Below are 266,315 nucleotides of genomic sequence, written 5' to 3' on the forward strand. Positions count from 1 at the left end.
TTTATTTATCCTGCCACCGTTGGGGGAAAAAGGATGGCACAATGAATCACAGAATGCCGCATCAGGTTCTGTACTGGCCAAAGAGTATGATCATTCCTTGATGATATTTCCATACAGATGAACTCCAGACATTTAAGAGACAAATGAATAATAATAAGAGGGAGAATGCCAGGAAAGAAAAACACTTGGCTGTACAGATGCTTTCCAACATAAAAACCGGCACCATTCATAAAGATCATAGATCGAGAGCAGAAAGGGACATCAATGCTCATCAAACACTGACTCTCTCTTGTTTACAGAGCAGTAAACTCAGGGCTAGGAGTTTAAGTGACTTGTCCAAGGTAGTGTCAGAGACATGTGGTTTGAACTTCAGTCCTCTGATTTCTTTGTACTTTATCACGCTCCCTCTAGGCTTGAAAATTAGAGGATAAAGGTGTTACCTTGCCACAATTCAGGATTAAATTAAGAGCCAGTGAGTGTAAAGAGCAAATCATACTCAGTGACTACTTCAGTAGGCTAGAAGGGAACAAGCATTTATGAAGCACCTACTATGTTCCAGGCTTTGTGCTAAGTGCTTTCCAAATATTATTTCATTTGATCTAGAATGGAAAGGGGCCTTATACTGAGATGCAGAATAACTGTCTTTATCATAGTTTCTTAGATGACTATTCTTTAACAGAAGACCAGCATCAACTTGGTAACAACACTGACTCTGAACAAGTCACACAAGCCCTAGTTTCCTAACTGGTAAAGTTAGAGAGTTGAGATAGACGAATGCTGATGTCCCTCCCAGCTCTATGACCCAGCATCTTACAAACGAAATATTGGAATTCAAATGACATTACATCTCATTTCTCCATTTTAGTTTTACCTGACGGAGAATGGGAACCTTAATGTTTTTGTGCTTTACACATATATACACATATGCATTCACATATATGTATTGCATATGTGCATATATGTATGTATATATACTATATATGTATGCTTGAATATACAGGCACATACATACACATACATATATTCCTTACCAGACTATAAACTCATGAGCAAGCCTTTAAAGGAGCATAACACATATTGTGCCTCTTGATTATAAAAGCAACATGCATTATATACACATAATGTGTTTGTGCGTATATCTGCATATATACATGCACATGTGTTTACATACATATACGTACACATGTATACACATATATAGACATATATGTATCTATGTGTGTATATATCTACCTTTCTGTATACATATCTATACAACAGGATGGATAAAGATATGTGTGTGTATGTATGGACATACACACACATGGATTTCAGCTATTGCTTTTATATAATCAGTGAGCATAATAGAATCTGTGCTCCTTTCAAGGCTTGCTTATTAGTTTGCCGTCTAATGGCCTTTCAAGCCAGCTATAAAGAACAAAACGTTAGTGAAGGTAAGGAAGGTAATCTATGGCTTATTTCACTGAAAACACTAAGAAAAGAGACCCAAGTTTACAATTAAGCCACTGTAGTGATCTGAATACCATTCACTGGGAAATAGAGAAAAAGTGCTAGATTCACTCCTGCCACAGATTGCCACACCAAGTCCCATCAAGAGCTTCAAGCCATTACTGACCTGAAGCACACCCCGAGTAGCTTCTGTTACACCACCATCCTTGTTTCTAAGAATCTGGGAGATCCTTTTCCTCTTTTCAAAGACTGATTCAGATTGAAGCCATCACAAGATAACCACTAACCACCCAATAGCATATCCTTTCAAGGCTTTAGCTCTGTAAACCTAAAATCATGCAGCAACTCAACACACAAAGTTTCTCAAAGTGCAATATGTGTTACATATACTATCAAATTCGATGAAATCATATGAGGGGAAAACCATACACATTATATACTAAATACAGTGCATCATGAGGCCTCTGCTTTCCCAGAAGTCCTCTTGTAATCAACATTTCTAATAACCACCACTACTTAAAATAGGCAGAATCCTCAGAGGAAACTTTTGACTGTACAAAAGTTAATTATTTCATTATAACTTTACATTAATCTATATTCACAACAGTAAGTCTTACCATAGTCATTTAATGGTACCACATACACATACTTTAAACTTCTTGTCATTTTGTGTTAAACTTCTTGGCAGGTTGAAGTAATTATAAACATGGAGACCTGTCTTGGCTAGTCTTCAAGTTAACAATGAACATATTATACACTATCTAAAGGAAACCATGTTTTCCTTTTGGCCAAATCCCCACTACGGATCTTTGGGAAGGGTTCTTGTTCTCTGTAGAACAATATTGAGTTCCTCAATCAATTTGGATGGTAATTTGTTGTCAGTTTCCAAACTAGATTTGCCATTCCTGTCCTCGGTCTTCTTCAGAACCTTGAAGTCTTTATGTGATTTGTGATGACTGTGGAGAATATCAGCACCTGAGTCCTCCAGACAGTTCAAACTCCGGTGTTTTTTAGTCCGATTTCGGAGTTTGTCCTCCTTGCGTTCCAGACAATGTGCCACCATGGAGGCCCGCTCTCTGAGACTGGCTTCTATTGGCTCTTTTTCCTGCTTTTCGGGAGGTCTTGGCTTTTCAAGTCCTGCTTTTGTATTCTAAATGAAACAAAGTGTTCACATGAAAGCAATTCTTAGTCACACAACTGTATCCTGTGATTTCAGTTCATTAGTTTTATATGAGAAATTTAAGAATCAATTCTGCCTAAGAGGCAGGGTGGTACAGCAGATAATGGTTTGTAATTTCTACGATTTAAATTCATGGTATTAACAAAATCTTTGGTTATTTTGAAAGAGTAGCACTAGTGAAAGTTACATGAATTAATCTTAGAGCAAACGCATTGCATTTCAAAAAATACTAACACTTTCTGTCTGTCGGGTTTCTTCAAAATACTTCATTTTAATATGTTGTACTTACTGTAATTTATAGCACATATATTTAAATTTTTTTTTTTAAATCATGTGTTTCCAATTTACATTAACTTTTTTACTTCAATCTGACAAATATTTACTGAGGACTTACAATATGCAAAGTTCTGTCCTAGGTCCTGAAATATAAATAGTATTCTATACTTTTAAGTAGTATACCATTACATGTAAAAACAGGCATAATATTATACAAGTCTAAATGTAAAAATATCATGCACATTTCTACCTGAGTATGTAAAAGCTATTTTTTTCTTTTTAGAGATAATATATTTTTCAAAGTGTAAACATTGTAAGAGTCACTTTAGAGCTCAAACTTAGCATTACTGATGAACTTATTTTATACAGCACATGAAACTTTTTAAAAAAGTGCATTGCATTCTTATTGATATGATTCTTATTATGATCATGTAAGTTCAAGCACAGGTGACCTTTTGTTAGCCTCAGCCCAGCTAAAGATTCTGAAGGTTGAAACAACACATATACAGTAAGTAGTAGATTTAAGATCTGAATCTCGGTCTTCCGACTCCATCCAGTCTTGTATTAAAGCAAAATTTTTATAAACTTATGAGTGTGTCACAAAAGTCTCATACAAAAGCCTCAATATGGTTCAGGGCTGACCTTGGGTTCTCAAATGCTATGCTGGCAAAGTACAAGCTTGGGCAGATTCTAACATACCGGAAAAAGAGGCCTTTCTAACTACAGGCATAATTTACAAACTATGTGCGTCTTCCAAAAGTCAACCTAGATAAGTATTAAGTCACGGCTTGTAGATTGTTCACTAGTTAATGAATTATTTGGCCATGGCAGTCTATAATTTAAAATGAATAATAATAAGAAAATAATGACAAATTTAAACTTTCCCACCCTTGTCTCTGTTCATTTAGGGTGACGCAGAATGGCAGAAATGTGGGCAAAGAGTGCTAAATATCACATAGTGTTTAGATTATCTATAAATGTGGGATCAATTTTGATGAATGACAAGAAGACATAATACTAGAGGAATGCAACCACATTGACAGTGACATGATCATTATAAATGAAATCAAAAGATAATGAGGAAATTTCATTAAATGGCAGGCTGACTCATAGGTTCTCCTCAGAAAGGCAGAGGTAGGGAAAAAAAGGAGGTGGTTTCATTATGTGTTCCATGGCAACAAGAAAGCCTTGGTCACCTCAAATTGCTGTGCTCCTGACAGTCATTACTCATGGGAATTAAACTACTCAGAGGACTTCATGATATGAATATCATTTTCAAGAAGCTGGTCAGAAGGTGTGTTGCATGACAAGCACCACCCACCCTTGCCCAAATCATAAAAAAACAAAACTTTAACAGAAAGGAAACAAATAGCAACCAAAGTAGAGTTATTTCTCAGTCAGCTCTCTCTATGCAATGACTAGTTAGAATAAGGCCCAAATATTATCCCAAAGTAGAGGAATATGAAAAGATAGAGAGTAAGCACTATATGAATTTACAAATGTGTTAACTTGTATTATTTAAACTTCTAACTGAAAATGAAAAAGTAGGAAGTGGATAAAGAAAGGCACTAATTCCTACTGTCATAATTTCCCTACCAAATTTTAATTGATACACAGTAATCTGAACCAAAGAGAGGACTAAAGAGCTCAGAAAACACATTAGTCAAAACAAATCAGTCTTAGAAAAGTAGAATGAAGAAATATGTCAACAAAGGGCAGCACTGATATTTAACATAAACTTGTTTATAAAATATTATGGGCCAGGATTATGAAAGATTAGGAGCAACACTGATGAAAACTGGAGTAAAAGGCTTTCGCAAATGATTTTCCATAGTAGATTACACTATATATTCTGACTTCCAGAATGGTCTACAACATTTCATTCTACTCAGTGTTTGTTGTTTGAACTACATAAAAGAGGGAAATATGTTCACCAAAAGTATCCATAGTGGAGGTACATAGTTCATTATCAATGAAGATTCTACATGGAGAATAAGGTCTTCATCAAATGCCAAAATTTTATATAAATCTTATATAGGGGATGATTCAAAAGACATTGATGCAATAATCTATACAGAAAAAACCAAGGGGATGAAGAATGCTTATTACACAGACTATGGCATGCAATTAGTTGGGAAGCCCACCAAGTTTGTTCACCTGTGGATATGTACAAACACACACACACACACACACACACACACACACACACACACACACACCTTGGAAAGGCTCTTATGATAGATAATAAACTGAGCTCAGAACTGAATAAGTGTGGGCTGAAATGCTTTTAGGAAACTGTGTAGTGCTTTCAATGGTCCCAAACTGTAAAACAAAAATCAAACTTAAAAAAAATTCTCAAGGTGCTATTTATATGACTGTGAATCATGAAAAAACAATCTGTGAAGTATCAAAATTGTGGGTAACCAAAAGGACAGTGGAGAGAAATGTAAGACAAATATACACACTGGTGATGATGCCTTGATGTAAGAGGTGGCATCAAAGATATTATCCCTTACATTTTCAAACATCAAAATTAACAGATCAGTCATAGTGAGAGAGTGGGGGCTAACAGCTATATGTCTCAAGTGCTAAACTAGTTCACACAGAATATTAAAGCATCCCACAGAGAGTCTTGGAAACCTTAGGAGGATCTTCAATAAGGGGATTTATGGGAGCATATGTTTATCTAAATTAAGATATTCATGCCTGTATGAAGCTCAAGAGGTTTAGAAATTTCAGCAGTCTGTGAACTTCTACACTGTAACTAAATCCTATGTAACAATGATTTAATCCATGTTTTATTCTCCAGCTGGAAAGAAGGGAAAAAAAAAAAAACTGCCTTCATGAAAGACGCTTCTTTGTTGATACTCAAGGGCCATCTTTCAGGCCACTAACTTAGCTGAGAAATACCATTAGTTCCCAAAGCACTGAAACTTGAGTAGGTCACTATAAAGTGTAAAAGTGTTACCATAGCTTCAGAATGATTTCTTTATAAGGGAGACAGTTTTTAAACCTAATTGCTGGTTGTACTATTTTAGCAATAGAATTCCTGAAGGCGTATTTGAGATCACCTAGCTATTTTAGAGATAAAGGATAGTGTGATACAGGGTGTGTGGTTAATGACATTATTAAAACAAAACCTAATTATCTCAAGAATTTAAAAAAAAATTCAAAATGGTAGGATTCACTAAATTATTAACCAGGTTCTTTGTAAAATGTTATGGTTACAGATCAGGAATGGGTTCTGTGAGGTACTGGAAAGTACCTTAGGTTTAAAGTTCCAGCTCTGTCCAGAGGTGGAAATCTCTGTTCAAGTTTACTGTGCAAACTTGGCCAAGTCACTTGACCTCTGGGAACCTCAGGCTATTTAATCTCTAAAGAGAACCATGGAAGAGATAACCTCTACAATTTCCTTCCAGACACAGTAAAATCCTAGATAAAGATGAATGAAAATATTTCCTGATTATTCTTTTCACAGTGCAACATTTAAAACATTTGTATTTAATATTTAAGTCGATGAGCTAATTACCATTGTAAATTACACAATGCACAGGAAAAAGAAATTTATGTTCTAATTCAATATAAAATATATTAAACTCCCAACCTACCTCTACATTTCTTCTGGCTTGGTTAGTATTTTTCTCTTGCTGGATGGGAATTAAAGGCAAACCGCCAACTTTGGGATTTTTGGTTATAGATCGCTTACGTTCTTTTCCAGCTGGTGGCCATATATCATTATCATGCTGTGGAGACACAATTTCTGGCTGTTGGCATGGGTTTGTATTAGAATACTATGTTATACACACACAAATCGACTGACTCAACTCTTTTCCCTTATCTCCACATTAGAGGATCTATTTTTTGTAAGAATGTTATTTGTAATTATTAGGTTGATGCCACAGCCCTGTTGCTGGAGGATCTCAGACCATTAAGTGAACTGAGCTTTAAGGTCTCTGTTCAATTTCTAAATTGCAAACATGGGCTCTCTATACTATTTATCAAACCTAAAAAAAAATCTTTGGGGAATAGCAAAAAAAATACTGTGTAGGAAAAGAAACATATCTGCTTTAGACTTCTATGTCCCAGAATTGATGGAATGTTTTTCTTATTCTTTCAACTAAGCCAGATAAAAAGTTTTAGAAGGAAGGAATTTTTACCTCAAATATCCCAAATGAATATCAGATAAATGCTTTCTTAACTTATAACCTCTTAACATTTTTATTTAAATAATAAATAATTGCATTTTGTGTAAACATTATCTTCAAATTAGAAAATTTTAGCAAAAATCACTGTGAAAATCTGGTACATATTTCCAAAAATTTACTGACTCCACACTGAACAATGCACTAAAGTAAATCATTTTACAATATTTAAAATGTCACAGTGGATTAAGACAAACAAAAGTACTTAACATATTATGACATAATATGCAAGTAACATCAAGTACTTAAATAACCCTTTTCCTTTATGAAAGAACCTAAATTTTTAGAACAAAAAAATGGGATAAGAAATTAACAATGGCAACCAATAAAAAATATATTTTACGTATGCATTTCAAAATATGTTCTTTTGAGAAAGGATTATGTAATAACTGAAAGGCTAAATATTTATTTTTTCTTTGCATTTATTATTAAGAAAAGGTAACAGACCCTTACTCTTTATATGATGAATATGGTGCATATTTTAAGAAAAGTTGAGAAAAAAATCTCAAAGTTTGTGAAGATCTTCTTGATTAAATTTGTTTGCATAATATGAAATTTTGGGTATCCATAATCTGTTACAAGGAATAATATTCAACTTCTTCTTCAAAGACTGAATATGTACTCTTTCCCCTCATTTTCTTTAAACACAACTTACTTTGAACAAACCTACAATATGCCTGTGTGAGGAATGTTTTAAAGTGCCATATTATTTCTCTGGCTAGATACTCTTAACATGGAAAACTTTCACTGGGAACTCTATAGAGCAATGATGACATTTTAGGGGCACTATTGTACACTAGAAGTGGTAAAAGATAATTTAGTAACCCATAAGAGTCAATGTCTTTTAAAAGTACTTAATCCATTTCCAGGCAAAACAAACAATGAGAAGACTTGGTGGATGTGTCTCAATGACTGAACTCAGAAGAAGAAGTAAAAGATATCAAATAGTAGTACTAAGAGTTTGCCTTGGTGTTAGGGAGACTTAGTGCAAGCCCCAATTCTGTCACATTTAACCAATTCATAGCTTTTATTAAGCATTTGCTGTGTACCACACACCAAGTCAGGGAAACAAGTACAAAAATAAAATAATTCCTACTTGCAAGGAGTTAACGTTCTAATGGAAGAGACAAAAAGTATATATATACATAACCAAATACAGAATGAATAAGGTGACAATAAAGACAAAATACTTAAATATATAAGGCAGTCTGGGAGAGAGGCCAATAGCAGCTGAAGGTAGATCAAGAAAAGACTTCATGGAGAAGGTGGTACTTGATCTAAACCTTTAAGGAAGAGAAGCTGGGAAAATCATTTAACTTCTCTCTACCCCAGGTAACTCCCAAGGACAATTTTGCAGAAGAGTTGCTGATCTGAATTGGTGTAGGAATTTCCCCATCAAGTGCATATGCTACAGTGAGGATTCCTTTTGTAACTGGGTAGGATTAGATGATCAGTGAGGTTCCTTCCAAATCTCAAATTCCATGATTCCGTATGTAAGTATGTATGTATTTTTAAAGATGACTTAAAGACAAATTCTCTGAATATTATCATTTTCATTTCAGTTAGGAATAGGCCAGAGTACCAGACTAAAACGTGTTTTAGAATTAGATGGTGGAAATATAATTCATATTTCTTTTTTAAATATGGGAAAGACCTTCATTGGAAAATGAAAGGTCAACGACTAGACTAAGAGAAACTTCAAAAAGGCTAATCTCCAGTCTTTCTTGTATGAATCTCATTTCAGCTAGTTTTAAGACTAACAATGTTTATTAGCCACCAGGAAAGGTAATAAATTAAATGAAGCCAAGAAAGTGGTTTACAAAAGAAGTGAAATCCAGAGCTGGAAGTGAATGACCTGACGTGATTCTGAAGTCCTTTAAGTATATCACCACTAATAAAGAATGACACCTGAATTGTTGCCAATTAATTTCACTCACTTGTAGATTGTGTGACTAGGAATGCAATTGTGTAGTCAGACAGATCAGGGACGAACCCATTTCTACTGATAAGGGTCTTTAGGGGAAAAGGAGTGTCTAAAGGAGTAGAAGTACTGTGATTTAAAATGTGTTATCAGGACCCTCATGAGAAGGCTATGTACATCTAAGCACCTACATTTTGAAGCTTCTTTAAATGATTGTTCTACTGGAACTATAAAGTGGGAAATTATAAAAAAGAACCTATATTTCTCTGTCTTTCTAAATTAAAAATAAATGTTGAAAAGGACTAATGGTTGATATCTCTAGGGTGGGGGAAGGAGGGAGGGAAGAAAAATAGAAAGTTACATGATAACTTTATTGTATATTTAAAAGGCAAAGCAAGCTGTACATAATATATTTGCAGTTTCATGTTCAACCATCCTTTTTCTATTCTACTACGTTTATGGAAATGCTTGTTTTATTTCTTAAGTTCAGAATAAAATAAATTTTTAAAACACTCACTACCTCAAATTTTGCTGTTAAGTGCTTTCCAAATGCTTTGATAAATATATATCACATGCCTCTTGAAACCAACTGTAGATTTTTAAAATTTAAAGACACTTAAAAAGTTAAAGGAAAAAGCAATATTCTAAAGTCTATCTACTTTACCTTTCAGAAAGCTGTAAAATAGAGGGAAAAAAATCACAGTGATCTGATTATGTAGCCAATCAGCATTTATACTACTAAATAAGGAAGAGACAATAAGAGACTAAGTCTCTTCCCTTGTTAGGAATAATCATCTTTTTTGTATGCTTAAGCTATGTTTATATTCAAAATTTATAATGGGTAAGACTCTAGAAAGTCTGCCCAGAATCATCACAGAATCTAGGAAACTGAGAAGTTTTAATAACCTGATAGCTAAGAAAATCTTGATCATCTTTTGGGGCCAATATATCTCAGTAATTTCTCCTATACAAATGAGAAAAGAATGGGAGGCACACTTACTGGAAGAAAATATGGGCTTTAAAACAGAAAAAAAAATATGCTTCAGGTAATCAAAAGAAACTGTAGAATACATAACCTGTATGTATAGATGCAGCTGCCACCAAGGCTGTAAGAACACTATTATTAAGAATAGGTCCAGGTATTTCAGAGAATTGTCATATGACTGGTAAGATGGTGGGATAGTTGTTTCCCTCAAGAAAAAAGAAATTATGTACGAAATATGAAACAGCAAAAGCTGAATCCAAAAGAGAAGCCAGGAACCTTGTTCAAGGCTAAAAGAAGAAAATAAATAACATCAGAGAATTTCATAAATAGACCTCCAACTCAGCATTCTCTATACCCCAAGCTCTGCATCCCAGGCACAGTCAATGTCACAGTCAGTCTCCTAGGCTTGAGGTTTGAGGTATGGCGTTAGATTCCTACCCAACCCTTCTGTGGCAAAGACTCAGCTTGAGCCTAGCCTCATCCTATAAAAGGTGGGAGATATCGATTCTGTTCAGCTATAGGAAGCAGAGAGCTTTTATACTTAAGGGAATGAGGAATGAAAATGCAGTTTTTACTCTCATCAAAGGCATGGTTGGGGGTTCTCCACATCTCCTTAATAAAATAGAGGCTGCAGATTCCCAAACTTAAGGGTTTCTATAGCATTTGAAGGAAGAGGATCCAAAGATTGAAGAGGAAAACCAGAGAAAAGTTTTAGGGACTAAAAAAAAAAGGCTGAAAAAGGAAATGGAAAGCCTGAATGAAAACCTAAGAGCAAATAAACCAGCACAGGAGCTTCTAAAAAGAAAAAGCAAGAGGCAGTATTTTTATAGCAGCTCTATGATTTGCAAAGAGCCTTCCACAGTATCTCATCTGGTCCTTATAACAACCCGTAACATGTGTTATTAGCTCCATTTTAGAGATACAGAAACTGAGGTTGAGAAGAATTAGGTAATTTATCAAGCACTCTTAATGGTCTGAGGATGGATTTAAACTCAAGTCTTCCTGACTCCAGGCACAGGGCTGTATCCACTGAACCACCTAGCTGTCTTAAAGAATTCAAAACACATCATCAAGACCTATGAAGAATTATACTGTGAAGAAAAATGAACCAAATCTTTCCACCCAAAAAGAGAATTTTTGTAGGCTACCCAGAAAGCAAGAAGTAATGATAAAAAACTTATGAATGTTTTATAATAAATTTCGTATGTGGGAATTCTGCACATTATCACATTATGACACCACTTTCTCTGGGGGAAGGAAAAAAGGATTTTACTCAGGACTACATCCAATCCATGGAAAAAGATATTAGTCCCCAACAGTTGATAACCAGCAAGTAGGGTGGTGGTATAGGGTCAGAGAAGGTGGGGTTCAAGGATATAGAACCAGAAGGATAAGCTGGCCTTAGTGGTAAGTGATTATGGTACGGTACTGAATAGGACCAGGTAATGACTTCCACTCTGCAAAACTGCTTTAATTAAATGCTGTCTCTTTCATCAATTGATATTTCTAGGAGTAGCATAAAAAAACACCCCTAAGACCAAGGAAAATCTATAAATGCAATGAGATAGAAATGAGATACAAAGGGTAATTCCAACCTGAAACTATCCTCAATAAAGACACAAGAGAGAAAAAAGAAAAAGCTAGTGAACTGGAGAACAGAAATTTGAATATACTAGAAAGGAAAAGAAATAAGGAGAAGGAAAAAATAAAGAAAAACTTCTTGGAAAAGGGTACTGCAAAAAAGAAATTTCTTGAATTAAGAAACTAGAAGGGAAGAGAGGTGTGGTTTTTGAACCACAAACTTAGATGGGAGGGGAGAGATGGTGCAAAAATAAGGAGAAACATAACAAAAAAAAAAAAAAGAAAAATTAATAACATAAGTAAATGCAAGGAATTTTACATAGGAAAGGTAATCAGGAATTACAGGAGAGAATTGTAGGAATAGCCCAGCATCAAAATAATATTAGCAAAACTAATTACAAAGACAAAATCTGACTCAAAAGAGAAAAAAAATAACAATACAAAAGAAGAAGGTGTAACAAGCATAGTTTAAATATCAGTGGATGAAACAATCCAACAAAATGAAAGAGTGACAGAAAGAATAAGAAAACAAAATCCAACAATTTGGTGTATACAAAATAAATATTTTTAAAACTAGGACACATAAAAAATAGGTCTAAATGTTAGCGTACAATAATGACCGGAATCATATATTCATCAAATGATAGGATTAACCTTAACAACTTAACTACCAACTAAATCATATGCTTCAGGCAAGTCTACATAAATAAGAAATGAGTCAGCTGCAAGGAGAGTCACAGACATCTCTAAGACAAAGTCTGAAGGAGGAAACTATGAGGTCTGTCCAGGATGGACTGAAGCCCAGACAAAGCAACTATGGGATGAGTTAAATGAGTTGCTTTCTTCATTGAAGAGGTTTTGAACTAGATCAGGATCCATAGGCTCAAGCTGAAAGAAAACGGGGGGGAAGGAGAACAGTGACTCATTGAAGTTAAGACTGGGAAAGAGGTTCCATTGGGCATTGGAGATCACCATACCTAGAAGCAGGTTCTGGGATGACCTTTTGACCTCATTAGGTCTGAAAGTAGAACCAATTAAACCTACCTTGGATGACTTTGCTCATTTATTATTATTGTTGTTAATAACAGTGCCATTTAATATAGTATTTAAACAATTCTTCAAGGTTTGAAAAGAATTTTACATATACTATACACTATGATCCTGTGGGGAAACTATTATAGAGATTGTTACCACCTTGCAGACGAGAAAAAGCAAGTTCAATTTTCCCCATGATGGAAGTGTTAGAGTTAGGATTTGAACTCAGGTCTCTCCCTGCTCCAAATCCTGCCTTCTACACCATCTGTCTCTCATCTATTCATCTGATACAGCAGAAATAATCATGAAACTTAAAAAGACCACATAGATAAAAAGAGAATTTGCTCAGCATTGATACCCATGACCCTCAAATTACTAGCTGTATAATTTATGCAGGCAGCTAGGTGGCTCAGTGGATAGAGTGCTGGGCCTGAAGTCAGGAAGACCTGAGTTCAAATCTAGCCTTAGGCACTTACTAGTTGTGTGACAGTGGGCAAATCACTTAACTCTGTTTGCTGTAATCCACTGGAGAAGGAAATGGTAAACCATTCTAGTATCTTTGCCAAGAAAACCCCATGGAAAGCACTGGCATGTTATGGTCAGTGGGGTCATGAAGAGTTGGACAAGACTGAATGACTGAACAACACAGAACTTATGACACTTACTAGGTATATAACTATGGATTAAGTTACTTGCCCTCTCTCATCTTCTAAGATAAAACACTAATTAGCATGGAATTTAAGGACTTTTCACAGTCTACTTCCTCTGCTTTATTTCACACTAGTCTACTTGATTGTCCTCTTCCACATTTTAGGCAACTGAGATCTTATCCACAATTCTCCAATTTCTCTCATCTCCCAAATTAATATGTTTCCATGTCCTGTTGAATTTACCTTTACAACTTCTCTCTGTATGCTCCCTTCTCTTCTACAACTCTACCAACACCCTGCTGAACTGCTGAAGCAACAGCTTGCTGGTTAGTCTCTCTGAACTAAGTCCATCATCACTTAAGTCCATCCTCCACTCAGATGTCAAGTTGATCTCCCTACAGTGCAGGCTGACAAAGGTACCTTCTGCCCCCCATTCAGTAAACTCCAGTGGTTTCCTTTTCCTCTCCAGTGTCAAATATTAAATCCTCTCTTGGTCAGTCAAAGCCTTACGTCATATACCCCCTTGCCTGATGTACTCAGCAAATCCAGGGACACTGACCTCTTTGCTGTTCTTGTGAAACACACTCCATGTCCCAGGGCAATCTCCCTGACTCCCCCTATGCCTCAGTTCTCTCCCTCCTCATCTTCACCTCCTGGCTTTCCTGACTTCCATCAAGTCCCAACTAAAATCTAAAATCTCACTTTCCATAAGAAGCCTTTCTTGATACTCCTTATAATGCCTTTCATTTCCTGTCTCCAATTTATCTTATGTATTTATCTTGCTTCTTCATAGCTGTTTTCTTGTTATTTTCCCTATTAGAACATGAGCTCCTTAAGGTTAGGGGGCTACTTTTGCCTTTCTTTGTATCTCTAACATTTAGCACAGTGCCTGGTCCATAGCAGGCACTTAATAGATACTTACTGATTGACTGAAAAAAATTAGACTACCTATAACCTGACACTGACTTCTGGGCTTCATGAATTTTCCACAAGCTTCCATTATGCTCCTTTCTCATCTCTACTTTTCAGAATCTTTCTTTTTTGAGACTTAGTTCGGGGACTATTTCTTCTGAGAAGTCTCTGCTGACAGAGCCTCTTCATCCTCAAACATTATTATTTCTACTTTTTCTTTGCCTTCTTTACTTGTATTTAAGAACAAGAACCATTTCATTTCTATTTTTTTTTATATCTCCAGTACTCAGCACAATGCCTTGCGTGAGGTAGGAACTTGTACAAGAGCCTCCAGCATTTAGCATAGTGCCTGGCACACAGTAGATATTTAATAAATGCTTATTGATTGACTGAATAAATAAATATTTGCTGAATTAATTTAACTGAAGCCTAGTTGGAAACAATGCACTGTTTGTTGAGGCTTACAGTGTACCTTCTGTCTTTCTCCTTGTCATATACTGGACAGGGAGAATGCTAAAACAGTTGGTTAATGAACCTGTTTATGGCAAACCGAACAGGTCAAAGAGAAAAACTTCCAAGTCTTGAGTCAAAGAAGGAATTCTAGGAACCAAGGACACAGGCATACCTAGGGAATGTCAACTTGGACTTTGCTCCTGGTTTTTAAATTTAGAGGGTTCTGACAGTACCTGTATTCCTTTAAAAAGTGAAAATTAAGCTTATTAAGAGTAATTAATTAAACGAGGAAGCTAACATGTGTTGCCTCCTCTCCCCTTTTCTCCTACCTCAGATGGCCTCCTCCTTAGCCTGCAATGATCTCCTCTGTACAGAGTCTGGTGTCCCGGAATCTTTGATTCCTCCCTCCCTTCCTCTACCTCAAGCACCTGTGGGTCTCCCCTTACAACTCCCTTCTCAGCTGCAGTGGTTTGAAGAAGCTGATGGGAGGGCACTTTTTATACTGCTTATTCACTGGAGATGCTAGAAAGGCTTGTCTAGCAGCAAAGAAACTTCTCAGAGAGCTGACACTGGCTTCGGACTCCAAGGTGGATTTGGAATGTCATATATTACATGTTTGGAGATTCTCTAGCTTTCCCTTTGTTATTTGTGGACATTGTCTCTTCTGGTGGCAAGTTATGCTGTTTTTCTTTTCTATGGATGCCTTTGGGTTCATTCTCCATGGCTTCTACTGCATTGTATGGGAAAAAAAAAAAAAAAAACCATTCCCCAGTCTTATCTAAAAAAAATCACTCACCAGGCTTTTAAGGTTTTATTGGCCTTGGGTTAACGGAATTCATACCCTGACCCACTTCTTACCTGCATGACTTTCCTGATGTGTACTAATTAGCCTGTTGTTAATGGTAGTTCTATCCATCAATGAATTTGGGTTTCTTTACCTATTGTTTTAAACTGGCATCCAGCACTAATTTTATGAGCAGCTATTTGACTCTAATAGAGAGAGCCACCTTTTTCAGGAAACCATGTGCATCACCTTTACCCTCCATGATCACAAGTACATGGCCTCTTCTTATTTGAAAACTAAGACTCTTTTAGGGGAATTGCACTGAGGTCCTGTTTCTGTGAGGGATGCCTTCTGCCTATCCATTTGCACAAGAAAGATGACTGACATAATCCAAACTTGGTGAATGTCTGAGACTGTCTTGACTCAGAATAACCATACCTCCTATGCTCCCACATCCGAGAGATCATCTTCAGGCCCATAATGATCCAATGCCTCATTTTCTTCCATCTCTGAAATTAGGGATGCTTATATGGTCCTCCTAGATTCACTACCAATACCCCTTCTTTTGTCTAGAGCTCCATCACTCAGGTCTTCTGTGGAAATGAATGCTATTTTCCAAAATCTTCCTTCCCTTGCTATATTGAAACAGCACTGTTTTCTAAATTTTCTGTATTTTATTGCTAGAAACTATGTGGAAACATAAAGGGGTTGTTAGGGAATGAAGAAAATTAAAATATTTTAAAAGGAGGCAAAAATTGACCTTTAATGAGAACATAAATGGAACTAGACCTTAATCTTTCTCGGTTCTCCTATTTAGTGACAGCTTTCCATTCTTGTCCCAAGCGTCAGCTTTCTTAATCTTATTACCATTCTAAGCACTCAGGTTTCAAGCCTAAGGTATATTTTGGCTGGCAAGGGTAACTAGCTTTCTTAAGTCATTCTAGAAACTGCGTCTGACTTATTTTCTGGGCATTGAGGTCTAGCTTGAGGAAAATATTTCTTAATCTGCTTCCCTTCTGCCCCTAAATTCTTTCCTCTAGCTTAAGACTATTTAATTGCCCTTGAAGTCATCTGGAACATTCCAAGAGTTTTCTAAGCCTCCGTGCAGTTGGCAATTCTGGATCTTTCCATTAGCTCTTTGGTTGTAGAAGGCACTTCCCTGTCTGGGCTCATGGATGTTGAGAATTTCTTTCAATGTTTGAGGCTTCAAAACTTTAGGATTGCCTACCTTCATCTTTTCTCACCTTTCCTTCTTTCATTAGTATCTAAGATGGCACCCTGAGGCTTTCAGGAAATAAACATGCCATGCTGTTCCCTCTATGACCTTCTGCAGGTATTAAAATTTTCAGTATCCAGCCAAGTCCCATTGGACTGTTAGATCATTTCTCTTTCTTTCTGGTTAGTTTGCCAGAATCAAGTTCCAAGCTCTGCATTAACCATTAACAAAAAGGTGACATCAACAATCTTCATTATATTAATATACTTAATATTTCTACTAACAAATAATACTTTATTTCCTGAAAGGTTAAATTGCAGGCAAGTTAAAAGCAAACAGAAGAATCCCTCAGATTGATGTTCTAAGACAAAAACACTCCTTGCCTCATCCCTCTTGAGGGATGTACTCATTGTTATGCAGGTTTACTTGCATCCAGGCACTTCATGATTTTGATACATTTAATAATGAGTACAAGTGAAAAATTTTATATATATGTGCATGAATGTCAGCTTTAATCTAGGCTATGTCACAAAACCTTCTTGAAAATCTCTTTTTCTCAGTTTTGAAAAATAAAAAATGTCAATTCTATAAAAATACACTAAATAGACGTGATATCATACCTGGGCAAGAAAAACACTAGTCATCCATTCCATCTGTGTTTGCGGACCATCACAGCACATGTACCTGAAAAAACAGGGACATTAAAATGCATAATACATGAACAAACTGTGTACTTATAATAGTCACCTACAATATGGGTGATTACTGTGTTCACATTCAAAAACCTCCTTGAGATTCTCCTGATTTATGATTTAATGTAATCAGAAGTTGAATATTAAAGTAGAGGTTATTTCAGGTTTCTGTTAAATGTATATCATTTAAAAAGTTTATGACTTCAAAGTCTTAGTGAAAATAAAACTTGCTTTGCCTTAGAAGGCAGGGTAAAAAGGGAAGACATTTTGCTAACTATTTTAATATAAGGCTGACAAGAACGCATGTGAATGTGTGAAAATGACATGAAGTTGAACAAAACCTTTCGGATGCTCCGAGTCCAAGGATAATAAAATACATTTGTACCCATTCAAGCATGGGTATCTTGAGCAGTAACATGCACATAATTACTAAGTGAAAATACTGAAAATCCTCATCTATATTACTGAGGAGGAATATGAAAAAATAAGCCACATGTGTATTCTTAGCTACAGATTTTTCCCAGCTAGAGCAGATGTGACAGTTTTTAAAGGTTATGAATCATCTGGGGCTGCCTTATAGCTACTGTAGTTCCATAATCAAAAATGGTAAGCACAAAGATCAGGGACATCATGTTTTCAGTCTGTATCACCAGTCATCTCCCAGTCTCCCATGTTGGATTATCTTTGAATTTCTCCTTCACTTGTCTTTGCTTCAGATGCAGTCAGTCACCAAGTTCTGATAGTTCTATTTCTACCAGCATCACATTCATTTGTCCCCTTCCTTTCTATTTTCACTGTCCCCAAAGGCCCTCATTGCCACATGCCTAGAAAACAGCAAATAGTCTCTAAATAGATCCTCTTGCCTCCACCCTTCCTCCACACCCAGATGTATCCTTCAGTTCTACCTACTGAAAGACTAATTTTTCTTTATCCAGTCATGTCACTGTTCCATTCAAAAATCTTCAGTAGCTCCCTTTTCGCTACAGAATACCATTCCAACTTTCCTCAAGATATTCAAGACATCTTCATATCGATGGTCACTCTGTTTCCGGTACCTAAAATGTCCACCTGCATTTCTACATACGTACATACCTATATACATACATGTAGGTATGTATACGGATTTTAATGATACATATGTGTACATCTACATGTTGTTTGTCATTGGTCTTCTTTAGAAATGAGGGATGAACCATACATCTACATGTACGTATACATACATATGTTAAAACCTAATTCAGACAGTGCTTGATGCTCATCTCCACTCCACCCTTGCAGCCTCCGGTGGTCATAAGCTAACTGCTTGGATTTCACTTACATTTTATTTTCACCTTTCCAATGCACTTACCATGCAACTGCATTCTAGTTATTTGTGTTTATGTCTTATTCTCCTACTAGAATACAAACTCATGAGAACAGCACTGTCATTTTACTTAGACTTTGTTGTCTCCTCAAGCATCAAGCAGTGTTTGGTTCACATTAAGTGCTAGATAAAATGCTTGCTGGGTCAACATTCTGGATTGAACATACACTAGGGGAAGTTCTTTTAGAGTTCTGGGCTAAAATAATTTATAGACCAATAATGTGAATAGACCCTAATCTCCCACTGTCAGATATACTTACAGAAAAGGGAGACAGGATACTAATCCTATTTTAGTGGCACTTGGTTCAACCAAGCATATAAAGGAGACAAGATCTTTGCTGAGGACAATACAACTCTGAGGGCTCTGGGGGACCAATATACCAGATCTCTGATGGGGAGAAAGATATTAAAGGCAAGGCAAAAACCTCAGATGTTAATACCAAAAAGGGTGACCAACAAAGCATTCATAACATTTAACCTACATGCCTACTCTCCCATCCAGTGTATATAAAATATTTATGAGAATCATCTATATACATATCGGAGGAATCTTCAATGAGGTTATCAGTGGGGTACAAGCAGGTTTTCGACAAGATCTATGTATGAAAGGATCTTTACCATTTCATAATTAATTTAAAGATATAGTAAGTAAAGAATTCCACTATGCTTGTTTGCTGATTACCATAATAGAAATAAAGAGGAAGATGGCTCAGCAGAAAAAAAATTCTACTGTACAGACTCTTTTACAATGAATTATCTTCCACTCACCCATCAAAATATTTAAGATTCCATAGTAGATCAAACAAAACTTACTGTTTACTAAGGCTGATTTGACCCTGGGTGTTCCTGACTCCAGATCTAGTACTGTAGCCACTGCGTCACCTTTCTGCCTCACAATTACCTCAAAGTTCTAGCCTCTGACTTCTTTCCTGTGTGTGTGTGTGTGTGTGTGTGTGTGTGTGTGTGCACGCGTGTGTCATTGTTAATGTATGAATTGTGTTTGGCCCTATCTGTCTAGTTCTTTGCCTTCTTTATATATCTGTGCTACGTTCCATTGTTAGGTTTTATTCATTTCCTCACTTGAAGATAACATTAATCTCTCCATTTTATTTAATTTTGTGTGCCTCTTTTCAAGTTAATCTACAAAATGAATCTATGTATATTTTAATTCTGTACACTAAATAAATATGCATCATTTTTTTCCCAAGGAAAACTTCATGTTGGTGGCAGCTATCAGATATATTCCATGACAACTCACTCCTCCTTCATAAGACTCTTGGACCAAGTGGAAATAAAGCAAATAACAATAAAAAGAGGTTTGGTAACCACCTAATCACAAATCCATTTGTCTGTCATTGAGCTGAAATTACAAAGAAAACTTTTAGCTTCATTCAAAGGAAGCTGAAATTCTACACTTCACTGAGTTCTTTGCCTGCTTTCTAAAAAAAGAAAACTACTCCATTGCTGAAGCAATTATTTTTGGAACTACATATATGGTTTAAATGTAAAAATCTAAATTTTAATTCTGATGATTACTTACCAGTGGTGTTTCTCTGAACACGCTGTCAGTCCCCAACTGTACCAAATGATATAAAGACATAAAGTTAAAAGTATATATGTGTGTGTAGATATATACATGTGTATGTACAACAACAATAAAAAAGGCAAGAGCTTTGCAGGAGGCAAGATTAGTAGAAGGGAATGAAGGGGGAATAAACCCAAATGCAAACTATACTTTGATGATGCTACCAAATGCTCTCCACATCCATTCAACATACTAAAGAACTGGTTGTGACAAAAACAGTAATTTCAATCAGTCTTAAAATCATTTATTAGAGTAGTCTGTCCTTTTTCATGAAATTTCTCAAACTTTAATTTTACCTTGTTGGACTTTTCATTTTCTTTTTCACACCAAGGTAAAACTTCAGTGAGTTGAGAGGAAGAATTTTATCTGCTTTGCTACTCTGTAAATAGATATAAAATATATTAGTTATACTGTAAGAGTTATCAGTTTTTTGTTCCTATTTTTTAAATCTACAGACCGCAAGTTAAGAACCCTTGGACCAGATGAATTAATTCTAATTCCCTAAGATTCTATGGTTCTTTCGGTGCTCCATGACCTGAACCTAAAAAGTGGGGAACCCTTTATTGCATGATGTTTATGTCCCAGGATGTAGGCTACTTGTGCCTTCCACTGGGTTTTTACAACTACTTCTTCCCTTAGCTTTCTCAAGTTCCCTGCTACCACTCAGGATATGTATATGGAGAAGTGGAAAACTGACGTTTTCTCCTTTCCCCTTGAGCTCCTGGTAACAACGAACTTAGAAATTTTAAAAATAGGAATTTATATATGCCCAATGACCAAGGGCTTATAGACATAATCCCTTGTGTTTTTAGCTTTGGATACATGTCACTTTTTCTCACAGCACCCATCTTTTAGGCCTTTCTCCTAGGGGGTAAATACTGCTGACTAAAACAATTTTAACCCTAAATACAAAAGAAAATATATGAACATACAGTAAGACAAGTAACAGTACAATGGGCAAGAACATTGGATTTAGAGTCAGAAGATGTGGGATTGAAAACTGGTTATGTTGCTTATTATCCAAGAGATCTTAGGCAGATTACTTAATATTTGTGTCATTTCACTCATCTGTAAAATAAGATTAATGATCTTTGAAATCCCTTCTAGCTCTAAATTTAGGATCCTGTGACCAACACATTCCCAAAACACTCAATAAATACACGGGGTCAGTGCAAGGTAAGTACTATCCTACAGAGCACCTGGCCAGAATGAGGTTACGGATTTTACTTTGTCAGTTTATAATATAAAACTGGTAACAATGCAAGATACTGTGGTGAGTAGGAAGTTCAGTAATGCAGACATCTGACTAAAGTTTCACTTGAACAAAAGCAGACCATACAGTAGGCATTGAGTTTTCTTCCTCAAAATTTCATTTTTCAGATCAAATAAACAGTAAGTAGAACTGATACTCTGAATTTAATTCTAATTGAAAAGAAATGAGTAGCGAAGTGCCAGAAACAGATCTTCTGACAGTCAGCATGTCCTCTTGGATAAAGGAGGGAAAACATCTAACGACAACAAAGTGGTAATGCAGGTCGTGATCTGGTGAGCTCAGGACTTAAAAGAACATGAACAAAACCAAATTATCAAGGTTTATACTTGAACCTTTGAGAATGTAATTATGAAGACCAAAGCCAAAGCAAGTTAAGGCGCATCAAAAATGCTAAGGACAATGAGAAAAAAAGTCTTTTTTTTTTTTTTAAACCATGACTAAAACTAGAAAAAGAACAGAGAAGTAGCCTAAAACTTAAAACAGGGACTATGATAGGGATAAGTGTCAATTACACTAGATCTTAGAGATGTAAATCCAATCCTTTAAGTGAAGAAATTGAGGCAAAGTCAATTATCCAAGGTCTCATTGCTAATTAATGCAAATATGGGATTAAAATCTCATTATCATAAATACAGGACAAATTCGCTTTCTACTACATGACGTGTGTGTTCTTTTTTCATCAAGGAAAATAATTTTAAAATTGAAATGGCAGGATAGATATCATAGTAGGAAATGAATATAGGAATACATTCAGAAACTGTAGATTTGGATTCCACCAGCGCCTCATATTATCTAGGATTTGGGCCAAATCTCTTCACCTCAGTTTTTTTATCTTTAAAATAAGGTAGTTTAACTACACTTCAAAGGTCTCATTCAGCTCTCTATTCTAACCTATAATATAGTTACAACAAATCAGGCCCAAGGCAGGTAAATAGATAATCAGAGCTCATATATCTGCTTTAAATTAATTCGAGCCCTATAGGCCTGGATTAATTATATCCAAAGATATTAAGCACACTGGTAAATGCTATTAAAAAAACACTGCTAGTACTCCAAGAAATCATCAGTCCACTCTAGGTGACCATTATGCAAATGGAGGTATCCCTTACACCAAGAATCCTGTGCTAGCACCTAGAGCACCCTGAAATTATCATAACTATGTTGGGAGGAGAATCTCCTGTGTCAGTTCTACTCCAGGACTGGGCCAGTAAGCCTCCCTCCTTGGTCCTACTATCCCATTGGGAGTTGCCCCTATAAGTCACCCCATGTCTCTACTGCTCACTACTTGACATAGAGAACCTGGGTGGGAGGAAACACTAATAAAAATAAGAAGGTTCTTGTCCAAGGTGTACACATCTCTCTGTCATCCTTGATCCTGGGACAACAGGGCTACAATTCCAACTACATTTATTCTGCCTTCTTTCTCCACAAAAAATGCTATTCCCTCGGGGGAAGGAGATATTAGGTGCCAGGCACCGTGTTACAAGCTTTACAAACACTATCTCACTTGATCCTCATTAAAAACTCTGGGAGGTAAGTGCTGTTGAAGGAGGTAGGCGACAGCTGAAGAAACTGAGGCAGGCAACACTTAAAGTGACTTGCCCAGGGAAACACAGCTGCTAGGTGTCTGAGGTTGTGTTTGAACTCAAGTCTTACTGACTTCAGACACAGCGCTCTATGAGCTATGGCATCACCCAGCTGCCTTACCAGTGGAAGAAGCTAGGTGGTTTAACAGACAGCATGATGAACTTTAAGGAAGACTTAAATTCAGTTTGGCCTTAGCCACTTAATAGCCATGTGACCTGGGAAAGTGACTCAGTGTTTCTCAGACTGTTTCCTTCTTTGTAAAATGGGGAAAATAACAGCACTTCCATCACGTTATTAGGATCAAATGGAAATTATACACACACACACGCATACACGCATCCATGCACACAAACACACACACGTATACCTGTAAAATGCTTTGGAAACCTTGGTCAGTCATTTCAGCCAACTCTTTGTGACCCCATTTGCAGTTTTCTTGGCAAAGATACTGGAGTCGTTTGCCATTTCCTTCCCCAGTTCATTTTACAGGTGAGGAAACTGAGGCAAACAAGGTTAAGTGACTTGCCTAAGGTCACACAGCTAGTAAGTGTCTGAGGTCAGATTTGAATTCAGGTCTTTCTGTCTTCAGGCCTGGCACTCTGCCATTCTATCTAGTTGTCCACTTGCAAAGCTTAACATTTTATCTAAATGTTAGTTTTATTATAAGAACACCCCGATGTTCTGATGCCTGAGACAGTACTTATACATTACTGTAATTCCCCAAACCATATGAGAAAAATAATAACCAATCAATCCTCCATAATGATCAAGTTTTCAGATTTCGGGTTCCTGGTTAGCACCATCCCAGCCAGGATAAGGGCCTTAGGCACCAGCCCTCTCACCAGTAAAACCTCATCCAGAAGTAACACTCACATATCGGAAGCCAAACAAATACAGCACATTGAGAGGGTCCTTCTTTGGATGGCAGCATTCCTGGATTTTGGGGGCTGTGGCAAAGAAGAATCACTAAATGTAGGTTTAGTAAGGTTTCTGGTGACCTGTTCACTATGTTTTTATTGAAAAAATATGCCTAAATCAAACCTCTGTTCTCTGGTGTGTAATAAGAGAAATTAATGATGCCCTCTATTATTACAGGAACTTTGATGGTAAGGATCCAGTGAAATGACACTAAATCCCCACCTCTCTGGGCCTCATTTTTATCATCTCTACAATTAGGCGACTGCACAAGATGACCACAAAAGCTTCTTCATCTCTAAACCTATGATTCTAGGACACAACTGTCTCCTTTAATTCCTATGCTACAGACACTGAATATTTAGGTGACAAAATCTTTGTCCCTCTTTCTTCCAAATTCTATCTCACCTCTATTATCCCTCTAGCTCAATCCTTCTTGGCACTCCCCTTCCCTCAAGCCCCCTACAATTTCCCTTCTATGGCTAACAAATCTCCCATCACCTTGGACCTCTTCTTATCACATTTTTCCAACTTCTTGTTTCCATGGAAACTTGAGTTCCTCCGGAAAACACACATTTCTTTAACTCTCTCCAACACTGAACACTTGTCTCTAAACCTGTCTCCTCCAAACTTTCCTATTTCAGAATTACATAGCATTTGTTGAGAGATCCACATCACAACACTGAAGTCATCCTTGACTTGACCTTCTCTCACCTCCCATATTCAATCAATTGCCAAGTCCTGACAATTCGGTCTCCATATCTCCTATCTGTCCCGTCACTCCACTCCATGACCATCATCTGGTTCAAGCCTTCAATAACTTTTACCTGGAACATTGAGACAACTGATCTGGCTTCCTAGAATTCACTCTCCCCTTCCCCAATGCACAATCCATATAAAGCTGACAAACTAATCTTCCTAAGCCACTATGTCACTTTCCAGCTCAAAAAGCTATGTGGTGGCTCCCCACTGCCTCCAGCAGACTAGAAACTTCTCAGCTTGGCCCTTCTTCACAATCTGGCCTCAGTCTATATTTCCAGATTTATTTCACATTAGAAGCTTCATTCTCCAAACAAAGCATTCCATCTCCCATTTCGGGGACCTTGCACAAACTTGACCTAGAGTGCACTCCCTTCTCACGTCTACTCCTTAATATATTCTCAATTCACCACCTTTCCAATTTTCCTAATTCCTCTGAATCATTATCCATTCTAAAATTATTTTTAATTTACTTAGCTTTGGAGATGCCTTATTCCCCCAGGAAAACATAAACCCCCAGAGAGTAGATGGTATTAAATACTTTGTCTTAGAATCCCAAGTGCCTGACAGTACCTTGCATAAAATGATGCTTGAAAAATGCTCTTTGATTTGAAATGAATGCATCGATATCCTGATCTTCAAAAAGGAAAAAAATGCAGATTCTAAAAATGACACTGCCTAGTTTGCTACTAATACCTGCCAAGATTCTAGAATGGATATCTTTGTAGGCATTTATCTTTAATAAGGGCCTTTCTTTATTGGAATCAGTTTTTGAATTGACTTTCTTTATTTCAAAAGGTTGTTAGATGAGAAGATGGGTGGTCTGTTTCTGTTGGAGCTGTTCTGAACTGGTGATTTCACAGCTGCAGGAAGACTGAAGTGAGTCTTCACCAACCCAGTGGATTCACTCAGAGGCTACGTGATTTGTTCAGAGGCACAAAGCCAATCTGTCCTGGAGGGGAGACGTGAGCTTTGCTGATTCTGGGTCCAGATCCCCACCAATGACTGCAGATGGCCATTTGTCATAGGGATAGTGGATCTCTCTCCTTTTTGGGAGGGGAGGGAAGAAAGAAAGGGGAGAAGTTGTACGCATTTAAGAAAGTCTCTAATAGCACAGATACAGATAAGATGAAGACAAAACTAAATAATGCTACAGTTGAGTAGCTTTGTAGCTGCTTGAGCAACCATATCGAAAGACTTTAGGGAAATTTCTTAAGTAAAATTCTTGATATAATCAGCTACAGCAACATGTGTGCCTTTGGCTGAAAGTCTCAGAGCAGCCCAGGACTCTGGAGTTTGACCTGAATATTTAAATTGGGATAGTAAGCTCAGAGTGAATTGACATTACGACATGGCACTCAAAAAGCTAACCATCTTAGCAACAACTTGATGGAAGACATAGGAAGTGTGCTTATTAAATTATGAAAGAAATCAAACCACATAGGGATAATTCATGATAAGAAAATGAAGATTCTGAGAGATGTTTGCAAGCTTGAACAATGAATGACCTCAAAGTAAGAAAATAAATGTTACTGAAATCAATGGGAATTTCTTCACTTAGGTTAAAAAAAAAAATCAACTGAAAAAATAGGGAGTGAAGATCTGCCTTAACAGTTCAAAAGAAAACTACAGGAAGGGGAATACAAAAGAATGGAGGATCAAAAGCCCCATTATGAAGGGCAAAGGTAAAGCAATAGGGAGAAATGATGGAAAGGTGGGGAGCTGGTCCAGATAGCCTTTTATACAGACAAATCAACAAATATCTATGATTGTTAAGGGTCTGAATTTTGTACTTATGTACAGATAACTTTTTTCATCTCTTAGTGGAGGTTCACAAGGATTTCTTTAAATCCGAAGTTCTAGCAACACAGTATGACATGAAATTTGCCGTACATTATTTCTTCTACTGTTTCTTTTTTAAAAAAGATAGTTTATTTATTTTTAGTTTTCATCATTCACTTCCATAAGATTTTGAGTTCCAAATTTTCTCCCCATCCCTCCCCAACACTCACCCAGAATGCAAGATGACATGAAATCTGATACAGACTCTACATATACTACTATATATTTCTAACAAAGTCAAGTAATCACTATGTTTATACAATTGGTCTTGTGACCAGGAGTTTTCAACTTTTAATGACCACACAGCAATCTACAATTTTCAGACCATTAACACTGTAAAGGTAATGTTCATGGAAACCTTTTCACCTTAAGATGAAAGAGAGCTCTAATGAACAGTTCCTGTTCAAAGAGGCACATAACACAATATATTTTCTTCCTTGTACAACTCTAATTTGTTTTTAATGAGCGTTCATAAATTATCCACAATTAACATAGTCATTTAAGATAAACTTTTCATTCTGTAATTTTTACTAATTCTTAAGCAAATTATTTTCTAACCACATGCAAATACATATTAAAGGCAATTGCTCCAAACATAGCAAAATAATTCTTTTGAGGGATTTGTAAGTGAATGCTTAAGAAATTCCTTCAAAATTCGTGACTGAGATCACCTTTTAACAAAAATCCCAAGGGAGAAATCAAAGTGGAAAACCTGAAAATAAAGTCATTAGGTAAAACTAATCATTTTTGGAAAAACTCAAGTTTTAGGAGAGAATGGTAAGCTTCATGTATTCTCCTGAAGGTGCCTATTTTTAAAGTTGCAAACACACTGATTTTGCCTCCTAAGTGTACACATTTCAATTTTTAGTTCTTAATAAAAATTCTTCTAATACCTTGAGGTCATTCTAATTTAAAGAATGTATTACAGGCTCTCAAAGATAGTTTTTGCTCAGTATAACAAATATCAATGTATATCATATTATGATGAGTTATCTCTGTACGAACAGGGTAACAGTCAAATAAAAGCAGTGAAAGCAATAAAGTAATATTTCAATGGAGATATTCTTTTAAATTTAATTAAATTTCAGTATGTCAAGGATCTACAATGCTCCCTCTGAGAAGTTCTTCCAGAAAAATTCATTACCCTGCAGCCGAAGCAGCGATGAGTAGTTTGTACTACAGTTATATTTGTCCTTCAATAGTAGATGTGTCCAATCCACTGAATTCAAACCAATCAACTGAATTAAAAACCTTTATATTTTAGTGGAGTTAGCCAGTGCTTATGCTACAGTAAAATAGCTATCAAATAGCCAGGATCATCACTATACCATGATCAGACATTAGAGTAAGACTTCAGTAAACTAATTATAAAAATTGTTTCAATTAGTATGGATTTATCCATTAAACAAATTTGTCTATTATTAAAAATTGTTATAGATTTGTCAGAACTTCATACTTCTTGAGCTCTGATCAAAACAGACTTTTCTTTCAAGTCTCCAATGTCATCTTCATCAAGCTCTCTCTTATTTCCCCAGGTTAGAAATGTATCCCTACTCTGAATTCTCATTTCAAGGTATGTCAACAGCCATATATTAAGTATATATAGCATGTGCTGCTTAATAATCTGCTGAATTCTAGAGGAGATACAAAAACAGACAAGACTGCACTGAGTTTCCAATTTTGTAGAGAGATATAGCTTACCCACAAAAAAACATGAAAAGAAAACCGATAATAACTGCATATATAAATGAAGTACAAATTTCAAGGAGGAAAAGATCATTAATTTCTAACTGGGCAAGATCTCAAAGAAAGCATTATGGAAGGAGTAGCATTTGGATTGTTTCCAAAAAATGAACAAACCTGCAATCAGTAGAATACAGAGCAGCAATTATCAAACTTATTTTTGTCTCAGAATCCTTTACACTCTTAAAAATCAGAATTCCCCAAAAGCTTTTGTTTATGTGGCTTATATCTGCTGATATTTGTCCCACTGGAAATTAAAACATCTTAGCATTACTGCAAAATACTTTAGACCATGGAGACTCTTAGAGGTCTCCAGATCGCAACTTGAGAATCATTGGCTTGGGGGAAGGGATGAATTCCACATGCAGAGATGGCATGAAGAAAGGCAGAGAGGTGACAGAGAAGGAGAATTACAAAAGGCATGGTGAGTGGGACAGCTCTATCACAATAAAGGGCTCTAGCCTAGGAACAGTACGCTCTGATCTCACTTTATACCTTTCATGTATGACTTACATCCAACCATGAGTGAGTTATTTGTGTACTTGATCTTCTCTATTAGAAAAGATTTCTCTTTGAAATCACTGACCACAGCTTATTTATCTTTAATTATTTTTGTTGGGCTGCATCCTTAATTTCCATTGATAAGCTCATTAAGTGTATATTTGAATAATATATGTATTCATATACATATATGTATGTACACACACACACATAAAAGAAATAAAATGAACAACTGACCATAAACACTATCATTCTACTATTTATATACTTAAAATATTCTGAACTTTTAGAAAAAAAATTGCTGTTTGTGACCTCTTGAACCTGTTATCTGTAAATTTTTCTGTTGCCATTACTGTTGTATTTATTTACAAAATTACAGGAGTGTTGTTCTTTTGACTCTGCTTTCATCCCTCTGCATCACTTGCTTTATCTTCCCATATTTCTCTGTTTTCTTTATATCTGCTCAGTAATATTTCACTACATGCTTATAAACTTTCGTCATATTTCCCTTATTACTTACTACTCCCTTGACTGCTGAATTGTTTTTCAGTGATGAATGACTCTGCATGACCTCATTTGAGGTTTTCTTGGCAGCGATTCTAGAGTGGTTTGCCATTTCCTTCTCCAGGTCATTATACAGGTAAGAAAACTGAGGGAAACAGGGCTAAGTGACTTGCCCAGGGCTACACAGCTCATATATGCCTGAGGTCAGATGTGAACTCAGGAAGATGAGTCTTCCTGACTTCAGATCCCAGTCCTCTATCTACTGAACCACATAGCAGCCCTCACTCCCCAGATTACTACTTTTAATGACAATGTGGCCAATAAGAATAGGATTAGCCATTTTTACTTTCTGAATTTCTAAGTTCTTTAGAGTGTGATCAATTTACGAAAATATTTATGAATCCTTAAATAAAAATAAATATTCAACTTTCTTCATTTGTCGACAATTTCTTTCTTTGATTTATCATATTCTGGTATGTGCTGAAATCTGCAATTATTATTGGAGTGTTTTTCTTTGGTCTCTTTTTCCTTTAAAATTTTAGTTTAAATATCATTTATTAAAGTTGATTAATGTGAATTCAATAATAATCCTATATTAGGTAACTAATGCAACATTTAATATATACACATGCTACACATACATATATAATTATTCACATGTAAATCTATTATTATTTAATGCATAAAAAATACCTTTATATCCTTATAAACAAAGAGACAGCCTTCTCGCAAAATAAAGTACCGATCTTGAAATTTATTTCCAGACAATATTTTAGAAGGTTCTTCCTTGAATTTCAAGACTCCTTCTTTTACACTTTCCATTGCACTTTTCTCTGTAAAGGAGACAAAAAAACTTAAGCAAATGTATTCAATATAGAGCATTTTAAACTTGATACCATTTTCTGTAACACAGTACTTTAGAACTCTAACATCATAGAAAGCATATTCATATGATGAATGCCCCTTGATCTGAGGTACTGAAATTAATTTTCAAATGAAAGGCTGATAGATAATGGTGACAGCTAACGCTCAAGTGTAATGTTTTAGCTTTAATTCATAAGGCATTATAAATACACCAATAAAAGGACAAGAATAGAAAAACCAGAGACTACATTATGTAGACATGGCTGATTCAGATGCAGCAACAGGGAACCAGATACTCACTTATAATTAAACATATATATGAAATAAACATTTAGTAAGTGAGGCAATTTCTGATAGCAAGGCTCCTGGGTATTTCAAAAAAAAATTGCTACCTGCTGTTTATCCAACCAAATAGTAGGTATTTTATTTATATTAGGTATATGATAAAGTAGGCATAGACTAACCTGAAAATAGATGTAAAGCTCTTTACCTCATCTAGATGGTATACAACACTGCTAGCCTTTATTAATGCACCTTTCTTTCTCTTTCTTTCTTTTTCTTTCTTTTTTCCTTCTTTCCTTCCTTTCTTCCTTCCTTCCTCTCCTTCCTTCTTTCATTTACGCCAATCCAGTTCTCTACATCATTTCCTTTAACATTAAGCTCCCTATATCAAGCATCTATAACTAATGTACTGATATACTTAGCAACATATATTTTTAGGAATATTAATTCATCGACAATGGAATGGAAAATCCTATATTTAAGATCTGAAACACTTAACTGTGCCAAGTAAAGGATGGGGAAGATATTGCTGGACAATAGTCAATGTGGAAAACACCTGGGCATCTTATTGAACTCTCAAAGTTGAATACAAGTTTACACTAAAATGTGGTAGCCAAAAAGCAAAGGATGAACTGATAGATAGCTCGAGGATGGCTCAGCAAGCTTATACTACATTCATAGTACTTAGGTCTAGGATTTGCACTTTCAATAGTACATTAACCAGCCAAAGTACAACCAGATGGTAACTTGACTGGTCAGAACTTCTCATAAAAGGATCAGCTTCAAGAATGGAGAGGTTTGGTTTGAAGTTGAGACAAAGCAGATTTTAGGCTCTTTTGCTTAAGAGATTTGAGGAAAAGTAGAATTCAGCTTTTTTTAATGAAACTTTCTTAAGGATTAGAGCTGTTTAAAAGTATAATGGGTTGAACTGTTAGATAACAATGAGTTCCCCATATCTAGGGGTCTCCGGTCACAAAGAAAACTTTAAGGTTCCTTGAAACTGAGTTTGTCACAATGAAAACTTTAAGGTTCCTTGAAACTGAGTTTCTATATTTTTATTTATATTAGTATTTCTGTTTTTATTATAATTAACAAGTATGAATACATACTTGTTGAATGTTACTGCCTGAATACTTTTTTTTCCTAAATATGAACCAGCAAATATCTGAAGCAATCTAAAAATATAAGCTCATTACAAGATCTCAGAAGAGCAAAGCATTAATGTAAGGGGATTGGAACACAAAGTTATTCAGTTGACACTAAGAATTTTTAATTCTTTCCTATATCCTCTTCTCTAATTCCTGTTGTGATACCCCAAATAATACCTGGCAGCCTCCCCTTAACCCTCGATGTCTTGGAAATGCATCAAGAAATAATAGACTTAAAACAAGGAAATAAGTTAAAATCATCTTCCCAATGTGGCCACCACATTCACTGGGAGAAATTCTGAATTAGATGTTGGAAAACAATATTCTCTTCTGCACTGGTACTGAAAACAGTCTACTTTTCTAAGAATCACGCTTCCCTCCCACATGGGCTACAACACGAATAACTAAATCCTGATGGACAGATGGTAAGCTCATACAACTTCTTGAAAAACAGAAAAGGGGAGCTTGAGGATTTCCTAGCATTCTTTTAAGACTGTAGGAAAAAAAAAATAAAAAAAGAGAGAACTATGAGAAAACTGAATCTGTAACAGAGTAAAAGAAAAGTTGAAGAACTCTTCACAACTCAAATGTCAGACTGGAGTGGCCACCTGGAAATGAGACTCCTCAAGAGGAACAATTTTGAATCTCTTCACTGATCCTGACATAAAACAAAAATGGTAATTAGCAAACTCTGATAGTTTTCATTAATTAATGATCAGAGATCATCTTAGATATATTAGGAAATGTTTTCATCCAATAACTTTAAAAAATAGCCCCAGAAATGTCTATGAGTCTCTGCCTTTTGGATAGTTGATAGTGTTAAGTAGAAAAATGTTCAAATATTTTAGTTTTAAAACATATATTGGAAAAATATAACTCTTATACTTAATTATTTACATGATGAGAACTTTAAAAAAATAAAATAAAATTAGTGGCCAAGTAACAAACCAGTTGAAAGTAGAACTGGTACAATTAAATGAGGAAAATGGAGCAGAGAATATAATAATCAGAATTATTTATTTAAATAAGCTTTGATCTGTACCATTAGAAGACCAACACAGACACAGACTGGGTATAAGAAGCGCTGGATTTAGAACCCAAAGCCCTGGGCTCAAATCACAGCTCTGACTGTTAAGTAGGGGGCATAGGGAAAATTACTTTATTTCTATGAGGCTATTTCATCATCTATAAAATGGGGACAACATTATTTGTTTTATCTCAAAAGGTCATTTAAATGAGAGAATAAGATGGTTTCTAAATCTTAGAGTTTTCTATAAAATAAGCATTTTTATTAGCTATGTGCATTCACATTGGATTATCTGATTATCTGCCTTGTACCAATTCTAACTGTTTTGCCCATTCCTTATTCTCTGGATTTATTCAATTCAGTAAAATCCTTGAAAATAAGCAGCAGACCATAAAATAATAAAATAAACTAGGATAAAGACAAATTAAATTCATATACTGAGTCTAATAGAAACTATACATTCACTGACTTCCTCGGTTGTTTCTTCTTCTTGGAAAATTGTGCTTCTTAGGGTGGTGGCAACAAATGCCCAATTTAGAAAAGTAAAGCAGAGGTGAGGTGAAACTTAAATTGACTCATCAGCACTTCCTGCAAAGTGCTTTACATTTAAAAGAGGATTAAGCATCAGCCTCACAGCAGAAAGTAACACATTATAAACTGCTGAATTCTGTTTTAAATCATTCCATCAGGGTGTGTTATTTTGTTCTGTTTTTATGGGAGGTTGCCTTATTTTGTGTAGAAAATTAATACCTGTCCCATACCTGAATTATACGAAGCACTGTGCTTCTTTTTACTATCACGCTAAGGGAAGGCTCTAGACATGAGACAAAAATCTAACCATTACATAATTTGTTCCCAGTTTTACAGCAATGAGTGGGGAAAATAAAAAAAGTGAGCCTGAGCCTTTTATCATCAGAGGCCAGGATTCCTCAGGAATAAAGCTGGTCCAAAGGTCTCTTAGCTAAAAGAAGTAGGTACAGTGTCCCATGTCCCTGAACCACCAGCATTAGTTATTAATGTTATAGTAGTAAGCACTAGATTCTGACATAATATGATTCCTCAGGTGACAAAATGTTACAGATATTATCAGTGATGATTTTTCAGTACTCTTTTTTCTTCGTTTTGTGCCTTCAAGAATTTTGTGTAAACTCTTTGCAAGTCATGCCCTTTAGGACACATCTTCTATCAGCAACTAAGTAAAACTATCAAAATCTATTCCTTGCTCACCAGAAACTGAGAATGGTACTTTTTAGTCACTGGTCATGTTCCCTTTATTTAAAAGAAAGGAAAAGATATGGTTTCCTATTTAAAAAACAAAACATAATAACTATGAAGGGATAGCTGCCCTGATGTGGAAAACATAAAGGATTAAGCCATCCCTCATACAAATAAGGAAAAGTGGTAGAAACATCAATGGTATCTGACTATGACAAGTCTTAGTGCATCCAAGGTTCTGGTGGCTGACCCCTCTGGAAACCGAGACCCAGTTGCATTCACGTCTCTCATTCTATAATCTTCCTTCAGGTATCAAAACACTTCGATAAAAGCCTATTTCTTAATGCATTACTGGCCCATCTGGTTCTTTGTGAAGCCTTTTCAATCTCTGAGGAAAATGGGACAGTTCCACAAATAAGTAAAATCTAAACTAAATTTTAACTTGTAATAACATCTGCCAAAAAAAAACCCATCTGGATAATCCTCGTAAGGACAGCATTTGTCTGCCAACATATATTACGTTGTTATTTTTTCTAGGTGAATCATTGGAGTGGGAACAGTTCACAGTACCAACCAGACTGTACTATTCTATAAATGACTATATTATATTGAAAATGCTATCAATCAAACAGAATTGATCTGACACAAAACAAGAAATCTAGATTATTTCCCTGATGGCACATCTATTTTAAGACAAGATCTTAGTTAATTTTAAAAGTTTTCATATATAGTTTACAGAATTTAGGTTTCACTCACATTAATGACTTTTTCAATCTGGATGTAATACATGAAAGAAGCTATTCACAAATGACAAGAGAAACATATCATCTGGAGAAATATGTATTGATTTATTGTATAATGCCTACAGAGTTAATCACACTGCAGTTTAATAAAAAAGATCACAGGTTCATGCACTTAGAGCTAGGAGTGACTTAAGATATCCTCTAGTCCAAACAGCCTCAAAGAGGATAAAAGACTTGCTCTGTGCTGCACAGAGAAAACTCAAAACCAATCCAACCCAAGTCTACTCCTTGAAGACACATCATCGGTACTAGAGAGCATGTTCCATCCAGAGGGATGATATCTGGTGTACAGTCTACTGGTCACACACAGTCATCATGCTAGAGATGGCTAGACCTGTTTCTTTTGCATTAACTATTGAAAACAAGGATATAGAATCCCTGATACTTCTGGTGCCCCTACTTGGGTGCTTGGGCAGTCAAAGACATTAAGTAATAAAAACCATGAAGCAAACATATACATTTTCATAACATGGTACCATAGTCATCCCTATTAATGTAGAGGCCAGAAAGGGAACCAAAAGTATTTACACTCTGAGAACCTAGTGCCACCATCACCTTCTTCACAGTACCATTAATATTATTATAGATATCTCCTGATCTCTCCCACTATCATTCTATAATTCCAAGTAATATTAATTAGACTTGTTAACATAAACAAATCATGATTTCTAATACATCATATTTAGTGGGTTAGGGGAAAATTCTTTGTTTTTTACACATCATCTTATGTTGCTGCCACCATCTAAAAGGATCTCTGTGCTTCTTTCCCGTACATTCAGGCCCTACACAATGTTCTACTCTCCGATCAGAGACCATATCCTTTGAGAAATTTCCTCTGAGTATGTTCGGAGAGAAGGCAGAAGTTTCTTTGCCTTCCCATGAATTTCTATATCACGCTGTCTAGACTATTAATTTGGCATTGATCAATTATTGCCTTGCTTTGTGGCTTGCCTTGTCATCCATGCAGATACTATTCCCCACTTAGAAAAAAAAAGACAATGGCCAAGGCTGGGAAGGGGGTACTTGGCCTAACTGATCTTTACATTCTCTATACTGTCCACAATAATGTTTTACAAAGGCGATATTCAATAAATATCTGTTGGATGATCTTCTCACAGAAGCAAAATTATTTTCTGAATGTCAGAAAAGTAGAAATAAATTCCAAGAAAAGATCTCTCCTCAACCTGCTAGAACTCTTCAAAGTGAGGCCGTCAGAGGGGAATATAAAATGTACAAAATTTTCATTAAGATCAAGGCTGATGGAATCATACTATAATATGCTGATAGCATCTGCTTCTGATTTCCAAAGTTACATTCTGCCAACAGCAATACCATTTTAAAGTACTCTTTTCTTATACAAATTTAATTCAAAAGCATCTGTCATTTGTAGGAAACTAAGATTAGAACCCATAGGGATACACTGAGTTATTGAATATAACTTAAAATTCCTCTAGTTTTTAAAAAGTCTTTGTTGGAGGGGATATAGAAGATACGCAAACACCACTCTGAAAAATTATGAGAAAAGTCAGTAAACTGTTCATACTTCTAACCTAATGATCTTACAAAGAAATATAACCTAAGAAAGTCAAAGAGAAAGAACCCGGTGGTTGGTTGGTTACTGTCCTTTGTTCTCAAAGGCGACCAAAATGACAACACTATGCTAGAGTCAAGTTTCAGTGTGTCCAACTGGAGCTGATCAGACCAATGTGAGCTTGGCATGTTCTACCAGAGTCTGGGCACAAATAATCCATGTGAAGATTGGGGTGGATTCTCTAAATCTGCACATCGTGTGTTTCCTTTGAGTGTCTCAATTCTGCTTTGCTCATAGAACACAGCACCTTCTCTGATGAGGTCATGCCATGCTAAGCAGTCCTGTGCCAGTGTCTCCCATGTCATACAATCAATTCCAAGGTTCTATGTATACACCAAAATGTGGACAATCAAAACAAAGAAGGCACTCATCAATTGGGGAATGGCTAAACAAACTGTGACATGCAAATGTACTGGAATAGTATTGTGTCATAACAAAGAGTCAATATAAGGAATTCAGAGAAACATGGGAAGGCTTAAATGAAATGGTATAACGCAAGCAGAACAATATACACAATGACCAAAATTAATGAATGAAAATACTGCTGAGAGGCAAGTAAACAGATTTATTGCAATGACCAACCTTGGTTCATTCTAGAGAGGAATACTTTCCTTGTTTCTACAGAGAGGGAAATGTTATATATGTTATCAGATTTGTACACTTATTTTTCAAATATTTTTGCTTCAACATTTTCTACGTTGCAAGGGAGCATTCATTGGGACAGTGGAGAGGATATACTGAAAAATTAATGTAATGTAAAAAAAGAAAAAAATCCACAAAACCTGAAAAACAATACTTCCTTTCATATCAATATAATGAGAAATTAACCCTAAAACCATACAGAAATATTTTACAGAATTTTTGTACCTAAAACACATCAATCCAACAACAGGAAACTATTTAACTCGCAGTTCTTCAGGACCTCTAAGTTTACATGGAAATGCAGAAACTTACTTCTGCATTAGGAATAACAATAATGCTGTTAGACCTAATAAGATTAGTTATGGCAAACTCTGAATGAAAATTTAAATGAAGTTGGGTTCTTTAGTTGAGGAGAAATGGGAGGATTATTCTGTTTCTCATCAGATTAATTAACTCCTTATTATCATGAGAGACACCAAAGTTATGAAAGGATATATGAAACAAAATACCCTTTTTGAAAAATGGAATTGATTTTAAGTGAAGCCAACAGATGCACCATCTTCTTCCAGAAAGCGTACGAATGTTACTTCATTAACTTGGAAGACTGAGCAGAAATGCGGAGCTTAGAATTCTAAAATCTCTACTTGTTTGTCGCATTTTCCTCTTAAACTGTGTTTATTTGGAAGCAGATGAACTAATTTAAACACTGAAACAATAGCAGCGTACATATTAGCCAAAATCCTTGAGTGAACAAGATATATTAGCTCGAGATCAAAAGAGTGTGTAGATGGTAAGGTTTATCCTCCCTCTATTGCTAAATCTCCTTAAAGAGAATTAGACAAATGCAAAATATACAGGGTTTTGTTGTTTGCTTATTAAAAGTCATTTAATACATCCAATTATATGTGTATTATATATAGTTCATGTTCTAGGTATTGGAGTGTAGGAATGGTGGGGGAGTTTGCTAGTTTATTTGAACTTTGCAAACAAGCATTAGATTTTTATGGAACTGCTAAGACAAGCTATTTTATTGTTGAAATAAAATTTGGTTACAACCAACTTTTCTTGTTTACTAGCTCTGCCAACTTGTCTTCAAGATAGAATAGAAAAGTGCGTGTATATTTTATATATATGTATATACACATACACATACATATATGTATATATACATATATGAGAGACACACAAAGAGATGTATACATACATATATGTGTATATATATGTATATAGCTAAATATACATGTGTATGTGTGTATATATGTATACACATGTGCATGTGTGTGTGTTTGTGTAACACACACCCACACAAATCCTCAGCATCGTTCTTTTTTCTGTACTGCCGCAGAGCAATAGGTATTTCTGCAATGATACCAGTTTTTCTGGTAATAAATTGACAGAGAAATTACATTTGATTTGCTTTCATTATTTTCCTTTTAGATCTCACTTAAAAGGCATGGGACAGAATGAATACAGCAGAAATTCTAAAGTAGGTGGTCCGAGTGATTGAATCAGTGTGATTGGCATTTGCCAAGACAAAGTAAACTGAATATTTAACTACCCCCGAAAGTACAAAGCACACCCACATAGGAAATAATTACAGAATTCTTGTGGCTATAAGGCATAGTTACAGGGGAAACTCACAGCTTCAGAGATTATTTTTAAAATTTGGTCAAAGACATTTTTGAAAGGCATCATTATTTTAAAAAACTCAGGTGTTACCATCAATGTAAAGGATAAACAATCTGATTGTAAACTTTGGCTAAAGATATCTGTTTGCAATTGTTTTGAAAAATCAATAAAAATACTGGCTTCTTTAAAAATACTTCTTGGTAAATAGTGCTTATATTTTATTTAAAAGACACAATTCCTAATGTAAAAATGCTCACTGTTGTTTGAGTCTCCTACCATTCTTCTTTTTGTGTAAAGGAGCTGCAGATGGGGATGGGGAAGCTCCGGGGATTCAGTAACAAAATACTAACCATCTCCCATGCTCTATAAAACTTGGAAGTGAAGCAATACCACGTACCATTGTAGTGTTTAATTACATCCATGGTCAGGAATCTCTTCACCACTAAGTACGCGGTGCCAGGTTCTGCTAATGAACTCCACTGAAGTACTTGTTCTAGCACATTCTCAGTGTAGTGAAGTGGGCGCTCTGGGAGAAAAATTGCAAAGATAAAACAATGAGTCAGAATGTTATTAATAGCTAGCAGTTATACACACACACACACACACACACACACACATACATATATATATCACGTTAATGCCTGCAAAGTGCTTTACAAATATGCTCTTATTTTTTTCCTCAACATCCTTTATTAGTAGGTGCTATTATCATGCCCATTTTACAGATGAGGAAAGTGAGGTCAACAGAAGTTAAGTGACTTGCCCAGGGTCACAAAGCAAGTAAGTATCTGAGGTTGAATTTGAACTCAGATCTTCCTGACTTCAAGTCCAACACTCTATCCACTGTACTATCTAGCTATCTCTTAAAAAAGTAAATAATCAGTGACAACTAACAATGCAATAGGATAAAAACTAATTGCAAATGCATATATATATATATATATATATATATATATATATATATATATATATACACGTGTGTATCAATGTACTTCCCTTTAATCTTTAAAGGATTTATGAATTTCTGGAAAACTGCATATACCTTACAGTATATATGTGTGTGTGTGTGCATACATACATATATATGCAGTTCATGTTCATATGTATCATATATATTCATGTTCATTGTTCATATATATATGTATATATATACACACACATACAAAATATTTTAAATGTGTAAGGGACCTTTAAATTTAAAAGAATCTTATCATGCCCCATTGGTTGCAATGCCCCAAAATTTTATGCCACATGAATGCAATGGAACATTACTACTCTATAAGCAATAATTGAGATACTTGGGAAAATTTGTATAATCTCATCCACAATGAATTAAGCAGAATGAGAGGGCAGTTTACACAATGATCACACTGATATGAAGAAAAGAACATTGAAACTCATCAGAAATGTAATGAACCTAGTGACAAATTGCAATTTCAAAGGACTGATTAATGATGAATTTGTCTCCCTCCTTTCTGCAGAAAGTTGAAAGACTATATGTGTGAAATGAGGCATAGGTTGATTTTTTTTTCTCCTTGCTTAATTGTGCCTTTTATTACATGAGATGTCTATAGGTATTAGGGATAATTATTGAGAAGTGACAGATAAAAAAGAATTTAAATAAAAGAGCAACAGTGTTCATTTGTACCCTCTTATTTTCTATATAAGTCACTTTTCATACTTTTTTTCTTGTTACACACGTAACCTCAATAATTTTAAAATAACATTTTTTGCACGGTAATGAATAAAACATTTGAACCAACCCTATACTCTTTTAACCTACTATATGAATACTTGGGCCATAAATGTTGACCCATCACTTTTTACTAATAATAATGAAATGTTCAAATTACATACTGTTATTAGTCAATCAATATGAAATTCTAAAATGTGATCATTGTATAAAATGTGATAAAAGAACAATAAAAATAAAAATACAGTCTGAGTGATCAAAAAACCCAATCATCAGAAATGACCAAACAGCATTAATAGTGTTGACATGGTGGCTAAAAGCAAAGAGCTTAATGGAAGCTTGTATTCAGTATTGAACAAAATGTCTTCTTTCCACTTTTGTAAATACTCAAAAAACCAAACAGATTTAGAGAGGGAAGTTGACATTTTTAAGCACATCAGAAGTGTCCACTATGTAAACATAAACGCTGTTAATGGATTATGCTACATTACTTGACCCATGGGTTGTGATGACCAAAGAACTATCACCAAATGGTCAGACCACTTGTGATTAACTTCACAATATTTGGCTAGGCAGGATCTTCAGAAGCTGATTTAGTCTATTACTGGGGCCATGTGCAGAAACCTTCATAGGCTGCTTGAAACTGACAGAGCTTTTGTCATTGCCTTTGAGAACCAAAACTCATCACCTCACAATTTTAAGTATGCAAGAAACTTTAACATACCTCAAAATACTCAATCATCAATATTATTTTCATGTCTCAAAATAAGAACTCATAAAAAATGTAATTTAAAACACTATAATGTATTTTAATTTGCAGAAAGAAGACCCCTCAAGTGGACTTATGATCTCATCAATGTTTATCACAGTGCCTGGCATATAGTAGGTCCTTAATAAATGTTTACTGATTGATTGATCAATGTAGGTATTTCTCAATTAGTAGATATCTTCAATTTATCTTAGCAATGAGAGGAAATTAATGAAAAAATGTGGGACATTGTATTGTTAATGTATTTTGCTTAATGGGAAGATATTTCCCATCCATTAATAGGTCAATGTGACCTGCTTGAGTAACATGGAAGCCTGAATCACATGGGTCTGTGGTGAGAGGAGCTTGCCAAACAGGTGGGGCAGGAAGGGTGGAACAGAGCTGAGAAGAAGTTGGACAAAGTAGTTAGAGCTGAGGGAGAGAGAGGAAGCAGGCAGAGACCTGTGTTTATTTGTGGGAAGGCCCTAGCAGGGGGAAGGGCTGGGGATGGTGGTGCCCCCTGCATTGTTACTGTGTATAGATTTCTTTGTTGCTATGATGGATTTGGCTTTCTGATGTTAGGAATCGGCTTTCTGATGTTTGAATGTCTTGGTTCTGACTTCCATGTGGACAGTCTGTTATATTTTGTGATTCAGAATTATGCTGGCATGTTCACAGTCACCGTGGGTGCTTTGAATATCGCTTTGGCACTACAGATGTCCAACAATTATACCTTGTTGCGATCACATGACCACCTGACCTTTTTGAAATTTTATTTTACCTCTCCTCTATTTTTATTTTATTTCTCTTCTCCTTTATAATTATTTGTTTCTTCCCTCTTGTCACCCGCTCACATCCACTATTTTAAATTTCACTTTTTTGAAGACTTCACTGCTCCACGACCCTCAGATCATAAAACACTGTAAAAATAATGGTATTTTGAAGGAAATAGAAAGGTATAGTGATGATAATAGATGTTTCTTGAGGACCAGTTGGGTGTGGAGATATTCACCATAAACAGTTGACTCCAGCAACACAAGAAAGAAAGAAAGAAAATCAATAATATGAAATCTGGCTTTAAAGCATATATCACTAGTAGCTGGTTGTCACTGCTCATCATCCTTCAATAGCCACATCCTACATTCTTGTTTTTTGTTTTGTTTTGTTTTGGTTTCTTTAACTTTGTTTCTGGATCATTTCAGAATTACAGAAACAACCTAGAACTTGTGCTTTTAACTTAAAATCAAAAGCTGGGATAAATATACATATATAACAATATCCATAATATCTATATCTCTACACATACAACACATATAATAGGTAACAAATATTTATTAAATGCTTGCTATATGTTAAGCAATATATCAATTCTGAGAAGACAGACAAGAAAGGTACAGTAAATGTCCTCAAGGAAAATACAGTCACATAATTGCATGTCATGTATATTAAAAAGTATAATGCAGAGAGAATATTAGAGGTACAAAATCATGGAAAATGCTTTAAGAAGAAACATTTGATGCAGGAAAGACTGCATTATCAAAGAGCCGGCTCAAGACAGATTTCACGAAGAGAGTTTTGCCTAACAAAAAGGAAAGAGACAGATTACACTAGATGATATCTGAAATTTTTCCTAATTTCAAGTTTTTTCCAAGGAAGTACTTTCAACAATGGGGAAATGTCTTTTAATATGAAATAATGCATGTTAGAAAATCAACAGGGTATTGAGAAATCATGTAGATGTATTTTTGATGCTTGATAACCAATATATAATTTAGTAATTTCTATTGTATGTATTAACTTTATAACCTTACAATCACATTTAATAGTCTTAGAGAAATACAGAATTATTCTAACATAAAAATAAATTCTAACACTAAAATAACAGTAAAATCTAAATGTAGATTCTAGATAGAAAAGTCTTCATTTCAGATTGTATGAATACTTTAAGTAATACTAGTCCAGGCCTTTCATAATAACAGAACTCTAAATGATTGATCTACTGAACTACTCCTATGGAGGAAACCAACAAAATGTTTAAATTCTGTATGTCTTTTAAGATATTTCAAACTAGAATATCGGTATTCTTTTAATTTCATCCTTAATTCTGACTTAAGACTAGCGTCCTAAAGTACAAATGCAGAGCCAAATAATTTGAGTTGGAAAATTATAATGACTCTATGATACATTGTAATGTTATATAACTGTATTATGCATCTGGGGCCTCATTTTTCTTATTTGCATATTATAAAATTGTTTGTACCAACTATGTTATGAGGAAAATCCTTTGTAAATTTCAAGGAACTCTAGAAATTGTTTATTACCTTTAAATCCACAAAAGGTAATGATTCCCACTTTCTTTCCTAATTATCTATTTATTTTCTTTTCTACTTCATTTCATCTTTCATATGTTGCTAGAAAAAAAAAAGCTTTCAATACTCTTGAATATCAGATAGAACACGCAGAGAATAAGTCTTAATAACAAGCTAACAATCACAAATGTCTTCATTCCAAAAGTACTTAGACAGTAAAAAATTATCTCCTATTTTTCTTTATGTCCCTCCTGGAGGAGATCAAACATCTAAACCACGCCAAATTTGGAATTCAATTGTCATGAAATTTGTAATTTTTTCCACTGGGTATGGAGTACAGTATTTGCTAAGGATCTCAGGAACAGCTCAGACTGGTGACCTATAAGCTTCTGCGCTGGCTTCTTTCTCTTTCCCAAATAAAATTCCAGAACTCTAAATAAGGAGACGGGGGCTAGGGTAAGAACAAGTAGTTTGCACATTTATTTATTAGATAAATCTTTGAAATCTACTAGGAAATCTTGATTACATAGGTGATGACCCTATCTAGCATTTGATGTAAGAAAGGCAAAAGTAAAGCCAGAGTCAAATCTGACACATATGCTACATTTTGTAAAACTATATTTCTTTGGGTTCAGGAAAAAGGGAGGGAAATAAGTATTTATGATGTGTTAGGCACTATGCTTAGTACTTAGTCCTACTATCTCATTTGAGCCTCACAAGAACTCTAACTGTTACTATATCCTCATTTTACAATTGAAGAAACAGAGGTAGACAGAGGGTGAGTAACGCGCCTAGGTTCATACAAGCTAGCAAGTATCTAAGGTCAGATTTTGAATTCAGATGAGCAAAGCCTCATGTGAGGCTTTGTTTTGCTTTTTTAGTTTTTATTAATGAAATGCTAGTGCTTGAGGAAAAGAAATTAGAAAAGGATTAAGAGCTATTGAAGAATCAGAAAGTAAATTAATAGCTTGGCACAAGAGAAATAAAAACTTGCCCAAAAAATAATCTTCCTGAAAATTAGAATGAATCAAAAAGATGTCAATGACTCCATGAGACAGAGAGATATAATAAAATAAAGTCAAAAAATGAAAAATATACAAGACAATGTTAGGTAGTTCATAGCAAAAACAACTACCTTGGAAGACAGACAGAGGTGAAAAAATTAAGACTTACTGAACTACCTGAACACCATGACCAAAAAGAGCCTAGCTATTGTAATTCTAGACATTTTAAAAGAAAAAGGGGCAAAGTGAAAATACAATCCCTAAAAGGAACCCGAAAATCAAAACTTCTAAGGACATTATAAGCTAAAATCTAGAGTTCTCCCACATCAATGAAAACTACTACATGAGCTAAAAAATTAATTCTTCTGGAGGTGATAAAGAATGGGAATCTGAAGATGTGTATATAAATGAGGGCATGGCCGAATAAGTGTGGTACAGGAATCTGATGGAACACTATTGTGCTATAAGAAAATAAGGGGATGGCTTCAGAAAAACCTGGGAAGACTTAGATCAACTGATGCAGAATAAGAATTCAGAAGAATTATTTATACAATAACATAATATGGTAAAGACAAAACTTTGAAAGAATTAGGAACTTTGATAACTAACTGTAATTCTAGAGGACTAATTTTTTACATATGCACACATATGTCTATGTGCATTTCCATGCACATACATATTTGAATGGGAGGGAGAGAGCCAACATGGAAAAAATAGTTTTTTACCCGTACCTTCCTTGTCTGTCTGTCTGTCTGTCTCTCCATATATACATATATATATATATATATATATATGTATATATATATGTATGTATTTGCAAAATAGTCTTTACTTTTCTTTCCTTCTCAGTGGGAGAGGAGACAGAAGGGAAAGAAAGGAGAATTTTGCTGATTGAAAAAAACAATTCTAAAAAAAGAAACCATGCAAGACTGTAGCTTCTATACAAGTTTTGTAATCATTAAACTCATCAAACTGCTTCAACCAAAAAAAAAAAAAAAGTAGTGGATGGTAGTCTACTAATAATACTCAAGACTTTTTCCATGAAGGGACAGAATGAATATTGCAAAAGATTTACTATCTAAAAAAAATTAAAAAGCAATTACTACTAAGATTTCACACAACACAATGCTAATTCCTTCATTGGAATACCACAAATACCATAGAATTTGCTCACCAAGTTCTTCATTTTCAATAACTTCAAAGGTAGCCCATATATCCCCTTTGGCAGGGATGATATTCTTTATTGCTAATACGTCATTTGTCAGTTCTTCTGCTTCCATTACAGGTGATATCTAGAAGACAAGCAGCATTTTTGTGAGATCACAACAGATGGATTAATACGGCTGTATTAGAACACCAATGACCCATTTTTGGTTTCCCAGTTTTCCTCAGATGGGTTGCTGTTGTCTTTTAATTCAATTTTATTTCTATAAATAAAAATGCTGTTGTTGTTTTTTCTCAAGAAAACAAGCATCACATTTTTTTTTACCATGGAAAAATAAGATATTTTCCAATATGTATAATATGCAGATATATTATGCTTTTAGGTAGAAGAAAAAAAGTATTCTGATCAGTCCACACCAGCATCCAGATGTTCTACAGAAGGGAGAATCTGCCTGAACATGAATGAGCTCACTCTGTCCAAGTGCACGCCAACAGCCCCGAGAAGAAAGGGCTTTTCAATTTGGTGGAAAATAGTCTAGCTTTACAGAGCTTTTTGGTTGTGCCTATCATGGAGCATTTGAGTCCTAGCCGAGCGAGCCAGAACACCCCAAGGTTAAAAAACTCAGCAACATGCCTTTTTATGGGAATGACAGATGGGTGTTTGCCGCTGGATGTGAGGATAAGACTACCAGGAGACAGAAAGGAGTCCCCTGCATCATCCTTGGGGTTTGCTTCTGTAAGTGCCAAAGCCTCAGGCACTCCTACAAATGTGCATTCCTCTCAACTGAGGGTAGTTACCAGCCTCAAACTAAGGCTGACAAACATCAGATGTAATTCAGTTATAATGAGAAATAAATATGAGGTGAAGAAATTTAATTTTTCAGGAGATAAATTTTACTAACTGTAGAATAATGAGCATTTTCTTATTAAACTATGTTGATTTATTGGGGTGAAGGTCTTTTATAGCTTGATCATTTATACTTATACCATGTTCTTGAATATTAACATTCCACATGTGTGTGTGTGACATACAAAAATAATAGGTGTTACTCGTACAATTATGTGTTTTGTCACTGGTGGAATTTAATACAAGTGCATATCATATCCAGTTCAAAGATATTTACTTTCTAGAAATGTGGTTATATTAAGTTTTGGGGAAAAACAAAACTTCAATTAAAGTGAACTATGAGCTTTAAAATCTCAGCACCCAAGAGAATGAGATAGTCTGTGGCACTCAGAAATAGCAAGAGAAAAATCATTTAAATGACTTTACTTGAATAATGACACAGCAGCCACAATATAACTGTTACCTTTTGCAGGAGGGCTAAAAGAGGTGGGAGTGGGGAAACTGGGCTTATAAAAAAAACTGGAGTGATAATAGTTACAAATCAAAAGTTATTCTCCAAGCTTTTAATTCTGATTCTACAGACAATTAAATTGAAAACAGCAAGTAACTCATATATACCCACAAAAGCAATTTCTTTTGCTATAAAATGAGAAGAATAGATTAGATGATCTCTGAGGTTTAATCAAGTTGAAGATTCTATAGAACTATTAACTGAGGATAAGGTTCTTAATCTCTTTTGTGCCACAGACTCCTCTGGCAGTCTGGTGCAGCCTATGGACCCTTTTCTGAGAATAAGGTTTTCAAAGGCATAAAAATACACATAGGAATACCAAAGGGGGAAAAAAGGGAAGTGAAAATAATGATGTAATTTTTTTTCCCTATTCAAATTCAAGAAATGAAATTTATCCACAGAACCCTCAGTGATCTGTGAACCCCAGTTTAAATAACCCCTGCTGATCTAAGAACATCTTTATGTGAAACTGATGATGCTAGTTAATAGGGCATATGTTTTGAGTTACTCTACTAGTAGTAGTAGAAATTCTTTACTGATCTGCATACATTCTTGAATTGAGTACCACTGGGATCCCATAGACCCACTGTCTATGATAAGGGATGACTCTTATGAGAGGTTCCTAAAATTCAGAGCTGGAAGAGGCCTAAGAGGCCATCTAGTTCAACCTCTCTAATTTCCTTTTTTCAGATGTGGAAATTCAGTCAAAAGGAGTCACACAGTCTGTAGACTTCAACAGAAAGATATGAATCTAGTTCTGTGGACTACAAAGCCAATTCACCACAATATCATGATGTTTCCCATGTCTTTGGCCATGGAGTACTTACACTAACTAACTGATCCATGGTGATCCTAGGCCTTTGGTCATTTAACCACAAAAACTATTTATAACATTGATACTAAACTTAACAAATTACTTTACCATTTTAATATCTTTTATTACAGCTGAAGTCTAGACACAATGTTAAAGGTTTTATGGCTAATTTTTCACATTAAGATTCTACACTCTTCGTTCCATTACTTACCAGTATGTGTTATTTGTTGGACAATTCTTTTAAGCTCTGAGTTTCTACTTCTTTGGCAAAGGAGGGTAATAACATCTGACCTGTCTACCTTAAAAGTTATTTTGAAAACTAAATTGGATAATAAATGAGCATATTCCATGAAGTTTTCTTGGGAAAATACACTGGAGTGCTTCACTATTTCTTTCTCGGTAGATTAAGGCAAACAAAAATTAAGTGACTTGTTCAAAGTTACACTAGTAAGTGAAACTGAATTTGAACTAAGGTCTTCCTGACTAGAGATTCGGTGCATTCTCCATTGAGCCATATAGCTGCCTCCTCTCTCTATACAAAATAGGACATATACACATATTCAAGACATCTATGTATCATTAAGAATCATACAATATAAGATACTATCTTCCTTGTCACTGTTATTAGATATAAAAAATTAAAGATTAAGAAACAAAAATAAGAGCTAAAACTCATATTATTTTCTGTAATGTGGGAAAACCAACTTTTTTGTGAACCTGGAATTGCTATTATCAGTAATGAAACAATAAGAATAATGCTGCCCTATGTAGTCCCACACCCTTTCACCCAGAGGTACAACTGCTATGTCAGTGATAAAAGAAAGGCCTCACATACACTTAAGTGTCGACTGCAGCACTTTTTTGAAGTAGCGAAGAACTAGAAACAAGCAGATACTCACCAACTGAGAAATGCCAAACAAACTGTGATACCATAAATGGATTGGAAAATAAATGCACTCTTAGAAAACACTGAATATGATGGATAAAGACAAGCATATGAAAACTTATAGGAATAGATATAAGGATATAAGGTGAGGTAAGCAGATCTAATAAAACAACATATAAGACTGCAAAAATCAAATGAAATGAATATCAGAAATAACAAAAATCAAAGTTCAATGCTGTGGAATTATAAAAATGTGCCTCTTTCCTTTTCTTGAAGAGGAAGAGGACTTTAGGGTAGGGATGACTCCTAGGTTGTGAGTCTGAGGGACTGGGAGGATGGGGAGGACCTTTATAATACTATATAAAGAGGAGCTGGAGAGGATTAGCAGGAAAAATAATGAACCTCATTTTGGACATATGGAGTTTAAGATTCTACTGTATATTCAATGGGGATTTCTGAAAGGCATCTGAAGAGGTGAAACTGGAGGTCAACAGAGAGTTTGAATCAGGATAGGTAGATGAGAGAATCATTAGCATAGAGATGGTAATTAAATCGATAGGAACTCATGAGATCACCAAAAGAAATAGATAGAGAAAAGAAGAAGGAGGTTTGAGAATGTCATGGAACTACAGATCACTCTTTCCCCTCATGGAGTCTACCTAATACAGAAACTAGTTTACGTCTAAGATCTTTTCAACACACTAAAATTTAGCGATTCAGTAATATTTGCTATGACCTGGGAAACATCAGTAAATACAAAAAAAAAAAATCATTCCTCTCCCCAAACCATATAAAATTCTGGTGATCCTTTCCAGCTCTAGAAGTACAATCCTACCAGAATGCTTTAATGACAGAACTATGTTAGACTTCAAATAAGAAATACAGAGATAGATGACTCTGGAAAGCAAATCGGGCTTTAGTTCTAAAACATTTGTTAAATGTGGTGTTGTCAGAGATTCAGCAAAATTTTAGTTACTCTTAATGAATATGAAATAGCAGCTTTTGTACCACTTAAAGATACTTACTCTGATTATAATACTACAATCAGGTTCTTTTCTTTCAACATATACTTCAATGAGCAAATCTCCAGCTTGTGAAACCTAAAGGAAATATATAAAGGTAGAGGTGCAATATCCATGTGAAAAAAATATTTTTTTATAGTAAAGATTCCACAAAAACTGAAATTATTTTAATTATTTTTCAATTATCTTAATTCTCTTGAGCTAGGACTCATCTTTATAACTGCCAGTCTCTGACATCCAGCATTTTTTCCATCTGAAAAGTTGAAAAGGCAAACAGTCTGAGAACATATTCACAGTTACATGGGTTCCTTTTGGCTTCCAGTTCAATGCTTTATCTTACTAATTTAACTCCCTAAAAGAAAATGGACCACAAAAAAAAAAAAGGAAATGGAGAACATGATCCAGTACAAAATATATTTTCCACAACAGCTTAAGTTACATCCATGATAATAGGTTTGGTGAAGGGAAAGGAAATGAGTCATATACAATTATGTTTTAATCAATGGGATTAATATCAATGCCAAAAATAGAAGACAAAACATCAAATCACATGGAAAATTATCCTTCCTGACTCTTATAAAGGGAGGTACATTCAATGGGTTGAGATTTGGGTATAAATTAAAGTTGAATAATAGGTATAAATGACTAAAAAGGGACGGAAAAAGTAAATTGTGTTAAAGGAAATGATACTGAATCTAATTTTCTACTGCAAGGCTCCGGTGTGTGGAGGGGGTAGATTAATGTGGGGGATTGATAATATAGGCTTTAGCAGAAAAAAAAAAAAAGCTACTCCTTCTTTTTTAATGGATTTGATTTAGTATCTGGGCTAGCCTTAGAGAGATAAGTTATCTTGGTGATTATTCTGCAAAGGAATAGCCAATAAATAATAAAGAGAGAGGACGTCAAGAAAGAAAAGGTACAGGATTAGTGTAGTATAATACTGAAAAGATTAATAGCAACACAAATGAAGCTATGGGGAATATTATGATATTTTGCAGATATTTCGTTACAACACGTTGCCAACTCAAAACAAAAATATAACACACACACCAAAATTTAAGTCATAAAGGAGAAAAAAATGACTATAGTTAAATCTACTTCAAAGAAAACAACCTAAAGAGAATATTTGCCAGGGAAATGTTAAAAATGTGCTTTGAAGAAATAATTATAATTATTTCAGACAGCAAGCTTAGAAAAATTTAAGGGTTTTTTTTTCCTTTTTAGATGGTGTGTCAGAAAAAAATACTGGGGAAAAAAGGATGCTGCTGACATTTTGATTTCCACTGTTTGCATAAACAAGTCTACAGGAAGGATACATTTTAAAAATTAAAACAGTCACCAGAAACTACTTATAAAATAAAGCCCAAAGAAGGAATAACTTAAGAATTCAAAAAGTAAAAGGCAGAAAATCTCATGACAAATATTCTAGAGAACAGGTTTTGATGAATCACAGAAAATTCAAAGAAATAATGTATTTCCTAAGTGTGTTTGAATATAATGTAATATAATATAAAACTATACTGTACTTTGGAGAATACTCTTTTTACCTGTTTAGAGAAACTTGACTTTCTTTGTTAATACAAATAAGAAATAATATATAAAAATTGTTACATTAAATTTGAACAAATATTATTCTAGGCAGACTAGTACTCAGTAACAATTATTTTATCCAAAATTTAAATTCTTAATTAATTAAAATTATTGTAAACAAGTCAAAAAGTTCAGTGTTTCCAGAATTAAAAATGAGGCATATTCCTCCAGGGGCTGAAATGAAACCCTTAAGAAACTGCAAGAACTCCCTTCAGATTCCATTCCAAAAGTCTAACTAATAGTAGTCTTGGGGCAAGCAGTCTGGTTGTAGAAAAGCATCTCAACCTCATGACCTCCTTCTTAATAAATGATCTCATGAAGCTATCCAGTAATGAATATGCTAGGATATATTTTTTATTTTTACTTGAATTAAACAGCTCAATTTTATAGTCTTTATTGTGGATTGGTATTAACAATATAAAATTTTTAGTATTAAGTTATTAAAATTAATTCTTCAGTTAACATATAATATTAATCTTTGAAAAAATTTATAGAACATACATTACATAATATTTATAGAACATAAAAAAGTATATTTATGTATATTATACAAAGGCAAGGTATTTTTGGTAAATACAAGATGCCACATGAATAGATGTACAAGACTGATTTAGATAAAAATCAAATCTCCACAGGGGGATAAAAAAAAAAGGACAGAAAATTTTGGAAAAATGAAGTTGTCATCTCTGCAAAGTAAGGGAAATCAAAGTGTTCTTAATTAAATAATTTGCCAACAACTAGAACAAAAGAAGGGGAGAAATGATTTATATTATCTAATTCATGCCACAACTTAATAATTAAGCCATGTAATGTCAAAGTGATAATATCATGTTCAAGTCACTGTTTTCGCTGACACTGCCTCATAACCTTTTGTTACACGAGTTATCCTTGAAATTTTCAGACATTCTAAAAACATTTAAGAGAAAAATACATATACATGGAAAGTTTAAATGTAGAAAACTGACATCTTCCCTAAAATTGGAAAAACTGACATTAATAAATTTAAGTTCTTCATAGACACAAGTCATTGCATGAATCTAGAGACAACAAGCACATTTTTCAATCTAAATTATTTTCTGAAGCAAAGAAAATTTGAAAATAAACACACCTAAAATATCAACTAATAATGTAATTATTATTGCATATATCTGGTTACTCCTACTTACTTGAGTATCTTTCCACTTGGTAATAAAGCTGTTCTCTATATCCATTTGCCTGACTTGATCTTCTTTAACCTATTAAAAACATCAATCAGATAATTTTCATTCATGGACGATAAGAACAGCCACATTGGCCCATTAGTTGGATAATTCTTCATGAATCTTATCTAGTAAAAACCAATCAAGCTAAAAATAAATTAGAGCAGCCATTTCAATTGGAAAGGGTTCAAAAGCCAAAGCTATAACCAAGTACTGCAAAGAACCTAGCAATAAAGCAAAGAAGTCGGTTAAATATGTGGACTAGAATTTTATTTTTTAAAGGTTGAGACACTGTTTTCTCAATCTGAAAAGTAAGCCTATGTGAAATTTCCATCGTTTTGATAATTGTGATACGTAAGATCATAACAAAGCTTCATTTGAACCATTCATTTTCTCAGCATTTAACTATCCAGAAACTGTAAGAAAGGCATGCTACCTAGGAATACTGATTTCCTATTTCTTTTTGCTTTTCTCCGTAGGCCTTCCAGTAGAAACATCACTGAATCATTGGCCCAGATAACAGACGTATGAAAACCAGACAAAGAAGAACCAGGAAGCATAAGCTACCTACGAAACCACAGAGGGCATTTCTGGATGACTAAAATAAAATGTGTTCCTATAGAATTTATTCTTAATAATAGATTATGTACTTCTTCATAGAATAATTTCACAAAAAATAGATTCCATATGGTGTTCCAATTTGATTCACAATACTGTGGTGTTAATTTTCTGATCTAAGATTGCATTTTTTATTTTACAATATGCCAAATCTAAAAATGTTAATAAATGTTTTTTCATCTTGTTTCCAATAGGGGTCCTATGAAAAAAAGGCATAAATTGTAATCAACACCAGAATTAAACAGGGTGACATTTATTATTCATTTTATAAAATTCAGCCATTCCACATATTTACCAAACATTCAATGCACATATATTTAATCAGAGAAAATTTCTAAGTGGAATTATGCTGTCCAATGTATGCCAGATGGTAAGGAAATTCAAAAACCTTCCTGAATTTAAATGAATGACCATAGTTTTAAAGAGTTTAACTCTGCCAACTCTGAGAAAATATACTCCATTTGTAAAAAAAAAAAAAAAAAAAAAGATACCTAAAGATTGCTTTGTCAGACACGTGACACAATTCCAACCAAATTTCACATTCCAGGTTAAAAGCAGAGCCATCAAAATCATTCTCAAAATTAAACAGTAGACGTATATTTACCTCAAACACTTCAACATAATAGTTAATTAGGTCTTCAATTACATTTACTTCATCACTGGTTTGTCCTTTAGTTTGAAACAAATAGGATGAAAATACCATAGCTAAACTGTGAGAGTTCATCTGGTTGATCTCTGAGCATTTCTGAACCCTGTTAAAGACAAATATATCCAATTAAGATACACAACAGAAATTCACTGTAGTTTTTTTCAGCAACAATCACTGTGAAATATTAAATGAGTATCTAGACCTAGAGGGGCACACCAAATGCTATGAAACATGATCCTGTAAGTCAAAGATTTTACCGTCTAGTCAAGGAGACAAAACAAACCAGTAAAAATGCAAACCACCACCAATGATTCACATATTTCAAGACCATATGACATTAGAGTTTGTGTGTGTGTATGTAAATAATCTGATGCATACAATTATTTACACTTTCCCACATATGGACATGGATGGGAGCTGTATCCTTGAAAAGTTACATGTATTAAAAAAAAAAAGTATTCAGTTGCAGATTACTTTCTGGTTACCTTGCTTTATAAAGGAACAGGCATTCAACAGAATAAGCTCTCTCTTTATGTATAGATAGATAGATAGGCAACCTATCACTGGGTTTTGAGTTGGATAATTCGGGTCAATTTCTGTCAATTACTACTTGTATGACCTTTAGGCAAATAGTTTCTCCTCTTATGTCTCAATTTCCTCACCTATAAGACGAGGGCTGGCAACCAGAAGATCTGATCTATAATGCACCTTCCACCTACGCATCTGTGATCAGCATTTCCTGATCAGTGAGAAAGGAAATCTGCTTGTTGCTTTCACAAGTGGAGAGCGTGTCCTATCCACATGAAGTTACACTCTCCTAAAGCAGTGTATACAAGTAGTTATCACAATATTTAGATGTATTGGTGAGCAATCATGGGTACACTACTGAAGAATAAACTGCCTTAAGTGAAACGGATCTCTGTTAGTTTTCTGGAGCATTTTAAGTTTTTGCGAGAAAGACCGGCACAGTAACGAATGAGAGTCTTAGAGTGAATTGCAATTGGGCTAGAAACATCAGCTTGTATGTAAAGCTATGAAATTAGACAAATATAGACCATCATTATGTGACCTTGAGGCAATTTACTTAACGTCTCTGGGCTTCAGATTTCTCAGCTGTAAAATGGGAGGGCTGGAATAGATCACTTCTGAGGTCCTTTCCATCACTAGATCTATGACCACATGATACATGACCCTGAGGACACAGGTTGCATGCTTCATTTTTCTTTCTCTATCTGTTGTCTAACTATCCAATAGGTGCCTAAATGAATGGACTACATTGAACTGTTTTTGTAATTATTATTACTACGGTTGTAAGGAAGTTTGATGTGATGGAAGAAGCTGGCTTTGGCATCTGAAACACCCGAGTTCAAGTCCGACTTCCTGGGAAAGTTGCTTAGCCACTTAGTTCCTTCACACATCTAAGATTATGACTTACATTGCTGACCTGCCACTGGGAGAAGAGTTTCTTTTTGGGGAGTTCTCCATAGCAATAAAGTTGTGTGTGTATGTGTGTGTTTATATATTCACATACATGTGTGTGTGTCTTTATGAGTGTGTATATGTGCATTGTTACTCTATTGCACAAAAAATTAGTAGTACAATGACTGACCCCTAAAAACTGAATCCCTAATCTCCGGTGTAACATGCATATACCATGCACCTTATATTCTGAAGACCCTTCCAGACATGTCATTTCCCTTTTGTCACAGGTTTCTCTGGGCTTACTGCTTCCCAAGGTACTTTGTGCAAGACAGTCCTAGGACATATATCATGAGGGTATTACCTGTATTTTTTCTTTCCAGCCCTGCCTTGGGGTATAAAAATTTCTCCCAAAGGGGTAGATGGGCTCACTCAATGTTAGGGCAATGTCTTACACGATGTCAATCAAGAGCTGATTAATGGAGCCCCTCAGCATACCTCGGGGTGTTGGAAACTGAAGCTTAGAGACAGCTGTGATGGATAGAGCTGCCACTTCAGGACCAGCAGGGAATGGAAAGTAGAACTACTGATTTCCATCTGATTCTGTGTATCCTTCAATAAACAACTCCAGCCCTCTCAGTCAATTCTGGAAGCTTGTGACTCAAACACTGATTGGCTGGCCTGTCAGGCTAATATAATCATATAGCAACTTGCCATATGGCACTTAAAATGATAGAAAGCACTCTACTCAGGACTCCAAAAAGAGCTTTCTCATCAAAGTTTAATTTTGTAATTATGACTTACATCACTTTATATAGCTTAAAAATGGCAAGTCTGTCAGAAACTAGAAAGATGGATTTTACATGGTGAAGGACACCGACTGAGACAAAGAAACAGGAGGGCAGAGTGATGTTAGTGGCTGGAGTGGTTAGGAATAAGGAAGACCTACTTTTGGCCCTGAATTACTCCTGTGACTATTGGCAAGTCTTTTAATCCACCTAAGTCTCATTAAATTCTCTAAGACTATATCTACTAAGGAGGAGTATTTAACTAACCATGATGAAAGCTTCTGACATGCAGGCCTTTGATCGCACCAGTAGAGTTGAAAAACAAACGTAATGAAAACTCTCTACTGATGGTGTATTAAAAAGTTTTTGAATGAACTGACCTGTAAAGGTGTTCAATGACAGCTGCCAAAGTTGCCCTGTTGACCCCTGGAAGTGTACGGATAAATGTGCTGTATTTTTTAACTCTTTCTTTGTCATCTTGAGTATCTAAGAAAGAAAAAAAATTAAAAAAAATTCAATGCAATTTGATAAACATTTATTAAACATATGCATTTTTACTTTGAGTTCATGCTCTATGGGATCAGATGAAAGAACTTAAGTCAGTGAGTATAAGAACAGAAGACTTGGGGGGAACAGATGAAAGTGGCAAGAGAGCAGTATTCAATATTTAGAAGTTTGTTATTTGGTAAAGAGGTCTGCAGAACACAAGATTACCAACATAAGGGAAATATACTAAGAAAAGGAAGAGGGAGAAGGATTGACAATGACAATGATGAAAAACAAGCTCAGGAGAAGTGAGAAGAAGAAAAACATGGAGGGATAAGAAATTATATATATAAAGGGAAATTTCAGAGTATCTGTATTTGGCCAGTTGGGGTGTCAGTGAGGACTGAGATGTTATTCGCCCTGACATGGTGTGAAGATATAAGCCATGACAGTTGAGAGGACTATATATTTGGAGGTTCAAGTGTACATCAATTTGGACAGAATAATGAAGCCAGTCAAACATTGCCAGTGGAGAGTCAAGTGCCAATTTCTTAAGAAAGGAGGTAAAAATGGTCTGCAGTTCAGCGGTTGATGAAAATTAGGATTAGAAGGGGTATTATAGGTGAATGAGGATAAGCTCAAAATAGAGTACTGTCTGTTAAGTGATGGCGGTTACGAGAGGCACAGTTTATAGGAATAAACTGGTGAAAGTCCCTCTGTACTTTGACCTGATCAGATTAAATCAAGATAACTGTATTCAGTTCTGAATGCCAACATTTATGGAGGACATTGATAAGTTAGAGATCATTTAAAGAGGGTAAAAGTCTCTTTCATGCAAATGAAATGAGAATCCAAAGGAGGCCTGAGAGTTAAATTAAGCCTACTAAAGAGTCAGAGGGAATATCAGAGCTGTCTTCAAGAATCTGAACAGCTATCATGTGGAAGAGAAAGCAGATTTGTTCTCAGAAGACAGAGTTAAAAATTATGTACAAGTCACAAAAAAGGTAAACTTGGACTTGATGTCAGGGAAAAAAACCTCCTGAAAATTTTAATTGTTCAGAAATTGAACAGGATGTTTTGGGGACAGGAGGTAATGAGTTCCCCTTCTTAGGGGTTTACAATCAAGGGTTGGATGACCACTTGCTGAGATCTTTTCATGTATAAATTGAATTAATCAGCTATTGAGATCAATTCCAATTTGAAAATTCTTTGATACTGTGATGCGCTGAGTATCTACTATATATCAGACATTTCAGAAGGATCTACATATAAATAATACAAGGTGCTTCAAGAAACTTTTAGTCTCACTGGTTGGAGATTTACAGCTTTAATGCAAATTTCCAACCAATGAGACTATAAGCTTCTGAACACAGGAAACACAAAAAAGATTTGAGAGGAGATCACATTTAGTCAGGGGATAAAAGAGTTTCATGGAAGTTACTAAATCCTATTCAGTAGCCTGAACTCCAACAATTCTCTTTTACATGTCTTCCTCTGTATTTTCACTTATCCAGTTCAGTTCTTTATTACCATTCACCAGGATAACTGCAATAATGTCCTTAAAGGTCTTCCTACTCCAATAATAATTTTTCTTATACTATATCTACCCAGGTCACTCAGATCACAAATCTTCAATGCCTCCCTATTGTTCTTGGAGTAAAGATCAAATGAGTCTCTTTGGCTATGAGGGCCTTCTACAACCTAGCACCTTTCCAAGCATTTGTCCATATTGACACTAAAATTAGACTGATCAACTTAGCAATCCTAAAAATGCAACACATTCTCATACTTCCAAGACTGTTCAAAATCACCTGCTGAACTACAACCCTTTGAAGTCAAACTCCACTTCTAACAAAAAGTATTCCCTGATATTGCTGCTTGTAGCAACTTTCTCTTTTAGGGACTTTATCACGTAATATTGAGTATGGTAGGTCTCTGGGTTCATATTTTATCCTTTTACTAGACTGTAAGTTCCTGGAATGTAAGAGTTATGTCTTAAGTAAACTTAGTACTCCCAAAGCACCTGGCACAATGCATAGCATACTAGGTGTAAGCACTTTATGTTGGTTTGGAATTGTAGATGGGACTGTAGAATATACAATAATAGAAAGTAGTAAGAAATGGAGTGTGAAAAGTAGGACAGCATTAGATCATGGAGAGTCATGAAAAATAAGCTTATGAGTCTGTTCAATAAGCTATAGAAAAACCATGGAAAGTTATTTAGAAGGGAAATGAAACAATCAACTGTGGGCTGAGAAGATTTATCTAGTATCCATGGGTAGGACTAATTGGTAGATGGAAGGAAATGGAGACAAGGGGACCCATTATGAGGTTACTGAAAGATGCAAGAAACAAGGGCATGAACTAGATGGTAGCAGTAGGAATAGGAAGAAGGGATAGAAACAAGAGATTTTTCAAAGGGAGAATTTATATAGAGATAGGAAAAGAAAAAAAGATGCACCATATTTTTAACACATAGGTGAGGTGATAGAGAAATGGTAAATTTTGAGAATTAGGAAATGAGGACTATGTGATATCAACAGGGCGTACAGTGAAGATATCTATCCAGTAACTAGTCTGAAGCTGATAAAAAAGGTTGAAATTGGAGATAAATATTTATAAAAAACATATATGTGTGTGTGTGTGTGTGTGTGTGTGTGTGTGTGTGTAAGAGTTGAAGCCATGGAAATGGACGGGAGTGAAAGGAATAAATGAAATGAACGAATTCCAAGACTTTGGGCTTATCTATAATTAATGGAGAAGGAAAAGAAGAAGCAGATAAAAAATCATCAGAAAGATATAATTAATCTTGTGGAGAAATAAGAGATTTATTCAAAAATGTAGGATACTACCACCCTGAGCATGGCTCTGTAGGTTGGTAAATACCTAACATGGACCACTGTTTTATGAGGGGTCCTAGCCAGCCTCAGTTCCTTCCTGGGTCCACTTATTTGTCAGAATTCTCCCCCTCTTCAACAGTTGCCTTGCTCCTGTAGGTACCCTCCCTCTAGCCCTCATTAAGATGTAAGCCTCCTGAGGGTAGAGACATATTTTTTTGTATCTATATCCCTAGCTGTTAGTACATATCTGGCACATACTAAGAATTTAATAAATGTTTTTATTTACCTTAGTGTAAAACAGAATGTAGTACGTACATAAGAAGGCTATAAAAAAATCAGAGGAGGAAGTTAATAGTGGTTATATGGTCAAATTTTGCTGAGAAATTAAAAGAAGTGCGAGGCCTAGAAAATGGCCCTGGATTTTACATTGATAATCTTGAAGAAAACAGTTTCAGTCAAGTGGTGAAGGCAGAATCTATACTATAAGGAAGCTGAGGAGTGAGTGGGCAGAGATGAAGGAGAGGCAACAAGTCAGTCAGTTGGTCCACAAGAATTCATTAAATGCACCAGAAGTACAACAGTAAAGACAGTGGAGAAAGATTGAAGACATGAGAATGCTTTAAAGGTGGAATATTTCTAGAAAGAAAAGATCCTGTATACATCTAAAGCAAATAACTAAGTGAAAATATAAGAATTCAGAAGCACCCTTCACTTGACTGTCCCGAAGAATAAGACATCAATGACATTTTTGCACTTACATATTTCCTCTCTATTCCCTCACTTTTCTTGAAAAATACAATTCTTCCTGTTGCACATTAGATTTAGCCTTTCATACAAAAAGCAGCTATACATCAGTGATTCTCTAAATGCGTTAAGTAGTCTGGAAAGGGCATAAGGATCCCTGGGGATAAAAGGATCTCTCTAAAATCTTTTTTAAGTACACTTCAATTTCAAACTACATCTTTCTTTACACCTATCTCTTTTGTACTGCTCTCTCGGGTGTGCCATTCTCATAGAAGTAAACATAGCTCTCCTTACTGAGGCAATCTGTGAACTTGGATAGGAAAAAAAAATACATCTTTATTTTCATTAATCTCTAACTGAAATTTAATGCTTCCTTCACTTATTTAAAACATTATTCTTAGTAGTCCATAGGCTTCACCAGACCATCAGAGGGGTCCATGACACCAAAATAAGCTTTTTTTCTGAAGCAAAACTAAAAGATAATTTGATAACATCACCAGAAGAATTACTAGTTATCAGTCACTAGCCACATAATTAAAACAGTAGAACTCTCATTTCAAACTCCAAAGGGTATTTCCTTAAATAACAACTAAATTGTATTACCTTTCTGAGGAACTTCTTCTTTATAGAATATTTTGAAAATGAACATATAGCTTTTTTATATGAAGCTAAAAAATAAATCGTGTCTAAGAAAAATGGGAAAAGAAAGCTACATGAAAGGCATATACTAAAAAACACTCTTCAGCCACAAATTTCAGAGAATAATCAACAAAGCAGCCTTCATAAAAGGAGGTTAGTTAAACCACACTAATATAACTGAAAAGAACATATTACCTCACAGTATCAAGTCCAAAGGATCCTGGGGTATTCTAATAAGAGATTCAATCGGTGAGTCTTTGGGAACACCAATATAGGAAATTGGAAAGAAAGCTAGTCTTGGAGTGGCAGAGGACTTTGTTTTGGATCCTGACCCAATCTCACAAGAGCTTTAGAACGAGAGGAGACACGAAACTTGTCATGTACTGCTATTCTTTTTAATTCTAAGCAATGATGCTGCCAGTGGCAAGGGGTTTGAAATAAAATGAATTTGGATCAAAGATGGTGCGTAGAACAGTGAAGGCATAAAACAAAAATATGGGGAAAATTTAATGTACAAAAAAATTTCCTCAAAGTGGCACTAAGAGCAACACAAACAGAAACACCTTGAGAAAAGGATCATCTAATAGCTCCTTTTAAATTCTCAAGGAAATAAAAAATGCCTCTAAGCCTTGTTCTCCAAAGAATAACCTGGCTATAAACCTTATCGTAGTTATACCATTTTTATGGGAAAAATATCCCCTGAATTAAATGGGTTAAAATTACCCATTAATTTGAACCAACATATAAATCAGATTTTATTGTATTCACCAATACTGCTGAAGGGTCCATGAAAAGCTGTCTACCTCTTTCTCTGGTATTGAAAAAAATGAATGGTTCAGAAGATCACTTCTAATTATGGATGGTTGTTCTTCTTTCATGACACCTTTTTTCAAGTTGCCTGTCTTTACATACAGAATAATAATCTTACCTTGTCAAGTAGAGACTATCTATAGCTTCAATTTTCAGGCTATTTTAAATTAGCTGTTATCAAATGACTGAGGTGGCACTGTCATCAATTCAATTCAATCAGTGATTATATTTCAATTACTTGTTGGAGAAAATTTAATTTCTTCGTTCTTTAATACTAGACTTCTGGGAAGCTAAACCTGTAAGTTTCTCCAATGGTTTTCTGGTGGTTTGGTCAAGGTGTTAAAAATTCATTAAATGATGTCCAGGGAAACTGAGGCAAAAGGAAATATGGACCAGTTTCTATTGGAAAAACTAAAATAAACATAGGGGAAGACCACAGTCAAATGAAGGTATTGGAAATACAAACTTACTCATCACAGAATCTAAGTGACTATTAATTCTTAAAGCCTATCCCAAGAGAAACATATATTCAAAAGTACCACACCCATCTGGGTGAGAATGTATATATCTGGACACTGTGGAACTTAACCAAATCTAATAAACAAATGATTACATGCCAACTCAAAATATGGGAATTTTTTGTACCTGAAGTCTGTATCTTCTGCTTTTAAGAAATGCGTACAAATTCTATTCCAACAGAATAACGTTCACACAGTTCTCACCAACTTTTAAAAATGCAATTTGCAACACAAAATTAAGATAAAAATCAAAGTAAACCCCAAATAGTACAATATAAAAATAACTACTGAGTGCATAGATTCCATTAGACATAATCTTCCTTGATTTTCTGCATATATTACCTAAAGCAGAGATCCAGTACGGATACAACTGTTTAGTAAGAAGTGCATCATCTATGTCAGACAGAAAACTTTTCAACACGCCAGTCACATCTTCCAGCTGATGCTTCCCAGCCCTCAATTTAAAACTTCTTGCATCTTTTTTGAAACTTTCCAGGAGCTCGCTTATACGGAAACTGTCACCATCTTTCTCATAGATATGCTTGCTTCCTAAACCTTTAATAGAAGAGTAAAAGACAAATATTAGCCTAAAATTAAAATATATCTGATGTTAAGAATACAATTTAAATGTGTGTATATTGTGACAAGGAAGAAAAACAAATGGATTATCAATCAAAAGAGATATTTTGGATCCCTTATAAAGTATAGATGTATCTGTGATTTATCTTTGACCCTTAGAATTTGCCATCCTAAAGTGATACCAACATGTTCAAAAACCAAAGATATAACCATGCTGGGGTCAAATTAATGAGCAAATTCTGCTGAAATTATGTATACATGGTCAACTATTTTAAGGAAAGAAACACTGTATTTGTAAGCTTTTGTATATTTACAGATGTGGACAAAAATGTGTATTCTTTATGTTTAAAAGTTGACCAAAGATAAGTAAACTCAAGAGGAATTTGGACTATCCAAAGGCGGGAAATTCAAAGTGATGATCACCACGGGTGTCATGTTCACTGGCTACTATGGTTCAGGATGATTTGTTAGCATGAGAGAAGACACATCCAAGTGTCTATGCAAAATTCAAGGATATCACTTCTTGCTGATGTGAAAATTTAATTATAATAAATGAACACAGTAAATAACATACATGACAAAAGAAGCATAACTATGACCCCAATCAATAAAACTGACGAATGTGCTAATGATTTCCCATCATCAGCGATAATTATAAGTATTAGCATATAGAAAGATTCCTTTAATAGTTAAAATACCCTGGCCAATGAACTTCATCTCTTCAAAACTCATTTTCCCCTTCTAAATCAGGTATGTAATAATACTTTCACTACTAACTCACAAAGTGATTATACAGAAAGGACTTTGTAAACCTTAAAAATGTTTTGATACATGTTATCATTTGCATGAACTTGTGATATATTGTTACTTTGTTTAGAATAATGCTAAATTTAAGAGATGAGGAACAAAATAGAAAAAAAATAAAATAAGGTTAAACAGAATACATGTGGTACTTCAATTATAAATTAAATTTGCTGAAACCCATCAGTTCATTTCATTTACGTCTTTGTCTCATTGACTGCCCAATTTTATGACAATTTTGGGATGTTAAGATTGAACAACTTCATATTCCTAGAGGATAATCACTATCCTTTCCACTAGACCACTCAAATACAACTAATTCTTGACACATTTATGACTGTAAAATTTAAAGATGTTGTAACTGAATTTAGAAAGTGTAAAAACACATACTGTAAGTACTGAGAAATTTAAAACTCAAGTCAACTGATAGGAAAAAAGCAAGGTCATGCCTAAAGTGAAAGTGCCCTCAAATCAATCCTTTATACCAAGTCCAGGACATAAGGGAAAGGGTACCTTGGATAAGGAACAAGCTCACTCAATTCTACTCTGCTAGAAGACAAATGCTGTGGACACTCCCTAAAGGTTAGTTCTCTGGGGTCAAGTCCCAATGGCTTAGCTCACCTTCCAAACTTAGTTATGGCTCTCAGAATTACAGAAAGCAGAAAGTAGAGATGGACGGAACACAGAAAAATAACCAAATTCAGGGAATTTCTAAAAACATGAAAATAAGAAGGCAAAATTAAGGTACTTCTTTAGCTATTACCTACTTGAAGATTTCCCTGTATTAACGATCTCATGATTATGATTACTCCTGCCACCAAGGTAAATCATAACCCATTTGGACATTTTCATCCCATGTTAATTCTTGTCTATGTTCACTTAAGTTTCCTTCATAGAGATCTAAGAAATTCTAGCCAACGTAGTTTTTTCTGATGTCTGCTTCAATATTAACAATCAGAGGAATTTCTGAAAAAAGATGCCTGAGGAGTCATCTTACAAAGAATCTTGCATAATTCAAATGTAATGTCAAATGTATCATTTTAAGCAATGATCAATGAAGAAGGCAGGAAACTGTCTTTACTATATACCTATCAGCTAGATGACTGCCAAGATGTGAACTACTTTAGATGTTCTGTGAAAGCCTGTCTATTCCTTCATGTTTTCATTAAGCATGAGTGTGTGTGTGTGCATATGTGTGTGTATGTGTGTGTGTATGTGTGTGTGGCTCTTCTAAAGACCCATCATATATGAGAAAGTGAACTTATGACATCAGTAATCGATCAGTATCTATTGAGCACTTCCTGTATGCCTAAAAACAACAGCCTTGTCTTCAAGGGGCTCACATCCTAATAGGGTGTAACATAACATGCAAAAAACTATACGAGAAGTATATATACATAGAGTAAAAGGGAGATCATCTCAGAGGCAGGGGAAAGAGACAAGCAAGGGCATCTTGCAAAAGGTAGGATTTGATTTGAGTTCTGAAGGAAGCAGGGAAGTCTAGAGTTACAAAGGGGACCATTCTGGGTGACATGCAGTGAAAAGGCTAAGTCAAGAGGCTGAATATCATGTGTAAAAAAGGCATGAATTTTGATGATGTCTCTTCAGTCCCCTCTCTTAGTTATAAAAAGCAAAAAAATATACCTGGATTCTTTTCAAATTTTCCTTTTTTATATTTCATGTTAAAAGTTAGTCCCTGTGTGCACATCCAATTTCTTCTGTAACTATGTGATTTGGGCTAGTTACTTTTCCTGAGTTCATTTCTTAGGTGTATTTGCTACTTTCCCTAGACAGCACATGGAGTATTCAAGTGGTTTCACCTCCACTTCTTTTTTGGTAATCTATATTCAAGTCTCATCTACAGTTTGATCCCTGATTACATCATTTTTTGCCATTGCTTTCTACCAGTTCTTTTTTTTTAATCATTTTTTTTCTATTTTGTAAAGATAATATTACTCACAATCTTTCATTCTCCTTTGTAACATTTTATAAAGAAATTTGTACATTAAAGTATGCTGGTTGACAAGTCTCTCCATTTGACAAAGAAATCTAGAGATGGTTTTTGATCTCCACTTTGGGGTGATGTTGGGTTAAACTCCAATGCATTATAATGTCTTCTTTTCGGTATTGTGATAATGCCTCTTAATGCCTTTCATATTATATGATTCCACTTTTTAAATTAAAGCAACAGTAGCCTGATATAAATAAATCTTGTCAGGGAATAGTAATTATTATTTTGTTTTTACCCTGCCATAATTTGGTGCTTGTTTTAACTTTTGCTCTAACCAGTTGATTATCAGATGGCACATAAACGACTCACTGTGAACTGAACAGTTATTGATCTGTTTTTATTTTTGTTACTCTGTTTGGTGCTCATGATGTCCAAAAGATATTCAAGATATGCAGGAAAGAGGCAAAATTTTAGTCGTTTTCATTCCTTACTCCCAGATAGTATTTTCCAAAATATTTTTTGGCTTTTTATTCAAAGCACACTTTTTATCATGAAGTTGTCAAGTATTAAGCTTAGTTATATGTTTATTTAGTGTGAGGGATCTGGTCATTTTCTATATGTAATTTCTCAAATCCATCTTCAACAATACATAACCTTCTTAGGCATTATATGAATTCTTCAGAAACAAGGTGACTAAATGTCCTCTGAAATTATACTTCTTGCTTTTAAATACAAAGTTAAGACCAACTTTGAAAAAACTATTATACACCTCATTGAATGAAGGTTCTTGACCTTGTTTTTAAAAATATTTTATTCCCTTGTAATCCTAAGCATTTTATTTAATGCATTTGTAAACATTACTATAAGGGTCTAACTGGCTTCACCAGATTGTTAAGAAATGCATTATACAAAAATTAAGAACTCCTGAAACTTCAGTAAGTCTATGCTTTCAATTCTGTCAACAATGTATCAAATTGTTGATCACCAGAAATTGAAGGTTCCAGTAGTTGAGCTTAGGTTATAGGTTTTTTTTTAAAAACTGCAGCTCTTGACACGCTCTGCCCTGCTTTACAATATTTTATCATTGCCAAAGAAGCAAAAAAGGGGGTCAAACAGGTCTTAAATCAATTTTGTATTTTTCTTTGTTAGTGGGTTGTCATGGTCACAAAACTCAACACCCCATGGCCAACCTCTTATTCTTAGCCAGATTAGTCCCTGGACATGAAGTATCTCGCTTAAAGCTTTTCTACCATGGTAGCACTTGCAAAAGCTGTTAATTTTCTAGTGTGACCTCTGAGAATCCAGGACCATTTTTACACAGAGAGAAGGCAACAGAGAATGTGTTTGTGGAGAGTATATAGAGTATTTAATCATAACTACATGCTATAATCTAGTCAAAGCATAGAGAAATAGATTAAGAAGGTCTGAAATAAGGCAAACCTCCTGCTAAAAATTATCTTTACAAATAAGCCAAATGTAACATTCAACTTTTTTTTTTCTTGAACAATACCAAGAATGCTAGATAAACATTTGACTCAAAATCATGAAACTGTTTAAGAGACAAAAAAAAAAGGAACTTTTCACTCTGTTGTACAATTACCCTATCATCAACATATATATCTATTGAAAATTAAATCTTTTCTGTTCTGAAGTATCAGAATTAACACTTCTGAAAACACTTTAAAAAGTGACAGAGCCATAGTGAATATTAGCACCCAGAGAAACAATTTGAACCTATACTCAAATGCCTATTTTATCCTCTATCACTCTTAAAACATTTTCTTGGAACAATTTACCAAAAATTTTAAAAAGGAGAGAGAAAAAAAACAAACGAAAATTTCAAGTTACATTTCATACTTTGAATGAGTTTAGGGGGAAAAATCAATGGATGAAAATCAACAGCATCTCCATTTTTCTTGGGTGCCTTTTTCAAACACAAGTACATTAATCTACTCCAACTGGGGCACTACTTACAAATGATAAGAATGACATCATGAGTTGAAAAAGATCTCAGAAATACTTACCATACTGTGTAACAAATGCTATACAGCTGTTCACTATAATGGGAACGTCGTTTTTGCTGAGCTGCTGGTCTTGTAATGCATTACCATCTGTACCTGCAGCTTTTTCAATTGCAGTATGCCAGACTGTGAAATCCAACTTAGTATGACCATGGATGTATAATGTTCTGCAAAGTTCAGGAACATATGAAAGGGAATTTTTGTTAATGAGAGTGATTCTTTTAGAAAAGCTATAAGAAATAATTCTAAATGATATTAAAATTTCAGCACAGGAATCAAAGGAAAATAAATGAAAACATATAAATGATGAGACTGAAATCAAATATACTAAATTCATTTTAGACTCAACAGCATATTCTTCATCTATTACGGATGGGTTCTGCCTGAGTTTGACCAAGAGAAGGGAATACAAATGGACTTTGGAAAGCTTTTCACTACAGCATACTCTCGTCATTCATTTGTTTAGTTCTATCTTCTTGAATTACAACTACAAGTTTTAATTTTAATTCCTATTTTAATTTGACTATTTTATTTTCATTTTAGGGGCCATAATACGAGCTTTGGGCAAAGTCTTTCTGAAGATTGACATCATTTAACTCCTTGAAAATTCTACCCAACTTCTCCATTCTTTTCCATTTTTCTTACATCATTTATTTTCTTACCTTAAATACAGATCTCCCTTGTCATTAAATTGAATCAAATATGGGTATGCCCTCCTATCCAAAGCAAAATATGCAAGTTTTTCATTTCAAAGAAAAATGAAGCAAAAATTAGATCTCGCATTGTGTTCAGCAGTTTAGGATGAGGTCAGAATAAGAAAGCATGAGATGAAAATTCTCCCTGAAAAATCCATTCTCTGATTCCCATCCATCCAGTTTTTTTATTTGAGATTCCTGGATCTAAATCTAGGTGGCAGTATTTACAACACTGTTGGTGTAGGAAAGTAGAGTGTGTGACTGCTTCAGAAACTAAAGTCAGGTATTTAAAAAATAATGCCAATCCTCTAATATCTGTATAACTCTTGAATTAACTGTGACAGTTTCCAACTTTCCATTTTATTTCTAGTCAAGTGGAATGCCTGGTGATGAGAGATTTAACTGTCTGCTTACATACTACTGAATGACAGAAATGACTGGAGACAAGTTAACTTCTGAATCACTGACACTGTCAGAGAGTAAATCTTAAAATATCATGCCATTCAGTGCAGTCGTTACTTCGGGTTTAATAATGTCTGGTAAGAAACTGCCCTCTATGAAGCTTATCCAAATACCATACCAGTTAGAATATTGTCAAAAAATATGTCAATGGAAATTGAGTTGGACATTGTGAATTCAAGGTAAGTGATCCTGTGAATATGCCAAATGATGCCTATGACGTTCCCAAAGAAATGCATGATACCCGATAATAAAAGACTGAAAAGTTATTTCAATAAATTAACTCTAGAGCAGAAAGTGGGTTTCATTTTTATATCACCAAAGGAACAATAACAAGCACCTACTTTATGAAAACTCTGTAGAGGTCACAAAGATGCAGATGACACACTTTATGCCTTAGAAGAGTTTACAAGCTAAATGTGGGGAGGACAGTTCAGGAATTTCTACAAAGATCTGTAATGTAAAGCAGTATATGAAAAATGTCATAAGAAAAGCACTAACCCACTGCTATTGGATCTAAGGGTTTATGGAAGCTTGGGATACACGCAGAACAAAATGGATATAAAGTTAAATTCAACCACATGAGAAGCCAAAGCCAGGCAAAGGTGAGAAAGTCAAGGAATAAAGATTTGAAGCAAAAATGTTCAATGAAGCTCATGTTTTTAACAATCTTATGGTTCATTAGGCTTTTCTCCCCTTTTTAATAGGGGAAAAGGTATCTTCTAACAATGTACAGAATGAGATCAAAGAACAAGTGCTATGTGATACAGAATTTAATCTTTCAAATAATAAAGATACTCAAGAAGAAAACTATACAAATGTGGAGGAAAGGACAGAAAGGTTAATATATAAATTGCAACTTCATCTGAATTGGACAAAGAATGGTTGAATACACAGAAAGTATTTGAAACAGAAATATGTTAAACTCAGTGGCACCTAGGGAGAGAGAAAAGGGGGATTAAGAAATAAAACAGTTTAACAAAGGGATGAGACAATAATTGCATTTTCAGAGAATGGAACATGAAAGAAAATAAGAATGAGTTTAGATTTAGGGTAAGCTACCTCAAAATCAGGGTTTGGGTAGGAGAAGAGGAGTAGAATGGAAGGCGATAGGGTGCAACAAAGAGCTCTGGTAGTAAGTACAGTCCTCCTTTTCTTTAGGGTACTAAATAAAACAAAATGTTTAAAGAGACAGGATAGAGAAATACACACATATATTTAGCAATCCTAACTATGAATATGAAAAGGAAGAACGCCCTGATAAAATATGAAAGGATGGCTGGCAGAAAGAAGAATTTAGCAATAAGAAATTTATAAGAAACACACAGTTAAGATAATGGCCAGAAGGAAAATCTATTATTCTTTAGCTAAATTCAAAAAAGAAAGGGCACAAATATAATGATCCCAGACTAGGCAACAGTGAAAATGAATTTGATTAAAAGACAAAGAATATCAATACATTACTTATATATGTCACTAAAGACTAAGCATCCAATAGAGAAAAACCTAATAAATTTATGAGGAAATAGTAAAACTATAAGAATTGAGCAGTTCAACATATGTGTGTGTGTGTGTGTGTGTGTGTGTGTGTGTATATATATATATATATATATATATATATACACACACACACATATATATATATATATATCTTTCAGATTTGGATAAATCTAACCAAAATATACATAAGAAAGAAGTTACAGACTTGAAGAAAAATTTTGGAAACATTTTGATATTACATCTGTTAATAATTACAAGATAGGTACAGAAAATAATGGATGTGTATCTTAAGTATATATAATGTATTTTTTCAGCTAACATGTCACTTTAATAAAAATCAGGGCATATAAATCTCATCAACAAGTAAAGAAAAGCAGAACCGTTAAATACAATTATTACCAAAAACTGCACTTTATAAAATTACATTTTACAAAGGGTCATTAAAAACAGATCAAAAATTAGATGGAGAATAAATAACTTAACTCTATAGAATTCATGAATCCAAGTGGGGAAAAGGGATAATAGCAAAATTTCGACCAAAAGCAATCTTAAAAGGAAATTTTATATATCTGTATCTTTTCATCAGCAAAAAAAAAAGAAGACAAAGAATGCATTAATTGAGTAAGAAACCAGAAAAATTGGAAAACAAACTCAAACCCTATAAAAATTAATAAAAATCAAAGAAGATATTAACAAAATTAAAAGAAAAAATTACTGTATAACATCACGATCTAGCATAGAAAAAGAAATAGGAAAACCAACTTGCCACTTTCAGGAAAAAAAAGAAATTATAATAAATGAAAAAGCAATTTAGGAAATGATTGAAAACTATTCTCCTATCTCCCTGCAAAATGGACAATTTAAGTCAAATGGATGAATGTATATGAAAGACATCAAGTTTAAAATATAACACAGATAATTTAAATAAACCAGTCACAAAACAAAAAACTGAATGAGTCAAAAATGAACTCACCTACTTTACCCCCACCCAAAAAAAAAAAAAATTACCAGGACCAGAGGGATTTATAAAAGAGGTCCATCAAACATGCAAAAACTAATTCTAATACTAAATGAATTGTGTGCAGAAACTGGAAAAGAAGGTATTTTACCAAATTCCTTTTATAATATAAATATAGTCTTGATGCCAAAGCTAGGTACAGATAAAACAGAGAAAGAAAACTACAGATCAATATCTCTAATGAATATCATGGCAAAAAATACAGATGAAATATTATCAAAGAGTTTACCACAACACATAACAGGGAGTGTTCACAATTATCAGGTATGATTTATAGCTAGATTGCCATTTTGGTTCAATATCAGGAAAACTATTAACTTAATGGAGCATATTCTTAATAAAAAATCAAAATAAGGGTTAACTTAATAGACACAGAAATGAGATTGGCCAAAATATCAAACTCATTTCTATTACACACACACACACTCTAAAGGAAGTAAAGGATAAATTACTTTTTCTTAAAATGATAAATAGCATCCAAGAGCCAGTATTATGGGTAATGGAAATTAAATAAAAGCTTTCTAATAAGATCTGGAGGGAAGTAAAGGTGTCCGTTAACATCATGATTATTTAATATAGTCTAGAAATGCCACCTATAATTATAGGGCAAAAATTGATCAATTAAGTATAAGCAAAGAGGAACTGCAGATGATATGATGGTCTGCATAAAGATCTCTAGAGAGTCAAGTAAAAATAATTCAGACTGCGAAGCTTTAACAAAGCAGCAGGATATTTAATATGCACACCCAAAATCATTAGCTATCTGATAATCTCAAAGAGAATGCTCTTCCATGATAACAGATCACAAAATTTCTACAATTTAGTATACAGTCTTTAGGAGTGACCATGGCCAAAGCATGGAATAAGGGATGAGGAATCAGGATAGCTGAGGCAGTGAACACAAAATTAGACCTGGAGTCAGAAGTCCTCAGTTCATATTTGGTCTCAGATACTTACTAGCTTTGTGATCCCAGACAAGTCATTTAACCTTTCTGCCTCAGCTTCCTCATCTGTAAAACAACCTCCTATGGTTCTTATGAGGATCCAATAAGATAATATTTGTAAAGCGCTTTACAAATCTCAAAGTGTTTTTATTATCTTAGGCAAGGCACTTAACCTATCTGGGACTCAATTTCTTCCTCTACAAAATGAGAGACTTTGATTTCAAAGTCTCCAAAGTTCCTTCCAGCTATAAATTTTTGATCCTATGACTTGATAGCAAAACTTCTGGTGAAGAATCTCTTTCAACTAGACTACGCTTTGGACAACAATATGCAATCCAACACAGTTCACATCTTAAGTCTAACTTGGTTGGATCTAGTGAAAGTTTTATTCATTTCCTTGGGGTTTGTTTTTGTTTTTACTACCAAATCCTTTGGGAATTGATCATTCCATGAAGAGCTATAAAGTAGAACTACAGCAGAGGTCTGAAATAAATATACTTTCATACATGCAAGTCATGTTAAGTAACCAATTATTACCTGTCATTCCAGTTAATATGAAGTCCATTTCATAATGTCCCTCTGCTCAATCACTCTTACTTCATAAAGCTTAGTTGGAAAAAAATCAATTTATCTTGGTAACTTTTACATAAAATGGTCTCTAAACATAAAATGTTGAAAAAGTCACCTCAGCAGTCAAGTTCACATCATGGGGAATTAGCTACTGTTTAACTTGCAATTATATGCACCATTTAGAAATTACTTTTAGAAAATTTGGCCTCAAGAGACTTGCTACCATTTCTGCTTCTGAAATATAAAATAAGTTTTGAAAGGGACTGAAATCCTAGCAATAAATGCTGTCTAACCCTCATCATAATGAAATATATTAAGAACATGTTGATTTCATTCATTATGAATGAAATTTATAAATAAAATTTAAGTATATTTGACCCCCATAACCATCAAATATATTAGGCTTTATCACAGGTCAACCACAGATTTTTAAAAAGTCATCTTTTGTGCTTCTCCAAACACATGCTGAGGCATTCATTTCTTGATTACAACATAATGCCCTTTCAGCTAAAGCATAGTAATAGATTTGTTTACCAAATTAGAAATCCCATGGTTACCAAACATGAAGGGCTGCTGGGAGCTGTATAAACAGAGACGAATTTCAGCAGTTCTTTTTCAAATGGTTAAAAGAGGGTTTTTGTGATTCTTTGAAAATGCCAAAGCAAGAAACACAACTCTGATTTCTAGTGATATGCAGCATTTGATCTTGAAGGTCTAAAATAATCTCTGTCAAAACTTCTAGCTGAACTATAATAAGTCACAAGATTCAGAGCTAGAAGGAACCAGAAATATCATCAGATTCCACCATATTATTTTACAGCTGAGCACAGAGACCCAGAACACTTAAGCAAATTCATAGGTATATTTTCATACAAAAGACACCTAAAGGTTAACAGACAAACATGAAAGTAACATCCTAGCCTTTTTACTAAGGTTTCAAATAGCAGTCAGAAACCCTTAAGGGTAAGCAACAAAGGTTTATTTTCCAAAATAATACTTTTAAAAACAAAGAGTACACATTAAAGAGATACCATCTGGAATGCCTTCTGTTTGGAGCTTTTAGAAGCAAAAGTGCTCTATAAGCGAAAAATATTATTGCAATATTATTCTGTCTGAAGGCACTGACATATATGTATCTGGGGAAGAAATGCGAACCCGAAAAAAACTAGACTATATCCTAACTTTGATTATTCTAGCCCCTACTGATTTCCAGTTTATGAATTAGCTACCTCATTTGCAATACAGCTGCCAGCTTTTAGCCACTTTACTACTCATTAGCACCTCCAACAAAGAGTAGGCAGGAGCAGGGAGGAAAAGGTGAAATGCAGACTCAATTTTGCTTCTTGTATCCAATTGGCATAAGAGCTGGGAAAAGAAGGAAACTAAGAAATAGTTGGTGTGAATTTTGGGTTATCTGTGAGTTCCAAATTATTCACATTATCTCTTCTCCTTTTTCCCTCTCTCTTTCACACACAAATGTATCATCTGCCTCCATTATTATGAATAATTGATAGCTGCATTAACTAAAATTTCAGTTGACATCATCACCAGTAGTAATAACTCTAACACCCTTTCCTTACATTCCAGAAATTAATTTCTAAAATAAGAGAGGGATTTACAAATAAGATTGGCAAGAATATTTCTCTTTTCATACTTGATTTTCATGTGGATCATGACGAATCAAGTCTAATTTTTACTTAATCTTTTAAAATCTATACAACTTAAATCTTAAAGAGAAAATTTTCTCAGTAATTCTCCAGCTCAGGATCTGTAAGATCAAAATTATTTTATAAATATTTTTATTTTCACTTCTGGACATCTATCTAACTATCCATTCATCTATAGACCTCTCAATCCTGTCCTTTTCTTTCTCCTTAAATAATCACATACGGTCTTACCTGGCCTATTGCAAAAACCTCCTACTCACTGCATTACCAAGCTGCCCAAATGATTTTCCTGAAGCATATGTCTAATCGAGTCACTCCCTAACAGGAGAACATGAGCTCCTTGAGAGGAGGAACTGTTTCCGCTTATTTCCTCAGTGTACAGCACAGATTAAACACTTAAAATAAATGCTTTTTTTCATTCATTTATCCATACAATATGCTTGTGGGAATACTCTACACACCACTGAGCACTTTTGATGAACATATTAGAAGGGAAGAGACAAGGTCTGGCAAGTAATATTTCAAAGCAGACTACATCTTTATCATCACATAATTGAAAGAAAGATATAGAGAAGATAAGATCCTACTGCACAAATTATGTGAATTATTTGTTGATTATTTTAAAATGGATTTGGTAGCCCAATAGATTTAAGGTAGAAACAACGCTTCTTTTCCAATAAGTTGCCTCCCATGTATGTTTCCAAAATTACATAAAATTCCTTGAAAGATATTACAAAGGAGAAAACCTTGTTCAATGAATATCTGATCACTACTACTAAGGAAGTCCGTGAATGAGAGCCCACATGCTTGCCAAAATTATTTAGCACTGTTAAGGAAGAAATCTAGCACAGGGCTCAAGTAAAGATGATAAGGCTGTTAAAAAGCTGCTGGTTTGTGGATAATGTTTTGCTCACTATAGCAATCCCTAAAATGTTGTAGGGCAACCTTCCTAGATATCTCCATACCACACTGGCTCCACTGAAGCCCCCATCCTCATTTCCCCATTTCTCTCCAATGAAACCTTAGATCATAGCTCCGAAACATCAGGCTCTCAAAGCTCTGATAGTTGAGCTTTACCTTATCTTGCCCTGGCCCATGCTTCCCTGCCATTTCTTGGTCATATCCACATGGCCATATTCCCATCATGCTATGCCCACCATCCAACATACGCATACCTTTTAGAACTCTTTATGTGTTTTTTGCCTTCCATCATCAGCAAGCTCCTTGAGGGCAGGAACTAATGACTGGCCCCCAAAATTTTATTTACCAACTAGCTAGTTAACCATCTATCAATCCATTCGTCTCCCAATTGAGATCATGAAGATATTAAAGAGTCTGGCTTAACTACCCAAAACAAGGGAATGAAAAATGCCTACTGGCTTATGAAATACAGTTGAAGGGAAAACCTAAAAAGTTCATCCAATCTAAAAATCTTGAACAAAGAATGCAAACATATCCTGCATAATAGGAGAGAAGACTGGATTACCCTTGGGAAACTACTAAGGTACTCCAACGTACTTGAAACCAAGATCCATTCTTTTAATGCCAATATCCCACCAATGTTGTTGTGTGGCTATAAGTCAAGGAACATTATAGCATTCGAAGGAATCAAATAGATGCAATTGAAAACAGACAAGCAGACAATGAGTGTGAACAGGTTGTAATACCTTGTACACAAGAAATTACCAAGAAATGGTGAATAAGATGTTTAAACAAGACTGCACATGATGAGTACCAGTAATAACCAACTGACAGAAAGCATAAGTTTCCTCACAATGTCAAGAGAAATTGTGGAAAGTCCCTACTATGTTAGGTTAATGTGTGATAAATTCATGACAGTGCATGGACAAGAGTTACTCAGTATGGACAGGAATGGATTGCAATCTGAATTACTAGACGGAATAGCCACAGTAATGAGATTACAGTTTCATTTAAGCCTGAGTATTATAAGTATAAATATTCCATAAATGTAGACAGGCAGCTGTTCAGAGACTTTCATCTATTTTTATGGGTTTATTAGTACAATTAAATAGGGAAAACACTAATATGCATCATAAAAATGTTACACCCATAAATGTTCATTTCAAATCATTAAGGTGTATGATTAATGATGATACCACTTTGATTAGTCTTGAGTTATAATATTTTGTCTAACTTGGAAACAAACTGAATAACCAGACAAAAAGATAAAGGAAAGCTTAATTTGCTCTTTCTCTTTTCTTTTTCTTTCTTCCTTTCCTCCTTTTTCTTTCTTTCTTTCTCTCTTTCTTTCCTTCTTTCTTTGCCTTTTGCTGGACAGATACATTATAAACACTATTCAAACAGATTTAGGAAATATGTTCTAGGCGTATAATGGACCATCTTCTAAAATCATCTAAAATGATTGCTCCTTTCTTTCCCTACCCCCATAATATACTATCTTGAAAAATTTAAATTCTAAAACTTCAGAAATCTTTTTTGCACAATAGGCTGGAAAATATAGCCAGCAAACACTTTAATAAGTATTTATTGTCTCCTACATGCCAGGCATTGTGCTAAATGATAGGGATACAAAGGCATGCTAGAAAGAAAAAAATCCCTACTACAGAGGCTCATCTATGAGGGGAGATGACACGCAAACAACTTTGTATTAACAGGATACAAGGAGACAATGTCAGAGGGAAGGCATTAAGGTTAAGGAGGACTAGGAGGGCTCCTTGTACAAGGTAGAACCTTAGCTAAAACATGAAGGAAGGTAGGAAAGCTCAGAGAATGAGATGAGAAGGGAGGAAATTCTAGGCATGGTGGACACCTGTAAAAATGACCAGTCAGGAAGAGTGTCACATCAGGAAGAGAGTCTCCATTAGGCACCTGTGTTGGTTACCCTCCCCTTTTCCCCTTCCTGCTTTTCAGCTTCCTTTTATGTGCAGTCTTGCCCTATCAGAGAGGAAGGCAGGAGCTGTGTATACAATAGGTTCTTAATAAACGTTTATTGACTATGACCGTGTCACTGCAGAGTACATCCAGGTCAATAAGGAATAAGAAAACTGAAAAGGTAAGAAGTATCCAAATTATTGATGGCTTTAAAAGCCAGCACTGAGAGCCACTAGAATTGACTGACTAGGGGGACAGCAAAGTCAGAACTGGGCTTTAGGGAGATCAATCTGACAGCTGAGTGGAGAATGGGCTGGTGTGGGGCAAGTCTTGATATTAAGCAGAGGGCTACTGTAATAGTCCTGGTATTGGGCGATGAGGATCCAGTCCAGTGTGGTAGCACTGTCAGAAGACAGGTGTATATGAGAAATGTTACAAAGGAAGTCAGGACTTAACAACTGACTGGAAACTGGGGAAGTGATGATGACACCTAGCTTGAGAGACTGGGGACTGGGAGAAGAGAAGGATGGCACCCTTCAGAGCAATAAGGACAGATTTTGAGGGAAAGATAAGTAGTTTCAGCTTTGGACACATTGAGTTTAAGATGTCCCACAAGACCTGCCAAGGATAGGAGTTGACTCCGTTGTTCAGTGTGTGTTGCCGTTGCCACTGCTTGACAATGCAAATCTTTGTGAAGACCTTGACTGGCAAGACCATCACCCTTGAAGTAGAGCCCAGTGACACCACTGAGAATGTCAAGGCAAAGATCCAAGACAAAGAAGGCATACCCCCAGACCAAAGGAGATTGATCTTTGCTGGAAAGCAGCTGGAAGATGGGTGTACCCTGTCTGACTACAACATCCAGAAAGAATCCACCCATTATTTGGTCCTACGCTTGAGGGGAGGTGTCTAAATTCCCTCAATTTTTTTCAAGCTTTTGAGTAATTTCATTGCACTTTTCTTTCAATAAAGTTGCTGCATTCCCCGCCCCCCCCCCCAAAAAAAGATGTCCCACAAGACATCTCTTTCAAGTTGTTCATTTTTCAGTAGAGATGGAGATCCATAGATCAGGTGAAAAGTTAAGGTTAGACAAATAAATCTGGGAATCATATGCAAAAAGAATTCAGTCTATGGGAGTTGAGACCACCAAGTAAAACAGAATAGAAGGAGAAGGAAAGAGATCCCAGGATCAAACCTTTTGGGGGACAAACATCTTTAACAGGCGTACCCTGGATGAAGATCCAGCAAAGGAGACTAAGAAACAACAGCCTGACATCTGGGTGGGGAAGCAGGAAAGAGAAGGGTCACAACACTCTTGAGAATGAGTAAGTGAGAAGAGGTGACCAAGAGTTCCCAACGCTGCAGAAAGGATGAGAACTGAAAAAAGGCCATTAGATTTAGTTATGAAGAGATCACTGATAACGCTGGAGAAAACATGCAAATGAAATGACCATCACTCATGTAAGATGTTTAAATACAAATAACGATAGATTCGTGTTTTATTTAAATGACTACATTTTGGAGCTATCCTGCAGAATTTTAAGAGTTCAATGAATTCAGAAGATAGATCCGTAAAGTATTTTTTATTTCCTGTCATATTAAGAATGTGAAGGGCTATAAAAAGGTAAAATATATTTTACTGACATGCCTGGCTTATAAACTTAGCATAGAGCTGATAATTTCATGTTCATGCCAACTTCCATTATAAACATCCTGAAACTTAACACTGGCATTTGTATGGGTATGTCTGTCTTGGCTACTTTAATTTTTCAGAACAAAAGTACAACAAAAGAATGTTTAACATACATATTAGGAGAAATTATATTAAAATTTTAGGATTATTTAGAGAGAATTATTTCTATCACCATCCTGTTCCAATAACTCATCATAGCATGAAGGTGATTTAGGGATCTAGAATGGCAGGCATCCACCCTGGCAGACTGTACCAAACTAAAAGGGCCAAATGCTTTCTAGATACATAGGCCCCACAATGGACTAAATTTCTTTCTATAATCTAAGGACCAGCCCTGCAAAGTTTACAATGGTTCATCACCAGGTGGCCATTAAGTGATGAACTTTTATGATCACAGTAATTCATAAAGCCATCTATCAAGTCATGGAGAAGTTGAGATGTTTGTCATTAGATGGAACATACATATGGATAGAATCACAGCAGTGCTTATAGAGTCAATTACTTTTCTTTTAAATATCAATTTTTTGGCATTACTACCACTATCACTAAAAAGACCACATGGCAACTGAAAGTCTGTCACTCCCAGTTCCAGTAATCTAAAAATTAAATAACAGCAAATTCACATTTATGCCTAAAATATCTAAAATAGATCAGTTTTTGGATAATCTGAGTTAGCACTATCCTAAGTATATAAGAGATCTTCTCAAGATAAGCTAAAGCAAATGGGATAAAATGAGTTGAATCTAACTAGAAGTGGACTAAATAGGTTATTGATGATGGCGGGGGAAGGTGGAAAGTTGGGGGGATGGTGAGGAAGTTTTCCTCCAACCTCAAGACAGCATGAGTTCTTTCCAGAAACCAATCTCTAGTATCTCCCTGTCCACAAAGTTATTTTCTATTTACTTTTTATGTATTCTGTATTTGCTTCTAAGTACACATGTTGGTTTCTTTTTTCTCCCTATGAAAGAACGTAAGTTTCTTGAAGGTACAGAACCTCAGGCCTCAAGCCACATGTGGCCTACGTCCTGGCGTACAGCCTTCTAACCGAGTCCAAGTTTTACAGAACAAATCCTTTTAAGAAGGGGATTTGTTCTGTGAAGTTTAGATTCTGCCAAAGGGCCACACTTGAGGACCTAGAAGGCCACATTTGGCCTCAAGGCTACAGATTCCCCACACCTGGCAGACTTTCCTTTTTGCCTCTGTATCCTCAATGCCAAAACAAACGATTATTTATTGAATTCCAGAAATGACCAAACACTGCAACATGAGTAAATAGGATGATTTTACCAAAAAACCTGAAAATTTTGGAGAAAAGTTTTCTCTGTTTGATATTAGGAAATTATTAATAGCTGAAATTGCCTAAGTAGTCACAGGGATGTTAAGAAAGATAAATATCAAGAAATTAAAGTGGTTTCAAAGATCAGTTTATCAAATCAAAGAAGAGTTTAGGTATATGCCCTCAGGTAAATGTTCATTCATCCCAGTGTCTCTAATAGTTCAGTATTTATAAAAAAGGGAAGAAAAAGCAATTTATCAAAGCAGGGAACAAAGTCAACAGGACATTAAATTATACTCAGTGAATTCTGCTTACTATGAAGGGTAAAATGTAAGATTTTCCAAAAAAGTAGAGTATCAATAATAAATAATTTTGTGTTTAAGTCTCTTTGGTTTAATGATCACACTTCCCTCCCACGTGGAATAACTGAGGTACAAAAAGATTCCATTACCTTCCTTTTTCAACCAAGAGCAGGACATCTATTTTTTCTCCATTTTGAACCACCGTACTGATTGCTGAAAGGAAACAAAGCCAAACAAACAAAAATCATAGGTTTCTAAAAGCTAAGGCAATTGACAGATTTTTATTCCATGGAAACATAACAAATTTTTATGATGCAGTAGGACCTGAGAGAACTTTCAGAAGAATCCCACACACAAATATATGAATAAAAAATGCATTATACAAGTAAAGCCCATTTGAATTAGACATCCTATTCCCCCATCAATAGAAGTAATCAAGAGTCTGTAACAATGTATTTCCTTAATTAATTTCCAAGGTGGTAAAGATATTTAGAGAACTGATGCACCTAGTCTGGGAAATACTCATAAATATAGTATCATGTAACATTACTTTAACCCAATAACTTTGCTGTTCTGCCTTCGTTTTTGAAGAGAGCCAATGATGCCATGGGTGAAGTCTTGTGCGTGAATTGAATTTAAATGAGGCAGAGTTGCACAAAGTCATCAGCCTCACTCTCTTGTAGAGTCACTGCAATCCAGTGACAAGACAGAAGTCAAGACCATTGGTGATGGCCTGCATGCAGCGGATGACCTTGACGTCTTTGATGCCTGACCAAGCTCTAAGCACCCCACAGTGCCTGCTTCATCCTCCGTCATGGCCCTTGGAACAAACTGTTCTCAGGAGCCCATTCCACCAGGGGAAGTCTTCAAATGCTTAGAACAGACGGCTCTCTAACTCACTGTTGGATGTGAGGCCTGTCGGTTACCCTGTCTTGTTTAGGTATCTACTGGGCATGCTACAGCTTCTTGGAGACCAGAGGTGGAAAGTAGGGCTCAGCAAGCCCTCATACAAGAGATGCTAGTCGTCTTCCCTTAACATCCCAAACACCCCCTCAACAAATTTAAACACAGTATGCATTATTAGCATTTAAAAAGGTATCATTCATTTTTAAATGAATATTCATCAATTTTAGGATATTTCTTATTCCCTGATATATTCTTTGCATGTTTAGAATTTACTTTATCCTCTATTTTTGGATACTTTTTATACCTATGAACTAACAAAATACATGTATTTTTCGAAAAGTAAAATATGTAATACCAAACAACTATTTCAAGGAACATTTGAGATTTTATTATTCACTCAATTTTACACCATTTCATCTGATAAAAATCTTAGCCAACAGTTCTGTAAAAGGAAAAGGATAGATAGAAATACCAGATTATATTCATTTTCACTTCTGTAAAAAGATGTTTCTATATAATGCTAAGTCAAAACTTTTAAAGGTGGGACTTTCAAAATATGGTATGTATTAGGGAATGTGTGGCAGGAGGAAACTGTCCCCAAGAGGAGTGACGGCTACCACTAGATAACATAACATATGGACGTCTGCATCTTTCACATACCAAATACTATCCCATTTAGTGGAGAGAAATGGGTTTGGAGTTAGAGGATCTAGGTTGAAATTCTGACTCTACTACTTATGAAATGAAGGGAGAGAGGAAGTAATATTGGCTTATACAGAACCTACTACGTGCCAGACATTGTGCTAGATGATTGTACATCCTCACAACAACCTTGAGAGATAGGTGCTATTACTATCCCCATTTTAAAGTTGAGGAAGGCAGCAGTGAAGTGACTTGCCCACAGTTACAGAGCTAAATTTGAACTCAGGCCCTCCAGACACCAGGCCTAGCATTCTATACTGTCAAACAGCTTTAACCTCATTAATCCATAGTCTCAATCTGTAAATGAAGGGATTTGTTTAAATAATCACAAGTGTCTATTCTAGCTTAAAATCCCATGTCAATTCCCATTTTTGTCACCGACTATGAGGCAGTCACAGTCACTTAACCTCACTTTACCTTTTCTCATCTGTAAAATGGGGATATATCTACCACCGATTGGAAATACCAGACTCCATGAGTTGCAGCAAGGAAAGTAATTTTTACCTATAAAATGCTATGGGCTGGGAGTTACCATCATTTTTATTACATTGCAAGAAGTAATTTATTTACTAGAGCTAAACAAATATGCCAAAGTTCTACGAACATAGAGATAAATCACCCTTACTCTTATTTTCAAGATTTTGACTTAACATGAAAAAATTAAAACTCATTTTAAGAAAAACAAAATGAGGAAAATCATACTTAGCTCCTGTAATCTCCTTAAATACATCAACTCTTCTTCAGTATTTTCCATTTGAAGGCAAAAATGCAGTCTAGATTTGTCCATAGCAAACCATCCTTTTTTCCATTGATCCAGAGTATGGCAATCTTTGTAGTACAACTGACCAATCAATTCATATTCAGCTTCTGCTAAGTTTTCAGCCACAAAGGGAACAAAATGCTATAAAAACAAGCATAAAGAAGAAATTACTCTAATGAAAATAAAAACCCCACATTCCAAAAAGTGGGGAAAAAACAAAGTAAAATAAAAATCTATAAATGCTTTCTAACATTTAGCAAAAAAATACAAACTTTGACAAAAATTTTATGCTTCTAATATGCAGAAAACTTTGGGATATTTTAAAATTATAATAATTTTGATCTTTAAAGTGGCAGTATTATATCAATATAGAAACATACTTTTGGAATTCATTCCTGACATACTAAGAAAGATATTTGTTCTTTGGGGTGTGGGAAGGATAACAAAACTTGAAAAACAGTGATTTCAAAAATACCTAAATTAATGTCAAGTTATACTAAAATATTTAATATAATAGTATTGATCTTGGCCTCAAGATGCCAAGAAGATGGAAGTAACAACATATTTAAATTTTTCTTTAATATACATATAATATCGAGGGAGCAACAGCACAGTAGATGGGCAAGAAATCAGGAAGACCTGAGTTGAACCTCCCGCTGGCACTTTCCTACTGTGGAAATGTGGGCAAGTCATTTAATCTGTCAATGCCTCAAAATATTTCCTAAGGCATATCTACTAAGTTAAAGATAGGTTAAAATTTAGGTTTTTTAGAAAGGTTTCTACACTGACAGTTTGCCATAAAAGGAAAAATCAGAAGTACATTATGGTATATATATAGCATATTAATATATTTATGTTGATATACATTGTGTACACAAAATTCTATTATATTCAAATAGTATACTATATAATATATTTAGTTAACATGCTATATGCACGTTATATTATGATAATTTAACACATTATGTCACAAGAAATTATCTTTTGATAAAAGTCTTTATATAACTGAGAAATTTTTTTTACAATTTATTTATTTTTAGTTTACACCATTCACTTCCATAAGTTTTAAGTTTTCTGGTCCCTCTCTTCACTTTCCCTCCCCAAGACGGCATGCAATCTGATATGGGCTCTATACATACATTTCTATTAAACACATTTTCACATTAGTCATAATGGACAGAAGAATTATAACAAAGTGGAGAAATCATGAGAAAGAAAAAAAAACTCAAACAAAATAAAACAAAAAAGAAAACAGTTTGTTTCAGTCTGCATTCCAACTCCATAATTCTTTCTCTGAATGTGGATGGCATTTTCTATCATGAGTCCTTTGGAATTGTTTTAGGTTCTTGTATTGCTGAGAATGGCTATGTCTATCAAAATCAGTCATCACACACTGGCTGTTTCTGTGATAATGCTCTCCTGGTTCTGCTCACTTGACTCAGCATCAGTTCATAAAAGTCTTTCCAGGCTTTTCTGAAGTCCATCTGTCCATCATCTCTTATACCACAATGGTATTTCATTACATTCATATACCACAACTTATTCAACCATTCCCCAATTGATTCCCCTCAATTACCAGTGCATGGCCACCACAAAAAGAGCTGCTATAAATACAAATATTTTTGTACATGTGGGTCATTTTCCCATTTATATGATCTCTTTGGGATACAACCCCAGAAGCTGTATTGCTGAGTCAAAAGGTATGCACATTTTTACAGCCCTTTGGGCATAGTTCCAAATTGCTCTCCAGAATGGTTGGTTTAGCTCACAGCTCCACAATAATGAATCCAACTTTCCCACATCTTCTCCAGCATTTATGATTTTCTTGTTTTGTCATGTTAGCCAATCTGGTAGGTGTGATGCAGTACCTCAGAGTTGTTTTGATTTGCATCTCTCTAATCAATAATGATTTAGAGCATTTTTTCATATGAACATAGATAGCTTTAATTTCTTCCATATGCTTGGACCATTTATCAGTTGGGGAATGAGTTGTATTCTTGTACATTTGACTCAGTTCTCTTTATATTTCAGAAATCAGACCTTTATGAGAAACACTAGTTGTAAAACTTTTTTTCTCAGTTTTCCCTCCTAATCTTGGCTGCATTGGCTTTATCGTACAAAAATTTTTGAATTTAATGTAATCAAAATTATCCATTTTGCATTTCATAATGTTCTCTATCTCAGGTTTGGTGATAAAATTCCTCCTTTCTCCATAAATCTGACAGATAAACTATTCCTTGCTCCCCAATTTGTTTATAGTATCAGCCTTTATTCCTAGATCATGTACCTTTTTGGACTTTATTTTGGCATATGGTGTCAGACACTGGTCTATGCCCAGTTTCTGCCATACTGCTTTCCAGTTTTCCCAGAAGTGTTTGTCAAATACTGAGTTCTTCTCCCAGAAGCTGGAGTCTTTGGGTTGATCAAACAGTCAATTGTTACAGTCATTGACTATTGTGTCTTGTGTACCTAACCTATTCCACTGATCCACCCCTCTATTTCTTAGCTAATACCAAGTAGTTTTAATGACTGCTGCTTTATAATGTAATTTAAGATCTGGTATAGCCAAGCTACCTTCCCCAGCATTTCTTTTCAATAATTCCCTTGATATCCTGGACCTTTTTTTCTTCCAGATGAATTTGATATTATTTTTTCTAGTTCTAGAAAATAGATTTTTAGTAGTTTGATTGGTATGGCACAGAATAAGTAAATTAATTTATGTAGAACTGTCATTTTTATTATATTAGCTCAATCTACCCATAAGCAACTGATGTTTTCCAAATTATTTAGATTTCACTTTATTTGTGTGAAAAGTGTTTTGTAATTGTGTTCATATAGTTCCTGGGCTTGTTTTGGCAGGAAGACTTGCTAATATTTTATGCTGTTTACTTTAAATGGAATTTCTCTTTTTATCTCTTATTTTTGAGCTTTGTTACTAATATACAGAAAGGCTAATGATTTATGTAGGTTTATTTTATATCCTAAAACTTAGCTGAAGTTGTTTATTATTTCAAGTAGGTTTTTTTTACTTGATTCTCTAGGATTCTCTAAGTATTTCATCACATGATCTGCAATGAGTGATAATTTCTTCTTTGCCTTGTTCTAATTTCTTCTATTTATTTTTCTTCTCTTATTGCTAAAGCTAACATTTCTAGTAACAGTGGTTATAATGGACATTTTTGTTTCACCCTGATCTTACTGGAAATGCATCTAGCTTATCCCCATTACATATAATGTTTGCTGAAGGTTTTAGGTAGATGCTACTTATCTGTCTAATTTTTAAGGAAGGCTCCATTTATTCTGTGCTCTCTAGTGTTTTCAGTAGGAATGGGTGTTGCATTTTGTCAAAAGCTTTTGCTGCACCTATTGAAATAATCATATGGATTCTGTTAGTTTTGTTTTTGATATGATGAATTATGCTGATAATTTTCCTAATATTCAACCAGCCCTGCATTCCTGGTATAAATCCTATCTGATCAAAGTGTATTATTCTCATGATAAGTTGCTGTAATCTTTTTGCTAACATCTTATTTAAAATTTTTGCCTCTATATTCATTTGGGAATTTGGTCTATAATTTTCGTCCTTTGTTTTGGCTCTTGCTGGTTTAGGTATATCAGTACCATATTTTTATCCCAAAAAGAATCTGGTAGGACTCCTCCTTCTCCAATTTTCCCAAATAGTCTATATAGTAATGGAATTAACTGTTCTTCAAATGTCTGATAGAATTTGCTTGTAAATCCATCTGGGCCTGGAGATTTTTTTCCGAGAGAGTTCACTGATGGCTTGTTCAATTTCTTTTTCTGAGATGGGGTTATTTAAGTATTTTACTTCCTCTTCTGTTAATCTGGGCAATTTATATATTTTTGTAAATATTCATCCATTTCACTAAGATTGTCAAATTTGTGGGCATACAATTGGGCAAAATAATTCTAATTACTGTTTTAATTTCCTCTTCATTGGTGGTTAATTTATCCTTTCCATTTTTGACTGGTAATTTGGTTTTCTTCTGTCTTTTTTTAAATAAAATTAACCAAAGGTTTATCAATTTTATTGTTTTTTTTTCATAATACCAGCTCAGCTTTATTTTTTTAGTTCAATAGTTTTCTTAATTTCAATTTTATTAATCTCTCCTTTGGTTTTCAGTATTACTAATTTGATATTTAATGAAGAATTTTTAATTTGTTCTTTTCCTAGCTTTTTTCAGTTGCAAGCCCAATTCATTGATCTCCTCTTTTTCTATTTTATTCATGTAAGCATTCAGAGATATAAATCTTCCCCTAAGAACAGCTTTCACTGCATCCCGGAGAAATCTATCTTTAAGAAAGGTTTCTCCAAGTTCCCTACTACAAAAATGGTTGCCATTAAAAGGTCTTGATTAGATGAACTATGATAAAAGTTACCTTTGCTATTGCCTGTGTCCATTTTCTTTGAGTCTGAGCAGTTTCAGCACCAAATAAAAAAGCACGCTCTGAAACTAAGTATATTTCAAAGTTAAAGATGGGCCTAGAAAAAAAAGAAAAAGAAAAAAGGAAACATATAAGTGAATTTTTATATTAAAAAACTAAGCACCCTAGAGTTCAAGATTTTCAACTATCTTAAATACACAATGTTTTAGGGAAACAAATGACATGCATTGATAGCAGTGTGTGAAACTTTTCTCGATAATAAACTACAAGAAAGATTATGATATCTAACAATGAAAGTTTTAATTGCTTCAATTTATTAAATGCTATATGCACTACTTTTTTTGCTAAATAATAGGTTAAATACAAGTTGTTAATAATAATAATAATATAGTACCTATAAGGTCATACATAGACTCCATTCATATGTTGCTTATATATGAAAGAAGTGAAAAAGGATAACTCCCATCTATTTTCCATCCACTCTCAATATCTCATATATACCTAGGTATTTGCCTGTGGTCTCTCCTATTAGAGCTCCTGGAGGTGAGAGCCTGTTATTTGCCTTTCTTTGCATTCTGGTTACTTAGCACAGTGCCTGGAAAATAGCAGGTACTTAAAAAATGCTTGCTGACTTAGTGACTAAATGTATAACAAATTACACTATAATAAAGGCATATAATAAATAGAAAATGCAATCAAATGTGGATAAGGCATGATTATTACTAATGGCTCTATTTCTATCCATGCTAACAAATGTTTCAGGTAGAAAGTGGCATTTGGGCTATGAATTATGTCAATAAAAGGATAAATTTTCTAATAATTAGAGCTGTTCAAAAATGGGTGATAATAAGAGATCCTCATTCAATTCAACACTTATTCCCATAACTTCAAGTTCAGGTCAAATGATCACTTTTTCAGCACACTGTAAATGAGATTTATGATTTGGACAGCATTTTGCTAGAGAGCTCTGATGTCTATTTCATTCTATAATTCCATTATGCTTGTAGACTAGACTGTGGCAACTAGATATCAACTAAAAGAGCTGCCTACAAAGAAAACTGTTTAACAAATGACACAAAATGTGTATTTTAAGGATCGAGTTCCAAATGTCTTCTGATTACCATTTTATGATTTGAGCTAAAAGTGAAGAAAGGGAAAAACTGAGACTATCTAAGATTTTGTTGTCCACCTAGACGAAGAACAGTTCTGATATAATGTGTTTCTTCTTCCTTTTTTTGTTATACTGAATCACTTATTTTTCTATTTGTATTTAAATAATTTGAATAATTTTGTTGTAATTAATTTAGCAATGAAGATATTGCTACTAAACAACTCTACAATTTCACAGGATAAAACACTCAGCACATGGCTAATTTACTCAGAATGAAAATGCTACTAAGATTAAAATAAATCAACTGTTAATAAGAACATTTATTCAAATGAAAAGGAAAGTTCAATGAACTTTTAATGTAGCCATAATTATGACTCACATCATGTGGTACATGGGAATTGTTATGTAATGATGGAAATATATTTATTATAACTATATCTAAATTACACAATTACACAATTCTCTTCCCACTTCTGTAAAAAAGTTATCATTGCTACATTAGCATTAATTAGAATTGTAAAATCAATATTTAATCTTATTTTAATATTTACTTTTGAAAGGAATATTTAACATACAAAATTACTTAAATGACAAAGCATTTATGAAACATTCATAAAAGTGTGTCAGGAATTACAGTAAGTGCTAAAGATACAAAGAGAAGAAATGCAAGACAGCTGATGCCCTCAAGGATCTTACATTCTAATGGAGGAAGACAACACACAAATAGAAACCAATTGCTTATTCAACAAATATCATCAATGGCTATTATAAATATATATATACACGTGTGTAAACCTATATATAAACATACACGTGTGTATGTACCCCTAATGGTACAAACAAGACAGTTTCTGTTATCAAGTGGCTTCTGATTTCCAGACAGATTTGTAGTGGAAGAGTTAAGCTTTGTCTCCTTAGATAATATTGCTCTGAAACCTAGAAATTGCTCCATTTTGCAAATTATTTCTACATTAGTAGAAACACAGAGCAATGCAGTAAGCTACAAACAGACTGCTGTGTTTGGTTCTGGGTACTCTTATTTTAGTAGGGACTATGACCATTGAAAAACTGGAGAGAGAAAGGCCCAGACACTGTAACATACAAGGATGGACTGAAACGACTAGAAATGCTTAGCTTGGACAAAAGAATATTACAGAGAGCGTGCTAGCTGTCATCATGTAATGGATATATCATGTAGACGAGTAGATCAGACCTGTTCATTTGGCTCCAGAAATCAGAACTAGAAGGATCCACTTTGAAGAACGGACAGTTTAAGCTTGTGGAATGTTAATTAGAGAGTTAAAGATCTTCCCCACTCATTGATGAAACTGCCCATTAAGGGAAGCTTGATTAGGGGAGGCCCATACCTTTTGCTAATTTTCTAATGAGTTCTCAAGAGTTATGATGCCCTCTGGCTCTGAAAAGTGTACAAATACTATGAGGTGAGGTGTTACTTTGGGGTTCAGTCCCCAGAAGTGTTTGTTTGGTAGGAGGAGACTCTGGTCAGCTGCTAAGGAGTCCTTCCTGCTTTGAAAACCCAGATGCTGGTACTTTTCTCTCTGGTAACTATGTACGTATGGTCAGATAGCTGGATCTGTCTGTGGATCTGTGAGGTATGTATTGCTTACGGTCAGACAGTTGGAAGCTTGTCTGTTGATCTTTCTTTATCTGTCTGTATTTTCTATGAAGTTCAGAGCGCTCACTTTTTCCCTTGAACTAAGTGAATGATATATGCACTTGATTAAAGTGACTGTTGAACCCTCAAAAATTGCTTTCTTTAGGGAAAGACAGACTTAAGAACCTATACAGCAGGCCCTCCTGCATGTGCTAAACTTTCTAACAATTGATTGCTGCACAACAACGAAATAAAGATCCCTCTCATAAGATGGCCTTCCATTAGATGGAAAATTCTTGTTTCAACACGGATTCATTTGGATGACCTATAAAGTCTCTTCCAACATAGATTCTGTTGTCTGAGGTTAATGTTGGCAAAAATTATGATATCATGATATGAATTCTTGACTGTGTTGCAATCCGTATTCAACAACAATCATACAGTCACAGAACTGCAGATTGAAGTATTAAGAATGATAAAGCAATAAATCATTTGATGGTAACAATCAATGCTTGATGTGTGGAAGAACATCAGATGAAGGGAGAGATCTAAAAAGCAGATCCTATAAATTTATAAAAATAGTGACAAATGTTCAAAATTATTCCATGTCAAACAGATCTAAATGCTTCTAATATAGGCCCTCAAGTTGGTTCTAAGCAGCAGCATTGACAAATAGCTAAAATGCTATTTATTTCACAATGCCAAGCACTGATATAAATGTAATGAAATCTACTCCACACAAAACAATACTGAAGATTTTATGTTTTAATGAGAAAATAAAAATACTCTCCTCCAAGAAGTATGAATTACATATTTTCAGAATTAAGGTCCAGAGAGAAAGGAGAGAGGTAAATATAAGATTGAAGACTTGAAAGGGTGAGGAGGAAATGAAAAAATTCAATTCAACTAAAAATTGTTAAGTACCTATTATAGGCACTGTGCGACAGTTAGGATACACAAGTCTAGATTAGCGATGAGACAGAGTCACAAGGATTTTAGTTTAATAGGGAATGAGAACAAAGGGATTACACTCAGGCATAAAATCATGAGAAAACAGAAGGAGAGATGACTCTCAGGAAGCAAAGAAAAATAGAGATGATGACATCTGTGTTGGGTCTTGAAAAAAAGGAGGCAGTTTAACAGAGAAGGAAATAAGCAGGTCATCCACTCATGGGTGAAAAGGTAAGCAAATAAATGGATATGGAAAAAGGAAGTATAAGAACAAAGAATTGTGGGCAGACCAATTCGGCTAGCATGCAAACTATATAAAGGGGAGAATAGCTAAAGATGGAAAGGTAGATTGAATTCCAAAATAAGAAATTTATATTCTAGGAAACTAGGAAATCTATGGTATATTTTTCACATTCCTGAGATAATTTATATGAAGTTTTTTGCAAACGTCAAGGAGTTACATAAATGTTAGTTATTAATACTCATTTTGTTTTACAATTATCAATCTTTAATTTACCAAAAATTATCTGAAGATTCAAAAAAGTTAAATGGCTTTTTTACTTTGTAGACCAAGAAAACATATCAATATTCAATTAAACGCTAAAAACATTAGAAACTGCCATTTAACGTTCTAAGTTATTGTAATCTTGACATCCACACTATCCCTGAACATAAATCTCAATGTCTACACTGACTGAAGACATTCATTTAAGTTGTACATTTCAATTTCTCTGTTATCTCACTGACGTAGATACTTCCTCCAATATTAGAGACAAAAATTCATCTACCTCTTATTTTTTTTTTGTGACTTGTCTGTTGTTATCTATAAAAAGGATCTACTACAAAGGATACTACTCACAAAGGATCCACTACATGTTGGAAATGAAAGACACTGCAAGAGTGGTTATTCCAAGGGTATCAGTGTAGCACTTGAACTGTTCATGTGCTACCATTTCCCTTTGAACATTACCAGCCTATTAACATCTCTAAGCATCTATTCCATAGGTCATCATACAGTTGAATTACTCCAATCAACTCTTCTGCATTGTCCTTTGGATCACCTATAATTTTGATTTTAAAATAACTGTGGCATTACATGATTTGCAAGGATATAGCATCCCCTGAAAATACTGTTATTAAAAAGATAGGTATTTGCTTCAGTGAGAGGCTTAGCAACATAGCACAGTGCCTGAAACATAGTAGGGCTTAATAAATGCTTCCTGAATGAATGAATTTAAGGCTTAGATTATTTGAAGAAATGCAAAATTTCCCAAATGCAATCCAACCCACTCTCCTCCTTCTCTTCCTATTCAGTTCTCAAACCACTTAATTGTCCATTTGCAGTGCGCATATTAGACTCACTCCATGGGTTTTCCATCCAACTTTATATCATAGTCGAGACAACAGACATTTTTCAACCACTGTGTTTCCAACGTGGACTGTTATGCCAAACTCTTTTAAGTGCTTGCATATCTCATTGTAGATTTTTTTATATTATTCTGGGGTTTAATACACTCAGCCAACAAGAGAATATGGAAAAGTACATAGAGGGAATTCTTCCATTCAGAGGGTAAGCTGACATTCTCCATGATAGTGGCAAGCATATTTGGAATGCACACATCTCTCCTGTTTTTATCTCTACTATCACTGATCAGCAGAGGGTCACTGAACAAAATTACTGCAGATAATACATTTTTCAAGAGGAGCGTATGATCTTTATTTATGTCAAGCTGCTGCTTTGTTATCAAGTTACCTGGTTTTCATTAAAAAAAAAAAAAAAAAACCAGGAGAGTCTTTAACACTGCATTCTGCTCCACAGGGAAATGATTTTTTATCCTCTTCAAACAATAAAGTCAAACACAGTTCCTAAAAATTTCAGTGAGTTAGATAACTGAAAAATTATAATCTATTGTAGGAACCCAATGACCAAAGTCTTCCTCTTCCCTTCCTATATTTTTTTCTAAAATTCCCTCCATACATGTGGATTTCTGCAGCACTTACTTCACAGGATTGCTGTGAGGCAAAAATGAGATAATGTATATACAGCGCCTGACCAAACTTAAAGCACCATACAAATGGCTATTATTAATTTTCTTAGTTTTCAAAAGTTTTATAAAAATTAAAAACTAAATATATGGTTATTAAACCTATTAAATTAAATTAAATCTATTAAGATGTTATGTTCACCATATTTTTGGGGGGTAGCACCCTCAGTTTTCATATTTTTTCTATTACATTATTCTGGTACCTCCTCCCTTTTCAAATATCTTGGGAATTAATCCTTCAATGCTTCTAACACTGTATTTTTTTCAGACTCATTTTTGTCTGTTTGTACTCGGTCAAGTCCAACTGCTTCTTCTCTCTTTTTTCTTTAGTATTTCAATTTTTGTATATGGCACAGCCAAGACTGAGTCATTATAGATGAGGAACATCATGGTTCAACTACCGTCAATAAGGAAAATATTTTGTTACAGAAATTTTGGCTACTCTATTGCATTTTTTCTGTTTATTATTCTATTACTTTCATCTTTAAATAGTCTTGGAATTTTCTGACTTAATTGGGTCTCCTGTCAAGCTTTGCGTGGACTTGTTAGTCTATGCATTAACACTATATTCCATGTATCAATATTGTTCACAGACTTTAACCATCCTCCCTTCATTAGAGATTCACAAATGACAATTTAAAGTGCTGCTGTCTTTGGCTATCACATCTCTTTGCTTAGTAAGGAAATCAAGTTTTTGAAGAAATTTGCAAGTTGCAAATCAGTTATAATATCAAATTTTAAAGCATTCCAAAACTGAACTTATTACACATAAGAATGAAATACTTCAGAGTTTTTTGTGCCAAATGAAGACATATGGTATATAAAAACTCCAGAAACGGGCCTCAGCAGAATGTTTAGAAAAATAGCATTAAATTTAATTCAGATAGAGAATTCACTATTTTTATATTATCAAATGAATATTCCTCACTATTCCAATCTTAAATGCCCTCAGAAATTCATTTTATTATCTCTTATTTTATGGGCCAGTATTGCTGCAATCACTAATGTAACTCAGAATATAAATTCTCAATTGGAATTTTCAAAATAATAGAAGGACACATATTAGAAAATTTTGATTTTGAGAAAAGCAATAAAGGAAGGTTATTTAGATAATTCCAATTAATTTAGACATGTTGCAGGTTACTGTTTGGTAAACTTTTCATTTTCAAACTTTTGAAAGACTTCTCTTTGGATTAGATAATCATCCCAGACATTATCTGATTGATCCCTTTTATTTTAAAGATTGGGAAACTAAAGTCCAAAGATAAATTAAGTGATTTACCCCAGGTTAGCTACTGAGTAACAGAGGCAGAATCTGAACCCACATCCTCCAACTCCAAACTCAACACCATTTCCATGAATGGATGTCCTTTATTGGAGACTATATTTAATAGGTTTTGTTCCTTCTAAAAGAAAGAAATATGGGGCAGCAATAAAAATCATGAATTACTTTTTTAAAAATGCATACAAACATTATTTCACTTCTTAAGTATCTAATTTTAGAACCTACCCGGTATTTATAGAGAAGTCCTCTTTGTGTATAGCAAGGCAGATAACTTCATTCATATTAATCGTGCCATTAGGAGTTGTTGCCTTATCATTTTCATAATAACTCAAGAAGCCCCCTTCCAAAACACACCATTTTTTATTTGTTTCTGTGTTTTAAAAGAGAGAGAGGGAGAAAAGTTGAACTGTAACATATGGAAATCAACAAAACATTCTACTTTCAAATTGCGATCTAACTACCGTAGAACCAGTCAGTTTAGGAAAGGATCTTAGTAATCCAATCCATATTTAAAGAAATACACCCTTTTTAACACCTTTCTAGCCCATACTTGAAAACTCCCTAGAGTATACACTGTCCACCTCTTTCTTCACCAAACACTCTTTTATATCCTCTATCATCATTACCATTCCAACTGAATGGTCATCTCCAAATTCACCAATAACCACCCAATTCCCACGTTATTCTTCTCACTCTAAATCCTCCCTGACCTTTTTCAGTAGCCCTGGATACTGTGCTGACACTCCACCTTAAAACATGTTCTTTATGGCCAGTCAGTCTCCTTCACCAAATCTTTTCACACACCCCTAAATGCAATTCTCTGTTACTGGTTCTCCTATCTATACTCTCTTATGATAACCTGGCTCCTATTAATATTATCCCTACACAGATGAATCAAAGGTATCTCTTGCACTCATCTCTGTGATCTGCATCCAGAGTAGGGACCAGGATCAAGTGCTAGTGTAGTGTAGAACTATCAAAAACGCTCAGTCAGCAAAAATTATGTTCTCCATGATCTGTCCAGTAGCTAGTGTCAGTGTTTGAACTCAACTCCTGTCTCAAAGTGTTTTGCTCTTTCCCCTGTGCCAGGTATTTTTTATTTATTCCAGGAATTTTTAACGTAAGGTCTATGTTGACTTCAACACAGTACTAAAATTTGACAAATTTTTTTAAATGATTTAAAATCAAATCAAAATTCTATAAGACAAAAAAATGAGAATCATATATCAAGCAATTTACTGTTGTTCAGTTAAACACACTGCAATGAATAAAAGTAACTGTACAAATAAATGGATGAAAAAATTAAGCACAAATATTCCAAATGCATCACCTTTGGATATCTAAAAAGTTTTATTTTAAGAAACAAAACATTAATTTGGATTTAGCTCTAACCTCATTATAACTTTATTTAAATCTTATCTCTCAAAAAAAAAAAACCCAACAAATTTTGTCCAGTATGAAAAAAATCTCCTCTTAATAACATATTAATTTCTCTTTAGGGAATTAGAATAATTAGTATTAGAATTTGATGGAAAACTCATAAGAAAAATATGATACTTTTTTCCATCTTTCTAAAACTCTCTCAATAGCGATAAACATTGTGTACCTGAGAAGTCAAGGACAAAATAGATAGCATGATCATAGCAGTTGGAAACAAAAATATAATACTCTTTTATTGTGGGCAGTAGAAATGGAGACTAATTCAGACTCAATCTATTTTCCACCATAAGGTCATGTCCCAGTATTCACAGTGGATTACAGGACAAAGAAAAATAATCCACATTTTTACAGGTTCCATGTAAAGGGTGAAGGTCAAACATGTCACACTGATGCACACACTGAACTAGTAAAAAATATGGAGGAAAAATATCCCAGTTATAGTCTCTGAAGTAAGTTAGATAGAGAACAATGTTTAAGAGCCATCTTCAAATGACTTAGGAATGGATAACTTCAGATAAATAAGACACATTCATTCATTCATTCCACTACTATCTACTGAGTATTTATTATGTGCAAAGAAAGCATGGTACTTGACACTACCTAGGATGCAAAATATCCTTGTTCTTTTCTATAGCAGTTCATCTCTACTATTTTTAAGAAGAGATAAACTGCATTGAGAGGAAGAAGGTTTATATTTCAGCTATGCTATCATGAACAATTCACCAAACCTTTATTAAGTTCTGATAATATGCTAGGAATTGGATATTACACAGACAAAAAAAAAAGATCCTGTTTTCAAGAAGCTTACCTTTACCTATGTGACCTTTCACATATCCCTTCAGCTGCCTCAGACTTCTCATCTGTAAAATGAGCAGTGAGGCTAGATGATTTCTAAAACCTGTCTCTAAAATCTATGATCCTAAGGTGTATTAAAAAAAAAAAAACAATCCTTAAAGCTTTTTGTGTTAGTTCCATAACAAAAAATACAATCAAATATCTATCTGGAATTCAGAGATTGATCCAGGGAGACTTTAAAGAAGAGATAGTATTTGAACTAATATGCCCTTAACGATGCACAATATTTTTATAAGAAAACGACAAGGAGTGATATTTCTATTAGCTGGAAAATAGCCAAGAATATTTGGAGAAAAGTAAGCATCCTGGTTTGGTTAGTATAGCATATGTACAGAAAAATATTCAGAGATGAAGCTGGAAAGATAGAGAGATATAGCCCGGGGTCTATTTTGAAGTTCCTTGAATGTCTAGTTATCAAGTTTGGACCTTATTCAGTAACCAACAGGAACTCAATGACTATCTTTTAGCTTGATAACTGAAAGGATGGATGTTGTATCAAATAAACAGTACAGAAATCATAGGAATCTAAATTTACAAGGGTTAGCCCTCCAAAAATCTCAACTTTAAAAAAAAAAGGGATTATGTCCAACAATTTTTTAAAGGTGATATGAGTTGGAAAAAAATTTAGTCCTGCAGCATATCATTACCAAAAACATTTATTAAGTATATTATTAAAAAATTCAGAAAGCTAGGTACCTCAACAGAAAAGTCACAGCCATTAACTGACAGGAATTTAAATATGTATCGCCAGCTGTGAATGCCCTTTTCAAACTACTTATTTAACTGCTTTGTGTACGTGTATATGTTTAGTCATTTTCAGTCATGCCCAACTCTTCAAGATCCTATTTTGGGGAGATTTCTTGGTGAAGATACTGGAAGGTTTTGCCATTTCCTTCTCTAGCTCATTCTACTAAGGAGAAAATATCTACTAAGTATCTGAGGCCAAGTGTGAACCCAGGTCATCCTGACCCTAAGTCTGGCATTCTATCCAGTGTGCCACCTCCACTGTACCACCTAGCTGCCCTTGCTATATATGTGTCCGCGTGTGTGTGTGTGTGTATACACACGCATCTATGTGTATGCATATGTATTTATTAAGTTTTACATGTACTTACTGCCTCTCGTTCAGATATATATGCTCACTGAAAGCAGCGATTGTTTCATTTTTTACCCTTATATTTTCAAAGCCTAGAACAGTTTCTGACACATACAAGACACACAGAACAATAATATCTGTTGACTGATTGATGCTGTGGGTAAATACTAATGCATTTGCTGATCTCAGGTATATAATTCAACGTTTCAAATGAATTCAAGTCAAAGCTTCACTATATTAGACCTGACAGGGAAAAAGAAAAGTCCTTAAGAATTGAACTGACTGGAACCAAATTGCACAAACCTAAAAGGTTCCTACTCCCATCCCTACCAACGAAACCAACAGGCAACACTTAACAACTAATCAGAACTAACTAACTACCAGAAACTATTTGCCAACAAAAAAACAGATTTGAGAAAACTCATCCCAAGAGACATTTTTTTTGTACAATGCTTGACAGAAAAATTCATTACTCATCATAATGAGGCTAAAATACACTGCAAATAATGGAAATGTACAAATTGAGGTTGGAGGGTTATTTGCCTCTAATGTCCCTTTGGTCTATGATACTGTGATAGGGTTTAGATATTATGGGTAGATGGAGTACAATTTCATTTGCACTAATACCTTAGTTATACATAATGAATACAAGTTAAATTTATGTTTAATTTTTGTGTCTAAGCATTAAAATAACTCATAAGATTAGTATCTTTCATGCACCCTAAAGTATGCGATAATTTTTATTCAAAAGCCATTAAAACATAAACTCATATTTCTTCATTTTTAAAAAATGGTGAAAACTACTGGTGTATTGGAAAAATTAACAAATTTTATGTCCAAAGATTTGTATTTGAGATATGGCTCTTGTAACTTGGGTAAATCATGTAATCCATCTAAGCCTCTGTTTCCTCATTTGCAAAATCAGTAAAAGAATAAAGTACCTAACTTATTGGGTTATTCTGAGGTTCAGAATAAACAGTGTATAGCAAGTCCTCTGTGAATAACAACGTTTATGTAAATGCCAGTAACTTTTATCATGATTCTATCAGTTCAAATATATTTTAAGATGTAAAACATAAAATAATCAAAGTACAAACTATCCTCAAAATTACTCAATGCTAAGGATATCAATCTAAAAGAAAAAGTAATAGTAGATTGCCCCCCTGACTCCCTGCTTTGTTGTAGGGGGCGGGGGGGTGTGGAACTTGTATAGTACCATTAAACTATGAGCTATGGGTACTATGCCAGGCACCGTTACCCAAGATAGAATGGCTGCAGGGAAGAGATCTGACAAAAGGTGATACACTGAGAAGGAAATGGCCAACCACTCCAGTATCTTGGCCAAGAAAACCCCACGTACCAGAAGGGTCTGGCATGTTATGGTCTATGGGGTCACAAAGAGTCAGACATAAGTGAACAACTAGTAGTTTAGCAAGGAGTAAAGTAAATTAAAATTTATCCCATAAAAATATACATTATATCAAAAGGGTTTTAAAACCAGGTTGAAACACACAAACACACACACTCACACACACACACACACACACACATACACACACACAAATACACATTTTTTTAATGCTTGGGGAATAAGAGTAAGAAAAAACCATTATTTTGCTGGGCTTGGTTCTACCCAGGCCTAGAAATCTTTCATTTCATAAATACTATAATGAAAAAAAAATACAGACCAGTCTTTATAACCATAGGCTGGAGGAACTTCCAAATGCTAAGAACTTCGCTGATCATTTGAAAGCAGCTACAAACTCTTTGAAGAACAACGTGCATTTAAGCTTCAGACAAGTTTTTAAAACAATCATTTTGCTGCTAGATGACTTTACAGGGGGAAAAGGTCTTGTGGTCCATTACAAATCTTCTAAAGGAAAAAGCTTCACATGCTATTTTCTCAAATCCTTTGTAAAAATTAATTCCTCTATGAATGTCAAGCTCAGTGGTAGAAATACTCTCCACCAGGATAGGATGTTAAAACAAAACACAGGGAACTCTGTTCTTTAGACTTAACCACTTTCTTGGTCTATCTTTTTTTTCTTAAATAAGAGGTTTCTAAAAATATATTTTCTAGGAACCTTAGACATACTGGTGGCAGTGATATTATTTTAGACAACAACAGCCTGCACAAGACAGTACACTAGTTGAAACCAATTTTGTAAACAATTGACTCGTATTACCAAGATGGTGGCAAGCTGACTGGATAAATACACCCCACCCGTGGCAAACGGGCCTTTCTCCTAGAAACCTGGTTTAACAAAGATAGTTTCTTTTCTGCTATATAGTGAATGTTGCCATACATGACAGTTCAATTCTATTGAATCTGTCCAAGACAATGGTCGTTTTATGGAGGCACACAATACGTGGAAGGTCAACGCCACTGCTGGTGTACTGGGAGGTGATGGCAATAGTAATGATGGTGGTGGTGGTGGTGATGATGATAAACATTTACATGGTGCTTTACCTTTTCTAAAGTGCTTCTACTTACATTATCTCATTTGATCCTCACAACAACACTCGGAGGTAGGTACTATTAATTGCCTCCATTTTGACGATGATTAAACTAAAACTTAGAGATTCAGTGAGTTGTCTTGAGACACATAGCTAGTGAGTGTGTGGGGCAGAATTCAAAACCAGGATTTCCTGATTCCAAGTCTAGTAACCTATTCAATACACTGCATTTGATCTCAAAGTAAGTTCATTTGGAAAGAAAAGTTTGAAAAAAAAGATAGGGAAGAAAGGATAAAGGAATGAAATAGGAAAGAAGGAAGGAAGGAAGGAAGGAAGGAAGGAAGGAAGGAAGGAAGGAAGGAAGGAAGGAAGGAAGGAAGGAAGGGAGGGAGGGAGGGAGGGAGGGAGGGAGGGAGGGAGGAAGGAAGGAAGGAAGGAAGGAAGGAAGGGAGGAAGGAAGGAAGGAAGGAAGGGAGGAAGAAGGAAGGAAGGGAGGAAGAAGGAAGGAAGGGAGGAAGAAGGAAGGAAGGAAGGAAGGAAGGAAGGAAGGAAGGGAGGGAGGAAGGAAGGAAGGAAGGAAGGAATCAAAGAATCGAAGTCAACATACATAAAGGACAAGAGGAAAGTATTTTAAAAGAGCTGTTACACTATTTTTATTCTACTTTGTTGATTTTAAATTTGGCTAAATTCACTAGCTTATAACCATATTCATAGGTATTTCAGGGGCATAAATGAGGCAATATAGCTTTCTAAAAGCCACTAATATTCATTCTATCATCTGTTCCTTCTATAGCAAAAGAATTTGGTTCATTTTTCTAAATGTTCTCATGGATTTAACAATACTCACCCTCTGTTTTATTCCCTCGAGTATTCTCATTATGCTTTTTTTTTTTAATTAATAGAAGTAAAGTTCTAATTTGGCAGCCTGAGATAATTAAAGAAACAACGAAGGGCGGTGGGGGCTATTCAGTTCAATCACTAACTGTAAAAGAACACTAAATTCTCTGAAAACTGGTTTTATCATCTATAAAATAAAGGGGTTGTATTATGTGATCCCTAAAGATGTTTCTGGTTCTAACTTTCTAAAAACAAATTATCCAAATCAGAGCAATTTAAAACACATCAACCAATGTACTCCATTGGCTTTGAAGGAAATTATTCACTTTAGAGAAAAGTAAATCATATTACAAACTAATAAAGTTAAAAAATTAAGCAAATGTTTGTTTCTTAGTTAAGTGCTACTCTACCATTGAGCAGCTGAGGAAATAAAAGTTAAAAACACTCATGAAGCTTACACGGTCATTGGAGAATAAAGCAGGTACATAGTTATCCGTATGATAGTAAGCACATGAGAGAAGTATAAAACCAAGTGCTATCTAAAGTGTGAAGGTAACAATTAGCAAAGGAAACATTTGAGATGGCACTATACGATGGGAAGAACTTCAACAGGTAAAGAAGAAGATAGGCTATTCCCAAGGAAAGGGAGCAGAGGCAGAAAAACAAGGAAATAGCAAATGACTCAACTTGGCTGGACAGCTGTGGAAGGGAATAATTTGAGGTAAGGATAGAAAAGTGGGTTGATGCCAGCCAGACTGTGCAGGGCACTACAAAGCAGGCAAAGGAATTCTCAAGGGGGTCAAGAAGAATCTACTAAAGGAGAGAGAGTGGTGGTTAGAAAGACAGACTCAGATAAAGGAATGTGTGGCATCTTCAAAGTCAAGCAAAGAGACAGTTTTTAGTTATAGAAAGTGACCCACAGTACCAAATACTACAAAGAGGTCAAGATTAAAGAAGACCTAAAAAAAAAAGCCAAAATTTTATAATGAGTAGGTCACAGGCAATCTTTGAGATGACAGTTCTCATAGGAAGGAGAGAAGAGAAGCCATCTAACAAAGATGGAAGAAGACAGTGGTAAAGAAATAGAGGCATGCACATACCTCTATGTATGTATGCACATACAACAGATGCTGACAGAGATACAAAAATAAATTAGACAGCAATATACCTTACAATCTAGAAAAGATGATGACAGACATTTTGATGTTCATTTGCTCCATTCATGTCTAACTCTTCATGACCCCATTTGGGGTTTTCTTGACAAAGATACTAGAGCGATTTGCCATTTCCCTTCTCCAGCTCATTTTACAGACGAGGAAACTGAAGCAAAGAGGGTTAAGTGACTTGCCCAGGGTCACACAGCTAGTAAGTGTCTGAAGCCAGATTTGAACTTAGAAAGATGAGTTTTCCTGACTCTAGGTCCAGTACTCTTAGCTGCCCCATATACATAAAAATATGACATGTATAGAAGAGATATAAAGTGCAATTAAGAGTATGGAAAAAAGAGAAATTCCCTTCTGCTTAAGGTACCCAGAAAATTTTTATGGATTCAAGGGCATTTCAGTGGAATACTGAATACCAAGGAGGCAGTTGGGGGTTGTTGGGGTGGAGGGGAGGGAGAGAAGATGCAGATGAAAGTTCATTCAGAGGTACAGAGATAGGATGGGTGAGACTAAAGCCTGTCTAGTTTGACTAAGCACAGAGTAATGAAAGACAACAGTACCATGGAAAAGTAGAATGAAGTCTGATTATAGAGTGCCTTGCCCAGAGTCAGCCTAAGGCTAGCCTAAGCAAGCCATACTTTGCTCAGCAGTTAAAGGCTTTGGAGTAGGGTACTGGGGTGATCAAATCTGTAAACTAGGAAGACAAATCTGGCAGCACGGGAAGCTGGAGAGAGAATGGTGAGGGCGATGTAGGGCAGTAACAAGGAAATAGCTCAAAGGACTAGAAGATGAAATGTTGGAAGGAGCCTGGTTCACTTTCTAAAGAAAAATGAGTCACAGAGAGGTAACTGTCCAAGGTCACCAAGGTCACTAAGAAAAAAAGCCAAGATTCAAATATGGGTCTTCTTACTATCAACCCAGTGCTCTTTACAGAATCTCTATCTGAAAAGGAGGAGAAAATAGTACAAGATACTCTAGAGGTAAAAGAGATAGCACTTGGAAACTTGGGAGCAAAAAGAAGGAAAAATATATGACCAGGGTGACTTGGGTGAATGGTGACACCAATAAAAAATTCAACAAAAACAAGGAACTAAAGAGGAAAGAAGAGATTTGGGAAGAAAACCATGCTCACTTTTGTTGAACATACACGAATGAGTTATCATTTCTTTCTATGTAAGCAATATCTTTATAACCAAAATAAAAGCCTGTAACTTATTATATAATAAGTTCCTAAAATATACCAAAAAGAAGAAAAATCTGAAACAAACCCAAGAAGAGCTCTGCTCCAAAAAGGAATCAGCCACCTAAACAGGATGTGACTAAGTACCCTGAGAGTCTCTCAGAGCTACTTGAATTTATATCCAAAGTGTTTCTTATGGTCAAAAAACTGCTGTGAGCTCCTCTTCTCCTCAGGAAATATATGCCAGCTTCCAGCTGCCTTGTGAAGCTTCTTATCTTTCATTGAAGCCAGCTGTGTCAAGACTCCCATCCATTTTTCAATAAACTAACTAGATAGCTTGGCTTATCTAAACAGGCTGTCCTCAGTTGGGACATGTGGTGACACGGCAGGATCTGGTTCCTGCACAAGACTCTGACAAAGAACAAGCCAGAAGACAGAGGCATGACAGTGCCCCCTCACTCCACTCTCTCCTCTGTTCCTGTGACTTTCCCCACCCTGATAAAAGGGCATTTGGAGACAGTAGCCAGAAATGCCAGCTGTCTCTCTCCATGTAGCTCTCCCACTCTCCACTTCCTCCTTTCCTACAGTGGTGAACTCCACCGCTACGGAGAAGTTAATTGCAAACTTCCTATCCCACCAACAGAAAGGTAATGACTCCAATCCAAACTGGGTTCTTTAACTGGCATTTTCCCCTCACTTGCTTCTTTTTACAAATATATTCAAATATATTTTGAATAGTTCCACAGTAATATTTTTCCTCACATTCCACAACTTACTCATAAGGTCCCCAAGACAGCATCACATATTTCCTTATATCCTCCAAAGGATGGAGAACAACATCATATATATACCAGGGAAGAAATAGATATCTGCTAACTGAAAAAAATAATAAATCTTTGAATTCTTCTCCTTTGTGTAATAAGCTCATGATTCTCAAAGTCTAATTTATTTTTCCAGAATGGTTCTTTTCTTTTCTCTCCACTCACATATGATCCATCTGACTCCAAACTTCAATCACCTTTTACCTGGATGAAAGGCTCTTAATAAGTCTCCTTGACTCCTGTCTACACTCAGGACAGAGACCATCATCTACTTCCTTAAATACTATTTCCCTGTTACCGAGATACAGAAGAAAACTACCATAGGTTTTGCTGGTCTCCGCTGTCAATTTTGAAATGCTAATAAGTTTATTAATCAATATTATTCAACTGGCAAATTCAATGAAATCCCATGATGAGATTTCCTCTCAATACTTTCTTCACACTTTGCTCTCATGATTCTCCCCCTGCCTCACACATTTCCTAGAGGAAGACAGGTGACCTAGAGTCAGGAAGAACTAAGTTCAAATCTGGCCTCATACACTTACTATCTGTGTAATCCTGAGCAAGTCACTTAACCTGCTTGCCTCAGTTTCAAAAACTGTAAAATGGTGATTAAAACAGCACCTACCTACCAAGGTTGTTGGGAGCCTCAAAGGAGGGAATATCTGTAAAGCGCTTAGCATAGTGCCTGATACTTTATGTTGTAAGCTGTTTGAGGGCAGGCACTATATTTTTATTAATTGTATCACCAGCATTTTCAACAGTACCTGCAACATCAGAGGCCCTTAATAAATGTTCATTGGATTAGCACATGAAAGGCATTCTGTAAATGCTTGTTCCTTTCCCCTTTCATTATCCTCTTCATAGTTTAGTAACTTCCTTATTTCAACAAAACAACAGACACTTATTAAGTGTATACAGTATGAAAAGGCATAGTGGTAGATCTCTGGAATGAAAAGGCCACCCAAAGAGCATGTACACACATGAACAGGGATGACAGCTGGATCTGTGATCTGACTGGCATTGGCGATGTCTCGGTGAGCAAACGCCCTTTGCTGATGCAGTTTAGCACCTTCTGAGAGTTTCCTAGAGCACTCAAAAGTTAGGTCACTTACTCAGGGTCGCAGAGGTGGGATGTAACAGAAGGAGGACCTACACTCATATCTTCCAGGTTCCAAGCCCAGCTCCCTGTTCATGATACCAGACTGACTTGAGGGTAGTCACAGAGAGAGGAACTTGAGGGGAGTCTTGAAGGAAGCCAGGGGTTCCAAGAATTAGAAGTGAAGAGGACATGCATTCTAGGCATGGGGGATGCCAGTGCAAAGCCACAGATTTGGAAGAGGAAGGGCTATATGAGGAAAGGCAAGAAGGAATGGATAATGGCTGGAAGAAAGAGTATGAGATGGGAAATATGTCCAACAAGATTAGAAAGGTAGGATGGGGGCAGATTGTAAAGAAAAGTCAAGAGAGTCATGGAAAGGTACTGACTGGAGTATGGAGAGAGGGAAAGATGACAAAGTTGGATCTGCCCTTTTAGGAAAATCACTCTGGGAGCTATATAGAGGATGGACTAGTGTGGACACCCTTGGGGCAGAGAAATCAATCAAGAGGCAATTTCAATCAAGTCAAAACGTGATGAGGACTTGAACTAGAGTGAAGGCAGGGAGAAGAGAGAAAAGGGGATGTATATGAGTTAACAATGCTAATAGCTAACATTTGTATAGTACTTAGTATGCAGTAGGCACCTTCTAAGCACCTTCCAGTGATTACTTCATTTGAGATGCTGTGGACATAGGAACCACAAGAGCTGGAAACTGATTTGGTGAGTTGGGGGAGTGGGAGTGAGGAGGTGATGACACTGGGTTTGTACACCTGGGCAACTGGAAGGATGGTGGCAGCCTTGAAACTGGGACGTTTAGCAAAGGAATGGGCTTGGGAAAAGATAACAAAGTCTGCCTAGGACATGTTAAGTTTCAAATACCTACAGGGTACTCACCCCAAACTTTCCAACAGGCAACAAGTGATATGGGTACAGAATTCAAAATCAGTCTATCAGTCATAAAGCATTTATTAAGGGCTTACTAGGTAGTAGGCCATGTATTAAGTGTTGAGAGGCAGGAACAACTCCTGCCTGTAAGTAGCTTAATGGGAGACACATGGGGGAAAAATCCACATCCAAGAAATGTACACCATGAGTAGGAGGTAATCTCAGAGGGAAAAGGTTAGCAGTGGGTGGGGGTATAGAGAGGGGAGGGGACAGATGAGTGAGAGGATAGAAACCAGGGAAAGGGCATCTGCAAAATAGGGGATTTGCAATGAGATGAGGAGACAGAACGTTCTTGAGAATGAGGGAAAGGGAAAGGAGGAGAAAGGGATGTTGTGGGTGAGGGAGGCATGGAAAGAAGGCCAGTGTCCTTGGAAGGCAGAGCATGCAGACAGGAATTAAGGAGACTGGAAAGACAGAAAGGGATTAGATTATGAAGAGGTTTAAATAGGTTTATTAATATGACTTTACAAAGGAAAGAAATAAGAAGGAAACAAGTATTTATATACCACCTACTATGTGCCAGGCATTGTGCTAAGGCTTTACAAATATTATCTCACTTTATCCCCACAACAACCCTGGGTGAGTGCTATTATTATTTCCACTTCACCTGTAAGGAAACTCAGGCAGGCAGACAGGTTAAGTGACTTGGTCAAGGTCACATAGTGATTATACATCTAAGGATGGATTTGAACTCAGGCCTTCCTGATTCCATGCCCACCAAGTCACCTAACTAAATTTAAACAATCATTGTGCAGATAAAATGTGAAGTAGAGTTAGATATATAAGACATTATTACAAGAAGAGAAAAGATACCTTCAATCATTTTTTTCTCTGTAGACAGTTTAGCAGCCACAGACGGAACTTGATACAAAAAGTCACAGAGAAAAGTGGAATGTGAAGATTCTTGAGGTAATCCACTTTCAAAAGGAACGTCATGCTTGGGGAAATCTATAAAGGAAAAAAGAATAACGTCCTTTTTTGTGTCCAAAAAGCACAAATGAAATGTAAAGATTTCATAAATACCACGCAAGATCCATTTTAAAAGAATATGTATGTTATACCACAAGCTGCTTGCACATACTCAGGCCATATCCCAATTAAACTCTAATCTGATGCTAATTCAATCATCTGTGTTAGATTGTTTACATGTCTACAATTCACACAATTCTGGTAAGAAATAAACTGCTTCTTGAACTTTTCTCTAAAGTAATTACTTTGGGAGTTCTTATTCTCAAAATCAAACTTTGGTGAGGATGAGTAATTTTACCTACCTTGTCCATTCTTTAAACTTCTTCTCCCCAAACCATATGAATCAACAATAAACAATTATGAAGCGCACTATGCCAGGCACTGAGCTGAGGTCTGGGCATATAAAAAGAAGCAAAAGACAGTCCCTGCCCTTAAGGAGCTTATAATCTAAAGGATATCAACATTTAATTCTATTTTAATGTTATATTAAAATTGCATATGCATAGAATTCAAGATCTAAAGAAAATAAAAACTGGGACAATAAAATGGTGAGTGAAAATTTACCTGAGAATTTATTATGATAGAGAAATTCCATTTGCAGACTTTGTCCAGCTTTCTTAGCTAGTAAGTAGGGGGTGCTGTAAACAGGATCTCCAGTTGCACACATGACATCGGCTCCACTAAACAATAACGCCATTGTTTCAAGAACATCAGGTTTAACTACTGCAGCACACAAGGCCTAATCAATATTAAAAATTTAAATATATACTAGAACATTTTAAACTCATCATGCAAAATAAATAATGCAATATTTTTCACCCTCAAATGTAACAATTGCATGTTATTGATAATGGCTGAATACTTAATTTTCACTAAATTACAAGATTCTAAAATATGACAGTAGGATGTAAGTCAGTGACAAAAAGCATTCTTCTCTCATCTAAATTATAATGTGCAAAACGAACTACCATTAGCTTTCAATTCACAAGTCCCTATATCAAAGGTGATATATTTAAATGAAAGAAAATCCCCCAAATGTGCTATATTGACATGAAAAAGTTCTTCCCCCTAAATATGCATATGATCAATGTTCTGAGATTGATAACATTTTAAGGAGAATAAGGATACAATTTTATGTAAAGTTGATCCAGGAAGGCCTAAATTAATTGACCTCTTTTCCTTCCCAGCGATTCAATTATTACCTGCTTCCCACTGTCACGGTGGAAATGAAGACCATTACCTCTCAAACTACTGGTGAAAATGAACAGAATTACTCCTCAAACTATTGCAAAACACCAGTTTAAACAAAGCCAGCGTCCTGTCTCACAGTCTGCTCCTATTTGAATTACATCATCACTGGAATTTTAGGTTTAAAAGAGCCCAAACGTAATGGGGAGAGGGAATTTTAAATTTCCCTTTTTTAAACTGTTAATATGGATAAGAAAGAGTAAAAACTGAGAATAAAGACAGTAACAATAGAAATGATGGTTTCACCAAAGGAAACGAGAATCAAGTGGATGACATAATGACAAAGAATGCTGATGTAGAAGTAAAGATGTCAGAAGTGTTCAAACAGACTTACTGCACAAATACTATAAAGCTAAGCATCCTGTACAAAGCGAACTGTAATTGGAAATTAATTGCCATGTGTGATAAAAATCTGTTATTCCCATGGTGCAACCCTTCATGTTGGCTTAAAACATGATACATGAATCTCGTATTTCCAATGACAAATAATAAACTAAATGAATTGCAAATTAATGAATGAGAATACTTTGGGGGTTAGTTGATAATTGAGCAAAATTAACAAATGAATTTGCTTTTTAGATACTTGGTGTATAAAGACTTCTACTTTTCACAAAAAAAAAACCAACTGAAGAATAGTCATTGTTTATGAACTAGGTAATTCTTTAGTCATTTGGCATTTATGTTTAGAAATATTATAAGTTTAAGGTTTCTTCATTTGGCATTTATGTTTAGAAATATTATAAGTTTAAGGTTTGCCATGTAGCTTCAAGGTACAGGTTTTTAAGGCTCAATTTTTTTTATAAGGCCTAAGGCAAAATACATTCAGAAAAGCAATAATTTATTTTTCATGTTATATATATATTCATATAAATAAATTTATTTTTCATATATCCAGTATTCCTAGTCCTGGCAGACTGGTAAGGCAAATATAATATGATTCTGCTATTCATTATTTATACTCAAAATTCATTAGTCAACAGTAAAAATTTAATGGTTAAAAGTCAAACTAACGGAAGCAAAGAATATAAAAATGCTAGTTTTTTCCAAATAACTCATAAGTAGATAAAAGTAGTGGTGGGTGGATCAATTAACCTTAGACTGCTATAAGTACATCTCTGCCTTAAAATATGTGATCTTTAAAAAAATCTAAAATATGCAGAACATCTTGAGAAATATTAGATTCTGAGATACTATACACAGCATGATCAAAATAAATTTTTAACCACCCAAAATACAATCTTCATGGAAAGTAAACCTCCTTTGACACATGTAGAGAGGAAAAAATAGAAGCAATAATAAAAATATGCATGCAGTGCTAGGGGAAAGCTGGGCAGTCCCTGGAGATAGCTAATTGGAGCTTTTCTCCAAATGCTCTGCAAGTGCCTTAGATTGTATGTTACCATGGGAAGAAAAAGGAGGAGGAGGAAGTGGACCTTATTTGTCTCAAATATACAGATATATATATCCCATATTTTTAGATGGAAAGGAGCAGTGATGAAAATGTGATAAAATGGATAGAAATGAATAATGATGAAAAGGAAATAAAATATAGCCTTTAAAATGGACAATTCTACCTCAACAGGTTGAGCACCTACATGGCACAGTGGATAGAGTACCAACCCTGGAGTCAGTATGACTCATGTTCATGAGTTCAAATCTGGTCTCAGTTACTTATTACCTGAGTGACCCTGGGCAAGTCACTTAACCCTGTTTCCTCCAATATCTCTGCCAAGAAAACGCCAAATGGAGTCACAAAGAGTTTGACAGTTATGTCCAGTTATTATATTTAGTTCATTCCCTATAATGCTGAATAAAAGAAGTCACATAACACTTGGTCATTTCATCAGAGAAGTTAAGATAATAGAAATTAAACTCAGAGTTACACTCTCCAGTTAAGTCATAAATGACTTCCTTTCTTTCACCACTAACACATCTGTAGAAGGAAACTTGAAAACCACATTTTCCTAATCAGCTTTAGCATACCTTGTTTAATTCTTCTTTGGTAAGAAAGGCTAAAAGTGTCTTTCTGAATCGTCCTTCTTTATACTTCTGAGTAATAAAAAGTTTTCTTTCTTCTACTGGAGCATCTATGTGTAATTCTTTCTCTTTTTGAAGATTTCCAGCCCAAAAGTCATTTGCTCTTTTGTTTCCAATGACAATAAAAAGCTGGAAGAAAAAAATATGAGACATAAAGAAATGTGATTGTGAAAGCATTTTACAGACTTTCGTTTTGCTAGAGGGGTCAGGAATCAGTTGTTTTTTGTTAATGGGCTGAGAAGAAGAATACAGACTAGAGTTAAAAACCAGTTTACTCCCCAAAATGAGTATAAATACATCCAGGCACCCACTCTTTTTTCTCATAAAATAAGACTAACCAGCAGAAGGGCATTTAATTTTAAGGACAGCATGATTGTTCCCCATGTTTATAATTTTGTTTCAAAGAAAAACACTAATTTTTATAGTTAGCTATTATAATGTCTATAATTTGATCATTAACTCTTTTCTTATTTATGTCCCTGGGAATTAGGGATACCCAAATGCGATGAAAAGAAATGACCTTCAAGTACAGCAGTAATAATGAGAGAAAAGTTGCTGAATATGTGGAGCTAATGAACACACAACAGGCTCTGCAAAGGAAGAAGCAATTATGCGCTATCTGAGGAAATATGATACAGACCCAAGATTGAAATATCATCCAATAAGAGTTGGAGGAAGAGGAGACAAGGAATGCTTGGTAACTGCCTGCTGGGGGTAACGAGCCAAGCATCAGCCTACAGCTACAACCAGAGGGTTGGGCATGTATTCAAGACATAATCAGTCAACCAACATAGATTAAGGACCTACTATGTGCCCAGAACTGCACCTCCTTCCTAGGGACTGCTAAAACAGATGATTCCAAAGGCACAAATCCAGACACCTGCTAGAGCTCTCTAGCAAATGGATAGCAACCAATATTGTCTTGACTGCCTTAATAACAACTCCAAATAACAAATCATACAGAAAGTAAAAGAATGTGGAAAATTCTATCCTGGATCTAGTAAGTGAGAAGAATTCTTTGGTGTGGAGTAGAAATGATGGGAATTTTGTGGGGAAGTAAACCACTCTATCTTAGAATTTATAAGAAGAGGAAAGTTATCGATAGTCTAAATGTACCCTAGATTGTGAGAGAATAGATTTCGAAAGCATTCAGAGGAAAGACAGGTATGAAACGACAGACTAGAACTTTACAAGGGCAGTAAAGTTGTGGGGGTGAGGAGCTCTTGAGAATGAAATTCCAAAGAAACAAAAAGAAACCATTGTGATGAGTTTTTTAAAAGATCAGGAGATGCACAAGGGCCTTGTCAATCCATTTGGAATTTTTAAAAACACATAAAGATGGAAACAAGGGCATGTAAAAAAGAATGAATGCAAACATGCGACACAGACCTGTGGAAGCAACATCTGATATGCTAAAGTCCACAATAAGCTGAAATTACTGAGAAAAGCTAAGAACAAAAAGGGTTTTGTTAGCTATTTTGTGTGTGTGTGTGTGTGTCCGTTGTTGCCAAAGAAGACCATGCCATCAGAGAAATAATGACATGACTTGCACTTGACTTTGTTTTGAATGAGGGTGGGCTGTGCAGGTCACCAGCCTTACTTCTCCTCCAGAACCATCTGAATCCAGTGACCAGATATTCATCAGGATGACTGGAGATGACCCAGGATGAGGCAATTGGGGTTAAATGACTTGCCCAAGGTCACACAGCTACTGAGTGTCAAGTGTCTGAGGTGAGATTTGAACTCAGGTCCTCCTGACTCCTGCACTGGTGCTCTATCCACTGCACCACCTAGCTGCCCCAGGAATAAGATCACTGTACAGAGTGAATGGGAAGATGACAGCTGATGGCAGCGAGAAGATAAGAGTGGCTGAATTTATATCTTCTTACGTGTGTAATGCCCAGGAGGGGATATTTGGAGTGCAAACGACAGGACAAATATAGTTAGTAAGAAGTTGGTACCCAAGGTCTAAATGAGATAATAATAAATGACCTAGCTGGATTTCTCCAATCCCATAAGATTTTACTATGCCAGGCACTGCAGTAACAAAATCAAAAAAGAAATAGTCCTCACACCTCAAAGAGCTGACATGCTCCTGGAGAGCACTTAGGTCAGGTCGTGTGGACCAGATGTAATAGATTCTCAAATAATGAAAGAACATCTATTGTCCCGATTTTCAGAAAAAGGGATGTGAACAAAAGCCACAAACCTCAGAACAATGAACTTTATTTTTATTCCTGGAAAACATTGCAGAACAAATTTTTTAAAGGACTGCTTAGTAAACATTTAGGAAAGGATGTAGTTAACTAAAAGATTCTACATGACTTCACCAAGAAATGGGCCCTGATGATTACTTTTCAACATTAAAAAAAAGAAGAGAACCAGATCAGTTATAGCTATAGCTGAGGAAGAATTCTTCACAAAACCAAACCAAGGGAAAGAGGGGCTTACAAAAGATTCAATAAATAATTCTGCTTATTGAAACTAATTTTTTTGCATTAATGAAATCAATGTGGCTAAGATAAGAAGGGAAGCTGTCAATAAGTAAAAACAATCCTTATATCACATATCTCTAATAAAGATTTAAAATCTAAGAGATACAGGGAAATAACACAAATACATAAAACTAAGGCCTATTCCCCCAGTAGATATATTTAAATATGAACAAACAGCTAGAAAATATGAACTGCAAACAATTAGCAACCACAGGAAAGAATTACTCAAATCTTTAATAAAATAAATCTGAGTCAAAACAAAACCAAACTTTCACCTCAAATCAATGTTGGAAGGACTTTGGAAAAACAGGCACTCTAAAAATACTATCGAAACTCTGAACTGGTCCAAGTATTTCTGCAATTGGAGATTTTGCTTTAAAAAGCAACTATAATGCCCATATTTTTTTTAGCTAAAATCTCATTGCTAAGCATATTTTCTAAGGAAGTCAGAAACAGAAAGTTCTCATGTCCCTCAAAATATTTACAGAATCTTCTGTAGTAGCAAATCAGTGGTTCAAAGTAGATGCCAAGGGATTGGGGTTATTCACACCATATAAGCATCAACTTAAGGAACTGAGGGTCATAAATCTTGAAAACAAAAGACTTGGGGGATGAGATATCTATCTTTATCTATATTTATGGTTGTCAACTGGAAGAGGAATTGGATTTGTATTGTTTGGCACCAAAAGGCAAGACTATGGGTAGAAACTGTAGAGAGGAGAACTTAAAGCTTGATGTCAGAAGAAAGTTCTTACTAATCAAGGCAAACCCAAAGGGCAAAGATCTGCGCCCTCACTGAAGGTCTTTAAAGCAAATATTAGACAACAACTGCTGAATATTGCTGAAATCACCTTTTAGCCATAGGCTAGACTCAGGAGCCACTAGAGCTCCTTCATATGGTGAAATTCTGTGAAGAACAAAATATTAGATGTTGGTTTATTAAAAAAGTAAATTTCAGCTTCTTCATCCAGTTGAAAGAGAAAACAAGTTAACATGGGGCAGTGGCAGAGAGCTGAACGGGAAGTCCGAGGGCCTGGGTGTGAACCAAGTCCTGCCTTGTTCTTGTGCTAGAGCAAGGTCTATCACCCTGGAAAAGTCACTGAGCCACTTTAGATCTCAGTGTCTTTATATAAAATGAGGAGGTTAGAGTAGACCCAGAATGGTCCAGGATCATATTTACTACAAAAAGATTTAATACTAAAGAAGTTTTTTTTTAAATATACACAGATACATATATGTGTGTATACTATAACATACTGTCATTTAAGAAGCACAATTACATTAATTGTATCATACTATATCATTGCATACTGTATTACTTTATATCATATCATATTTAATCCTATTATTAAAGGGTAATATTTAGTTTTTATATATGTTTAATATTTTATCAAAAAGCTACTGAACCATTCAATGCCCATCATCTGCCACCTTTTACATGGGCATTTCCTGTCCCATTAGCCACTCAAAATACATTTCTGGATCATACCTCGATGAGTTCGTTGCTCCAAATGCTGGCATCCATCTTAAGACTGCGAACTTTGGAATCTTTTGGTCCTAAAGATCTGTGTTGTCCTGAATGATAAAAAATAAATTAATACAAGTTTTCAACTTATGTATTTTTTTTTCATTTAAAGGGGCCCTTTAAAAAAAACTATTCTTGCCAATAATATTTTAAAAATCCAATTTGAATCAAGAAATATTTACTAAGCTTACAATGAGTGAAGTATTGTTAGAGGCACTAGGAAAAGAATGCCTTTGCTTTCATTTTTTTTTAAATAGTCCTTAACTTTAAGGAACTTTCATTCTACTAGGAAGGTTGTGAAGTACACATAGGTAAGCATGTAATTGGAGAAAGTTTGGTAGTAAATAAAATTTACAAAATAATAAATTTAAAGAGGGGAAAAATACTTTGGAGAAGGTTTCACAAAGGAAGCAGCATTTGAGATGACCCATAGAAGAAGACAAAGATTCTAAAATGCAGAGATTAAGACAATGAATATTCCAGGGATGAGAGACAGCCAGCATGAATTCACAGAAACAGGAGCCAGACAAATGTCAAGTTTGCAGAACACGCTGTAACTCAGGTTGACCAGAAGACTGAGTACACAAAGGGGAAAAATGTTAAATGAGGTTGGAAAGGCAAATTGAAGCCAGTCTGTGAAGAGATTAAAATGTTATGCTAAAGAGGTTTAAAAAAAACTGCAAAGATAACAGCAAGTGAAGAAGAGGGAGCTCCAAAAGTAGGCAGAACAGCAGGTTCAAATCCTTGCTATATCCTCCTATATTACATTCCTCTTCTCATTTTCATCCCTCAAAGGAGAAGCAAAAGAGATGACAATATGCCTTCTCTCAGTTTCTCTAGGCTAGGGGAAGGTAATTCAGCACTCTACTGCTTATATCACATGATATGTTATGAAATTGTTCATTGTAGGGAGACCTACCGAAGGCTTCTGACATACTCTATACTGGTCAAGCAGCGTATTTAAGCACTACGTTCAGGCCTGGATTCCATATTTTAGTAAGGATAAAGTCAACTTGGAACTTGCCTAAAAGTTGTAATGAGGATGGTGACAGGATTTAAAAGCTTGCCACACAATGTTCAGTAGAAGATAGTGGGAATTTTTAGCCTGAAGAAGAAAATACTTGGGTTACATGAACTCTATTTTCAAGTATCTTAGGGACTGACATATGGAAAGAGGGGTAGATTTTTGCTTGAGGGCTAAGAGCAAAATTAGGAAAAATGTGTAGGCATCATAGAGAGGTAGATTTTGGCTTAATGTAAGAAAAAATAATTCCTAATAATTAGAACTGCCTAAAGGTGGAATGCGTTTTCAAAGGTGCCAGTGACTTCTCTATAACTAGGGCTCTTTAAGAAGGGATTTAACACCTGCATGGTTGTAAAAGGGACTATCCTCCAGTTATAAGTTAGACTTGAAAACCCTCTAAGGTTACCTTCTAACTCTGAGACTCTACAATTTTATAATTCTTTGAAATTAGAGCTTAACATGTACCTACATTCTCTAGCATCTTTAAAAAATTTTAACATAGCATCTTTTTTAGAAGATGGAGAATGAAAAATCACTACATAAGTTTAAGACACATGCCTAAAATCAAGAAAATAAAGCCTGATGCTTTGAAATTCTCATTTTAAAAATACACATATGGACCAGTTAGTGAGAAATGTGAATACATGCTTGCAACATTCAGCATTTCCCGTCTCACTAAGTCACATCCAATGAAGGCTTACAATCATCATTTTCATCATTATCACCAGCTGGAGGACTTGACCCATGGCAGAACAAAGGGATGGATGCACAACATCCCCCTCACCCTGGCCCAGCAGCACTGCTCATCATTAATTACCTGCACACTTCTTACAAATGACAACACAGAGATTGATGGATGCCCAGTCAGGATCCGGCGCTTTACAATCAGCACAGTTCTTGTTTGACTCATTGAACCAAATCTTTTCAGCTACTTCATAATCCGAGAGAGTTTCTGCTATCGATTGCTGCACGGCTTCAATCCACTCTTGCTTCTCTTTTTCCGACTCTGCTGTAAAGCTGAAACAATTGACTTTTCTGTCTTATTGATCTCCATTGTAAAGGCCAATTAGGCAGAGGGTATGGTTTGCATAGTCATTGCATCCAAAGATGGAATCACAGTTTAAAAATCTGTCCTCCATACAAATTTAAAAGTGATGGCGGGTTTGCTTTTAATCCACTTTTAGTTGAAATTATTGGAAATATCCAATTTTATTTCTCAAAATAATGGCTTATTTTCCTTTCTTTGTTTTTGGCTTTATATATTTTGAAAGCAGTCATAAATATTTCCCCTGACCACATTACTACTCTTACTTTAGTATGTCAAAGGCTTAGATGAAAAACTTAAAACTTCCCAAGTAGTAGACAAAGAATACTCAAAAAAAGAATCGGAGAAGTTTTAGGTCTGTAACTTGACCCTCAATTCACAAAGCACCTCCTAGCCATGCAGTTTAGCTTTAAACAGAAACTAACAATGGTCATTGCACATCAGAACAGGGAATTTGACTAAAAACTAAAAATGAACTAAAAGTCAGAAGGATAAGTTTAGGGACTACCATAGTTTCTACAAATGATTGTTGTCTATAGCAGATTTAGGCATCAATGGCAACTAGGTAGAGCAGAAGTTAGAACAGTGAACTTGGAACCAGAAAAACTGAAGTTCTAATAGTACATTTAACATTTATTAACTGTGTGACCCTGAGCAAGTCATATTACCTTTCTCAACCTTCATCAGTAAAATAGCAATAATTACGGGTTTGTAGTGAGGATAAAATGAGATAACATATGGAAAGGGCTTTGTAAATCTTAATGGTACTGCATAAACACTAGCTAATACTCAAATCATGAGACAATTCACAGATGTAACATAATGCTTTAATTTAGTTTTGTCCACTCAGCAAATCTAATGGCTCAGTACATTAAAAATGTGACCTTATGCAGGATGTGTCACAAAGTGGTTTATATTATTTTTCTAAAAATTTATAAAATCTTAAGTTTCCTCCTCCAAGTATATGCTATATTAAGATATAAGAGAGGTCTAATAAATGCTACACCATCGTTGGAAATAAAGCATTGACTTATGGGGCTAGTATTTTTTTTGAGAAGCTGGAGAACTTACAATCACCAAGATATTCATAAATTTGGCTCCCACACAAATATCTGGTGCTACACAAGAACAGGTGGTCAGAAGTCCCTATGCAAGTTTTTGGTTGGTGCTGGAATTTGTGGATGCAAAACTAAAATGTGTTATCTTATCTTCAGCTATCACCTCTAAACTACAAAAACTAGATTTTCCATTTGTGTGGCAATGTCCTTGGTTTCTTGATATAAAGAGAATAATAACTTTAAACAAGGTAACAAAAAACTCTGACCAATTATACTAAAAGTCTCTTGAAAGGATTTACTATATAATCAGCAGACTATAGATCGCTATTATTATTTCTTCAGGCCTTAAAACTAACTCCATGGGTACAGATGACTGGCAATATATAAATGTATTAAATTAAGTTCAAAAATTATCAACTGAACATTCATTATAAGACTAGGATTATGTAAGGTTATAGAGGGAATACATTCCTTGGCTTCAAAGTACTTAAAATATTATTTTGGAAATAACTTTTTTTTTGAAGTAGAAAATAAAGCAAGAAAAAAACTTAGTGGTAAAATATGCTTACTCCAAAATTTTTGGAATCTGCTACACATTGCAGATAACTCTCCTTGCTGATGTAGATCACATCGCAAGTAAATAGTTTAGAATTGTGTCAGCTTCCCCCCAAAAAATAATCATAATGATAATCACTTCATGGTCAACCTCCTGGCAATGAAATAAAATGCTTAGGATAATAAATGCTCCAAAAGGTCTTGAAGGTGAAAACTATCTAGAAAAAGATTTGTCTGGGGAGGTTTCAAGGATAACATTACATATAAGTCTTGTGACTGGAATTTAGACAGGTAAAGAGAAAGCACAGCATTGAATGGATTTCGTCCTTCGTTGCCGAAGAAGACCATGACATCAGAGAGATAATGACATGACTTGCACTTGACTTTGTTTTGAGTGAGGGAGGGCTGTGCAGGTCACCAGCCTCACTTATCCTCCAGAGACATCTGAATCCAGTGACCAGATATTCATCCCGGAGATGATCCAGGATGGGGCAGTTGGGGTTAAGTGACTTGCCCAAGGTCATACAGCTAATGAGTGTCAAGTGTCTGAAGTGAGATTGAACTCAGGTCCTCCTGACTCCTGCTCTGGTGCTCTATCCCCTGCAACACCTAGCTGCCCCCAATAGATAGGAGTAAGGCTTGAAGGAATTTGTGAGCTCTTTTCCCCTTCTGTTCCCTTTCTGTTAATTACTGTATGGACTTGTATCTACAGAAGAAATCATTTATACATTTTTGACAGAAACAAAATTGTCTTCATAAGTCTAATCAGAAGTAATATAAAATTGTTGCTGTTCAGTTGTTTCAGTCATGTCCAACTCTTTGTGACCCCATTTGGGGTTTTCTTAGCAAAGATACTGACTGGTTTTCAATTTCCTTCTCCAGCTCATTTTACAGATGGAGATTTGAGACAAACAAGGGTAAGTGGCTTTCCCATTTAGTAAGTCAGTCAGGCTGGCTTGGAAGTTGGGTATTCCTGACTCCAGGCCAGCACTCTATGCACTGTACCAACTGTTACCCTAATACAAAACTGGAGAATTACATCTTTCTTTTGACTTCTTGATTTTCTAAAACTAGTTTGTAAGGTTTTAATTTATCAGCAAATATGGAAAAAAAATCAAGTCACTACAAAATAATTTCACTGTTTAACTTGTACATTTTAAATTTAAGACCAATAACTTAAAACTTACAGAATTAAATCTGCCAAAAGCACTAAAATAGTAGAAGATTTTAAATCTTACCTAAAACTTCGGTAGGGAGTGATTATTTCAAAAGATTGTTTTACAGTCCGATCCACGTGCTTTACATTTGCTAAATTCATAGGAATTACAGTGATACCAAGTCCACTCTTAAAATCCTAGTTTGGAAAATACAAACATATGAAATTTTAAAATATGTTTATTTTTAAAAGCTGAATTCTTTTTTAAAACATCAAAATTTATCATTTTAGTAATCATACTTATTGAATACAAACCAAATTTTTAAAAAGTTAGTTTGAAAGATTTATTTTTCTTCCTTCGGCTATTTTGTTACTCTCAAAACCATATGATATTCTAAGATTTACTGTTTGGATGTTAATGATTTCTGATTTGCTTTCCTTTAAGTGGAAGATAAGCTGACCAGCATGTAGTTCCTAAGGGCAATATATTTTCTCTGTTTTTAAAGGCAGGCATGGTCGCTAAAAGTTATAAAAGCATTACCTTTGATCCAAAACATTTGAGGAAAACCCTGCATTTATTCATGCATCCTGGATAGAAGCACTATTCATTTTAACATGTAAACAATAACATGTTCTCTTGCTATATATTTCTCTTTCCGTTTTTAAATTCCCAAAATTGTGGTTTTTCATGGAAGTATCTTTCCTAGAAAATATTTGTGTTACTAGTGCTGGATGCCATTAAAACACACCATATTTTAGCTATTATAATTTTGTCAAATACTGAATGTCCAAAATATCTCAGTATATCTTTAAGCATCGATAACCTCAGAAGCATAAATGCTACAAAGTTATGGGGGAGATTTAAGAGGTTAAATATTAAAAATTTAAAATATTGATCTTTTTAATTAAAATTCAACATTACTCCTGCCATGTGTTACATATAACCTTCATCACTTTTTGAATTTTGTTAAAATTTTCCTCATTTGCTGCTAAGTAACAGAAAGGGTTGAATTTCTAATCTTCATCTTAAAATCATCCAAAGAACAAAGTTTTGATGTATGCACCACAGTTTTAATTTGACCCCACAAGAAAAAGCTAATGGAAGTAAATCAAGAGACTGAAAGAGTCTGCTATCCTAAACAAAGATAATGCCTAATATATAAGGAATGGAGAAGATATACTAGTAACGGCAGAAAAGAGATCAACTTAACAGAAATCTTTGAATAGCTTTTACAGTTTTTGGTTTAACTTATAGTAACTAAATGTCTGTTTCTTTTTCCCCTAGGAAAATATAAAAAAAGTGTTAACTTCTATATCTGAATGGACCATTTAGTTCCATATACACTACAAACTTTTTACCTCCCTGATAGATTATAAATTTAATGAATTATTGTGAATATATAATCTATTTAACTATTACATATTTAAAATAATATCTAATATTCATTCATATACATTCAAGTTTCAAATAAAGAATTACTGTGGGAAAGAAATATTTACTTTTCACTTTAACAGCATCAGTTAAAAATATTACTGTACCACTAAGAAGAAATAAGGTTTTGGGTACCATCATACAAAGATTTATGTGAACAAACAAGAGTTCAGAACACTTAATTAAATAGCCGGCATCTTCATACTGTAGTTCAGAGAAGAAATATGTGGCATTTTCTCTTGGAGAAAAATATAAGGGTTCAAAAGCCATCATATGACATACACAGTCTAGGAACATCCTTTCTCATATTCATCCTTCACTTCCCCATTTATACTTCCATTCAAATGTAAATTATTCAAGATGTGAACTGCTTGCCTCCAGAAATGTACATTTAGGGGAATTGTACTGTTCTTTATTCAAAACACAATGAAACAGAATTTTAAATATCATCATGCCCCTTTGCTTCTCAATTTTTTTTCAAGTAAAAGACATGACTACTCCTCAATCATGGTGCATGTCGTTATTCTCAAAATGTTTTTTCTTCCTTAAGTTTTTAGCTATGATTTCAATGGTTCTGCAAAATCATCAAGAGATCCATAAGTCTCTCTGACAATGCAAATAGAAGTCCCTCCACAACTAATACATTTTAATCTATAAGAAAGGACATATAACCCAGGCTTCAAAATGTGGAAGAATTATAAATCGTGAATTTCAAGGTTGCAAGGGCATCAATTTAGTCCAGCTGACACACACACACACACACACACACACACACACACACACAAAAATACTCACAATGACACAATCAACAAGTGAGCATCTAGTCTCTGGCTGAAGAGTTCTAAGAAAGCAGAAAGAACTAAGTCACTGAGAGAGGCCACAGCTGTGTGGGGAAGTTAAAGATTGCCATATAGATATGCAACATTCTTATTCTGTTGATCTAATGGAGTGAAATTTGCTCAGTCCAGAAGGACGGATTCCAGTGTCCCTTTAAAGTCTCAAAAAACCCAGATATGAGATAGCTCCTGAGATCTGACAAAACCCAGCTCAATGCAGGTCACCTGCACCATCTTCAAAGAGGGATAAGGAAGATCATAGGAAGTTACACTCAGCATATATCCTTGAATTATATATATTCTTTACATCTTATACCTGCAATACTCCCAGAAGCAGTTTATTACATGTTTGGACAGCTCTATTAGGAATTTTTTCATTCTTATATCAAGCCCAAACTGTATTTTTGTCAACTTTTACCTGTCCACACAGAACATGTCTAATCCCTCCACCACATAACGGTCCAAAAGCCCTTTAAATACTTGAAGATAGCTATCACATCTCTCTGCCCACTCCCATATTCTTTTCTTCATGCTATTTTTCTCTAGTTCCTTCAACCAACTGTCATATAGCAAAGTCTTACAAATATGATTAGCTCTTTCACTAATTTAAAAATAACTTTTGGTGATTCTTGCTGAATATAAAACTGTCTCTATTTCCCACAAGAAGGTCATGCTACAGTATATGATTAAGCAGTGAGGAAATTACACTAAGTTTTATAACAGAAGACCTCTAAAAGAAAAGTAAATTTGTCCTCAATGAAGTGTGAACAAAAGTCTTGTCCTTCATACTTGAAGAAGGCTCTAATACCATTAGACCAAGTATATATGACCCTTATAACATCCCTTATGAATGTGAAGTAGAGTTGATGAATGACTTTAAGGAATTAGATCTGGCAGATAGAATGCCTGAAGAACTATAGGCAGAGATTCATAATACTGTATAAGAGGCAGCAACAAAAAATTCCCAAAGCAAAAAAAGAGCAAGAAAAAATAACTATCTGATAAGGCTTTACAAATAGCTAACAGGAAAAGTAAAAGGTAAAAGAGAAAGGGAAAGATATACCTAACCGAATGCAGAATTCCACAGACTAGCAAGGTTTTGATGAGCAATGCAAAGTAATAGAAGAAAACAACAGAAAGGAAAAGATATAAGATCTCTTTAAGAAAATTAGAGATATCAAGAGACAAAAATGGTAAGGATTTATCAGAAGTACAAGAGATTAAGAGGAAAGTAGTAAGGACATACAGAAGACCTATACAAGAAATATCTTAATATCACTAATAAACCATGTTAGTGTGGTTACTGATCTAAAACCAGACATTCCTGAAGTCATGGGGCTTTAGGAAGCATTGCTAACAATGAGTGATGAATTTCTAACCGAGCTATTTAAAATCCTAAAATATGAAGCTATTAAAGTACTGCATTCAATGTGCCAGCAAATTTGGAAAACTCTACAACGGCCAATGGATTGGGAAAGAACAGTTTACATCCCAATGCTAAAGAGCAATACCAAAGAATATTCAAATTATCAAACAATCACAAGTTATTCTCATGCACTAGCAAGGTTACAGTTAAAATTCTGCAAGTTAGGCTTCCAGGCTGGTTTGGAAAGAGGCAGAGGAATTAGAGACCAAATTGCCAGTATTTACCGGATTATGGAGAAATCAAGGGAGTTCCAGAAAAAAAAAAAAAACAAAAAACATCTCTTTCTGTTACCACTGACTACAATAAAACCTTTGACTGTGTGGATGAGAGCAAAATGTGGCAAGTCCTCAAAGAGAAGGGAGTACCAGATCATCTTACTTGTTTTTTGAAACATCTTTATGTGGGTCAAGAAGCAATAGTTAAAACTGAACATGGAACAACTGATAGGTTTAAGATTGGGACAGGAGTACAACAAAGCTATAAACATATTGTTACCTTATTTATTTAACTTATATTCAGAGTACATCATGCAAAATGTCCAACTGGATGAAAAAAGCCAATATTAAAGTGGCTAGAAGAATTATCAACAGTCTCAGATATTCAGATAATACCACTGTTATAGCAGAAAGTAAAGAAGAATTATGAAGTCTCTTAATGAGGACAAAAGATTATAAAAACCTTGCTTGAAGATTAACATTAAAAAAAAAAAACGCTCATGACAACTGGTCCTATCACTTCCTGGCAACCAGGGAGAAGAAATGGAAGCGGTGTCAGATTTTATACTCTTGGCCTCAAAGATCATTGCAAATGGCAACTACAGCTATGAAATTAAAAGATACTTGTTCCTTGGAAGCAAAGCTATGGCAAATCTGGACTGAATACTAAAAAGCAGAGACATGACCTTGCCAACCAAGGTCAGTCTAGTCAAAGTTATCATTTTTTTTTTTCCCAGTACTAACACATGGCTGTAAAAGCTAGACTGTAAGAAAAGCTGAACACTACAGAATCAATGCTTTTAAACTGGGGTTAGAGAAGACTTTTGAGAGTCCTTTGGACAGCAAGGAGATCAAATCAGTCAACATTTAAAGAATTCACAATATTCCGCAGAGCGGCAAGTACTGAAGTTGAAAATTAAATACTTTGGCCACAAAATGAAAAAAATAGGACTCATTGGAAAAGACTCCAGTGTGGAGAAAGACTGAAAACAAAAGAAAAAGGGGACAGCAGAGAATAAGATGGACAGAAAAGTGTCATGCAAACAATGAAACTTCAGGAGACATTGCAGGATAGAAGGTCCGGGAGTGCTATGGTTCATGAGGTCATAAAGAGATGGACATAACTGAACAACTACTAATCATTCCTAATAGAAGACACTTTTTGAATTGTACACCTTCTTTCCCTTCCGTACTGACACTGGTCTTCTCTGCTCTCATCAAGTTTCCTTAAGACTAAAGCATGGATTTTCAAGATATACCCTATGAAACAAATGCTCATGATCTTGGAATTAGCATTATGCTTTAATCAATTAAGCAACTAGCTAAAAGCCAAAGACAGTAAGGATTATTCTTATTAAAGTCTTTTATGAAAAAACGCTTCCTCTGAGATAAATGATTTCATGTATTCAACTGAAATAAATTTGTTGATGGATAGGAACAAAGGTCAAATTATTCTTCTCAAGGGAACTCTTAAACTTCAGACAAAAAAGTTAAAAATGGCTGAATTGAAAGCCTCAAAGTTCGTCTTTATATACTTGTTACAAACTACAAAGAAAAACTGGCTACTTCAAAAAAAAATTCATAATATTGAGTTTTCTTTCCATAGGTACACACTCCTAGCTATCTAAATTGCTGTAGGCCAGCGATAAGGAAAACAGGTTAAAGCTGTTCTGACTAGCCCCAGGACAGAACTAGGAAGGATGGACAGTTAATGCAGAAAGGCAGATTTCAGAGAGACATGAGGGAAAGCTTCCTAACAATTACAATTAGAGTGAAATAAGAGCACTAAAAGCACTGAGAGTACAAGAGTACTAGGATTCCTCTGTACCGGAAGTGTTCAAGCAGAGGCTGGAGGACTATTTGCCAATGTTGTTATAAAAGAAATTTACATTCAAGTATGGGTTGGATGAAATATCCTGTGAGGTGAGATCTATTCAAGTTCTTGGGTTCTGTGAGCTATTTGAATTTTGTAAAAGAAACAAAAACATATATGTGATCTCTCAATCAACACCTTTTCATTTTCATATCAATTAGTTCCATTTCCTAGCTGTTATCATCACACCAAGAATATTTGTGCTAATTTTTCATAATGTGTATAAAGGAATCATTAGTCACATTCAAATTATGAAACAAAATTAGTTATACCAAGAAACCTGAATGTATAATTTCATATAGAGAGTTAAAGCCAAAATTAATTTAGGGAAGTATTTGAATAATTTAATGCTGGGAAGTACTTTAAATTAGAAATGCCTTATATTAAATGCATACTGGTGAAACTATGAAATTCCCCCAAATAAAATATTCTACTGTCTGGGAATAACAAATAAAGCTATTAAGTCAACATTTGCTTCCACATCAGTTAAGTTCAAAGAATCAAAGATCTGGCTGGATCATAAGAAATATCTGTGACTATTTATTTATAAACACCTGCTTGCAAATAAATGGGCAAAAGGGATTTCAAGACACATTTTATAAGCTTTATCAAAACTACTTGCATTTTTCTACTTTTTAAGGCTTGATATTTTATGCAAGTTTAATTCACAGAAGCTTAAAAGTTGCACAAACTGACATGAAATATATTAGTTGAAATACACAGTCTTGAAAGTTTTCACACATATTGAGATATAAATTAATAACTTACGACATATAAAAACATAAAATTATGAAAGCAACTAGTTCAAGATAAGATGGACCATCATTTAACTATAACTTTCCTCAATTAAAAATAAAAAATAATTGCATTTGATCATATAAGCTTTTTTTTTTATTTCGGTTATAAAAAAGACAAGATGTTACTTGTAAAGTTTCAAACAGAATTTACTTTTATTTACTAAAATAGAATTAGAAGAATATTTTAAAGAGAAATTAAGATTGAAAAAAAATTAAGGAGGCATTTTATATCAACAGCCCATCTGAAATCAATCGAGGAATTTTGTTGTTTTCAGCAAAGTTTTGTCTAAACATGAATTGGAGGACCCTTTCCGAATAGAAGATATTTACACCAAAGAACTCCATATATTCTTAGTCTCTCAGTGAACATCTGGTTTGCACTAATGTAAAGAAGCATAGTATTTTTTTAGGAAAAAAAATGATAAAAGAAAAAAAAAAGATGACAAAAGGAATATATCAAACAGCAGGTGAAGGAGATTTGAATTCTGGACCTAATACTGTAAAACTAACTTTCTTTAAAAGTCTATGGAACTCAGTTCTCTCACCTAAAAAAAATGAGGAGTTTGGACTAGATAAATGCTCATGTCCTTTCTAGCAATAATAATCTATGAAATCATCAGGAGACTATTTTGCTCCAAGAAAACAGATGATACAGGCAGACCTTTACTATATATGTTATGGGCAAGAAATAACACTACATAGAAGAATGACTGTGGGGAGGTTTCCGAAGCTCTATACACAAATGCCAAAAGACTAGATAAATCTTAGCATGTACCAACATATTCCTTAACACATGGCTCAGTATCCAACCCCGGGACCCAGATGCCTCTGGAGAGCAAAGTGAAGCTGGTGACCTTGCACAGCCCTCCCTCCCTCAAATCAAAGCTAACTGCAGGTCATGTCACCATCGCCCTGATGTCATGGCCACACACAACCACAAAACATTGCAACTGTGGGTACAACATTATTGTGAGTCGCAAAAGGGAATGTCTTGTCAATTCTAAAAAAATTCTAAGGACTAAGTGGGGTTTCATACACAGAATTTATTTTCACACACAACCTTTAACTAATGTATCTATTCTATTCATGATGGCAAAGCACTTTACATAAAACGTTCATAGTAACATCTAGGGAAACATCTTCTTGTAATTTCTAAGTGTATAAAGCCAAGGATACTATTTCAAATGCTTGCTAAGGTTAAAAAGTGAGCTCAGTAAATACCATAGATGTGTGACACCTTGTAATACATGATTTTTAAACTTTTACTTACCATATAAAATGTTTTTATACTCAAAATATCTTAAAAATCTTGATATACACTTACAGAAATAAAATTTAGCCAAGATTAACTTAGACTTATCAAGATAATGTAAAAAATTCCATGGTGAGAAATAAAAATGAACATTTCATATTCATAAACATAAAATAACCCATCCCATATTTGTTGAAATTTTCAATCTATTCTTGAAAATACCAAATGCCAGATTTCAGTGCCAGGGATGTTAGAACCCATTGCTCAAACATTTGTTATAAACAGATGTGCCACTGGCACCAACTGTCCTAGGAAACACCAGATTCAGAGCTTGGCCAGACCATGAGAACTTGGGGCACCACCTCCAATATGCCGCTTCTTCCCTCTTTGCCAGAGAGCCCCCCTAACCCTATACATGGATTTAAGCTATATCGCTGTTTCATACATACACAGGAATATAAGTGAAAATGTTTTGAAAAAGTGAAACTTCAAAACAGAAAGGTTTTTCCCTAATTTAAGAAATAAGGTGACATATCCATATATGTATCGAATGTATATGCATTATACATACATTCAGTATATCTATTACATATGTGTATGTGTATATGTGTGTGCATTTATGTGATGATGATAAGATGCCACATAAGATCATCAAGAAAGGGGGAGGGAGATCTGACAGCTGTTCAATAATATTGTGCTCATGTCAGAAAATGAAAAAAAATCTAAAAAGAATCAGAAAACAAAACTCTTAAGCTTTTTAACCTAATCCTCCTAAAATTGACAGGTCAGTTGCAGGAATGATACCATGTTGTATATACTCATTTTCATCAAAATTCTCCCACGTGACAAAAATATAAATATGGGGGGAGGGGGAGAGAGAAGAGGTGTTGGTTTGGTCCAGACCTGAGATTTCATTGGCATAAGGAATTTGAGGGAAGAAATGAAATAAGTCACTACTCAGCAGTTTTATCATCTCAGGTAGCTGCTTAAGGCACTGAATGAAAGGTTCAGAGAGTTAACAAGTGGGGCTTGATCTTAGATTTTTCTAATTGTAAAGCTAGCAATCTATTCACTAGACAACAATGCCTAGTAAAAAACAAACAACAGAAAGCAGAATTACGTATTAAAAACCCATTATTTTTCAAGGACTGACATAGCATAAACAGACTTCAAATAGCCTTTAAAATTTCTTCCAATAAACTGGTACAGTCCATCACCTGATTCCAGCCAATGAAAAGGAATCCCATAGAAGACAGAAAATTCAAGTAATAATGCCAGTATTTACATATTTTCTCATTCAGTTCTTACAACAACCCTGTAAGGTAGGTATATTTAAAGTACATATGTATAAGGAAGGTATATGTAAGGTAGACTTCTTTTATCTCTGTTTTACGTAGAAAAATGACTTGCTCAGGGTCATACAGCTAGAGTGTGTTTAAGGCAGATCTGAAATCTGTTCCTCCTGAGTCCAAGTCTTACACTCTATCTAATGCACTACACAGCTGTCTGGTATATCAGAGATTATGGCTATTCTTAATAAACAATTGAAAGCAACATCACAAATGAATCAAAGCAGAAAAATATAGTTAATTCATTATGAAAAATTATACTATGGAGCAGAGGTTTAGTTCTTAACCTTGGGTATGAGAACTTGGTTATCTCTTAATAACTACATTTCACTATAATTAGTTTTCTTTGTAATCCTATGTATTTCATTTTGTGCATTTAAAAAAAAAACATTCTGAGAAGGGATCTGGATCCATAACACTAAAAGAGTGAAGAAACTCTGCTAGAGTCATGAGAAACAAACAAATTTGAAGAGATAGAGAATTCCCAAAAGATGATAATGTGCAAAAGCATCTGCTCATGTATATGGTTGAAAGGATCCAACACAATGAAAGTATCAGTGTACCCACGACAGCCTCATTTAAGCTTCCGTAAGAGAAAACATACTTACTATCAAAAAGTAGTAAAAATGCTAGAGTATCTTAATACCCACAGGAAATACTGTTCTATTTTTAAAACACGCCACCAACACAGCACAAATGATAGGAAGCCTTTCTCAGAAACAGTTTGAGCTCATTACGGTTCAGGTTAACCACATCAATCCATTAAGGTCCTTCACAAATAGTATGATTTCTAGATTAAAAGGGCACTTGAACCAAAACTCCGTAATCATTTGACATACATAGATGATATCAAATTAAATAACTTCACTGGGGAGGGGGAGAGAACATCAAACAGCTCTTTCATTTTATGGAATCTTTTTCTCTTATGATATCAAAATATCATGTTGCCTGGATAAGTGAAACATTTTTAATGGAAGGCAAAGACTCTGAGCTTGACTCTAGAGGTCAACTTGACCCAATACCTTTATTTCCTTCTGGCAAGACAAAAAAAATGCTCCTGTTGTTCAGGATATTCAGGAGAAAGCTGTGGCTGAATATGTTAAGAGACTTACTGGCATCCTGAAATTGAAGTCAAAAAGTAATATATCATGTTTAAGGCAATTAAGGCAATCAATACCAGTTTTCATGTGTGATTTCAGAACTATATAACATGTACCATAACATATTAGGAAAATATTCTCATAGAAATTCATACAATATTCATGAAACATTTAACCCATCGTCCAAAGACAGCAACAGAAATATTAACACTTACCCACCAATAAAATAAAAAGCGCCAAGGTAAACTGAAATTCTCAGAGCATATAACAAACAAGTCAAAAACTTAAAACCATTTTTTAACCATCACACATCACTTCGCCAAACAACAGGGAGTTCATAGTGGGGTCTCCTGACTTTCAGACTTCAAAATCATACCTGTAACTGCTTTCTTGTCCTAGAGCTTTCCTCAGAGCCTCGAGTTTCCTAACCTGTGGTCTCTTCCCCCTGGAATAATCCTCCGTGGGCTGGCCCCCTTCTCTCATTGATGAATTCCTCCCAGGGCCTACATCTTCTGGAGGGACTATGGATAGTCAGCTTGCATCACCCTCCTGTGTCTACCTCTGACTTCCGGACTTCAAAACTATGAATCCATGCCTTTATCCCCTCCTCCACTTCGATTTTTAAGTCCTGTTTATGAGTTGTCTTTTAACAGGGCTGACTTTGTGTTTGTGTTTTTAGCCTCCTTTTAGCACAAAGAAGGACATAATGCTTGTTTACTTCTTTCCTTTCCATGGGTATGTACCATTGGATTGGACAAATGGAACAGAAAGTGGTTTTACACCTCCAGATAGAATGAATGAATGAAAATAGTTTTTTACTAAGGACTTACTTAGTATGTTCCAGGCATGGTGATAAGTATTAGGTATACAAATATAAGCAAACAAGACAGCCCTTACTCTCAAAGAGCTCACATGTGTGTATGTGGGGAGGAGGGGTACGAGGGTTTAGATAGTAACACAGATGTAAGTGTCTGGGAATTGGTAGGACGGGTCTGACACTAGATAAAATAAAGTAAATCATCATCAATCTAAACCCACAGTCACTGAGATGGAAGTCTATGTATGGAATGGCTAAAATCAAGGGTAGAATCAAAAGAGTTCTCAAAAGGTCAGATGTCTGCATGAACTTGACTAACAATACATCAATAATGAGGAGTCCAAGATGTTGCTTAATCGTGTGGTTTTATTTATGGAATCATGGATTTATGATGGGAAGTGAGAACTAAATAATCGTCATGGTAATTTACAGAGTCAAGACATAGCAAATTATGCAAGAAAACTATAAACCACAGGCTCTGTAATGCATGACCAGAGGCTGCAAAAATTGAACACCTACTGAATAACTTGCAAGACATGTCTTGATGGCAAGAATTATATATCAAAAGCTCATTATCTTCTATTATCTATCCATTATGGATGACATATCTTCTCTATAAAAACAGACCTCAAAATTATCTTGGATAAGAAGATAATAGATCCCTAGGGAGCACAAAATCCATCTAACCCAAAGCCCTGATTTCACAACTCAGAGAACTAAGGCAGAGAGAAGTTAAATGACTTTTCCAACATCGTATAGGAAGTATCAAAGACGGAACACAGGACAGCCAACTCCAGAGTCAGTGTTCTTTCTGCTACACTATACCACAAATAAAGAAGTCAAAATATCCTAGAGAACTCAAAAAATAAATTAGAGTGGAACCAGACTTTTATCACAGATCAAATTATTGCCCACAACTACCTGAACATAACAGTGATTCAGAAAAACTTAAGTATTCTTTTTAAACACGTGACTTCATGTCAAACGTGGAATCAAACATTTTGAAAAAACAAAAGACTAACATAAGAAATCAAAATCCTGTGATAACAAGATGTCATCCCCAATATTCTATTTCCTACTGAAATTATCTTGAGAAAGCTTTCAGTAACCCTCCACAAGATAAGGATACATCATAATATTTTATATGAGTAGAAAAAAAAGCATTTATTTTAACCAACTGTGCAATGGTCCTGTGAACATCATCTAGCACCATTTTCTTTCTTATTATTTTAAGTACTATTATTTTCATCTCTTTCTTCTCTCTTATTGATGGAGTTCAGATGTCTTTGAAAGCCACTAGATTTATTAAGTGCCACTGCACAGGAACTGGGTACAAATTGGTGGAGTACCCCAGCTTCCAATATATGGGAGCTTAGTGGTGGAGGTCTCCAGCTAAGTCCATGTGAGTGAGAGGAGAACATACATCCTCTCCCCCTGAACTGGAGGAGAAGCTCATAATTTCTGACAACCAAAGCATGAGAATTTCTCTTGCTGGCATCCTAGCAACATCTCCAGGACAACAGAGATTGACAATAGTTTCTGCAATGAGTTGCAGATTTGGTTGTTTTCAGTCATTTCAGTCATGCCATGACCCCATCTGGGGTTTTCTTGGCAAAGATCCTGGAGTGCTTTGCCATTTCCTTCTCTAGCTCATTTTATGAGGAAATTGAGGCAAACAGGATTAAGTGACTTGCTCAGGGTCACACAGCTAGTAAGTGTCTGCGAACAGATGTGAAGCCAGGTCTTCCTGACTCTTGGCCCAACCTCTATCCACTGTGTCGCCTAGAAGCCCTAGGGTTACAGATAGATAATAAAATCAGAAAACATCAATTCAAGATTCTACAAGAAATCCATAAGAAAAGCAACACAACTAGAGCGGATATCTTAAGGAGAGAGGCAAAAGAAAAAAACAGCTTCCAGGGGCTTGAAATACCCCTCTGCCACATGTACTCTCTAAGTCTGAGCTCACTTTCCCCTGGACTCTGTGTCTACTGGCGAGAAAGTCACAGATATGGGGAAGGATGTCTTATACTAACTATATCACTGTGGAAATACCTACCAGATTGAATGGATGTAGGAAGAGGCCATCCACAGCATGGGCTACATAAGGATTCTTATTCCTCTGTTCATAAAAGTAAGAAAAGGTATTTGATGACCACTGTGTCTCTATTTCCTAAAGAGAAACCTTATATATTCCCTCAGGAATTATTTCTCTCTGGTTCTAACAATTATACAGAAAAATGTTGAAGCAGGAATCTCGGGGATTGGGGGTGGCAAACTTGGGGGTGGCAAAAAGTTTAAGGAAGCAAAAAAGGATCCTTTTGCCTGGGTACAGGAGAAAGATGCAGTTCTCAGAAAATAAATGAAATTAATCAAAATGCATTTTAAAGCATCTAGTATGTACCAGGTTCCAGGGATTCAAAGTCAAAAGCAATAGTCTTTATTGTCAAGAATCAAACATTTCAGAAACTAAAACAAATAAGGAAACATATATACAAAGTGCAGCTAATTAGGCACTACAGTCTGAAGATATAGGCTAGATATTATTAAAATATATATCAGTGTGAATTTATATTCAATAACTATTTGCCTGATCAATGTCTCAAATTTTTTCCGAAGTAGGTAATTGGGCAACTGATTTTTTTTTTTAATTTGTTAAGTAATAACATGGTGACTTGCAGAGTCAGCACTTAAAGTTTACTGAATAATTAATATTAGATAAAATTTAGAATGTTAGATATTATAGGATATTAGAAAAAGAATCTATTTAAAATTTTGTTTTGCTTTTTAATTTGAAAAAGACAGAATCTGTAATTTTGAGTCAAGACAACGTGTCATCATAGCATGGCATATGAAAAAATTGTAATTAAAATGGCTTGAGCTGGTATTACATGTTAAGGAGGATTTAATTTAACTGATATTAATAGCACTGCAGTGTTTTGTTTCTTTAAAAAAAAAAAAGGCTGAAAAAATAAGGTTATTTTTCTTCAGGTTCATACCAGGCAGTGACCTAGATTATTTTTGAGAAAACTCAGCATGGTACCCCCTTTACTATAATCATTCTATAATTATTTTGATTCCTTCCTCAATTAAAGTGCTATATCTACTTTGCATAAATTCTTTCACTACACAAAGGGAGAAAATGTTCAACAAGATCAAAAAAACAAACCAAAACACCAGCACTTGTCATACGCTGCGCCATCAGACAGTTTGCAGCATGGCAAGTTGTGTAAAAAAACAATCAAAAGCACTTAACCCTCTCAAACACTTAGTTTTCTCGTCTGTAAAATGGGGTGCTAATGACCATCATCCTTTGGGTTGCTGTGAAATCCCAAGGAACTCAATGTACTTTGAAAACTGCCAAGGGCTGCAACCAAAATTAGCACGAATATCACTGTTAACTCCTGCATCTGGAAGAAAGTGCAGACACAGTCCAACAGAAGAAAAACATAATGGTGACAAGATTGATTCCAGTGCTCCATGCAGTGGAATTGCTTAAGATTTCCACTTTATGTGGAGACCAAAAGCCCTAGAAAATTGAGGTTATAAAGAACTGATATTAAATTGGCAAGTGGTGAGAGACTAGCTCATTAAGAGAAAATTTATGGGAAGGTTTTAACAGATAACAGATAGCTGAATTGTTTTTCAAATAACATTCCTTCATACTAACCAAGGAAATGTGCCATTGAACTAAAACCAAGACTTCCTCAGGTAAAAAGCAAGGCCTGGGTCTGACAATTATTTTTAAATGGACCACTGGGGCAGGATTTATAATCTTCTTAACAAGAAAAAAAGTTCATAATATACTTCTATCCATGGAGAAGGGGAGGGGAAGGGAAAGGAGAGGAAAGCAAGGAGCAGTGACGACAGAGAGCACCGAGTCATCTAATTTCTATAATTTGTCATTCTTATACTTCTTCAAAGACCCTAAATTCAACTTCATTAACTCAATTAATATTTATTAAGTGCCTATTATTTGCAAAGCATTGTGCTACAAGCAGAGTTTACAAAAAAAAACAAAAAAAAAAACCAAATAAATAGCCCTGAACCTCAAGGACAATTCAATATCCATACGAAGTCACAGTGAAGGAAGATAGGAAAAAACCTAACAGCTATTAGGTGAGTTTCCTTGGAATAATTATGATGATGAGGACAACTAACATTTATACAGTGCTTCCTGCATGCCAGGCACTGTGCTAAGTGTTTTACAATGACTATCTCATTAGATTTTCACAATAAACCCGGGAGGTGGGCATTATGACTATCCCCATTTTGAAGATGAGGAAACTGAGGCAAACAGAGGTTAAATGACTTGCTCAAGGTCACACAGATAATAAGTACCTAAGGGCATATTTGAAAACAGGCCTTCCTAACTCTAGGCCCAGCACTCTATGTAAGTAGAGCTACTAGAGTGTATATAAAAAAATGAGATGAATTAAGTCAGTTGTGGAGCTCTTTAAATGCCAAACAGTTAAGAAACAGGGAACCACAGATGATTTCTGAGCAGGTGTGTGACAATCAGAAAAGTGTTTAGGCAATATTAATCTGTCAGCTGATGGACAGACGGAAAAGAGTGGAAGCAGAGAACCTATTAGGAAGATATTTTAAGAGTTCAGGATCTGCCCATACATTGACGAATGGCTGAAGAAGTCGTGGCATATGAATGTAATGGAATACTATAAGAAATGATGAACAGACAGACTTCAGAAAAACCTGGAAAGATTTATATGAACTGATGCTGAGTGAAGTGAGCAGAACCAGGAGAACATTATACACAGTAAGAGCCGCAGTGTGTGAGACCTGCTTCTGATAGACTAAGCCCTTCACAGCAATGCAAGGACCTAAAACATTTCCAAAGGACTCATGATGCAAAATGCCATCCACATCCAGAGAAAGAACTATAGAATGGAGAATGAAGCAGACTGTTTTCTCTTTTGCTATGTTTTATTTTGTTTTTTTCTCATGGTTTCTCTCATTTGTTTTAATTTTTCTATGCCACTTGACTAATGTGAAAATGTGGTTAATAAGAATATATGTAAGAACCCATATAAAACTGCATGCCATCTTGGGGAGGTAGGGGAGAAGGAGAGGGAGAAAATTTAAAACTTATAGAAGTGATTGTAGAAAACTGAAAACAAATAACTATTAAAAAAAGAAAAAAGAGTTCAGGATCAAGGGGTCATGCAGGTCTGGACTTTGGTAGGAGCTAAGTGAACTGAGAGAATGGGAAGGATGGGACAAATAATGTGGAGGCAGAACTGACAAAAACTTGACATTGAAAATGAGGCAAGAGGGATCCAGGATGACTTGGAGTTTACAAATGTGGACAGCTAACAAGAATTATGGCGCTGTCCTCAATAGAAATAAGTTAATTTGAAAGAGGAATGGGTGTTTTCAAAGGGGAATGATGAGTTGTTTGGGATGTTATGGATTTATGTAATAATAATAATAATGAAAAAGGTAGTTAATATTTGTATAGTATATAAAGTTTATGAAGCCCTATACAAATAAAATCTCATCTTCTCTTCACAATGGACCTCAAGAGGTAGGTGATAATATCATTCTCATTTTACAGATGCGGAAACTGAAGTAGGCAGAGGTACAAACTCAAGACCAGATCATAAGACACCAATTGCAGTATTTTTTTTCTTAATCCCTTCACTATACCACAATGTCTCTCCTATGAGTCTTAGCAATAATGCTTTTATACATTGAAGAATATAAGTATTCGTTGCTAAAGCACACTCAACAAGATAATCTTTTAAACTTACATAACTGCCAAAGCAAGAAAATATTACAAGTCTAAAATTATTATAACTATTTTTTCTTTTTTTAACCACCTTGACAAATATGAACATTTTAATACATAAATAGATTGTATATAAACTATGAATTTCTATCACAAAGATATACTAAAATAGTTATTCAATTTAACATGGTAATATTAAACTTGAAGTATTGGTTGGGATAACCTTCTGAACCTCTTCCTGTCCTAGTTTTGCATCCCGCTCCAATACAATTCAATTCAATACAGCAGGGAACTCTGCTAGGCAATGGGGAAGATGATATTAATGTAAGATAATTTCCTGTTCTTATAAAACAAAGAAGCTTTTCCCTGGAATTCTGGCATTGAAAAGGAAGAAAAAGATGGTATGATTGGGATAGGCAGAAGGATCAAGGGTCATTTAAATAATATAGGATCATGGAGACTTGAGTGTGCCTAATCAAACTGAAAGACATATCAAAGGAGAGATGGAACAAATTCTGTTAGAAATAGGAGAGGATAGAAAAAACAAACAAAGTCATAGTAATTAGCTTCATGTAGCGATTCTTCTTTCTGAGACAGGAGACAAAGTGTTAAAAAAAAATAGGCGATGGTACGAAGTTGTTAGGATTTTAAGATGGGAATCAAGGGTAAATGCTTCCCATTTTACTCAGTGAAATAGGCAGCTCTCCTCTATAAATTCAACTTTCCAAAAGCAGTCTGCTAGAAAATGTAAAAGAAAGGGAGAACTGAAAGCTTAGGCCAGAGGTTTAAGAATGTATAAAGGGGCTGTATGTCCATCCAGTTTTCATGTCAATTTTGCTTTCTCTGGTTCCTAGTGCCAAGAGCACCATCAGCTTTGAAATACAATGTCACATCACACACTCAACACCATCAAGAAAATTCACTAAGCTCTAACAGAGAAAAGGGAATGGACTAAGCCTTGCCTAAAGAAATATAATGCTCTGCAGAAGGTTAAAGTATAAATACTCTGGAAGCACTCCTAAAATGTTTATTATTGGTGATATTTTATTTTCCCTTTAGAAAATAACATTTATAAAATATGCTGAGCCTAGTGTATAAACTATGCTATGTGATTAAGTGTTTTCACAAGTTCAATACACTATTTCAGGCTACAAGAATGTGGTTCAGCACCCTGGAAGTCTTATGGAACTAACTTATCTATGCAAAGAAATCCTAGGCTGTTTATCCTGTGTCTACCTCACAAGTTGAAAATGTAAAGATTAAATTCTACACCCAAGGCAAAAATCACATACAGTAAACGCTATCTAAAGGCAAAAAAAAAGAGTTAATGTCACTTTAAAACCCCAGGGAGCAACCTACACCCTGGGAGAGTTTAACTCAAGTAGGGAATAAAGATGATCATTTGAAGTACAGTTTGAAAGAAATCAAAGTATGTCTATATTCAAGCCTATACAAGTTAAAATGAATGCCTTAATTAATGTGGTATGGTAACTTCCATACTAATACATATAAATTATGCGTGTTTAACCTTCAAACAGATAAGAATTTTTCATCATAGTACTTCACAGGCTGAAAAAGTGCAGTACCTTAGGTTTATATACATTATGAAGCTGTACATCACCATTTTCTTAAGGAATATGCTAAATGTTTTGGTTATTAATATGCTAACACAATTCAATAAAGCTTTCTCTACTTAATTAGCCAGAAAAGTTTTACATAGAAAATGTTATGGTTAAGTTCATGTTGGAATACAGAGGCTTGAGGACCTATAGTGTCCTAATTCAGAAATAATGTCTTTTAAGTTGATAGCTTTAATTACTTGGTATGAGATGATGGAGAAATGCCAGGAGCAGAACAGAGGCTGTACACAACATCTGGAGATCTGACCAAGGCCTTTGACACCGTTAGTCATGAGGGCTTATGGAAAACTATGTCAAAATTTGGTTGCCCAGAGAAGTTCATTAATTTCATAAAGGCATACCTGTCCAGGCTCTGGGTAGTGGACAATGCTCTCGTGCCTTCCCAGTCACCAATGGAGTGAAACGGGGCTGTGTGCTTGCTCCCAGGCTTTTTAGCATAATGTTTTCAGCCATGTTGGTCCATGAATATAATAAAATATTGGACCACAAGAAACGACAAATATAAGGCAGAAAAAACATGGGAAGATGTGTAGGAACTACTAGAGTGAAATACACAGAATCAGGGGAATGATATACACCCAACGATCACAATAATGTACAAAAAAAGAGCATTGAAAGGACATTAGACTAAGTAACTACAATGACCAATCCAAAGAATTCCAAAGAATAGCCAATTAAAAATATCTCTCTCCTTTCAGTACAGTATGAAGGACAACGGGAGTGAAATGCTGCATATAAAGATGGAGAAGTTCCATTTCAGCCGGTTTTGCTTAATTGTTTTCTTTGTTATTAGAAAGGGCTAACTACGAGGGTTAAAAAGACACTGCAGGCAGAGGGGCTAGGGAACAGAAAGGGGAAAAGGAAAGTTCAAAGGAGCATCTTGGTCATTTAAAAGGTGAACAGGTACTTAGGAATGATACCACTTTCTGAAGCCATTTTTTTCAATCATGTCTCCTCCAGTTCCACAGAGTAAGGAATCTGGAGGGAATAGATTATACAACTGGGGTCAGAAAGCTCTCTTTCTTCCTTTCCAGTAGATGATCCCAACAAGTATTCACTTGAGGGCTAATGAAGCAACATTTAAACTTACCAAACTTCCACTCTACTCTTCCTAACCTATCTATCTTATCTGAAACATTTGCTACCCACAGAAAATAACACGTCATTCCTCTCCCCTATACTTTTCCTTTAAAGAAAAGAAAAGGAACATCCATGAGACATTCTCTCTACTCTCTCAAAACACAAAAAGCACAATAGCTTAGACTAGGGCTTAATTTTGGATGTTCTGCATTGTAAGATTAATGAATCATGATCAAATTACTGGAAAACATTCTTTCAAACATACCTTCACAATTAAATTATCTGAGTATAATTACAGCTATCTAATCACATGGTAAGACTAAATAAAACACATTACTAATTTTTTAATATCTACATTATTTTAAAATGCAAATAAAATGTTTTTAATGTGTAGGGTTTTTAAATACAGAGGTAAAGTATTCTCTACTACTGTACTCACTAAATGCTGAGATCATTATTGGTTTCAGAATGTTGCAGGAAACAGGAAGGGTGAAATAATGCCCTCTTACCCAATTTCTTGATCTCTTTCACATTTAATAAGGGACAGACAAAAAAAAAAGACAAATCATCCAGATTTTATCACATCTTAACACTGACTAAATAAGCATCTTTTCATTCTGTATTAATAATAAACTCGGGAAATTCACTGGTAGTAGTGTGAGCATGGTTATAATGTCCAATACTAACCAGACTTTTAGGACATCTTTGGCAAATACGTCTCATAATTACTGAATATCAACAATTCTCCTTTTCCAAAGAAAAGATTTTTAGAACAATAGGGCCCTCTACTGGATTTTAGACTATTGTATTTACTAGAATTCCCAGTTTAATGAAGAAATAATCTTAAAATTAGAGACTAATTACCGGGTACTAGGCAACAAGAGAAGTTATTTTTTTTTTCCATTTTTAAGAATATTTTTAACATACCTTCCTATCTGAAACTTATTTCAACATTTTCCCCTTTGAATTACATCTACTGGTGCAATAAGATTCAGACACAAGCTAAACCCATAAAGGCTAGGTGGTACTTGAGGAGCTGCTTATTCAAAACACAGCTGGTCCCCCTGCCCACAGAGAAATGGCTGCATCTAACGACTATCTATTTGTCCACATCCTATCTGCAGGATAGTAGCAGAACAGAAGAAGAAAACAAAACCGATTTTATACATGAAGTCAATATGTATAGGTACAGTACTAATATGTCTTGAAAGTGCAATCTGTCTGATATATATGTGAGGTGACCTCATCAAAGTATGCAGCATCTGGAGTAGTAAGGTTTAGGGTGCAGGCAGAAGTTTTCAGCCACACAAACCAGACAGACTATTTGACAAATATGGACAGAATCAAAGATTAATCAGAGATTAATGCAAATCAAATGCAACTAACAAAACAATCAAATAAACACCAAAAAGACAGCCAGCATTTTTTTTAAAAAAAGAGAATTAACATTAAATAAGTATTTTCCAAAAGCTCTGACCCTCACAAAATCTTTCACATGGCACTTGACATTTATCCTTGATGAGGGAAAGGTTAAAAAAAAAGAAAAAGAAAATGAAAGAGATAAAAATAGATTTAAAAATTAAATTCTTCAAGGATAAGAATGCAATTGAAAGCCAGCATTACTTTTTAAATTAGAGCAAATGTAGAAAAAAAATTTAAACTACAAAAAATAAATATTGAGTCACCCGGCTGCGGGAAATACAAGAATGGATACAAGTGAACAGCCCACTAATCAGGTAGGAAATAAATCATTTAACCAATCTCAACTTCAATATCTCCATCTATAACATGAGCATAGCCCCTAAGGTCTGTTCCAGCTATAAAGCAGTGATCCTATGTTACCAATATATCAAATCAAAGTTTAGAAAGATTTTAAAGTTTCTATTTGAGAAAACAGACCTCTAAAATGTATTTTTAAAGTAACTAAATCCAGTAAACATCAAATGGAAAACCACCGCCTCAGTGCTGCTTTAAACAGACATCTAAATGATACTTTTCAAATAATAAAATCCAGTAAAGATCAAACTGAAAACTAGCACAATGCTAGCCTGTCCCTTACAGCTTTGACCACCAGTGGTTTTTATCTGTTAAAGAAAACATACCTGTTGCACTCCAGAAACTACCTATATTTGCTGAATGCTTTTTTTCTACAGAAATGGAGCACATGGGCAACACAGCAGGCAAAGAACCATGCCTGTTTGATTAACAGCTGGAATCTGAGAAGAAATGATTAAGCACTTCTTAATTACCCTTTGGGATGGATTTATGTTGCTTTTGCTGAAGACTAACTTTACAAAAATTAATTCTGACTGTTCCAATCACTTCCTGGAAAGGTAATGACCGGACCAAAATGTGCTTTAAATAGCTTCCCTGTTGCTGGAGAAATTGAGGACAATGAAGACAAAAGGGTTTATAAAAATCTTTAGTGGAATGTTCACAAAAGGGCCAAAGAACACTTCCTACTAGGATCCAATAAGGGCTAAGACAGTTAAAGTGCAGTTGTTCGGGTCATACCAAGGGAGGCCGATTTCTAATTACCACCACCATGTTGATCATTTATAATTACTTTAACAATGCCCACCTGCTCATTTTTGCAGAGCCACACGTTGCTTCCATTCAACACAGTAAAAATTTTAGCTTTGTATCCTCTTAATTCCAGGTATCCACATTTCTCAGGGAGAACCGATCGAGACTGAGAAGCAAGCGGCTGAGATTTCAGAGCATTTAGCAGAATGGTGATCCAGTCATTTCTCTCCTCTGAAATGAAAGACAGAAAATAAATCTCTAAACTATATGTATATACACACACACATATCTAACGATATATTATATACTGTATGCACACATGCCATTTCTTCTAGACTTAGTAATCTCATCAGTGCTGTTATTTCCTGCACTGAGGAAGACTGCAAGCAGTTCCTGCCTTTTCAAGGAAAACAACTTTTGACCCACTCTCAAGGTCTTCTTTCCCATTTTGTAGATATCAGTGTGTTTGTGTACTGAACCACACATAAATTGAAAGAGCACCATCTCATCATCTACAAATATACTGATCATTCACTGCCTTCTCACCACCTGGGTCCCATTGTACTAACAAGGTCATAGGCAAATTCCAAGATGGAAGAAGAGGAGCTGAGTATCTAAATATAAGCAAAGAACGGGAGCAGGGTTCAGGGAGGGACTGGGTACCATTCACCAGGAGGAGGGAGGGAATGAATGGGAGTCTCCCTCTTTCCAGCAATGCCCCTGAGGCTTTGAATGCCTCTCCTTTTCCCACAGACTCTAGAGATTCCATTGTGGAATACTGCACATACTGCCAGATGTGGATATATAACACCTATTTATTGGTTTGGCTTAACTATTTTTCATTACAAGAGAGAAGTAAACATAGGAATTAGGTATATCACAAAATTAATGTAATACAAAAACAAAGCAAAACAAAAAAGTTTTAGAGATGCCTTTTCAAAGCAAAAAGAGACCATATGGTTTTAAGAGAGGTCTGAGGACAGCAATGACCCACATTATCACATATGATGAGATAAATAAGATCAATGAGAAAGGAAAATGGGTCAGCACCCAGTTCTTTCTATGACAAAATTTCAGCGGTCTGGCTTCACTAGTGTGACACTTATCTCTGCCTAGATCTGAAGTAACAAATGCACCCTGGGCTGCATGCAGCCCACAACATTCTTAATGAAGCCAAAATGAGATTAAAATGTAATTGGGAAATATTTAACAAGAACTTTTTTTCTTAAGACACCTTAATGTAGAAGGTGCTCAGTTTTTCACCAATATAGAGAACCGAGCTTAGTATCTAGGGTTGGTTTGTTTCAGTCATGGCCAAAGCTTCATGACCCTATTTGGGGTTTTCTTGGCAAAGAGAGTAGAGCGGTTTGCCATTTCCTTCTCCAGCTCATTTTACAGATAAGGAAACTGAGGTAAACAAGGTCACATAGCTAGCGTCTGAGGTCAAATCTGAACTCAGGTCTTCCTTAACAAAAGTCATTAGTTAAAATGGGAAGGCATCAGATGAAACCTCCTATCTCTAGCTACTGCTATCTAGGTGAGATTTTCCTCCCCACCTTTATTTCCTGTGGTTTTTGCCCATGAAGGTTGGTGTCAGAGCAATCGATCTCATAAAGTTGATTTGAGACCAAATACCTTTTGTGAAGCTTCTTGTGGGCACACACACAAAAAAGCTAATTACTGTTCTATGGAGAATATCAATACCAACATATCATTCCACACAGAGATATGAAAATATATATAGTCTATGACAGTATGCCAAGGTTGAACACCTTCTTTCTAAATCTTTTTAATACCCAAGTTCAATTTGTGGTTTATTCATGATTGCTACAAAGTTTATGCCAAGTAAAAGGTGCATGACTTTTTTGCTTGTTTTTAAATGATGATCTACAAAAAAAAATTGTTAAAATTTAATTAATAATTAGCTAGACCAAAGTGGTCAGTTTTCAGATCATTAACAACATATTTCAATTCCCCAAAAGTCTCCTAAAATTGACATCTATTAACATGTGATTTGTAAGCATAGAAAGTGCCACAAATGACCCCTGCCCCTTGTAATCTCAAAGAATTATGTAGTTCTTCAGTACCTAAATGACTACCAGAAACTGAATGGGCAAGAAGTAAAATTTGACATCATTATAGAGCTGATTCTAATCATCCATGATAATGGAGGTGAGCTTTGGCACTGATACTTCAAAAAAACAATAACTATTACAGAAATTATTTCTGCTTGGCTTTGGCATATATTCAGATAATTACTTTTGGAGATGAGGGATAGGATGTTCTGGGAAGTCAGAGCATCTCAAATAAAATAATGCAGTGACACTGAGTCAGGGGAGCTGGGAAATAGGCAAGCTTGCTCGTTCTCCTTTTCCCAGTGATTTCTACATTCTGTATAATGCTTAGGGTTGACACCAATTCAATTCCATTTACAAATATCTGTGGCGTATTTGAGTTTAGTATTACATTAAATCACCATTTCTTCTTAGACTGTGCCCTATTACAGCTTTTCTCTGTCTGTTCAGGCTTTAAAGGAGCATGTTTAAATGGCTACCTTTTTTGCAGCTGGTGAGGGTGGGGAAACAGAAGATAGTCACTGTCAGCCTTTCAGGTGTCTCCTTAGAATGAAAGTTTCTTCAGACAGGGTTGTTTCATTCTTTTTATTTGATCGCACTAGCGAATTACTTGGCACATAGTTGGCTTATTAGACTGACTGAATTTATAAACTGGCCTGTTGGCTGTTCCTTGCGTGTGACATTACATCTCCAGCCTTCATGCCTTCCTATCAGCTGAGATCCATGCCTAGATTCTTCTTCATCCTTGGCTCTACATCTGAGTTTCTCTGGATTCTTTCATGACTCAACTCAACTCCCATCTTCTCCATGCAGCCTCTATAGGTCCTTCCCCTATAAGGGGACCTTCCATACACTCTACATATCTCTGATGGCCCAGTTATTTACATGCTGTCTCCCCAATGAGATCACAAGCTCCTTGAGAGCAGAGACTCTTTTTGCCTCTGTAGTCTCAGTGGTTAGCACAGTGCCAGGAACATGGTGAGTGTTTAATAAATGCTTATTGACTGTTGACTTGCTTTTGCCTCATAATTTTGAGTTCTATTCTCCTGACTCTACTACTTATGAGCAAACTGACTCTCCTTATTTCACTTAAAAATAATAGCTGATGACAAAAGTTAATCCATGAGGGAATTAGTTTATAAAGCATCTGTCTTTTTAATCTTCATGGCAAGCCTGTGAATCACAGTTTAGACATGATTATACCCACTTAACAGATTAAATGAAGCAATGTTTAGAGAAGTTAAATGACTAGCCCACACTCACTTAACTAGTAAGTGAGCAGACTGAGGGTTCAAACGCACATGTTTCAACTCCAAATCCAGTTACTCTCACTATTATCTCAGCTGTTTTCTACAACTTAAATTCTCAGTCTCAGCTTCTTTGTCTATAAAATAAAATAAAAATAATTTCTAATCTGTCTATAACAGGTTTGCTGGGATGATCAGAGGAAATGATGCGTTTGGCAGTGTGCTGAAAGTAAGCAGTGACAGAAAACTGAAAAGTAATAAAGGTTGCAAAAAATAAGGCAAAATATAAGTCCATGTTACTATTGGCTAAGCAGCACACTGCCTAGGGCAGTAATGCATTAGCCACATTTTGGTTACTTTACATACCTGAAAGTCAGCAAAATATAGATATTTTAGGACTACTTTGGAATTTTTCTCTCTCTGATTCAAACTATAACTCCACATATTATGTATAATCAACAGAGGTTTTATAATATGGGCTTTTAATATTTAGCAAAGCTAGGCTAACAAAGAACACCATCACTTTGTGGCTAATAGGGGAGTTATACAATATAAAACAGACTTCATGTATTAACTTTGTCCTACTTTTAAACAGTTTATTCTAATGAGTGAATCACAGCAGATGGATTCAATGATTTTTTTTTTTTTTGGTGAAAAGGTAATGTGTGTTAATCCTTCGTTGCCATCAGAGAAATAATGACATGACTTGCACTTGACTTTGGTTTTTTTTTGAGTGAGGGAGGGCTGTGCAGGTCACCAGCCTCACTTCTCCTCCAGAATCCAGTAACCAGATATTCATCAGGATGACTGGAGATGACCCAGGATGAGGTAATTGGGGTTAAGTGACTTGCCCAAGGTCACACAGCTAGTGAGTGTCAAGTGTCTGAGGTGAGATTTGAACTCAGGTCCTCCTGACTCCTGCTCTATCCACTGTACCACCTAGTTGCCCCTGGTGAAAAGGTAATTCCTTGTCAAACCACTGGCCTTGAAAAATTTATTTGCTGGTTTTTAAATACTAAAAAGTCCCAAAATAAGAGAGGCATGCTAATTCACTGCCAGTAGGGCTATGAATTATTCTAACAAATACAGAATACAATTGCGAATTCAACAAGAAAGGTTTCAGGTTGTTCACAGCCCATGCTCTAGAGATCCTACTAAAGGATTTATAATCCAGAAAGATCAGTGCCTAGAAGAAAAGATGAAGTTTTACAAAAAAAAAAAAAAATTCACATCAGCATCACTTATATTAATACAAACTACAAGGAAACTAGATATCCAATGATTTGGGAATGCTGAACAAACTGTGGCAATGGAATGTACTCTTTGTTCCGGAAAAATAACAACTATCAAGAATTCAGAGAAATATGGAAAGACCTATATGAACTAATGCAAAATAAAGAAAGGAGAAACGTAAGGACAATCTACATGATTTCACCAAAGCAAATAAAGAAAGTAATAAAATGCAACAAAATTTAGGTTAAATAAAATGTATAATAATGGTGTCAAAATACTTAAGTCAAAAAATGCATCCTTCCTTTTCATTTGGGAATAGGAAGAAACATGAAAGGGAACCAACTTGGTTCCAACTGATTTTGAGGGAACGGATTTTTGGGTGGTTATATCAAAGTGTTTGTTAGGATACATATGAAGTCAGAAGAAAATCTAATAATTAAGGCAAAATACCTTTAACTATTTATACAAAACTAGTCAAAACCAAAATTGCACAAGATCATTTTTTCAAATATAGAAATATACTGTATTTGTTAGGGCTAAAGAATTCTCATTCTTTTTGAGTTGTTAATGAAATGAAATCAAGAATCAACCGTCTCATTACAATGCAATTTTTATGATACTCAAAAGATCTAAAAAAAAATAGATACTTTTAAAACCTATTCCCAAACCTTGGTATAATTTATAATGTAATCAGATATTTATAAATCATATGCTATACATAAATGCAAATATCAATGGGAACTTTTAAATTACAGTTACTAGAAATTAAACTTAGCTTAAAGTATACTTATTAGAACTTACGTTAAATTATAGTTACTAGAAATTTAACTTACCTTCTTTTTCTACTCTAAATACAAAAGTCCTTTGTGATGTAACAACTTCAAATTTGCTGTCTCCCTGACCTCGAATTGTGGATACAGCAGAGAGAGGAATTATTCCTTTTGAATATACCTCCTGTATTTTGGGAAGAAGGACACAGTGGCAGCATTAATGAAACTTAATTGCCCTTATTCTGAAATATAATGCCAGATTTCATTTTACAATCTCATTGTCGATCCCAAAGATGGTAACGTATGCCCACAATAATGGAGTTTCATCTCTCTTATTTCTTCTTCTGTGTATTCTGTTCTGCCTCAATTGGTCATTTAAAAACACAAACCTACTCTAAGGACAGAAAATTAGCTCAAGAAACAGCAGTGAATTTATTCTGACTGCTCTCTAAGTAGTTCATTCACAATTATTTGATGGTGTTTGCAGGCATCTGCTGGCTATCACAGGTACTGTAGCTAAAATGTTTCACATTTGTCTATTTTTCTCTATCAGCTATGAAAAATCACCTAAATCTAAGCATCTGAAATTTCTTATACAATTTTAGCTATCTTAAGGAAGCGGCTCATTGTAGGAATTTTAAAAATTACAAGTACATTCCTTAATACTTCAACATCTATAGAAAATTATAAAGTAAATTTCAAGAAAGCTTGGCTGTCTCCAATGAGAAATCCATGTACATGACAGTGGTACTCACACCTATCAGTCCAAGATTTAAAAAAAAAAAAAGTAATATACACCGAGCAAATACTTTTTGTGTTCTTGAGGATAGGGAAGCTCAAAAAATTCGATATACTAAGATGGCACCTGAACTGGTTCTTGAAGGAAAAGTATTTCAATAACAACATATGAAGATGAAAAGTGTTCTCAAAAAATGAATAGACGCTGGAAAGACAAATTAAGAAGACAACTCTTAGCACAGTACAACTGAAATATACAGTGTGTGAATGGGAGTAATATGAAATGAGTCAGCAAAGGGAGGTGGAAGCCAGATTGTAGAGAACCTTAAATGTCAAGCCAGGATAGAACATATTTGATCTTAGAGGCAAAAGGAACTCACAAAAGTTTTCTGAGCACAGTGATGACATGATTAGATCTGCGCATTAGGGAGGTAATTTCAGCAGCCATATGAAAATGGAATCCGGAGGGAGACCAATTGGGAAGCTAGTGTAAGTTCTGGAGGGGTGGGGGGAGCAGAGGAGAAGGAAGAATCACCAAACTTCAGAACTAGAAGGGACCAACTGAAAACTGAATAATTTACTCAATAACAGATCTCTAGTGAAAGGGAAGCCACGACTTCCTGAGGCAGCCCACACGACTTTTTAGACTGCTCCGTTAGGAACCGTGTGTCTCTGCAATGTCAGATCTAAGAACAATCAAGCTGTGTGACATTTGAACATGATACAGTCTGAGAAAGGGCAATCCCTATCACTAAAGAAATCAGAACTTATGGTATCATAGATAGGGCCATGGATGTGAAGTTGGGAAAATCTAGGTTCAAATCCCAGTCTCAGACCCTAACTCCGTGATCCTGGGCAAACCTCTCCAGGCCTTAGCTTCTCCATCTGTAAAATGAGGGGTTTAGACTTGATGCCTTGACAGTGAGAAACTCTAGCTTCTGGAAGGAGTCATTATTTTAACTCAAACCTACTTTCTGTATATTCACCAGTGGGTTTTAACCATTTGGCTACAATAACATAAAAATTGTAAAAACAAAATCTATACCTACCTGAATTATGATGATATATTAGAAGCAACATGAATCTAATTTTTGTAGAAAATTGTCAATTACTTTTCAAACAAAACTGATTTAAAATAAATATATTATTTTGGAGAATTCATGAGAAAATAACTGGTTTATGCTTTCAGCCTTTTTCTTAGACATGTACTTTACAGTTTCCTTAATTTTGGTTTGATTTTTAGTTCATTATTCAAGTTTCAGTTTATAGGCAATAATCTGGTAATAATCATATGGTGATATGGAGTATTAGAAATGTTATGGGAAAGTTTTTTGTTGTCCTTTACAGTAGGACTCCTGATTCTTATTTGTATATTACTATAGTTACGATATATATTTTAACATTGTCTCACTGTGTGGCACCTCTCACCCTAAGACATAGGATTTTGTGGTCTCACTAGCAATCACTATAGTTGGCCATTTTTTTCACATTGATTTTTAAATTAAGGTGCAAAGAAAGTAGTATGTTCTCAAGAAATAACACCCAAAAGTAACACCATCTCCAAATATTCTACTGACTTTCGCATTTGAAGTTGTTTGACTTTAGGTTGCCAAGAACAAGATGGAGATGGGGTTTCATGTAGATAAATATAGTTTCATTTTGCTACTTTTCAAAAGGGCACCTAATTTAAAAATCTGGTCATGTACTTCTTCCTTCTTTTCCTGATTGTAGGTAATTGTATAGGTAAATGACAGTCTGCATGGTAGACTGCTTCATCGTATGTTTATTATCAGGTTGTCCGTGCCAAAGTATGACACAAATTTGATGGCGAGTAGGAAGCAATAGGTAGGCTACCATAATGCTGATGTTGGTATTACAGATCCAATAGAACATGTCGCTGCTAGCTTATCGGTTAAGCAAGTCCTCCAGCCTCTTCCCTCAAACTTATCTTTTAGAAAAATACTACCCACTCCCATACAGAATATCCTTCCTTGAAGAATCAGAAGATACTCAAGGCTCTGATATTTTTAATGGAAACAGCAGAATATGAAATAAAACTTTTAGTTCATCTAATGATGAGTATTTATAAATTGCATTTCTTGACATAGACTTTACAATTTCAATGATTCATGATTTTATTGGTTTAGGTAACTCTTTCACAAATGGACATCGAAGTCCATCTCTAAATTACTATATGTTGTCAGACAAATTCATCATTTTCAGAATTCTGAGGAATAAACTTTCTGAGCTTAACTAAGCTGGTCTTTGAGACAAAGAATGCATTATTTGTTACCAGGCTAACATTTGAAGGCTTCAGTTTCCCCATTTAGGACTTGGGATTCACTAAAGTTGCCTTTAAGAACTTACCTTTGACGTGCATACCCTTTGACCCTGCAATACCACTTCTAGGGCTGTATCCCAAAGAGATCATACAAATGGGAAAAAGACCCACATGTACAATAAGATTTACAGCAGCTCTAGGCCCCAAGTCCAGCCAAATATCTATAAAAATGACTCTAAACAAATTCTGGAGCTGCAAAACCCACAGAATGATGGAGTGACATCCCCACATCCCAACTGAAAGCAGAGAAATACCTTGGCAAAGAGCTCAAAAGTCAAATAAATGGCTGGGGAAATGAGCAAAAACAGAAAAAGAATCAAACTATAAAATCTTACTTTGATGACAGTGAAGACCAAAATATATAAACAGAAGACAACAAAGTCAAAGCTCCTACATCCAAAGGCTCCAAGAAAAATATGAATTGGTCTCAGGTCATGGAAGAGCTCAAAAAGGATTTTGAAAATCAAGCAAGAGAAGTAGAGCAAAAATTGGGAAGAAAAATGAGAGTATCACAAGAAAATCATGAAAAATGAGTCAACTGCTTGCTAAAGGGGACCCAAAAAATGAAGAAGAAAACAACACTTTAAAAAATAGACTAACCCAAATGCAAAAGAGATCCAAAAAGCCAACGAGGAGAGGAATGTCTTAAAAAGCAGAATTGGCCAGATGGAAAAGGAGATCCAAAAGCTCACTGAAGAAAATAATTCTTTAACAATTAGAATGGAGCAGATGGAAGCTAATGACATTATGAAAAATCAAGAAATTACAAAACAAAACCAAAGGAATGAAAGAACAGCAGACAATATGAGATACTTCACTGGAAAAACAACTGACCTACAAAACAGATCCAGAAGAGCCAATTTAAAAATTATGGGACTACTTGAAAGCCATGATCAAAAACAAAAGAGCCTAGACAACATCTTTGAAAAAATTTTCAAGGAAAACTGCCCTAATATTCTAGAACCAAAGAGTAAAACAGAGATTGAAAGAATCCACTCATTGCCTCCTGAAAGAGATCCCAAAAGGAAAACTCCTAGGAATACTGTAGCCAAATTCCAGAGCTCCTAGGTCAAAAAGAAAATATTACAAGCAGCCAGAAAGAAACAATTCAAGGATTGTGGAAACACAATTAGGATAGCACAAGACCTAGCAGCTTCTACATTAAGGAATTAAAGGGCTTGGAATATGATATTCCAGAGGTCAAAGGAGCTAGGATTAAAACCAAGAATCACTTACCCAGCAAAACTGGGCATAATACTTCAAGCGGAAAAAGCGGTCATTCAATGAAACAGAGGACTTTCAAGCACTTTTGATGAAAAGACCAGAGCTAAACAGAAAATTTGACTTTCAACTACAATAATCAAGAGAAGCATGAAAAGGAAAACAGGAAAGAGAAAACATAAGGGACTTACTAAAGTTGAAATGTTTACATCACTATATTTATGATAATATTTGTAATTCCTGAGATTTTTCTCGGTATTAGGGTAGTTAGGGAGATTATATACATATAGACAGAGGGCACAGGGTGAATTGAATAGGTAGGCACAATGTCTAAAAAAATAAAATTAAGTTGTGAAAGAAGAATATATTGAGAGGAGAAAGGGAGAAATCGAATAGGGCAAATTATCTCTCACATAAAAGAGTGAAGAAAAAGCTTTTTTCAATGGAGGAGAAGAGCAGGGAAGTGAGAGGGAAAGAGTGAACCTTACCCTCATCACATCTGACTTAAGGAGGGAATTACATGCACACTCAATTTGGTATGAAAATCTATCTTACACTACAGAAAAATGGGGGAAAGGGAATAAGCAGGGTGTGGAGTTTGATAGAAGGGAGGGCAAATGGGAGGAGGGTGTAATTAGAAGTAAACAACTTTGAGGAGGGATAGGGTCAAAAGAGAGAATAGAATAAATGGGGGCAGGATAGGACGGAGGAAAATATAGTTAGTCTTTCACAACATGACTGTTATGGAAATGTTTTGCATAACTACACATGTATAACCTATTTAGAATTGCTTGCCTTCTTAGTGGGGATAGGCGGGGAGGGAGGAAGGGAGAGAAGGTAGAACTGAAAGTTTTAAAAACAAATGTTAAAAATTGTTTTTACATGCAACTGGGAAATAAGATATACAAGTAATGGGGTATAGAAATCTACCTTGCCCTACAAGAAAATAGAGGGGATGTAGCTAAGAGAAGGGAGGGGTGTGATACAAGGGAGGGCATATTGGGGGACAGGGTAATCAGAATGCATGCAGTCTTGGGGTGGGAAGAGGGGAAAAAAGATGGGAAGAAAATTTAGAACTCAAAATTTTATGGAAGTAAATGTTGAAAACTAAAAATAAATAAATTAATTTAAAAAAAAAAAAAGAAATGATGAGCAAGTAGACTTCAGAAAAACCCAGGAAGACTTATGTGAACTGATGCTGACTGAGGGGAGCAGGATCCAGGAGAACATGGTACACAGTTACAGCCACGTTGTGGGATGACTAACTGATACACTTGGTTCTTCTCAACAATTCAAGGTTCTAAGACAACTCCAAAAGGCTCATGATGGAAAGTGCTATCCATATCCTGAGAAAGAATTAACAAGTCTAAATGCAGATCAAAGCACGCTGTTTTCTATCTCTTTTTGTTGTGTTTTTTCTTTCTCATGGTTCATTCCACTGGTTATAATTCTTCTTTGCAACATGACTAAAGTGAAAATATGTTTAATGTGCATGTATATGTAGAGCCTATATTAGCTTGCATGCCACCTTGGGGAGGTGAGAGGGAAGGGAGGAGGAGAAAATTTGGAACTCAAAAGCTTGTGGAACTGAATGTTGCAAACTAAAAATAAATGATTTTTTTTTAAAAGGAGGGCAAAAAACCAACAAATCTACATTTGATTAACAGAAATCCCCCAGATTAAAAATGCTAACTACTGCATCCTTAAAAGGCTTCACTGCTTTACTATACATAGGAAGTGGGAGTGCTGAAGTTGAAACCATCTGGTCCAGAGGTAGTAGGTTTAGGGGAAATCATTTTATCCATTATGCATAGGAAGATGGTTCTGGGGCCCTAAAGGCCAGTCAAAAAGCAAAGTAGCCAGGAGCACACCAGTTTATATTTGAGTCACCTACGACCTCCTCTGAAGTTTATATTTGAGTCACCTTCAGGATTCTCTGGTGTTTAAATGCCCTATTCAGAAGTAAAGAAGGCACTTCAGTTCAGACTTGACATCTCTCTACCCTTTCCTCACTCTCACAGTCAGCATGCTTCTGCCAGTTTCTTCTGGTATTTTGTCATTATAGAATAATTAAAGGGTGGCTCGAGACCTTTTCTCAAAAAGAAAATAAATGTTTTTAGAAATTCCATCTACCTCATGAGTAAAGAGATTTCCAAACATTGAGCAACATATGGCTCACTTTGACAAACTTCAGCTTGCTTTCCTCTTTCAAATCAGGAGAAATACAGAAGCAGAGTTATTTCTTCATCCCCCTTTCTTCTTTTAATAATTGTCAAAATATATTATTTTTCTTTTACCAGAAGAAAAAAGAAAATAGGAGAATGAGATTTCTTGCCAGTTTTGGGCATGGTGAAAGTTTTCTCAACAGAACAAGAGAAAGGTCTATAATTAATCTATTCATTCATTTATTCAACAAATATTTACTGAATAAAAGCTATGTGTCCTACTTGCCCTCTAAATCCATAGGGTAGTTTCGGGATAAAATGAGATAACAGGAAACTGATGAAAAAGTTGAGTATTACACAGCTACATAAGTAGTATCAATAAAAGCTACCCCTAGCCATCTCTTGCTCCTACCCTGAAAGAGGTCTTTGAATTAATCTTGGTTTTGCTTTTAGTTCCAGAACCTAATGGTGGAATATAACAGCATCTTAAGAATTGAATGAAATTTTAGAGACCATTGTAAGTTATCTGTGTAATGCTTCAAGAATTTGAATGGAGGCCCACCACTCTACTGCTGAGCCACCTAGCCACCTGGAAAATAAAGGCATACCTCCTTCAAGTGTGGTCTTTCTGTGTGGCAACAAGATAGGAAAACAGAGCAGTCTCCAAAGAACTTAAAATGAATATGACATAAAAGGCAATGGGGAGGTGTAGAGTGGGTGTAAATAGGCATATAACCAACAAGAAACTCCTAAGGATAAGGAGTAAAAGATGTTGTCAGGGAAACATACGATAGAAAGAGAAGATGAGCTGGTTTGGTACACCACCATCACCACCACCACCACCACCACCACCACTGTGGCAAACTTTGGGGAGGACGTTAACAAGCATCACACAGAGTGAGCACTCATAAATGGATACCAATCTTCATCACTGAAGGGAGCTTCTTTTATATTAATGAGACACTGAATGAGAGCAGCTAGAATGCTGGGAATTAACAAGGCTGGGAAAGATTCCTAACTCTGACACTAGCTGGGTAACCTTTCCTGGGCCTCAGTTTCCTCATCTATAAAATGAAGGTTCCAGATTCAATAATCTCTAAGTTCTTTTGAATTCTAAATCTATGTACCTGGGATCCATTTAAGTATTTAAATACTAGATAATCTAAGTTCTAAAATGGGTAGATTTAAAAAAATCAAAGCAGTCTTGTTGAAGGCACATACATGTGCACATGTGCACCTTGCACATATATGCACACATACACACATCTTGCTCTCTCATTATGACAGATAAGATTCAAGTAGTTCTCTCCTCCTTTCCTTGTGCTTTCTCTACAATAAGAATGACCCCCAGATTGAGAAGTATGAAACAAAAGGGATGTTAAGGTTACCCAACTGCTTTCAACAAGTTCAAACCACCGGGCCTAGATGAAACACATCCCAGGAAACTAAAAGTATTTGCAGATGTAATTGCTAAGTCATTGTTAATATAAGAAGCCATAGTGCAGGAAAGGAAAAAAGTCAGCATAATACAAAGAGTGCTATACTTGTGGCCCACTAAATCTAGGTTTGAATTCTACCTTCCCCATTAACTTCTCTATTTCTCATTTGTAAAAAGGAGATAATGCCTGTCTTACAGAAGTCACAAGATTGTTACAAATTTTAAAAAGTGGGTAACATAGAGATTCCTCTGCAAACTTTAAAATGCTATATTAACATCGGCTATCACTATCATTCTCATGACTGTGATGACTAGAGGTGAAGGTGAGAAGGACATAACTTCCCACCCTACCACTTCCAGCTTAGCTGACATATTCACAGAATATGGTCACACACTCTGTGGTTTTAATTTGTTAATAAGTGATAACACCCTGTGATCTCTGGGAGCTTTAAATAGCTAAGCTGGAGGCAAATTTCCTCATTTCAAAAGTGGGAGATATTGAAGGCTTGGAGTTGTCTGTGTAAAAGACCATAGCAACGGTAAAGAAAGGAATTTCTCCTCCCCACTCCCATCAGCCATGTGACTTTGAAGGAAAGCTACTGAATGAGTGGGAGTCTCTGCACTGTGTGAAGGGGAGGCAAAGATCCACATTCCTGTCCTATATCCTCAGTACTATTGTAACTCTAAATTTGAGCACACTTTTCCTATTGGTGCTGTTTATGTTAATGGAAAAACCACACCCTCAATTTATAGGAAGAATGTGTACAGTTAAATTTTGTATAAAACTATCTTAGTAAAAGCCTTTGCTAAGAGCTAATTTTATCTGCTGCCTGACTGTTAATAGGAAGCCTACTGGTGTGAGTTTATGAGCTAAAGGGTTAGGAGTGAAGACTTTTAAGATTGACATGAGAACGTAATATTGCAAACCTTCTGGCCAGTACAATTTGTATCTGGAAAACAGCCAAGAGATGGAGAGATGGTATTACATAGAAAATGACCCAAAGAAGAAGGAAACAAGAAAACTACTTTACAAATTCACTTACCTTTTCATTATTGTAATAAGAAATGCAAAAGCCATCAAATTTCACCCATCGCTTCTGGAACATACGTTTTCTGTAAAATAAAGAATGCATTTATTTATTTCCAATCCATGAGGTTGTGACTTTAACAAAAGCATTTCTAATTTTTACCATTCAGTGTATACTCAAAACTGCTCTTAAAAGCTGGGGGAGAGGGGTGGAAGGGAATGGCCATAACTGCATTCTTTTGGAAAGGCAAGAAAGCAAATAGCACACAGAGCTAAAATGATAAAGAGAACCATCCAGGACCATTACAAACTAAGTAAAATCTGTTTATGCAATTTAAAAGTGAGTTTCTAGTAATGTGAAGTCTATTTTGCTCTGATAGAAAAGCTTTTTTTTTAAGAATTCATATCTCCCATTCAGGCTTTGAAAATTTTACTTTGATGATATTAATAGGCAGGGAATGACAGTCCAATTAGTTTCTATTCAGTCAAGGGTTGGTCTTGACTACTGCTCTTTAACTGGAGAATTGTTAATTCTAATAGTTTTGAATAACCATAAATGGCTCCCTAATTTTAGCAAGGTCAAATGCACAAGTATAGATGTTGCTACATGGGAAATGATCTGAGTAGACAGAAATGATTTCAAAAACAGTATTTCGGCAATTCCCAGCTCTTCCTTTTGTGGCCCCAGTTACTTTTTGTTTGTTCTAATGCTTAAACAGGATGACTTATTACAATGCCAACTGGTAAGCAATTCTTGAAGCTTTCAGAGGACAGCAATGGCCCATGTAGCCCTTCTGTTCTGTTGAGTACTAATCAATTTATACCATGTTTAGAGAACTGTGCTCCTTACAGTGTCAGATATTAAATTTAGACAAGACATGGTCCCTGCCTTCATGGACTTAGTCTAATGAGTTGCATGTGACTCCAAAAGAATCAGTGAATTTTCTATGTTAATTATTATATTGACAGTTTTAGCTAATATCTTTTCTTTAAGCATGATTTATAAAGATATGCTACAAAGAAGGATATATTTAAAAATTTATATAGACAAAACCTTCACACTGGTATTGAAATTAGTACTGAAACTTAACTGGATGGGATCAAAAAATAATATAGTCTCCTTTTTCCTACTGCTTCTCTGTCTTCTTCTTTTGGGGCTAAATTTTACCTGTGTCTGTTGCACTACCAATGGCATTTTTGGACAGTTGTTTGTTGTCCAAGACAGCTTTGGTGCTAACAAAAAAAGCACTCAAGTGGAAGCATGCTATAATGGAAAGAACACTGGCCTTTGATGCGGGAGACCTGGCCTCTACCTCTGGCTCTGCTACTTTTCATGTGATTTTAAATAAGATATCTTATCTACCTCATATTCAGTTTCGTCATCTGTTGAATAATAAAGAGACAGTGGGGTCAGGGGAGAGGGGATGATGGTGGCTCTAGTCTAAATCATAGGATTTAAAACTAAAGCTACTTGAGAAATCTTCTCATGCAAGATCCCACCCGCTCCATCACTGACAATTTTAGAGATGGATGCCCAAAGATTAGGCAAATTACATAGGATTCTACATTAAAATAGGTAGTTGTCAAGTTAATAAGTATTTAGTAAGTGCCTGCTAGGTTCTAGGCACTGTACTCAAGCACTAATGATACAAAAAGGGCAAAAACATTCCTAAAATCAGGTCCAGATGTTAGGTGATAAGGGCTTACACAGGCATGATGACAGTATCAGGAGAGATGGGGGCTTATATGAGAGATTCTGAGAAAACAGAAATGACAGGATTTAGTAATTGAATGGATTTGGAGGGTAAGAGGAGGAGAAAGTTAGGAGCTGGAGTTGTAAACCAGGGTGAGTAGGCAAAATGGTGAGTGGAGAAATGAAAATTAAAACAACTCCGAGGGATCACCTCACATTGGTCAGAAATGATAAATGCTGGAGAAAATAGGTATACTAATGAACTGCTGGTAGAGTAGTGAACTGATTTCCATTCTGGAAAACAATTTGGAAAGGGCTATAAGACTATGCATACTCTTTGACGCAGCAATAATACAAATAGGTCTGTATCCCAAAGGGAGATAAAGGGAAAGGACCTATATGTGCAGAAATATTTATAGCTCTTTTCTGTGGTGGCTACAATTTAGAAACTGAGGGTGGTTTTCAGTCCAACTCTTCATTACCTCATCTGAAGTTTGCTTGGCAAATATACTGGAAAGGTTTGCCATTCCTTCTCCTGCTCATTTTACAGATACTGAAGCAAATAATACAGAAACTGAGGTAAATAAGGTTAAGTGACTTGCCCAGGGTCACACAACTAGTTTAGCATCTAAGGTTAGATTTGAACTCAGAATGGTATCTTCCAAACTCTAGGCCCAGCACTACCCATTGTGCCACCTAGATGCTCTGGAAATTGAGGGGATGATTATCAATTGGTTAATCTGAACAAGTCGCTGCATATGATTGTGATAAAGCACTATTGTGATATAAGAAATGACAAAGAAGATGGTTTCTATAAAAACATGGCAAGACCTAGACGAACCGATGCAAAGTGAAGTGAGAAAAACTGGGAGATCATTGTGGACAGTAACAGTAATATTGTAATGATGAAAGACTCAACTGTTAAAGACTTGGCTATTCTGATCAATACAAGGATCCCAGACAATTCCAAAGGACTCATGATGAAAAAATGCTTTATGCCTCCAGAGAGAGAACTGACGAACTGAGTGCAAACTGAAGTATAATATTCTCACTTTATTTTCATTGCCCTTTTTTTTTTTGCAATATGGGTAATATGGAAATGTTATACATGATTTCACATGTCTAAATGATATATTATTTGCCTTCTCAGTGGATGTGGGAGGGGCTAAAAGGAGTGAGAGAATTTGGAACTCAAAACTTAAGAGGAAAAGTGTGCTAAAAAACAAATAAATAATGGATTTTGAAAACCTGTCAAGGCAGCTAATGTAAAAATAAGTTATAACCCAGTCTATACTTAATATTACCACAATTATCAAATCAAATGGATTCTGAAATGTTTTACCATATTTAAGTTTCGATTAATTAGGATACTGTTTTTGACTGATAAGCTCCAACTGCAGTCTTATATAATGAAAGAGATCTGACTTGTACACAACTTATATGTATTTTTTAATGCTTTCAATTTCCTTCTGTCAAGTAAAATGGTAACATAGACATGTAACACAGTATACTAACGTTTTTATCTTATTATACTTTCAGAATGCTGTAGGGAAATGTTTCTTTAAAAAGGTTTTTGTGGAATAATTTATAACAATTGTGTAGTATCATTCAAAATGATTCTATGGACTATTCTCAAGGGTTCTAGTAGGGCAGATGGTATGAATTTTCAACTGCTTTCAAAAATAGGCTGCAGTACTTTGTATCAATATTCACAGTTTTAAATATGTATATCTTGATACAATCAACCTTTCATAAAACAAAATACTCTTTAATTCAAATTCTGACATATTTAATGCAATTTAGAAGTCAATTATTTTAAGACTGAGAACACCAATTCCCTATATTTTAAAATAACAACAGTTCTGTGTTAAGGGAACGTTTTATTTTCCCCATATGTTTAATTTAACAAGATAAAACGATTTCTTTTATACCTACTGAACACTTCTTTTTTTGTTGTTGAGGAGGGGAGTCACACTTGAAAGAAATGATTATTAAATAACTAATTGCTAATATTGGGAAGACACAGGATTTTTTCCTTTCTGAAACCTTATTCTCTACTAGGCCAAGCCAGCATCTGAAAGACATTGTTGATAATAAAACTGGATTGACATTCTCAATCTTGTTCAGACTCCACCCAGGTCAGGAAACCCATTGTGTTCTACTCAGGTTTGGGTGGGGCTAAATTCTTTAGATTGCCCTTGGCGTGGGGTGGGATTGGAAGTAAATGAGCTGATCATATTCATATCCCCCAGCCCCTCATCAGAATATGTCATCTCTTACTATAATATTAATTCTCTCATTACTTGTTAACCAAGCAGAGTTGATTGCCACCCTCAGGCACATCCACTCTTCCATGGGCATATAAGCATTGAGTGGCTTCCATGAGGATCTTTGGCATTCAAGAGTGTCACTGACCCCTTTTATTAGTTATTGCTAGCATAATTAATACAGAAATTGGGTTTAATGTTTTAAATGTCACACACTTATTAGGTATAGAACCCTAAGAAAATCTCTGGGTCTCACTTTTCTCATCCATGAAGCAGTATTAATGCAAGTTGTACTTATCTCACAGAATTGTTAAGAATTTCAAACAAGAAAATGCATTAAACCATTCTAAAACTTTCCTATTTAAACACCAGCTATCATCATTCCTATTATGCTACTTAGCATCCAGTCCCACCTACACCCCAACAATTGAAATCGCTCCATTGAAGGTCACCCACTGCTAAAGCCAATGATCTCTTCTTAGATTTTCTGCAGCATCTTGTATTGAACAGATCTCTTTTTTTCTGTTTGTATTTCCTCCTATCGTTGCCTCTAAGACATTATGTTTTTGGTTCCCTGATTTTAAGACATTTTCTCCCCTCTTTGTCATTCCTTAGGATTCCAACTCACCCTTGTAACTCTTTAGTCCAAAATTCCCTTTCTTGGTCTCCACATTCCTTTGCTTTGTATATTTAGCACTTAGCAAAGTGTTCTGCATATACAGGGTGTTTAATAAATCTTTTTCTCCTTTCATTTCTTCATGATCCCTCTCCTTCCTCTTGGGCCCTAAATATGGGGTTATTGTGAGGATCAAATGAGATAATAACTATAAACCACTCAGCACAGTGCTTGGCACATGGTAAATGCTACATAAATGTTTATCATCATTATTATAATCATTAATTATTGCCTCTCATTTCTTCTGTATGGGCATTCTTTCTCTCTTGGTCCATCTTCTCACATGATATTGATTATGCCAATGATTTGAAAATATATAACTCCAACCCCTCTCCACTGACCTCATCCCAAATTTCCAACTATCTGAAAGACATCTTCACTTATCTGACCTCTGATACCTCAAACTTAACCATAACAAAGGAAATACTCTTGCCAACCTTCCTCATATGACATCCCTGTTTCTGTTTATGGCACCACCATTCTCCCCATCAACCACACTCAAAAACTTAGTCACCCCTTAATCTTCAAGATCCTTCAAACAACCCCCCCATCTCTATCCAATAATTTACCATGGCCTTAGATTACAATTTAGCAATATTTCATATTTCTTACTTCATCCCCCTTCTTTTTGCAAGAACTCTAGTTCAGGTCCTACCTTGACCACATTAACAAGTTTATCTCCTACAGTTCTCTGCCTCCAATCTCTCCAGACACTCCTCCAAACTATAACGAATGTAATCCTCATATTGCATAAACTTGATCAAGTCACTTTCTTTCTCAAAATCCTTCAGTGTCATAATGATAATAATGATAATCTCTTAATAATTATTTATAATTTCAAGATATTTCACAATCTGATTCCAATCTACCTTTCTGGTATGATTTTATACTATTTTCCCTGATGGATTGTTTTCTGCTCTAATTGAACCATTCACTATTCTCTGATACTGTCTTATTTATTTTTAGATCTGCTTTTATTCATAATATCTGCTAGACGCAGATTAGATTTCCCCAAAGTTCCATTTGTGGAATCCTTCTCTTTCAATGCTCAGCTCAAGTGCCATCTTTTCCATGGTGCCTCCATCGCCTCTCTCCCCACCAAAACACAGATCAAGTGAATCTTCCCTCTTCAAATCTATGCTAGGCTTTTATACCTCTAACTCCCCCATAATCTCATTCTATTCATATTATAGTTATCTGTATTTATGCCTCATCCTCCTTATTAAAGGCTCTTTGATGTCAAGAACTCAGCCAGTTTTTTTGTTGTTACTGTTCTAAGTGCCTAGAATGTTTTACACAGAATATCACAGAATCTCAAACTTGGAATGAACTTCAAAGGTTGTCTAATTCATCTTATACCTGAACAAGAATCCTCTCTATTAAATACTTTATAAGTGGCCAGCCAGCCCCTTAGGAATTTGGGGGGGAGGGATAGGTTTGTTTTGGGATTTTTTTTGACTTCACACTTAAATTTGTCTCTTCCCAACTTCTACACATCCCTATGCCTTGGTTCAAGCCTGTGTCCCCACCCCCACCCATTAACGTGTCATTCCCAAATGATAACACACTTCCCAAAATTGCTTCAACTCCCAGACCAAAAGAAAAACAGTTTAATGGTTCTCCTGGTAACAGTTCGATTAAGGCATAACATCAGAAGGGCTACACCAATAAGGGTGACTTTTCAAAATGCTGAAAGCACTTAACTTTCTCCCTGTCCTTACTTAAACTCCAGCATGTAGATGTATACATACACAATGAAAGTGGCAGGGGAAGAAAAAAGAGAGACTTAATCCAGGTCTGGAAACATTTAGCCCTCTGTGCAATCTATTCAAATAATTATGTATTGTTTAAAACAGATATTTTGTGTTAATTAAACAGGTTTTGTTGACAGTCTGATTTAAGAGTCCCACCCCTATGCTACATTACTGTGCTAAGGTAAACTTTGGGATGTTTAAAGGTGTGCCAGCAGACAGGGGAAACCTCTAGGAAGCCACAGAATGACAGATTATCCCTCAGAAAGAAATTCAGGGGTCCTTATAGTTCAACCTATAACTCCCCAAAAATCTCACCTATAACATCCTCCATAAGTGGTCACCTTCCTTCTCCTGAAGTCCCACAGTTCTCTTGCCTCCAATCTCTCCAGACACTCCTCCAAACTAGTAGAGGCTAACTAAATGCTGGCTGAATTAAACTCAATTGTTTGGCTTTACAAAAGAGCCCAACATCTCTGTCACAGTACTTTCCCCAGAAATTAGTCTCTCAGGTGTGGCAAGCTGGGACAAAGAAACAACCTTTGAGCCTCCAGGGGTTCCACTGGCCACACCCTAGGAGACTAGTTACTGGTTTCTGTTACAGCTGGGAAAATACCTGAGGCTGTATGAGGCAAACAAACTATGTGACCAATTCTTCCTCAGCCTGCTTACCTGTGTCAGTACCTGCTACCCTAAGTTTTTGCTTGGTTTTAAACCTACTTCTGTTGTCTTTGACTGTGACCACTAGTTTCCTCACACTCACTGGCTCTCGGCAATTTGCTTGACTTTTGTCTGCTGCCCCATCTTAGGGTTCTTGCTCCTTCATTCTGTTTCCAAACATTCTGCTTGAACTGACCAAGCACTCTCCTACTCAAACCGCCATTTGACTACTGTTCCAGTCCTGGATTTTGTAGCCCTGAATCTTTTCTGCCCATGGTTTAACCCGTGATTCTCGAATTCTGTGTATGCATGGGCAAGAGCATATCTGTTTGTGTATACACAAGCACACATATTGGTCAAAGTATTTATTGTTAATGCAAAGAACTGCAAGATACTGAACATTTCCGGTGGCAATACTGCAGGAGATGAAGACTCATGAATGTGCACCCAATTGTAAATTCTGTGTGTGATTTCTGCACAACTCATAAACACCTACAGAAACCAAGGCACCTTTTGAGAAGCACTGGTTTTAATGCAACTCAGTGAGCCTTTTTTCTTAAGAGTTTCCCAGGGATCATGAAAAATGCCCCAATAGCTCAACACTCCTATGCTACAAACAAGTATGAAAGATAGTTGGGGAGGCAATACCAGACAACTGTAAGAAATATCTGGGTACTTAGTATACAGTAAGATCAATATGAGTCAGCTATATGATGGGGTAGTCAAAAAGGGGTAAGGTGATCTTGAGCTCCCTTAAGAGAATCATAACTTCTAAAAATATAATAATAATGACCCCATAATCTGCCCTGATCAGACTGAATCTACAATACAGTCTTCATGTCCAGGTGCCAAAATATCTGAAAAACACTGATAGGCCATGGTGTCAAAAAGAAAGATCTAACATGGTGAAAGACTTTGACTCAATTTCATGAGGCTAAGTTGAAGGAACTGAAGAAAAAACTCAAGGACATATATGCCAGCTGTCTAGAAATAGTTAAAAAACTATTATGTTGAAAAAGCCATCTACACTCAATACATCCACCTTCTCCATTCTTCTAACCCTCTACAGTATGGCTTCTGACCTCATTGGTCAACTAAAAGTGCCTTCTCCAAAGCTACCAATGATTTCTTAAAAGCCAAATCCAAAGACTTTTTCTCAGCCTTCATCCTTCCTGACCACCTCTATGCAGTATTTGATAGTGTTGACCACCTCTTCCGACATGTTCTCTCTTCCTGGGGTTTTCATGGCTCTGCTCTTCTGGTTCTCCTCCCAACCTGTCTGGTCTGTCTTCACCTTTGCCACACCCACTAATCCTAAGCATACCCCCAGGCTCTGTCCCAGAATTTTCCTCTCTTTGGATGAAACAGAAGTCAGTAACTCCTTTCCTTTGGATGAGATGGAACACCAACAGGCCTTATCATATGCTTTGCTTCTACACCCTCTTGTCCCTTAGCAATACCGTTGTAACTACTTATTTAACTTAATGAACTGTTGGTCTTATCATCTGCACCACATATTTCCAAGCTTTGCCTCTTTCTCCATAGCTGAAGTTTCATTTATAATTGTCTCTTCCAATAAGAGTGTGAGTACTTGGACAACAGGGACTTTTTCTACTTTTTCTATCTGTAACCCCAGTGACATATAAGTAGGCATTTAATAAACACTTTTTTTCTTCCTTACTCTCACTTGTTGGCTACAAGGGGTTCAATACAATATCATTATCAGTGAAGATGATTACCAGACCTAGATGTCTGGCCCTAGTCTCTGCTGAGAGTTCCTGCCTTGACTTATACACTTTGTTGTTGCTCAGTTGTTTAACTCCTGTCCGACTTTTCATGACCCCATTTGGGGTCTTTCTTGGCAAACACTGGCATGGTTTTCCATTTCCTTCTCCAGCTTATTTTCATATGAGGAAACTGAGGCAAATAGAGTTGAGTGACTTGCCCAAGGTCACGCAGCTAGTAGTGTCTCATGCCATATTTGAACTCGGGTCTTCCTAACTCCAGAATTAGCACTCTATCTACTCACTACCTAGCTGCCCAATTACTCACTTACTCATTACTAATGAGTATAGTTTTTAAAAACTTTGTCTTCCCTTTTTTTTTCTTTCAGGTACAAGGGATAGCTCTCAGGAAGGGATAGTGGGGAAAGATATACCAGGAAATGTAGGTAATGAAATACAAATGTTATCAATAAAATGTATTCTAAAACAGAAAACAGATCAAGCCCTCAACTACTTCATCAGTTCTTGCAAGTAACATGGAGAGAATTTTTCTATCACCCCATTACATTCCTTTGACCACACTACCACTACCACTTGACAATTTAGGGACCAGAAGGTCACAGTCTGTTTTTCAAGACTAGCACATTTTTTAGGCCACACCCTTCCTACTCAAACATATCCTGTGCCTTCTAGATGTACTCTTATACACTCAATATCCTCAAATAATTCCTCCAAATAGATCTTAAAGAAGCCTGTGAAGTAGGCCCTGCCTTACTCTGGATCTGCCTAATTCACTCCACAATGCAATATTATATAACCTTAAAAAATACAATGCATCTTGATAGTAACAGTAAGAGATCGGACTCAGAAAAATAAAAAACCTGGGGTCTCAATTCTAACTCCAGCAGTGAAGAGTTTTTAATCTGTCCTTTCAGAGCTTCTGCTTCCTTAAATGTTAACAAGAAATTAGACTCAATGACCTCTCAGGTGTCTTCCAGGACTGACAGTTCTGCAATTCTATATCGAAATTCCACTGTGGTAGGAAAACCATTCAAGAGCACTGGTGTCTATCATCTACGTAAACAGAGAAGCTACGTATGGCTCATTTATGACCGCTCATTCCCTTCTTTTACTTCCAGACTACTGTAAAAAAGGAAATTCAAAAAGAAAACATCACAGAACAAAATATTACAAAGTTAATGAAGAGATAAAGTCAATTCCATTGTTAATTTCCTAACTAGCATGGATTTTTTTTTCCCCTAGCTTTTACTATTTTCTTTTAATAGTAGATATAAACTAAAACAGCAAAAAAGTGTGTATGAACACACTTAGGCAGGGGGGCAGCATAAATATTTGTTGACTTTAATTCAATGAGGGAAAGTCTTGATATTTAATCTCTTGTTATGTTTTCTACAGGTTTTTCCATTCATTTTAAATGACTTTGATGTGTTAAGAATTGGGACATGTGGCTCAAGACTGACTGCAGCTATAAGATTACTGCAGTATCTTAATGGTCTGTAACTTCGTCATTGTGGGTAGTCCTTCCACTGGGTCAGGTCACAGCCGCCACCATCAATTACTAGATGACCTTTAAGAATTGCTGTAAATGAATTTTCCATCACCCTACAACAAAGCAAGTGAGGAGCCAATCCAAATTTAGCTAGATTGCTCTTGAGATAGTAGATATGCAGTCCATTATCAGGCCTAAAGTCAAGACTTTTCCATCAGGAAGTCACAGTAGAAATGGAATCTACACCTGAGTCAGCTCTTTAGGGGACATTTTCAATACATTACAATAGACTTCTGGGGCTCTACTAAATACTACATTCTAATTGCAAAAAGGAATTATTTTGGATTACAAAGTGTACTACTTCACTTTCTGTACTTAAGAACTGCACAATAATGTTCACATATTTACATATTTTGCATTAACATAATTTAAATTAAGATGATTTTGCTGATGAGTATATTATTATTATTTGCAAATACAGTAACCTTTTATCATCACTTATCCAGAAACCAATTAACAACAATAACAAAAGTTCTAAATATTATTTGACTTTATCTGGAAACTATTTATTTTAAATATGCCATTATGTAGATTACATAATAATTTTATATAGTTTTTTCCAGGAAATAAGATATTGATGAGAATATCAATATGGAATTTTGAGAGTTAACAGGGACTTTAGAGGTCATCTAGCTTACTAGGTATCCCACCTCATATAGCGACCTCAACAATAGCCCTGAATGATTGTTTTCCAAACTTTGAATATTCATAATGTCATGGAACATCGGACTATTTACAATGTAAGACATTTCATATCTAACCTCAATTCTTTTCATTTGTCAATACATGACACTCACTATAAATGAAGCAAACTGAGAGAACCAGGAATATTATAACACAAAAAGGACATAGTCTAGACCAGAATCACATTCTAAGTCACTAAACTAGTTAGACACAGGTGTAGCCTAATTAAGTAACGAAGACATGAAGAAGAGCTTGTCAACTTCTTGCATCAATATTCCAAGCACTAATTATGTTTTAAAAATCTTTTCCTACAAAGATGATTTTCAGTAGGATAAATTAGCCTTTATGTAGAGTAAGACTCAATTTATTTGGAAGCCAAAGTTTGATAGGTTAAGCAGACTTAAAATGACAATTTTCAAAGGAAGTTAACAAATTAACTTCTAGGCCATAGGATTAACTTATATTAAAAATAAAAAGATCTAAATACTATATAATTCCTTCTCATCCCAAGAGGAAAATAAATGAGTAAGTATGAATACAAAGAGTCAACAAACATCAGATAAAATAATTCAGCATTTCTAGTCAAGTCCAATAATTCAAAAGTATAATGAAGTATTTAATGCTCTAATTAATTTATCTTCCCATCAAAATAAATTTCCATTCAGAAATACTCCCAACAGTTTCATGAAGAAATGAATGCCATTTTACGTAGAAATGTTAACTCACAACATACAAGAAATATCTGATACATACCCTTGAGGAGATTGCTTATCCAACCATCCCGATTTAACCTTTTTTGCTGATGATCCATAATAACACGCGTAGGGTGATATGGAGTTTGAGGTCAAAGTTGGTTGATCAACAAGTCCACTAATGGAACTTTGTGGATAACTGTGCCTGTTAGCAGCTAAGTCCAAACTCCCTTTTTGAGACCTGGACTTGGATGCCTTGGAATTTCCTCTTCTTAAACTATTAAAACATTCTTCCACTGTGGAATATTCTGATTCAGAAGCAGAGTCTAACGGAACAGCAGTTTGGTCTTCTCGAAGAATCCAAATATCTTCTACTTTTTCTTCACATGTTTTCATTCTGTTATCATATATGCTAAATGAAATGAAGAAAAATTTGCCCGATTATTACAACGCAACAATCACCTCATACAATTAGCAAGTTTCCCTAAAATTCTTTATGGACAATCAGTCATAAAAGCATAAGCTGGAAAGAACTTTGACCAGTTAACTTTAATCCTCTGCTCTGCTGTGTTTCATTTTGCTTTTTTTTTTTTTTTTAAGAACTTTGGAGAAGTTGATCACTAAAGACATGAACACTGATTCATGTCAATGGATTTATACTTTGTTTAAAATGCTTTATTCTTCCATGGTGGCATAGAGTACTGGACTTGGAGGCAGGAAGACTGGAGTTCAAATCCAGCCTCAGACACTTATTAGCTGTGTGATTCTGGGCAAGTCATTTAATGTTTGCATCTATTTCCTCATCTGAACAATGAGTTGGAGAAAGAAATGGCAAACCTTTCTAGTAACTACCAAGACAACACCAAATGGAGTCACAAAGAGTCAGATATGATTGAAACACTTGAATAACAACAAAATTCTCTTCCATGCAAAATCTGGTAAATTCAATATTTTCAGTTAGATGTGGAGAGCAGTGAGATCTTTTATATGATAATCCATTGCATATGTTGGGATACAATTATTAAGCAGCTTCTTCACTTTCTTTTCTCTTAGATAAATAACTGCTGTTCCACTAATATTATTTCATAGATCCTTATTTTCTAACACTGTAGTCACCTTTTCAGATTTCCTCTTAACCCAGTCGAAGTGCTTCACATCTCATTCTAAAAAAAATTATCAATCTTTTCATTGCTAAGAACCATAACTATTGTTCTGCAACTATAAGAAAGAAAAACCAGCAAAACACTTTCGTGGCTAGTCAGGAAATGAGAAAGGATTAATTCTCAATGCATGTATCAAACTCTGAAAGGGGATGCTTAGTAGGATGTCTACACGATAGTCAGCCTTAAAGAATCTAGGATGAAGTACAAATAAAATAGTTTCATCTAGTGACACAACTACAACAAAAACCTACTGAAAGTCTATAAACATTAAGTTCTGTGAAGTGGTCAAGTTAAATTCCTTATATGAATAGTGCTATCTAATCATGTAAAATAACTTAATCATATGGCACTTAAGTTTGCAAAAACAACTGTGTGTGAGATTGATAATGTCAAATTTACTTTAGCACTATTTTATAGTCAAGCCATCATAGTTTGTGATTTATTCACAGTTATGTGCCTGATAATTTTTTTATTTCAATTTATACACTCTGATTCCAAGTCTTATCCTCTTTCTACTTATTCCCATGCTGATTCTCTTAATGTCTTATTTCTTACATAGCACTTCACCATTAGAAAGTGATTTATACTTTGTCTCATTTGAGTTAGGCATGGCAGCTATCATCCCCATTCTACAAATGAGGAAACAGAGGCTCCAACTTGTTACAGCTATGGAACAAGTGCTAGAAAAAGAACATGAACTACAAAGGTCAGTGAGTTCCAACTCCAAGTGCCAGTTCTCTTCCGAAGAGGAAACAATCATTTCACCATACAGTAGAAAATCAATAAACGTTGAACTGATCAGGCCTCTCCACAACATACACTTCTGTCTTTATACCCAGCTATAACGAATTTTTCTACTATGCATTTGGAAGATATACTCAATATTTTGATTTTAAGGGAATTTAAAACAAATAAATAGTCACCAAAAATTCCACTGTTAAGCAATACTCCAGAGTATTTGAAAAATTTATGGTAATACCTAAGTGTTTTTGTAACCAGAAAGCATTTTAGAAATGTAAGATATTATTCTTAATTCACTACTGAACTGGTTACATAGTGTAGCTACTTTAACATGTACTAGAAAACACAAGCAGAGAAGTTATGAGGACAAGATGCCCCGGTCCTCCATTTCTGTGTTACTGGCTAGAACAGTACCTGTGTCGCTCTGTTTCAATTTTCCTATCTGCCAAATGGAAATAAAGATTTTCTCCATATTTACTTGCTACCATATTAAGTAAAGAAATGGGTACAAGTCCCTAAAGCTCTTCAAAGGAAATGAGCTATATAAACTCAACATTACGTTAGGGATAGAGATTGAACTCATGATTTCATTGCTACATGGAAGTTCCAGATGAGGAAAACTCCTCTACCAATGCTGGTAGGTGCCTTCTCTTAACTTAAGGTCTTAATGTCTTACCTGGAGTTCTGAGATATTAAGTGAATTGCCCAATGTCCCACAGACATTATGTGTCAGAGAAGAGACTGTCCTGCTTTACCATTACATGGCATATCTTCACACCAAGAATGGCTGTATTTAGAATACAGGGTCAAGAATCTTTTGTCCACCTCCATCAAGACTTTCCTGACTGTCACTGAATATAGAGATCAACATTGTACTGAGTTTCAGTAGAAAGCCATGCTCAATAATTCCAGACAAAAATTAAGCTCTAGAGAGGCATGATACACAGACCAAAGTCAAGGAGAATGGTCAAGTTCATATTTCATTTTGGGCTCTGTTAACTTAGCAATCATAAGTCAAAAAACCTCAGAGGCATCCAATCTAACCTCCTCATAGGTATTATATGTATGATTATCTCCACTTTACAGATAGCAAGTCTGAGGCCTAGAACAGAGGTCACATGGGTATAATGGTAAAGCTGGCACCACAATCTCCCAACTCCTGACCCAGTTCTCTTTCCACTATGCCATGCTGTTTCTTGAAAAAGAAGTTTCCAGTGGTAATTCACCATCATAGTCCCAAAAGCTAGAGGTCACATCTCCCTCCACAAACACACACAATAATACTCCAAAATGGAAAACATACTAGGTATCAATTGGCAATCCACAAAAATTCTTATGGTACTTGCCAATTTTTAATAACAATTATTAAAAGGAAGAAATTCAAAAAATTAGATTTGAAAGATATGGCCTCAGGAATTCAAATCTGGTTATTTTCCCTTGACCCAACATGAATCTAAATGAAATAATGAAGTTTTAAATATTACACCATGGTTATTTCACTTAAAAAAGAAATAAATGATTCTGTTAGGTGCTGAATGAGTACCTTGATTGTCCAAAAATCAAACTCCTTTCAGGACCCACTTCTTTTTTAAGTTTTTCTTCAACAGTACAAAATTCATTTCTCAAGGATTTCTGTAAGACACATACACACAAAAATAAAAGTTCTTCTTTGTTTTTAATGTGTTCAGTATCAAATATAGGTATAGTTCAACTACCATACAGAGCTTTCAAGTCTTATTTATACTTGCATATTGACTTTAACATGAAATTACTTATTATACTTTCAATCAGTTCATCAAGCAAGCATTTACAAAGTGCCAACTATGGGTCAGAAATTGTGCCAGGATAATATGGAAATAAGTTTTGCATGACTACACATGTGTAATCAATACCAAAATGCTTGCCTTCTCAAGTTGGGGAGAGGGAAAGGAGTGAATGTGGAACTCCAAAATTATTGAAAATGAAGGTTTAAAATTGTTTTTACATTTAATTGAGGAATAAAAAAAGAAAAGAAAGGGAGAAAGGAAGGAAAAGAAATTGTGTCAGGGGCTGGAGATGCAAAGACAACAGTGCAACACTCCTGCCCTCAAAACTTTTGAGTGCAGCAGGGAGAGACAACAGGTACATGTTTATGAATATGCAAAATAAATACAAGGTGATTTGGGGGTGGAGGGAAGGCATTAGAGGCTGTGAGTATCAGTAACTATTTCATGGAGAAGGTGGCCAATGAGCTAAGCTTTGAAGCAAATGAGGCATTCTGAGAGACAGTGAATTTCAGGGATGTGGTACAACCAAAAGCACAGAGATGCAAGATGGAACATTAGCTGAGGAACATTAAGAACTGTTTTGGTGCCATGCATGCAGGAAACAATAATAAGGCTGTATAATAAGGCTGGAAAGGTAGGCTGATGACAGGCTGTAAATGACTTTAAATGCCCAACAGAAAAATTTGCATTTTATCCTAGCAGTAATAAAGAGACACTGGAGTTTTTTAAAAGGAGAGTTAAGATGGTCAATCCTGGGCTTTAAGACTTACAATATGGCCATTCTATGGAAGATGGTTTGAAGAGGGGAAAGACTTAAGACAATGAGACCAAGTAGAGATTAATGCAATAGTCCAGTTGAGAGATGATAAGGATCTGATACATGATGAGGACTATGTGGAGAAGAGGCAAATAAGATGTTAAGGAGGTAAAAATGCCAAGATCTGGTAAGTGACTGGCAATGTGGGATGAATAATGGGAAGGATGGCATCAAACCTGAGTGACCGGAAGGTTTGATGCCTTCCAGTTAAAGGTGGCACCCTTAAAAGAAACAGAGAAGTATGGTGTGGTTCAGGGAAAAAGATGATGAGTTCTGTTTTGGACATGTTGAGTTTGGGATGTCTCTAGGATATCCAGTTTAACATGTTCAACAGGCTTTTGATGATTCAGGAGGGGATCATGGATGGATAGGGATGGATATATAAATCTGGGTGTCACCAGCAGAGAAACACAAGCTTAGGTGATCATGAAAAGAGAGAGTGTATAAAACAAGTGCCCTCAGGACAGAGCCCTGGCACACAGTCACAACTGTTGAATATGATATGGATAATGATCCAGTAAAGTAGACTGAAAGGACACAATCATAAAGGTAGGAAGAGAAAAGTTATGTATCACAAAAACCCATAGAAAAGTAAGGATAGTCAATAATGACAAATGCTCAAGAGAGTTCAACAAGGAAAAGATTGGAGAAAAGGGCACTGGATTTGAAAATTAAGAGATAATTGGTGTCTTTGGGGGAAGCTGTTTCAGTCAGTGATGAGTCTGGGTACAACATTACAAATTGTTGAGAAGTAAAAGGAAAGAAAATAGTGGGAATATGGGGCCAGTAGAATCTAGTGATGGTTTTCTGAAAATAGGGGTGGGGAAACTTGGGCGCGTTTGTAATCTGCAGGGATATAGGCAACACGAAAGAAGAGAGGAAAATGGGGACGAAGATGTGACCAATATGCCAGAGAACATGGGAGTGGATGGGATCAAGATTACATGCAGAGGGGACTGACCTTGGCAAGGAGAAAGGCTATGATTTATCAGCATGATGTGGAAATAACACTATGGGGTTATGTGATCAAGAGAAGGAAAGAAAACAGATTAGATAGCATGAAGTTACAGCATGTCCAGTCACAGTGGAGTGACTTTCTCCAGGACTATTCAGCAGCATCTAAGCAGGAGTGGAGAAGGGGGATACAGAATGGAATCCGAGGTTAAAGTTAGGCAAGGCCTATACAAAGAACAGAAGAAAGCAAGGGATTTAAAAGTATTATGTGGAGCTGACCTAGTTTATTAAAAGGTAGAGATTAGGAATGGAGAAGGGTAAAGACTGAGAAAGTATGATGGCCTGTGAAATGACTTAGGCATGGAAGCATCAGGGCTTACTGAATGGAGGAAGAATATTTAAAGGCCAAGTAAAGCACAAGGAAAAATGGCAGTTAAATGACTACAGTACTAGGTCTCGAGTCAGGAAGACCTGAGTTCAAATCCAGCCTCAGACACTTACTAGCTGTCACTAGGCAAGTCACTTAACCTCTGTTTGCCTTGGAGGCAGCTAGTGGCTCAGTGGATAGAGCACTGCACCAGAAGTCAGGCAACCTAAGTTCAAATCTGGCCTAATTACTAGCTGTTTGACCCTGAGTAAGTCCCTTAATCTCAGTTTGCCTTAATGCGCTAGAAAAAGAAATGGTAAACCATTCCTGCATTTTTGCCAAGAAAATCCTATACAGGGTCACAAAAAGTCAATCACTAAATGACTGAACACCAAAGTACAGGGAAAGATGAAGTGATAGCAGGTTATAAATTGAAAGAAGCGTTTCAGGTTTCTAAATCACAGAAGTAGAACAATTTGTTGTGACTGAGAGAGGTCATGCATACGACAATCCCTACATGTGGCAGAGATGAAGAGGAGAAATACTTCATGAGAGTTGAGAAACCAGAAGGTTAGTGTGCTTGAGTGAACATTAATATTTATGTAAACAAGTACTCCAAAGGACTTTTTAAAAATAATTCTCAAAAGGTTATAATTTCTAATAAAATTCCCCTAACTACAATAAAAATTTCATACTGTGAAAAATATGAATATTCAATTAATTTTTGTTATCAGATTTCTTCCCTGATTTGATCTTCTCACTCTTTATACTAGCTTATCACTTTAAAAAAAAAAAAAGGCTGCATTAAAAATGAATAGCAAACAGATCAAATACTAAAGAAAAACATGAGAAATCAGAGTTTGAAGGATCCTCAGAGACCATTTAACCCAACTCATACGTGAATAAAAATCTCCATCCTACCTGGTAAGTAATGATAATCCAACCATTGTCTGGAAGGCTTCCAGGGAGGAGGAAACTACTTTTTCTCTAAGCACTTGTGGTAGGAACAACATCCCTACCAAAGTTAGATTAATTTTTCCTTAAAAGGTACTAAACCATCCTTAAGTCTTGGTTGGTCCAGAGAACTAAAGGTCACGACTATGGACAACACTTCCTGACGCGCCTGAGTGAAAAGCAGCCATGAAGCACATCTTGAACTGCATGGCTATGGAAAACCTGGGAATGGTAGCTCTACTCAGCAGAATCAAGTCAGATGTCCACAATCCATCTCCTGTTAATTACTGAATGATCTATGAATGTCTCACCTTGTTCTAATACAGAACCAGTCCCCATCTTATTTCTGATAGTTCTAATTTTTAAGAAGATCTTCCTTACATGAAAAACTAAGTCACCTTCTTTGCAAGAAATTCACAGTAATTACTTTCTTCATTCTCATAACTCAGTAAAGATCAATCCTTCTCAAACTGCTTTTTATGTTACTAGCACAAAGTGATTTTTTACATCTGAGTAAAAGAATCCTTACATATACTTTACGACACTTTATAAGTCAACTTTCTCCCCTCATTCAATGATAAAGAATATTACATAGAAGGTAATTAAACAATTGCCATGTAGAAGAAGATGAAAAACATGAAAAGAAACCAAATGTTGCTATTTATAGAAAATCAAAGACTGATGGGATTCTGCCTCATTCCTTGTGGTGCCATTTCAATCCACCTATGCCTTCCTGGAGGGTTTATTTGCTGAAAATAGCTGCTTCTAGGTCATACCCAATATGGAATACCTTGGGTAGACATTTCCAAAGGACTGTGTAAGTTTATCAGAACTATGATCATCCTCGGTTTAAACCCAAACTCATATCCCTGCTAACAGTGATCCAATATACTAAGGAATCCCAGAGCACTAAGCACAATGCCCAGCACAGAGGAGGTACTTGAAAAATACCTCTTCTCTGGCCCTCCAACTCCACCCCCAAGATCATAAGCCTCTTGAAGTCAGGGTTCTCTCACTTTTGTATATGTATTCCCAGAGGATAGCAAGTTCTTTGCAAATAGTAGTCACATAATAAATTTTTTTAATTGATTTATTCAACACCAGAACAGTTAACCTGAGTTACATGTCAGAGAAACGTAATTTTCCAAACTGACCAAAGTACCTATTGTCACCAAAAAGCTACCAGTTTTTCTCTTAAAATTTTAATATCTTGCTAATGGATTACCTTGAATACTTTACTAATGGATTATTTTGAATGTTACATGATTAATGTATTTCTCCATATTGTGGAATTGCATAATTCACTGTGCGCCTTTTTATATATTCTCCAACTACTTTGGAGATTTGCATATGTATATCCATTATTCCCCATTACTTGATGGGTAGTAATTAGTTGCATTTTATTTTCTCAGGGCCCTGAGAACTAAAACTAAATACAATCCTAAAACTATTATTACCTAACTTACTTGGCATGATTTGCCAAGAAGCAAAAGATCCACAATATCCACTGGTAACAAGTTCCAAAGCTGAAATGCCCTTAGGGCTGTTTATATACCAGGGGGAAAATACTGCAAGTCTTTATCCAAGAGACTTAAAAATCTTAACAATAAATCCAAAATATCCCAAACAATTTATCAACTCTAGTGGTACACAGCATTTGGATATTTTTCATTCCCACTAACTAATATGTATCTATACTAGCAAAAAGGTTATACTGCCTTAGGGTATCAAAAGATATTTGCATAGTGATCCAACCTTAAACATTAGGAAATTTATCTTTTCATTTTATCTGAATTGTATCTGACAATATTTAAGTCTTTCTACTAGATTACTTGGCAATTAAAACTATTCTGATTTTTGCCTTTAATTTGGAGAAAAAAATTTCTTTTTAATGGTAGTCATTTGAACAATTCTCAAAAGCTATCTAAGAGAAATTAAAAAGTTAGTACACAAATGAAATTTCAAAATATTTTATATTACTTAATGTTTTCATTAAAGCTACAAATTGGCTTTTATTCTAAGTTCACATACATACGGAAGGATGAATTCCATCTTAGAGACTAAGATTTCATTTATCAATCAACCAACCAACTTATTTATTAAACATCTGCTATGTGCAAAACACTCTGTTAACAAAGGAAACGAGACAGGGTCCAGATCTTGGGATTTCATTGGTGTGGGAAATTCCCCTATAAGAAAATTCTCTCTGCCAACACAGGCTGACACTTTCTTTATAATTTATAATCTTAGAGAACTGACTAGAACACCACATGGTTAAGGGACTTGCCTAGGGTCACAGAGCCAGTATGTGTCAGGGGAATAACCTTAACTTATATCTCCAGGTCTTTGAGGTCAACACCATGCTCCCCCTCTAGAAGAGGGATATGATGGCAAAAAAAAAAAAAATGAACAGTATTTGGCCTAAAAGAACTTATATTCACTGAGTATACTTAGGCATATCTGGTGACATAGTAGAGACGACAATAACTGACATAAATAAAATCCACAAATAATCTACAAATCTTATTTTAAACAATTTTTGCCACCTGTCCTCAATATGTTAGAAAAGATATAGATAATGTACTCAATTTATTTTTTAAAAATTAATCCTTATCCTACATAGATGTTAAAGAATAGGTAAATGATGCAAATGTGGCAAAGCAGACACACAAAAAACTAATAACAATAATAATATTTTTTCCACTTTATTTTTTTCTTTTTTCTCCCACTTAATAGTATTTTTTCCAGCTACATGTAAAAATAATTTTCAACATTCACTTTTATAAGATTTTCAGTTCCACTTTTTTTTTTCTCTCTCTCCCCTCCTCCTTCCCTAAAATAGTACACAATCTGATATAGGCTGTATGTGTACAATCCTATTAGACATATTTCCAAATTAGTCATGTTGTGACGGAAGAATTGGAACGAAAGGGAAAAAAACACAAGAAAGGGAAAAAAAGAGAAAATAGTATGCTTCAATCAGCATTCAAACTCCATGAAAACTAACATTTATATAGCACTACGCTAAACACTTACCTCATTTGATCTCATGTCAAAGACCTCAATACAGGAAAAATTAATAATCTATATCTTAAAACAGTTACAAATAGACTATATACTTATTAATTTAAAATTAAATAATTTATAGATGAGTACTATACAGAAAAGTCTGTAATAAAATTGACCTACTTTCTGAAATACTAAGATAATTGTGCCGCATGAATAATGAGTATTGAATGAAATGACACTGCTTTCATGATAGATACTTTACTGTCATCTGAAACCTTTTAATGGAAGCTAAGATGTTCCTGCTTCATATTTAACTCACTGAAAATAAATATGAAAAAAATGCCTATCATACATATTTCACTTACTACACATTTACCTTTGCAGGCATAGGCACATAGGGAATGATCGTGGAAATATACCAAAAATAACACAAAACATTTACATTAAACCAGCTCACCTTGGAATTTTCTGTGCTCTTAAGAAGAAGAGAATCTCCACGTGGAAAGGTCAACGATGACTGTTCTTCAAGTGACTCTTTTGAGGAGAAAATAAAAATATAAAGAGATTACCTTTAAAAAGTTAAAGTAGCTTCACAATTAAAGCAGCACTTAAGATTTATTTATGGTAAAAATTATTTAACTAATGTCCTCCTCCAATGCTCCATCCTGGTATGAAAATAAGCATTGGTTCTCAAAGGCTCTGCCACGCAAGATGGAAGTTGTAGCTGTACAATGACCACATCTGTATCTTTCAAAGACCACCCAGGCTCTCTCAAGGTGGGACAGACTCATCTTCTGGATGCCCACAGGATGGTGAGCTTTTGTCACAGCAAAGCTCAAGGACCATTTCACAAGTTGCATTGATATGAGATCTTGTTTCATGCTGAGCCATGCTGAACCGTTGCTATATCAATAAAGTACAGATCTGCTAAGGAGCAAATTATTATAAAAGGTTGTTGGAAGGATAATAATAACCCCTACTTCCCAGGGTGGTTGTGAGGATCAAATGAGAACTATTTCAGTTCACTTAGCAAAAATATCTGACACATAGAAAGTATTATGTAAATACTAGCTATATTTATTAATTAGATTCTACACTACTTGTGGGCAAAGACTGCCTTAGCAAACTCTCATAAAGTTGGCATCATGCTTTGAAAATAGAAGGAAGTGGACTCAGACTGCAGAAGAAGACAAGTGGGAATCTGCTTTGCGTAACTATGTATATTTATTACAAAGCATATTTTTTGTTCCTCCGTGGTTAAGAGTGGGATGGAAAGGAAAAAAAATCCTAATTGTAATAAAATAAATAAAAGTAAATAAATAAAGTTTAATTAGAAAAAGAAAATGGTGGGAACTCAGTAAATATTTGGTGTTTGATCTTTTCAGCTGTAATAAGTATCCTGATATTTTGCCAAGTGGACAATTGTATTCTTCTTAAGTAAGGTAGGATTTCAAATAGTCCAGGACTACGTTTGGGAAACAGAAGAAAATCAGTTTCTTCAAAACTTTAGGATAAACACAAAGTTATGGCCATGAGGAAGCAATACTTTCATAATCAAGCTATAAAATAAATGTTAAGGCAGATGAGCCAAGAATATATCAATGGTCACTTTTCCAAATAATTGTTTGATGTAACCTATAAACTTATAGAAAAACTATTCTTCCAAATACTGTGTCCATTTGGTATTCCTTCCATATTAACTAAGCCTTTGATTAACCAGAACAGTCTTTACCATTTACTTTGGGTAGCTTAGGTTCAATTATGTGGGTGACACTTTTAAAATTACATTCAATTTTATAAATAAATTTCTTTCTTCCTCATTTCCTCAATTTGTAAAACTAGGGCATTACCATCAATATTTATAGGAAGACTTGCCTCCAAGCAAATAAAATTAAAACTTATATGTCTAGAATCTAAACTAGAAAATGGGTAAATGATCACTACTTTCTTCTCTAAACTATATACCAATAACTTATGTTCATAATGACAATTTTGAGTCACCCCTTTGAAAATTAGCACTTCATTTCCTAGCAATCTGGGGAATTACTATAACCATATTTAACATTAAGAAGAGCAAATCAATGAGGAATGTTTTCTGGATTTGTCTATATTGATTTCTAGTCAGACAGCATCACCAACTAGGGCACAGTTTCTTAATGGAAGTCACTTTTCAACTAGGCCAGGAAGTCAGAATTGACTGATATCAGGATTCTTCAAGTGAACAGTACAGTTCTGTGCTCAACAATCCTAACCCCACTTCTACTATCTCATTTAGTTCAGTATTGTTTCCTCCCCTTCATTCAACCAAGAGAAGGTCCCAGAAAAGCTCACTTTGTGGCCAACCTGCTGATGAGCCCCTCCAAATTAGGTTGATTCTAAAATGACACACAATCTATCAGGGGTCCTCCACTCAAAGCCTTTCTAACCTGGTAAGAATCTGCCAGAATTTGCACTCCACTGACCATGAAGTCAGGCCCATACCATAATAAGGCATTGAAATAGGACATCAGTGGAAGATGTGCCAATGCAAAACTGCGAAATATTCACTGACAAAACACACTATTACATATTTGATTATTCAGACATCCAGTGCTTTTCTAGATCTAATCTGCCTATACAGAAAACATTCAAGTTTCCTGGAGGAGAGCAATCAGAAAAAGTTATACCCTCACCTCTTCTGTTCTCAGATGCTGGCAATTTTGCCTTGCCTTTCCCCCCTCAAAGTAGTATTAGATCTTATGATATTTGCCACCTTTTATTAAGGAAAATGCACCTGAACTTGCAGGAGAAAGGAAGAAAGGTTTTTAGTTAAAGAACAAGTAGCTGGGACATCCCTCTCAAGTATTTCCTGTTTATCATGCACAAACAGACTGCCAGCTTCAGCACTAATCCAACTAAATGCTTTCATTTGTTCTTGGAGAATGACCCAAGTTGTCTATATAAACACGTATTTAATGTTCAAGGTTTCCAAGCAGACTTTGTTGTATTTTATTCATTCACTTTAAAAGCGCCCAAGCATGTAGTATAAACAGACAATTAGCTATGTCATTTCCTTTTCCCCTTGCTTATGAAATAGGTAGTTTGAAAAATTTGATTCAATTTGCGTTTAAAACAATCAGTGACTACAGGTTTAAAAGAATCAACTCACTTTGCATGGTGAATGTCTTTCCACTGGAGTTACCACCAATTCTCCTCTCCCGGGCATAGCTTCAAACAAAGGAGAGAGTCAGTTACAAATTAATTTCACAAGATTCAATAATTAGTTTTAGAATCACTTGGGAATGACAATTACACTACCAAAGGTAATATCTGAAATTAGAAGTACAATTTTTCTAGAGTTTTGCTTTCTCAGTGTCACAACATAGCCAATATCTTTTCTAGAATTGCAGGACTAGGAGGGGATCCTTAGAAATCATGTACAAGCAAAACCCTATCTTTTAAAGATAAGGAAACCAAAAATCAATGAGGTTAAATTAACTTCCTCAAGTTCACACAGTAAATCTGGAACTCCTTTCGACAATTATTTTCAATACCAGTAAATCAGCATTATTATTTTTTTTTAGAAACAGTCCATACCATTTAATAAAACCTCCTATTCTAATAATGAAGCTGAGTACTTATCAGACCATTGATTTAAAAACAAATTTTTAAAAAATACTTTAATAGATGCTGGAAAATCCTTTAGGATAAACTTTATAAGCACATTAGTAATATACGATTGTCATTAAATGTTTGGAATTTGAATAGAGCCCAAGAATTTATGAATTGCACATTCATTAACTCAACGGATCCTTACAACACTCTCAGATAGATAAAATTGATATTATCTTCATTTTACAGATGAAGAAACTGACATTCATACAATTTAAATGAATCACTCAACATCAAATATCTGCTAAATCCAGAATTACATTAATAACTCAGTTTTATGTCTTGGGATCCCTACTCAGTTCCATGGTCTACTGTGTCATTGCTCCTTTACTTTAATATAAACTGATATGCTAAATGCATTGTCATTTTCATCTATTCCCTCTAAAATCAAGGGAAGACCTTGGAAGACTACTGGTTAGCACACAAGTTATTTCAAACTGTATTCCTAATAAAATGTTTACTGATTCAATCATTTCTCCAACTGGCCTACCCTCCTTCCCAGTTAGTGTAAATTATGGAAATCTCATAATTTTACAGTTAAAAAGGGTTTCCCCAGTCATCTAGTCAAATGTGAAATTGACAAAAGGATCTCAGCTACAACATAAACAACCATCTAGCCTTTCTACATGGGAACGTCAAGCAGAGGGAGCCAATACTTGATGAGACAACCATTTACTTTGATATGGCTTGAATTATTGAGAACTTCATTTTCTTATAGCCACTCTAAATCCACCTCTTCACAACTTCCACATATTATTCCTACTTCTGCCCTTTGGGGTTTGAGTAAATCTAATCCACCTTGCCCATGTGCACTGTCCTTTCAACATTCCCAGTTCCTTCAATTAATTCTCATATGGCATGAAGACATGGACTCAAAGCTGGTAACTATCCTAGCAGCCCTCCTCTGGCTACTCTGACCAGAGCCAACCATATCTACAACAATTTGGGGTAGCACAGTAAAGGAAGGACTGGGGACTATCACCTACAGATTGCTGGAAATTATACATCTCTGGAAGTAACCTAAAATTGCATGAGCTTGCTTAGCTGTGATTTCAACCTATTAATTAATATCAAGCCTGAATTGTACTTAAATCCACCAAATCCTGTTTCAGGCAAATTACTGCATAACCATTGTACTCCTATAAATCTTACACCTACAAATTCAACCAACATATAAGACTTTCCATTTACCCCTGTTTAACTTCGTCCTATTAGATCAAGCCAATGTTCTGGACTGGATCCTAACCCTATTACCAAGTATGTCAGCTATATCTTCCAGCTTTGTCTCATTAGAAAATGTGATAAATCAATGAGCTTTTTAATGATTGTGAATTACCTATGATCAGTGTTTAACAATATAAGTTCTAAACCCTTCAAGTAATCTCCAATCCCTCTCTTCATTGCTCTTTAAGGTCTAAGGCCTCTTATATTTCTTACAGTGGGTTTCTTTATAATCACACCAGCCCTATCCTTACCTACCTCTTATTAGCCTTCTCTCTAAACTATAAGCAGCACCATCATTTACACTGACCTATTCCCATCTATCCCATACATTAAGAGAGAGAAAAAAAAATTCTTCATATATTTAATTCCTATTTTTCCATCTCAGAACTCAGCAAAGTGGCAACCACATGTCATTCATATCAAATTTAAACCTTCAGACCCTTCAGCAATTAGTAGAACCTTTCTCTAATGACACCTGGGCGGCTTAATGGATAGAATGCTGGAGTTCCAATGCTGGTTCAAACTCTTAATAGCGGTGGAACCTGCAGCAGGTCACTCGGCCTCTTGGAAGTTCAGTTTCCTCACTGGAAAATGAGGGGTTTGGACCTAACGTCCTCTCCAGTCCTTTCCAGCTCTAATCTATGAACTGATCATCTTAATGCATTGCTGACAAGCCGGGTCATACTAGAAATCAAACAAATCTGCATGGCTCTCTCTATGCCACTGTCTCCATCCTATGAACTGCTGCAGATTCCACACTCTGTCCCTTTCCTCTACAAATACTCAGCTCAAATTTTGTTGTACTCTAGTGGTTTTCCAGACTGTTTACTCCCTTACTCCCTATTCCATGTTCCCAAAGCACTCACACACTGCATTTCTTGGTCTTTACTTCATATGTTACCATGTAGAACTATTCTACTGTTGGATATGTGTAGAGGGGGTAGGGACATTTTCTTCTCTAAGTTATGTGCTCCTCAAGGGAAGAGACAATATTTCTTTTGTACAATGCTTGGTTTAAAGTTGCTTAATATTGGCAGACTGACTACCACAGTCTCACTTAACTCTCAGTTGTGGGAAAACCACTTCTACACTTGGATCTTCAGATTACCATAGATATTCCAAACTTACCACAGGGCAAAGCAAGAGATTATAATGGTTTCTATGTGCTCCTGTGTTTTTGACACACATAAATGAAGGTACCTGAAATCATTAATAGATCGTCAGGACCCATGATATCCATAACCTAAATACACACTCTCCAAAACTGCCTTAAAATTCAAATAATGTAAAAATATATCATTTCAAACTGCTAAATAGTACACTGAGATTTAGGAATGGTGAGCCAACATCAGGCTCTGAGCTATCTGTTTTCAAATCCTTCCTGTCATATACTGGCTGTGTAACCCTGTCCAAGTCACGTAACTTCTTAGTGCCCCAGGCAACTCTCTTAACCCATAAATTATGTATCAGCTGCAGATTTGACTGCCCAGGGAGTTTTCCCACTGGGAGATTGATATGCCAATGAAATCACAGTACCAGTCTAAAAGCAATTCCCAATGATATAGCATTTACTGCTGGTGCATCGTCTCCCCCTTCCCCCGCCCCCGTGCTATTTTTTTTCAAATGTTCAAGATTTGTCGATTAGAAAACCGAAAGGTAAATTTTTATATTTTTGTTATTTATAGAATCATAAAGAGTTAAACTAGTTGAAGGACCTGAGATCAGCTAGCTAGTCTTATCCCTTGTTGTATTATAAAATAAAGAAATAGAATCTGACGGGAAGGTATTTACCCAAAAACTAGATCCATGAGAAAGAAACTAACTCAGGGAATAAACAATACTCTTAGCCAGAAGACCAATAAACATTTAGATGGCAGATGCAGTTCTCAGAAGGTATTTCTCCTCTCTTCCGCCATCTCCCCAATACCACAGTGGCACCTCTGAAGATAATGATGATGCTTAATATTTAATAACATTTTACAGTTTTACACAAAGCTTTATCTCACTGAATCCTCGCAAACAGCCCTCTAAAGTAGGTAGCACGGCATTATCTTCACCTTATAGATATTAAAACTGAGGGAAAGCACTTCAAAGGATATGCAAAGAAAGATAAAGTACTTTCCCAAGGTCAGACAGCTAGTGGCAGGATTCCAAGCCAGGTCCCCTGAATCCAAATCCAGTATGCTTTCTCTTACACAAAAATACCTATTCTGATAAGCTCTGTAACTATTTAATACCATCCAATTAACACCCTGTTCCTGGCCCACTTTATACTTCTAAATTTGCCTCTGGGGCCCCTTTTGGTTTCTGATAGATTCAAAGAAATTAAAGATAGGTACTGAACAGATTCCTGGGGGATGAAGAGGACTGAAAGACTGGGGGAGTCGGGAATTTCAGAGGGTCTAAAACATTATGGTGAAAATGATACTGAAAGACTCCACCATCACCCCCTCCAGCTTTATTAGACTACAGTTAAGATTTATACACCTCCTGAGCACACAGTTGGCCTATTGCTGGTCCAATGCTAACACTGTAATCATCAACCTTCCAATGATAGTTTTTAAAAAGAGAGGCAGAAATTAGAAGCTTTCCCAGTACTAATGTAGATAAACTATGCTCCCTCCCATGGATTTTGACAGTTCTAGAAATGCTTACAACAGCAATAAATGTATAACAGGGCAGGAAAATACAACCTAGAGTTATGAGGTCACAAAGTCATAGAAGTAGGTATCAAAATAACATAATAAACTCCTATTTGCCCAATGAGTGGGGGATTCAGGTGTGTAAGGAGATTGGGTGTGAACATGAATATTTTTTACTTCATACTTATGATATGATAGGAATAATTTAACTATAACTTGGGGGCTACTGATAAACTGAAACATTTTTAAATGAAAGGAGAATTGTATTGCATTGGGGCTTAAGACTTTATTGAGTTCACATCTGCACTATGCCCTAAGGAACATCCACAGATCACATAATTTATCAAGGCCTCAGTTACCGCACCAAGGAAAATAAGGGATTTGGATCAGATAATCTCTAATCCCTCCCAACCCTAATAATCTATAAATCTCTGATTTCTACTGTGGTAATATTAGGCACTTACCATATGTATATTACCCAATTATTTTGTTTGTTGTCTACAATGTGTTCTTCATGCCCCATAGAAATTAGATATTTTTTGAAAAATGAAATGTAAGAAAATGTATTTAGCATTACTCCTAAATTAATGAATAAGATGGCATTGGGCCTAAAGTGAGGAAGACACATACATGTTCCTGAGTTTCAATCTAGCCTCAGACACTTACTGGCTATGTGACCCTGGGCAAGTCACTTAATCCTGTCTACCTCATTTTTTCATCAGTAAAATGAGCTGGAAAAGGAGTGGCAAACCAGTCCAGTATCTCTGCCAACAAAACCCCAAATAGTGTCACAAAAAGCTGGACACGACTGAAAAATAACTGAACTAAATTAAATTAATGAACATATCCCAACCTTATCTGCAGCAGAGCTACCAACCTTATCAATTGCACTTTCATTCATAGGGTGTTAACAAATTCCTACAAAGGTAGCAGGATATAAATTCCCATAGGGTAGAGACCACCTTACTTTTATTTTGTAATCCCTAGTTCCTATCATAGCACCAAGTACACAGCAAGTTCTTCATAAGGTATTTGTTGGATAAAATACAAAAAAATATATTTCTTTAGGACAAGAAATGAAAATAGTTTAAATAGAACAGCTTAATAAATTCAGGACCAATCAACAAAATTTCTTACCAGGATGAATTCAAACAATAATAAAAATACTTGTCATTAAAGTATTTTAGTCACTGATGCCTGAATACTTTGAAAATCACCCCCCAAGATTTTTCCACAGTGATCTAGGTTGACCTATTATCTCCAGTCACAATTGTCACACAACAGAAAATCTGTCAGTAAATGCAATCTCTTCTCTCATCACAGCTGTATTTCACAATCTCATTTCAAAAGAAAACCACATGTTGTAATCCTTAGGCAGAGTGAGCCTCAAAGACTTCAACAACCCAAGTATTTAGCCATACATACACGTGAATTCAGCTGGCACCCCAGAGCCATCTGACCAATGACAGACACAACAAATCAAGATGATCAAGATTTGGAACTCCACAATTCATAATAAAGTCTCAGCATCATCATGTTCTGGGAATAGTTACAAACAAGCACTTCCTGAGCGTACACAAGCAAACGAAAAGAAAAATGACCAAACTTCTGACAGCCACTTTAGTTGTAAAACATGATACAATGGAATGACCACTGGCTCTGGCTTCAGAGAATCTGGGTTCAGACTCTTAGGGGTACTGCCACCGTGACCTTGAACAAGCTATTAAACTACACTTCCTCACCTGCAAAATAAGGGCTCAGCTAAATGGCCTCTGAGGAGCCTCACAGTTCCAGTGCTACGATTCTAATCTATAAAACACATTTGTATATGCACAAGTGTTTCAATGAGGCACTTTGAGTACAGTTAAAAAAAAAAAAAAAAAGCCCTTCCAAATCGTACACAAAGATAAGACACCGTTAAAATGGCAATTCTTCCTGGAGAATAGTATTTCTATTAAAAAGTAAAACTGCTCTAGGAGTTCATAAATGAATACATTGATTACAAATTAAACTGGCTTTTGAACTATTACGTCAAAAACCAAAAGTGATCATTTCACACTAATCTGCATGATTTAGGTTCTGATCTCAGTCTTATTAATTTGATTTAAACTTTTAGCAGATGTCCCCTACAACTTGAGGCAGTCTTTCAAAAGGTCCTTTACAGCCATATGTCAAACTTAAAAAAAAATATACCCATTTGATAATCTAATTTACTGTAGGTGAAACACAAAAGTTACTGATTAGAAATCAGACGATTTTACTTCTATTTCACATTAGTCCTTAATTAGTTGTAACATTAGAAAGTCACACTTCATCTTTCTGGGCCTCAGTCTTCTCATTTGTAAAATAAACAAACTGGGACTAGGTGAGGGATCAGTCCTCCTTCTAGCTATGGAGTTCTATGACCATAGAAAATTTTCTGCTCCTTCTATTATTTTAACTGAAAGAAAAAAACGCATTATGAAATTCCTATTTCCATTTCAGTGATTCACACTCTCCAACTTTACTGCAGTTAAGCTACAGTGTAGTTTTCTGTGTGATACCAGCTTGCAAAAACTTCTTTTCTTTCATGAATAATAAAAGGCACATTCACAAAAAAGCATTTCCTTTTTAAAAAGGGAAGGATAATTACTTTGTACTTTTAATAATTTGTGGTTCATTAGATGCCTGAAAAATTACACCTATTTAAATTTCCTGTAGCTGCTTCATGCCTCTATATTCTTAGAGGCTACATCAGACACCACACTTCAGGCATTATATTTTCATTTAACACAGGAATCACTGAATCACGGAATATTAGAAACATAAAGTACCCTAGAGATCATTAATCCAATCTTTTCGTTTTATAGGTGCTGAGACCCCAGAGGGTTTAGTAACTTTCCCAAGGTCACACTAGCACAGGCTCCAAAGGGAGAGGCCTAATATCTGAATTATATAATCCCAGAGGTCTGGCACATGACATTTTAAAACCAAGTTAGAAACCAATCTCAGACATTCATATTTTCAATTTCCAGGAAATATAAATCCATAAATTAAATTTAAAAAAAAATCTAAATCACGGACTGTAAGTTTAGAAATATGGGATTTGGTTACAGCTTTTAAAAAGAGTACCTTTAAAATTTCCTTTTAACTAACCAGACCTGTGACTTCACCAGAGCATTCCCCTACTACTATAAAGTAGCACTTATTCTACAATTTATGGTCTTAGAGCAGGGGTTCTTTGTCTTTTGAGAAGAGTATGTACCCTCTTTGGTAATCTGCTGTATCCTATGGTCCAGTTCTCAGAAGACTATTAAATTCATCAAATAAAACGTATAAGACTACAAAGGAAACCAATTGTATTCAAATGCATTCATCAAAATATACATATATGCATATAACATACATACATACATACATATATATATATATATATATATATATATACACACACGATGCATAGTCCATATTTACCACTACATCAAAGTAGTCAGGGAGACTCACCATTAGGTGATCTAGCTCAGAATTTCCTTACATGTATTCCTATAATTTAGTTCATACACCGTGATTATATTTCCATTTCAACTCCGTTCCCTGAAGATCCAAATCACACAAATACCAAGACCTTTTTTCTGATGTATGATGTACAACTTGAAACTAGATAACTTTTTTTTTAATTTCAGTAAAGTTGTGAAATATAATATATCTTATACAAAACTGGCCTCTTGTAAGGAGTCAAAGACATTTAATATCCTCTGAATTTTTCTGGTCAGACTACATGTTTCTTATGGTACCAGAAAATCAGCTCCACTATAGGATCCTTTTCAGGGTACTATTACCAACCTGTCTCTGCATGCCAAAAACATTCGGTTTCTACAGACTATATCCCCATTTTTCTTTTGCTTAAGGAGCCAGATCATATTAATTTTAAAAGAAAAAATGTTTTGAAAGTAAAAATATCATGCACAAATACGCAATTGGTAATTTTCAAACTCCTGAAAAACTATCCAATCCTAAAACAGGTCCTTCAATCCCAACTTCTCAAATGCCCTGCTTTTCTTTTTTTTTTCTTTTTCCAAATACTAAACTGCAGATTTGCCCCAGTCACTATGGATGCCTGAAAACTATATGGAAAGAAATCACTGGCTAGGTATTATTAGTAAACAAGACAGATTCAAGGCCTTCAGGACATTACTGAAACCTTGTGGAAAAAAGTATATGACTTCATAAACTGTTCAGGGCCAATTCATAAATAATGAAATTATTCTTATTAAATGTTATTACCATAACAACTCATTTCTATAATACCTTAAAGATGGCAAATTATTGACGACACAAGAAACCATATAATGTAAAAGACAAAGAACCAGCTTCTGAGATAGATCTGAATTCAAGTCATCATGACACATGCTGGTTGTGTGACCTCCCATCCAATCCATTCAATTCTCAGTGTTCTAAGTAACTTTCTACCATTATAAATAACAGAGGAGCATTGGTGGAGGGAGTTTTCACATCCTGGGAACTCCCTATATCAGACCCTAGCCCTATCTTCTTCACAATAAAACACTAAGGTGGCCAGCACATACAGTATCATGCCCCATTTTATAGATGAAAAAACTGAGACTCAAAAGATGATATGATTTGCCAATGGTATACACATGCCAGGTTTCTGCTGCCTCTCTATTGCACAAATATAATTATCCAGAACAATTAATAAGAAATATCCCAAACTTAGCTCTAGTCTATTATCCAAGTCCTTACCTCCCTGAAATAGCTCCTTTGGATGACCCTGGGATTTCTGGCACAGGCCGGTGTCTTAACATGAAAGATCGTGATGGTCTGGAAACCAACTTACTACGACTCCTCATAGGTGCTAGATTTTGCGTTGCTGATATATACAAGTCATTTACAATCATCTCTCCAGTAAACTCAAAGAATGGAGATGGAGGTGGTCTAGCTGATAAAATCCCAGACTCGTTTTCAAAGCTCGTTTTGGACATAGAATAATCAAGGGAGGAAAGAGGTCCTCTGTCCTCATTATGAAACACTCCAGGCCTGTCTAAATTCCAACCGATTTTTCCTATTTGTTCTTTTTCTTCTGCGCAATCCACATTCTTTTTTGTAACCAAAGCTGTATTCTCTGCATTTCTACTGTCAAGGGCAACATTTTGACAACAATCCAAATTCTTTGGGGACATAGTGTCTGAAAGAGGAGAATCGCTCTGTTTAGTAAAAGAGGATGTATCAACTGATTCTGTAGGTGGCCCATTTTCATTACAGATATCATTTCTGCCAGGAATTGTTGAAGTCTTCAAAGACTCTGGGCCAATTCTCTGGTTCCCACACAAACCTGAAAGTTTTACCCAGGTATCTGCACCAGAAGACAAAGTTTGCTCCTCCTTTAATATCACTGGGTCTTTCTTTCTTTTCTGAACATTCGCATATACAACAGGGTCTTGTAGTTTTGAAAGGATCATCTCTAGCTGTTTGAGGATCCTTCTTCGGTGACCTGTAGGCAACACTCCAATTTTCTGTAGTATGCTGTCATTTATCTCCGCACAGTCCTTCACAGTATGGTAGCCAGATTCCTGGAAGCGTAAAAGATACTGCTCCAAATTAATGTTTGTTAACAACGCTTTGAGGTCAGCATTCACTTCACTGACTGAGGACATAATGGTGGCTTCATTACTAAACCCTGTTTGAAGTACAGGACAGCATAGGCCAGTGAAAGTGCTTCTGAGTTGGATCTTCTTCTACCATGTGTAGCATGTTAATTTCTTCAGAACAGTATTCCTCTCCACATTCTGATCTCTGAACATGTTGCAACCTGTAAAATAAAAATGCATTGTGCTTCATTAGCAAGTAGTGGTTATTTAAAATATAGTGTTTACACAATCAACTTTCTCCACAGAAAAACATAGTAGTGGACTTCAAAACAGTGATTTGCTGACCCCGAACCCCAATCCAAGGGCTATTAGTGGGGCAGAGACTCAAGATACATATAACTGTATAGATACTTGAAAAATCTCTATCATCACTACACTCTTTTTCTAAGAAGTCCCTTGAAATGGCTGGAAAATTGTTTACTTGGTAAATATTCACACTTCTAATCCGCCTCCACATCACCCCAAATGCAATATGATCTGACACAGGGATTCTTAACCTGAGGTCTGTGAATTTTTCTGTTTTGTTTGTTTTTAATCTTTTGATAATTGTACTTCAATATACTTGGTTTTCTCTGTAATCCTATCTACTTATTTCATGCATTTTAAAACATTCTTAAGATGGGGTCAGTCCAAAAGTTTCACCACATTGTCAAAGGGGGTCCGTGACATATAAAAGGTTAAAAATCTCCCTGCACTATAGACATCAATCTAACATGTGCAGTGGAGATCAAGATAGAGACCAGTGACTTCAGCTAAGTCACTTTACCCATCTTGAATCTCAGTTTCCTCATCTTTAAAATGAGAAAGTTGGAAGAGATGACCTCTGGGATCACTTACAGCTCCAAATCAATTACCTTAAACTAAATGGCAAAGTAGATAAGGGCTGGACTAGTCAGAAAGATGCATGTAAAAATCCTGCTACTGATCCATACTGGAACCATGGGCTAGTCAGTCAAGCTCATATTGCCCCCAAGACATTCTCTATGACTGTTACAAATAGGTAGCTGACCCTCATTGGTAGAGAGTTTCCAAATGAGTAGTTTTCAGTTCTAAAAGGAAATGAATAAAAAAACACTGAAAACCAGTAACATGTTACTATTTCTGCATCATTAAGCAACACAAAGGGGGAAAACACTTGAATTCATCCAATTTTAAGGAGACAAATGTAGGTCATATTTTCTTCTATTACAAAATGAATCACCCACTCAAGTTCTATTTTGTCACATTACTGTGGCAGAGAGGCAACCCTGTGTTTTCAAAGGCAATACCACAGAGGCAAAAACAAACTCAAGAAGGTAAGTAACACTAAGCTAGAAAGGTTTCCAGGACGTTCTTGGCAAGGACCTTTCTATCTGTTATCTGAAGGCCAGCCCTGCTAAGTGCAGCAAAGCCTGCTACCACAAAGCTGACCTTAAGGTAATGACTGGCAGGGGAAAAAGAGGGGGAGTAGAAAGAAAAAAAGTCACAGACCATTTACAGAGATTTGGGCGGGGGGGTTGCAATCTGAAAAAGGAGGGCCCACAATCATGAAATCGCAGACCTTCTGAAGTACCGATGTATAGCAAAACAACAGGAAAAAAAATCAGTCTTGTAAAATATTTGTTTTAGACAAAAATGTCTGAGCCTGGACCTGTGCTGTAGATAACTTCCACTGAGGAAATCCTCTCTTCTGACATTTACAACAAAATGTATAAAGACACTTGGATAGAGAAGGAAAAATGTGTACATGTAGCCCATTCTCAAACAGAATGAAAACTCTCCTCTTTTAAGCATGATACAATCCTAGAGAAACCATTTTAAAGTACACTTAGAGCTGAAATCCTAGTTATGTGGGTCATACCCTGACTTTGCCGAGATGTTGCTGTCATCTCCTCAGACATCAGCAGAAAATCATGGATGAGACTGAAAACAAGACAGTGGCATACATACAGGTTCACAAGAGCCAAGGGAGCAGAGTGCTGAAACGGAGAAAGGTAGAAAATGAGGAAAACCTGTTTCAGCTCAAGCACTGAATCACACCTAGATGGCTGGAGTGTGGCTTTGAAAGAGTCATTAAAAAAAAAGCACTGTTTTCAAGATTGGACCTCTGTACCCTTGGTACTCCCAGCCTTTACTGCCTATCTTCATTTAGCTAAATTCCCTTCAAATATATCTAAGTTTACTATGGATCAGACCTTGGAAATAAACCTGCTTATTAAAAATATTAGCAGCTGATTAAGCAAGCAATAACTAGGTGCCAAAATAGCTTGCATACTATGAGCATCTATTGAATGAATTTATCAAGAATATTTATGAATGCCACACAAGCCTACAAAAAGAATGGAAGAGTTTCTGATTCACAGGAAGGTTATACCATAATAAAATCAACAGGGAAAATAGAGATTTAATAAGGATCAAGAGATAGTTCCAGATGATACACACCTTTGCTCATCATATTCCAAAATCTTGGAAGAGTCAACCCCTCCTTCACTTGGATGACTTCATTCCTACTTACTCTTTAAAGTCCAACTCTAATATTACTTTCTGCATGAAATCTTTCTTGACCCCTAAAGCACTTTTGTAATGATTCAAATCAATGAGATCAGAGATCCGGCTAAACCTATTTACATCATATTGCCAACTACTACAAAGGTACAGGCTGTGCCTTATCTAACCCTTTTATGTCCCCAACACTTAGCACACTGCTCTACATACAGGGACAGGTACTTAATAAATGTTTATTACAGAATAAAGATCTCCATTCCTTGTACCTTTCTTGCAGGGATTTACCTTACTTGGCCTTGTTTAGTCAACAAAAAAACAAATATTAAGGACCTGCTACGTGCCAGGCACTATGCTTAGCAATAAGGATACAAAAAAAAAGGCAAAAGTTAGTTCCTGTTCTCAAGGAGTGCACAGTATAAAGGGAAAGAAAGACATATAACACTACTATGTACAATCAAGTTATATATTAGATATTTCCCAAATGTGTCTAGCAATTTATTTGTTTTAAATCACCTTCTTAACTAGAAACCATTGCTGTGACTTAACTATAACCATTAATGGAGGTTAGCCCCAAAGACAGAACAATGAAAAGAATACGAAATACTGAATCAGCAAGCTGGAAACTAGGTCTCAGTTTTGGTATGTAAGAGGTTTATGACCTGGGGCATATCACTTCAATTATCTGGTATACATTTTCCTTATACATAAAAATAATGTAGGCTGGACTAGATTAATGAATGGTCACTAGAGTGTTGAAAGAGATCCTTAAATCAAGAAGTAAGTCCATAAGCAAAATATCTTCTGTAGACCAAATTTGACCCACACACATACATAATCATTTTTCAAATATATAAAGATACTATGATAGCTAATAATTACAAATCTATTTTAAAACATTAATGAATTCAGACTAGATTTTGTTGGTGTACTTTCTCAATTAATGTATACCAATTAAATTTAACATGCATTTATTAAGTGCTTAATATATACCAGGCACTAAGCTAGAGGTTGGAGAGCAAAATGCAAATGAAACAGTACAACTTTTATCATGGGAGCACCATGAAATTTTCTGATTTTAAAAACAATCCTAAAGCTTTGGCACCACTGGAGCAAAAATGACCTTTAAAGTACTTTCTGAAGCTCATACTTGTTTGACTAGTCCAAGTTCAAACTAATTATTTAGTTTGGTTATTCTCAAGTCCATGTACCATGGGAAGCCAGGACATAAAGGATATATTGGGCACATGATTAGAGGAGATTAAATAAGGAAGTCTTGGGGGGTGGAGCCAAGATGGTGGAGAAAAAAGGCAGGTACTCATCTGAATTCTCCCCCCAACACCTCCAAAGACCTTAAAAAAGTCCTAAAATAAATTCTAGAGTGGCAGAAACTCACAAAAAGATGGGTGAAACAATTTTCCAGCCCAAGGCAACTTAGAAGTTCAGAAGAATTTGTTGTACTGGAGTGAGAGTGGAGAACAGTCTGGTGCAGGCTGCGCCAATGCAGACTCAGACTGCTCCCAGAAAACCAAGAGCAGGTTTTGGATGTGACTGAATCAACAATGGTGGTGGCTGCTTTCAGAGTTCTCAGCCCACAGACAGTAAGGGGGGGGGGGGGGGGGGGGGGAGGGGTTCAAACAGTTGATCAGAAGGAGATTACAGCAGGGGTCTGTTTGCTGGCATTGGGGGCAAGGCTGTTGTTTTACCCATACTTGGATCTAGGTCACAGAGTGAGAAGAGCACTAGCATTCCAGAGACTGTCACAGCAGTGGAACACTGACCTTCATGATAGTTCTAGGGCAGAAAAGAGAACTTGTGGTCACTCAGCGACCAGAGCACAGGATAGGAGAGCAGTAAACATATCTCTCCTATCAGAGGTTCTGAAACTTATTTGTCCTAACACCCTCTTTTCAAAAAAAAAAATTACTCAGCACTCCCCCTGGAAATCTACTTTCTTTAGCCCTTAAACTTTTTTTTAATTTACATCATTTCAAAAAAATATAAAATATATTTTTAAATGACACATCTTATATTTAATAATTTTTTGCAAATTTGTGGGGTTTTTCCTGAATTGAAATTTTGATGATACAATACTGTATCATGTAATCATATAGTACTGTACTATAAACAAATCATTACACCCACATATTCCTGGCAATACATGCTAGATTTTCTGATAATGTGACACCCACCCACCTGCCAATACTTGCTTGTTAAGACATGTCCATGGACTTGACCTCTGATCCATTACAACTTGCATTTTTGTGTGTTTATTTGGAAAATAATGTAATCACAACAACTTTAACTCTGTTACACCGCAGATGAAACATGTACAAACAATTTTTCAAAAGTGTCTTCTCTTCTTTCCTTATGCTTCCATTATTACCTTATTTTTATGCAACATCCCCCAATTGCACCAAAGCTAATATCATCTGCCCTGGATTGTTCTATTGTCCCCCAGAGGGCGATATCATCCACTTTGGGCACCTATTATACTGCCTTAGAAAAACTGAAAACTTGCCTGTCACTAGAAGAGTTTCTGAAAACAGCTGCATGAAACCCCTAAAGCTTGCGACAGTGCACCCCCCGCTCCGGAAACAGAGCCTCACTTTAGCAAAGAGTGAAAAGTCAAGAAATAGCCTAGGAAAAACAAGCAATCAACAGAAAAAAAAAAACTGACTACAGAAAGTTACTACAAGGCAGATCAAAACACACACTTAGAAGACAACAAAGTCAAAACTCCTACATCCAGAATCTTAAAGAAAAATAGGAATTGGTCTCAGCTTGTAGAAGAGTTCAAAAAGGATTTTAAAAATCAAGCAAGAGAAGTGGAGAGAAAAGTGGGAAGAGAAATGAGTGATGCAAGAAAATCATGAAAAAAGGGTCAACAGTTTGATAAAGGGGGCACCAAAAAGTGCTGGAGAAAATAACACCTTAAAATACAAACTAGGCCAAATGGTTAAAGAGGTACAAAAATCCAGTAAGGAGAGGAATGGCGTGAAAAGCCAAATGGAAAAAGATACACAAAACCTCAATGAAGAAAATAATTGCTTAAAAATTAGGATTGAGCAAGTGGAAGCTAATGATTCTATAAGACATCAAGAAACAATAAAACAAAACCATAAGAATGAAAAAATAAGACAGTGTAAAATACTGCATTAGAACAGTAACTGACCTGGAAAACAGATCCAGGAGAGATAATTTAAAAATTATTGGACTACCTGAAAGTCACGATGAAAAAAAGAGGCTAGACATCATCCTTCAAGATATTTTCAAGGAAACTTGCCCTGATATTCTAGAACTACAGGGTAAAACTGAAATTGAAAGAAATCAACAATCACCTCCTGAGATCCCTGAGAAAACAGTCAGGAATATTATAGCTAAATTCCAGAGTTCTCTGGTCAAAGAGGAAATATTGCAAGCAACCAGAAAGAAACAATTCAAGTATCATGAAGCCTCAGTCAGGATAACACAAGAATGCAGCTTCTACATTAAACAATCAGAGGGCTTAAAATATGATATTCCAAAATGCAAAGGAGCTAGGATTAAAACCAAGAATCACTTACTCAGCAAAACTGAGTACAATACTGAAAGGGAAAAAATGGTCACTCAATGAAAAAGAGGACTTTCAAGCATTCCTGATGAAATGACCAGAACTGAACCGAAACTTCACTTCAAAATACAAGACTCAAGATAAAAAGGTAAACAGGAAAGAGAAATCATAAGGGACTTAATTAGGTTAAAACTGCTTACATACCTTTATGTGAAAATGAAACTTCTAAGTCATAAGAACTTTCTCATTATTAGGGCAGTTATGAGCTGTATATATAGATGGATAACACAAGATTGCAGCTTCCACATTAAACAATCAGAAGGCTCTACTATAAAATGGGGATGACAGCAATAGTACCAATCATACAGGGTTGTTATAAGGATCAAATGAGGTAATATTCATAAAAAGTACTTAGCACAGTGCCTGTAATATAATAGGAGTTATACAAAGGTTTATTTCCTCCTATCCATTCCCTCACCTTGACCTCTTGGCTTCCTTCAAGACTTATCCCAAACATTAATGCACGGTTGGTGAAGTAGTGAATGGGTCCAACCATTCTGGAGAACAATTTGAAGCTATACCCAAGGGCTATAAAACTGTGCACACCCTTTATCCAGCAATATCACTACTAAGTGTGTATCCTAAAGAGATCAAAAAGGAAAGGGACCTATATATACAAAAATACCTAAAGTAGCTCTTTTTTGTGGTAGAAAAGAATTGAAAATTAAAGCCATGCCCATCAGTTGGGGAATGGCTGAACAAGTTGTGGGATACGATTGTGATGGAATTCTACTGCATATTAAGAAATTACAAGCAAGATGGTTTCAGAAAATCCTGGAAGACTTAGAAGAAGTGATGCAAAATGAAATGAGCAGAACCATGAGAACATTGTATAAAGTAACAGTAATATTGTGCAATGATCAACTATGAACGACTTGGCTATTCTGATCAATGCAATGATCCGAGACCATCTGAAAAAACTTATGATGAAAAACGCTATTTACCTCCACAGAGAAAACTAATGATGTCTGAATGCAAAACTGAAACATACATTTTTCACTTTCTTTGTTTTTCTTATTTTTTTTCAACATAGCTAATATGAAAATGATGTTGCATGATTTCACATATATTAAATGGTGTCATATTTCTTGCTTTCTCAATGGGTGGAAGAGAATTAGAAGCAAAAAAAATTAATATATATTTAAAACAAATAAATAATGATTTTTTTTTAAAAAGACATCCCAAATCACAACTTCTACAGGAAATATTTCCTCACCTCTTTCCCATTACTGCCTTTCCTCTGAGATTACTTTTTAATTATACCGTATATACATATATATATATATATATATGTAGGGTATCTACAAGTTTTTGCATGTTGAATTTTGTTAGAATGTGACCTCCTTATTTTTGTCTGATATACAGAGGCACTTATAATGGTGCCTGCTAAATGCTTATTGGACAATTTACTGAATAAAAAGGCAAAAAACAGGGGAAAATCACTGATAGTTGACTTTGTAACTAGTCAAGCTTCACTACTGAAGCCATCTGATCATATGACCACTGAGTGCCAATAAGTCCAACAGTTGAAATGCTGCTTGTTCAAAATGTGATTGCCTACAAACTCACAGCTACCACTTGGTTCATTTCTATTAGTACTAACATGGAAAACTACCACACCATAAAAAATAGGAATTATGGAAACTACAAAGAAGTATAAGAATGCTTATATGAAATGAATGAAGAAAGAACAACCTCAAAGACAATATACCACCAATGACAACTAATAATCCAGCAGTGGCAAATAACGGCCTTAGAAAGTTTAAGGAAAAGAAATTCAAAGGCAAGCAAAGAAATAAATAGGCCAATTTTGTAACTATCTTCTAAAATTAATACAGATCTTTTTTAAAAACATTTACAGATGTATGCAAAATTATCTACAATCACTTCTGCATTGTTTATGTCTTTTCTTTGGTTCTTATTTATGTATCTGAATATTCGTACTTGTCTATGTTTAAAAAAAAAACCTGACAATTGTGTCACGTTAAATAATATTTTGATTGCAAATAGTATATATGTTGTATTTATCCTTTTCTATCCAGGCTATGACCTCTTTCCCCCTTTACTTCTAGAATTCTAAGGAATATCTGTGCAGCAAGCCTTAGCTCTCCCTTTCTAATCATTTCTGGGTCTTCCCACAATGCAAACTTGTGTCTGACTGTGCCTCTCTACTTTCTTAAATCAAAAGACTATTATATAAGAATTTTAAATATACAAGGTCTTCTGGCTCACCTTTAAAAGGGAACAGTCCTTGGCCTGAAATTCAAAGTCTTCCAAGATTTGGACCCATGCTACTTCGGAAGTTTTATCTCTTAATCTTTTATTCCAAAGCTCTAGCCATGAAATTCTCATGTAGTTTCTTCCACCTGGAATGTACTCCCACAATTCACCATTGATTCTTGTCAACAATCTATCCAGCCTTGGAAGGTTCAGCTGGAAAGTTTCACAACCTATGAAGTGATCAAGTGAGCCAGAAGTGATCTCCCCCTTATCAAAATTCCTGTAATGCTTTGTACCTCTTGAGAAAAAATTGGCTTTACAGCTGAAATCACCTCAAGAAAAACCTATCAAAGGTCAGAGTATCTAAATTAGTAATATCTTTTTCAGGGAAGTTTGCAGAACAAAGTTTGTTTGAGACAACAACCCTGTGAAATAAGTTCAACAGGCACAGTCTCTGTTACGGATGAGAAAACTGAGCCTTAGAGACATTACATGATTTGTCCAAGTTTACATGGCTCATAAGTGTTGAGAGGCAGGATATGAACTCTTATCTTCTTGATCTCAAGTTCAGAATTCTGTCAGCTTCACCATGTTATACTCATGGTTTCATCAATCTTAAAAAAATCTTGTACAACTTTTAAGTAGCTAATGAATGTCAAAATTGGTTTATGGAATCAAGGATTATTAAATGTTTGAATTATAATTACATAATCCACTATATCCTGAATCAATTTATTATTTATATTTTGTTTATTATTTCTCTGTCCTTCTCACTCCCCTCCTGCCCAAATGAATAAAAAATTAAGCCCTCACAACCAACATAGATCAAGAAAACCAATTCCAACACTGGCTATATGCAAAATGGCATGACTCATTCTGCATCCTGAGACCATCATCTCTCTGATCCTTAGTCGTCTCGACTCATGACTTGTCATTCATGTTACTGTCACCATGAACTATTCTCCTAGATCTGCTTACTTCCCTCTGCATCAGTTCATAGACGTCATCCCAGTTTCCTCTGTAACTATCAATTTTGTCATTTCTTACAGCGCAATATTCTATCATTTTCATATACAATAATTTGTTTAGTCATTCTCCAACAGGAAGGCTCTCCACTAATTTTTAGTTTGAGGCTTCTAGGAAAAGAGGTGGCAAAAGTATTTTTGTACATATGGATTCTTCCCCCCTTTCTCTTATTTTTTTGTACTATAAGCCTAGAAGAGGCACTGCCGAATTAAAGGGCATGAAGTGTTCTGTGACTTTGGAGACATAATCCAAAATGATTTCCAGAATGGTTAGAATTCTGGGGTAGGGGGAATCTGTCAATCCAGGGACATGAAAGAGAATCTCAAGAGTTATTTCACTTTCAGCCAACATTTACTGAGTGCCTACTATGTGCTAGAGATTGATAGGTAGCTCAGTGGATGGAGAACTAGGCTTTGAATCAGGAAGTTCAAATCTGATCTACATTTACTAACTGTGTGACCCTGAGTAAGTCTCCTAACCCTATTTTGCTCATTGTAAAATGAGCTGGAGAAGGAAATGGCATACCACTCCAGTACCTCTGCCAAAACAAAAACAAAAACAAAAATAAAAACCCAAATGGGGTTACTGAGAGTGGGAGAAGACTAAAAAAAAAAAACAACAAAAAAAACAAACTCTGGGGAAACAAAACGAGGCAAAAGATAGTCCCTGCCCTGCAGGGGTTTACACTTTAAGAGAGGAAACCTATGCAAACAAACGCATATAAAGCAAATTACATACAGGATAAATAGGAAAGAATTAACAGAGGAAAGGCGTTCGAATTAAAAGAGGTTGGGGAAGGCTTCTTGTAGCCTTCTTGTCTAATTATTTGTGATATGGGGAATTTTATCATTTGGCTGTTGATAGCTTGGATCTCTTCCTCTAAAAACTACTTGGATTTATTTCTTTTCACTTCTCTTTCTTTGTTTCTTTCTTTCTTTTCCATCCTTCTTTCTTTCATACAACTTTCTTCTTTCCTTCCTTTCTTTCCCTTCCCTCTGACCAGAAAGAGTATCATACCCTTACTTTCAATGATTGTCCAACAACAGGTCCTAGTTTGGACCTATTGCTTCAACCCAGATTGCCTCAGAGTGAAAGTAAATAGCAATTGGAAACCCTGAGGGTCTTGCCCTTCCAGATTTATTTATTTTTTTGACTAGGTAAAATGGTCATTCTTTGCCTCGTTTCTTACCTATTCTTTATCATTCTTAATCACTGAATGGGTATTGCCTCAGTCAAACTGAGACCTGTTGAAAGACTTTAGCTTAAAAAGGCCAATGTCTCCCATTGTACTCAGCACCATCTCCAGCTGTCCTGATCTATATCTCACTACTGGACCCAGATGGCTCTGGAGGAGAAAATGAGGCTGGTGACTTTGCATAGCCCTGCCTTGCTTAAATCCAATTTACTTGCATGTCAGGACATCACCTCCCAGATGTCAGTCCTTTCCAAGAACAAAGTACAAACAACAATTGGAGAATGGCTCTTAGTCCTATAAATCTGAATCAATTCCTTTTGTATCTTAGATATCAGACCATTATCAGAGAAATTTGATGTAGAAATTTTTTCCCCAGTTACCTGATTCCCTGTAATGTGAACTATATTAGTTATATTTGTAAAAAACTTTTAAAAAATTTTTTATCATCACAATTGTTCATTTTATCTCCCTTGGTTTAATCATGAACTTTTGAATGACAATTACATAAACCATTAAAAATCTGCATCAGTGCAAACTTCTTGATAGTTACTCTTAAATCTAGAGCAAATTGTTATCAAGAACTTTAAGTATTTCAACAGTTATTTTTTAAAAGTACTATGCCGCTCATAAGGGACTAGGTGATGTGCTATGTTATGTGCTAAACAATTATAATATCAGGAAATTTATGATAAGTGCCTTGAAATTCACATACTATGGCATGGGAATTTGGAGGCAAAAGAGATCATTTCTCTAAGAGTGACAGAAGACTTCATGAAGAATCTTATATTTGGGCTCAGGATTAAAGGATGGGTAGGATATGAACAGAATAGAATCTATATGATCCAATTCTTTCATTTAGAGACGAAGAAACAGGGGACTACTGAAGTTAAATAACTTGCCCCAAATCACAAAGCTCCTTAGCGACGAAGCTTGGGCTAGAAAAGAGGTCAAGGGAAAGGAAAGAACAGTCTAGGAAAGGGAAGTGAATGAGTGAGAGGTAGCAAAACACAAGGTGCAACCAGGAGACTATCAAAAAGGCTAGTCTGATGGAAGTACAGGGTATCAATGGGAGTTCAAACGAGAAAGGCAGGATGAACAAGGATTGTAAGTGATCTCAAATAGCTACCAGAAGTAGATTTTAATTTATCCTATAAATACATTGTTTATTAAAAAAAAAAAAAACTGGTAGGAATACTCTACACTGGTGCTTACAACAGTACCTGACATGCTTACTGACTGTGGAAGTGGTCATGTCAACAAGGATGGAGAGAAAACAATTACAGCACTACAGTTATCCCTTGCGCATCGTGGGAGTGAGGGGTACAGCACCCCCACAATTTGGAAATTCCATGTAAAATTATCTGGCCCTCTCTTCATACCAGAGAAGTCAGATTTTTTTTTTTCTTTCATGAAGCATTTACGGTACTTTATTGTAAAATTTGGGTAAGTATTTGGTCATAGGCTCTATGTCATCTGCTTGCCTTTGCATGTCACCTGTAGCTTACGCAAACTCCCCCAAAATTCCTATTTAATTTCTTATGTCGATTCACAATATATCAAAACCACAGCGGGGAAAGTTGTGAAGTGAAAGGGATAACAGTACAGTATTAGATGATAGATTCATCATCTGGTATGGTGGCAAAGAAAGGAATGCTGTCTTCACAGATACAATTATCCTACCTGTCCTCATCTTGCACTATACCTCAGTCTTTAGCATTGGCTCCACCCAAGTTAGCCTTCTTGTAGAGAAATGGACGGACCAAGACAAAGCACAGGCAAGAGTCAATTGAGAATTATGGAGCGTCTTTATTAGCCGGCGGCTGTCCTCAGAGGAGGCAGCCCTGAACAAGGAGTGTGTGTGCCTTTTAAGCATCTTAGCACTTCCCAGTACAGCCTTGCGGTTCCAATAGCACACATTTTTCACAGAACAGTTTTGACAGGGGTTCCTAGGTGCTGCTAGGCAAGGGGGCACAACAGAGAGGGGGGCCCAAGCAGCTGCCAGGCAAAGGGGTACAACAGAGAGTGGCTACTAGGCCCAACCCTGCCTAGAAACTCAACAGACATTTCTCAACCCAGGGGCTCCGGGGGGGAGAGGGAGGAAAATAATGTCCACTTCAGTAGTAAAATACTCCTGGACTATTTCTGAGTCTTTTGTCCAAACTGCCCTAACATTTAACAACTTTCTCCCTAACTGTGAATGGATCCAATTGTTCTGTCAAAGAACCTAAAAGTACGTGAGATTACACTACTAGGTATTTACCCGTAAGAATGGCTAAACTAGCAAGAAAGGCTTACTATGTACCAAAACATTCATAACAACACGTATAGTGGCAGCCAAAAAAACAATCTAGAAAGTAGACACTCTTCCCTTTGGAGAGTGGCTGAATAAAGGGTGACATACAAATGCTGCTTGTGTTTCATATCAAGGAGAACCAATGATCTCACCAGGTGATTTCTTGACTCTTACATGAATGGAATTTAAGTCAGGCAGAGTTGCACAAAAGTATCAGCCTCACTCTCTCTTCCAGAGTCTTTGGCAAGACAAGCGGCAAGACAAAAATCAGAACTGGCAGTGGATGACCTGGCTTCTTCAATGCCTGACCAAGCTCTATAGGCTCCCTCTCCACCCATTCTATAAGGGGAAGTCTTCACATGCTCGTCTGCCCCAAACATATAAACATAACAGATTACTAGGTTGAATAAAGTAAAGAATATAAGATTTAAAGAAACATGAGAAAAGTAGTACAAAAGGTAAAGTGAGAAGCACCAGGAAAATAATATTCAGAATAACTTTATTACCATCAATGAAAAGAACACTGAAACAAACTCTGAGTATAATGACCAATCTTGACCCTGGAGAGTATGAAATGCACTTCCCTCCATTTGGCTAAATGGTAACAAAATTCAAGTTATTACGAGTATTATATTATGAGTACTATAAGAAAATTCATGTGCTAATTGTTCCTTTACAGTTTTTCTTCATAACCAACATATAGAGATATAGTCAGATATGACTAAAATCTAGAAATAAAATATTTGTTATATTAAGGGTAATAAACTTTTTTAAACATCTTATTTTCCTTTCTACCATTCTATATTCCTATCTTCCTTGACAAGACAGCTCAAAACTGACCATGGGGAGATTCAATGTGATGTAATGGAATCAGTATACTAGATGCTGGGCTCCCATGCCCGTTCTGTCACTTACCACCTTTTTGGCTTGTCTTTGGGCAAGTCACTTAATCTCTCTAGGCCTCAGTTTCTTCTAGAAAATGAGGATAACAATATTATGAAGTGGAAATAAGAACACTTATACAGTGAAAACCAAGGCTATTTTAAGAAAAATATTTTGAAAAACTAAAATCATTACATAAATACCAAATCCAACCTTGGCACTTCTGACTTCTGTCTTGACTTTCTAGGAAATATTATGTAAGCCTAGCATCTGGTCCATTCACCTATCACCTCTGTCTTCCCCTGAGAAGTCCTGCAAAAGCCCCAGATCCAATTCACCTGGCTGCGGCCTCCTTACTCTTAAGTTTTCTTAGGGAGTCCAGGATCTAGGCCTCAGGCCTCTGTCTTTGTCTCTGGGCCTTCTCCAGAATTCTAGAGGCTATTCGCAAATCAAACCCACATCAGATTGCTGGACTCCCCTAGCCCAGCCTTTGTCTATTCCTGCCTGCTGGGAGTAGGGCCTTGGAGGTCTCCGTACTGCAACTAGCAACAAGGTTAGACATCCAGGGAAGGTCCTGAAAAGTCTAATTGCCAACTCCTCTCAATGGTCTTCTCCAACCATTGATAATCTGCCTGAACTCAGTTCTCAATGTTTGGCATATTCCCACCTGGTCATACTTTCCCCATATTACTGATTATGAATTCCTGACAGGCACAAACAAACGCTCTTCCCCATCTTCCAATATTCCTTCCCTTATCCCTATCCAAACCAATGACCCACTCCAGATCAACATCTCCCCTCTTTTCTACTGAGTCCTCTAGATGGCCTGATCTACAGGTTAAAAAATTTGCTTTCATCTTAAACCTTTTCTTTTACTTTTCTTATCTTCTGGCACTTAGGAAGACCTGGATCCCTCCTGATGAAATAACCTAACTAATTATGATTTCTGGCATAGGATACACTTTCATAAATGCCTTCAACTTACTGGTTGTAAGAGAGGTAGTCACAATTTTCCTCATTCCTAACTGTCATCTTCAGATTCTCACTATTATCACCACAATTCAATAACCTCTCCTCTTCTGAGATTTATTTCATCCTTATTTATCACTCTAAATATTCTGGTACATAGACCCACAGGATATTGGTTTTCCTTCCTCAATGAGTTCAGTGATTGACTCACGGTCTCTCTTCATCCCAAATCTGCCCTCATACTAAAAACCTTCAAAATACATATTAATGTTCTATAACACTCTAAATTCCTAGTCCCTTAATTTGTTCACTTATCATGACCTACTCTTGCTTTGCATTTAAGCTATACTCAAGGTTGTATAGGAGACCCATGCATCTCATGACCTTCTCATCACCAACACTGTCTTCCTGTTTACCAAAGCAGAATAAAACTTCATGGATGTACCCTTGCAGCAAATGTTGGCATTTAATAGACTGTGTCATTTTAAGGAGAAGAGAAAGACAGGTCATGAAAATGACAAAGGCAACGTGTGGTGCAGAATGCTGGACCAATCACAGACTGATCCTCTCCAATCTAAACACATACAATAAAAGCAGCGGCCCCAAGGCAAGACCACTACCAAAAGACTTAATGTCAACAGAACAGAGTGCTTGTCTGAGGTGAACAGTTCATTGCTATCTTGGAGGGAAAGTTAAACCAGTACAAAGTTGGCAACAGTGGAGCGGAAAAGGAGTGAACAGCTTTCAGAGATTTGGTATACAGCATCACATTTACTCATCTGGGCCAGAACACTAAATGCACACATCAAGACTGGTTCAACAAAAATGACTGGGAAATTAAGAAGGTGCTAAATGAAACTCCATAGGGTTTACCAGCAGGACAGTTCATCCGTCTCTAAGACAGCAGCATTAAACTCCATCAAAAGTAAAGTGCAAGCCTGTCAAACTGAAGATATATAGAGCTGTTGTACTGACTTCACTGTTATATGCCTGTGAAACCTGGACAGGATATACCAGTGATGTGCCAAGAAACTGAATTACTTCCATTTGAATTGTCTTAGGAAGATTCTGAAGATCACGTGGAAAGATAAGGTACAAGATACTGAGGTCCCTTCTCATTGGTCAGGTGGCCAAATGTACATCAAAAGTATGTTTGCCTAAAAGACTATTTTACAGAGAACTCACAGGAAGTAAGACTCACATGGAGGTGAGAAGTGATACAAGGAACACTCTCACGGTTTCTTTAAAAAGCTCTGAAATTGATCGTGAGTCATGGGAGACACTAGTATAAGACTGTCCACCATGGGTGTACCCACAACAAAGTAGGTGCTACACTGTCTGAGTTGAACAGAATTGCAGTAGCTCAAAAGAAACATGAGATGCACACATTTAGAGACATCTCCACTCCAAATGTTTATATGGACTATTTGTGCCAGACCTGTGGTAGAATCTTCTGAGCTCAGACTGATCTAATTAGTCACAGTTGGATATACTGTACCTTGACCCCAACATAATGATGGCATTTCAGTCCTCTTAGAGAATGGACAACAACTAACCAACCAATTAACTCAAGGCCCTGTATAGTAGGTGCTTCTACTTCCTTTCCTTTCACTGTCTTCTTAACTTTTTGCAGTCTGTTTTCTGACTTCAATGTTCAACTGAAAAACTTCTCTTCAAGGTTGTTAATTATCTCCTAATTATCAAATTTAGTGTCATTTTTTCAATACTCTTACATTTTTTTTAAATTGCTCTGAAGCTTTCACACTGTTGTTCGCCCTTTTCTCTTGGATATTTCCTCCCACCCTCATAGTCACCTAGGCTCACAACTTACAGACCATCCTGGCCTCCCTCAATATTCAATTAGTTGTCAAGTTCTATCATTTCTACCTTTTCAATCCCTCAACTATATGACTCCTCTTCTCCTCTGAAACTACCACCATCCTGGTACAGAGGCCAATCACCTCTCATTTGAACCACTGCAATAGCCTGAAGGCTAGTGTCTCTGCCTCAAGCTTCTCCCCACACCAATTTGTCTTCCACTCAGCTGTCAAACCGATCTTCCTCAGGAACAGGTCTGACCACATAACTCCACCCACCCCCCATTCAATAAACTCTAGTCACTCCCTATTGCCTTCAAGATCAAATACAAATCATCTGTTGGGCTTTAAAGATCTTCCTGGCCTGTTCCCTTCCTACATTTCCAGTCTTCCCACACCTTACCTCCTCCACTTACTCCCATGACCCAGCAATGGCCTCCCTGATGTTCTTCAACAAAGACACAATACAGCCATCCCCTAACCCAGAGGGTTTTCACTGACTGTGCCCCATTCCTAGTGCTCCCCTCCTTATCTCTGCCTCCACCTGGCTTCCTTGGCTTTCTTCAAATCTCACCTAATCTTCTCCAAGAAGCCTTTCCCATTCTCTTTGATCTTAGTGCGTTCCCTCTGTTAATCATCTCCAATTTTCCCTGTTTATATTTTGTTTGTTTGCAAGTTGTTTCCCACACTGAGCTGACACAGAAGAGGAAGCTGCCACCTGCATACCAGCTTAAATGGGCTTTATGTTAGTAGTGGATTGGGCAGAGATTCTAGGTATAAATTAAAACTCATAGCATTCTTTTCTGGATTAAACTATGGACTTAAAACACTCAGAGCTCTTTAGTGCAAAAATTTCTTGTAGTGTCACTTTTTATATTCTTTTTGCTATTGGATTTACACAATTTTTAATAAATGACTTGTAATATGTAGTTTTCTGAGTATTTACATAGACATACCTTTGCTATACTAGTATCTTCAACTTTTCTCAACCTGTAACAGTATACAGTTATTTCTGAAAGGTGTAGAGCACATAAATTCCACATAATTTTCAATAATCACTTCTCCAGGTAAACACAAGTTAATCTCTGACCACAATATGTAAGAACACTGTTTCCTGTTAACCATTAAAATGCATGTACCCACTCAATTTTCCTCTTTTCTGTCCTTTTTCATAGCTACGCTTCTTTAAAGTAGTGATATCTATGACTACAAATAAAAGAATGAATCTACATCAAATCCAGAAGGAAAAAAAGTTGCCTCCCTCATTGTACTATGTGAGCTCTTTGAAAGCAGAGATTTTTTTGCCTTTTTTTTGGATCCACAGTGCTTAGCACAAGGCCTGGCACATTAACAGACAATTAATAAACACTAGTAGACTGACTGTAACAGAAATATTCACGCCTTGCTCTTGTCATCACCCACAAGGGTTTTACTTCTAAGTTCATGAGCTCTGAAATTCTTTTATCTGACCACAATGTTTTATCATTCCATCTTTCCCTATGACTTAGGACCTCTAAAGCTAGTTTTTATCCTCACCATGACCTCCAATTCTCCACCCCTCAGTGCTTTCCTAAATCATCATCCCACATTGGCTATACTAGCTTCCCTTTAACCACACTACCTTTCATAGTGAATACACATACTTCACAAAGAGTGAAAAAAAGATAACAGAGGGAAAAATGCTTTTATGAAGCCCTTCCCAGAGAACAAATAATGAATCTTGCATATATATCAGCAGAGCTATCACTCTTTTTACTTAATGTATTTTTGTTGTTTTATTTTATTTTATTTTATACAAAAAGATGGTTCAAATCAGTCTTTACACTTGAATCAACTATCCATTTGGACTTTATTCTTGTGTACAGTGTCAGGCACTGGTCTATGCCCAGTTTCTGCCACACTGATATCCAGTTTTCCCAGCAGGTTTTGTCAAACAGTGAGTTCTTATCCCAGAAACTGGGCTCCTTGGGTTTATCAAACAGTAGATTGCTATATTCATTGACTACTGTGTCTTGACTACCTAACCTGTTCCACTGGTCTACCCTTTATATTTCTTAGCCAGCACCAAGTGGTTTTGATGACTGTTACTTTATAATACAATTTGAGATCTGGGAGGGCCAGGCCACCTTCCCCAGCATTTCTTTTCATTAGTTTCCTTGATATTCTGGACCTTTTGTTTCTCCAGATGAATTTTGATATTATTTTTCCTAGCTCTAGAAAATATTTTTCTGGTAGTTTGATTTGTATGGCACTGAATAAGTAAATTAATTTAGACAGAATTGTCATTTTTATTATGTTAACTAGGCCTACCCATGCATGAGTAACTGATGTTTTTCCACTTACTTAGATCTGACTTTATCTGTGTGAAAAGCGTTTTGTAGTTTTGTTCATATAGTCCATGGGTTTGTTTTGGCAGGTAGACTCCCAGATATTTTATAGTGTTTACCATAGCTTTAAATGGGATTTCTCTTTCTATCTCTTGCTGTTGGGCTTTGTTAGAATATAAAAATATTTATAGCAGCTCTTTTTTTGTGGTGGCCAAGAACTGGAAATCAAGGGAATGCCCATCAATTGAGGAATGGCTGAACAAATTGTGGTATATGAATGTAATGGAATACTACTGTGCTATAAGAAATGATAAACTTCAGGAAGACTTCAGAGAGGTGTGGAAGGATTTATATGAACTGATGCTGAGTGAAAGGAGCAGAACCAGGAAATCATTTCACACAGTAACAACCACAGCATGGAAGGCATTTTTCTGGTAGACTTAGCCTTTGAGAGCAATGCAAGGACCTAAAACATTCCCAAAAGACTCTTAAGGCAAAATGCCTTCCACATCTACAGAAAGAACTGCGGAATTGGAAAGCAGAATGAAGCAGAATATTTTATCTTATGTTATGTTTTGTTTTGTTTGGGTTTTTCTCATGGTTTCTCCCATTCATTTTAATTCTTCCATGCAACATGACTAACATGAAAATGTATTTAATAAGAATGTATATATAGAACTCATATAAGACTGCATGCTGTTTTGGCGAGGGAGGGGGGAGGGAGGGGGAGAAAATCTAGGACTTATGGAAGTGATTGTAGAAAACTGAAAACAAATTATTTTTAAAAATGGTTCAATTAGGAAATGGGAAGCTGGGGAGAGAATATCCAAAACTTGACCTTGATATGAAAAACAAAAACATCAATAAATCTAATTATTAAAAGAGAAATATATGAACTTCAAATGTAAAGACCAATCTTTAATCCCATGCTGAAACATGCCAGGCATTGTGCTAAGAGCTGAGATACCAAAAAGGCAAAAGTCAGTCCCAGCCCTCAAGGAGCTCACAAGTGGGGACAAGCACCTGCAAACACAGAAGCACAAATAAACCATGTACAGGATAAACAGGAAATAACCGACACAGGAGAAGGAACCATAATTAAGAAAGAATGGGAAAAACTTACTGTAGAAGGGAGATTTTAGCTGGGACTTGAAGGAAGGAAGCCAGAGTACACTGGATGGAGAGATGAGGACGGAGAGCATTCCAGGCATGGGGGAGACAGCCAAAGACAATGCCTAGAGTAGAGAGATGGGAGTATTTTGTTTATGGAACAGCAAAGAAGCCACGTGTCACGGGATCAAAGAGTATGTGGAGGTGTGTTGGGTGTAAAGAGACTGGAAACGTAGGAGGGAACAATGCTATAAAGAGCTTGGATTGCCACAATGAAGATTCTGTCTGATCCTGGAGGTGATAGGAAGCTAATGGAGTTTACTGAGTAAGGGGGTGGCATGGTTAGATACAAAAGAGCTTTAGGAAAATCACTCTGGTGGCTGAATGGAGGATGAACTGGGGTGGGGACAGACTTGAGACAGGGAAATCAATCAGCAGGCTATTGCAGTAGTCCAGGTGTGAACCAATGAGAGCATGCGCTAAGGTGGAGGTAGTATCAGAAGAAAAAGGGGTGTAGTATAGAGATGATGCAAAAGGTGAAATCTTACAGGCCTTAGCAATGGATTGAATATGGCGGGAGGGGGTGAGAGATAGTAAGGAGTCAAGGATGAAAACTAGACAACTAGATCATAACCCTAAGGGACTGGGAAGATGATACTACTACACTACTGTAACAGAGGAATTTCAAAGGGAAAAAAGAATGGAGGAGTTTAGTTTTGGACATACTGAGTTTAAGATCTCTGTCTATAAGACATCCAGTTTGAGATGTCTGAATGGCAGATGTAAATGTGACCCTGGAGATCAGCAGAGGGTTAAAAGGCTGGATAATTAGATTTGAGAATTGTCAGTATAAAAATGATTATTGAAAGCATCAGAGCTGATAGAATCACCAAGTTAAGTAAGTATAGAAGGAGAAGAGAAGAGGACCCAGGATAGAGAGCTTTGTGGGACAACTTTGAGGTCTCTGATTTTCTTAGTATTGCTAAATGGTAATACCTTATTTAAGCTCCAACAAAATTATACTCAGAGTACAAGATAACACACTAAATAATTCTGACCAATTCTCTGTCATCTGCAGATTTATAAATAACTCGATATTCAGCTGTTCCTCTTGCCTCATATATACGTCATTTCCCTATTACTTAACACCTGCATGAGTTGGTGAAAAAAGAAAAATAAAGAAACAGATACTCAACCTAGTCAATTACAATACTCAGTATCCACTCATTAAAGATTCCTGGGAAGGCCTGAAACTGCTGACTAAGATGAAAATGTCAAAGATTTAGTATGTGGACATAAGACTTTTCTGGTCATTTTTGGGGGGATATAGAGGGGAAGTATAGAGGTAAGAGTATTTGGATTAAAAGTTATTTCCATGCATTCATTTTGTAATTATGATTTAAAAAAAACAAACAGTGGCTCATAGGATACACACCCCAAGTCTAGGCCAGTGATTCAGCAAGCTGGAAGCAAAGAAAGGTAAACCAACCTTCACTGACCCTGGGAACTATATCAAAACAGCTCAGCTCAGTGAATCATAGGTAGAGATTAAGTCATTCTAAGACAGGAAGCCTTATGGTAAGAAGCATGAGCTTCTAGCTCAGGCTACAAGGATTTGGGCATAAATCAATCCATTTGTACATCAAGTACCAAGTGAACACAGAAATGTCCAGATGATCAATTTGTTCCAAGTAGCCAATGAGTTGGGCAGAGAGATGGGTTGAGGAAACAAAACAAAATAAACCCTATGGCCTGGAACAGAAGGGAGAGATGAGCTTTTTTTGTATCTGGAACTAAAAGCATTGCAAATCAAAAGGGAGAGATTTAGGTAAAAAAAGAAAAGTTCATGAAACAGTTGAACCAAAAGAGACCACTGGGGGTGAAGTGAGGTTATATATCCTGTAGATAGATTATCTCAGACATGGCTGAAGACTGGAACAGAAGGCTGCAGAGGTTAAAACATTAGCAAGTGCCCAATCAAATCCAGAGCAGAGGAACTAGGAATAAAATTATTATTAGGCAGGAAAAGAAAAAGAGTTGTGGCAGGTTAAGACAAAGTACTCTGTACCCTTTTCAAATATTACAGTACCCTATGTCCTTCCCCACCCAAACTACCCATCACCAGCACCATTATATTTCTTTTGCATTGCTTTAAGCTAATCAACATTGTCAACACTTCAAAAAGTTGCAGTATATGTTATCAGGTACAGGAAACTGTGTGGCCTTAACTTTGCCAGGATCCTGGATGGCAACGGGAGGAAGTGGTTGACAGCAAGAACCCAATAGAAGGCACTAGCCCTTAATGAAACAGTGGTGTCGAGACAAGAGTTTTCCCTTTCCCATTTCTCCTCCCAGTTCTACAGGCCTAGGCCTTTCTGAGAGAGGCATCTGGATGGTACAATGGAGAGAATATTGGATTTAAAGTCCAGGACACTTGAGTTCAATACCTGCTTCAAGCCATGTGACCCAAGGCAAGTTACTTAACTTCTCTAAGCCTTAGTTTCCTTATCTGTAAAATGGGAATAAAGGCACCCCCCTTCTAAAATGCTTATGAAAGCCTTTTACGAGCTTTAAAGCATTCCATAAATGCTTCACAATATTACTTTATCCATGTTCTCTTTTTCCCATTACAAGTAAATTGAGTTAGCAGCATTCTTCTTTTACTAACTTTTTACTTTCCTAGTAAGATACTAAATGTCATTTCCTACCTAAAACTATACGGTCCTACAGTTCAGGCAAGAGTCACAGGAAGTTTGCATTAGCATATGGATATATCAGTTAGGACTATCTTGGTAAGAGATGGGTATTTACTTGAAATCAAATGAGAAAGAGCTTCACACACAAGGTAAATTTCCTCCTCTTTGCCTTTCTACACCACCACAGTATTTCCCTTGAATACAGAAACACTTCACATATGGCTTTGCTGGCTGCCTATAACACTACAGAAAAGGAAGTGGTTTTAGTAGAAAAAAATCTTACTTAAACAAATCATTCCATCATTCACATAAGTTCCATTTTAGGGTTATCAGAACTTCTCTCAGTAGGATCAAAGGTGAAGTGAAAGGCCTAATCAGGGAAAAGGAAAAAAGAACTGGTTCATAAGCAGAAATGGTGGAAGCTTAGGAAGGATCCCATAAGAAGGAAATAGTGAGGCATAAACTCTACACAGACAGCAGATCTTGGGAAAATATACTTCAAAGATTCTACAAAGGCAGTCAGCACGAGAAGATCGACTTGCAAAATACTCTCAAAGCTTTCAAGAATGAAAATCTGATAACCAAAGATAAAATGAGTCTTATAAGGAAAAAAAAGGAGATGGTTAAAAAAAAAAAAAAAGGAAGATGGAAGCAAGGCCAGGTCATTGTATTCAAGTCAACAGGTCCAGATAAACATCCCAGTATACCAAAGTAACTTTTGAATTCGATGGTCAAACAACTGTCTGTGATCTTGGAAAAAACTCAGGACAATAAAAGTTCTACAGGACAGGCCTCAGAAAAACATGTCACTTTCCAAAAAGGGGAAGAAGGTAGAGTCTTCAAAACATGAACTGGCAACCTTTAACATCAATTTGGGGGTAGGACAGAAGGTAAATATAGAACACGTTATTTAAGGAATAGCTTATAAGCACCTGAAAAGGGAAGAGCTGACATGACCAGCCAGCACAGACTCATCAAGCCACAGTAGCCTAACCTCATTTTCTTTGAGGGATTTTTAGGCTGTTGAATAAGAAAAATGCCAGAAGCAGGATATACCTAGATTTCTGCAAAACCTTTTATAATTCTTGCAGTATCCTTGTAGACAGTTTAGAAAGATGTGGACAAGATAAAAATATATTTGTGTGAATTTCAAATTTATTGAAACAGTAAGATCCAAAGATCCATGATTAATCAACTTCAGCCTAGAGACATTACCATAACTCTTATCATTTCCTCATTCTATTCAACATATTTATTTAATGTTTTAGATGAAGACAAAGATGGGATATTGACAAAATTTGCAGATGTCATGAGTAGAATAATAGATAATACGTGGGGTGACAACACTGGAATCCAAAAAGATTTCCATAGTCTACAACAGTGAATTTAAGTAACAAAAATTGAAAGAAATATGCTCTAATTTTTTTTCATTTTTTTGTACCTATACGGTGGTAGAGATAAAAAAGGACACAAAGGATTTCAGTGGACAGTACCCTCAAGATGACAAGGGAAACAAAAAATCGATCCATTGCAATCTCAGGCTCCATATTAATAGAAACATTAATAGAAGTTAACGTAAGTGCTGGTATGCCCTTTCCAGGTCTGGCCACATACTGAGAATCAAGCTTAGTTTGGGGGACCCCATTTTAGAAAGTATATTAACAAGATGGAGCTTATTCAACAGAACAACTGGAATGGGAAGCAGATTTGAAACTATGCCATCCAAAGATCAGTTGAAGAAACTAAGGAAGTTTATTTAGGCTATTGAAGAGATTCAGACAGGACGTGCCTCAGAGCTGTTTTCAAACATCTGAAATACTATATTGTTGTACTGAAGGAAATTGCATTATGTTTAAAGGCAACGTAAGTAAAGAAGTAATATCAATATGTGTACTGAACTGCATAGAAGATAAGTGCTTAAAGGATAAGTCAATCCAATTACAGAGGCACTAAAATTAAAGGGAATTTGGAAAGGCTTCCTTCCTCTACAAGCCAGTGTTAAGTGAGACTTAATTTCATTAAAGAAAATCACAAGAATGAGATGACACACAAAACAGAGGAAAATGTTTCTGTCCAAACACTTTTAGCTATGAAAGAAAAAAGAGATAAACGAATGAAACCTACAACTGGGAAAAAAATATAAATGTGCATTCAAAAAATCCAAATAACCATGAAAACAGAAATAACACAAACTAAAGAGAAAAAAATGCTTTTTAGAAAAAATTAAACTGATACATCTAAAATGATACAACTAAAATTAAAAATTTTTTAAATTTAAATTTTAAATATTAAAATTAAAATGATACAACTAAAACTTCTATTAATGTTTCTATTAATGGAGCCTGAGATCACAATGGATCAGTTTTTTGTTTCCCTTGTCACACTTAACTCATCTTGAGCAAATTGTCCACTAATAAAACCACTGACTGAGGAAAATTAGATTGCCAAAATAAAAAGGAAATTCACATCAGATGATAAGGAAATGAAGAAAGTTATTACAAAATATTTTGTCCAATTGTACATCAACAAAACTAATTTAAGTGAAAGTTTTTTAAAATATATATATATAATGCCTATATTAAAAGAAAAAGAAACAGAGAATTTAAATAAATCATTAACTTAAGGTTTGCAAAGTACTTCACATATATTATCTCACTTAATCCTCACAACAACCCTGTGTTATTTACTATCCCCATTCAACAAGTGAAGAAACTGAGTTGGAGAGGTAAAGTGACCTGCTTAGGATTATAATTATCTGAGGTAGAATTTTACTATATCAGGCACCTGTTCTACATAACAAAATATATAATAAACCCACAAAAATTATCATCCTTTCTGTATCCTACCAACAATAGCCAGGGTGAATGGTTAGAAAAATAAATTCTAGTCAATATAATTAGAGAATATATATACCGTATATCAAGGAGTCCAGCTACCAACAGTCTCACAGGAATCATAAGAATATACTTGCAAAACACCTTTATTAAAAATTGTTCATGGTTGGACAGTGCAAATGCTAAAAAATGAAACTTACAAGAATAATTTATAATTTAAGTCTCTTAACAGAGTAAAAAAAGTGTTAATTCATAAAATGAAACAAAATTCCCCTGAAGATACAAAGAAAGGCCAAAACAGTCCCAGTCCTCAAGGAGCTCATTTTCTAATACAGAAAACAACATGGAAATTACTATGTACATACAAGGAAAAATGAGAGTAAAAGGGAAATACTGTCAGAGGGAAGACACTAGTATTGAGGGGGACCCAGAAGGACTCAGAAAAGGTGGCGTTTTAGCTGAAACTTGAAGGAATCCACAGAAATCAGGAGGCAGAGAAGAGAAGGGAGAGCCTTCAGGCACAGGGACACTTAAAACATACAAAGCCAGGAGGTGGTCTCACTGTTGGAAGGAAAACAGTATCACTGGATTGTAGAGTATCTGTAGGAGCCTAAAAGTGAGGAACTAGGGATGACATCCCTAAGGATCAAGCCATGATGACTGGGAAGATGAGGAGAATGGTACTAGGGCCAGGTCACAACCTAGAATACAAAGCAATAAATCATCTAAACTTTTGGTACAAAAAATAGACAAGTTAATAAATGAAACATCCATTGGGTAGACAGACCCAGAAGCAAGTGAACATAGCAGCATCACAAGGACATCATTTTACTGCTTCAAGAGCTCAATATTCCACAAAAACTGCTGGAAGAATATGAAAGCAGTCTGGGAGGAATTAGGTTTTACGAACATCTCAAAATCCATCTACAACAATAAGCTTCAACTATATACATATGTATATGATGTGAATATAAAGGATTATTATCAAGAACAAATGAGAAGAGAATGGAAGGGCATGCCTTTCACAAGCTATTGACTAAATGGGGATAGAGAAGCTAGTAAAAATTAAATATACATTTTTGATAAAGTAAAATTGAAAAGGTTTTATATATACAAAGGGGGGAGACAGAAACAATGTAGAGAGAGAGAGAAACATTTGGTGTGGGAGGGTAACTTTGTAACAGATCTCTCTTTCATAAATGTCCAATGACAAAGCCACATGAGGAAGTCATACAGCATACAAGAAAAACGGCAGTAAAGAAATGGTCAAAGTTTGTGAATAGGAAGGAAGAGAAAGAGAAAGAGGAGGAGAAACAGGAATAGGAGAAGGGGAACAAAGAGAAAATGATCAACAAGTCTTTTAAAAGCTATAAATGACTAATAAAGAAAATGCAAAAAATTAAAACTACTCTGAGATTCCACCTCACACTCAGATTGGCAAAAAATGACAAAATGTAAAATGACAAATGTCAAAAGACTTGTGGGAAGATAGGTGCATTAACGTTACTGAAGCTGAAAAATGACTCAACTCTTCTGGAAAGCAATTTGGAACTATACCCCAAAATATCACTAAACTCTTCATGCCCTTTGACCTACCAATACCACTAATACCACTATATGCCCCAAAAAGAGATCAAAGAAAGTGAAAAAAGGACTCATCTGTTCAAACATTTATATCAGTACTTTTTTTATTGTAGGAAAGAATTGGAAGTAGGCACTTATCAACTAGAAAATGCACAAATAATGGCACATAATGGAAGAGACCATTTTGACCCGAGAAACAATTAAGGGGATAGATTCAGATGTTTTCTGGTAAAACTTGAATGAATTGCTATACAGTGAAGTGACCAGAACCTAAACAACTTACACAACCACAACATGATTAAAGAAAATCAATGTTCAAAGACTCATAAATTCTAATCAATGCAATAACCACACATGACTCAGTAAAGCTGATCATAAAAGTATGAAGCCCATCTCTTGGCAGAGGTCAAAGAAGAACTGTTTTTTTGGGGGGGAGGGTGTTAAGGGGATGGGAATGCAAGGAATGGTGATGCAAGAAAAAAGGATAGAATGAAAATGAAGCATCTTTAAAATGCACAGAAGAAAACAGAAGGCCATTTAGATGTGGATATAGGCAACAAGACAGCATTAAGGCTATCATGTTAAATTTAATATAACCTTGGGGAAAAAAGTAAATCAAACTTTCATATACAATTCCCTTTTTTGTGCTTTGGATGTGGCAATGTTCATTTATGTCAAGTTCATAATTAAAAAGGAGACTAATTTGCAAAGGAACGACATTATATATATTCTCTATTTCCTTCTGATAATCAACTCGATGACCTCTGAGATTTTATGGTTTCTTACTTCCACCTTAATTTCTACTCTCTTTGTGATATTCCCTCCAAATTACTCTCTCTTCTCCCATACCCCTGGAAAATAAGTGACAACCGGCTTCCCATGTATCTCAGTGATATTATAAGAAAATCCAATACGTAGATCCCCGACCTTTCCCATTTCCAGTCACATTCACATAACACTTTTTCATTTACAAAGTGTTTTTCACAACAACCTTGTGTCCTAGGCAGTGTAGACATTATTAACTTCCCAAATATCTTATTCTTCAACTATAAAATAAAAGAGATTAACACATAGTCATTAGAGTCAATTAACAGTACCAGGGTCTCTACCTCCAAGTCTTGTATTATTTCCAATATACCAACTAATTGTTTCAAATTCTTTCAAAACCTTGCTTTCAGCTAGGAAACAACTAATCATTTATAGGGTTAAAGATATTATGATCCCTTATTGATATACCATAAGTGCCTTATATGTACAGTCCACAGTAATAGTCAGTTGGGGAGATCCTAAGAAAGGATCCCTGTCCCTCTAAGGAATCAAGTGATACGACATGTACCCAAACAACTATTTGTACAAAACCAACTATGACAAATATATGAAGCTTTTTCTTAACACACTCTGAATTGCAGAAAGGAGGGATGGCTTCCAGTTTGGCTTTTTTTTTCCGGGGGGGGGCAATTATGGGCAAAAGTTTGACAAAAATAGAGTTTCAAAAGGGGGCAGGGCAGGAAAGAAATTCTCAGACCTTAGGCGATTTTCAGACATTGGCAAGAGACAAAATCGCATGAGACAAATTGAGAGACTTCTAGTATATCAGTAAAAAAATGTAGCCAGGACAGGTGCTTTTTAATAGCTTCCCCAAGAAAATCACTTCTTTTAAGCAATGCTGATAGAACACAAGTAAGGTACCAGGAAAGGTCAGCCAAAGGTAACTGGAAGAGAAAGAAGGCTTTTCTTTGCCATTTGATCACACCATGCCACCTATGCAACCTGACTGCCTGGCTACGTTCTATAAATCCTAATTCCTCACTAACCGTATGTGGTATGGGGAATACTTTGGTGCCTAAACAAACAGCGCAGTATTTGTACAAAAGATGACATTCTTAAAACTGGTTTCAAAATTAACCCTTCCAAAGACAGTTTACTCATCCACCTTCCATTAATCAGCATCTGTCCAGATACTTGCTCAAAGTTCTTTGCCATACCATCTAAACTTTCTTAAAGCTATTAGGATCTATTTGTTTTTCTCTAACTTCAAATTGTTTCTTTTTTCACACTGCCTAAAAGTACTGAACTATTTAATTTTTATACAATGGATCTTTATCTTTAAGTGCTTTCACCATCACAATTTTATGTGAAATCCATAGCACTCCCTTGAGATAACTAAGTAAGTTCTCATTTCTGCCAGGGGCACCACCATTCTTCTAGTCTCTCAGATGTGTAGCTTCTACGTTATTCTGCACTCTTCACTCTGCCTCACCTTACATATACAATCAGTTGCCAAATCTTGCCATTTCCATCTCCACAATTCTCTTTTATCCATCCCCTTACTCTCTATACCTTAGTTCTGGACTTCTCCATTTCCTGTTCAAACTATTCCCCACTAGTGTCTCTATCACAGGTCTCTCCCTTCTCCCATCCATCCTCAACACAGAGGCCCAAGTTTATTCCCCTACTCAAGAAGCATCCGTGGCTTCTGAAGTTGTTTACAATTTGCCCTCAACCTATCTTTCTAGCCTCATTAAAACATTAGTCCCATTCCTGAATACTATGTCAAGCCACATGGACTGTCTCCTTATTTTTCACACATCCACATTCTAGGTTCCATCTTTGTGCCTTTTTATTTAACTACCCCCAATATTTGGGGTGTACTTTCTTCTCATTTATACCTCACAAAATTTCTCTTATTTTCAAAACCAAGCACCACCCTCTATAATTCTTGTCCTGAACTCAACTTGCAAATACATTATATTTATTTCACATTTATTCTTCATGTATTTTATCTGCACATACTAATACATGTACATATTTTCTCTCCAATAAAATGTAAACTCCTAGAGACCAAGAATTGCTTCATTCTCTGTTTTTATATACACAATGCCTATCAGTGTCTGAAACATAGAAAACACTTAATAAATGCTTGCTGACTGACAAACGTGATCATTTAGATACGCTGCTATGCTGAATAAGCATCAATCCTCAGAACACTTCAGTCTGAAATATGCAGCAAGATAAAACAAATTTCCTTTACATGAAGTTTAAAGGCTTTAGCACTTAAAAAAAACAACACTGTGGCTAGATAAAGAAAGGAATCTCAAATGGGTAAAATACTTATCAAATGTTTCTGAAGATTCTGATATCCAAGATACACAGGAAATTAACACAAATACATAAGACCAGGTGCCACTGTCTAATGAATAAGTGCTAAAATAGAATTTAAAAAAAAAACATTAAGCGTTCTCTATGTGTCACAGTTTTAAGTGTTGGAAAAACAAAGAGAAAAACAATATAGTCATCCGTCTCAAAGAGCTCACATTCAAATTGAGTAAATGAAGATTTACTTCAGCTGTCATGGAAATGCCCAATGGTCCAAAGCTTCTCAGTGTGCAGCAACATAGATGATAACTAAATGGTTCTCAGAACACAGTCACTGATGGTCCTCCACTTGATCAGAAAGAATGTAGTTTTCAACTCCCCCCTCATCAAAGCAACATGAGAAGCCACATCTATATGTATCCAAAGGCCCAAAGGGGCCCAGAACCAGAAATGACTGGGAAGGCAATATCATGACAGGATACCTTCAGACTTGAGTTGGGTAAGGGTGGTTGTGAAAAAGAATGCTGCACCCAGTTGGGTGGCTGGGCCTTCTTATTAAAGAACAACTAATTTTCAAAAGAAAACTTCTAAATTTTTAAAGATTGCTCCAAATTTCTAATAAGAGAAATATAAACCAAGACAATTCTGAAGCTTCACTTCACATACATCAAACTGGCAAAGATGACAAAACAAGGAACTAAGTCAACGTTAGAGGGTTGGACAGTTTACAGCAAGACTGGTATACTAATATGCTATTGGTGGAACTATGAATTAGTTCAACCATTCTGGAAAGCAATTTAAAATCATGCTTAAAAATAGTGACTAAAATGTTCACACCCTTTAACCCTGTGATTTCATTACTAGATATATTCCTGTAACAGAATGGATGATAAAGTCCAATATATGTCAAAATACTTTAGCAGCAATTTTAATAGCAAAGAAGCATTTGCCAGTCAATTGGGAAACAGTGAGTTACAATGTGGTACATAAGCATAATGGCTATTACTGCTCCATAAGAAATGATGAAAATGAAGAAATCAGAAAATTGCAGAAAAACTAATACAAACCAACACAATAAAGTCAGCAGAACAAGGAAAAAATCTACATAATGACAATATTGTATATGAAACGATAAAATGAAACTGGATACTCCATCATTTTAATGAAACTTTTTTGCCCCTGAAAAGAAGTTGATAAAAGGTGCTTCCTTTTTTTATTTGCTGAGGTGAAGAAACTGTGGGTATAGAATATTATCTATACTATCAATAACTGTTGATGTTTTAGTGGGTTTTGCTAATTTTAATTTTTTATATTTGATTTTAAATTTATTTCTTTTAACATCTGTATGACAGAAGATGACTCACTGGGTAGAAGAACTAATCAGAAATAAACACCACGTAAAATAAAAAGCAGCAATAAAAAGAATTGTTTTTTAAGAGTCAGGAAGAAATTAGTATCCAACTGGGAGCCAACACTACATGACTGGTCCACTGCTTTTCTCTTCTCTGCCTCTGGAGAATTGGAACTAGAACAAGAAGGTATTGATAGGCTCAGACCTGCATCATTGGAGAGTACTTACACAGATGAAATTATTGATATTTGCAAGTACTGATGTACCAAAGGATATAGGGTGGTGTTGGAGCACGTATTTCTGCCTCGACACCTTTCAATCATGTCAGTCTCTTGCCCACTGATCAGAAATATCATACTTGATCATTAGACTGAGAGATCTTTGATAGCACGAATTGGGAATTTTTTTGCCTTTCTGTGTATCCCAGTGCTTAGCTCCATGCCTGGCTAACAGTAGTCATTTAATCAATGTAAGTTAACTGCCTAACTGATCTTTTCACCTTACCTGTCCCCCATGTCTTAGCACCCAATCTAACTTCAGTTATGAGTCTTTCCCATACTATCACAGTCTCCATCGATCAATCTATTGTCCAATTGCCTCTGCTGTTTGGAGTTACCAACCAATTTGTACTTTATGTCTTCTGTGGTTCTATAATAGATTTCTGTTGACTTCCTATTTCTAATTGATCCATAACTGCCTATGATCAGTCCTTTTTTATTCTCAAAGTACCTTAAGTATATGGTATTTGCTAAAAAATAATATTTTTACACAGACTTGTGTGACCAGAAAGACTGGCAAGAAATATGTCCATGCTGCCAACGAATAGGGGAATGTACTTTCAGGAATATTAGAGAATTGAAAGACAAAAAAAAAAATGATCTGGATACAAGATTTTGCCACATGGTCCAAGAGGAAAGGATACTTTTAAGAAAAAAAGGTCAAATTTGAGTGAGTTTTCTTTATCAGTGGTCACACTGAAAAAAGTAGTTTTGTTAAAATCTCACTCTCAGAATTTAAGATTTTGCATCTACCTCTTATTCATTCGGTAAAAGGCAAAGTTGCCACTCTGCCTTCACTCATTCTGAAAAGTCCTTATTAAAAGTAGATAATATTTAGGTTCAGATACTATCTCAACAATCAAGTGCTGATCGTATCATCAGCTTTAATAAGCTTTCATCTCTTTCATGATTCTTGCCAAAGCAGTCCATCTGGTTTTTGAACTAATTGACTAGGGTTAGAAAATGCATTTTAAATCCTGGACTGGAAGATCTTTGAAGTAAGGGCTTTAATCATTTGGTAATTAGAAGAGTTCAACTTTTTGAGTCCCCATGAAAGCAGAAATGGTAGAGATATAGAAAGTAGTGGGTCAATTCCTAGGTTGAATGAGGTTGAGAAGCCACTCATATAACAGTTGGGGTTGCTGAGGATGTAGTAGCACACAAACCTGACTTCTAGCTACATGCTCATGTATAGTGCTAATGTAAGTCACTGGACTACAGTCATGAAACTGCTACATTTCATTCTAAGAGTGACCAGCACATAAATTTTAACATCCAGTCAGGTCAGTTTAGAAAGTACAGAGTCTGGGTTTACAAACAGAAACCAGAGATAATTGTTTAAAAGTGTTCCAGGACTCAAAATCCTTCATTCCACTGAATTTTGGGACTAAGATTTGGGTCTGTGTAGGACCAGTTTAGCTGCAGAACACTCTTTACTTTTCCACTTATAAATAGTAACCTTGACTTCAATACTAATTTTGTGATTAGGTCCTTTCAGATTGGTTCAACTGCTCTGATGATTTCTGTGATTTGCTATGATAACAATCATTTCAAAAGATCTTCAGCAAACTTAAAAATCCACTTATACATTCAAGATTGGTTAAAAAAATGGTTAGGATTTGGCCCAGATGACAATCCTTGGGTTCCGCTGCAGATATTGTCAGACTCAGTTGATTTGGTAGTTGGATCTGTGGATTTTCTTTTTCCTCTTTCTCTTTCATTCTTTTTTTATAAGGGATGACTCTCTGTAAAGGAATATATACCTAAAGAAATAGAGTGATAAAAAAGCAAAATATCCATTTTTTAAGGCTTATACCTATGACTTACTGCCCATCTAATGGCATAGAAAACAGGGATGAAGAATGAAGAATACATTTTAAGAGCTGAAAGAGACCTCTGCAGACAACTAGTCCCAATATTCAGATTCGACTTGAGGCCTTCCAACCGGAGAAATCCATGAAGCATACCGCTCTAATTCTGGACAGCTTTGAGGAAGCTTTTCCTGACTTCCACTTATTCCAGGGGTGGGGAACCTGAGGCCTTGAAGCCACAAGTAGCCCTCTAGGTCCTCAAGCGCAGCCCTTTGACTGAATCCAAACTTCACAGAACAAATCCCCTTAATAAAAGAATATGTTCTGTAACATATGTTCAGATCTTTCTGACTTTACTTCCCCATTGGGTTCTGCGAAGAGTTTCTGTTATTACTGCTTGTTTTCTTTTGTGTTGCTATTTTTTTTTTAATTCCCAAGGTAGAATATATGGATGGAATAGTAGAAAAAGCTTTAGATATGCAAAGGGTTCTCTCAGCCAAGTAACCTCAAATAAGTCTGAATTTTCATCTGTAAAAAAAAAAAAGCACTGAATGTGAAGATCTCTAAGATAACCTTCTAACATCAAATCTCTGATCCTATGACTATATAGATTGATAGAGGACTATATATACATGAGTGTATTTATTTATTTGTATATATGCTAATGTTTGTGGTACTGTCCCCCTCCAGCAAAACCTGAGACTTTGGTGAAGGAAAAAAGACCTATGCATAAGAAAGAAATACAAGACAGTATAAAATAAATATTATAAGCAAAGTATTTGAAACATACAGAGAGATCATTTCTGCCTATGAATGATCATGAGAGGCTTTCCAAAGGTGGAGAATGGAGTGGGGAAGAAAACAGGGCATCAGCAGAAACTAAGCAAAGCACACAGAGGTTTTATAGGGTAGGTAAAGTATACCAGTTTGGCTAGACTATGGGGCTGGCATAGAAAAGAAGCGATAAGACTAAAAATGTGGGAACTTTGAATACCAAGCTAAGCACTAAGGACTCTCTGGTGGTCAGAGGGAGTCACTGAGAGTTTCGAAGGAAAAGACACCTGCTGCTATGAATTTAGGATTAGTTGGGCAGCAGTGAATGGATGTTTGAGGGGTTGGAGGCAAGGAGACCAGTTAAGAAGCCATTAGGAGTCACTGTTGCTAAGAAGTAAATTAAATACAAATTTGTATTTGTGATACCGTCTTTGTCCAGATTAAATATGTCATATTGGTCTATAGGTACTAAAAACAGCATACTTGTTTTCATCAATAAAAATAAAATAATTCCATAAAGGACTCTATAAAACCCCAACACGGTATAGAAGTGACTATAGGCTCTCCAAGGTTATGTCCTCCATTCACACCACAATCATCCTGGACGACAGCCCTCACCTCTCTGCCATAGATAGCTTCCTAATTGGTTTCTAGTGTCCTCTTACCCCTAATCTACACAGTTGGCAAATTCCTAAATATTCCTAAAGAATTTCTGGTCGGACAACATTGTTTCCCTGTTCAACAAGCTTCAGACCTTTCCTTTATAATAAGAACTCTTCTTTTTGGCATTGAGAGACTTTTATGATCTTGCTCTAGCATCATTTTATATATCACTCACACTCATACACTGTACGCTCCAGCTAAGTCAGTCGTCTTGTTTGTATTCTCCATGCAAGACTCCCATCTCTCCATCTCCATATCTTTACGTAGGTTGTATCTGAATACAACTGCCTCTTGGAACCTTCAAGGCTTAGCTCAAGTACACCTCTCCTAATCATTACTGTCATCCTACTCCACACACACCCCCAAAATCCACTGGATACTTTAAATATATTCTCTAATTATTTATCTGCCAACTTGTTATATCTTCCCTCTCCCAATACAACGTAGACTCCTTGGGAACAAAACTACTTTTGCACACCAAGCATCATGCTTGGCACATAGTAGGCACTTTGTCAGTAGACTCCAAGCTCTAAGCAGTGGGAAGGTCACAACTTCTCTCAGCATCAGTTTCCTCTTCTGTAAAATGGCATTAGTAATATGTGCAATCTGTAGTTGAGAGGCTTGGTTGTGAGTAAAGTCCTCTGCAAAACTTAAAAAGTAAAACTTAACAGTGAATTTCTACTGTTCTATAGGTTCACATCACACTGTAAGGATGTATTATTTGATACTTTTCTCCTACTGACAAGTTCTTTTATTTTGAGGTTACTTTCAAAGACTCAAATGGATCTGTGCTCTCATTGATTCAAAAGTTCCCTCCAATGAGGCAGATCACAAGCCATCCACGCCTGCCCAACCTGTGATGGCTGTCTATGTTTTCCAAAAGTTTGTTACCGAGGCTGCACCCAATGTGCTGGAGAGCTTCCTTGCTTTCCCCTGACATCAAGAGAAAAACAATGGAACACTTGGGCTAAGTACTAGTCATCCCTTGTTCTTAACACATCTTCTTTTCCTGACACACAATTCCATGATGATATATCCAGTAGAGGTTACCTAGGATTATCCCTCTGCTTCAAACATTGCATACTCTTCTCCCTCCAAACTTTTCATGGTGTTTTTCCCTTGGCCTAGAAAGTCCTCCCTACCTGCTCCCTGACTGACATCTCCTACTCATTCTTTAAAACTCAAACTAAATTCTACCTCCCCCATGCATATCAAATTCTCCCATTTTCCCTTCAAAATGCATATAACACTTTATTTAACAATCCTGGGAATGTTCAGTATGAATTATTTTATATCCTAACTACTTGCACTGCCCTTTTTTCTCTAACGAACTTTTAAATTTCATGAGGGCACGGATTCAATCGTATCTAAACAGAATGTTCCTCAGCATCCAGAATTGGATTCCAGATAGAGTGGGCATCTTGTATATACCTATTTCTGTACAGACTGTCTCTCCCATTAAAATGTAAGCATCTTGAGGGCAGGGATAGTTTCTTGGCTTTTTCTCTGTATCCCACAGAGTAAGTTTTCAATAAATACTTATTGCTTTATTGATTACAACAGAAACTACTACATTCATAGATCTGGATCTAATCACTGAACCAGCCCTTCTGCGAAGTACTGAATGCTTGCACATATCCTATATAAACTCCCTAATGTAGTTTCTTCAAAGGGCACTAAATTTTGTGTCTGCTTTATTTTTAAGATTCATGTCAATTAGAAGCAATTTACTGCTCTGAAGTTCAAATATCTTTTTTTGTTGTTAAAGTTTAAAATTTCTATTACTTTCCAGTGATGGGTTTCATGGCCAATAGTATTGACTGACTTGAGTAACCTCAACCCTCTTGAGTGCCTCTACCTTCTTCCAACTTAATCAGCATTGTCAATCTGGCGTTTATGAATCAACTTATAATCATTTATCTGACAGAAGCATCAGTAATAATGTGAGAATTTTTTTTCCATTTACAAGTACTTGGCCTCTTTAAATTTAATCTTTTGCATCAATCTGCATGATATGCATATATATATATATGTACACACATATGTGTATGAACTTTTTTGGGTATTTAAATTTCTAAAAATTATTTATCTCTCCATACTGCTTCATTGTTAATGTCTTAGACTAAAATATTACTAAACTACAAACACATACCTCTCTCAGAAAGGACTTCAAAGGGAAAAGAGATTCTGATCTACTCCCTGGGATCAGATAATCACTCATACTGTGTACTGAGAGAAATCGGATGCTGAACGTTGACAGTCAATGACAAGGAAAAGAGTCAAGAAATTCACTTAGGACCCAAACTCAATTTCTTCTTGTGAATATGTACATCAAGTTCTAAATACTCTCTGATTGCCATCAAGGATTAGAGGGCTAGGGGGGTGGAAGGAGAGATGAAGAAAGAATAACATAATGGTTTCAGCATCATTTTAATTAGCAAGATAGAGAAATGGGATGCCTTTTCCACAAATACAGATTTAATCTGGATAAAGATGAAAATAACTAGAATGATGCACAGAATAATTTCAGATTTTCCTTGGAAAAAAAGAAAAGGTGCATAATCTCACTTCAAGACTTACTGGATGAACCTGAGTTTCATGTTATTATTACATACAATTACAAGATTTGGCCATCTTAGTAATAACCAGAAGGAAAATTCCCCCACCGCCCTACAAAACTATCAAGGGAAGAAATGCCTAATAGTTATAAGAGGGTGGTTCAAGCAATAAATATAATTTTAAATCTGTCTCTTTTATTAGCATCTTTGATCAAGATTACTTTCAAAACTGGTGTTCACTAGTTCTCTGTATGGAAATGTTACCATTGCTTCAACTTATTCCTGTTTATAAATATATATCATTATAAAGTCCCTTTGAGCAAGGGTCATATACAGGAAATTTTATATTAATGAAAACTCAGAAATAGTCACATCACCTTAAAGGAAACAGTCTCCCAGCTTCAAGCCATAGATCAGGGCCTTGGACTACCCTAATTCCATGTACTTAGCCGAGCGCCTGCCACATAAGAAGCACTTAATAAATGTTTATTGACTGTTGGCAGACTAATGGAAATGTTGAGTTCATCATACTACTTTCTTCAAGTTCAAAACTTCATCTACAGTAGCTCAAAAATCATTTTTCAGAAACTTATTCAATGCTTAGTATAGAAACTGATAGTCATTAAGGGAAAAAAAATTATTAGATTATTTAACTACCATCAGCATAACCATTCAATGTTGGCCAACTCATATTAAATCTGACAAGTCTCTGGAGGAAGTAGAAAAATACAAACATGTATACACACCCACATAAATAAGTTTTAAAGAGTCATTCAATTTACCCCCTAGCTATGTTTTAGTTTAAATAAATCCTTGTTGAGTACCACAAGCCAAGGTTTTAACGCTTCAAATTTAAGATCCATGTTAAATTGTGTATAAGTGTATTCAGTGTGTAAAAAAAGAACTGGAAATATCTGCTTCCACACCAGTAGATTTTTATCCTACTTTCACGACCCACTTTTTAAACATTATGAAATAGCCTATTTTCTTCTCCAATTTTTGCCCTCAATGTGTTTCTCCAGTGAGTTCATGAAGGTCAAGTAAATACGTATTGGTATTCTCTTCTTATTTTAAACAAAATTAAACGAACTTCCTTTTAGAAAAAAGCATGACCTCAAGCTTCCAAGTACTCCTGGGCACTGTTCAATAAGCCAGTGTGGGCACAAAGTGCTTAAGTGGGGGGGGAAAATCAATTCTGACCTTGTAAGTACAGTACTATAATTAGGAATTATAAGAACATCAAACGTAAAGTACAAAATGGCTTATTTTTAAATACAAATCCATTTCTTTCTCTCCAGACCTGGATCTCAACAACTGACTTCAAGGGCAATTCTCTGAGTGAGGCTGCAACATCCAAGTGAAACTGACAACTTCAGGATTACCTTACACAACCTCCATCGTTTTCTTACATTGTTTTCCTTATCAAAGGCCTTCTATTTCACTATGTAACAAAATAGAACTTACAACCCAAAGTAAAAAAAAAAGATCACAGAAAAATGTTTTAAATACCTATAAAGGAAAAAAAAAAACAATCCGAAATTAAACAAATCCTAATATTACCAGAATATGAACAACTGTATTTCAAAGTCTTCATGGCAAGAGATTGCCCGAAATCTGTAAAACACACTATTTTCCTGTACATAATATTACTTTCATGCAAGTGAAGGTCAAACTCCTGTAATTAGAGATAATTAACCGGGCCTTTTTACGAGGATACAGTGTAACCTAACAAGCTGGGAGCTGTCGGGCGCAGGAGTCAAGCAAACCCAAGGCATTATTTGCACGCCGTAAATAACTACTTTATTCCTGCAGCTCAGTGAACGCAGACCCTTTGGGAGACAAGCCGGGTTTTCTCTTTTTTAAATAAGAGGCCTGTGGAGACGGCTTGTCCCCCTCCACAAATCCCAGCAGCAGAGGGAGTTCCCAGCCCTGGGTCAGTTTCTGCGGCTGATTTCCCTGAAGACGCCCACGCCAAGAAGCCCAATGAAAGGGGCAGGGACCCCAGCCAAGCACGCTTCGCTCTAGAAAATGACGGAGGAAAAGTTGTTCGGTTTACTGTTTTTTAAATCCCCACCACCTTAGAGCAAGAAACTCGGCGCGGCCCGGGATCTCCAAGCACTTACTCAGGACTGGACGCACCGGCAGCCGGACGGGCACCGAGGTGCCGGCGGCCGGGGGGCTCCGCTGCCTTCCTCTTCCTCCTCCTGCTGCGGGCGGACGGGCGGGCGCGTGCGGCGCTGTCAGAGCCCGGCCTGGGGCCGGGGCCGCGCGCACCTGAGCAGCACCTGGGAGAGGTGGCGGGCAGGAGAGCGAGCGAGTGAGCGAGCCAGCGAGCGAGCGATCAGGCGGCGCAACCCCGGAAGAGCCGCGCCCCCGGCGCCCAGCTCCCATGCCCAGGTGTCTCCGCCTCCTCCTCCTCCTCCCTCCTCCTCCTGCCACCCTCCGCAGCTTCTGCTCAGGCTTCACCCAGCCGAGCGCCGCGGGGGAGGGAAGCTCCGGAGCCGGGAAAGCCGCGCGCGTCGGCGGAGGCGCGCTGTGGAGCCCCGGCTCACCCGCGGGGGCGGCCGGCCCGCGGTCCCCGCTCCGCCGCCTGCTAGAGCGGCTGACTCAGTGCCCGCTCCACCTTTCAGGGTCCCGCTGCCCTTCTCAGTCCTCACCTCGGGCGCCGCCCGGCTCCCACGCCGCCCGTCTTTGAGGGGACCCCGGGGGGAGCAGCCCCCCACCCACTGACCCAGCCAGGGGCTCTGCCACCGAGCGCAGGGGGCGCCCATGGGCTGCCAGGGTAAAAAGTCACGTTAACTCTTAGCCAGACAGCGTGGGAGGGTGAGCAATACGGACCATCTTTTCCAACTCATTTGTTTGGTTTTTTGGTTATTTTTAATTCAAATAATGATTTGTATATTTTAAAATCTAACCTTTCCCCTGCCCCCTGGAAGGACGGAAGGAACGAAGGAAGAAAGGAAGGAAGGAAGGGAGGGAGGGAGGAATGGAAGGAGGAGGGGAGGGAGAATAGAAGGAAAAAGAAAGTGAAGGAAGCGAGGGAGGGGGAAAAGGAAAAAGAAAGGAGCAAGGAAAACAAAAAGGCAGAAAGGAAAGAAGGGAGGGGGGATGGATCCTTCATAAATAGTCCCGAAAACCAAGTTCTCCCATTGGCCGTGCGGGAAAATCTACGTCTGAACCTGGGTTTTAAGTTGGTCACCTCTGGCAGGGGCCTGGAATGTTTCTCCTTTAGTCTTCTGGATTTATGGTTTATCACTGCCTTGATCAAAAGTACTAGTCTTTCAAAGCTGTTTTTTTCTCAGTGATGTTCTGCCTGCTTCACTGTGCATCCATTCATAGAGGTCTTTCCAGCGATACAGCAGAGGTATCAAACAGGTCAGAGAACACAGCCCACAACATTCCCAAGTACAGCCAGAAATAGATTAAGATATAATTGGGAAATGTTCAACAAAAATACAATAAAACATAGAAAATGTTAATAAGGATTTTTCTGTCTAGGTATGATTTAGTTCCCCTCCCACCATTTCTATTTGAGTTTGACTCTGACTAGAAATATGTTTTGTCAACTGATTGTTGATAGCTTGGAATTCTTCCTTCCTGTTCATATATTTTAACCCCATTTATTTTGCAAATGTGGAAACTGAGCCCCAGACAACTGAAATGGCCTTGCTAAGAACACACCAGGTGGTAAATGGCTGAGTCAGGATTGAAACCCACTTCTTCTGATTCAAGATGGCATGGGCTTTCCATTACATCATGCTGCATTTCTAAATTCCTGAAACTTCCCCTTTCTTGGCTTTTCTCACAAGCTGGTTTAATGCAAAGGTCAACTGAAAAATTAAAGCAGTTTAAGGGTTTGTTTTTTTTTTTTTTAAGTTTTAATGTCCCTCATAGCTCTAAATCTCTGCTATAAGATTTGCACTGAGATTGTATTTCCTTAAAAGATGTAGTAGTCTTGGTAGAGACAGCCAGGAAGGACTTCTAAAGCAATCATGATCTTTTACAATTCTCGATTGTGTAGAGCTGACCATGTGTAGGTGGTAAAAGGAAGTCCCTGTTTAGCGTGAAAGTATTCCTCCTACCCAAAATTTACCACTGAAGAGTCAGAATGCCCACAGTTTCCACCCTGGTCACCCATATGCTTTAACAAAAGAAAAGACTTCACAATTCTTCAGAAACTAACTCAAGAAAGGTCACTAATGACCGAATCACCTGGCCTTCTCTACATTTTCCAAAATCTTTCTCCCACATTTGATGCTAACCACCCATAACTTTCTCAAAACCAGACCTCTTTGGCCCAGTTTTCCTTCTCTTTCTCTGACCTCTGTTTAATGACTCTGAATTGAACAACCCTCCGGTTACCCTCATGCTATCAGCTTCCAGAAGCTCATACATTCCCATAGCTTCAGGTTGCCAAGTCTAAATGTCCAGTTTCTCCACTGACCTTCAACCATCTCCATCGGTCTGATGAGTATTTTCACTTGAAGTTGAGACAGTTTCTCGAACTAAACATTTCAAAGAACTAAACTCATCTGCACTACTCAATGTATATGTGTAGATATATTAAGTTAATCTTAGAAGGATAGATAGTATTTCTGTTAGTAGAATGGAAGGGTTAGGATGTTGCAGGTAGGATGCATAAAATGATCAATCATTTGAATGCAGCAGTGAGTATGTATCCCAGGAGAATGAACATAGGGTGAGAGAGGATGACATAGGTTAAGGATTGAGAGTGATATATAGGAGTGCATACATATATACATATACACATGCACTTACATACGTATGTGAATCGGATCTCAGTCTGATGGGTATTCATTGTGATAATCTGTCACAATGTTCATATCCATCTGTATCTCTCACTACACTTCCATATACCACTCTCAAACCTTAACCTATATCCTAATCTCTCATCCTATATTGATCCTCCTGCAATACATACTTATTTCTGCCTCTGGATGATTATTTATTTTACCTCCTACCTGCAACATCCTAACCCTTCCTGCCTACTAATAAAAGTACTATCCATACTTCAAGGGCTAACTCAACTCCTACCTTCTCTATAGAGCCTTCCCCGACTGTCCTAGTTGAAATGAATTTTCCTTTCTCTTACTTCCTATAAGCCCTTAAACGCTAATTATCACACAAGATAGCGCTTGATAGCATAGTGACTAAAACTGTTCAAAATATTATTTTTGGACATTCAGTGAGAACAAAATAGGTATTTGTTGTACTCCCTGGAGATCCCAGCATTTATGTGATCCAGCCTGCTTTATGAGACTTAAAAGAAGTTAAGGTTTATAAAGAACTCAGGGAAAGCTATTGTATAGAGTAGATGTATCCATTGCACCTTCTACAAAAGACTCATAATGGCTTTAACTCTTAGGATCTTTGGCATATAATAAATCTAAGAGTAAAATTAAAATCTATTCTGTTGTTTGTATATAACTTGGCTTATGCCCCCTACTAGTGTATAAACTCTATTAAGGCTGCTTTTTGCTCTGAGATTCTGTAATTCTGGGTATCCCCCCACATTGCCTTGCACGGTAACCTGTATGTAGAAGATAATAAATAACTATTGAGTGAATTACAGGTGGGTTTCTATGATTCTTCATGGAACATGTTCCTTCGTATTAAGCTAATTGCTTTGGGAGGTATATTAACTCTTTCAGGTCACTAGTGTACCATTTACTCTACAGTTATAAGACAGAAATAGCATCATTTTAAAATACCCAGTCAACTCAATTATCCACTCTAATGAACAGGAACAGAAGATGAAATGCATTCGTTGACTCTCAAGTTTTTGCTTTTTATTCCTCCATGTGTGCTTGTGGACTTTAGTTTATAAAACATCATAAAATTCATTTTCCAAGTTGCATCTTGAGAGGGAAAATATTATAACTCCAAACATCCTTTTCATCCTTCTTTAGAAAGCCACACACACAAAGGATAATTCAATACAAGTGAGAGACAGAAGATAAAAAAGAAAGAAAAAGGAAGAGAGGGAGGGGAAGAAAGGAAGAAAAAACAGGATTAGGAAATGGCTAAATTTTTAATTAAAGCACAAAAGCAAGAACTAGAAATAAATTGCTTGGAAAGCAATAAAATAAAATGGGTAAAACATTAAATTGGTCTCTGGAATGTGCACAAATATTTCACTTCATATGCAATTGTACTTTGTTTAATTATACACATTTGAGAAGAAATAGTCTTGTGTTCAAGCTTATAAGTAAGTAGAGTAAAAATTGTTTCTCATTTTATATTTGTGGGTTCTGAGTTCACACTGTAACTTGTGTAAACAAAGTGTACTTGGGGTTAAGTTTTTGTGTAAGTTTTCATCTTTTGTCCAAGTTCAATAAATTTATTTTGCTTAAGAGAAGGAAGTAACTCAGACGAGTTTCTTGGAGGAGAAAAGGTGGTAAAGAATATTTGGGGTGTTCCATAAAGGTTTTCTCATCATATTGAAGACTTTAACCAAGTTACTTCCTGTTCACATAACGGCGCCCAAGACTGATGTCTACCTGACAGCATCTTTGTCATTGGTTTTAAGTACTGTTCGTACCTTTGGTTTGTGACTTCAAGGTCTGTTGATTTCCCTTTATTTCCTGAAATGAACCACTGTTCTTAGCACTAGGCCTAGAAGACGTGTTGCAAGTTTTTTTTTATGCATAATATTCAATGCTTACTTTTTTTTTAAAAAAAGGACATTTATCTCCAACTTGATCTTCTTTTATAAAATATGACTTATCTGTGTCAGTTATTCAGAGCTGCAGGTGCAGCCTTCAAAGAACACAAAGCACACTTTTGCATTTCCTTCACTAGCCATGACTTTGGTAAGCATCCTGTACGATGGTTTTGTATTTTTTCCTGTGGAAACTCTCAAACCCAAACGAATTCTGCTTCAGTCTTATTTAGCAGTCAGAAAGAAGCCTTCTGCCTAATAAGTTTTGCAAGCACATTGGAAACTGCAGCAGCCACGCTTGATTAAACTTTGCTTTCTTTCACTTTTAAAAGAACTGCTGGTGATGTAGTCACTCACCCATGAATGCCTTACTGTTTCAATAGTTACTAGGACACTAGAAAAAGAAATTTCCTTTCCTCTCAATAAAAACTAGAGAAAAAAGAGCTACTTTTCTTTTTTCTTTATTTTGGCTCAGAATAGTCACTATTTTTGCTAATGAAAGAAGAACATTTATTTAATCCAGTAATATATCTACGTGGAAGAGAAGAAGGCCATTAAATTACTGGTATGGATTGATGGTAAATGTGGGGATTTTATACTATAAGTGTGTTCTGCTATAAAAGCCATTGTTAGAAATGTGTTTTAGAAATTTTCTTTTGTGTTTTGGAGCTTAAGATAGTGGAGCAGAGTTTGATATTGACCACACATGCATCCCTACCTGCACTTCCTAAAATATATCCCAGTTATTATGGTCAGGTAGCCTGCTCCTGTTATATGCTGTACGTGTAATCTCCTAATTTCTAAATTGAATTAAGAAATTTAATCAGTCTGAAAACAGATTGTGGTATATTGACAATAGACCAAATTAATCTCTGTATTGGTAGTATCATTTTTGAGATTGTCATTTTATACTAATATATCGAGGTGAGACTCAGCAAGAGGTGGTGTGCCTACCTACTCAGGTGGGTGAGGTAAAGGACTGAGCAATTTGAAAGGAAAAATGTGAGACCAGGGTACAATGAATGAACATAAGATGCAAGCCAGCTTTCTCAGTCACCTTATGTTGTTTGCTTTAGGAGGTACTCTGCTAGCCAGGAAATGTTAGTTACCTCCCTGTGAAGAAACTCCGCAGGTTTTTCTAATACTGAAGGGATAAATTTAGAGATCAAGCCACACACCATCTCATCTCAAAGGAGAAGAGGACAACATGAAGCCCTGGGGGAGTTAAGACTGACAAGTGCCCAGTGGTTCTTACGTTCATTGGCACAGGCTTAATTTATCAGCACATTCTGAACCAGTGAACTTATTTGTGAGCAAAATGCCTTTGTTGGGTTCCCAGCTGGATGCCTCCAAGAGCTTAGTTTCCAGGGGTTAGGTTTGTTTTTATTTTTGGTTTGTTTTTTTGTTTTTTTTTTGTTCTCCCTGCAGAGAAAAGGTAGAAGAGGGACAGAAGGAGAGTTTAGGATGTAGTCTAGGATAAAGAGGTGAGTGCTTTATTTATTAATATTGCCATTTTGATTAAATATTTTCTAAAGTGATGAACGTGGTAGAGGATATTCTTGGAGGTAACGTGAAAGAGAACAGAGTGAAATAGAAGGGAGGGGCAAAAGAGGTCCGTGACAGGGCAATAGAGATCAGTGATTTGACTGGTGGACACAGACACACTTCTAACATTGTTAAGAAATAGTGACTACCCTTCCAGGGGGTGGAACCAACATGTAAATGACAACCAGTTGCCCTAACACAGGAAACTTGACCTGATATTCTCATAGATACCTGGTGGCAATGTAGTCAGTACACTAACAAGTACAAAGATGTAAGGTTTCTATAAGCGGGGATTTTTGTCACATTTCATTTTGTACCCCTAGCATCCAGCATATACCTTTGAAGATCATAAACATATAAATAATGTTTGTTGAATTAGATAGCTTATAACTCCCAAATGTAAATCAAATTTTAAACCAACAAATCCCCCAGAATTCATTATTTCTCTACTATGCAAAATTCATTATTACTCTACTATGTGAACCTTATCGTGGCGCCAGAGTAGGCTTGTCACATTACATAAACATGCACAGATATGTTTAGAGATGGGGCTAGAAATAGATAAGGGGGACAGCTGCCCAAAAGAAACACATAGGGTGCTACACTAAGAGACCCTTGTTGTCATAACACTTTTCAAATGAATGCACATGCTTTCACTGGGATTGAAGGAGTGGAAGGTGTGTTATTTTCAAGCCTTGACAGGGTACATTAATTCCTTGTCCCAGTTCTATTCATGCCACTCCCCATGCCTGCAATGTCCTCTCCCCTCCTTTACAGCCATTTAATAACAAAAATTCATAAAGTCTCACTCCAGTTACAAGCAGTCAAATAGTGTTTTGTCTGGCACAAGGGGATAGTCCAATAACAGTGACCACATCCCACACATCCCAGTGAGAAGAAAGGTGTGTTAGAATTGAAAAAGACTTTAAAGACCATCTAATATAATGTCCTTCATTTTGTGGATGAGGAATATGAATCAACTGAGAAATGTTAGTTACTCATGGTCACCTAGCTAGTTAATATGAGTAAAATCTGGAACGTGAAGGCATCTCCTGACTTGTGGTGCAATACCATTTTCAGTACACAAAGCTGCTTCCCTTCATGAGCAACACTCCAAAATTGGTGAAAAACCTATGAAAAAGTCAAAGAAGAACCCCAGGAAGAAAAGAGAGAGAGAGAGAGAAAGAGAGAGAGAGAGAGAGTAATAGAAAGAGGCTCCATAAGGAAGGAAAATGTTTTAATGTGGGTTCAGTCTTTCTACTCAAACCCCATTCACTTTGTAGACTTGGGATGGGAAGGGAAATGACAGCAGGAGAAGAGATGTGATTTTGCAGAACCTTCTGCTTTTCTTTGTCCACACATGGGTCACCTGAGCCAGACATTTCTAATGATCCGCTCATTCTAGACTAGAGATAGCAGGATCTATCCCTGGCTGCACAGGAAACAATAACAAGAGCACAGCAGAGACAAAAATAGTCCCAAGACAGAAAAATTGCTTGAGTTAGTTCTTCATTAGTGGTGTCTCATGTCTCTTCTACTCACTTTCTCTTACCATGTCAATTCTTAAGTGTTACTCTTTCTCTCAGCTGGCATTTTTCTGGTTCCTATGTCTGTCTGACTTCTGACCTGCTGCTTGGATCGAACAATATATGCAAAGTGTTTTAGAAATCTTAAAGTGAGATACAGCTAGAATAGCTGTTATACTTATGCTTGCTCTGACTGTTTCACTGAATATCCCCAGACGCCATCTTGTCATATTCATGGACTCCTTCAACCTTGAGTACCTGGGAATAGCGTCTCTCTGGATTGTTCACCTTATATCCCAGTCTCTAACTCGATCATTGCCTGCTAGCCCTGTCTGATGTCTTAAACTTTCCTTCAGCCTACTTTTTTTATGGTGGGTCCACAATCCTTTGCTCCTGATGTACCCAACATTGACACTTTGCTGATTGTTTTTTGTAATGTTGCTTTAGAAAAGATTAGCCAGGAAATGGAAGATTCTTTCCATTCATTCCATGTATTTTCCAGAATATAGACTTCTGACACATCTGACCATGTTGTAGCATCTTATAGGAACTTCAGATGCCATCGAATTAAACCTCTGCAAATCTGGATATACTAAGATAGAAGCTAAAGTAAACCCTGAGTCCAAGAGTTTGGGCAAGATTCCATAGACACCAAATTAGCTCCATGGGAGGTAGGGTAGAAGAAATTGGCTGATGATAAAAGTATGGGGCTAATTAGGCAATATAAAGTGGGGAAAGATTTTGATAGAGTAGTTCAGAATAATCTTTGGGTTTAGCATCTAACCAGTTCTGAATTGACTGATGGTGTTTAATCCATGTACTTAATCAAAGAACTTTATCAGAAGTTTTGCTAAGAATCCAGATTAGTTGTAGCTATAGCATTTTCTCCATCTACCAATTTAATAGCCCTGTCAGAGAAGGGAATAAGATTAGAGTCTGACAGGATTATTCTTGATGAAACCATGCTGGTTTTTTGCTAATTGCTTCACTTTCTAGAAGTTCATCAGCCATCTCTTTATTGAAATAATCTAGAAATTCCTCAGGAATCAAAGAGAAGTTTGGTGACCTGTTGTTTGCAGACTGTTCTCTACCCTTTACTGAAAATGAGGACATTTGCCCGTCCCATTTTCCACAATATTTCACGTATTTACTAACAGAGCTCAGTCATCACACCTGCCTACCTATGACAGTAATAATCAAATGCAACTGTATGAGGAGTGGGCTAAAGTCAGGCCTGTTCTGTAGGGGCTGGTAGACAACAGAAGCCTTTGGTGGCAGTATTTCAGCTTGTTAGGTGAGAGGAAGCCAAAAGGGAGTAATCAGAAGAAAACTGGAGTCAGGAGAATGGGGATTGTTTTCTCATCTGGAAGTCTCTCAGGGAGGTGAAGTGAGAGCAAAAGCTTTAGGAACAGTTATGTGTTTGATATGACTCCAATAAATGACTCTTGCTAGAGAAAGAGATGAAAGTAGTGTACAGTAATGATGCTCAGGAAGACTGAAGAGGAACTTTGTTTTAGGAATCCCTGACTTTTTAATCTCTCTGGCATTATCCACTACAGGTCTGTCTCTCTTTTTTACTGGCTTGTCAACATGAACCAGAATCTTTTCTCTCCAATTCTGACCTTACTTATTGTGTTACTCCCCCAGATATTTTATATATATATATATACATATATATATATATATATATGTATATATATATATGTATAAAATGAGTTGGAGAAAGAAACAGCAAAGCACTTCAGTAAGGGTTAAGTGACTTGTCCAGGGTCACATAGCTATATATGGTCACTGGACCCAGATGGCTCAGGAGGAGAAAGTGATGTTGATGACCTTGCCCAGTCCTCCCTCACTCAAAACAAAGTCAAGTGTGAGTCATCTCATCATTTCTCTGATGTCATGGTCTTCTTTGAAAACAAAGGGTGAACACAACAATGCATATGCACATATAAATTCTCTCTTCATCTATATTAATGTTATTAACTTGCCTGGTTAGGACTGAATCATCCTTCTCTCTGAGACAGATTCAAGTGGGATTAAAATAAAGTCAAAGAATATAAAATAAATATAATAAATATAATATAATATAATTATATATAATATATATAATTATATAATATAAATATAATTATATATAATTATATAATATAAATATAATATAATAATATGATATAATATAATATAAATAAATATAAATAAATAAATAAATATAAATAAATAAAAAATAAAATAAAATAAAAAAATAAAGTCAATAGAATTGTTTTCAAATCTTCATTTTAATTGAAGCAATAAAAAAATTCTTTTACCTTCAATCATTTTCTGTTGACTCTTCCTACTTTCTCACCCTTCCCCTCTAGTTACCTAAATCTTATAAGTCAAATGGGATATTGGTAGTTAAGGTATGTGGATTATTAAATAGGAGATTCAATATGCTTCTCAATGCACTTTAGATTTGCTCTTCCACATATACTCCTCAGATCCTCTTGCTAACTTGTATTAGAATTTAGTGGCTTTTTAAACATATGATAGAATTAGAATAACACTCAAAATTGGAAAAGAAATATTTTTTGTTATCTGAGCCAAAATAACAAGATTTCATATAGAAGTAACAATAATAAAAATCCAAATGTTCAAGTTTGACAAGAACACTGTATTTTACCAATAAATCCGGGTTATTTGGGAATACAGCAAAAAAAAACTTTAATCCTATAGTTTTACATATGTTGGGCCAATTTTTTTCCTTATACTTAAATTGCATAAAATTGAACATGATGCTATATATACAATAAATTTCTGCTACCAAAGAGTGTTGTATGATTTTGTTTACAGCATGGATAGGAGTTAGTTCAAGATGGATGATTGTATAAGATTTAATATTTATAGTAGGAAATGCTCTTTGGTAGAGGAAACAGTTTGTTCTGGTCAAAACTAGGTGAAATGCATTTGAACAATTTGAGAGAAAGATGCCTGATATGATGGTGAATGCCTTATTTTCGGAAAGGCATTTAAAGGATACTGAGAACATCTTTCAGAGATGTAATAGTCCTTAATAATGAAAATAAGAAAGCTTCTTTCGGGGCACTATGGTCACAATGGGAGACATCTTCACAGCAGTGGTTGTGTGCAATTCTTTAAAGCTTGGGCAGCTGCTATTGCAGAGGTGGGAAGGGAACCTCTTGAGGGAAGTTCAACATTTATACAAAGTGGATGTCCATTAAGCCTAAATAAGATAAGGGTATGAGCAATTAACCCCCTAACTAATTGAGAGTACTTGTGGTTTTTAAGTATGTATTCATGGGACAGCCTCAGGTGCAATTCAGGGTACTGTGACCACCTAACATTCTCTACAACTTAAATTTTATAGTTGTCAAACATGGCTGTGCTTCAACTATATCCATGCATCCTTTTAAAGACCTCATTCTCACATACTACCACATTTGGAGTTGGAAGTTAGGGACTGAAATCTCATTCATACTACTGGAAGCTTGTGTGTCCTTGGGAAGGTCTTTAAGTTCTGTTGACCTGAGTTCTTCTACAGAGTGAGAGGATTGGTCTAGATGTTCTTTAAGGTCTCTTCTTGCCCTAAATCTATGAATCTATGTTCCTATTAGGGTTTTCATGTTAACAGGAAATCTAAATAAACATGAATTCCCTCTTCTTTCTATGCATTTAGTGCAAAATTAGTGATGTAGTCACTAGTCAGGCAACTAGAAGGATCAAGGATAGATTCCTCAGTTATGAAAATTGATCTGAGTTGGGTGAATAAAAGAAAATTATCAAAGATCTTGTTCTAAGTGGACAGGGGCACAGGAGGGTCAATCAGAAGGATCCAAAAGGTAACACTAATAGGTAGAAAGTAGTGTGACTCATGATAGGTCAAAGGATCTTGGTCTTTTTAGTCAGGAAGGTACAGTGATGTTGACTGGAGACATGAATTGTTCAATCAGAGACAGAGTTCAACTCTATAGATCAGACTGCAACAAAAGGGTTTCAAATGTTGACCTCTTAAGTCTAGAACTGTCTTAGGTTTATTGGTTTCCATGATGTCTGGGTATGGATGCTGACAATGTTAGTCTATGTTTTCCCTCAATTCATCAAGGGGGAGGTGATCACAGACATCAACTGCAGTTTCCCATCTTTGGGGTATTGATAGAACTCTAATTGAATGTGGAATGTCCTGGTTTCATCACCTCCATCTGCTTCAGTTGTGTTAAACAATGGCATTAAGCTGACTCTGCAAAGCAATTACCTTCCTTGCCCATCTTGAATCACCTCAACGATAAGTCATCATATTTAGCAATCTGTGAATGCAACTCCTTGAGACAGTCAGTGATATTTTTGTTTTACTGAATTGTGTTTCCCAGGAGACAAGAATGTGTTCTCATGCCAGTTAAGAGGTCCCTTGTGGCATCCTTGAAAAAGGCTTCATAAAATATACTGAGTGGTATCAGGTCTATTTCACATACCATCAGTGTTTAAAAATTGGGCTCAGACAATAACACTATCTGATGGGGTATGATGCTAGAATCTTGAGGGATCTTCTTGGGACAGCCAAATTTACTTTATTTCTGGTAGGCATATTATAATAATTACTCAGTTTTATAAAAATTTCTGGGACCTGCCTGTCACTCATTAGTCATAGATTCAAGAATATATGAAGTACTCTGGTAACTATTCCCTTGTATATAGAAAATAAGATGGTATTATCCCTTCAAATCATAAATGGAAAATCAAATTTTAGAAGTTTTATAAGTCATATAAATATAGTTAATGATTCATATAAAGCAGGGGAGGTAATAGAATTAAAATGTGCCCCACTGGGGCTATGATTATATTTTTATTTTTTTCTGAAATTCTTACTCCTTTGCAAGCTATATTTTAATTCAGTTTAATTTTTTTATAAGCCAATAATCCTATATGGCTTTCAGGGCTGTTGTGAGAAGCAAATAAGAAAATGTATGCTAAAGTACTTTGTAAACTATAAAGTATTATTTTAGTTATTTGTAGTGGTGAAAGCAACAATATCTATAAATCAATCAAAAAGCATTTATTTATTAATTGCTTACCATATATCAGGCACTGTGAATACAGACTAGAAAAAAAGAAACTCTACTTTGCTCTCAAGGATTGCTTACATTCTACTTGAAGGAAACAACATGAACATCTATAAATAAATACAGCACAGAGTGAACAATGTTTCATAGTGATTATATAGCTTCTTAGCTTTGGTGTAATCCAGTAGAAATAAAATATAGTTGGAAATCTGAAGAACTGATTACAGTTCTGACTCTGCCGTTGACAAGGTCTTTGTGGTCTTGGACAAGCCAACGATAAAGTACACAATGCTTGGTTGGTTGGTTGCTGTCCTTCCTTCTTGAAGAGGACCAAAATGACATCACTATGCTAGAGTCAAGTTTGAAAGTGTCCGACTGTGGCTGATCAGACCAATAGAAGCTCAGCGGCTCTACCACAGATTGGGCACAGATAGTCCATGTGAACATTTGGGGTGGATTCTCTAAATTTGCACATCATGTGTTTCCTTTGAGTGTTTCAATTCTGCTTTGCTCATGGAGCACAGCACCTTCTCTGATGTGGGCCCTCCAAGCTGAGTGGTCCTGTGCTAGTATCTCCTATATCACACAATCAATTTCAAAGTTCTTAAGAGAGACCCTGAGAATGTCTTTGTATTGCTTCTTCTGACCATATGAACACTTACGTTGTGTGAGTTCTCCATAAAATAGTCTTTCTGGCAAGTGTGCTTTTTGAATTCGAACAACTTGGCCAGCCCATCAGAGTTGTACTCTCTGAAGCAGAGTTTGAATGCTTGGTAGTTTAATTAGAGTATAGTAGTATAGTATAAAGTAAGTACCTCAGTGTCTAGTACCTTATTTTGCAGGCATTCTTTAGAATCTTCCTAAGACAATTCAAATGGAAGTGATTCAGATTTTAGCTTGATGTTTTAAGCCATGTTGTCAAATGCTTTCAATGAGGATGAACACATCATCAAGGTCAGTTACTACACTGACGGTAAATTATTCAACTTGAAAAGGCTATAAGCCAAGACCAAAGTGGAGGGAGTGTTGGTGCATGATTTTGTTTGCAGTTGATTGTGCACTCAATACATCCTCTGAGATGCAACAAAGTATGGATCAATTCTCCGTTGCTTCTTCTAATTTTGGCCTAACAATTAACACCAAGAAAACACAGGTGCTCCATCGGCCACCACCACACCATCCATACATGGAATCATCAGTTACAGCAAATGGAGAAGTTGTGAATGCTGTGGATAAGTCCACTTACATCAGTAGTGTACTCTCCAGGGATGCACACATTGATAATGAGGTTGACATGTGCATTGGCAGAACTAGCTCAGTGTTTGGGAGGCTCCGAAGCAAAGTATGGGAGACAAGAGGTATTAGACTGACTACCAAAGTGAAGGAGTACAGAGCTATTGTGCTGACGTCATTGTTGTATGCCTATGAAACCTGGACAGTATGCCAGTGCCATGCCAGGAAACATAATAAATATAAATAATGTGATGAAATTATTGTTTAATGTCTTGAATATTGGTTAAAAGTCAGTTAGTCAATTAGTTAGCAAGCATTTATTAAGTGCCTACTATGAGGCAGACACTATGCTGAACACTGAGGATACAAGAAAAGACATCAAATAGTTCCTTGCTCTCAAGGAGCTCAGTGTCTAATGAGAGAGATAACATGTAAACAAATATGTACAAACAAGATACATGCAGACATTGGAGACTATCAATAGAGGGAAGCACTAGCGTTAAGGACGATAAGGAAAGGCTTCTTTTAGAAGGTGGGATTTTAGATGGGACAAGAAGGAAGCCAAGTAGGCCAGAAAGCAGAGATGAGTAGGGATAATGTTCCAGTTTTGAGGGATAGTAAGTGGAACACCTGCCTGGAGTTGGGTTAGGTGATGGAGTGTTGTGTACAAGGAACAAGGAAGAGGCCAATTTTACTGGATCATAAATATATGAAGAGGAGTAAAATATAAGACTAGAATCATTAACAGGGAACCAATCGAGGATTTTATATTGTCCTAGAAGTGATAGGGAATGATCAATCAATAAACATTTCTGAAGCACCTACTATGTGGAGTATATTGAGTAGAGAGAGATGACGTGGTCAGACTTGCTCTTTAGGAAGACAGTTACACAGTTGAGTGGAGGATAGACTATAGTGGTGAAAACTTGAGACCAACCAGTAGACTATTTCAATACTCCAGGCATGAGGTGATAGGGACTTGCAGCAGAGCAGCGGCAGTGTCAGTGGAGAAAGGGAGGTATATACAAAAGATACTAAAAATATAGCATGCACAAGACTTGGCAACAGATTAAATATGGGACTGAGAGAGAATAAAGAATCTACCTTGACACCTAGGTTATATAAGCCTAGGTGATTGGATAGTGGTTCCCTCAGCAATAGTAGAAGAATTAGGAAGAAGAGAGAACTTTTAAGGGGAAAGATAATGGGTTCTGTTTTGAACATGTTGAGTTTAAGATATCTAAATGAGTTCAAGTTGTCTGGTAGATAGTTGGAGCTGAGAGAATGGAGATCAGTAGAAAAGTGAGGACTAAATAAGTACATCTGAGAATCATCAGCATTGAAATGATAATTGAAACTATGAATTCTGATGGAATCAACTCTGATGGAATTACCAAGAGAAACGTGAAAGACGAGGACCCACCATAGTGTTTTGGGAGAAATCCATGGTTAATGGGTGCAACCTTAATAAAGATCCAGCAAAAGGAAGTTTTCCCCATTATTTATTCTTCAATAATTAATCAAACACATCTTAATATAATTATATATTCTGAAATTATTTTGAAAAGTAGTGATTTGATTACACTAAGAATTCTTTGGTAGAAATTTGGCTCTTATCTATATATGGAGATCAGTTTTATTTCCCCTCCTCAACACTTCATCCCCCAATCATTTTATTATACAGATCTTAAGTTCTTTAATAAGCATCAGTTTTTCAGTTTGGACATTCATTCAGGACTTAATCCTCATAACCATACTATTTCTAGCACACATCTCTCCAGGCATAGCTTGAGATTTCAAGTGACATTTCAAGTGACTTCCTGAAATCCACATAAACTCTGTCTATGATATTTCCCTAATATCTTAGAGTACAATAACCTGATCAATAAAATGAAGTTAGTCTGGCATCAGGAACACAACAATCACATGCTCTACTTCTAAGGCCATCCAAAGTTTGGAGATTTTGGGGTCCTAAAGTGCACATCCTGAAAATCACAGGAGTGCTGATTTTGCTCATTAATAATAAACAATAGATAAAATTTACTTATTGAGTAGAAGATGCTTTGAAAAGCACTTTTAAAGTCATTTTTCTTATATATATTTTTTTCATATATGCATACATATAAAACTAAACTGCCAATATATCCATATATATTTAAATCATCTTTTCTTACTTTGCAAAGTATTTAACATTCTGTACCTGATTTGAACCTCACAATATTTCCCTAGAGTATGTTGTGTCAATTTAATTCCCATTGTATCATGAAGACGCTGATATTCACAAAGTTTCCATGATTTGTTCAAGGTCACACAGCATGATGACACAGAGCAAAACTAAGGTACAAAAACCCGATTTTCTAAATACAAATTGCTACCTTTCCAAATTAGAATTGAGATCAAATTGATCTCAATGCCTCTTCAGATAGTAAATAAAATAGATCTATGACTGCAACAGAAATTAGAATTTATAACTACTTACATTTTCCATTATTATCAATCAGCCACCATTTACTTTGGTCTAGTAGTCAAGGTCAAGGAAAACAAACTGGTCATATCTGAAAGAATGGGTTATTACATAATCCTGAAACATCAGACTGTTTTCTGCATGTTATTGCTTGTAGAGTTCTTATCTGATCTTCTGGTATGGTTAAGATTAAAAAAAAAAAACTAGTGGAAAGCTTATATAGTGGTATTTACTTTTACCTATACACAGTCATGGCGTTTCATGATGGTACTTTAACAGAAGACCACGGTTTCATAAGAAAAGCAAAAATTCCATGGTATTTGTTGTTTGTTGATGACAAAAACATTTGACTCAGCAGATCAAAAGGTTACTATAAAGGCTACCCTACAATAATCTCCATGCATACGGGTGAGAACATACAAGATTCTTTGAAAGATGCAACCACAAAATTGACTTTCTTAAATAATCTCTTGATTGTGACTGTTAATCAAGGAGTAAAAAAACGGAAGCATGCATTCACAAAAGGAATTTGCCACTGACACAGATGATATCCTGCCCCAAGTCCAAATGGGAAATAAATTCTTTACATTTTGTTTAATTCTCCAGATGTCCCCTCTGTGTAGATAATATTATGCTGATTGTCAGGCTACAAAGCACTATAATAGGATCCATAACCAAGCAAAGATACATATATCTATGTAGATATGTGTATCTATATTTATATAAGTATGTGTGTGTGTGTGTGTGTGTGCATACAGTTATCCCTTCCACATCACAGTGGTTAGGGATGCAGCACTACTACAATCTGAAAAATTCATGTAAAATTTTTTTGGCCTTCCCTTTGTGCCAGAGAAGACATCTGAATAACTATGGTATTAAAAAATAAAATAAATTGATATTATATAATATTATGCGTATATTTTAAGCATTTCTGAGTTTCTAAGTGTTTTCTGTGTCATCTGCTGGCCTTTGTGTGTCATTTGTGGCTTCTGCAAAACTCCCCCAAAATTCCCAAGTAATTTTTTATACTAACCCACAATATATTGAAACCTCAATGGGGAAGGTTGTGACGCAGAAGGGATAACTCTGTGTGTGTGTGTGTGTGTGTGTGTGTGTGTGTGTGTGTGTGTAGCCCACACAGAATAAAAGTAAGTGGATAAAGACTGTATGCTGCCCAGATATGTAGTTGAGTGGCCATACTATTGAATTAGTTCAACAGTCCTTAATCTTAGGCAGACAATAGGCAGATGGACAGTAAATTAGGGACCAGAATGAAATCGTTTGCATTTGGGAAATTGCAATGTATGTTTAACTATTTCAAAAGCTGCTATCTGCCGCCAGAAAATATCTTTTGAGAATCAGTGTTTGCGTAGGGACATTTCACTTTTAATGGAGAACTCTCATGGGGCAAGTGATCACATGGTGGTCAGAAGAAGCAATATAAGGACACTCCCAAGAACTTTGGATTTGACTGTGCAACATGGGAGACACTGGCACAGGACCGCTCAGCATGGTGTGCCCACATCAGAAAGGGCGCTGTGTTTTATGAGCAAAGCAGAGCTGAGACAGCACAAAGTAAATGCAGGATGTGCAAATTTGGAGTAACCACCCCAAATATTCACACGGACTATCTGTGGCCAGTCTGTGATAGAGCATTCCGAGCTTGTATTGGTCTGATCAGCCAGTGTTGGACACACTGAAATTTCACTTTATTATGGTAATGTCATTTTGGTCCTCTTAGAGAATGAAGGACAACAACCATCACTTTAAATAACTGGACATCAAAATCTGAGGTTACCCAAATGGCAGTTGGGTGACCTGCAGTGGTTGTTATAGGCTCTAGAAAGCATATAAAGCACTATATAAAACTGTTCCCTTTCTGGAAGCCATAAAATTTCACCTGCTACAAAGAGTTAAACAGATGGGCAGTGAGAGTGGAGGATAAAAGATGGGTAACTGAAGGGTTGCATTACCATTCACAAAATATTAAAATTTCCAGGAGAATACTTCTGGGACATTGGATAAATGCTCTATACAAAAAAGGGGATGAGAAGGAATTGCACAAGACGAAAAGCCATGTATATGTCACCATTGAATGGAATTGATAATGCCTGTACGACCTGCCTCACAAGGTGGGTGAGAAGAAAGTGCTTTGTAAAAAGTACTCTACTTGAGGTATATGATTAGAGCCAAAAATTAAATATCTTTCCCTTCATCTTAAATACAGACTTCTTAAAGGTTGGGCTTCATCAGTGTAGTAGCATTTTTAAAAGAGAGCCAGCAACGAGTCCTCATATGTTATCTTTGCTCCAATAGTTTTGTATCTTTTTAAAAAATATATATTATCAGACATTAAAAATTAGTAAAAATAGAAGTACAAAATGACCAACTTGGGGTTTTGGGAGAGGGAATCAAGGGGGGAAAATGATCTAAATTGAGAGCTATTTAGCAAATTGAACTAGCTAGGTTTTGGGGTTTCTTCTGAGATTTTGTGATTCTGTAATATTTGTTGGTATTATTTAATTTCTACACATACACACTGAATATATTTTAAAATGAAAACTTGTGATGTCATTGGTATAGAGAATTCTCAATGAGGGAACTTCTTAACATGTATATTTATAAAACTTTGCCTTTTCTTCATATTGAAAGATGCCACTGATCATGATATAGTTTTAATCTTCAAAAAAAACCATGGTTTTATGAATATAATCCATCTACTTTGTTTCTTGAGGGTTTTTAACTAGATGTTCATGAAACTTTAAAAGATAATATGATAACTGCATTTCGATATGTTTATTTTTCTTTGTTGTCTTATGCATTAATACATTTAAAAGCATTTCTCTGATAAGAGATCCATAGGCTCTTCTAGATTTCCAAAGGGATCCATAACACATAAAAGAAGATAAAGAACTCTTGCCTAATCAGTCTGTACTGTGTATGGTAATCAAGGAGTTATTTATTGTTTTCTTTTCAAGGTTTTTGTATGGTTATTATTGTTGGTGTTTCCATCTATCTTTCTCTTCTAAAATGTTGAAAACTAAAATGGCTGGTTCTGAGAAATAATTTTAACTTTGAATGACTAAATATCATAAGAGATATACGATATTCATCTTGTCATTGAGGGTGCCAAACAATGCATCTTTCAAAGCTTGAAAAGAAACTGCTTAATTTAGCTGAGACAATTCAGATATGGCTGCCTGAAGTTTACCACGTTCAAATGCTTTGAATCTTGAGGCTCCACCGAAAGCTAATGAGATATTATTATGTGATAACATACGCTTTCTCTCTGGCTTTCAATTTTGTATCCCAAAAATAATTTGAGAGTTGGACATAGTTTATATAATCATTTCAACAATCAGCTCTCAGTAACTGATGAAATCTTCTAATTCCCTACAAAGAGAGCAATTTTATACAGTGTTTTACATGCTTTGGTTAAGTTTTCATTCAGATTCACATCCTATACTCCTCTCGGAGTCAATTTTAAATTGTAGTCATGTAATGTAATCATCAGGTACTAAGCAGACAAATTTCACTTGGTTTAAAATGTCTGTATAAAATCTCAGCAACTATTTTTATGTAGTTATTCACACTGGCCACTTCATAGACTATATCTCCATCAAGACATAATCTATCAGGTATAAATTGATTTCTAGGAAATTAAGCAGTTCAAGTGCTATGATTTTTCCCAGATGTAATTCTACTGCACACTCCCCATAATTGCACCATTCTACATTGGTATACTTCCTAAAAGTCAAGAATTTGAGTGTAATATCTGAAACTATATATAAGAATTTACTTGGTATTTATGTTTGACATCCACAGCTATGTTTCCCTACAAATGACATTTGCTTTTGCTCCTTGGAACTGAAATGTCTCCCTCTGTCCTCTCTTCTACTCACTTCCAATTCTCGTTACACACATTAAAAACCTGTGTAACCCTTCGCTACTCTCATTCAAGCTGATGCCTTTAATAGTATCCTGGGTTCAAGGCATGTCATGAATGCAGGCCAGCATCTACTCAAAACCATAACTTAGGAGCCCCCACCAATGTGTTTCTCTTTACACACAATTAGAGGACAGATCCATTCAAGTAAAGATATTTAAACAACATATTAAAGTAAGGGAAAAGAAGATATTTTATACACCCAGAGGTACGCTCTTCCACATGTTGAGATACCACCATTGTTGAAAAAATCTGATATGATAAATGTATACACATGTGTACACACACATGCATATACATATATGCAGTGTGCATATGTGCATGCATGTGTGTATATGTATACACATGTATGCATATTGTATATGTATATGTGTGCATGCATGTGTATGCACATGTGCATATGTATGTATATGTATACATGTGCATGCATGTGTGTATTGTATATGTATGTATATGTGTGCACATGTGCATATGCATGTATGTGTGTGCATATGTGTGTATGTATATGTGTGTGCATATGTGTATGTATGTGTATGTACATATATATACACACATGCATACTAAGGAACTTGGATAGAGGTGTACACATGAAGGGAAGTGACTGAGGCATCTCTGATGTTGTAGAGCCACCAATGTCCTCTGGCGATATTATCACAGAAGTTGCTTTCTCTACTGAGTTTGGGTCTCTTTTTGTCTCCCTGCCAAGCTTCTTTCCATTGGCTTTACCTCCTAAATTGATCTTTATTGTTCACTGCTTGAAATTTCTAGGACTGCTGCTTTTCTCTGCTGTCATCTGCTCATCATCATCTTCTATGCTGCCTCTGCCATATTATATAAAAAAGCCCAGTCACTGGATAGCCATGCACTGGTACCCCTTTTTTTCAATCCTATATCCACTTTTCAGCTTCTCTTTATGTTTCATCTTCCCCAGTTAGAATATAAATTCCTTGAGAGTAGGGAACTCTCTTGTTTTCTGATTTGTGTATCTGTAGCATATGTAGTATACTCTCAATAAATATTCTATCTACCATTCATCTATTTATCTACTATCTATCTATCTATCTATCTATCTATCTATCTATCTATCTATCTATCTATCTACCATTCATCTATCTATATACCATCTAACTACCTACCTACCTATCTATGTATCTCTCCATCTATAGTTCGATAATTCCAGATGCTCTTTAGCTCTATTATGATGCAAACTTCAGAAAGTTAAACTTTGGTTAGCTATAGAAACCTTGAGGCATTTTAAGACTATCTTTTGAACTCCCTTTCTTCTTTTCTTTAGTTTAAACTTTTAAAAGTTATGGTCTTAAATTCTTTTTATGTCCTTTCATATTTTTATATCGCTAGTACATATCTTTTAAAAATTATCCTAGGGATTCCACTTAGCAAAACTACAAAGGAACTGATTCCTTTAAAACCTCTTCCCCTCCTAATGCCCCTTTTTTTCTTGCAAATCAGCTTGTGAACAACAGGGTCCTATCTAGTTTATTTAACATCCACCCTCCTTAATATTCACAAAGTTATTTTCAGCAATAATCATGAAATAAATAAAAATAATGGTCAGAAAAGAAATACAATGAAAATTTTAAAAATTGAACTTCATAATTTAAGCATACCAATAAAGTTAAAATAAATATTATAATACAAAAGGGGGAAAGTAATAGATTAATTCTTTTCAATTACACTAATATTATGCCATAAAATATTTTTCCCTAAAATAAAATAAGCACTTCTTAAGCTGCAGGGAGTTGCCCATCACCAGTCCTGGAGACTCTTGCCAGCTTGGTTATCTAATGGTAATGACTCCTTCTGGAGGGTGTTCCCATTTTCTTCCAGTTTAAGGAAAAAGGCTCTGACTCTTCCCCAGTTCTGGAACTCCGCTGCAGTCTCAGGGAGAGGAAGAAAATACATGGCTTCTTAGGGTCTTCCTCAGTACCCCCAACATCCAGGAGCATCACCTGCCCCAATCACTGCAACTCATCCCTGCTGCTTTCAGCAGAGATTAACTGGGAAGACAGTGCCTTGTCTATGGACTCTCTGCTTTCCTCAAAGTTGCCCTCCTTAGTCTGCCTTCTTATCTGCCCTTTGGGTGGAAAGCCCCCGCTGTCCTGGCCCACGGTACACCACTGGTGAACAATACTGAAAGGTTCAAAGCTGGTGGAGAGAGCAGCCTTTGCCTATCTTTCTCCAGCAACCAAATCCCTTCTCCTTAATACGCAAACATATAATTCACCTTCTAGCGGAACTTCTAAGATGAACCATTTGTCTTTGAGCCTTCTTAGACATTGCAGTACCCCAGTAACTAGCTAATATTCACTCTGCAAACATTATGTTTGTTTCTTGGTTTAGAACTTCTTCATTATTTTGCAAACTCAATTATCCTGTTGTTCCAACCAGTTTATAAAATCTTCTCAAGGGCGACAACCATGTCTTTTATCCTTTTTCTGTCCTCTTTCAATTTTCCCACAGTGATTAATACCTGGCTCTGCACAGAGTATGTGCACAGACAGCAGGAGATCTCTTCAGGGTTACCTGGCTTCTTTTCAAGATACTATTGTTGGATGATCTTGCCTCTTTGTTTGTCATTAAGTGTGGTCAACATGTGAGGATGAAAAACTTGCCCAGAAGAAGGGCGTGACACCTATTACAGATCCAAGTCTCACTGCCACAGAACAGACTAATACAACAAAATCAAGCTGGAATATTTTCATGTTGGGGAGCCTGAATCGTCATGCATGTAGTCACCAAGTCTGCCAGAAAACTTTCCCAAGAAACTGTGGGTATTATTACAATGTTCTACTTTGTTTGTATATTTGTGATAGACCATTGCCAAGGTTGTGAAATTCAGTGACAGTTTAAAATATCTTTATCACCAAGGGCATGAGAAAACATGGATATTTCTATCTTATCAGAGAAACCCAACTGCCAGAGAAATCTACTTTTTCTTAAATTTTTAAATATCTAATAGGTCCTCTGGGTGACTCCTACTCATTTACAAACAGCATTCCCAGGATCCACATCTCTATATCAGTGGCAAACATGGCCTAATTAAAAATATGTATATCCTTGTTTCTTATTCCCAGGCACCTCCAGAGAGAGGACTGTGATCTCTAGAGTTTCCTAATCTCTGACCTCTTGGTTTTTCAGAGATTTTCCCCTTCATTTTCCAGCATGTTTCTAATGGTGAGAGTAGTTTAGTGGAGTGAAATGTGGGGGGGGGGAGGGGGGAGGAGTCTATTCTTTAAATAATTAACCTAGACTTTGAAAAAAAAATGTCTTTGCTATTGTTTTTATTTTACATGACTCTTCTCAATGATTCCTACCCCGAAGAACGCACCCTTCTAACAAAGAATAATTAAGCAAAACCAACACATTGGCCATGCCAGACAACATATGCCTCATCTGAACCTTGGACTCTATCCCAGGGACACTGGGTTCTGATAGGCGAGCTGTCACCACTTTCCAGTTATCTCTGAAACATGTTGCTTCCTTTTCAGCTCTTGGGATGCATCTTCGGACAGAGGAATTTTCGCTTTTTTTTTTGGTCACATCTTACCTGGAATCTAGTCTTCAGCTCACTTCCTGACCACCTCTTCCTTTTTCTTGCTGCTGTTTTGGTGTCTTCCCCCAGTTAAGTTCCTCAAGAACAGGGAATGTCCTGCTCCCTTGTATTTGTATCTCCAAGGTTTAGGACAGTAACTGACAAGTAATAAATATTCTCTTGGTTTCCCCGTGTTTCTCTCTTTGTTTCTCTGTCCCCATCTCTCTTTATATCTCTCTCACTCCCTCCTATAGGTCTCTATGGAAAGCAGGAAGGTATGTTTTTCACCAGTTCTCTGCAGTTTTGATTTGACTTCTGTCTTTTAGTGACTTTTTCCTTTCTACTCTTCAGCTGATCATGTAACTTATTGTTACATGATCATTGTTAATGAGTGTATTTAAAAGACTTAAAAAGTCACATTTTAATATCACACAGATAACACATAGAGGTCCAATTTTTGGATTTATCTCTGTCCTAGTTGCTAAGTAATTTTGTATTTAGAAACCCTTGTATTTTTCTCTAATTCTCGCTAAAAGTTTGAAGATTTAATGCTAAAGAGGCTAATATTTTTCAAGGTATTTAAATTATAATCTCCCTTAATACTTCAATATTATTTATCTTGTATATCAGAAAACTGAGAAATATATATTTATTAAAATATTCTTTTCTATATCTAATATTCCTCCTAGGAAATACACTGAAATCAAAATCATGTTACACACTAAATTACTATATCTCTTTGAATAATCATAACAGAAGAATAATTTACTAGGTTTGTGAAAGCCTTCATTCCTAAGGCCCTCATTTATTATTACAGAGCTATTTAGACATTAAGAGAATTCAAGATGAATTTACAAGGTGAGTGTGACCTTATAGTTGGAACAGGGAGGACAGGCAGGAGAGAAAAGGTAGGGAGATCAAGGCAGACTTTTTGTGACTAAAGAAGAACACTGCTTTTACTGAGCAAAAGGACACGTTGCTTCAGTTAATCACGTACCACTTATAATCACTTAAGGTGATAGTATTAGATAACAAGAGAACAACTAAGTTCTTTTTTCTTCAGTTTTTTAGATCTGATTAAGATATGATGTTCAAATGATTTGCTAAATTCCTGTTTACATATTGCACACCATATATACACTGAATAACCTAAAGTAAATAGCGAAAAGACCTTCATTTTGAAACATTGACAATGCCTTAGAGATTATCTCTAACCTCAGTTCTACTGTCAGAATATTTCTGTTCTCAGCAGCATTAAGGAGCTTAACCTGTTTAATGAACTCTAAAAATAACATTTTCTCTAACAAGGAATATGTGCAGCATTTATAAGAAAATGACAGAGAGGACATTTCCATAGTATCTGACCTAAATAGCCCACATAAAAAGTTTGATTTCATAAGGGAATCTGGGATTAAATCTCAGTATCACTGGGTACTGTTAACTCTTTGCTTACCATTCATTGCAGATGGACAATTTCAACAGATAACAAGCAATATGTGACATGGCTATGGATGGTCTTGATTCTAAATGAAGTTTGGGAGAAACTGACCCTTTCAGGATACTTAAAGAAACTCATGTTATTCTGCAGCTTGTAACATTGCCCTATTAGTATTATTATATTTTATCCTTTGTTCTCATTATCTTTTAGCTAATTTCACATTACAAAGTGGACCTTTAGTCTATGTTAGGAAAGCTATTGGGTTTTCAGCATTTGAAGTGGGAAAAAAAGGAAATTCTCTCAATAGTCCCTTCCTTACTCCCCTGTCACCCCATCACTACCCCAAAGCCTTAAATATTGGTAGAATAGGTGCTAGGAAAGCCTTCCAAAATGAAACTTGAAATTCACAGACTCTCAGAGTTTAAAAGGAGGCCAGAAGTCATCTAGTTCAACATGACTAAATTTCTTCGACAATGATGCCAACATGAGGCTCCCTGCTCACTGTTTCTCTTTTGACACTCTCCATTGAGATAGCCCAGTGTAACTTTCTATAGTTCTAATTTGTTAGGAAGTTTTCCTTTAGATTGTAATTTGACTTTGTCTCTCTGATAGAGGTGTCATGGAGATTTAGAAAGACCTTCTGAAGAGACCAGAGAATCCCCTGCGCTAGAGTTTCCATGAGTTTATAGGAATTCAAGTCTTTTACTGTTCTGGTACTTTTGAAAGGATCTTCCATCCTGGGTCATCACTAGTTGCCTTGACATTTGTTCTACCACTGGACTTTGATGATTCTGGAATAGAGTAGGGCTGATAACGTTATGCAACTCTGCCTTGCAGAAATTCAAGTCACATGCAAGTCAAGACATGACCCTGTGATGTCATTGGTTCCCTCCAAAAATGAAGGAAAAACAAGGACAACACTTTCATTAATGGCATTCAAGGCATCTTTGTAGGACAACAGATATAATGCTTGACTTGGAATCAAGAAAACTTGGGTCACAAGGTTTTGAAAGACCATGTAGCAGAAATGGAGGGAGTGAAAGCGACCAGGGTTCTATGTTTCTCTTGTTGAAATGGTAGTTAGAATATGAAGGGTTACCACTTCTAACAGCAGGAAATTCAGATGATGAACTGAAAATTTTATGTGGAGCCTGCATGAAGGTGAAAGAGGGAATGAGATGAAGACAGACTCTTATTTGTCAGAGAGCAGTTGAGTCAAGAGGAAGGTAGCCAAGATATACTGAGATATCATGGAGACTTTGGTGGTGAGAGTGGACCAGTAGTAGTCTTTAGAGCAAAAAGCATTCAGTGCACAATTTCTTTCACTCTTTGTTTTATGTTCCTTGCAGTTGATGCCACCCTGGACTTAAATCATAGTCCCTCTTCCTATATTTCTCTTTGATCATCTAGGAGAAAGCACAGAAGAAAAGGGAAATTCAGCATTGACTGCCATCTATTTTGCAGCCTGATTTGAATTTTTAAAGGTCTATTTGCCTTTTTCGTTGTTAGTGGAGATTGCTAAATTAAACACTAGCAATAATAATAGCCTGCGTTTATACAGTACTTCAAGGTTTATAAATGTCATGTCACAACAACTCTTTTTGGTAGGTGCTATTATTATCTCTATCTTACAGACGAATAAACTGAGACTGAGAAAGGTTTGTGCAGATCCATAACAAGTAAGCATCTGAGATGGCATTGTGACTCAGGTATCCTTGATTCCACATCAGACATTATATCTGTTGTCCTACCAAGCTGCTTCATAGCCCGAAATGTTATTCTTGTACGAATTTTTCCTTCATTTTCAGACAGGACCAATGACATCACAGGGTCATGTCTCAACTTGCAGGTGAATTGAATTTCAGTGAGATATAGTTGCACAGTCATCAGCCGCACCCTATTCTAGAATCATCAAAGTCCAGTGACAAGACAAATGTCAAGACAACTGATGATGTCCCAGAATGCAGTAGATGACCTTGGGATTTTTGACATCTGACCAAGGTGTAAGCACTCCACAGCACCTGCTTCGGTAGCCTTCATGGAACAAATTGTTATTGTCTGCACTGGGGGAAATCTTTACATGTTTGGGGTAGATATCTTCCTAGGGTTTGAGGGCCTGTTGGTCCTTTACCTGGTTTAGCCATTACCTGCCAAGATAGTTTGACTGGAGTGGAAATGCTGAGCATGCCACAGCTTCTTGGAGTCATAAGTGAGAGTTGGGTGATAGGTAGACACCAACGGTGGATGGAAAGGTCTGAAAGGGGCTCAGCAGCCCTCACACAAGAGTTGCTAGTCCTCCTTGAACACCTCATGTACAGCTGGCCATTAATATTGATTTACTTACTGTTAAAAATTTAGTTGTGAGATTGAGATGGGAAATAAATCATTTCACAGGAAAAAAAAATGGAGGCTTGAGTAAATGAAAGGGAAAGTTTTTCATTTTGGTTAATTTCTGATGCTTTCCAGTATACCTAATATACTACCTTTAAGCCTGAGGAAGTTTATACAATAAACCCATGAGTGTTGTAGAGTGGTTAGTGTGGTTGTGCCTAAATTTACATTTTGGCACCTCAGCTAATCTAGAATCATGTGACTCCCTTGTGTATTTTCCTTCTCTTGACTTCATAATCAAGTCTAAATCTGTCATTACATTCTTGATCCATTGCTCCTAGTTGGTTTTTCTTTTTCTTCTCTCACTCCAGGACCAATTACAATTAAATCTCTCTTCCTTACAAATACTTGAAATCAGATAGCAATTCCATGTAAGTCTTCTCTTTTCTAGGCTAAACATACTTATTTTCTTTAGCTAATCTTCATAATGTATGAGCTCTTATTCATCAAATACATATCTTAATTTTTAGGTCACTGTCCTATGAAAGTTCTATTTATCTCAAAGTATCTCATAGTATGAGACACTAGAAGCTTCTCAAATTCTTTGCTATTATGTGGTGGGCAAAATTGGACTTGAAATTGCATATGTAATCTGACTAAAGCAGAACACAGTAAAGCAATGGAGAAAATTGCCTCCCTAATTCAGGAAACTGCTTATTTCTAAGTGAGCCCTGATATCATATTATCTTTGTAACGCTATCATATCACACTACTAACATGTTGCATTTGAAATCCACTAAGAAATTTAGATTTTTTTTAGATGGACTGATTTCTAGCCATATCTCTCCAAACTTGTACTTGAAAAGGTGATTAAAAACAAAACAAAATATAAACATAATATCTTTTAAATCTTCATATTCTTAGATTCATCCCAAAGTTTCACAATATCAGAGTATTTTTGGATCCTGAGTCATCAGTGTGTTAACTGTCCCTCTTAACTTTGTGTCATCTGAAAATTTGACAATTTATTCCTTTACATTAATGATTTATAAAATCTTTAAATAGCTCAAGGTCAAAAACATATTAAGCCACTACACAGGAGATCTACCTCCAAGATGATTTTGAGCCATTAATGACTACTTTTTGGCGTGGTCATTTAAATAGTTCTGGGTGTATCTCATGATGCTACCATTTAATTCGCAGGAAATAGGATGAATGATTATCACATTCTGCTATAACAGGATCATTTCTTCATTCCTTTGTATTAATCTTTGTTCAATTTTCTTTTAAAATATAAATATTTCTGGAATTTGGATTGCATTTAGTATCTTTCATCTTCATGCTAATGATTTTACTATGTCACTTTCTTCCCAAAAGATCAGGGCAGGATAAGAACACAGGAGCTATGGTAGTGGGGATGCTGGAATATTGGGAATGGGTGCAAAAGAGTAGTGTAGCATCAAAAAGATTTTCTTATTTCAGAATTTTTTTCTTTTTCACAAATGTAGTTAGTAGTCTGGGCTTACTTTTTCAGTTCAGGTTGCTTCATTTCCCCCTTAGGATTTAAAACAACAACAACAACAACAACAGATAATCCTGAAAAGTTAAGTTGACTCTTCTTTAATTCTTTTATCTTGAGTTCCCTTTAACTGTTAGCTAACAATGAATTGCACCCCAGCTCCTTTTAATCACTTACTATCAGTTAGTTTTACAAAGGAATATGTACTGCAAAAACATATAAACAGAAGTACAAACACTCTTCCCTAACACCTCTTAGACAAGGGTCTATGTCTGTGATCCTAGATCTGTGGGTAGAGTAGACTCAGATCTAACAAAGTTTCTAGATAACATTGACCCCATCAAGGTTGTATTCAAATATATCATTGATACGGAATGAGTTCTTCTCATAATTACCACTAAGTTTCCTAGCTACTTGGAGTATCATTGGTCTAGACCAGCTAGCTACAAAGCTCAACACAAACTCCACTCCCAGACTTTCTGAAAGCTTTCCAAACCTTTCAAAACTCACAAGGTTTTACCGCCAATATCCTTCACCTAAAACAACAGAACAAATGTAGAGGCAATTCATGGGTATTCACAGGTCATTTGTTGGCCTCTTCAGAATGAGTATCTGGTCACTGAATCCAGATAGCTCAGGAGGAGAAAATGAGCCTAGTGAACTTACACAGCCCTCCCTCACTCAAAACAAAGTCAAGTGTAAGTCATGTCATCATTTCTCTGCTGTCATGGTCTTTTTCATAAATGAAGGACAAACACAGTCTGTGAGTAGACTGAGCTGTCTGAACAGGGACCTAGCTAGCTGGGTAACTCAGCCCACCTTCTCCATTCTGTCTCCCCTTCCCCTTCCTTCTCCTCTCCAAAGGAAGGTAAATATGGATGGCCAGAGGATGCCCAGTTAACTTGGGCTTTACTGGCTAAATTTCTTCCTTCCTTTCTTCTTTCCTTCTTTTCTCCCTCCCTCCCTCCCTTCCTTTTTTCTTTTTTTGTCTTTCTTTTTCTTGTCTTTCCAAAAACCTTAAACCCAGTGGACTCTCAAGCCCATAGATTAGACAACAATAGGTCCCTGCCCAAGTTCTACTTAAGGGCTGTTTTCTGGACCCTCCTGGCTTAAGAGTGATTAGCAATAGTAGCCATTGCTCTTTCCCTCCCTGCTTGATTTAGTTAGTTTTTTTTTCTTTTGCTCATTAAAGGAGTCATTCCCTGATTACTTCTTAAAAAGGCCTGTTCACTGAATGGGCATTACCTCACTCTGAGTACCTAAACAGGCTTTAACCTAAAGAAGTCAAAGTCTTCCATTGCATTCTAGGCTGAATCCAGTCATCCAGATGAATATCTGGTCACTGGACCCAGATGGCTCAGAGGGAGAAAGTGAGGCTGGTGACCTTGCACAGCCCTCCCTCACTCAAAACAAAGTCAAATGTAAGTCATGTCCTTATTTCTCTGATATCATGGTCTTCTTTGAAAACGAAGGACAAACAACCTGTGGGCCTCATATGAGGAGGACACAAGGCCTCTCCCCTTGACAGAATTTTCTTTCCTCTCTCAAAGGAATAGATTTAAGCAAGAAAGACCAAGAGAAGGAAGAAGTTCTTGCCTACTAATGCCTTTTGAATATATTCCCTCTCAATTGAAATGACTCCAGTTACCAATGGGGTTAGCAGACCAGAACCAGTTACATAATGTCTATACATGCTCCAAAATCCACACGCAGATTACATTAGTTGAGTATGTTGCACAGACTCAAAAGAACTTGAATATTAGTCAGTGCCCCATTACACAGGGGTTTTCATTTCTTCTTTTCAATGCATGACAATCCATTCTTGAATACACAGATGTGCAGGACATTATTATAAAGTGTGATGGTCCACAGTCTAACAATTAGAAATTTCAGATAATAAATAATGAAAATAAAATATTTATCCATAAAAGATAATCTAAGCATACAACTTTGACTTCCTGCTTGAATCCAGAAAATCCTATCAACCAACTTTGCTTCTATTTAGACACCTGCCATTGTAATAATTATACTACAAATGCTAATTATCCTTTTTCTGCTATGTATAGTATAACATATGCTCTTATATATATTTCAGTTTGGAGAGTGTTTTATTTTCTTTTTTTAAGACACACTTTTGATATCTTTTTAATGTGTAATTCCCATTCCTCTCTCTCCAGAGTCATTCCCTATAATAAAAAATAACAAAAAATCAGCAAAACTAACCACCATAACAAAAAATTATAACATTATCCATAGCATTCAATATCCATAACCCCCAACCTCTGAGAAGAGAATGGGAGGTGCTTTTTCATAGCGTTTTTTGAGGGGTCAAGATTGATCATTTAAATTTCATAGTATTTATTTATTTTCTTGTTGTTTCTATTTACTTCATCATAACCATTGTTTATATTGTTCAATTGTTCTGCTTAATTCACTTTGTAACAGTTAATACAAGTTTACTGTTGCTTTTCTATATTCACCACATCCATTGTTTCTTATAGCACAGTGATATCCCATTTCATTCAGGTACCATGATTTGTTAAGCCATTTTCCAACTGACAAAAACCTATTTAATTTCTTGTTCTTTGCCATTAGACAAAAAAGTGTTGTTATAAATATCTTACTATATATGAGGCTTTCTTTTATGATCTTACAAATTGCTTTCAAGAATAATTGAATCAATTCACAGGTCTATCTAGCCACCATGCACTAGAGCATTCCCTCCATTGACTATTCCCAGGAGAGAGTATGGAAATAGGTGATATTTCTATAAAAACTTCCTTGTATTACCTGTTCTATAAATACATTTTAAAAAATTTAATTAAATCTAGTCAACAATCTAATCCATTTGGAATCTTGAACAATAATTATAGAAAAACTCAAGCCTTGTGGGTTCTTCAATAGTCTGAGGCAATACCACTCTAATATTTTTAGAAATACACCAAATAACACTGGGGAAAGGAGGATTCCTTGTTTTGACACCATGATTATAGGGAAAATGTCTGGAGTTTCCTCAATGCATATAATATTGACTTTGGGTTTTAGATACTTTTTAGCATTTCATGTTTATGTTTTGTAGAGTTTTAGTATGAATGTTATACTTTATAAAAACTTTTGCTGCATTTGTTGATATAATATGTGGTTTTGAATTTTTAAAAATATAATTCACTATGTGAATTTTGTATCACTTTTGCCTCTAGTACAAATTCAATTTGATCATAGTTTATAATTGTGCTTTGTGTTTTGGATAAATTGCTGGAACCTTTTGGTCAGAATTTTATTTAAAATGTTTGAATCAGTATTAGTTAATGATATTGACCTACAATTCTACTTTTTGTTTTCCTTGGCTTAGGTATTGAACTATATTTTTTCTCATAAAAGGAGTTTGGTAGTGTTTATCATTTTGAAAGAATAATTTGTCTAGTATAGGTATTGATTCTATTTTAAAATATTATAAGGTATATTTATACTAAATATAACACTGGTTTAGAATATAAACTCATTCACAAAATTTGACAGTCAGGATACTGAACAATTATGAGCTATGTTGCTTTATAAAGAAAGAAGTAGAGGGAACACATGTTTAAAGAAAGTTTGCCAAGAGATCCAACTAAGTTACCAAGAGGGCCTCTAAGGGCAAAAATCAAAGCTTGAAAACAAGCAGAAAAAAGACGTGAAAAGATCTACAAAGAATTTTCACCATCAAGGACAATGGTCCCATCGTACTTGAACTCTAACATCAAGTCCATAAACAATGATTAAGTATTTAAGATGTTCTAGGCACTGTACTAAGCCACAGGAACTTATATTCTAATCAGGCAAGATGAGTACAAGGAAACTGAAAGGGATTCAGAGACTTATCAGTGGAGACTGAAGAGGACAATGAAATGAAGGCTCTGGAGGAACCAGCCAATCAGAAGAAGGAGTTGAAGAGGAAGAAGGTACTTCCAATGTGAGAAGTCCAGGTGTGGAGTGAAACTCTAGAATAATGAGGCTTTTGGTACATGGTAGAAAAAGTCTGGAGAAATATGAATTGAGACCAGAGAGGAGGATTTTGCTTCTGGTAACATTGGAAGAGGGGAGGAGAAAGCGGCCAAATACATATCTGTTGCTAATGTGGCTATTGTTTGGCATTTGAGGGTTATTAGTACACCAAGCCAGAGGCTCTTCAAAGTAGTAAGGGTCTAAGAGTAGAAGAAAATGGGTTACATAGGACATTTTTATTTCATAGTTTCTCCCAGGAACTAAAGCCAATTTGACCAGAGCAGGCTTACACCGGATGGTATTATGGGTTCTGAGATATTTCAGTCCAGTGAAGGTTAATGAAAATATGTTCTTGAAAAGCAGAGGGAGGGACAACCTGCCTTGTTTGGCTAAATAACAATGGCCAAGTCACTTCTCTCTGAATCTTTGTTTCCTCCTCTGTAAAATGAGGATAATTAATATTTGAACTTTCTGCATCACCAGATAATAGTGAGGATCAAATAAGATAATTTAAGTAGACTCATAGAATCATGGAATTTTAGAACTAAAAGATTCTGGAGTGAACATCTAGCATATATAGTATTCTTCCACCTTATTTTTTAGAAGGATGAAGAGAATGAGACAGAGCAGTTACTATTTGTCCAGGATCCCAAGCTTAGTAGAGCAGAGCCAGGACTAGTGTGCTAATTCTGGGCATGATATTTGAGGAAGCACACTGAGAAGCCAGGGAACATTAGGAGGAGGGCAAGCAGGCTTGCAAAGGGCCTTGAGATAGTGTCATTTAAGTCTAAGGATCTGAGAACATTTAGCCTACTGAAGAGAAAACCTTGAGCCAAGAGTATGGGGATAAAGGTGTGGGAGGGGATGTGCTAGCTCTCTTCAAGTATTTAAAAGGGCATCATGGAAGAATTTATATACACATATATATGTATGTATATATATATATGTGTGTATGTATATGTATATATATATATATATAATAAATTTATTATTATGTAGTCTTTCATCTTTTTTTTCTCTCTGTCTCTCTGTCTCCGTCCCTCCCCTCCCTTTTATTTGGCTTCATAGAAAAAGAACAAGAATCAACAGAAAAATATTATAAGGAGCAAATTTAACTTGATATAAGAAATTATATCTTAACCATTAGAGCCATTGAAAAGTGAAATTGACTGCCTAGGAATATAATAAGCTCCCTCCAATTGGAGGTCTTCAAGCAATGTATATAATCACCTGTAACAGAAGTTGTAGGTGGGATCCTTTTTCAGGTACATGTTGGACTAGGGAGCCTTTTCTTTTTGTTTTATGAATGACTGTTTTTATTTATTTTTTTGGATTTTTTGTTTTTTTAAATTCATTTATTTATTTGTTTTCAGTTTTCTACAATCACTTCCATATACCCTAGATTCCTCCCCCCCCTTCTCTCCTTCCCCTTTCCCTCTCCCTTCCTTCCCTGAGATAGCATGCAATCTTATATAGGTTCTACACATCCATTTCTATTAAATACATTTTCACCTTAGTCATGGTGCATAGAAGAATTAAAATAAATGGGAGAAACCATAAAAACCAAACAAAACATAACACAAGAGAAAAATGGTCTGCTTCATTCTGCGATCCAATTCCATAGTTCTTTCTCTGGATGTGGAAGGCATTTTGCCTCTAGTCCATTGGGAATTTTTTAGGACCTTGCGTTGCTATGAAGGGCTAAGTCTACCAGAAAAATTCCTTGCACACTTTATTGCTGTGAACAAAGTTCTCCTGGTTTTGCTCCTTTCACTCAGCATCAGTTCATATAAGTTTTTCCAGGCCTCTATGAAGTCTTCTTGTTCATCATTTCTTATAACACAATAGTATTCCATTACATTCATATGCCACAACTTGTTCAGCCATTCCCCAATTGATGGACATCTCCTTGATTTCCAGTTCTTGGACACCAGAAAGAGAACTACTATACATATTTTTGTACATGTGGAACCCTTTCCCATTTTTATGATCTCTTTGGGATATGGTCCTAGCAGTGATACTGCTGAGTCAAAGGGAATGCACATTTTTGCAGCCCTTTGGGCATAGTTCCAAATTGTTCTCCAGAATGGTTGGATCAGCTCATGGCTCTGGGAGCATTTTTCATCTTTGAGATTCTTTAATTGTTTTTTGTCACCACAAAACAGTATATCAACATAGCAATTGTTATTAAGAGTCCCTTATACTTTAATCTCTTATTTTCTTTTTTCTTCCCTCTCCTTTTTTCTCTCAGATATTTCTTTCTTTCTTTCTCTCTTCAAGAGAAAGTTGCACATCCTTTTTTATCACTGCCTGTTAGTAAGTTAGGCAGCCAAGGAAGCTCAGTAACTGATTCCAAGCGCCAGGATATCACAAGATACACTGTGTTGATACATGTGACACTTGCAAAATTTGAAATTCTGTTTGTGAAATTAATTTCAGGAAAGAAAATAGGCTCTGTATTTTTTTTGGTTCCTATTAAAATTCATTAAAATGTATTTTGTTTGGTTTTATTTTATGGTTCTATGAAGATATAAATACAGAACATAGTTTTTTAATTTGTTCAATTATAACAGTGACTCATGACATACAGTACTGGAAAACAGACAAGAGTTGCAAAATCATAATTCAAAGTACTAGGATTGGTTTCAAATTTTATTGTTATGAGAAGAGGGCTTGTGTTATCCAGATAGCTGAATACCAGCAATTTTGAATACGGCACAGCCCCTTACACCCAGAGCACATACCATTGTTTTCTCTTAGCAACTGTTGTGTGTTTAGCAAGCAGTCCTTGCCAGTGTAAACTCTCAGTGGTACACTTTCATATGTGAGAAGGCTTTTCTAAACAATAACTGTTATAATTCAACAGGAGCAAAGAATCTTCAATTTATTTGAACAGACTGTCAGCAAATGTGTCTCCTCTAATCTTTTCAATCTGGTGACCCATATTAAAGCAGCATCCTTAGTATTCCTTTTTTTCCCACAAAATTATATTGACAAACAGTGACAAAAATGTAAACAGTTGATGAAAACTATTTTTAAACTGCTGCCTTATCCTTTGTGTAAACAATGATAATGTCTTCCTCTGAATATTTCTAAGTTATGCTGTTTGCTCTTGGAAGGAAAATTTTTAAAGCGAAAGGTCAGTCTTTGGAACTGTTTGTTTAATTTATCATCAATGACAAACATGTATCGAACACTTACTTTGGGGGACAGTGTGCAAGGCTTTGTGTATTCAGTATTAATTAGGCCAGGCTCGTGTGGCTGGCCCAGATGTGGTCACCCCATCCATATAAAATTCACACATGCCTAGCAATTCAGATTCTGATCGACATTCCTGTTTTGTCAGTTTGGTCCACTTTTAATTCAAGTGCATTCTTAGGCACCTTTAATTGAATTCTTACCATTTTCTCATGATAACAAGAGAGAAGGTTGCTTCCAA

The 266,315-nt window shown here is 35.9% G+C and overlaps 1 protein-coding gene across 2 annotated transcripts; it reads right to left on the reverse strand.

Annotated features, from left to right (window-relative positions):
- Positions 1–1,762: 1,762 nt before the first annotated feature.
- On the reverse strand, positions 1,763–229,968 carry ARAP2 (ArfGAP with RhoGAP domain, ankyrin repeat and PH domain 2). Of its 2 annotated transcripts, XM_072620438.1 has the most exons (33): positions 229,725–229,968; positions 189,119–190,184; positions 180,010–180,068; positions 177,319–177,395; positions 170,538–170,626; positions 167,152–167,502; positions 155,390–155,459; positions 146,507–146,627; positions 141,174–141,349; positions 119,109–119,224; positions 116,030–116,229; positions 114,153–114,238; positions 110,115–110,297; positions 107,448–107,622; positions 106,728–106,862; positions 94,244–94,388; positions 87,006–87,108; positions 82,547–82,745; positions 80,386–80,449; positions 67,263–67,426; positions 62,250–62,462; positions 56,251–56,356; positions 53,619–53,766; positions 52,364–52,432; positions 49,611–49,685; positions 45,538–45,655; positions 39,007–39,135; positions 30,102–30,241; positions 20,581–20,663; positions 20,240–20,275; positions 17,265–17,328; positions 6,514–6,648; positions 1,763–2,599 (listed from the first exon to the last, which is right to left on the reverse strand). In XM_072620438.1, exons 2-33 carry the CDS (start codon positions 190,027–190,029, stop codon positions 2,249–2,251), a joined length of 5,091 nt encoding a protein of 1,696 aa, XP_072476539.1. In that variant the 5' UTR covers positions 190,030–190,184; positions 229,725–229,968; the 3' UTR covers positions 1,763–2,248. The 2 variants fall into 2 exon arrangements, with proteins under 2 accessions (XP_072476539.1, XP_072476540.1); XM_072620439.1 differs by lacking the exon at positions 6,514–6,648 and having other exon boundaries at positions 2,117–2,599.
- Between the last annotated feature and the right edge of the window lie 36,347 nt (positions 229,969–266,315).

The sequence above is a fragment of the Notamacropus eugenii genome, chromosome 6 (assembly GCF_028372415.1).
Source record: "Notamacropus eugenii isolate mMacEug1 chromosome 6, mMacEug1.pri_v2, whole genome shotgun sequence".
NCBI classification, from domain to species: Eukaryota; Metazoa; Chordata; class Mammalia; order Diprotodontia; family Macropodidae; genus Notamacropus; species Notamacropus eugenii.

Excerpts from the sequence above, each read along its gene's own strand:
- ARAP2 (XM_072620438.1), bottom strand. The coding sequence starts at position 190,029 with ATGTCCTCAGTCAGTGAAGTGAATGCTGACCTCAAAGCGTTGTTAACA. Across the intron at positions 116,230-119,108 it reads ACTCCCTACCGAAGTTTTAG|CTTTACAGCAGAGTCGGAAA; the intron begins GTAAGATTTAAA and ends CAATTGTTTCAG. Across the intron at positions 110,298-114,152 it reads GGAGCAACGAACTCATCGAG|CTTTTTATTGTCATTGGAAA; the intron begins GTATGATCCAGA and ends TTTTTCTTCCAG.